Source organism: Protopterus annectens, chromosome 9.part0 (genome assembly GCF_019279795.1).
Source record: "Protopterus annectens isolate FY-2018-M chromosome 9.part0, PAN1.0, whole genome shotgun sequence".
NCBI classification, from domain to species: domain Eukaryota; kingdom Metazoa; phylum Chordata; order Ceratodontiformes; family Protopteridae; genus Protopterus; species Protopterus annectens.
The window spans coordinates 1,192,563,354-1,192,851,711 of NC_056743.1; the positions used below are offsets into that span (position 1 = coordinate 1,192,563,354).

At 41.4% G+C, this 288,358-nt stretch overlaps 2 protein-coding genes across 5 annotated transcripts; both read left to right on the forward strand.

Moving 5' to 3' along the window:
* The first annotated feature begins 42,678 nt into the window (after positions 1 to 42,678).
* On the forward strand, positions 42,679 to 224,608 carry CLP1 (cleavage factor polyribonucleotide kinase subunit 1). Of its 4 annotated transcripts, none has more exons than XM_044084105.1 (3): positions 42,679 to 42,774; positions 53,883 to 54,496; positions 222,868 to 224,608. In XM_044084105.1, exons 2-3 carry the CDS (start codon positions 53,888 to 53,890, stop codon positions 223,537 to 223,539), a joined length of 1,281 nt encoding a protein of 426 aa, XP_043940040.1. In that variant the 5' UTR covers positions 42,679 to 42,774; positions 53,883 to 53,887; the 3' UTR covers positions 223,540 to 224,608. The 4 variants fall into 4 exon arrangements, with proteins under 4 accessions (XP_043940040.1, XP_043940042.1, XP_043940039.1 ...); XM_044084107.1 differs by lacking the exon at positions 53,883 to 54,496 and adding an exon at positions 191,460 to 192,075 and having other exon boundaries at positions 42,715 to 42,774; positions 222,868 to 224,603; XM_044084104.1 differs by lacking the exon at positions 42,679 to 42,774 and adding an exon at positions 191,460 to 192,075 and having other exon boundaries at positions 54,292 to 54,496; positions 222,868 to 224,605.
* FSIP1 (fibrous sheath interacting protein 1) lies at positions 42,932 to 45,298 on the forward strand. Its single transcript, XM_044084103.1, has one exon. The coding sequence runs from the start codon at positions 43,145 to 43,147 to the stop codon at positions 44,528 to 44,530; it is 1,386 nt and encodes a 461-aa protein (XP_043940038.1). The 5' UTR covers positions 42,932 to 43,144; the 3' UTR covers positions 44,531 to 45,298.
* Positions 224,609 to 288,358: the final 63,750 nt, after the last annotated feature.

Consider the following 288,358-nt stretch of genomic DNA (forward strand, 5'->3'; position numbering starts at 1 on the left):
TAATGACCACACAGATGTCTGCAGAGGATATCCCAGGTGAGTAGTGGCACATGCCATTCCTGATGTACATTAATGTGCATATGCAAATGGTTTAATCAAACATTTATGGAATTATGTCATTCAGAGACATTAGGGTGGAAACATCACAAGCCTAGTCGAAAAGTTATGTATATGCCCACAGGTTATGTATTCGACTGGTGCATCGCACTCTGTGTCACATGTTAGTGGAGTTATAAATATATTACCTGCATGCATTCATAGGTTGCACTGGAAAAGGGTTCAAAACAACAGATCAGCACATATTTGATGTTAGTGGGTTACTGGTGGCTGATAATGATGGCACCATGTATGTGGCACAGTCACACAGAGGCACTGTATGCAATGCTAACAGTGTTGGGCACAGTCACATCACCCACAGCTGAGGTGACTGTGCAGTGGCAGGGCAAACCTCTAGCATTGCCTGTGTTCAGTGAAGGACATCCAGTCCACATCAGCCCCACCCTGTTACACTGGTATCATCACTACAGATATTATCAGTGTGCCACTCTTCCTCTGAGGTGTCCACGCCCTGCATATGGAAAAATCATGTGGCTGACCACTTCTGCCATGACACCAGAACTTTTCTAGACCTGGGTATTACTCTTGGCATCAATCAGCAGATGTGCAGGTCAGTGATCCAGGTACAGATGGCCACTATTCACACCATGTCAGAGATGTTGAATGTGCTGCATAATGTGCATGAAGACCTACAGACACTATAAGGGCTGCAGGATATTATGCAATGCATGCAAAATTATATGGGACATGGAGAAAACATGTCTGGTAAAGGCAGTGGTGACCATATGGCATTCATTGTCATAGCCATATGAATGTGGGCAACTGGTCACCATGATTGTGTTAGGGGATGGATATGCATTGGAGTATCGCACTCCAGGCTTATGCAGGTGGTGAACACTGTTCTAGAGATGGCATTACTGTCAGGATTATACATATGCTTAGGCAGGGACACTCCCACAGAAATAATCAGTGTTCTTCTGCTTTACCACAGGCACAATCAGAGTACTGTAGTTCAATGCTATCACACTTCCCTGTAGCTCTAATGAGACAGGCACCTACCCATGCCCATTCACAGGTCTGCAGATGTCAACATTCTGCTGGGATGCCATAGTGAAGGACATTACAGTGTTTTGGCACATACACATGACAATGTATGCCCTCTATTGGACAGAATGCTGCCAGTCCTGACACTGCAGGGTCACATGATGCACTCAGTCACTGTTCTAAAAATAGATGCTCCATCCCATCACTGGATCATGTGATCACTAACAACCACCAACTTCCCAGCCATGTGCATAGCTACTACATCCACCACCCATGACTTCCTTCTATCTATGGTACATTGCTGTCCCCTGTCATTGTACCACACCTGTGTAAATGATGATGACTGTGCCCTGCCTACCCCTCTGGCCTATAGGAGTATGGTAATGTCTGATGCATTATGTGGTGTGGCAGTGCATTGCAATGCACAGCCTTGTTGTGTTACTGTATGCATCAGTTTAATTCTCTGCTTCTGTTATCCTAGCTTGTCATTGTGGACCAGATGCCACCTATTTACCAGTGCCCTGATGTACTCTGCCATCCTCTGCCGTACACGGGGTGCCACCACAGCTGATTCCCCTGATAACTCTTCTAACTCCTCACCTGCTCCTGCCACAGGTATGTCAAGAAGTGCTTCAGTGTCTCACATACTGTAACATTTTTTTGTAGTACCACATTACGCAGCATGGCACAAACCATGAATACTTTGCTTCAGTTCTCCAGAGCATACTGCAGTCTGCTCCAGCAAAGGCATACAGGCAGCAGAACAGGGCCTTCAGCAGTCCAAACACACATTTGATGATATGTGGCTGCAGCAGTTTTGTGTTATATACCATCTCCAATTATCAACAAGATGACCCTATGGAAATTCTCCCACATGAAACACTAGTATAGGTGGCACATGTGCCAGTTGTAGGAAGTATGGGAACTGTCTGAATGGCACACATGCTTACATTATATGTAATACTCTACACACTGTGCACTACCTGGCAATTGGGTGAGTGGAAGCCCTTCTGGATGACACACTAGATGCCATTTGGAGCAGATGGGGTCTTGATGGCAATGTAAATTAAGTCAATGTCCCCCAGGACCTCAGAGAAATTGACTACATTATAGAATGCCCATATAGTAGTGGTTCTCTTCTCTGCTGTACATAGAAACTAAATAGGCTCCTCCAAATGCTGAACCACTATGTGAATGAACTGGTACAAAATTTATGAAGCCAGCACCTGTGATACTGTTGGATACCAAAAGGTCTCTCTACCAAGAATGGTTAATGCTACCCAAACCTTCATGTCCACTAGGATAGGCAGCCCATGCATCCCTCTTGATTCCATGTAGGGATGGTAATGTCTACTAGTCTATGGATGGTATCTCTGTCCACACCGTAGCAATAGGCAATGTTCCAGTCATGAAAGTTATGACATATCAGCTGCTGGAAGACTATTCTGCGAGGTGAAGGAAAGTGATGCGCGACATCACAGACACTGGCTTCTAAAGTGGATACTAACACATGTCAACTGGCTACATCAGATGCTACTATAAGCAGTGTACATCTGCAATGAAAAATTATGAGGTACAGATATGCTAATTTCCATGGCTCTTCACTATAATTTTATACATTTCTGAATAGATCCATATTTGATTTCATCACTTGCATACACAATATATATATATATATATATATATATATATATATATATATATATATATATTATATATAAAACAATAAAATACAGGAAAATGAAGCTGAAATAAGTAGACAAATTCAAAGAAAGAAATACTAACCTTTCTATTGTATTTGTTAATGTATATAGTTCAAAGAATCAATTAAGTTTTTTTGTAATGTGAGTCAGTTAAAACTATTAAATCACATGTAATTTGCTTGTTAGATGTCACATTTTTGAAAGAAAAGCAATAATTACAATTTCAAAAACTGTGTGTGTGTGGGGGGGGATACTAAGCAATAGGGGTAAGAAGAAATTCTCTGGGATTGCAACTCCATTGCTGAAACAAAAGTGTTGGATATAGCAGCGGGCATCCACAACCCCTTTTTGCACATGGGGTTGGGGTGTCACTATATACCGGGATAAAAGAATGAACACATTTGAAGAAAGGAAAAACTATGTGATTCCAAATATAGTTACTATAATTGCTGAAGATTGTATTATAATGTCAGAGCAAGAAAGAAAAGGGTGACAGACAATGAAGAAAATGTAAAGATGTGGTAAGTAATGCACAAGTAAGAGGGTGGGAGACAGAAAACAGAAATGATTGATTTTTGTTTTCGAAAGAAATTAAAGAAGTAAACTGAACAAGACCCCACAAGTTTGGTTTTGTAAAGTTTATTTAAAAAGCTTACAGGGGCTGTGGACAGTGGTCACACTGCACACTGCTTATCCTGACCTTGCCAAGGCTTTTAATACTATTCCCCATGCTGGGATTATTGAAGAATTAGACAGACAATACAGACCCCCATGTTGTCTACTGGATTGCAAACTGACTATCCACCACATCCTAGGCTGTGAAAGTTGCTGGCACATTCTCTGATTGTAAGATTGTAACAAATGGGGTGCTTGTTTGGTATTTATTTTGTAGATATCCAAGCCAATATCCTGGAAGTGTAGAGCATGTTCCAGGTGTACTGAAACTGTCTAAAACTAAATGCAAAAAAGTGCAACATAGTAGTAGTAGAAAAAAAAAAGCTGCTCCCACATCATATAAGAGACTTGGGTACTTATGTGTACATCTCTTTCTCTGTCTGTCTGTATCTCTCTCTCCCTCTCTCTCTCTTTCTCTCTCTCTCTCTCTCTCTCAATCAATTGTGTTTCCACCATAGTGAGGAAATTCTTCTATCTGTCCCAGGTAATTACCTGGGAAATATCTTCAAGAGCCAAATAAGTCACCCTACTCTTGTATTCTTCCCTTATCAGACCAGTCACTAAATACAATGTACCCTTTGTTATGTACATTCCCAAGTACATCACTCTGCTGGAAAGGCCTCACAGATTTTTAACCAAGAAAATGAAATGTCCTAAATTGTTCTACCATCCTGAAAGACTATCATGACTTTCTTTATACATAGCCACCTTCCAGATGCTGAGAAGTGACCCGTTTTTGGTGTTTTTGAACCAAGAAAGACCCAATCTTATTGGGCCTACTATTTTTTTCACAAAACTAGTTCCTTTACAAACACCTGCAGTAGAGACTTAAACCTACACCAAAACAAATAATCACAACTCTATTAGGGAAGGAAAGAAATCAAAAGGTAGACTGCAGTGTGGGGTCTTTAAATATGATGAAAGAGAAAAGGAAGTTGGTTAAGAAACATAAAAGTATGAAGCCTTTTTTATAAAAACTGAACAGAATGGTGGATGGTTTACAAAGAAAAGTATGAAAAACTGTATTTAGAAATGCAGAGTGAATGGCAAAGAAGTGGGATATATATATATATATATATATATATATATATATATATATATATATATATATATATATATATATATATATATATATATATATATATATATATATATATATATATATATATATATATATATATGTGTGTGTGTGTGTATATGGGTACACTTCACAATGCCAAATTTCCGAAAGATCAAATTTCATATGGCCGAGACCATATGATCAAACTTTCGGAATCTCAACATTGTGAACGGAGATCTGCATACAGCACGGAATGGGAGATTTCCCTTTTCCTCACTGTAGTGCGATCTCAGAGTTGGAATATTTAAGTAGCGGGGTGTGGGGGTTGCAGGGGGGCTTGTTATTTTGGATTTATTTTGCAACGTCAAGGTTCTGAAAGTTTGATCATATGGTCTCGGCCATATGAAATTCGAACTTTCAGAAATTCTGCATTGTGAAGTGAATCCATATATACACATACATATGTATATATACATATATATCTATATATATTTGGAAAAGGCAAAGGAAATTTGAAAATGCAGGCAAATAATGTGATATTAATTGTTTAAGGGAAGAAAATCAGATTGTTGATATAAACAGAATGAGAGCATAAAAGACAAACTAATAAGGCAAAGTTATTGAGTGGAGGGAAAGAAAGAAGTTATGCTATTTTTAGTCAAAAGAGTGAAAATGAAGGCATGGAATGAGGAAATGAAAATACACAAGAGAAAGATCAAAGGAGTAAGGAGGAGATAATGAGTGCAGCTGAGTGAGTAAAAGAGATATATAGTGAAGAGAACAAGAAAGTAGATGCAAAAATGAAATGAAGGAAAATTAAAAGAATGGGAGAAGTAGGAAGGGAAATGTTACAGAAAGCGGGGGTACTGGATGAGTTGGATAAAGCAGTCAAAAAAGGAAAGGTCAGGAATGTACAAAGTAAAGATGAGTAAGGGTTTGAGTTTTATGAGGGGATGAAAACTGAAGAAAACTGGTTTTGGAAGAAATTAAGGACTGGTTGGTTAAAAGAAATTGGAAAGGAATAGTAAATGCATTTCTATGGAAAAGGGAAGAGATATCATTTGCAAAATTGGCAACAGATACATTTAATCAATGCAGATCATAAATTATTTATGACAATACTGCAAAGAGGTTTGAAGTATGTATGGGAATGTACTGCAAAGGGTATATATGGGTTAAAAGAACAAATGTGAAAGAGATGTTAATTACTGTTAAGGAGGATAAAGACAGTACAAAAAGGGGAGTTGGATGCAAGCATAGTTGTATGTGGCATAATGGAAACATTTGGTGATGCATAGATTGGGTAGATGTGTCATAATTTGAAGACATATAGGTTGGGAATTAAAGAGGTCAATTTCTATAGAGGGTATATAGAAAAACATAGATAAAGGTTTTAGCTAATTGGGAGTTTAGTGAGAAGGTGAGAATGGCTAAAGATATACACCAGGGATGCCCCCATGACAGAGATTTTGTTTACATTTATAGGTAATGCAATACTGATTCAGATTAACTAAGAAGTGGGTGGTGCAAGGAATAAATATAAATATGCGGTTGAGTTGCTTTCAATGTTAGGACATATGTATGATTTAATAGTTTTAGTTAGTAAAAGGGAATAGGTTAAGAAAGTAATAAACATAATAAGTTATAGAAGCATGTGAGTGTGGTATTGAGTAGTGAAAATGAAAGGGTATGGGATATGAAAAACAGGTGAGATTTACTCTAAAAAGAATATTATTAAAGTGTTAGTTGTTGAATTTTCAGGTAGAGTGGTTATTTATGAGCAACAGGAGAAGATGAAAGAAGTGAGACAGACAGTCCAGGCAAGGAGAGCAGTAGGTTAACATTTCAGAAGGAAATGGATTTGCTTCATTCAGTGATATTGGGAAATTTGGCTTCTTTAGGGATGTATATGTTCCCAATAAAAAAAGATAAAGAATTGCTAGAAATTTGAGGGAGTCATATGGGAGGCCAGATTAAGCCTAACACAAAGAGGAATTTTGTGTAATAAAAGGTGGAAAGAGTATTTGATGTTATTTATTCCTGTGATGTATTTAGCATCATTACCAATCCCTAAAGGCAGATCATGCCTCCTGAACCTGATAGACTTCTTTGAGGCAGTCACCAAAGCCGTAGATGAAGATAAGGTGGTTCACACAGCCTATCTTGACCTCGCCAAGTCTTTCAACACCATCCCCCATTCTGGAATTATAGCTAAACTTGCTAAACTAGGTATAAATCCCTATGTCACAAGATGGGTTGCCAACTGGCTCACTGACAGAACCCACACTGTAAAAGTTGCAGACTCAAAAATTTGACTTCAAACCAGTTACAAGTGGAGTACCACATGGTTCAGTCCTGGGACCTCTCCTGTTTGGTATCTACTTCTCTGAAGTACAGCCTAACACAGAAGGCCTTAGGCTAATGAAGTTCGCAGATGACTGCAAACTAGGATCCATAGTCGTGCCACCAAATTATGTGGACATCCTACAGAATGGCCTCACTGAGAAAGATGCCTGGTGTCAGAGCCATGGTCTCAAGCTCAGTGCCAAAAAGTGCATTGTCACCCCCTTTGGTAAAAACTCTGCACCCATGAACTACCACATAGGCGAATGTGTGATAAGAGACCTTGGGACCCAGGTGGACAATAGTCTCTCCTTTGATCACATCACCACGGTAGTCAGGAAATCCTTCTACGTGGCATATCTCATCACAAAAGGGTTCTCATCCAGGAAAAAAGAGGTCATTGTTCCCCTCTACTCGACACTCATTAAACCCATTATAGAGTACACCGCCCCTTTTGGAATGTACCTCACGAGACATCTGCAGCAGTTGGAATGGCCATAGAAGTACCTTACAAAGAGGAGAACTGGCCTCAAACAGATGTCCTACACTGACCACCTCAAAAATCCAGCTTTACTCCATAGCATATCGCCTACTCCAAGGTGATCTCTGCCTAACATATAAAGCTATGTCAAACCCAGAGCTGTTGGACATGCTACACCTAATGAAATCCCAGTCCCTCCACACTACAAGCTCTAGGGACCTAAACCTTGTCACTACAATAAACAGGATATGCTGGAGAGATAGATTCATGTCCCAGAGACTTCCCATACTCTGGAACAAGATACCCATCTATGTCAAGCAAAGTTCCTCATTAGCACTCTTCAAGAAAAGTCTTGATGAGTGTATGGGAAATAGGAAATACACCCCGGTGATCACTTCTGTGGCTCTGCTCGACAGGGGCACAGGAAAATAACTTTCTTGTGTGGCGTAAGCCAGGGAACCTTGTTGGCTAGGCTTACTTAGGCCCTTGGGCCAATAGCCTAGTACTTACCTATGAAACTATGAACCTATTACATTTGTACTAGAGATTAAAAACTACAAGTTACGAAAATTAAACTTTGATAGGAATGTTTATATGGGTGAAGTATTAAAAAATTTTGGAAAACTGTAGGAAACTGAAAAAGGAGAGATTTGGTAATTGAGGGAGAGCTATGTGAATATTACAAATCCACCACAACATCCACTGGATGTTTTTATTTCACAATGGGATGTGGGAAATGATGAAGAAGTTATATTAGTTACAATAGACATATGGTCATTATTCACGACCATTCCCAATACAATAGGAGTAGAAATGCTTAGGACATATTTAACAAGTGATGAGGCATATGATTATAAATTTTCCAATTTATTATGTTCTCTCATGGAACTAGTACTTGAAAATAACATCATGCTATTTGACCATCGGTTATATTTACAGAGAAATGGTGTGGCCATGGGGACATCTAGTGCTAATAGTTATGCTAATTTGGTCATGGCCACATGGGAGAATGAAAATGTTGTTGGATCAAAAAAATGGAGTCAGGTAGCATTTTATAGATGTTTTATCGATGATTTAATTTTGATATGGCATGGGAGTTTGTCAGAGTTAGAGTTTTTTTATATATCTGAATAATAGTACTACATTTCCAAGTTTGATATGAATCATTCCCCAAGAAAGATAGACTTTTTAGATGTAAAAGTCACTAGAGATTTTATATTGGGTTTGACCGCAAAGATTTATAGAAAGGAATATCACAGGAATACATTGCTTCACAGTCATAGCATACATCCGAGACACATTTTTAATAATATTGTGAAAGGGCAGGGAATGAGAATTTCCCAGTTGATTGCCAATGAGATGGATTTTCAGAATGAACTATCAGATTGGGGTATACAGATAGTATGACATATCATATACTTAATGAAGTTCCAACTTGGCGAAGAGTTATAGCTAGACCATATTTGTCATATAACATTGGTGTTACACAGAAAAAGAGGGACAACAAAGAGTTTGTACGCATATCCACTTATTTTTCTAGTAATGGCCATGTGATTACAGATATTATAAGAAAACACTGTTACATTCTGACACTTGATCTGGAGATTAGAACTATAGTAGGGGACAAACCTAACTTTTTGTTTAAAAAAAAGAGGTCCTTCAAGAGCATTTTGTGTTATCCTAAAGACAGTCCTATGGCTTAGAGTCAAGATATTAGACATGGTACTTTTCCCTGTAACAAGTGTAACTTTTGTGGATTTTTGGATTCGACTGGCTGCTCTATGCATCCAGATTATGGAACTTTATTCAATTTTAATGCTGTGGCGAATTGTGATTCACAGAATGTGGTTTATTTGGCTGTATGGCCTTCTGTGTTGGAAAAACAACAGAAGGTCTCAGTTTAGGATTAGGGAACATTTACAAAATATCAGGAATGCATTTTCAATGAATGCCTTGGCTAAACATATCTCAGTACAAGGAGGTACTCATATATTTAGTTTTTTTTTGTGATTGAAGTCATCAAAAAAAATAAATGGGGAGGGGATATTGTAAATAATACGGAGACATCAGAAACAAGGTGGATTATAAGATTGAGGGCAGACATGGGGAAAGGACTCAATGACAGGGTCCCACTTAAACCTGTACTCAAAAATAGAATGCTTTTTAAATAGTGTATGTTTTAAATGCTGCATGTGCATATTAATAAGGTTTCATGATTTTGTTTTTTGGTATTATACAATGCTGGTTTTTATATGAATGCAGTCTTGAAATAATGGGGCTGCTTCTTTAAGATGATTGTTTTGTAATCAATTGTATTTGAATATTTAATTGAGATGATTATATATTTATTCAATGATGTAAGAGTTTATAATGTCTGAAGAAGTAGTGGGTTTTCACTAAGAAAGTGCTAACACTCGGTTGTTAATAAATCTGGTTTTAACATTTTTAACTGTGTCATCCTTCAGCTGTTGGTGAGTCCAGTGGATCCTGTGTTGGATTTTTGATTTATTTTATTTTTTCACCACTGGACTATTAATCTGTGCTGCTAAATATTGTTTATGTGTTGAGTATTTAAAATGTTTAGTATAGAAGCTGGGTATAGAGTATTTAATGGAAAAGTGGTACAATCAGTTATTAAATTGAACCATAGGCAGGATTAAAGGATGATACAAACAGAGCAATAAAGGGAAGGAAAGAAAGAGAAGAAAAAGTATGGTAAAGGAAATATTTCTTATAAAGCATTATGTCGAGTAAGTTATGTGCTTAAGGGTTCAATATTATATAAACAATAACAGGAAAAAATATGTGTGGGAGAAGAAGAAACAGCTAAGCATGTTTTATTATCTTCTATTATAGCAAAAACATTTTGGAATGCTACAAAGAAAAAATAATAAGAAGGGATAGAGAGGAATAAGCTGAATATGATTTTGTATAACAGATATAATGAGGAAAATGGAAATTTTGCATGAAATATGGTTATTTCATTTGTCTGGTATATGTGGAAGGTGAGATGTGAAATAATGGTTGTACAATAAGAAATGGGGAAATATCAACTTCTGTTGTGAAAATCAAGCTTTGGTTATGGAAGAATGAGTGTGGTCTGATGAAATTAATATTTTCTGATTTTATATAACAGAGATTTATGCTGCTGTGTAAATATGTTGCATTTTCATAAATTATCCCTACTCTTTTTGATAAATGCTATGGGATGTTTTCAATGCATCCACCTGAGCTACTAACTCATATAGATGAGACCTTGGTTTAATGTCTCATCCAAAGGATGGCACACTCAAGAATGCAGTATCTCCTACCCATTATGCTGCAGTGCAGTGTCAGTATTGATAAAGGAATATAGGCACTTGCTTTGAAGATAGAACCCACAACTTTTAATCCTCCATTTTCAAAGGCTAGTGTGCTTTTGAGCCACTAGTACTATTGGATCATAGCCCTCTTGATCCGTGTCAGGGAATTGTGACCCAAAGTTCTGTGAACCAGTTGTAGGGGCTACTCAGATAAACTATTCAGAGTAGGTAGGAATATCTCTGTAGTGCATGGAGTACCATGATTATGCTCCAGTATCAAGGAAAAGACATCCCAGTTGAGCACTACTCTAGCACAAGACCATATATTAACTGTACTTAGGTGCTTAAGCAATTTTCTAAGCACAGTTAATATTGTGCCTCACAGTAAGCACTAAGAACTTAGGGTTACCACCTGTCCCACTTTGTGAGGGACAGTCCCTCTTTGAGCGGTTGTGTCCTGACCAAATATATTAAATAAGATAAATGTCCTGAGATTGTAGGACATAATTAGGTCCCATATGTAATGTAATAGTTGCATACAACAGTTCTTTCTGTATCTAAAATACCTACATGTTACAAGAAACAGGATAAGCAACTAAACTGCTACAAGAATAAGCTTATATTTAGGCAAGAAAGGAAAGTTCTATCCCTTGTACTGACCGTGGGTTTGTGTCGGCCTGTAAAATCTGATGTGTGTCCCGAAAAGGACCCACTATGGCCATATGAAAAGGTGGCAACCCTATAAGAACTGCCAGTGCTCAATAAGGGCTTTACCAACTTTCAAAGCCAGTAAAATATGTTGTGCTTTTTTTGTAACCAGTAGTATATGGAGCAGATAAAGCTCTATACACTACAAAGAATTATGACTGTGTCTCCCATTGTAACCCTCCATAATGTGTTCTCAGTATGGATGCCAAGATTCACTTCTTGAGCTTTGCTCTCTAGATGAATTTCTTGGCATCCACATCTTGAACATAATAATGTAGTTGCAGTCAGACACCTGATCATAATCCTCTCCATCAAACTCTTGCCTTCAGATTCAGTGACATAGAAAGAAAATCATCTGGGACAAAGGTTACAAATCAGGGGCAGTTGTTCAAGCATCAGTACTACTGATTTTAAAAGCTGATACAATAAGAGACCTTTAATTATCATGAACTTTCTGAAGGAAAGTAAGTTACTGAGTATAATGACTGACATTATTTGTTGATTACAAACAACCACATTTCTTGAAGAGTTGAAGAGCAAAAAAAAAAATCAGATTTTTAGGAGTGACAGATCAAACTTTTCAGCTTAAATCAGGGTCCACCTTGAAAAAAGTCAGTGACAAAGGGCTAATATAATAAAATAACACCCCCCCCCCATTCTTAGCCTTGATACCTACATCTAAAAGTGGGGCTGCTTACAAGCAGTTTGGACATATGGTTGCAATGTGTAATATGAATTTCTTAAGTTACTCGTTACAAATGGTATTAACAGAAAATACTGTTTTCAGATATGTTTTGGTCAAGGATATGTACTCCAAGGCACAAGCACTTAATTTTTTTAGTCACACAATTGTGGGGTGACGATCTTTCTTCAAAAGAATTTACAGGGAAGAATGGCTTAGGTACTGTAAAATTAGGCCCAGCTTAAAGCCTGTTGTAAATAGCAGCAGAGACCTCCAAAACACACTCACAAAAATTCCACACACAACACCAAACACATCGTAGACAGCAGACAACATACCAGTGTATCACAAACACAGCCCATAAGCCATACTGATAAACTCACACAGCCCATAAGGCATAACAATAAACCAAACATTCTAGTCATTGGCGATTGAATTGTGAGACACACTGATATCCTTATCACCAGGCTCAACAAGGAGAAGATCACGGTCAGTTGTCTGTCAGGTGCCAGAATCCGTCACATCACTCATGCACTTAAGTCTATCCACAACAGGTACAAGTATGACTCTGTCATTGCCCATGTTGCCGTGAATGACTTGAGACATACCTCCCTGAACTATATGAAGAGAGACATGATTGAGCTCTCAGACTATGTGTCCCAGGCAGGTATGACCCTAGCCCTAAGCAGCATCCTACCTTCACCAAGAATGATACCACAATACCAACAAAAAATAATTGACTTCAACAATTGGCTTAGCTTCTGGTGTCATTCCAAGGGGATCCAGTATCTGTCTGCCTGGGATGACATGGTTGACAGGCCTCAATGCTTTGCCAGAGGTGGCCTCCACTTGTCACTCCTAGAATTCAGGATTCTGGCCAAGGCTCTTGCCTCCCCCATTGTGCCTTTTTTAGGCAATGACCCAAAGACAAATCTTCCAACATAAAAGATCTGTCAAAAAGCAAATTGAAGGTTATGCTGCTTAACACTAGGAGCCTTAACCTGAAATGCATTCACTGGAGGTTCTTCTCACACTGGAAGACATTGACTCTATCAAGGTACCCCCTAACACCCTGATCCTTGGTGACTTCAACTATCCCACCATAGACTGGGTGAACTATTCCTGCTCTGATGCACTCACCCAACAATTCCTTGACTTCATCAGTTCTAATGCACTAGATCAGCTTATCTCATCCCCCACAAGGGGAGATAACATTCTAGACTTGGTTCTTACCAACATGGGTGACCGCTGCACCACTCCCATAGTAAGTTATTCCCTAGTGAGATCAGGCAACCAGTCTGTCTCATTCAATGTTTCTATCCTGTCCAACCCCCCCCCCCCATAACCAGCCTAAAAAACTTCTCAAAAGCTGACTACAACCTCCTAAGGGAGGGTATCAGCAGCTTCATACCACCGTCCCCCTCAGAGGATGCAGACAACTATGCTGAACAGTATGCCAGTGCAGTATACAAGCACCTGTACAACTGCATGGGCTCAGCCATACCCAACAGAACTAAAACCTGCTCCTCAAGGAAACACAAACCTATGTGGTGGACATCCTCTATCAACAGGCTTTACAACAAAAGGAAGAAACTGTTGTCCAAGGTTAAAAAGCTGCAAATTCCCAATTGGAAAAACTCCCTCCTTAGCCCCAAGCAAATTAGATCACTAGTGGAAACCTCCAAAGCCAATTATGAATTGAAACTAGCCCCCGAAACAAAGGGTAACCACAAAGCCTTTTTCAGTTATGTCAGGAACCTCCTTGGCAAAACTCAGGTTTGTTTCAAATTAGTTCTTAATGGTACCATTTACACTGATCCTGTTGACTTAGCCAACCTGCTAGCAGAAAGGTTCAGTGCAAAGTTCACCCTCCTACCCCCCCAAAGGCCCGTTCGACATCCCCGATACTTGTCTCGCACCTCACATCTCTGTAGATCAAGTGTTAAAGACCCTGTCCAAGGCAAAGAACACAGCTTCCATGGGACCTGATAGTATCCCAGGCTGTATTCTGCACCATCTCCAGCAAGAACTGGCCTTGCCATTGAGCACCCTATTCAACCATAGCCTAAGTACAGGCTTCATTCCAGCAGAGTAGATAATTGCCATTGTCATCCCCTTGCACAATGGTGGTGTCACTACTGACCCTGGAAACTATCGCCTCATTAGCTTGACAGGTCTGATCTGTAAGGCCATGGAACATATTATGGACTTCATAAACAAGGACATAGGCAATCTCCAAGCACTTGACCCCACCCAGTTCAAATTCATCAAGGGCAGATCTTGCCTGTTGACCCTGGTTGACTTTTTTGAGACTGTCACCAAGACCCTGGATAAGGGAAAATTAATCCATACAGCTTACCTTGACTTGGCCAAAGCCTTTGACACAATCTCCCACTAAGGCATCATCAAAAAGCTAACACAACTTGGAGTAAATTCCTATCTCATCAGGTGGGTAGCCAACTGGCTCACCAATAGGACCCAAGGTCAAAATAGGTCCCTCCACCTCGGACAGCAGACCTGTCACTAGTGGTGTTCCCCTGGGATCTGTTCTTGGACCCCTACTATTTGGCATCTACTTTTCAGAGGACCAGGCAAAGACAAAAGGCCTGTGGCTGACCAAGTGTGCGGATGTCTGTAAGTTGGGTGCTGTCACTGACTCTCCAAATGATGTTAACATAATACAAGAGGGTCTCACAGCAACAAATGACTAGTGCCAAAGCCATGGCCTTAACTTAAATGCAAAAAATGTATTATCATACCATTTGGCAAAAACATGGCCCCTACAACATCAATGGCAACCCCCTAAGCACACAACCTGTGATGAGAGACCTGGGAACACAGGTTGACAACAATCTCACATTTGACCATCATGTAGCGGCAGTGGTCAGAAAAGTCTTTTACTTGGTTCATCTCATAAGTAAAGGGACTGCATCCAGAAAAAAGAGGTTATTACCTCTCTGTACTCCTCTCTCATTGGGCCAATAATTGAATACAATGCCCCGTTTGGTATGTACATCTCCAAACACCTGCACCAACTGGAAAGCCCACAGAAATACCTCACAAAGAGAATCCATGGCCTCCAACACCTGTCCTTTGTGGACAGGCTCAAATCACTGTCACTCTACTCACTATCATACAGATTGCTCAGAGGTGATCTGTGTTTCGCCTACAAGGCAATCTCGGACCCTGCCCTACTAGAGATGCTCCATATCCGTAAGTCTAACTCCCAGTGCTTTACCTGATCGAAAGGCCAAAATCTAATATGTGATATTAACAAAACCTGCTGGAGAAACTGGCTTGTCTCTCAGAAGGCTAGCCTATCTCTGAAATAGACTTCCCATACACATCAAATAAAGTACATTGCTGATCCTCTTCAAGTGCAACCTTGATGAGTGGATAGGAAACCACAAATTAGTCCCGGGGGTTTCACCTGTGTCCCTCACTGACAGGGGTGACAGGTGCTGATTAAAGTTTCATTTCTGGGGGATAAACTATTGGCTGAGCTTATAAGGGCCCCAGGCCATTAGCCTAGTAACCTCCTATGATCCTAATAAATAAAGGTACAATGAGTGTTAATATTTTAGGGTGCAGCTTGCTACTGCACATCCTACAGGTGACTCAAGTAAAACTAAAACTCTTGATTAAAGATAACCTTACAAAAGAGCATATCTGGTATAATGATACAGCACTCTGTTAATCCACATCTGAGTGTGATAACACTGACTGACACTGTTTTGTGGCATGGTAATGGTGACTGATGTGTATTGGAATAATTTAGGGTGGTCTGCATTACCTCACAGGCACTCTGGTACGCAACACTTTTCATTACTTGATGATCGGGGAAGGATTATGTTTATACTTGCATGCACCAAGCACAAAATACAAACAATCATAGCAACACTTGCTTACATCACCCTCCTGTACGAGTAGCAAACATCACCATGTACCTTCCATGAAGCATCTCTTGCTTTCACCCTAACTTGATCACACCTGCTAATGACAAAAGGCAGATACCCACTAATTTGATGAGTGATAGGGGTAATGAGTCTTTATACAAGTATAAAATGATATACTCTAAAAAGTAATAACTTTGGCTAAGGCTAAGTTTGAATTGAAAATTGCCACCACCAACAAAGACAACAATTCCTTCTTTAACCATATTGGGAACCTTAGAAGCTATGCTCAGTACTGTACTAAACTAATACATAACAATATCACCCACTCTGCTCCTGAGGACTTAACCAACATAGAAAGTGTTAAATGTAACTCTAATGTTTCTTCATGAAGTAGTCCTAGTCTCCCTTCACATGATATGTTGACCACACTTCCCCCAAAGATCACCTCTGAGCAAATTTTAAAGGCTGTCTCAGAAGTAAAAAATTCTAGGTCTATCGGGCCTGGCAACATGCTAAGTGCTTCCTTGTCAGTATGAAACACTGTCTCACAGACCCACTCCTGAATCTTTTCAATCACAGCCTCACAAATAGCTTCACACCAGAGGTATGCTGAACAGTGGTTGTTGTCCTCCCTCACAAGTATGGCCCCACCACTGATCCACAGATCAATAAGCTCACCATCCTTGTCTTGATGACAATGGAACGTATTACTACTAACCTCATTAACAACAAAATTGGCAGCTTATAATCCCTTGACCCAAACAAGTATGGCTTTGTGAAGGGATGATGCTACCTGTTTAATCCAGAAAACCTCTTTGAAAGAGTCAGAGAAGCATTGGGCAAGGAAAAATCAGTAAACACAGCATATCTTGATCTGGCCGATGCCTTCATTGTCATCCCACATTCAGGCATTACAGATAAACTAACAGAACACTGGATATGAAACTGACTCACAGACAGAATGGATCAAATTAGGGCTGCAGCACACTTTCCATTAAAAGGTTCATCAACAGTATGTACCTCGGTACTCAATATTGGGGATTCTTCTATTTAGTAATTACTTCTCCAGTGTCCAAGCTGATGACAATGGTCTCTGTTTAAGTTTGTAGATGACTGCAAATCTGGAGCTCACAACTCATATGAGGACTCCTGGATGTTTCAAGAAGGTCTAACATGCACAAAAAAGGGTGTTGGGATATTGTCTATGGCTAATGGTAGAAGCTGCAGTGTCAAATTATTTGGAATACGCAAACACTTATCCCACAGAAAACACCCCACTCAAAGAAGATACAGTTATTAGGGACCTTACCACTTTTGTAGACAATAATCTCTCCTTTGACCATGTTTCTATGGTGATCAGAATATCCTTATACCTAGTGTGGCTTATTATTAGAGCTACATTTTCGAGATCCAAAGATGTTATCATTCCAATCGACTCCTTCCTCATTAAGACTATACTAGAATATATGTTCCCTTCCACATGTAACTGTCCAAACACATAATTCAGTTTGAAAGACTCATTATTAACAAAATCAATGGCCTGAGTTCTACATCTCATTCTCCCTGGTAGAGTCTGACTATAAAGCTATCCCCTTCTAAATCAAAATCAACTCCATAGTTCAATTAAAACCAGTAACAGTTAAGAACTGTTCCAAGGCAAATTACTTTTTATTAGCTGAAGGTTTGTCAAATTCAGTGCCCCTCCAAACCCCGAGAACACAGCAGCCTATGCTAAACTGCTCTCAGAAACTCTGTACAACCATGCCACTAGCTGCATAGAGGCTCCTGTACCTACCAGAAGTAAGTTCAGGACTAACCCCAGAAACAAACTGCCCTGGTGGCATCCCAAATTAAACAGTATACAACAAAAAAATATTATGGCAAAAATCAGGAGGGGTAATTCCCATGAAGATAAAAACTTTCTCATCAAACTAAATACACAACTAAAAGGGCTAATTAGGTCAACCAAAGCCAACTATAAGGTTAAGATAGCCTCCCAGGTGAAAGATAACCATAAGGACTTCTTCAGCTATGTCAGAAACCTCAAGGGCAGCAAACAGTAATGTGCTGAACTGGTGGTTAATGGTGCCACTTTCACAGAGCCTGGCAATATAACAAAACTATTAGCAGACAAATTCAGTTCCAATTTTATCCCCTTGTGACCCCCAACATCTCCCCCCAAAATATCCTTAAACATAACCTCTTCAACTATAACTAGGGAGCATGTATTGGCTGCATTCACTACAATGTTCACAAAGGTTCCTTACAAAAGAATACAGGGAGTAAACACAATGTCCTATGCTGATTGCCTCAAAGCCCTGTCTCTTTACTCGGTATCATACAAACTTCTGAGAGGTGATCTTTACCTGGCATACAAGGCATCCATGGATCTCGTTTTGATGAACATTTTGCACATCTGCAAAACAAGCAGCATCAGAAATACTACATGAAAAGATCTAAATTCTGTTTGTGAAATAAATAGAACATGTTGGGACAGACAGATATGTATCTGAGAGAATTCCCATTCTCTGGAACAGGCTCCTCATCCATTTGAAGCAGAGTTCCTCCCTATCCCTATTTAAGTGCACAGTGGACCAATAGATGGGTAACTGAAAATTCACCCCTGATCTGGCTCCTATGTCTCCAATGGACAGAGGAAGTCAGTAAATCATCCTTATATAAATCATATATGTAACTATGTATTGTTGGTGCTTTTCTCCCCGGGCCTCCACTGAAAACGGGCTCCTCGAGCCCAGTGGGCATCCCTGGTCATCAAAATGGAATAAATAAATACATAATAAATAAGCGCAATTTGGACAAATAGCTGGGTAATAGAAAATTCACCCCTGGTCTGGCTCCTATGTCTCTGATGGACAGATGCAGTCAGTAAATCATCCACCATATAAATCAAATTTGTGGGTCACATTTGGGTTGCAAGGACAGGCTTATAAGGTTCCTAGTGGTCATTAGCCTAGTAATACACCTATGTCATGTACAGCATATCCCACAGCTCTATCTCTATTTTCTCAGCTTATATGGATTCCTGCAGGGTGACCTCTGCCTAATAGGTTACTACACTTCAATATAACCAGAAGGCTTGAAATGACCATGTCTGTGCACCCTTCTACACATTCATAACACATGTAACATTACAAACACTTAACAGACATCAGCTTTTACTGTAACCCAAACAAATCTTGCTAGCAGTTCAGAAACCTCTCCTAAAGAACTCTATGCCAGTAGAAAAGACTCCCACTTCATATCAAGCAGAGTGGCTCTCTAATCTTTTCCATAGCAAACTGGATGAATGGATAGGTAACCACAAACACACCATAGGGCTGACCCCACAGTCCCCTATAAAAAAGGGCAACATGTAGTGGGTATTACATGGGCTAAGCTAAAAATGATTCATCCAAATCAACTGCTTAGTAATAACTTACAAATATTTTTCCTGAAATGTTTGAAAAGAGCTACATTGATGCATTGAACTATTCATATACACTTAAAAAAAGTTTTTATAATTACATGACTGCATACCATGAAACACTAAGTTGAAAATGCTGCATGTTGAGAGTGTGCCAAGGTATCACAGGCCAATGAAACTGCCAGGGAGAAAAGTACAGCATGCAGTGGGGGTGAGACACTAGAATATAGGAATAGCTATGGAAAATTATTTGGGTAGACAAGGGATGGGATAAAATAAAAGGAGACAGCTAGTTAGGGTAAGTCCTTTTCCAGGCAGGACACAGAGCACACCACTTGCTTACCCTCCCTTCCTCATAAGAGCAAGAACTGGTGAAGCTACTATAAGGGTAGTTAGAGGATGCTGACCCATAAGGGTGATCACATTCAGGGTCAGGAAGGAATTTCCTGTTTTTACCACTGTTTTTTTTTTTCAGGTTTTTGCCTTCCCCAGCAAGAAGTAGGCAGGATAGACTAGGTGTCACAGCCACATAGGTGGAAGGGCAGACTTAGAAGACTAAATTTGCAAGGAAGTGGGCCTTGCTTTTGTGGGGTGGGGGATGCAGACTTGTCCCTCTTTTTTTTTTTTTTTTAATTTCTCCAAGTCTTTTGGGTTTCTAATACTGTGATGGAAATCGACCACATTCCTAAGTCAAATATGATCAAAGTTCATGAAATTAGCATTGTTTCAGTCTTTTATATTAGCTAGAAGTGCTCTTTGCAGCACCTGCAATGTGCCCAGTATTGACTCCTTCTGCAGTTCATATGGCATTACATGTATTGGTAACATATCTAAGTACGACTGAAAATTCTTTTTTTTATAAGACTTGTTGCTTCTACTACTATAGGAACTGTCTGGATATCCTTCTTCCAGATTGCCCTCATTTCTGCCTGCAAATCCTGGTATTTTATGACTTTGTGTCTCTGTGTACATAAGACACTGCTTTAAAGGTTGCTTTTGCACATTTATCAAGACCAAATGACATTCTTCTATCGTCTAAAAAGTTTTTGACTACTTGCAGTTGTGCTTTCAGTTCTTCATCTCATGAACTATACAGTTTTTAAAAATCCACAAAAAGAAGATGAGAAAATCTTTACACTTTGTTGTTTTCTGGGAGCCAAATTGTGGCCGTGACCTAATCTGTTAAGTAGACAGCTTAATGGGTTAATGGGTAAGGCAAAAGAGCCGTGGTGACAAACAGACACCCTTTCTGACACGTCTTTCTGAGTATTTTTGTTGATCTGTTCCCTCTTCTATACTCTTCTAAGAGTGACACTTCTTAATTAATTTATAGTTTTCTCTATTCAATACTCCATGATGGCATTTGATTTCTCCCCTTTCTTTCCCTTACTGCACTGTGCTTTTTTGTGGTAAGTGTTTATCTGTTACTAATATAGCTGCACAGTAATTTATCCTATTTACTTCTGTTATATTGCATGAATCTCTATGAATAGTCCTAATTACTGTGTTCATTTTTTTATCAAACTTCTAACTTTTGGGGTTTTATTGACTTTCTGTACTCTATTTCTTTCTTTCATTGATCTTATGTCTGCCCATCTCTATTAAATCAAGAAACTCTTTTCTTAGATCATTTTCTTCTAAACTGAGGGCACATTCTTCGTTCTCCATTTCTTACAGGCATTCTACAGAAAGTTCTAGAGCATCTTCCTGTGCCAAATTCTCTTCAGTTTCATCCTGTGTCATCCATTGCTCTTTCACATGGGAACTCACTAGCCTATAACTCATAGGTTCATAGGTTCATACTAGGCTATCTGCCCTAGGACATTTATAAGCCTAGCCAGAGTGTGTTTGGCTTTTGCAACCCATTTTAAATTAATTTTGCTATGCCCCTTTTCGAGGTTAGTATACTGTGCCTCTGTCTAACAGTGACACAGAAGTGATACCCGGGGTAAACCTACGATCTCCCATCCACTCATCAAGATTCCTCTTGAAGAGAGTCAATGAGGGACTCTGCCTAACCTGGACTGGGATTTTATTCCAGAGTGAAGGGAGCCTCTGGGTTATGAATCTGTCCCTCCAGCATGTCCTATTTATTTCAGTGCTGAGGTTCAAGTCTCTCGAGCGCGTAGTTCGATGGGATTTGGATTTTCTGAGGTGCAGCATGTCCATTAATTCCGGGTTTGAAATGACTTTATACGTCAGGCACAGATCGCCTCTGAGCAGGCGGTATGCCACTGAGTAGAGCTGGAGTTTCTTTAACCGGGCAGCATATGGCATCTGTTTGAGCCCTATGATCCTCTTGGTGAGGTACTTTTGGTGTCTTTCCAGTTGCTGCAGGTGTCTGGTAAGGTACATCCCAAAAGGGGCATTGTACTCAATTATGGGCCTAATGAGGGATGAGTAAAGAGGCACGATGACCTCCCCTGATCTAGATGTGAATCCCTTCATGATTAGGTGGGCTATATAAAATGAACCACTTTGGCCACGTGGTTGTCAAATGAGAGATTGCTATCAACTTGGGTCCCCAGGTCCCTAATTACTTCTTCTGTACTTAATGGATTACCACCTATGTGGTAATTTGTGAGCACTTTGTTTTGCCAAAGGGGATGACTATACACTTTTTGGCGTTTAGCTTGAGGCCATGGCTCTGGCACCAGTTGTCTGTTTTTATGAGGCCCTTTTGGAGGATGCTTGTGTTGGCTGGAGAGTCGATTATGGCGCCCAGTTTGCAGTCATCTGCGAACTTAGTCAGCCACAGTCCTTCCGTGTTGGCCTGTACCTCCGAGAAATATATACCAAACAAGAGAGGTCCCAGGAATGAGCCTTGGGGGATGCCACTTGTAACTGGTTTGGAGTCTGACATGGCGCTATCAATTCTAACCATGTGGGTTCTGTCCTTGAGCCAGTTTGCAACCCATCTAGTGACATAGGGGTTTATATTTAAGCTGGTGAGCTTATCTATAATGCCCGAGTGGGGTATTGTATCGAAGGCTTTTGCAAGGTCCAGGTAGGCTGTGTGGACCACCTTCCCCTCGTCAATGACCTTGGTGACCGTTTCAAAGAAATCAACCAGGTTTAAGAGGCAGGATCTGCCCTTAACAAAGCTGAACTGGGTAAGATCCAGTGTCTGTAGGTCCCCAATATCTTTATTTATGAGGTCCATGATGATCCTTTCCATAGCTTTGCAGACCAAGCTAGTCAGGCTTATGGGGCGATAGTTTCCAGGATCCGTTGAGGCACCACCTTTGTGGAGAGGGACCACTGTTGCTGTATGCCACTCTTTGGGTACATATCCTGTAGTAAGGCTGAGACTGAACAGTAGTTTTATGTTTGGGTTTAGTTCTTCTTGGAGTTCATGTAGGATGCAGCCCGGGACACCGTCTGGTCCCATTGATGCTGTGTTGTTTGCTTTGGGGAGGGCAGCTCATACCTGAGCATCTGAGATGTCAGGGGGGCAGCACTCTGCTGGGATAAATATTTGCCCTTTTGGTGGGAGTTTGCGCTGAACCTGTCAGCTAGGATGTTGGCAATGTCTGTGGGTTCGGTGTATTTTTTGTCATTTTGGACTAATTCTGAGCATATCTGGGAATTCCCACCCAGGTTCCTAACATAACTAAGAAAAGCCTTGTGATTATCCTTAGTGTCCTGTGCAATTTTTCTCTCGAAGCTGGCCTTAGACGATTTTATGAGTGCCCATAGTTTTTTGCTAATACTGATCAGAGATGCCTTCCCTTTTTGGGATTTTGCTCTATCATGTAGTAGCTTCCTCCTTCTATTGTATAGTTTGTTTATGGCTGGGGTCCACCAGACAGGACGTCTGCCTTTGGAGGATTGGGTCTTGGTTTTATTTGTGATTGCATGATCCATGCATTCCTGAAGGTGTTCATAGAATGTGTTTATAAAGGATTCTGCGGTCTGGGCCATATTTTTCACAGGCCCGGGGGCTTTGAAGGATTCCACCTCGGTTTTGAGGAGTATGAAATTTGCTTTAGAGAAGTTTTTCACTGTGGTTTTCAGGGCAGGGGGTGGAGTCGGGATGTGAATATCCAGTGAGATTAGTTTATGGTCTGATCTTACCAGTGAGGGATACACTTCTGGTCTGGAGCACAGAGTCCCCATGTTGGTGATGATCAGGTCCAGTATGTTTTCCCCTCTTCTGGGAGTGGTAACAAGTTGTTCTATAGCATTTGAGTTTATAAAGTCTAGGAACCTTTGGGCTAGGGTGTTGGAGCTAGAGTAATGCTCCCAGTCTATGTTTGGGTAGTTGAAGTCGCCCAATATAATGGTGTTTGGAGAGACCTTCATATTTTCCAGTGTTCTCAGGAAGGCCGAGTGGGGTTCCTGGGTTTGGGAGGGTGGTCTGTAGCAGGCTATAAACTGGAAGGCAGTTTTACCCACTGTTAGTTGCACATGGATAGTCTCTGATGCTTCGTGCTGTGCCACCAACCTGGAGGTGTGGGTGTTTTTGCGATTAATATTGATACTCCCCTCCTTTTGTGGTTCGGTCCAAGTTTTGGGGCTGAAAAGCATGGTATGAGGTATAACCTGGTAGTGCTGGGGTGCTCTCGGAGCCTTGAACCAGGTTTCTGTTACTGCACAGATATCAATGTTCTCCATGCTAAGGAGAGTTTCAAGTGCGTGCATCTTGAGGTTTAGACTTCTGGCGTTGAGTAGCATTACTCTTAGTTTCTTATCCCTTGTGATACCTATGGAGGTGGGTTTGTCTTTTGAGCCTTGCCTAAAAAAGGCACTATGGGGCTAGCAAGAGCCTTTGCCAATATCCGAAAGCCCAGGGGTGACAGGTGCAAGCCGTCCCTAGCGAAGCATCGTGGCTTGTCGAGCATGTAATCCCAGGCTGACAGGCACTGGATTCCCTTTGTATGACACCAATACTTAAGCCAATTGTTGAAATTGATCATCTTGTCTTCATATTGTGGCATCATTCTTGGTGAGGGTAAGATGCTACTCAAGGTCAGGGTCATACCGGCCTGGGCTACATGCTCAGAGAGCTCCTCTATGTCTCATTTCATGTAGTCCAGGGAGGTACGTCTCAGGTCATTCACACCAGCATGGACAATGACTGAGTCATATTTGTACTTGCCTTGGAGTGACCTGAGTGTTTGTGTTATGTGGCGGATCCTAGCGCCTGACAAGCAGCTCACTGTGACCTTCTCCTTGTTCAGCCTGGTGAGCGGGACGTCAGTGTGCCTGATGGTAGAGTGACCTATTACAAGTGTATCAGGTGTGTTGTTTAGCCTTAAGGGCTGTGACTGTTCAGCACACTGGCTTTGTGAGCTATGTGTTGCACGAGTTTTGTTTTGGGGTAGCGGTTGCTTGGGTGTCTGCTTTGGTGGTCTCTGCTGCTTAGGCAGATTTTTATTTAGAGCCTCCGAGTATATTTTTGTGTGTTTATGTGTTTGGTTTGCTGTCGTGGTAGGTCTATGTGAGATTGGAATTGTAGTGAGTGTGGTTTCCTTCTCCTCCTGACTGGTTTTGCCAGTACTGAGTTGAGAGAGCTTAGCCTCCAGTATGGCTATATGGTTGCATCTCTCACATGTGTTGGAATTTGTTGGGAGGAGGAGAGGGTTGTCTGTGTACATGAGGCAGTTGTAACATTGCCTCAAGATTCCGAGATTCACCAGCTGGACCGGAGAGGAGATTGACAACTGACCTTTGGACATGCTAGAATAGTATTGGGAATTCCTTTATAATTGAAAAAAAGGGCCAATGGGGAACGAGGTACTCAAGGGGAGTTTGTGAGGGTGTAGTGCTTTTAATATTTTAGTGCTAACTTATATAATTGCTTTAGTGAGCAAGTGCCAGGTAACTTAAATGCAATGTGTTTCAGGTAACTTAAATGCAAAAACGACAAACAGTAACTTTCTTTCAAGTGAAACAAGGAAATAAGTACAGTAAGCAATGCAGATATCACTAGGGATCCACAGAAGCACTGAAAAGCCGCGTTTTAGGTGGAATTAGCATTTCAGGGAAATAACAAGCAAACAAACAAGCAGCATACAAATAAAAACAAAAAGTGTAGTATGTGCGTCTTTTATAACATTTTTTATAACATTTTTTAAGGTTCACCGTACACATTCTTCTTATGAGTGACCCTTATGCTGTTTTTTTGCGCCAGCTTTCAACGCTTCACATTGAACAATAATGTTCTTGCAATATTTTAGAAGTGTTTTATTAGTTTCTGATAATATTTTTTAATATGCGTTTAAGCATGCACTTATGCATCTACCTTATGCTCATGAAATATTGCACTTTGTCTTATTTCTACTTTAGGTCTGAGATGAAATCAAAAAAAATTTTTTTTTTTTTTTTAACTTTTGTCTTTTCATTCTATGCACAGTAGGTTTTATACATTATATATTTTATGGTTTGATATATTTCAGTAATATAATTGTGTTACATGTTTTTATAGTGATGGTTTAACAAATGTCTCTATTTCTTCATTTTGACGATGTTCGTTTTATACACTACAGTAATATATGTTGTTTTTAATCTTGGTTCCTTTAAGTGCTTAATGAACTAATTAGTTATTAAATCATTGTCTTTGCTAATTACCTTGCTATATAAAGCAAGTCAGTGGGTTTAATTGTTATCTGAAGAAGCGTGGTTGCATCCACGCAAAAGCGCTTATCATCCCACTTGTCAAATAAAGGTCTATTTTATATTATTGCTGCAAGTATCGTTGGATTTATTACTTGACTGGAGAAATTGTCATTTGTTTCGTGGAGAGATCAGTTTCTGTTTTCTTACATTTGGACTATTTTATGTGAATACTGGTCTCCTTAAGTTGCGGTTACCTCTTCGTTTTTTTGAACTTTTGGTTTTTGTGTGGTAACTGCTCTACACGATGGATTCTTCTAACATTGAACTTGATTACCGGCCGGAGTCGAGGAGCAATATAAGTATCCCTAATGGACTTTTGCATTGTGCTTTGAATCCTTTATTGGCTCTGGAGTTAGGTGGCTCTACTAATGATTCAATTCCTACTACTACGGATGAAGACTTAAATGCGTAACATAAAATGGCTAAAGAATTTGAAGATAAACTGTATTTACTCCAAAGGTATGCCTGGCAAAGGCAGCACCTTGAAGCCTCGCTACACTTCCATATCGTCCCAAGAGGCATGCGCGTATTTTGCATGCCGTCTTATGGAGACAACCATCCGACCCTTTTAAAAAAGTGGCAAGACCTTAACATAGAGCAAGGTTATAGATACATGAAGTTGTTAATCGAATATTTTTCACCATTAGAAAATAAACTTCGTGATGAAATTGACTCTATTTATAGAAACCTAAATGAACATTTCAAGTCTGAGTATTCTAAGAACAGGCTACAAAGTATTTTTGCACAAGTTAATTCCTTTAGTGAAAAATTAAGACAAATCAAGTTTAAAAAGCTACAACGTGATTTTAATGATTTCCAAACTGGACAAATCTTTGTTTGGCCAAGAAATAACACATCGCAATCCTATCAGCAGAATCCGGAACTCCCTGTTCAAAATTCAGTTGACATCACTCATTCTGCTCCAACTGCCGTCAGTTCCACTTTGCTTTCCTCTACGGCAACAGAAGTAAATGCGCCCAACACGGATGATAATGGCATTCCTAGGTCGACCGTGATTTCTGAAACACCACCTCCCAACCAACTGGCGTTTCTTAATTTGCCTAATGATACTCTACTAGGAGCGAGACCTAAAACAGCTCAAGATCCAAATGGTTTTTTACCGTATCCGATAAAACAACAATTCCACGGCAGAGGCCGCTCGCACAGCAGAGGACCGAGGAAGCGGAAAATCTCCGGGGAGAGGTATGAAGCCACAAGAAAGCAGAGAATGTGACTGACTTGTTTGTTAATTTATCTTCTTATCATATGGATTACTCTGACATAAGTTTAATTAATAAGGGACTAAGTTTCATTCCTGCACAGTGCAGTAATTTAACTGACACTCTATGTGATTTGCGACTTTTTTGCAGGAATATGGCTTTGAAGTTGTTTTTTAAAAGTTCTACTGTTACTCCTAATAACAACTCTATACAAAGTGATGCTATGTCTTTAAAATGCAAAAGTAGCTTTTCACCAATACTACCTGTTAACATAGAATGTTTTTTAAAGGCCTGTGAGAAAGATTTTTATTCTTTGTTTTCTAGTAGTACTAAGAGGATAGCCTATGTGAATTTAACGTCTGATGAAGTTAAATCTTTAAATAAGTTGAAAAAGTTAACTGATTTGACCTTCAAACCTACAGATAAAGGTGGAGGTATAATCATCTTGAATACCTCTGATTATAATTCTCTCATGTTAAATATGCTATCAGATTCTGCTACTTATAAGGTCATCCCTTTGAATGAGATACATAAGATTGTTACAGTAGTACATGAAACCCTGTATGATTTACTTATGTGCAGGCAGATCACTCCCGGTTTATATGACTATTTATTAATAGAATATCCTACCATTCCAGTAATAAAAGGGTTACCTAAAACTCATAAAAATGTAACCCCCATACCCTTACGACCTATAGTGTCGGGTAGCAACTGGGTGACTGCATCTATATCCACCCTCATTGAACGGCTTCTTAGGCCTATAGTTAATGCAGTGCCCTCCATTTTAAAAGACACCTATCAACTTTTGGACAGCTTGGTTGATGTTACCTTTGATGTTACAAACAACAGCTATTTCTTAGTAACCCTTGATGTAAAAAATTTATTCACTTCTATTCCCAATGATTTAGGACTTGAAGCTATCAGAGAATTATTGGTTAGAGACACTACATTCAATAGTGATAAAATAATTCTAACCTGCCAGCTATTAGATTTGGTACTGAATAATAACTTGTTTATGTTTAATGATAATACATATTTACAGACATGGGGGGTAGCCATGGGCACCTCCTGTGCGAATACGTATGCAAATCTAGTAGTCCTAAATTGGGAAAAGAAGGTTTTGTTTAATCATCCCACGTTTAAATATGTCAAATTTTATAAACGTTTCGTGGATGATGTCCTTCTTATATGGCAGGGTACTCTTATAGATTTTCAACAGTTTCTGGAATTTTTAGAATCTACTACATCTTACTTGAAATTTACTATGGAAGCTTCGGATAAATGCGTCCATTTCCTTGATGTTACTTTGAGGTTGACTGAACAGGGAACTGTGATTTCCTCTCTTTTTAGGAAACCTACCTGGGCTAACACTCTACTCAAATTTGACAGCATGCATCCCAGGCATATGTTTCCTGGCATTATTAAAAGCCAGTTTACTAGGTTAACCAAGCTCTGCCAAACTGAACAATCCCTGTTGTTAGAAATAGACAGAATGGAAACATTGTTCCTAAATAGAGGTTATAACAGTGACTTGATTCATACAATCAAAGATAGTGTTCTCAGTCCTTTAGTGACAAGTACCCATGCATCCAGGATACCTAATTTAGCTACTCCACCAACAAATAAGAAAATTACTACATCTAATAAAGTTTTGAAACTTCCATATATTATTAAATATACAAGTGATGTGAAATGTTTGGAACACATTATACGCAGAAACTGGAATATCCTTACTACTGATGATACAGTAATTAATTTGGTAGGGAATTATCCTAGATTTCTTTATAAAAATTGTTCAAACCTGAAACAGATCTTATGTAATGATTTTCGTACTGTGTCTAAACATCCTACTGAAAGTACTGGAACTGTTCCGTGTGGAAAGTGTAACAGATGTAGTTACATCTACTCTAATTCTTCCTTTATACATCCTACGTTAAATTTTACATTTCAATTTAGAAGTTCTGCCACTTGTTTCACTAGAAATTTGGTATACCTCGCTACCTGCACAAAGTGTAATGCCTTCTATATAGGCCTTACTAAAAGAAAGCTATCCGATATAATCTATGACCACCTCTATGAAATAAAGAAAAACTCTGATACTAATGCTTTAGCTCAACACATAAGCAAACATATTGATCATGCATTCTGTTTTAGAGTGTTAGAGGTAATTCCACAGAACCTTAGAGGAGGTGATGCTAACAATAGCCTTGCATTAGCTGAACTAAAGTGGATTCTGAGATTTAATGCGCACAATCATCCTGGCTTAAACACTATGGTCTCTATTAAACCTGTCTTGAATAGCAGGAAACATTAATAAGACTTTTATTTAAAAACTATGAAATTATTATCCTAGCTCTTTAGTTCTAGCTTTGATTAACTATGTCTGTTTCCAATAAAAAAATTCTCTTATAGTCCTTCATTGTGCATTAATACTTATATGTTTCCAAAAAATTTTTTACCTAATACACATTTGGATTCTTATAGAGCAATTTAATTTTTATATAATTTTAAAAAAATTTTTATGAATTGTTATATTCATATTTTAATCAAATATAGACTATGATAATCCTTGGAACTTCTTAGATTTTTTCAAATTTGTTAGACCTTCAGTTTCTCTCTTTTTTATTTGTAAGTAAATTATTGAAATTATCAAATAATAGATAATAGACAAAAGTGTTATAAATAACTTAAAGATACATCTAATTGATTAGTTATTTGGTTTTGCTGTTGATGTTTATTTTAATATTTAATTAAGGTATTATTTGGTTATATTATATCATCACATCTTTATATGTACATTCGCTATATCTATACATCTTTTCACATTTATTTATTTATTTATCTACTTAAATTAATATTGGAATATTAAAATACCAATTTGTTTATAGATAGTATATGTTTAGTACACTCTATATATAAATGTATGGGTATATATACTGCTATTTGGATATATCCATGCATAACCTAATATTAATTATCTATAGATAATAACCGTTCGTATAGCTATTCTATACAATTATTACTTGCAAAATTCATATTATTGATAGTTCATTAATTTTAAAGTCTTCCTTTATTATTATTTAATTTAATTTTAGTAGGTGATGAACATTGTTAAACAGGCGCAAAAAGTGTAGTATGTGCGTCTTTTATAACATTTTTTATAACATTTTTTAAGGTTCACCGTACACATTCTTCTTATGAGTGACCCTTATGCTGTTTTTTTGCACCAGCTTTCAACGCTTCACATTGAACAATAATGTTCTTGCAATATTTTAGAAGTGTTTTATTAGTTTCTGATAATATTTTTTAATATGCGTTTAAGCATGCACTTATGCATCTACCTTATGCTCATGAAATATTGCACTTTGTCTTATTTCTACTTTAGGTCTGAGATGAAATCAAAAATTTTTTTTTTAACTTTTGTCTTTTCATTCTATGCACAGTAGGTTTTATACATTATATATTTTATGGTTTGATATATTTCAGTAATATAATTGTGTTACATGTTTTTATAGTGATGGTTTAACAAATGTCTCTATTTCTTCATTTTGACGATGTTCGTTTTATACACTACAGTAATATATGTTGTTTTTAATCTTGGTTCCTTTAAGTGCTTAATGAACTAATTAGTTATTAAATCATTGTCTTTGCTAATTACCTTGCTATATAAAGCAAGTCAGTGGGTTTAATTGTTATCTGAAGAAGCATGGTTGCATCCACGCGAAAGCGCTTATCATCCCACTTGTCAAATAAAGGTCTATTTTATATTATTGCTGCAAGTATCGTTGGATTTATTACTTGACTGGAGAAATTGTCATTTGTTTCGTGGAGAGATCAGTTTCTGTTTTCTTACTAGTCTGTGTTACAGCAAACAAGGTGTACCAATTTCAGTAAGAAACAGTTCTATAAGCCTTTAACCAGAAATTCCCAGCTCAGAAGGGCAGAGTCCAGCCTCTCCTCCCACAAGAGTGCAGACCACAAACCTTCTTAATGTAAAACAACTGGCGTGAAGCCCAAGTGCTTAAACCAGAACTAATACACTTTTAGAATAACAGACACTGAGCCCTCAATCAGCAGTTCCCAACTTAGAAGGATGCAAGCTACCTGTCCTGCCACCACGGTGCAGGCCACAAACCTTCCTAATGTAAAACAACTGGTCTGAAGCCCAAGTGCTTAATCCAAAAGACTTAGAATGATAGCTACACTTTAATCAAGTTACTACCAAGCAGTAATAAATACAACTGAATACTTTAAAGAATGCCTGGATTAGTGCTCAGGTTATACAAACAAAGCTAGATTCAGCAGGCCTGGATCTAGTCTATGCTACAGCAAACAAGGTGTACCAATTTCAGTAAGAAGCAGTTTAGATATGCAGGCACTATAAGCCTTTAACCAGAAATTCCCAGCTAGAAGGGCAGAGTCCAGCCTCTCCTCCCACAAGAGGGCAGACCACGAACCCTTTTAATGTAAAATAACTGGCCTGAAGCCCAAGTGCTTAAAACAGAATTATACACTTTTAAAATAACAGACACTGAGCCCTCAGTCAGCAGTTCCCAACTTAGAAGGATATAAGCTACCTGTCCTGCCACCACAGTGCAGACCATAAACCTTCCTAATGTAAAACAACTGGTCTGAAGCCCAAGTGCTTAAACTAAAAGGCTTAGAATTAGTTACACCAAGCAGTAATAAATACAATTGAGTACTTTTAAGATGACGCAAAAGCAAAATAAAGTAGGAAGAAACACAAATGCCGTAAAAGCAGATTTTTTTTTTTTTGAGTGAGCAAATGAGATGGGCCCAGGAGTTACAGGACATTAACAAGTGCAAATGCAGGCCTTCAAATCAGAAAGTTGAGAGAGATGGAACACCGCCCAAATGGTCAATAACTACAAATTCTGGGCCAGAACCACTCCTTATGTGGTAGACAGGTTACCTAGTGCTTACCACTCCCACTGATAAGCTAGAAGGCTTCCCTCCAACACAGAAATGCTTGGGGGCTCAGAAGCTTACAAATAGTCCTGGATACAGCAAATCTGTATCTGGAACACTAATTACAGGAAAGGTAGGAAACAGACTTACAATTTTTTTTTTTTCAGAAAAGTAGAAAAAACAGTAGTAAAAACAATTCACATGCAGTGCAAGCTGGCACACTTGAGTATGTAGCAATATTAGTCCACACACAGTTTGAAAAAATGTAATTAAATTAAAAAGGACTAAAAGCAAGTGCAGAAAGGGTTTATTAGGTAGAATGCGGTAAAGAGATGGGACTGGGGGAGTGTCCTAGATCAAATCTACAGTGGGGCAGGCACTGCAAAAGCCACCAAATTTAAATACCAGGACAGGGAGGGGTGGTGGGGAAAAGTTTCAGCAGAGATTTGAGGAATCAGAGTGCAAATTATAAAACCAAAAAAATATATACTGATCTTTGTATATTTGCAGAACACTAAGACAACAGATATCTAAGCAACAATTTAGCTCTATAACACAGAATAATGCAGAAAAATATACTCAGCTCTATATATCTGCAGAAAGTCTTGTAAGGCTGTTCCACTTTAAATGCAGACTGCAAACTCCACAACATTGACTGCAACAGAGTTGCCACAGTTTCCTGTTCCTTCCCTTACTGTGCAACTCCAGCTGAACTTTTGTACTGGTTTTCTATGGAAGGCTTCAAACTCTCTTCATATACCAACCAATCAGAAGTTTCCCACTCCTCTGGTAATTTGGGGGTCCATCGCAGTTTCCTGCCGTGATGCTGTCAAGAGTTAGATTTTCTACACTAAATCCTTCACTTTGCAGGTAATACATAACCTCAGTTTCTGTTTCTTTAACTTCTCCATTATTAATCCTCTTTTCTACTTTTCCTCTTTGTTTTCTTATTTTTTATACTGTAAAATGTTCCATATCCTGGTGCCTTTGCCTGTATTTCTCTTAAAATATCTTTGGTGCTGCTCTTTTTGTATTAATTCGTTTTGCTTTCTCCTTGGCATAAATATTGCACCATATTAAATCTCTTTTTCTTTCCCATGTCCTATTTCTTCTTCAGATATCTCCTGCTCCTTCTTACTTGGGGGGACTCGTTGTACAATCATACAATGATATAATACTTCTGCGGTGGTGCAGCGGTGGCGTTGTTGCCTCACAGCAAGAGGTTCTGCCGTTTGATTCTCGGCTGGAGTGTGGGGAGTACCTTCTGTGTGGAGTCTGCATGTCCTCCCCGCGGTTGGGTTGGCATTCGAAAGACATGTGTAAATGGGTGTGCCTTCACTGAAGGTTGAACGTCGAGCTGGCACCTCGGCATTCATGAAAATCTACTGCCAATCATTAGCGGACCGGAGTTCCGCTGTGGCGATCCCTAACTGGGAAAAGCCGAAAGACAACAACAACAACAAGACTTTCTACACTAAATCCTTCACTTTTAAGGTATTTTCATAACTTCAGCTTCTATTTTTTTTTAACTTCTACCTTACTAATCTTCTGTTCTACAGTCCCTCTTTGTGACCTTATTTTTGTATTGTGAAATTTTCCATATCTGAATGCCTTTGCCTGTATTTCTCTTCAAATATTTTTGGGGAGGCTTTTTGCATTGATTAATTTGGCTTTCTTCTTTATATAAATATTGCACCATATCAGATCTCTCCTTCTTTCCCATGTCCATATTTCTTTTTTATACCTTTCGGGGGGGCAATGGGCCATCCTGTGGTGTAGCAGGCAGGCTGGGGCCTCATCCTGAGGTTCCACAGGTTCTAGATCCCCTTCATAACTACAAACCAATAATACAAAAGCTGAAAAAATGAAAAAAACAAAGCTGCAACACATCCACCACTCGTAAGGGTATAAGTTATACCCTTACGAGTGATAGATGTGTTGCAGCTTTGTTTTTTTGTTTTTGTCGATCCCCATCAACCTGTGGTAGCTGGTTAAATGCGGTCAGTGGACTGTTGATTGGTTGGTTTTAGATCCCTTCAGCCAATGGTGTTGAGCATTTTAGAGGGACTGCATGCATTGTTGACCTCAATGGTGCAGCGGTTAGCATTGTCACCTCACAGTAAGAGATTCCCCTGTTCAGATCTTGGCTAGAGTGCCTTCTGTGTGGAGTCTGCATGTCATCCCTGCAGTTGAGTGAGTTTTAAACACATGCAGGTAGGTGCATGTGTGTGTGCCTTCAGTGAAGGTTGGGTGCCAGGCTGGCAACTCAACACCAGAAAACTTTACTGCCAATCAATCTGTGGACCAGTGATCTGCTGTGGCGACCCCTAACCGGGAAAACTCAAAAGACATTGCTTTTTCTACATGCAGTGTTTGATGGCCTGTTTGGTTTTGCACCCTTCCAAGTTGTCCCCTTTGTCCACTTCTGAATATCTGATTTGATCTATGACTGGCATTATTTTTTTTAGAACTGTCTCTGACTTGAAACCTAATTTGACCTGATTGACACAATAGATGCATGGCTACGGCCATTTTCTCCAATCAAGTGTGTGTGTGTGTGTGTGTGTGTGTGTGTGTGTGTGTGTGTGTGTGTGTGTGTGTGTGTGTGTCGGTGTGTGTGTGTGTGTGTGTGTGTGTGTGTGTGTGTGTGTGTGTGTGTGTGTGTGTGTGTGTGTGTGTATGTCTGGTGTAGTTATTGAAGTGCATGCCTATTTTCATCCTGAGGCAATACCATTGGGTGTACTGTGTATGCCCCAGTCAACTGGACTTTTTTGAATTTACCGCTAGATGAATACTGATGTGCACTTTGGAGTTTAATAGTAGAAATGGTACATTATGGACAATACGACCCAGTACTCACTCACTGAGATGCATGCAGTTCAGTCAAAGCTGGAATAGTTACACAATCACAGACTACTCTCCTCTTATATATATATATATATATATATATATATATATATATATATATATATATATATATATCTGTGACCAAACAGCAACCCATCCTCTAATGTCCCATTCAAACCTGCACAAACTTTAAGAGCAGGCATTGTAAATACATACAAAACCACCAACAAATACTGCCACTAAATAAATTAATCAAAGTAAGTGTTTCTCAGTGTCTTGCATGGGCCTAAATATTAGGGTTCCTATTAAATGATCGAAGATGCAGTCTTTTGAATGTGTCTTGACAGAACTTGAAAGCATGAAAAGGCAAAATAGCGAAATGGCATATAAGCAAATTCTTTCCCTGGGAAAGAAATCGCTTGGCCACTTCCATTACTTTGCTGTTTTTGTGACTGTAGTGCGATCTCGAAGTTGGTATATTTAAGTAGGGGGGTGGGGGGTGAAGCCCCCCATTTTATGTAATGTTTAAATTAATTAATTATTATTATTTTTTTTTTGTGGAACAGCGTTTTTTTTTTTCTCTTGGAAAAAAATTGCTGTTCTAAGTGTTCTAGATTGTAAGCTTTCGCTCACATGGGTTTGATAAATCATCGTTCGCTTTTTTAAGCGTTTGATGATTTAACATAGACCCTAAATATTATTGTCCTACTTGGCTGTTTCCCCATCCAAGCATTACATTGCCAAGCTATTCAATAACTCCATAAGGACGTACCCCTTGAGACTGCCATACTATCTACGTGGTACAAGAACTTGGTACCTCCAAGTGCTTCTCAGCATCTTACATGGGTCTAAATATTATTGTCCTACTCGGCTGTTTCCCCATCCAAGCATTACATTCCCAAGCTATTCAATAAAACCATAAGGACGTACCCCCCCTGGGACTGCCATACCATCTACGTGGTACAAGAACTTGGTACCTCCACGTGATTCTCAGTGTGTAGGTGTCTTTATCCTGTAACTGCTTCCTAAACTGTTTAAGTACTTGTATAAACAATCCACGTCGTGCATGCTAGCAGCTTTATTCTAGCCTGTATTTCCAACCCCCCCCGTTTTCTACCACCTCCTTGTCCGCTCCTTAAGGTCCCCATTCTTTTTTACACTATCTCATCACTAGGTGGCAGTACACACCCTCCCCCCTTACCTACATTGTCTACTTAACCAGACCTAACACTTCCAGCATCTTTTTGCAAGACATTGGTCTTTATTTTATTTATTTAACATTTGTTTACTGGGAAAGTCTGACTTGGAACAAAGCCAATTTTCAGTGGAGGCCTGGGGAGAAACACTCCAGGTGCATGTCTTTGTAATGTGGGAGGAAAACGAAGTACCCAAAGAAAACCCACATGTATGCAGGGACATGCAGACTCCACACAGAATGCACTCCAGCTGAGATTCAAACCAGAGAACCTGTTGATGTGAGGCAACAAAGTTACCACTGCACCAATGCGCTGTCCAAAATGTTTCACGTTCTTTCCCAAAATGAATCACATAGTTCTGTTTCTCAGAGTTTTGGGCTAAAGTTAAACACCAAGCATTTCACTTACCTCTATGAGTATTGTTGAACTTTGGCTTTAGTCACTGATTGTTTTTTTTTTGGATTCTCAGTTTTCACTTTTTTTTTGGATTCTCAGTTTTCACATCCTCGGCTCCACATTCCAACTGCCTCTATTCCCTCCAGTCCCCTCCCACTTACATGCATTCATTTCTTCCTGTCCCCTCCTCCCAGTGGCTTACCTCCATTCATTCCTTCTGGTCCCCTCTCACTCCCTGCTACCTCCCTCCCCTGAGTCTTTATCTAAGAGGTGCCATCTGCGACGCTATTTTTAAATTGGCCTCCCTGTTCCTCGGTTTGACCCTAACGAGTAAGGCTGCTCGTGCACATACCAGTACATTTGAATATTCCAGCAGGCATGCATTGTCATTCATTCACTGATGCATATATATTGCTATTATCTGCTATCAGGTGTTTGCTGTTAATGTTGTACGTGTTCGTCAATTGTTTACACTTCTCTTAGTTAGATATTATTTGCATTGTATGGGATTACAAGCCATTTCTGTTTTACTTTAACTTAGTTAGATATTGTTTGCATTGTATGGGATTACAAGCCATTTCTGTTATACTTTAACTTGAGCAGCAGTTTCTAGCTTGAAACAGGCTTCCTGGAAACCTGCATGTTATACCTTAGATCATTGCTACATTTATCTCTGCATTCATTCTGGTAACAGTTGAGCCTGTACTGTTTTTGTCTTGCCACTTACACAGGTTTAGTGAATTATGTAGTATTGTTAATTTCTAGGTAGTAGAGCTGTTTAAAGCAACAGAACTTATAAAAATAGCATACTGCACTACTAGGAACTGTTAACTTTCACCCTGGGAAAGTGTATTGGTGAATAAGAAGGTCATTACCCTTAATTATAGTACTTAGCTTAACAACAGAGCAATAGCATTTGCACTGGCTCCAAAATCATCTCAACGAAATCCTGAGTAGTGTGTGCCATATTCTATTCAGCTGTACTTTCTGTAACTGTTATGTAGGTAGACTGTGCATTTTAGTTACGATTATCTCTGTAAACAACCTAAGCCTGAACCATGCACCTGTGTAGTTAATCAGCAAGATGTTTTCTTATTTTTATGTTGTTTCTTTTGTATGTGCACCTTGTATGATGATATCACTTTCCTGACAGTGCTACACACCAGCTATCTATTACTACCCTCATTTCATTTTTCTACTTCTATCTTTTTTCATCATCCTTTTCTAAATCTACCCCTATCATCCTTCACTTTCTCTTCCCACCACTTCCATACTATATGCTCATCTACACCCCTGTCATATTCAGTCTTTTGCCTCTATTTGTTTCAAATCCCACTTAACTTTTTCCTCTCTTTTATTTTAGCGCTTGCATGGGTCTAAATATTATTGTCCTATTCGGCTGTTTACCCATCCAAGCATAACATTGCCAAGCTATTTAATAACCCCATTAGGACGTACCCCCTGGGACTGCCATACCATCTACGTGGTACAAGAACATGGTACCTCCAAGTGCTTCTCAGAGTGTAGGTGTCTTTATCCTGTAACTTCTTCCTAAACCGATTAAGTACTTGTATAAACGATCCGCATCGTGCATGCTAGCAAGCCTTACTACGGCCTGTATTTCCAAACCCCCTCCTCGTTTTCTACCACCTCCTTGCGCTCCTTAACGTCCACATTATTTTTTACACTATCCCACCACTAGGTGGCAGTATACACCCTCTCTCCTTACCTACACTGTCTACTTAAGCAGATCTAGCGCTTCCAGCGTCATTTTGCAAGACATTGGTCTTTCCCAAAATGAATCATGTAGTTCTGTTTCCTCACAGTTTTGGGATAAAGCTAAACACCAAGCATTTCACTTACCTCTACGAGTATTGTTGAACTTTGGCTGAAGTCACTGATTGGTTTTTTGGACACTCAGTTTTCACATCCTCAGCACTGCCCGCTCCGTTCACCCTACAGGCTCACTCCACTCCCCTACCGTGCCCCCATTTCCCACACGCCCCCATTACCTGTAAACTTATACCTAGCCACAACCACACTCATACCAACAACCAATCCTAACTATCCTATTTCATCACACACCCCCTACCATCACTTCCAGTGTATCCACCCATATTTCACCATCACTCACCCAGCCAACACATCAATCACACTCTCTCCATTCCACACCCACATCTCCATACCTGCACACAGCTCATAAATTATGCCTCCCCCACACTCACAGCAAACAAATCACTAAGATGTATAGCTCTTCATATCTCCACCACCATGCTACTAATATCCCTGTATTCTCTCACATCCATTGACACACCACTACTTTCTTTCACCCCCCTCCCTAGCAAAGCTCATCTATTCCTAACCCAAGTAACTCATCATACTTTGCCATAGCACCCCCTCTCTTTAATACCACCTACATAGTCTACCATAGATTCACGCTACCATCTGCACTATCAAAAGCCACTTCCTCCTATACATCTACAAGACTACATATTTAACTCCCCAAACTTCTATTACACCTAGCTGTCCAGTTAACCTGCTCTGGAGATATACACACCAATCCAGGCCCCACCCTCCAAAACATCGATCCACATAGCTCCAGCTCTTTCACTACAGATCTCCTTCAGAATAGACACAAATCATCCCTTCTCCTCCTTAATATTAACTCAAGGAATATCACTAACAAAGTTCATAACCTATGTGCCACCCTCACTTCCCCAAACATTAGAATATTAACAGAAACCTGGCTAAAACCTAACATTAACAGTAATGAAATCACAGCACCAGACTACAGCATACTACGTAAAGACAGGCTACCTAAGAAAGGACTAGGTGTAGCAATCCTATTCAAAAATAATCTGTCACTTGATCTAGTAGACATAAAACTCCCTGATTTTGAAAATGCAGAAATAATACTTGCTACACTTAAAATCAACCCCAATAAAAGTATAAATATCTTTGGTGGATACATTCCACCAGGAAACAATATTCCCACACTAGAATGCATACTACACTGGGCATCTAACTCCCTTCCCCAAGAGACAATCCTTGTAGGTGATTTCAATATTGACTAGCTAACATGCTCCTCTTGTAATTCAACATCACATATTAACCTACACAGGCTTACCCAACTAATCACATCTCCCACTAGAACAGATAAAGCCTCCGGTCGACAATCCATATTGGACTGGACCTTAGTAAACAACTCAACGATAATGTCCCACTCAGGATGTCTCCCTGACAACCCAAGTGACCACCAGCCGACATTTCTCATTCGCGCTAAAACCCATCAAACCCACCACATCACCTACCATCAAATCAGAGACAAAAAGAATTTCAATGCCAATAACTTTATTTCCTCCCTGAAAAGCTGCAACTGGGAAACTCTCAGACAGCTACCTCTAGATGAAGCAGTTAACTCCTTCAACTCCACCTTCTTAAACATCCTCAACCATCATGCACCATCAAGAACCATTACAGTTAAATCAAACTACGCTCCTTGACTTAGTAAAGAATGTAGATCTCTTCTCAAAACACAGGATAAGGCCTGAGTACAATTTCACAGAAATAAATCCCACTTAACAAGACAAATTTACCTTGAATTACGTAATAAAGCCAAAAAACTAGTGAAATGGGATGAAACCAATTACTACCATAATATTCAAATAAAACACCAAAGCAATTCACAAAAATTCTGGGCTGCAGTCAATACTATACTACACCCTGGTAAATCAGCTACTCCCACTCCATCAACACCCAGTAACACAGAAAATGTAGCAACCCAGTTTAATACCTACTTTACAGAGTCAATCCAAGCGCTCACAAACTCTCAGCCCTACTACAATGACCCTACTCCTGTCACAAACCAAAATACCACCCATACCCAAACCTCCATCAACCTGTTTTCATTCCATCCTATCTGTGTAAACATAACCAAAAAACTACTCAAAAGACTCAAACCAACTACCCTAGCAGCTGATAACCTCCCTGCAGAATTCCTTCAAATTGCAGCAGAAGGAATAGCCTACCCAGTACCCATTCTCATAAATAGATCAATCACTGAGAGCCTGGTCCCCACTATTTGGAAAATTTCTCACATCATGCCCCTATACAAAGGACGTAACTCCACTGAGTTAACTAACTACAACCCCATTGATATCTTATTACCCCTGTCTAAAATTTTTTAAAGAGTCATCCACACCCAACTCATGGAATACCTTCAAAGAGTAAAACTGCTTACAGATACACAACACGGCTTCCGCCACTCTCATAGCACTACCACAGCCCTGATGTCCTTTACCAACACAGTTAACCATCATCGAAATAACTAGGAATACGTATAAGCTATTTTCCTAAACCTGTCCAAGGCCTTCAGTATGGTTAACCACCCAAAACTAATCAATATCCTCTCCTCCCTAAACCTGTCTACCTCTTCCATCTCCTGGTTCCAAAATTATCTTGCAGGACGTCAACAAGCCAACCTCTGGCAGCAACAACTATCCCCCCTCCTTCCAGTTGACATAGGAGTTCCCCAAGGTTCCATCCTGGGGCCCCTACTTTTCTCTATCTTTACCAGTCAACTCCATACCTCCGCACCTCATGCCACCATAGTCCAATATGCTGATGACTCAACCCTCATATGCTCAGCCTCCTCTCTTCAAATTCTCTACAAATACAGCCAAGAATCTTTCCTATTGGCTAAAAATTGGCTCACTGACTTCCACCTCATCCTTAACCCAAACAAAACAAAACTTCTCTTCTTTCATCCAGGCAAAACCTCCTCCTCCCCAGTCAATACTCCCTCCCCACCTATTAGGATCTTAACCAAAAACAATACCATCATTGCCCCCTCAACCCACACAAAATTGCTACGTGTAGAAATAGAGACAATCTGAAATTTGATATACATATTGCCCAAACAATTTAAAAAAGTCCACAAGAAACTCGGTCTCCTGTATAGGAACAATAGATTCCTTACCAAGAATACTAAATCCACTATTGCCTGAACTCACCTCCTATCTACACTCTTATATGCTTCCCCAGTACTAACCAACCTCTGTAAAATAGACCCTGCCAAACTTGAATCTTGCTACGATAGCCAGATTTACAACAGGTGCTTTATATAGATCCCATCACTGCACATCACTTAGACAACTAAACTGGCTTGAACTTCCACAATTAGTACACTTTAATCAACTTACCTTCGCTCACAAAATCCTCCATCACCCAGATAAAACTCCTGCTTTTCATAATCTCTTACAGCCATACAACTCCTCTAGACATCTCCGCTCTTCCAACAAATCCCTCCTACAGGTCTCCAAGGCAAACAACACAGCCAGGGAATCATTATTCTCACTCTACATTTCCAAATTATGGAATAAACTCCCAACTTCTCTTATTACCAACTGCTCCATACCACAATTCAAAAGGCTTCTCAAAACACACCTTTCAAATTCTTGGCTCTGTCCCTGGAACCCTAGATGATAGTCCTCAGTAGCTACAATACACTTTTGTATTTCCTACCTAGGTCTTGAAACTGGAAGTGGCTACTGTATTATATCCAAGCACATCTGTCACTCCTGTACAACTTATGTCCTCTAGCTATATTCTACTGTATTCTTTCATTAAAAACAGCAGCTATTTGTTATTCATGTTATCCAGGATATACTGTTTGCATATATACTACTACCTCTTCATGTAATTATAGTCTTCCACTCTGTTTGTATAGCACTGCATTTTTATTTATTATTGTGTACTGTTTCTATTACTGGTTATTCCTTTATATTATTTGTGTGTCATTTGGATTTTTATGTATTGTTCTATGATTTATTTAATAAATGGGGAACTTTTCTCCACGGGCATCCGCTGAAAAAGGGCCTGTGTCCAGTCGGACTTTCCCGGTAAACAAATGTAAGATAAAATAACATGCAACCTTCCAAACCACACAATTGTTCACATAAGTACAATGACACAAGCTCCAAAATCACTCAGCCAACTTGTCTCACTTCTTCTGACGCATTAGACCTCCAATCTCCACTGCACGTTATTGGTTCGCAAACTGTATATTTTAAGAGTGTGAATTTTTATTGGTCTTAGAGCTTAACTGTAAGTCGCCGTAGAATGATGATGTATAGTGATCGGGAGAGTCGAAAATAAGGTTGTGAAATATCGTTGGGGTTTGTTGTAGCAGGTATAAAACAAATTATGTAGTATTTAGTTGCTTACGGAAGAGTATTTGGTGTCTTATATGTATGACTTTAAATAGGGTGGATATTATGCTTTCAGAAAGAAAAGACAAAGTTAGTGAGTTGGGCGGGCGGATGAATTCACGAATGTGGTTGGGGAATCTTTTTTGTGAGTGCGCTGTCTGTTGCTAGGAAACGAAAGCTCTTGTATATGCCTCCGCTTGGGTTAAGCTTTTGGGCTACTCTGTTTTTATAGGTGGTTCACCGTCCGAAACCTAAATTATTGGTGTGATCCACTGTTAACAGTAAGATTATTGCATATCGTGTTAGTTATCCCACCCATGTCTACTTGTACGCAGCATTATTAATTCTCAAATGGACGTCGTCAGAAGTAGTCTGGATGATATTTCAAGACCTGCATCTATTTCAAGGATACGGTCCGGGAGTCGTGCTTTATCTGCTATTTCATTTGACAGACAAAGGGCAAACGTGACAATTATGGGATCCTTGGTAGTTTTGACTCCCGAACCGCAAATACCACAAGAGCAGTGTGACACACTTGATGTGAGCTCCTGCACTTCTGACTCCCCATCTGAGTCTTCCGAAGCAGTGGCGTGTAAGGCTGACCATAGCAGGGATCGGGAACAAGAGAAAAACAGTTTGGAATCTTCAGAAAGTTATGACGTTGACGGCGTTGAAGAGATCTTTTGTTCTTCTCATGAGATGGTTAGTTCTGTATTGCAGAAACTGCAGTGTGTCGCTACAGGATCAGAGAGCATTGTGAGCCCAGTAGATTCAGATGATGAGGGCGCTGATGCACATCAGGACAACGCTGAAGTAATGAAGCAGGTAGATAAAACAGAAGACTGCGGTGAAGAAAGCAAAGACCCTCAACTTCAAGATGCCATTAAGAAGATGAAAAAGTTAGACTGTATTTTGGCAAAGAAACAGACCAAGGAGCGAATGGTCAAGAAACTGGGACAAGAACTCAGGAAAAAGCTGTGGGATGAACTTGAGTCCTCAAGACCTGTGGGATGTTCAGAAAGTTCTGAAGAAGCAGTAAATACTAGGCAGTTTATGGCTTTATCACCAAGCCAGTCTACTACTACTACTGATGTACCAAGGGCCTTTGAAGATGCCACCTTTGTTTCTGTATTCCCCACACAGCTTCCAACAGAAGTAAGTGAAATGGCAGAGAAACAGTCAGAATATAATGTTAAGGACAAGGTAGAAGAAGCTGCTTCATCAAGCAGTAGGACAGATGAGGAGGACAACAGCAGCCAGTGCAGCAGTAGACACCACAAAAGGCAGAGAAATAGCAAAAGACAGAAAAACTTTATCAAAAGGAATGTTCAGTTAGTGAAGAATGCTGGGTGTTCAACATTTCTGACAGATGATGAAAAACAGAGGCTTGCAGAACTGCTGGCAGATATTGATGCTGATGATAGCAGAAACACTGAGCTTCCAGTTGCTGAAGATTCCTCTTTGTGGGATTTGCCCCTGTCTGCAGGGGAAGGCTATACCCCAGAATCTTCTGAACTACAGCAACTGGAAGATATTGATCAAAAACTGAAAGCTATCCTCCCCACTGAGGATTTCCTTGCAGTGTGTAGCCCTTATTCCAGCATCTTAAAAGAGTTTCACGATGGCAGCACTACAGAGGACCCTACCAATGTTCACTTATCATCTTATGTCTCTCTTGAAAACCTGCATGAAGGCCACCCCCATTTTAGCTCCAGCTCCTTGTTGTCACTTCCTTAACATTGGGGTGTCACATCTTTTTATCACTAAAGCTCAGTTGCATCTGTGCATTCAGGATGTCCAGAAGGACCTCGGTCAGCATTTAACTCTCCAGCTGCCAGCAGCTGTAGTGTAGTTCTAGTAATGCTTATAGAGATACAGAAGTATATCAAAAGTTTCGGTCTCGTACTGTATACCATTATAATAGCACTGCTGATCCCAAGTTGAACCTACACATTTAAATGTATTGCAGTGAAATAATTCTGAATCTTGTAATTACATGGCATTGGAAAGGACATGAAGTCGGTACAGCTGACTTCATAAGGATGAACTTCTAAAACTGAAATTCATTATGTCTGCTTTTTAACACAGCATTAAATCTGGTGTACAGTAGTATCTGGAAAAAATCCTGCAAGCCACACATTATTGTGACTGGCCTGCACTTTTATGGCATGTCCCACAGCCTATTATAATTATTATTAATCTATTATTATAATACTCAACAAAATTACATGTTGCTTAATATGACATTATAAAGTACTGTTTGTGAAATTTTTAGATTTTTTTTAATTATTCATATCCTTTATTGTTTTAGTTTTAGATGAAATTCATTGTATTGCTTTATTTTACTTGTTTCATATTTAAAATGTGTAATCTGTTTTGCTTTCTAAATTACTTCTACAAAATATTTTTCATTACTAATTGTCAACACCAAAGATTTGTCATAATTTGGATCTAATTTTTTTCCTGTTTGGATACCTTAGCACTGTAATAAACTTGACTTTAATCGAACATAGAAGTAGTATTGCTTGTGAAAAGTGCAGTATGGGTTGGAATGTCTAAAAATATTGGAAATGGAGTATGATGACAGGTGTTTATTAATCACATAAAGTGGAATTTTGTAGGTATAGTAGAAGAGCCCTATTTCTTATCTTAATAGTGCATAAAAGTGTAGATGGAGTGGCACTTGTGAAGGTGGTAGGATGTGTCAAGAAAGTCCTTGTAGAGGGGTATATCATTAGTTGCAATAAACATGTTTTAGTAATGAGTATTCATGGAGGCAAAGGAAATTGTTGTAAAATTGTGGTGGCATATAGAAGTAATACACAGAAATGTCTCCCTTTCCTGTCAGGCTGTGCACATTTCATCCAAGTAATGCAACATTTAGGTTGGAGCTTATAAGTGTCCCTTCCACTGCATTTGCGTATAGCTGCTCATGATTTTAAGATACTGCTTTTACTTGTTACTGTTAGATGTTCTGTAATGTCTTGCAGTGTTTGTTACAGCAGGATCACAGTGTGACATTAAAGTCTGTGTTACTGTTAATGTTTGTAATAATAGCCAACATGCTTATTATTTTTGATATAGAGGACTGCATTAACTGTAGATTAATTTTACTTCATATGAAATTGGGGTATCTTGTTGGACTACAGATTGTTTTTAATGTCGTCTGTTGGTCTTCTGCTTTTCTGTTTGCTGGATTACGTTTGTGTTAATGCATAGAAGAAGGCAGTGAGGCACAGCTTTTTTGAGGGTGTTGGGGCTAGAACTTCAGAAGTAATTATGTCAGCATGGTATAATGTAGATAATAGTAATATCACTAATGGCAAGTATTAGTCAATCAGCTGCACCAAACCATTTGCCATAATATGGATGTGTAGATGCTTTGTGTACTACTCTTCTTAACAACAGCAAAGTGGAGTGAATGTGGAATCTTGCTTCTTTGAATCTGCAAGTCCCTATAGAAATTTGTGTAAAATTCTAAATCTTAGTGCTTCTGTCCTAACAAAAATAAATGAGAAGTACATAAAATTGGTAAGGCAATATCATGCTCAGTCCATCTTGTTTGCATTTTTCTCCTTACCTTCCATAATTTTTTCAGCTAGTTAGCACCTTAGGTAAATATTTTCCTCATCCTTTTCGGTCTTTCAACCTCAGGGGATGGGACTGATTATCTAATCTTGTAAGAGCATGACATTAGGTATCCATCCTTCTTAGCATCTGCACTTCAGCTTGTGTTCATTTAAGGCTTATTTATTTTGTAATTAGTGTTGGGTCTTTCAGCTGATGGCCCTGTTAAATTTAGTCTGCATAATGTTGTACATCAGAGGCTCTGCTCTTAAAATGGTTTCACCTGACTGCTACTTGCCATCCTTTTCATCATGCATCAGCATGAGATGACCAGTCTCAAAGAACACCAACGGCCTGGGAACTGGAAAAATAAACTAAAACACCCATACAGTTCCACAAACAGACTGATTTATTGAAAAGGTTTAGCTCTTTCGTCCAACATTCTCATTGACTTCTTCAGAACACATTACAAAAAAGTTTATTCATTAAATGTCTAATCTCATTAGTGACATCATGGATATTCAAATGTGTGGCACATCTTAAACCTACAGCCCAAGTATAAATACAAGTTTTAAAAAAACAAATATTGAAAGCACATATACAGAACATGAATACTGAATACCACTTTAATATTAAAATACACTCTAATGTTTTGTTAAAAAATACTAAAGTGTTAACATTTTAACTATTTTTAACTTCAAAACACACTCATTCAGACCCAGGTACTTGTCAGCACCCAGTGTCGGTTCCATTTCAATTATAAAACTAATAAAATTGATTTTCCACTGATCACCTCTATTTTGATGTTGGTGGTCTGGAAAATCAGTTTAGAGGTTTTAGAATTGAAATGGCAAGTGACACTGGGTGCTGACAAGTACTCTGGTCTGAATGAGAGTGTTTTGAAGTTTAAACAGTTAAAATTTTAGCACTTTAGTTTTTTTAACAAAACATTAAAGTGGTATTTAATATTCATGTTCTGAATATGTGTTTTCAGTATTTGTTTTTTAACACTTGTATTTATACTTGGGCTGTAGCTTTAAAATGGGGCGTATAGATTACAAAAAAAGTTAATTCATTAAATAGCTAATGTGTTCTGAAAAAGTCCATGAGAATGTCAGACAAAAGCGCTAAATCTTTTCAGTAAGTCAGTCTGTTCATAGAACTGTGTTGGTTTGTTATTACATGCTGACCAGTAAACGGCGGGAGGAACTATGACTCTCTTAAGGTAGCCAAATGTGTTGTCATCTAATTAGTGATGCGCATGAATGGATGAATGAGATTCCCACTATCCCTACCTACTGTCTAGCAAAACCACAGCCAAGGGAATGAGCTTGGCAGAATCAGAGGAGAAAGAAGACCCTGTTGAGCTTGACTCTAATCTGGCACTGTGAAGAGACATGAGAGGTGTAGCATAAGTGGGAGGCCTCAGCTGACAGTGAAATACCACTGCTCTTATTGTTTTTTTCACTTACCTGGTGAGGCGGGGGGGGGATCTCACTTCTGGCTCCAAGCACCTGGGCACGACCCACTCCAGGGACAGTGTCAGGTGGGGAGTTTGACTGGGGCAGTACACCTGTCAAACAGTAATGCAGGTGTCCAAAGGCGGTCTCACGGAATCCCACAGAACAGAAGGGCAAAAGCTCACTTGATCTTGATTTTCAGTATGAATACAGACCGTGAAAGTGGGGCCTCACGATCCTTCTGGCTTTTTGGGTTTTTAGCAGGAAGTGTCAGAAAAGTTACCACGGGGATAACTGGCTTGTGGTGGCCAAGCATTCATAGCAATGTTGCTTTTTGATCTTTCAGTGCTGGCTCTTCCTATCATTGTGAAGCAGAATTCACCAAACGTTGGATTGTTCACCCAGTAACAGGGAATGTGAGTTGGGTTTAGACCATCATGAGACAAGTTAGTTTTACCCTACTGATGATATGTTTTTGTGATAGTAATCCTGCTCAGTACAAGAGGAACTGCAGGTTCAGACATTTGGTGTAAGCTCTGGTGGTCTGACATTCATATATTTAAATTCTTGTTCCAAACTTCTTTATAAATCCTGTTTCACTAAGTGCAAGTAGTACTTCATATTCTAATTTAAAAAAAAATGTCAGTGTTGATTTAGTGTCTGCATCCACTACATTTTGATACGCAGAAAGACAATTGTCTGTCCTGTAATGCAGTGGCTTTTGCTTTTTGTTCTTGGACTTGATATTTTTCTCTAGTGTTTTCATATTTTTTTTTCTGCTAAGCTATTTTGAGATAGGTGATAGGGAGCAGATATGGATTGACTGATGCTATTATTTTGTAGTGCCTTATCACTGACAGTCTGCTGTGATAGTCCATTTCTTGTATTGTTTTTAATATTACAGTAGTCTTTTTATGAGGTAGTTAAATGTTTGCCATTACCTATGGCCATCCACAGCAGTTAAGACAGACTCTGTGAGTGCAATTGTAAAATAAGAATGACTACATAAAAAGAACTACTTTAAATTCTGGGATATAATCACTGACTGGACAAGGCAGTCATTGTGCCTGTGATTTGTCTTGCGTTACTTGCAAAAAGCAGTTAAGTAGCCACAGTGATCTGTATTTCAGAGTGAACAGCATTTATTTATGTAGTGTATGTGCTTGCATACAGACTTGCAACTGGAGATGGTGACATTTGGTTGGTTGTTAAACAAGAATAAAGGCATCCAGCAACATATTCAAATCATAAACCAAAAGTAACATGTACTAAGCGGCAGTAACTGCATTGAACTAATGTACTGTACAAGTGTCAAAACAACGTAAAGGGTACATTGCCAAACTATCCCCAGAATCTTCATGAGCAAGAAGAGACAAGAAATGCGTTTTTACTTTTATCCTATAATATTGCTTAGAATGATGATAAAGCAGCATTTCATGTTCATGTGTGGCTAAGGCAGGTTTACCCATGGATTGCTTTATTTAATCAGTTGGGCTGTATCCTTATAACCAGACTAGTCCAGCTGTGGGTAGGTCTTGCTTTGCCTACAACTAAACATGCTAGATTGCTAAAATGTGTTGCCTGACCATTGATTAGCTAATCCCATGGGTGATTATGAAGGCGCATTGTGGACCATTTGACACCCATTTTATACTTTTTGTCAATAGCCACCATATGATGTTATGACCAAGACATTTTATTATTACAACTCCTTAATGCCCCTCATATGTAGTGATCAGCTGTGATGTGTAATATTGAATTTGTCATTTGATTCCACATAGTAGGCTTCCAATATGTACAGCCAACCAACCCTTTCTAGTGTGACTATAAGTGTACTTTGGACAGTGCTGGGTTATTTCTCTTTTTGTTTGGATGAATTTGTTTATTCCTTTTTTACCTCTGCTTCTGCTGACCATCAGGCTACTATATTGTCTGCCATCATCCATTTTATTTCCCCTTGGGGGGGGGGGGTAGAATGAAACAGTAGCATGGACATCATCCAGGGAGTAATCATCTTTTTTTCTTTCTTTCTTTATACTTTACATTTCCCCTAATTTGTATGCCTGTTAACTTCCCACATAATGTTTGAACAGGATGTCACTCGCTTCTGCAAGTGATGTACTTCTCAAAGACCGTGCAGCCATTGCAGTAGGCACCTATTTATTGTCTCCAGTGCTTAACAAGCATTCTAGTGCAGGATGTACACCAACCACTTCCCTTGAGGAAGGCAGGCAGTTAAGTGCCTCATCATTTTAGTTTCTTCCTCCCCTGCCATCTTCTTCAGTTCCTATGCCACTAATTGAACCAAAGTCACTTGGGACTTAATTCATGACTTTATTCCTCTGTGCCACCACAGTGATGGTAGTTTTATTTATTACTAATGATATTCAGCTATCCTGTTGTAACTCATGTGTAGTGGATGTGTGGTATTTGACCATTCTGTCTTTTTGTATAGTAAACATGAGATTCTGTCACTCCCACCTCTTTGAATTGGGAGGCAGAATCCTATAAATATTTTCTTTAGAAAACTAATTGTTGCTTTAAGTGCAATGAGGTTTATAATTATGCACCTTTTGTGGATTAATAAATGCTGGCGGTTCATTATAGCTGTGACCCCCCCCAATAAAGATGCTATGGCTGAACTTCTTCACCCCAACTACTATTGCCATACCAGGCTGAAGACCTTTCTGTTGATTTGGACGTAATAATCAGCTTTTGTCTGTGGCTACAAAGATAATTCACTGGGCCTGTATATGGTTTTAAAATTAAAACTGTAAAAGTTTCATAATGCCATGTATCCTGTGCCCATTTTTGTAGAAAAGGAATGATTAAAACATGCAAGTACTTTGTCCAAAGTTATCTTTTTAGTTGCCAAGAACACGTTCTGCCTCCACATTTCTAAGTTGACCCATCCTGTAAGAGTGAATTTAATGGATGTAAGATCATTGAAAGGAGTGGTAGAATGCTGAGATAGTAGTTTACCAGTTTTGAATTACCTGATTTGCAGTTCATCTTGAGGTTTGAGTGCTTTCTAAAAAACCTGCTCAATCATTAGTCCAAGACAGGAAATTCTGTCCTTGAAAAAATCTGCCTGTAAATAAACTCACAGTTATCTTGAAGTCCAAATGCCCTTAACATGTACAGTACCATCTGTAGATTGCTCTAGTGATTTTCATCCTTGTTAACAGAATATTGTAAAGGCAATACTGCACTTTATAAATATTTTGGATACTTTGTCACTTGCCTTTTAACAAATGTCATGTACAAACTGCTCTCCAAAGATGAGATGATTATATTAATTCAGGCCTTTTTGCATGTATGTTTGGATGACTGATTCATTTTCATCTGCATGTGTGCTTATGCTAGGTCTGTTTTATAAAAATGTTCCTCTTTGTCAGTGTGATTTTCTCAGATCACGGTACTGGATACGACACAGTATGTAGTACATGTTACTGGTAACCACAAAATCTTCACAGGAACTATGGGTACATCTCAGTCATTCTATTCCACCTTGAATAGTATGCCAAGTTCAATAGTTGTAGATCTTCTTGAGTCCGAGGCTGTATGTCGCACGGTGAATTTTGAGACTGGCATTTTGTTTGAGATCAGTCCTGGCTTTCCTGGCTTTTTTTTCTGACAAAACTTGTGTTGCTTTGTGTGTGTTTTTGTAGCAGAGAGGTGCCATAATTTTATGGTGGCATATGTAGTTTATTTATTTATTTTATTTATTTGCAGTTTGTTTACCAGGATGGTCCATTGGGCCACGAGGAGCCCGTTTTCAATAGAGTCCTGGGGAGAAAAGCTCCAGAATAATGCAAAAAATATAAAGGTTCAAATTACAAAATACAAATATAGTTACAGAAGTTATAAGATTTAGAAAAAAATTGCAAAATATGAGAGACTATTTTTTACGTAGTACTAAGTTGCAGTAGCAGTTAGTATGATGCAAGATAATTTCATTTTTAAGCAAAAACAGTACTTGTACAATCTGAGGATTCCTAAAAAAGAAATTTCAAGTATGAGAAAATTTGCAAACTACATAGTACTAAGTTGCAGTGTATTGTATATACGAAGGAGAAGTTAGTAAGATTTAAGGATTTCCTCACTACCTTGAACACATGTTGCTTGAAGACTAGGTTACTGTCTACATGAATTCCTTGATCCCTGACTAGTAAGTCGACTTTTAGGGTTGTTTTATTGATGATACAGTTACCTGGGGTGGTCAACTTCCAAAAGATACTATAATGCATTTCTTGGTATTGAATTGTAAGACAAGGTATTGGCACCTACCGTTTGTCTGTTGTTAGTCTGTCTTGTGGGGATTCAGTGAATGCTCCCAGTTTGCAATCATTGTGAACCTCTGAGAAGCAGATGCCAAATGGGGCAGCCCAGCACAGAGCCCTGAGGGACTTTACTGTAATCTGCCTCTTTGTAGAGATGTCCTCCCTGACCCTAAACTCTTGGGTCCTTTCTCTGAACCAGCTAGCTGTCCAGTACGCTATAAAGGGGTTTATGCATAGTTCCATAAGTTTATTGACAATGTTCGAGTGAGATCTTGTAGCTAATGCTTTAGCCAGAGCTAGGTAGGCAGTATGCACCACTTTCCCCTTATCCACTGCCTTGACCTTTTTAAAGAAATCCACCAGTTTCAGTAAGCATGACCCAAAGCTAAACTGGGATGGATCCAGTGCCTGGAGGTTTCTTAATGTCCTTGTTAATAATTTCCATGATCATTTTTTTTCATGGCTTTACAAATAAGACTAGTCAGACTAATGGGCTTGTAGTTTCCATGATCCGTTGAAGATCCTAATTTATGAAGGGGGATGACCATCACCTCCATTCTGTTGGCACAAAGCCTGTTTTAAGACTGTTGTTTAAATAGTGACTGCAGGGGTCCTGATAAGTCATAATCTAGACTGTTCAGGAAGCATCCCAAGATGTTATCAGGGCCTACTGAGGCTGTGTTCTTGGCTATAGTGAGCACACTCAGTGCATGCTCCCTAGTTATAGTTGGAAGGGTTATGTTTGATGGCATTTCTTGGGGGGGGGGGTGGTTCGGATTGAGTTGGGGGTAAAGCTGAAGCTGAATTTGTTCACTAACAGGTTTGCTATATTGCTAGGCTCTGTAAATGTGGCACCATTAATCACCAGTTCGGCACATTGTTGCGTGCTGCCCTTGAGGTTCCTGAGGTAGCTGAAGAAGGCCATATGATTATCTTTTACCTAGGAGGCTGTCTTAACTCAAAGTTGGCTTTGTGTGATGGTTAAAGGCCAGATCACTGTCCACATATGTTTCAAAGTCCTTAACCACTGGGTCTACTCCATTGAAATGTATTGTCTGTGGTAATTCCCGGGGTCAGTTGACTTCCGAAACAATACTATTACACATTTTTTTGGCATTCAGCTTTAGACATGTTACTGCCATGGATTGCAAGTTTGTGACCAGCTCTAATGGAGGATATTGGTTTCCCTGGAGAATTCCATTATTGTGCCAAGCTTGCAGTTATCTGATAACTTGGTCAGCCAGAGACTTTTGACTTTAGCTTTGACTTCTGAATAGTAAATTCTAAAAAGGAGTGGCCCCAGCACAGAGCCCTGAGGGTCTCCGCTAGTAATTGACCTTTTACTGGAGGACTACCTCCACACTGTAGTCTCCTAGCCTAACTTTTTTCTTATGATACAACATTTTCCATAGTCAATTTCACATTGCCACGTCTGTGTGAGTCTTGATTTTGTAGTAAATTGCCTACAAACATATCAGAATGACCACTGATACTATTCCAGAACTCTCTGGAGGGGAATTATTACCAGTGGAAGAGAAATGAGATGTTCTAGGACATTTTAGACCTAATACAGCTAATGAAAATCTTTGCAGAATGTTGTAGTATCAGTGTGATGGTCTCTGTAGTAGGTAGTGATTCTTGTAACTAATGCAGGTATAACTTGTGATGAGCCCTGGTGATTCATTGTTGATGCCCTTATTCAGCATAGTTGTGTATATTATTCAATATTTTTACATACAGGAATACATTATATTTTCACATTTCATTTTACCGTTATAGCATTGATGGCCATGGTTGAAGAACAGAAGTATGAGAAGTCCGTGACCAAATTCGACTTGGAGAAAGAAATGGAGCTCCGGTTTGAAGTGGAGGGAGGGGAAACTGTGCAGATGGAACTTCTTTCTGGCTTGACAGAAATGTTTGGCACAGAACTGACCCACAAGAAGAAGTTTACATTTGATTCTGGTTCAAAAGTGGCTGTCTTCACGTGGCATGGCTGCACAGTGCAGCTGACAGGCAGCACAGAGGTGGCATATGTAGCCAGAGAGACACCAATGCTGCTGTACTTGAACTGTCATGCTGCCCTAGAGCAGATGAGGCACCAAGCAGAATGTGAGGATGAGCGTGGGCCCAGGGTAATGGTGGTGGGGCCTACTAATGCTGGAAAATCTACATTGTGCCGACTGCTGCTGAATTATGCTGTTCGAATGGGACGTCGTCCTACATTTGTAGAGCTAGATGTAGGGCAAGGATCCATTTCAATTCCTGGAACCATGGGGGCCCTGTATATTGAAAGGCCAGCAGATGTGGAAGAAGGCTTTTCAGTTCAGGCTTCACTTGTTTATCACTTTGGCTCAACAGCTCCAGGGACAAACATCAAATTGTACAATAAGGTATGGGCAAGCCTTGTTATGAATAAAAGTAAGAATTTGCAATGAGGAAAAATATCTAATAATGTACACTTTACTGAGAAGTGATCCAGTCAGTCATTCAGACTAGCATATTCTTTTTTTTTTTTCAAATATATTTTTATTGCATTTTCCTCTTTTTTTTAATACAAAAAAAAAGAATAAAACAGAAATATATAAAGATGAGATACATGGAATATCCATTTGCAATAAGCATAATAAGATATACAGAACATATACCGTCAGTGTTCAGTTATCAATATGCAGAATTAACTAACATTCAAACTATTCACATTTAAGTTGTAAGGCAACATCTGCTTTGAGATAATAATCCTAATAGAATCTGACATAAAAACAGTTGCATCAAGACATTCTAGCCTACCAAACTTAAATTGTATCTTGTACTAACTATGTACACTATATACAATTGATGTCACCTCAAAATGTTCATTTTATTTACACTTCTTAGACCTTTCCAATTTTAAGATGGGTACAAGTTTTGCAATATTGATTTTCTTTAATTTTCCTTATTTACTTAGAGTAATAATGATGATGTAGTCCATTGTTTATAAACCAGTTTTACCTTAAGATTTCTATAAGCGTTTTCCAATATTTCTGATAATAGGATAGTTTTTTTTTTGGCTTCTTGTAATTAGTTTGCTGGCTAATATGTATTTTATAGCCATTCCTTTCAATTCTTCCCATGTAATTTAATTCTATCTAACCAAGTTTGAGCTATATATGATTTCATCATTGCACACAATTGTTTACATATGAAAAGTTGGTGGGGAATACATGTAAAATTGGAATTTCCCATGACAGGATAGATTTAGTGTATCCCTTTTTTTCTAACTTGGTTCTTAACGAACATAATAATTTGTAAACATTCTTACAGCTCCAAAAAATATGGAATTTCCCATGACAGGATAGATTTAGTGTATCCCTTTTTTTCTAACTTGGTTCTTAACGAACACAATAATTTGTAAACATTCTTACAGCTCCAAAAAATATGAAGGGTGTCCGCTACGCTGTTTGGATATGTTTGGCAATAAGGAGAGTGAGAAGGATTACTTTTACTTAGAGTGGTGTGTGATATGCATTATTGTTAATCATAATTTGGGTGTAAATTAGTTTTTTTGAGAGGGGTTAATTTCAAAGTGAGTTCAGTTGCAGCAGATTTTTTGTTCAGCAGTAATCATATTATTTTTCCTTCCCAAAACTTTGAATATAGAAGTGCATCTTGGTATCTAATACTTGTTATCAATCTTTGTGTGTTCAATAACATTTTGAATCTCGAAAGCAACAGGTTAATAATTTGTTGATATAGCTGCATATCTTGGTTATCTATTTTAACATTTATAGTAATTGTGTTAATCAGGTATAGTAACTGGTTGATTATGGTGTTATGACTTTTATTTACTTCTAATCTTTGCCTAATATTTTCAATTGAAAGACTTTTGACTTGGTAGAAGTCCCATACAGTGGTGTTTTTAATTGGTGGGTATTGAATCAGGTTTATCATAGTATTATTTAATGTAATGTTAGGATTTAGGTGTATTGGTTGTCCTAGTAACAAAGTATCCTTAAGATTTAGGGAAGATACCAGCTTTTGAAATAGTAATGTATTTCTTATGATTATGGGGTGGATTTTAAAATACCTTAATGTCTTAGAATTTAGAAAGGGTATTGCTTTAGGGTTTAAATTTGATGGGACTAAATGATTGTAATATATTTGAATCCATAGTGGATACCATGCTTTGTTAGATGCTTCAAAATTTACTATTTGTATAATTTGACTAGCATTTATAATGTCCTAGTATGTTTGAAAATCGGGTAGTCCTAGGCCCTCTTTCTGCTTGGGTAATGTTCTAGAGTATTTTATTCTTATATTTTTTTGGATGCTAAATAAATTTCCCTACTAGTGTTCCAAGTTTCGAAAATAAATTATTTGGTATATTTTGATTAATAGCGTTAAAGTGAAATAATAATCTTGAGAGAATATTCATTTTAACTATAGCCGCCTTAGATAGTGGAGATTAGATTAAGATTTAACCATCTTTTAGTGTCTTCTGTGATATTAGCCCATGTTTTAAACAAATTATTTTTAGTCAAATCAGATTGGAGGTGAGTGAACATGATACCCAGATATTTGAGATTATAAGTGACTTTTATTTCAGTTTCAGGGAAATAGAATTCCTTATGTCCTAGAGTATTCAGAGGGAATATGACTGATTTGTTTGGGTTAATGGCATAATTAGATACCTTTGAAAAATTTTTAAAGACTAGCATATTCTTAAAGTATTAAGCCTGTATATCCGATGGTTGTATAAATGTATCAGTCCGAAAGATAGGAATTTCAAAAATACAAGGGATTGGGGATTTTGTCCGTGGATATTGCACTTATTTGGTTAGTGTTTGTTAAGCAAATGCCATAGAACATTTTGAAATGTTGAGATCATCCTTCCTGGGAAGATTTGAGTTTGTTACAGGAGAGGCCTAGGCAAGTCTACAGATGATGTGCATTTACAGTTTTAACTATTTAGTATCATTCTTTTAGGTCATGCCAAAAGTAGCGGGTTAACAGTCAATGAATGTCAGTTTGAGTGCATATTAAAAGTAAAAGAATAACTGCATTTGTTTCCTAGTACATTTAAAAGTTTTGTATGTATTATGGGTTAGTCTCTTCTGTGTTAGGAGGTCCAGTGTACTTTTTGTTGAGATATACTTGGCAGAGTCAGGAACTTTTCTGTGGTTTGAAGGAGGTGTACAGAGACAGAATCTGAGAACCCCAGTGCTCTAGTAAAATCTAGTTAATTTCATGTAAGCCAGATATTTTTAACCTTGTAAAGCACATTTTATATGTTTGTGCTTGTGGTAATAAAAATGTATGTACGTATTCAGAACCTTTACAAGCCTAACCAGTATAACCCAATTTTACCCAGTGTATGGCCCCTAGGGGCAGGAGGATGGCATGGGGTTGTTTCTATGCCTTGAGGATTTTACAGATTGCCCTTGTCCATAAGGGACATGGGCACTACCCCAGGTGTGAATTTGCAATCCTCCATCCATCGATCCAAATTGCTGTTGAAGAGGGCCAGGGAGGAGCAATTTTTAAAGTGAATAAGGAAGCCTGTTGCAAAGTAGGGGCAATCTCTGATAACATATGTCTCTCCAGCATGTTTTGTTTCGAGTCACCAACTAGGTTTAGATCCTTAGAATGGATGACCCTCCTACTGTGTATCTTGCAGATATATAGCAGCTCCATCAGGACTGGATTTGTGAGTGCCTTATAGGTTGCCCCTTGGTAGTCATAGAAGACAGAGTAAAGGGAAAGGGCTTTCTGCATAGGAAATGTTAACACCCTGTATTTTCTTTGTGAGGAACATCAGAGGTCACTCCAGCTGTTTGAAAGTGCCTAGTCAAGTACATTCCAAGTGACGGATTGTACTCTGTTATTGGTCTAATGAGGGCTGAGTATAGTCGGACTGAAATCTACCTGGATCTGCATTCCATACCTTTACTTATAAGTCGTATTATGTAGAAGAACTTCTTCAACATTGTCAACACATTCCCTCACCTCTGAGTCTACTGTTTGGGTTGTGTTAATGTTGTAGTTAGCAGGGGTATTTGATTTCCCAAAGGGTACAGTAATGCATTTCTTCACATTTAGTTTCAGGCCATGCTGCTGACACCAATCAATTACCTGATTCAGGCCCTCCTGAATGATATCTGCATCACTGGGTGATTTGATGATTGGCCCCCTCTTGCAGTTGTTGGCAAACTTTGTCATCCAGAGGCCTTCCACTTTGGCCTTTGCATCTGAGAAGTGTATTCCAAACAAGAGTGGTTCTAGCTTTGAGCCCCGTGGCACACCACTAAGTAACTGGCCTCTTGCTGGAACTGGATTCACGCACTTTAACCACATGTGTTCTATCTGTGAGCCAATCGATTATCCCATTTGGTGATATAGGTGTTTATGCCCAGTTTTGTGAGTTTACTTATAATACCTGAGTGGGGAATTGTCAGATGCATTGGCCAGGTGGAGGTAGGCAGTATGTACTGTTTTGCCCTCATCCATGGCCTAAGTGACTTTCTCAAAGAAGTCCACCAGATTTAGTAGGCATGACCTGCCTTTGACAAAGCTGAACTGGGTTGAGTCCAGTGTTTGGAGGTTTCTTATGTCATTTGTTATCAAGTCATGATTATTCTTTCCATGGCCTTACAAATAATACTAGTTAGACATTTTTTTTAACAAGAAACATCTTTGTCTTACATTTATATAAATGAAAACAAACCATATTGACATATTTTCAGTTGCAAACATTATACATCACTTTTAATCTGTCCAGTCATCGTCCATCAAACATTACATAACTCATTCAAATTCTGCCTTCCTTTAAACCTCATTCCTACTGCAAAACATTATTCTGCATGTATTGTTGCCACAACTCCTGTCTTTTTCTGTGTAATTTGCTCCTACTGTTTCCTAAAATTTCCATTTCTAGTTGTTTTGTCTATTGTTAGTATATTCACTATTTGTAGTACAGTTGGATTAGACTTTGATTTCCAATTTCTAGTAATTGCTTTTTTGGCAGCCTCCATAATTAGACTAAGCAAGGCCTTACTATGTCTAGGCAATTCAGATTCTGTAGCATTGCTCAAAAATAATTTCCTTAGTTATAGCAATTTGTTCACCTAGTATTTCTGATAGAGTAGTCTGCAGGGAATTTTTAAAGTCAGCTAACTCGTTACATTCCAGATGATATGCTCCCAATTACCTTTTTCTTCCCCATCACACCTCCAATGTTTGATGTCTACCTGAGAGAAAACATTTTGGAGTCTACTGGGGTATAAAAATACCTATGTAAACACTTCCAAGCAAAGATCCTAAATCTTCTAGACCTTGTTGTATATTTGAGAGACATACATATATCCTCCATTGTTTCTTTGTGAATTGCTTATCTGATTTCTCTTCCCAATCCTTTCTAACCTCATCTGATTGATTCTTTCATGCAATATTTTATATGCTGTACAAATTATCCATTTTTAAACAGCAGCTTCTATTCTAGATTCTACTAAAAACTCTACCAATGCTGGTCTTTCTCTTAGGAATCTTGTTTCTTCCTCTTTGTCTGTACTCTGCCTTCCCTATCAAGGATTGATATCAATTTCTAGCCTGCAGTCCCGATAAATTATTGGCCTTTTCTATTTCTGTTACCTTCCTCTCTCTTATTATTTGCTCCCTGTTGTCTGTATCCCTAATTGCAGTTATCCATATCAGCAAACTCTCCTTTCTCCATTCCTGTGTTGGCTTAGTTCTTAAAATACTTTTACTGTACAAATATAATATTTTGCATGGTTATTGTTATTCCCTTAAGGATCTGCAGCCAAAATCCCAGTCTCTCCTTGTTTTTTGAGCCCTCCCCCCATTTTGTCATCATCCCTTTCCACTTTGAATTATACCTTTCTGCTTGTGCTATGTACAGAAGCCTTAACTTTGTAGCTCTGAAATACCCCTTCAAACCAGATAATGCTAAACCACCTTGTGCTATTGGAAGAATCAGTTTATCCCACTTGACTCTTGCCTTCTTTCCTTTCCAGATAAAATCCTTCAGCTGTTTATTAATTGCTATCCACAACTTCTCCTCCGGTTGATAAAAAATGTGCTTCACCTATGTATAAAACTAAAGGGGCTAAAAACATTTTAACTGCTTGTATCTTGCTATCCATATCTATAAAACAGATTCCAATTTCTCAGTTTTTGTATTATCTTTGTCTCTTCCCACATATCCATAGCTGCCACAACAGAATCCTTTTAATCCATACTCCGAAGTACTTCATTTTATCGTGTCCCCATAAATATGGATATTTCTGAACCAATTCTTGTGTGGATACATAGTTTACAGCTATTGCCGTTATTTTAGCTTCATTGATTTTGTATCCTGAAAAGACTTGAAACAGTCTTAAAATGTTCCACAACATTGAAATGTCTTTTCCTGTTTTTATCAGGTATAACATAATATCCTCTGCAAATGGACAGCTTTTCTTTACTACCATACCAATTATATCCTTGACTTTCTGAGTCCCTTATTTTCTTTGCCAGTGGTTCTAAATATAGTGTAAGACTAGTCAGGCTTATGGGTCTCCAGTTTTCAGGGTCAGTTGATGGTCCTTTATGTAGAGGGATGACTGTAGCCGTTCTCAACCATATCGAGACAAAGCTGGTTCAGAGGTAGTGGTTAAATAAAGATCCTATTGGGCCTGTTAGGTTCTGATTTAAACTATTTAAGAGGCAACCTGGCATATCAACAAGCCCCATTGAAGCATTGTTTTTAGCTTTAGAGAATTCAGTGGCTACCTGTTCCTTGGTGATAATTGTCGAGAGAGTGGTGGAGAGTATTTCTTAGGGAAGAACTGGGGGCCATGGGGAAGTGAAATTTGAGCTAAATTTATTGGCCAGCAGATTTGCTATGTCACCTGGCTGATTATAGGAAATGCCATCTATAACTAATTCCATACATTGTTGGGTGTTGCTCCTACGATTGCAGACATAATTGAAAAGTGGAAGGGGAATGTGCTTAGTTGATGTAGTGTGCAGCTAATCCAGCCATCGATGCTGCCCAGCACCCAAACCAGATGCTGTCTGAGCAGCAATAGTCCTGGTTGCTATGGTAAGGTAATGCAGCCCTAAATAGCTCTAACTGATTGCGAAAGTGCTGCTTACTGTGACCGTGCAGATTAGTTGCCACATGAGTACCACAGGACTGAGGTAAAGTTTCAAGTGTTATTTTTTAATGTGGAAATTTCAAGTTCAGGAGATTGCATGTATACAAGGCACCACTAACAGCCACTGCATGAAGAGCAGCTTTGTGCAAATGCGAGGCTTATATACTCTCAGAAAAAAAAAGCACGTTTTACATTAAGCCGGTTTACTATCAAAATGTGGAAAATCAAAATAATGTTCCACCTTTTGATTGAACCAGTTTGCCAAAATTGGTAGTAGCGAATTACCAAAATTTCGGAAATGGTAACATGGAATCAACATTTGAACACTGGAAGTTCCATTGTCAAACGTACATGTATCGTTTTTGCAGGGGGACTACCTCCCCGCACCCCCATGTAGGGGGCTGTGCCCCCCACACCCCCCTGCATATTATATATTCCAACTCCGAGATCGCACTAAAGTGAGAAAAGGGTACATTTCTGGATCCCCACTGTAGTGAGATCTGTTATCAGAACATCAGTTCCACATTAGCAAATGCCCACTACCATTTGCTAATGTGGAGTCATTTTCTGGATTGACATTACAAAAACTTGAAAACAGCCTTTTGACCTTCTCAGCTTCATGTAAGTGCTGATTTAAATTTTGATAGTAAACCAACGATGCCCACAGGCCAGACAGGTAAGCACACAATGAGGTTTCTACCAGCACTTCCTAGCTCAGATAGGTGAAATCAACCCTCTCCTACCACACGAGTACAGACTTTGACACTCTTAATGTAAAATGACTGGTTTGGAGCCCAAGTGTTAAGGAACTACAAACAGATGCCTGGAATTAACTAACAAATCACAAGAAACAATGTATTTCAGTACAGAACAGCAGCCCTTACAGCAGTTTGAAAAGCAATTTAAGCTTTAGAGAAGTGCAGGAAAACAAATAAATACCATAGTAAACCTTCACAGTATAATGAGAATAAATAATACAAGTGCAAAATTGTACTTTATTATTTTTTTTTTTTTACCTTGGATGGCTTCAGATGCTTGCAGAAATCAAAGTCTCTAGCATTGTTGTCAATCGATGCCCAGCTCTGGATAAGTGAGCCAAGTGTCTGGCAAACGTGAGGTTTATAAATGCTAAATAAAAAGCAGGTTTAACATCAGTTAAGCACACAGGCTAATCAGGTAAGCACACAATGAGCTTTCTACCAGCAGTTCCCAGCTCAGATAGGTGAAATTAGCCCTCTCTTACCACAAGAGTGCAGACTTTGACCCTGTTAATGTAAAATGACTGGTTTGGAGCCAAAGTGTTAAGGAAGCATGAACAGATACCTGTGTGTGTATGTGTGGATATATTTATTTATATGTAGGCAATAAAGCACAAGGGTGTGTGCATATTTCAGATTATTAAAGCCCACCCCATAGGTGTTGAGGCATAGACCTTGTAGTTCCTGGATGGAGAAGTATCATCTCCACAGTCCTTGTAGTTCCTGTATGGGGAAGTATCTTTTCTACCATGCATTCCTCAATGTACCTCTTTACAAAATCGGCTCCTGTATTTTTTTTTTCAGTTTGACTTTGTGTTTATTAGTTTATCATAACTGCATTTTGTAATATATTTTAATGCAAAATAGAGTACTCACATGTTAACTAAATTGATTGTTGTGCAGAGATATAACTGTTTAACTGTGTGGAATTTTGGTAACAAAATTACCATACACTGGCCTTTGGCATTAATAGTGTAACAATAACACCAACTTCCAGTTATTCTGTTATGTTCCTTTCCAGGGGTCCATCATTTTAGAATATATATATATAATCTTAATGTCACACCAACTTATAATTGTTAAATATTTACAAGAGTTTGTATGTTACAATAAACTTTCTTTAGTCATGGCTACATAACAATTGCCTGTTCCATTTACAAAAAATTATATACAAGCCATACAATTCTATCCATGATCAGTCAGAAAAACTACAACTCCTTAAAGCCTTTCTTGCATTTCAGCAAATGGTAGCACATATTTGTTTTTTTCCTGTGTTGGCTCCCATGGAGTCCATTTACAAAAAAAGAGGATCTCTTTTTTGTATGTGTCATTTAGCTCCAAATCATGTGTCTCTAACTTCAAATCCTGTGTCTTTGTTTTCTTCACCTCTCCTATATTAGGCTTCTCCTTGGATTTCCACTTTTAGTGATAGCGTATTTCTCAATATATTTGTTGTTTAAGCTGACTTTTATTTTTAGCCAGTTGGGCAAAAATGTTCCGTTAGTAAGTGCCACCTTGCCACTACTTAAATTTACAATAATCTTATTAACATCCAGTTTAAATTATTGTAATTCCCCATATTCCTAATATATATGTTCTAAGTGCACCTTTCATTCTTTTTGCATATCCAGCATAATCCTGTGTGTCCTTGATCAATCTTCACCAGTTTTGCTGAAGGTGTAAAAGTATCTGTGGAGACCAGACAAATATTTGAAATTTCCAATACTTTGTGACATAGCTAGGGGTCTGGCATATCTCTTTCCAGTGAATCCCTATTAAACTGTCTCCTTAGTCTGTTTTCCCATCCCAGCTGAATTTTTGTTGTGTACTGCTCTTTCTTCTCTGTCTTATAGGACCTGGTTATAATTCTTTGTTGATAAGATTCAGTGATCTAGATAAAAGTAAAAGGTCTGCTTTGGCTAGATTATCTTTAATGGCAGTAGTGATGCATTTTACTTATTTGTGTGTAATCCCCAGTATCTTATTTTTTTGATTTTCTTGTAAATTAAACCTTTGCTGTGTTTCTTCCCATCCTATTATTTTGTCTTCTTGTAGGAGCTGCTTCCAAAAGCTAGGTATCTTCTGTCTACATTTTCATATATAAGAAGCTCTTTCATGCCCCTTAGTTGCTTTTGGCTGTGGTGCATAACCAGTTGGAGTTGGAAACATTCCCGCTTTCTCAGCCTTACAGGTGCCAGTAACGTGGGACAGGCTCTAGTTTAAGAATGTGTATAACCAAGTCGCTGGTTAATATGTGATACAATAGGTAATTGTTGTGCAGAGTTAAAAATGTTTAACTGGGTGAAATTTTGGTGTAAAATTATTATAGTTGTCATTTTAAGGACCCTTCTTTCAAACTGTTTGCTGTTGCACAGTACCATGTGTGATGATGTTTTGTTGTTCTTTCCGTAAGTTGCATTTAGCTCCGAGTTGCAGAAATAGTGTCGATGTCAATCCAATGTTGAAAATTTAAACTTTCAAAATGTTAAGTTTTTATAGTTATCGGTATTGTGGAAAATAATGTTTTATTGACTTCTGTGGTCAAAACCTGTAGACTTTTTTTCTTCTTCATGCATGAAATGCATGTAACATACAGATAACTAGCAGTCTGAGCCTGGTTAGTTTTCTTTGCACATTTTGTTTAGAAACTGTGTGTGTGTGTGTGTGTGTGTGTGTGTGTGTGTGTGTGTGTGTGTGTGTGTGTGTGTGTGTGTGTGTGTGTGTGTGTGTGTGTGTGTGTGTGTGTGTGTGTGTGTGTGTGTGTGTGTGTGTAATAAATATAAAAAAATAAATAAAAAAAAAAAGGAGAAAATGTTTCTGATTTTTTTTGTTTGTTACCGGGAATCGCTTGTGTGTCACGAATAAAGGCTTGTTGCTTTGGAACGCTACCCGGGTTTCATGATTTTTGGAATTTGTTGTGACTGAGCTCATCAACGAAGTTTTAAGACCACTGGTTTCTCTGTTTCTTGTGTGTTATACATACACACACACACACACACACACACACACACACACACACACACGTGTGTGTGCATATCTGTGCTTTTTACATCTATAAGTCTATATGATGTAACACAAGCACAAGTTTCACTTTTTTTCTTAACTGTTTCTGGATCAGGATTGGATAGGAGAAAAAATGTGAGAAAACTGCTGCACAAGAATGTGCTTTGTTCACTTTGCTAGAATCTGTCAGTCATATGAAAAGAGCATGAAAATTACTGAAGAGGAAGTAGGAGATCCTCCCAGATTTGTAAATTTTCTGTCCTCTTTCATTTTGTTTAAAATGTGCTCGGATTTCAGAATAAATACTCTTTTTGTCATCAAATCTGCCCCCCCCCCAAAAAAAAAAAAAACTCTGATACTTCACATTGGGATTGTTTTGGACCAGGTCCAGTACTTTGTATTTGTTTGAGCAGAGCCTCAGATGCCAGTTTTGCTTGCTTTGTCAGTCTTTTCAAACCCTTTCCTCAAATTTATTCTTTATGGGTCATTTTTGCAATCATAAATTATAGAGCTATCTGATGCAGACTGAGTCTTGCCTCTGTCCTGACTTTTCTGAGCTGAGAGCCCTTCCCCAATGACCAGGCTGATATTGCCTTACCTCAGATGTCTCCATGTATCTGGTAGTTCTTTCTTGCCATCGTTCTTTCTTGCCATATAATTTTCATTGAAAGAGTGCATGTCACACTTGAGTCAGTCCAGACCTATGAACTAGAAGCATGTAGAGAACTTCCCCATTTTTTTTATTTCTTGTTTAAATATTGCGCTTTGCATTGGAAATATATTGCAGAAATATAGTGTCTGACTACATTGCTCTTGAAAACGTTAACCAATGTACCTGTAAGTACAAAATGTCCCACACAGACTTCCACATCCAGTGTGCCTTTTGTGTCAGTCCGGAGCATGACATGGTTTGCTTTGTTTCCCAGGGGTTTAAACAAAAGGTCATTGAGAGAGCTCTCCAGGTGTGCGAGATCCAGCAGACCTGCTGTGTTGATGAAGTCTTGTGCCATGTCTTTGGGTTTGCAGTAGCAGGGCAGCACAGATGATTAGCCCAAAAAGAAGAGATGCACACCCAATGGGAAAGGACACCTTTGATCTTCAAATTCATCAGAGACCCACAGGTCCAAGGATGTCATTTCATGGAAGCATCAGACCCCCACCTCCTGGCCCTGATTCTTGACATTAAGCCTTGGAGGCCATCATGCCCTCAGTCCCACTGGATGCCAGCTCTCCAATATCCACCTCAGAAAGCCACCTGATTCTGAGACAAGAGCAAGGCAGTTTCTTCACAGTAATTAAGGAAGATAACTGTGCCTTTAAGTCACAATTCAAGGATGCCTCGCTAAGGACAATCATTTCCTTCTCTGCCTCCTACCAGACTTTTGTGATGTGTGTCCTCTGCGCTCCCTCTGTTCCAGCTTAGCACCCTACCCTTGTTTCTTTTGTAAAGACTGAAGCAAAGTGTTCCCCAGTCTTCTGTGATGTCCTTTCCATGCTTGCTCAGTCCAGATGGGTCTGTTTCTTCCTTCCTGCTATGTACTTAAAAAATGCTCCCCTTCCTGCTCCTTTCTGCCAGTTCCTTTTCCACATCTGCTTTTTTAGGCCTTGTCACCTTTTCTTGGCTTGCTAATCTCCTTGTACTAGGCCAGCTGTATCTCCCCTCTTTTTCCTTCTGTTGCATGCCATATCTTTTGCTGTAATTAATTGGCCTCAGAGTCCTAGGTAGCCATATTGGCTTTCTTATCTTGTCTTTCTTCCTCTCAAACGTTGGTCTGCAGCCCTGAGTATTCCATTCCTTGACCCATTGCCATAGCTTGTTTACTCCAACAGTTTGATTCCATTTGTTTTATTTCATCTTTGGCCATGTTCCCTAACTCAATGTAGCCTACTATCCTGAAATCCATAAGTAGGCATTTGGCTTCTAGAAGTAAATCCCAGAGATGGTCTAGTCAATTCTAGACAACAGCTGATAGGTTTGTTGAAGGAATTAGCATTGTCACCTCTCTGTACTACATTGCCTTTGCTGTTTAAACACCATGATGATGAAGGCTTTTCAGAACATCAGTAGAGGCAGCAGGTTAATTCTCCATCATGATCCATTCAGTTCTTGGATTTCTGAGAGCCACAGCAGCATCCCCGTCCCTGTTCCTCCATATGTATCTACACACGCAAATTATTTCGTAAACTGTGAAGTCTTACTTGGGTCAGGGTCAGTCAGATTTGGAAACTTGGCTGCTCCTCTGTAGTTATAGCAGATATTTTCATTAGTTGATGAATTCTGTAAACCTTTTGTTTGGTTGTCAGGTTCATAGCCCCAAGTCTTTGATCACTGTGACCATGGCTTCCTCAAATCTAGACCAGTTTTGCTTCCAGAATGTCTTGGCACAATCTTTGAGATTTGAGGAAGTATATCAGTGTCTTGAATGTAAATACATTTCTATGGTTGGGAGATGTATTTTGACGTCTGCTCCCAAACAAGTAAATCATGGTTCAGCCAGAGAATATGACAGTAGTTACATGAGCAGGCAGACTAATATGTGCGCAGTGGAAATCATATTCCTATGACAATGATCCATGTCCTCTTGTTTTTTTCTTTTGGCAGTAAAACGTGATAGGGAGAGATTTTCTTGATGGACAGTTTCTTCTCTTCACCCATGAATGGTCCATTTCTGGAGTTGTTTCCTCTCAGCTTATCGATTGGGGTTGGGGTTTGAGTGAGTGAGCGAGCTCGGTACTGCATGAGGAACTAGTTGGGGATGCAATGAATTTTCTTTAGTCTACTGCATGATCATTCCAGCCCATGTTGCCTCCTTCACCATAAGAAAAGTAGCCTTTCTCCGATTTCCTTTGAGCCTGGGTCTCCTAGACTAGACTAGACAGGAGATGACCATGATTCCCTTAAAAAAAAAAAATACTTGCCAAAACCAGTACCCAAAAAAATGAGGCAAACCGCACCAGTGCAGGAAAGAAATAAAACCTCCTTTAATAATGAAATATTATAAAATATTAAGAATTCATAATACACATTAAGCACTTTTGTCTGAAATTGCCAGACTTCATCAAAACAAATGATGCAACAAAAAAACAACAACCTTGTATACCTCTCACGATTAATTGACAGCAGCTAATCAAAATAAGAATACACTTAAGTACTGAACCATGGAGCTGATAAAATTAAATATAAAAATTACCAAACATAAAAATAAAAATGAAGTGCCAAAACCATGACACTGTTGCAGAAAAATGCAATGCTTATTTCAAAATATAGCTGCCGTAGTTTTTAATACACTTGAAATGGAAATGTTATCATTTAGTCCTGGGGTTTTCCCACTTCTAACTTTAGTTGCCAAAACAACTCCCTATATTCCAGTCTGGTCTCCCAGGAACCCCCCCCCCCCAGACTAGGAAATACTTGCTCTAGTACAGAAAAATCGTTAAATGAAAGGACAAAGAGCTTAACTTGATGTGTACTATTTTATAATATTTCATTTAATTTATTAAAGAGGATGTATTTCTTTCCTGCACTGGCATGGTTTGCCTTTTTATTTTTTTGGTTATTGGTTTTGGCAAGTGTTTTTTGAAGGTTAGTTTATTTCCATACCCACCATATCTGTTACAAATTATACCCTGGTGACTTTAATATACCGGATGATTCCGAGGTTCCAGTAAAGAAAGTTGAGCTCACTTGGCTCATTGAACTCTTAACCCAGCTTGTGAGTTTGCAGGTTTCAGCTGGGATTGGATTTACCCCTTCTTCTTTTCTTTTTCGGGGTATTCAGCAAGAGTACCTTACCCGGAGTCTCGGCCAGTCAAGAAACAGAGTTGATGTGAATGTTACTGGAGGTGTGGGTAATTCAAAGCAGAGCTCGTGGTTTCCTGCAAGTGTTCACACAGGTAATAACATTTTTTTTACCTTCTGCTCCTATAAGTTCTGGACTTCTAATGGCTCCTTGGTCAGTGATTTTAAAAGATTGATTGGAAAGGACATTGTTTTAATGGTCAAACATGAACCTCCGGCTGCTAATTATGACATGGTGGTAATTTTAAAGAAAAATTGTCTAAGTACCGCACCATGCAGATTGAATTACTTTACCTGAAAGAGTGTATTCATGTTAAAAGTGTACTGAAAGGTGTGCGGCTGTTTAGGTTTCCAAATAATGTTAAGCCTAACAACAATTTTCATTTGGAACTAATAAAATTGTTTAATAATTTTGGGATTGAGCTTTTGAGAGTTACGGTTAAGAATTATGAAGAGAAAAGAATTATGAAGAGAAGTTGCACATTTTATTGGATGAACTCATGGTTCTTAATGAGAAGATAGCTAATGACTTCTTGAATTCTGTGGATAATTCTAATTATTTAAGAGTTTTTCATGACGTAGATCTTTTATGTAAATAGATTAAAAAGAGAAAATTGTCAAAAATGCAGAGGGATTCATTAAACTACCAAGATGGTTTGGCTTATCCTCTTCCCCAAAGGGAATTTTTCAAAACCGTCTATCAATAATTTTACTTCATCCAGCTGTAGAGATGCTGTTGAGACTGTTGTGGGTTCCGGTTCTGATGCTCCCCTACTCATTCCTCTTTAGAACATCCCCCGTTGAGGTGATTGGAGCATATTGCTCAAAACCAAGCTTCAAATTTTCATCAAGGGACATGAGATTATCCCAACAACAGGGGGAAACGGGGGAGGGGGAGAGAAGACAAGAACCTTCACAAGCTACAGAAACTAAATGGGGCATGTGGAATGGAGTTCACAACAATTTTTTATCTTATAATGGCAAGATGATTTGTTTTTGCAATTTTAACGTTTTTCAGTTAGTGATTTATATATTGACACTTTTCATTTTGTTACAAGTAGAACTTTGAACATTGTAGATATTTTGATTGATTTGAAATTGTTTGTAAGGAAGCTTGATCTAATTTTTTGTTGCCTAATACAGATTCCACTGTTCCCAGGAACACACTGAAAACAAAAAGTACTTTTTATTCCCCTTTGCATACTGCTTTTTAAATTTTTGGGGAACTGGTCTGAAGAGAAGTCCTTATTATTGTTTTTATCTAACAACCCTGGCCACAGGATTACGAAACCTGACAAAGGTGTGGGGGGGTGATCGTGAATATTATAGATTGAGACCTGTATGTCTAGTATACTTGGAGAAGATGGCAAATACTCGATTGTTGAAAAATGAGATAAATATTGCCGACTCCAAGATTTTTTTTTTCATCATTGATCATTTTTTTCAAGGGGGGATTGATAAGAGTTTATTTGATTGAGGGTTGCCAAGCCCCACGTTCCTGCTATATTTGGTATACCTAAGGTCCATAAAAGTGTTGAAGATCCTCCACTCAGACCTATTGTGGCAGATGCAGGGTCTAGGACTACTCGCCCATTGGCTCTTTATATTGACCAGAAACTTAAGTCTTTTTTTTTTTTTGTTTATGGAATTAAACCTATTTCTAGGGACTCCTGGGAGTTTCTCAGGAATATTTGACATGAAATTTATCATGCTAACGTTATTTTTGTTACTGTTGATGTGGTTGACTTATTTTCTAGTATTCCCCCCATTCTTTAGGTCGTGATTGGTTTCATGACATTGTGATGGAATGTGAATACCTGCCTAATGTGGAAGTAAATTTGATCGTAGAAGTTATGGACAGGGTTTTAAGGAACAATTTTAAGGAACAATTTCATATACTTCAATGCCTTTTTTAGGTAAAGTTCAAAGGACAAAACCTCCACCGTAACAGGTACAAGCATGCAAATTCTGAAGGTAATGCTACTCAGGTCTATATTAGATAAACGAAAGTTTATCTAATCGAACGCTCACATGAGCGAAAATTGCAGAACTCAAAACCACAATTGTGAGACCACGGTACAGTGAAGATGGGAATATTTGCCCTTTCCTCACTGTAGTGCGATCTCAGAGTTGGAATACATATTTAGCGAGAGGTGTGGGGGGCGCAGCCCCCCACAATTGCAGTTTCAAGTTTTTGGATTTTGGCTCATGTGAGCGTTCGGTTAGATAAACTTTTGTTTATCTAATATAGACCCTGCTACTCAATGCTAGAAGTCTAAACCTCAAAATGCACTCTCTCGAGCCAATCCTAAAAATGGAGAACATTGATATCTGTGCAATAACTGATACCTGGTTCAAGGCTCCAGAGAGCACCCCTGCAATACCAGGCTACAACTCTTACCACACTTTTCGGCCACCAAACCAGGACCGAAACACTAAAGGTGGAGGAGTGTCCATATTCACCAAGGATATTCACACTACCAGGCTAGTTGCCCAACACAATGCGTCTGAAATTCTTCATGTGCAACTAACACTAGGTAAGACTGCACTCCAAATTGTAGCTTGCTACAGATCCCCCACAATGCCCCAATATTCTCATTACACCTTTCTAAACATACTGGAAAATATTAAGATACAACCAAACATCCTAATACTGGGTGATTTCAACTACCCTGCCATTAACTGGGAAAACAACTCGTGTACCAACACCTTTGCCCAATGGTTCTTGGAATTCATAAATTCCAACGCCCTGGATCAACTAATCCATAGTCCCACCAGGGGCTCCAATATTCTAGACCTGGTCATTACCAACATGAGAAATCGATGCTCCACACCTATGGTCACCCCCTCGTTGGTCAGGTCTGACCATAAGCTAATCACCCTTAACATTCACATCCCACCCCACACCCCAGTAAGGAAACGTCCATAAACTTCTCCAAAGCCAACTTCATGCTACTCAAGTCAGACAAACAGTGACAAACTTCATGACACCCATGGAGACGGGAACTGAAAGTTCGACTGCTGAATCCTACACTAAGGCACTGTACGAGCACATCCACTCATGCATGAATCGTGCCATCCCAAATAGAACCTTGTGCCATCCCAAATAGAACCAAGATGCTCTCCTCCAAAAAAAGGAAGCCAATCTGGTGGTCCCCTGCCATAAACAAACTTTACAACAAAAGGAAGAAACTGTTGCAGAAAAGAGGAAAATCCCAGAACTCCCGTACCAGCCTCAGTAAAAACTTGAGATCCCTCATAAAATCCTCCAAAGCTAGTTATGAAAATAAAATTGCCAAAGAATCCAAAGACAACCACAAGGCATTCTATAACTATGTTAAGAATCTAAATGGCAATGCTCAGATCTGCTCTGAGCTACAACAAAATAGCATTAAATATACTGATCCCAAAGATATTGCCAATATCCTGGCAGATCAATTCAGTGCCAACTTCACCCCACTCTCACCCCTTAAACGGCCCATCTCAATACTGCAAGATTGCTAAATTCCGGTAATAACGGCCACACAGGTAAAAAATGCATTCTCCAAAGCTAAGAATACAGCATCCATGGGACAGGATGACATCCCGGGCTGTGTATTACATGAACTACAAAATGAACTGGCACCTCACCTAAGTGTCATGTTTAATCATAGCCCCACCTCAGGCTTTGTGCCCACTGAGTGGCGCACAGCTACAGTTATCCGATGCCACAAGGGGGGGATCCACCTTGGATCCCAGCAACTACCGCCCATCAGTCTGACGAGCCTGATCTACAAGGCCATGGAATGTATTATCATGGAACTTATAAACAAAGACATTGGCAACCTTCAAACACTGGACACCACCCAGTTTGGGTTCATGAAGGGCCGATCTTGTCTCCTGAACCTGATCGACTTCTTCGAATCAGTCTCCAGAGCCATTGACGAGGGTAAGGCAGTCCACACAGCCTATCTGGACCACGCCAAGGCCTTTGACACCATCCCCCACTCTGGAATCATAGATAGACTTCTAAACTGGGCATTAATCCCTACGTCACTCGATGGGTTGCCAACTGGCTTACTGACAGAACCCACACTGTAAAAGTAGCCAACTCCAAATCCAGCTCCAGACAAGTAACAAGTGGAGTACTTCAGGGTTCAGTCCTGGGAATGCTCTTGTTTGGCATCTACTTCTCTGAAGTACAGGCCAACACTAAGGGACTCTGGCTAACAAAGTTCACAGATTACTGCAAACTGGGAGCCATTATTGAATCCCCAAATGATGTGGATACTCTACAAAAGGGCCTTACAGAAACAGATGCTTGGTGCCAGAGCCATGGGCTCAAGCTCAGTGCCAAGAAAGGTATAGTTATCCCCTTTGGGGAAAAAACATGTACCCGTGAATTACCACATAGGTGGCAGTACACTAAACACCAAAAGTGTGATAAGAGACTTAGGGACACAGGTGGACAGTAGACTCGCCTTCGATAACCACATCGTCAAAACAGTCAGGAAATCCTTCTATGTGTCACACCTCATCACTAAGGGCTTTTCATCCAGGAAAAAGGAGGTCATTGTCCCACTGTACTCATCCCTCATTAGACCCATTATAGAATACAATGCCCCATTTGATATGTACCTCTCAAGACATCTGAAACAACTGGAAAGGCCACAGAAATACCTCACTAAAAGAATCACAGGCCTAAAGCAGATGCCCTATGCTGACCGCCTTAAAAAACTTCAGCTGTACTCTGTCGCATATTGTCTACTCAGAGGCAATCCCTGCTTAACATACAAGGCCATGTCAAACCCAGAGCTGTTTGACATGCTACATTTAAAGAAATCCCAATCCCTCAGAGCCACACGCTCCAGGGATCTAAACTTTGTCATCACAATAAACAAAACATGCTGGAGGGATAGGTTCCTGACCCATAGACTCCCCTGACTCTGGAATAGACTGCCCATACATGTCAAGCAGAGCGCCTCTTTGGCCCTCTTCAAAAGGAACCTTGAAGACTGGATGGGAGAAAGGAAATTCACCCTGGGGATCATGCCATTCGCCCTGCTAGAGGGAAGTAAATAATGTGGGAAGAAATAACCAGGGAATTGTTATGGCTAGGCTGGTATAGGGCCTAGGGCTGATAGCCTAGTACCAACCTATGAACCTATGAAGAGTACTATAAACAAACTAAGGGTGTTGCTATGTGGGCCTCTTGTACTCCCATTTTGCCAATTTAGTACTTTACTATTGGGGAAAAAGGTTTATTTTGTGTACCCCTTTTGCACAGTTTTGGCATCTTTACACCCATTACCTTGACTATATTTGTGTTATTTCAAAAGGATATATGGATAGTTTAATGGAATATATTAATAAAACTGCTACTTTTTTCAGGTTTACTTCATTTTATTCCATGAAAGTATTAATTACTTGGACGTTCCCTTATACAAGGATTTGGTGAATAGCAAGTTCCATTCCAAGGAATTTCCAGTAGTTACTTTCATTATCTGAGTGCTTATATCAGAAAAAGGGTATCAAGGGTCAGATGATTAGGGCTGCTAAGATGACTTCTGGAGATCATGTGTTTTTGAAAGAGACTGATTTTGTTAAACAGCTCTTTATGCAAAGAGATTACCCAACAGAATCAATTGTCACTGGAAGTTATCATAGGTTGCAACACTAAGTATTCCCCTATTATTTCTTCCAGTTTTGAAGTTCAACCTATGGATCAGGTTGATAATGTCCCCCTTAGTAAGGATTTTGTGTATACTTAATTCCAAGTCAAGGGATATTGAACAGATTATTAAGAAATACTGGGGGGGGGGTGCTAATACACATTCAAGAGTTAGGGTTTATTCCTGAAACTCTGTGTTTTGTACGTAAAAGGGGCAAAAATATAAAAGAAATTTGGAAAACCATACCACTGGCCTTTGTTTCTTAAGGAGTAACAAACCAGTTAGGTTCTTTTAAATGTGAGTTTTGTAAATGGTGACGTGTATTTTAAAAATTAAAAAAAAACATCAAAGCTACTGGACACCTTTTAATTGCAATAGCAAAGGAGTTGTTTACTTAGGTATTTGTATTACCTGCTCCAGTTTTTATATAGGTAAAATGGAAAAAAAATTAAGGAAACTGATTTATGAGCATATTTATGATGTGATCCATCTGAAGGAAAGTAGTGTGCTTTACAGACATTCTAAGAATTGTTGTCCTTTAATTTACTGATTTTGTTGTTGTTGTTGTTGTTGTTGTTGTTGTTTTGTAGTAGAGCAAGTATTTCCTAGTCCGGGGGGGGGGGGGGTCCTGGGAGACCAGCCTAGAATATAGGAAGTTGTTTTGGCAACTAAAATTGGATGCTGGTAAATCCTTAGGACTAAGTAACATTTCCATTTCAATGTATTAAAAACTAGGGTAGCTAGACTTTGAACTAAGTGTTGTGTTTTTCTGGGACATTGTCATAGTTTTTGCACTTCATTTTTATTTTTATGTTTGGTAATTTGTATATTATGTATTTTATCAGCTCTGTTGTTCATTGCTTAATTGTATTCTTATTTTGATTGGCTGGCAATTAATCATTGGAGGTATATAAGGTTGTTTTTTATTGTATCACTTGTTCTAATGAAGTCTGGCAATTTCAGATGAAAGCGCTTAACCTGTATTATTAATTCATACTATTTTATAATATTTCATTTAATTTATTAAAGTGTTGTCTTCAGTAATCTTCAGACCTCTCTAAAAAAACAACTTTCCTCTTGCTATAACAAAATCGCTAAATTCGCTAACAGCCACAGGTCCTCCACCCACCACTGTTCCTCTCTCCAAAAACTAAATTGGCTTGAACTACCTAATCATCTCATCTATACACAGCTAACTTTAGCCCACAAGCTCATTCAAATGTTGTATCTTTTAGTTTTGTATAATTATTATTAGCAGTCTTTTGTAAGTACCTAGTTTGTCTGTTTTTGGAGCTTAGTTTTGTATAATTATTAGTAGCAGTCTTTTGTATCTACCTAGTTTGTCTGTTTTTGGAGCTTTTCTCCCCAGGACTCCATTGAAAACAGGTTCTTTTTGGCCCAATGGACTATCCTGGTAAACCAACTGCAAATAAATAAATAAATAAATAATTAAAGAGGTTTTATTTCTTTCCTGCACTGGTGTAGTTTGCCTCATGATGATCCCCTTGGTATTCTTTTGGCTTTGCCTGTCTTTGTTTCCATTTCTAAAGATTCAGTCCATAGCTCCCCTCTTTGTCGAAATTCTGGTTTCTTGCTCCATCTTCTCTCATCTGTCAGGCGAAACACTGCTCTTATTCAGCATTATCAGGCTAGTAATTTGGCCTCTACAGGTCACTCATTAGTCAGAGCTGTGAAGTTTATAATGGAGTAAGACGTTTTGTAAGTAGCCCAGTTGCTATCTGTTGGAAAGTAAATTTTGTCATTGATTGAGAACTGTTATCGTGTACCCCCCATCTTTCACACTAGACAAAAATAAGTGAGTGGAATGTTACTGCATAAGCAGAAATTCTGTTGCCGTAGTAGAACAAAATCCTTCTGTGTGTCTGCCTGGAACCAGTGGTCAGAACAGTGAAACACAATGTGAGAAGCCTGTGGTACGCTGTACAACTGCAGAGTCTGATATATTTGTTGTGAAAGCTCTTTAGAGTTGTAAAGGGATTTGTTGTGTTTACTCTTTGTCTGCAGGAGGATAGGAAGAATTCTGTGAACTGTAAACCTGACTAGCAGAGGTACTCTCTCAATAATGATGAGAGGAGTGTTTAATGGTTTGTGAGCCGTAACATGACATGTCAAGCCAAAAACACACAGATATCTTATATGTTTACCACCATACCAGTGACCATATGATAACATGTGGTACAAGGCAATGTGGAAGTCTTATGATAACGTGTGGTACAAGGCAATGTGGAAGTCTTAAGTTCAAACCAGATGCTGTCATCCAGTACTATGAAAAAATGGGCAGAATAGACAAGAGTTATCTGATGTTGAGAAGCTTTTTTTTTTTTTTTTTTTAATCACTTTTGTCATTTTTACATACAAATTATCTTACATAAAAATATAGCATCTATGACAAGCCCTGATATACCCATTAATGCATACAGTCATATTAAAAAGCATTGAAACTGGACAGCAGTATGTTTAAGAAAATTGGTAAGTTTGTTGTTTTTCTTTATCAGTTATTTAGTTTTACCAATACTATGTATCATCATCATTATTATTGTAATAGAAGCATTGCTGTTAGCACTGTACTATCTTATTTTTAGCAGTCTAACAGGGTCAGAATTTAACATTATGCTGCAGCATTACTAAAGATATGACCGTAATAACACCAACAGAACCACTGTTATCCCCATTTGCAGGCAATCCATTACCTGATCTGGTGTCCTTGGGTAACTAGCGTGCTCGGCATCTCATTCATTCATCCAGTCATCCCTTATGTTAAACTAGCCAATTATACCACACCACGTGCCACATCAATGTGGATTGATAATGTATTAAAAATTGACCTAACCTGTGAAAATTTACAAGCATCCTTAACACTCATTCTTCTCAGGTATGTATAACTTTAGCCATAGGAGAAAATTAACATGCTTACAGCTATCAGTCAATCCAACAGAAACCACTTCTAAAACATCAGTCCTTGTTAAATAACCTTATCCTACTATTAATACCTGGCCAGTGATATTACAAATTAAGTAGCAATACTTCCCATGTAACAAAAATTGCATGTAGCAGAGAGAGACCAGTGGTGCTGTAGTTTACTTGTATGCAAACATTAAGCAAATTCTGCTGCAGCTTTGTGAAGTTATAAAACTTCACTCTTTTTGACTGTCATCTACACATTTATACACTGCAGCACTGTTTGTATCAAAGGTCTTGCTCTCCATCTCTGCACTGTTAAAAGTGTGACCTTAAACTATGGTAATTAGTACCCATTCAATGAATAGTTGCACATTTTAGTGGCTACGGAGCCAGTAGTATGAGAACTAGTAGTGTGTGTTTCTGTGTGTATCTGTGTGTGTTTCTGTCTGTGTCTGTGTGTGGTCTGTGTGTGTCGGTCTGTGTGTGTGTGTGTATATATATATATATATATATATATATATATATATATATATATATATATATATATAATGTATGCAGAGAAAGAGGTTGGCAAAGAAGAAGTGGGATTGTCAGAGAGATGAAGAAAGTAGACCGGAGTATAAGGAGATGAGGTGCATGGCAAAGAGAGAGGTGGCAAAGGATAAGGCATTTGAAGAGTTGTATGAAAGGTTGGACTCTAGGGAGGGAGAAAAGGACCTGTACCAATTGGCTAGACAGAGGGACCGAGCTAGGAAAGATGTGCAGCAGGTAAAGATGATAAAGGATAATGAGGGAAACATACTCACAAGCGAGGAGAGTGTGTTGAGGAGATGGAAAGAGTACTTTGAGGAGTTGATGAATCAAGAGAATGAGAGGGAGAGAAGGTTGGATGATGTAGAGATAGTGAATCCTGAAGTACAATGGATTAGCAAGGAGGAAGTAAGGCTAGGTATGAAGAAGATGAAGAATGGAAGGGCTGTTGGTCCAGATGACATACCTGTGGAAGCATGGAGGTGTTTAGGTGAAATGGCAGTGGAGTTTTTTACCAGATTGTTTAATGAAATCTTGGAAAGTGAGAGGCTGCCTGAGGAATGGAGAAAGTGTTTTGGTACCGATTTTTAAAAATAAGGGTGATGTGCAGAGCTGTAGTAACTACAGAGGGATTACATTGGATCAGTCACAGCATGAAGTTATGGGAAAGAGTAGTGGAAGCTAGGTTAAGAAGGGGCGTGATGTTTAGTGATCAGCATTATGGTTTCATGCCGGGAAAGAGCACTACAGATGCGATGTTTGCTCTGAGAGTGTTGATGGAGAAGTACAGAGAATGTCAGAAGGAGTTCCATTGTGTTTTTGTAGACTTAGAGATAGCATATGATAGGGTGCCTAGAGAGGAGTTGTGGTATTGTATGAGGAAATCAGGAGTGTCAGAGAAGTATGTAAGAGTGGTACAGGATATGTACAAGGGTAGTGTGACAGCGGTGAGGTCTGCGGTGGGAGTGACGGATGCGGTTAAGGTGAAGGTGGGGTTACATCAAGGATCAGCTCTGAGCCCTTTCTTATTTGCAGTGGTGATGGACAGGTTGACAGATGAGATCAGACAGGAGTCCCCGTGGACTATGATGTTTGCGGATGACATTGTGATCTGTTGTGAGAGTAGGGCAACAGGTGGAGGAGACCCTCAAGATATGCTCTAGAGAGAAGAGGAATGAAGGTCAGCAGGACTAAGAAAGAATATATGTGTGTGAATGAGAGGAAGGATAGAGGAATGGTGAGGATACAAGGAGTTGAGGTGGCGAAGGTGGGTGAGTTTAAATACTTGGGGTCAATAGTTCAGAGTAAAGGTGAGCGTGGAAGAGAGGTGAAGAAGAAAGTACAGGGAGGAAGGAGTGGGTGGAGAAGAGTGTTGGGAGTGATTTGTGACAGACGAGTACCTGTAAGCCTGAAAGGGAAGGTCTACAAGAGGGTAGTGAGACCAGCTATGTTATATGGGTTGGAGACAGTGGCATTGACAAAAAGGCATGAGTTTGAGCTGGATGTGGCAGAGTTAAAGATGTTAAGATTTGCACTGGGTGTGATGAGGGTGGACAGGATTAGGAATAAGTATATTAGAGGGTCAGCCCAGGTTGGAAGGTTTGGAGACAAAGCCAGAGAGGCAAGATTATGTTGGTTTGGACATGTGCTGAGGAGGGATGCTGAGTATATTGGGAAAAAGATACTAAGGATGAAGCTACCAGGTAACAGGAAAAGAGGAAGCCCTAAGATAAGGTTTATGGATGTGGTGAGAGAGGACATGCAGGTGGTTGGTGTGACAGAGCAAGATGCATAGGACAGGAAGAAATGGAAACAGGAGATCCGCTGTGGTGACCCCTAAGGGGAACAGCCGAAAGAAGATGATGATGATGCATGCATGTGTGTAAATACATTGGTGCTGATTCAGCAACCAAATGCCTTTCAACTGCAGAATATTTGGGCAGGATCCACATACTGCGTATGAGGCTTCAAGGTGGAGCCAAAAAAAGAGAGCTACATCAGAGATGATTATGTTCATTACAATCAGCTCCAAGCTAATGATTTTATTCCTTAGTCACTGGGGTAGATCTTGGAAACACTTTCTGATCATTCAGTCAGTTGGTCTCCCTTCTACAAGACATAGCAGATTTTAAACATAAAATTGCATCAGCTGAGGAAAAGCCTGAATTGTTGGGAGCAAAGCTTTTTGGATCTAGAAGAGATGGATTTAAAACATACCTCGTGATCTGGCACCTTCTTGAAAAAAATGGAGCAAGATGGTTTAGCTGATGAAATTGTTGATCCTGGTGTGGTCCAAATTAAAAAGTCAGAAAAGAGAGAGAGAGAGCCCACAGGATCTTTGCTCTGTTGTTCAAATAAGGAAGCCTGTCTTTATCAGTTGTTTTCATACTGAGCTCCTGAGAACTAAGAAAAACTTTTTATACAGACTGAACACTGGAGAAGGTCCTTAAAGCAGGCAAGGCTAAATTATTTTGTGCCCTTGACTTGTAGGTGCTGACTTGCAAAAAGAGAGGTGCCTCCTTTGTTCGCATAAAACATTGCAAGGTGAGGAGTGTTCAGTTTGTTATATTTGGCAACATTTAAGATTTGTAGCTTAAGAAGTGAAAGTATGAAGCCTAACAGAAGAGGCTTCTGGCAGGAGGAAAATCGGTCTTTCTGGAACAGTGCAGTTGGCAGAAAGTCTTGCAAAATCCTACTCCCTCTTCTGAAGAAAAAAAAAAAAAGAATTTGTAAAAAGACGCTGCATTTACTGTTTGCTGTAAAAGGTTTTAAGTACATTCACGGTTTTCCTGAATATGCTATGATCTGTTAACTGCACTGTTGTTAAAAATAGAGAAATGGATAGTATGTAATTTAGGATGTTTTGTGCACCTCATTTTTTTTGGGGGGGGGGTTGGCAGCCTGTGGCACTCATAGTAGTTGGAGGGGAGGATTCATTCTGATTTGAGGACATGAACCTACGACATCTCTTTCATGGCAGATTTGATTTTGTGAGGACACTATCTAGAAAAGACCTATTAAATTTGTATTTATAAACCTAGCAAATTGCATTAGGCACAGCCATCTCCGGACTTAGAAATATGCGAGTGATGTGACTACTCCTTAAGAAGGGAACACTCAACTAGTCTTCCCTATTATTTCAGGCATGTATGGTAGACTTGGGCAAGCTACAAAGGTGGAGTCAGGCAGTAGTGTCAGCAGTATGAATTGGGGAAGATGACGTGAGTAGTTCGCTTTGGTGACTATAGCTTGATTAACGTTATACGTGGAGGGGTGATCTGTGTTAACATACTATAGCAACAGCATAGGTCAATAAGTTTGTAGCTAAATGGGTAGTGGAAGCCAAATGCATTTGGTATTGACTGTTGATATATAAAATTTAATACCTTATTGCAGGTGGTTAAAGGAATTTGCCACTTCATGCGACTTTTACCAAAGTGAAATAGCTGCTAGAAAAAAATATGAAACAAAAGCTCGCTTTTTTGAAATTACTAGAATGCATATTGGGAGTTTTGAGAAGGGGAAGACTTTAGTTCTGAATAAACAACATTAACTTGATATGTTTGGGTATAGACTGTTCTGATATTTAAAAGGACTTGTTGGCAAGCAGTCTAATAGTTTCAGTGTTAAAGTAAGCTTGTATCTTGTGTCATAAGTAGTGCAAAGCAAGACTGAAGTGATGGTGCTGATACAGAATAGTAAAGAAAATACTTTGATGGTATAAAGTCATGATTGAATAAGCAGTTGTTGGGTAATGGTTTTTAATTCTAAGACTTTTTAGTGCGAGTCCTGTCATAGTGAGACTTCATGAGAGAAAAAAGTGGACTTGCGTATATTGGTGATAATGGAGAACACTGGAACATGACAATTTTTTTTTTTCGTAGCTCTCGGAATGTTACTTCAGTTGCCATAATATCTAGGAGCTGTTACATATCATTTGCTGTTGAGATCACTTTTTTTTTTGCAACTCCGTATAACTGCTAGTGGAAATGAGTTTGGTGGTTTGTTGCCCCAATGATACACCGGCTAAGAAACCTCGTCTCTCAACTTCTTTGCTCAAGAAACATGGATAAGATAAACATAACAGGTAGAAAAAGGCCCAAAATCAGAGACTGTTTTTTAACAGTTATTCTTCAGTCACATAAAGAAGTAAAAGAGAACAGGTTTCAAATGATCACACATTGTTGTGATGAGACTATTAATAGCTGGCTTTATTGGCTGACTATATACTTCAGTGATTTATCAGGGAAAAAATCAAGCATTTTAGGAGGAACACACACACACATACTTAGACATCAACAGATCCATACTAAACTGTTGGGCAAATCTCCCCACAGTATAACTTTCAACCTTTCTTAACTTCAGAATCAGTACCACTTTTTAAAATATTATTACAATCAACATGAGAAACTGATAAAAAGTAAGACACTGCAAATTTACTCAGCACTAAGTATTATCATATGTATCCCACCTCCCTTTGGCTTCCTCCCTAAATCGCCAGTTTGAGGTGATAGCTGTGAGCACTATTCTGGACCTGCACTTGTGTGCAGTCCATTGTTCTCCATTATCACCCATGTACTTTGGCTGAGGTGATTGCGTCAAGAGTGTGTGTGTGTGTGTGTGTGTGTGTGTGTGTGTGTGTGTGTGTGTGTGTGTGTGTGTGTGTGTGTGTGTGTGTATATATATCTATCTATGACAGTTTATCAAGTTTTCAGAAACTTGAAATTCATATCTGTGAGACGATATGATCAAATTTCTGAAAACTTGTGCATTAAAAAAAACAAAATAAACGACCAAAAACAGAAAACAAATCATTACAAAAATGCCAAAAAGCTGATATTACTAGAAACTGCCGATTTATTTCAATCTTGCATTCATTGTCTCCACTCTTTGAGACAATAACTGAATTAACATTGTTAATTTGTTCATTGCATCCGGTTCTCCAGTTGAGTCTTTCAAAATATTTGGCGTGAATGCAAGATTGAAATAAATCGGCAGTTTGGCTTTTTGGCATTTTTGTAACTGTTTGTTTTCTGTTTTTGGTCATTTATTTTGGAGATTTTGTACGCTATGGCTGATAATTCGTTTGAGACGACACCAAATATTTTGAAAGACTATACTGGAGAGCCAGATGCAATGAGCAAATTAACAATGCTAATTCAGTTATTGTCTCAAAGAGTGGAGACAATGAATGCAAGATTGAAATAAATAGGCAGTTTCTAGTAATATCGGATTTTTGTAACATTAAAAAACCCACAAATCTTTTTTTTTTCAGGTTTTGCCCTGCACCCCCCACACCCCCTGCAAATTATATATACCAACTTCAAGGTCACACTACACTGATGAAAATGGTAAATTTCACGATCTTCGCTGTATCGCAATCTCTACTCAAAAGCTTTGAGTTTTCAGAAATTCAATCATATCGTCTTGCCGATATAAATTTCTAGTTTCTGAAAATTGGATCAGCCGATGGGGATCCATACATACATACATACATACACACACAAAATATATATATATATATATATATATATATATATATATATATATATATATATATATATATATATATATATGTGTGTGTGTGTACATACGTGTGTGTGTATGTATGTGTATAAATATATATATATATAATTTCTATGACAGTCTTTCTTATCTATATAATGCTAAGAAATAACACTCTGACATTACAGATGACATTTCTATTTTTCTAATAACAGCAGATGTTAAGTTGTCTATCTCGCCTTCATTCTTGCTGGATGGGTTCGGAGCCGACCTCGGCTCCGACTCGGCCACTCTAAAAGCTCGAGAGTTGGTTCCACCGGCTCGAGGCTCCCCTTATATCCCACAATGCTAGGCGAGAGTTACCTCAGATCTCGTTTGCCGCTACAGCTTCGAGGTTGGTTTTCTACCGGTTCCTGGTGAGTGTTCATTTTTCTTGAAAAAATTTACTCTTTAAAACCCCTTTTAAGTTAATTTTCTTACTTAGTTAGTGTAGACTAGAAAACTTTATTCCCAACCCTAAATTTTTTCCGTTTTCTTTCCCTAGAACCTTTGGTTCTTCCATTGGGCCTTTAGGCCTTCCCTTCCCTAGTGGAGTGTGTGTGTTTTTATTGTAGTTTAAATTCTAGTTTAAATTCTGGTTTTACTACTATTTTAGTGTGTTTCCTGACAGGGTATAACTTGTGTGTTTGTGTGCGTGTTTGTGTACACCTGTCAGTTAAAAAAATGTCCAAAGAAGCAAAGGTCTCCGGATTCAAGAAGTGTGATGCGTGCTGTCAGAAAATGTCTCTGACAGACGCTCACACTTCTTGTGTCTACTGTCTGGGGCCTTTGCACCTGCAGGACTCCTGTGCTGTGTGCCATGGCTTCAGCCCCAGGGTCCTGCAGGAAAGAAAGAATAAATTAATTCTTAGAGGCTTACTTAAGCCAGAGGATTCCCTGTCTGCTTCTTCAGGGAAGCCCTCTAAGACATCCAAGTCTTGCTCAGCAACTGAGCCGAGACTTAAGGTTTCTCAACCTTTGCCTTTATCGGCTCCGGCTGGAGCCGATAAGTCTCAATCCACAGCTTCTGTGGATCCCTCGGCTCCGGCCGGAGCCGAGGTACTACAAGTTTCCGTGTCGGCTCCGACTAAACCTTCGGAGCCGACAACTAGGAAGAGGTCCAGGTCACCATCTCTTGGCTCCGTTCATTCGGCTCCAGGATCTCCCCTGCTGTCTGAACGGAGCCACAGATCTCACTCCTCTAGGTCATCGAGGTTGTCGGATCATGACCTTAAGAGGGTAGTGAGTCGACTACTTAAGTCCGAGGCACTGGCCCAGATGCTTCAGAGCCCGACTCATCAGTCGATGCCTGCCCCGGTCCATCAACTTGTTCCTCCTTCGACTCCTTTGAGCTCGGAGCCGGGTCGTGTCGGAACCGAGACTGTGTTAGCGTCGGAGCCGATACAATTGTCTTCGGCTCCGTCGGCGGCTCCGTTTTCTTCTTTGGAAGGTTTTCGGCGCGACTTCCCTCGGCTCGAGGGTGAGTGGCATCGGACCCTTGTCCGACCCCTCTCCCTCTCGGTGCTGGTGCTGGTGAGTTCGGCTCCGACATCGGCCTCGGAGCCATCACTGTCGGTGCCGAGGAGGTTCTTAGCTTTTCGGAGCGGGGACCTCTGGCTCTGCCTGACAGGGGTGCATTCGAGGTCATGCGGAGTGTGCTAGAGCCTGGCTCTACTCCACAGTCGGCTCCGTCCGCCCCTCCCTCTATGCTGCCTCAGGGTAAGTCGACTCACTCCCTCATCCCGGACCGCAGAGAGCCAGCCCCTCAGGAGCCCCTGTGGGATTTCATCCTCTTCGAGGCCTCTCCTGATTTGGCAGAAGAGCCCCCTCGGAAGAGGAAGTGTAAGAGGAAACACATTGACTCACCTGAGTCTATCACGTCAGACACAGATCTGGATGATTCTGAGGGTTCCCCCCGTTCCCCTTCTGAAGATGTCTCATTTGCAGACATTCTGGAGATCCTGAAACAGAGGGGAAATTGGCCTGCCCTCAACCCTTCGGAGGACGAATCTGTGTACCTTGAGGCGTTTGGCTCTCGTCCTTCCACCTCCTGGGTGTCCCCTTGACCCCCTCATGCAGGTGGTTGCTAAGAAGGCATGGACGGCTCCTGATTCAGTGGACCCCACTCCCAGGAGACCCTCTAAGTTCATCACAGCTCCATCAGACAAGCAATTTTTATCAAAAGGAGTTTCTGTGGATGCTATGGTGGTAGCTGCTGCCACAAAGAAGGAACTGGCTGATCCTTCAGTACCTGTCCATCCACCTAACAAGGAATCTAGGTCCATGGATAGGTGGAAGCGGATGTTCTCCTCAGCGACATTTACAATGCGTCGCTGAATTACCTATGCCATTTCACTCGTCTTCAAAGGGACTTGATCAAGACAGCGACTGAAATGTTACAGGATCCTACAGCTGCGGGTTTCCAAGAAAAAATGAACACGCAGCTGGCTACCCTTAATTCCATATCCAACTCCTCCATGCGCCTCCTCTCTTATGCGGCCGATGGAGCGAGCAGAGCCGCAGGGACAGGTGTAGCCTTACGTAGGCACGCCTGGATGCGGCTATGCAATTTTGCGGACCCTTTCAAGACGTCTTTCACGAACTCCCCTTTTGATGGATCATCTCTCTTTGGTCCTCAAGTGAAAGACACCCTGACTAGGTGCGAGACTGATGGCAAGACCCTTTCTGCCGTCGGAGTCCGTTTTTCCACTCCTTCTAGGCCTTACCCCAAAGGCCAGAAGAGTGGGAAGATGTGGTTCCGGAAACAATCTCAAGGGACTTCGCCTGACGCACAGAGTCATTTTCCTGCCAGAGGCAGAGGTGGGAATAACAATGGTAGACGTCGCCCTAGGGGCAGGGGGGGTCCGCAAAACCAGGGCAATCGGGAAGCCTTCCCTGACAAGCCCTTTCAGCATCCCTGAGGTGTTGCCCGACTGCCCATCTTCGGAGGCAGTCGGGGGAAGATTGTCACTGTACCCAGAGGCCTGGCTATCCCTGACTCAAGACAAATGGGTACAGTCCATCATTTCCGAAGGCTATTCTATCCCCTTTCTTCGTTTTCCAAATCAATCAAAAAAATCCCTTCCAGATGTTCCACCCGCTCAAAGGGATATAGCAGCTTTGGAAATTTCAAAGCTGCTTGCAAAAGAGCAATTCAGTCAGTGCCAGCAGACCAACAAGGATCCGGAATCTACTCAAGGTTCTTTTTAGTTCCAAAGAAAACAGGGGACTGGAGACCGATTTTGGATCTCAGTGTCTTGAACAAATCAGTCAAGAAAACAAGATTTGGATGGTCACGCTGCAATCCATTCTTCCCCTTTGGGCAAAGGAAACTGGATGTGCTCTATAGACCTTCGGGATGCGTACTATCACATAAAATGAACAGACGGCTCCCAAGATTCCTCCGCTTCAGGCTGGGAACCAGTCATTTTCAGTTCAGGGCCCTGCCCTTTGGTCTCACCACTGCCCCCGGTGTTTACCAAATGCATGGCAGTGGTAGCTTCTCACCTGAGACGACAAGGATTCCAGGTGTTTCCATATTTGGACGACTGGCTTCTCACAGCTCCCACCAAGCATCTCCTTCTGATGGCCAGAGATTATACTTTTCGCTTTGTCAAAAACTGGGTATTTCAATAAACTCTTGAAAAGTCTGTTTTGTCGCCTTGTACTATTACATACATAGGCGCAAATTTAGATACTATAAACATGTCTGCAAGGCTAACGAACCAAAGGATATCAGACATTCACAGATTGGTGTCACTTCTTCTCAACAACAACAGAGTCAAAGCCAGGTTAGTTCTAAAGGTATTGGGAATCATGGCAGCGGCCATACCTCTCCTTCCATTGGCCAGATATCACATGCGGATCCTTCAGTGGATGCTTTTTACTCAATGGTCATACCAGGAACTTCCAATGTCTCACACCATTATGATCACGCAAGCCTGCAAAAAGCATCTCATGTGGTGGATGTCTTCCCCCCAGCTCCTGTCGGGAAGACCATTTGTTCCACCTCCTCCGGTTGCTACTCTGACAACGGATGCCTCCCTGATCGGGTGGGGGGGGGGGACATTATCAGGGCAGGACGGTCCAGGGCACATGGCAACCAAACGAATGCCACTTGCACATAAATGTTCTGGAAATGAGAGCAGTGCTTTTAGCGTTGCAAGCCCTTCAAGACTCTCTTCCCTTGGGAACGATTGCAATCCAGACAGACAATATGTCTGTAGTGTGGTACATCAACAAACAAGGCGGAACCAGATCATACCCCCTGTGTCGAGAAGCACTCAGACTGTGGCAATGGGCGATTTCTTCTCAGCGTTTTCTGATAGCAACGCACATCCCGGAAGTCCAATCACATTGCGGACAAGTTGAGCAGAGCTATACTCATGCCTCACGAGTGGTCTCTGAAAGACTCTGTAGTGAGAGAAATCTTTCTCAAGTGGGGTCAGCCTTGCTGCGATCTTTTTGCTACTCCCCAAAACAGCAAGTGCAGAGAATTTTTCACTCTATTCCCTTTACCAGGCCAACCCAGCAGGGACGCTCTAGTCCAAGTTTGGCCCCGGGGACTTCTGTATGCATTTCCTCCTTTCCCACTGATTTCTCAAGTAATACAGAAAGCTATCGCTCAGAAGGCCTCATTGATCCTCATTGCTCCTTACTGGCCTCGACAAGTGTGGTTCCCCTTTCTACATCAATTTCTTTTGGAGCGACCGTGGAATCTGGACCTAGTTCCAGATCTTTTGATCCACCAGTCGGGTCAGTTTCATCGCTCCCTCCCCTCTCTGAACCTCACTGCTTGGTTCCTCCAATTCCAACCGTAGCCAGGCTTCCTCAATTATCTCACTCTGTTCGAGATATATTGATAGCTTCCCATAAATCTTCCACTCGGAAGATTTATTTGAGTAAGTGGAAACGCTTCACATATTGGGCACGAGGAAAAGACATAGATCCTTTCACCGCTTCCATCCAACTAGTCCTTGATTTTTTAGCTGAACTCTTCCATGCAGGTTCATCTCCATCTACTCTTAAGGTTCAATTGGCAGCCATTTCTAACTTTCATGTGGGTATTTCTGAATCTGCCTTAATGTCCCACAAGCTTTGCAAAGCCTTTTTGAAAGGAGTTTTTCTTCTCAGACCTCCTATAAGAAATCCTCCTTCTCCTTGGGACCTAAATTTAGTTCTTGCTTCTTTGATTCTCTCCCCTTTCGAACCTGCAGCTTCATGTTCCTTGAAATTGTTATCATGGAAAACGCTCTTTCTGGTGGCTATTACATCAGCCAGAAGAGTTTCAGAACTCCAAGCACTCAGTTGCCGTCCTCCTTACCTTTTGTTCCATAAGGACAGAGTCTCCTTGCGAACTAATCCGTCTTTTTTGCCTAAAGTGGTTTCAACATCAAATCTAAACCAAAGCATTGACCTACCTGTATTTTTTCCGGAGTATTCCAATAGGTCTGAACAAAAGTTACACTGCCTGGATGTTCATCGTCAATTAAGGTACTACTTGGATAGAACTAAACAATTCAGAAAATCTGATCAACTGTTTGTCTCCTATGCGGAAAGCAGAAAGGGACTTTCAGTTTCAAAGGTATCATTATCCAGATGGCTAACATCTTTGATTTCCCTGGTTTATGAAATTAGACAACAAAGATTGCCTAGCAAGCCTAAGGCCCATTCCACCAGAGCCTTGGCTACTTCTTTAGCCTTCCAAGACAGACTGCCTATTGACACCATTTGTGCAGCGGCTACTTGGGCTACTCCTCACACTTTCATTTCTCATTATAAGTTGGATTTAGCTTCTAGGCATAGAGCTAACTTTGGTTCCACTGTTCTCAGGAGTCTGTTCCGTTAGGCCACCCGGGACAAGGTGCTAGGGACGCGGTCCCATCCAGCAAGAATGAAGGCGAGATAGACAACTTAACATATAGAAGTTATGTTCTTACCATAACGTTCCATGTTAGTTGTCTTCTTCTCGCCTTCTTCTTGCGTCCCACCCTCCTTCCCCCTGGCCTGGACAGACCTAGAGGAGTTGTGATCGTGACCTCTCTTTCTACCACCTCTTTCTTAGTCATATGCTATTTTGCATATTTCCTGGTTCAGGATGTAGGTCACCCTTCTTTCCTCCTGTTGTTAGAGGTGGACTCTGTTACAATTATACTGTTACTGTTATAAGCTGGGGTTAGCTTACAAACGAGATCTGAGGTAACTCTCGCCTAGCATTGTGGGATATAAGGGGAGCCTCGAGCCGGTGGAACCAACTCTCGAGCTTTTAGAGTGGCCGAGCCGAGGTCGGCTCCGAACCCATCCAGCAAGAAGAAGGCGAGAAGAAGACAACTAACATGGAACGTTATGGTAAGAACATAACTTCTATTTTTGTTTTCCTAATTGCAAATGGGGAAGCATTATTTCAGAATTGTCTCATCTGTCCATTTGAAAAGGACACTTTACTAGTAGTCTGAACCTTTGACCTTTTATAGACAATTGTGACAGGTTATCTTAAAATTTTCTAATTATTACAAAGATGTCACTCAATTTTAATTGGATATTCATATTTTTTCTAATAAGTGACAAACACTTTAAGAGAACTAGGAGGATCCTAAGTGAAAGACTGGTAGAGTTTTTAGTAGAATCTAGAATAGAAGCTGCTGTTAAAAAAGGATAATTAGTACAGCATATAAAATATTGCACAGTACCTATAAGAATCAGTTAGAGGAGGTTAGAAAGTATTGGGAAGAGAGATTGGATAAGCAATTCACAAAGAAACAATGGGAGGCTTGGTATAGGTCTCCCAAATATGCAACAAAGTCTAGAAGATTTAGAATCTTTGCTTGGAAGTGTTTTACATGAGTATTTTTATACCCCCAAGCAGACTCCAAATATTTTTCCTGAGGTAGATAGCAAATGTTGGAAATGTGATGAGGAAGAAAGAGATAATTGGGAACATATTTTTGGGAATGTAATGGTAGGCAGACTTTAATTGCCTAGACATAGTAAGGCCTTGATGAGTCTAATTATGGTGGTTGCCAAAAAAGCAGTTACTAGAAAATGGAAATCAAAGTCTAAATTAACAGAGCTAAAACAACTGGAAATTGGATCTTTAGAAAAGGGTAGGAGGAAATTACATAGAAAAAAATAGGAATTGTGGGAACAATACATGCAAAATAACATCCTGGAGGAGGTATGAGGTTTGAAAGAAGGCAGGATTTGAATGAGCTATGTAATGTTTGACTGATAGTGACTGGGTAGATTATAAGTGATGAATATATAATGTTTGCAACTAAAATATGTCAGTATGGTTTGTTTTCATTTGTATAATTATATGATTGCTTATGTCATAACTAATGAAGATTTTCCTTGTTTTAAAAAAAATATATATTTTTTACATCAGATGTTCTTAACATTTGAAACAGTTTGTCTTAGATAAGCTTTATCTAAAACAACAAATGTGTATTGTATTCTAAAAGTGCATATTTAGTAAAAAATGTATATAACAGATTTGGCCTTGCAGAAACACAGAATGTGCATCTAAGACAAGTTACAGAGTACGTACGTAAGCATGTACAGTTAATAAAGAAGTCAGGAAGCTCACATTTCATCTCTGAGTAAATCACAAATAAACGTTACTTATATGTGATCTTACACAGCCTTATGTAAAAGATGCATTTGTTGTTACTTAGAATATGCTGCCTTAAAACATCAGGTGTCACTGCACATTATTTTCTCTAGATCTAATAGCCCTTGGTCTTGGAATTTGTGCTGTCACAAACCGAGGCTTTCTAGCCTTTCTGCTATCTGAAGCAGAGATGGACAGCAAAATAATATGACTGCAGTTGTATAAGAATTCAGTCTGAGGTTACAAAACTATAAGCAATAATAAGCACACAATACAATCTTTCTTTGATAAACTAGCTGCATCAACTTATCCTGTGTAATGGAACATGCAGTTCTCTGACCACTCAAATGGATTATAAAATTCCTTTAAGTATAATGATGGGATTTGAAAGCACATATCCACTACAATATTATGTTTGTTGACTAGGAAAATCTGACTGGGCTCTGCCTGTTTTTAGCAAAGGCCCAGGAAGTAAAGGTCCACAAAATTGCATGAATACATAATTTAGTAAATTTTTATAGTATAGCTTAAAAACAAAACTGGAAAATCCCCGAAATCTACTAAGTCCTCTAAGTCTTCTTCATCAGATCCGACAACATCTAAAAAGACATCAACGTCAACTCCACAGCCTTCGGAGCAGAGTGTCTTAGCTTTTCGGAGCCGGTCCCCAGTCCTGGAACCGGTCTCCGAAGTACTTAAGCCACCTATTCTACAATCAGTGGCACCCTCGATCCGCTCTTCTCGGTCCTAGATAAGCCTATCTGATTTGGATGTGGATCGTGTGGTGCAGAAGTTGTTACAGGCACCAGCACTTGCAACATTTTTATCGGCTCCGACCCAAGTGGTTTCAAAACCGAAAACTGTTCCTCCATCTTCTTCTTTTCCTCCTCCGAGTCATACCGGTCTTTTGGCGCCATAGGGGTTGGAGCTGATTATTGTGGATCCTTCAGAAGAGACGCCTGCTCCAGTGCCATCGGTTCCGATTACTTGTACCTCCTCAAAGCCCATCGAGGAGTCTAGGAGCCATCACTCGCCGATTGGGTCCAGGGAGGATAGTTGCACAGATTTTTTTGGTTCTGACTTTACCTCTCGAGGCCTCGGCTCAGATGAGTTTGGCTCCTACCTCTGATTCGGAGCCCACTGTCCTGGTGCCAAGGGAATCATCTGTTTCTTCAGATCCAGGGTTTCCTTCCCACCAGAGCAGAGGTGCCTTTGAAGCCATGAGGACAGTAATGCCCCCCAGGACATCCACACCTTCAGGGCTGACTACCTCTTCCCCAAAAGCGCCTGTCTACTTCTTCCTCACAGATCCCTTTGAAGCTTAGAGACCCTGAGCCTCAGGAAGCCCCATTGGGTGGTCCCTGCTCTTCTGAGACCTCACCAAAAGCTCCCACTGATGAGGTTCTCAGGAAGAGAACTTGCAAGAGGAAGCACCTAGACTCCCCGCAGGAGTCTATCACATCTGACACCGACTTGGAGGAATCAGAAGGGTCCCCCTCTGAAGATCTTATTTGCAGATATCTTGGAAATTTTGAAGCAGAGGGGTGGCTGGAAGCCCGCCAACCCTACTGAGGATGAGTCAGTTCTCCTGAAAGCTTTTGGGTCTCAGCCCTCCACCTCTTGGGTGTCTCTGCCCTTTGAGCTTATGAATTTGGTCTCATGAAGGGCGTGGGAGTCTTCGGACACCATGGAGCCTGTCCCTAGGAGGCCCAATAAATTTACTTCTGCTCCTCACGATAAATCTTTTCTTAGAAAGGGAGTGCCCGTTGATGCCATGGTGGTGGCAGCAGCCACCAAAAAGGAGATGTCGGAAACTTCTTCCTCTGTCCATCCTCCTAACAGAGACTCTAGGATCATGGATAGTTACAGGAAGTGCTTGTTTAGTTCATCGACTTTTGCCATGCGTTCACTGAACTACCTCACACATTTTACAAGACTGCAAAGAAACCTCCTTAAAGAGCTTGGAGATACTCTACAGGGTATGGTAGCTGAGGGAGCTACAGACAAGGTTGCATCCTGGCTTGCTACCCTTAATTCCATAGTGAACTCGTCCATACGTCTGATTTTATATGCAGCTGATGGAATGAGTAGGGCAGCAGGTACAGGAATTGCTCTTAGGAGACACTCCTGGATGCGCTTATGTTCCTTTGCGGAGCCCTTTAAGTCATCCTTTGTCAACACCCCTTTTGATGGTTCATCTCTTTTTGAGCCCAAAGTTAAGGAAACACTCACCAGGTGTGAGCAGGAAGGAAAGACTCTGTCTGCCATCAGAGTCCGTTTTTCCACCCCTACTAAACCCTACCCCAAAGGTCAAAAGGGAAGAAAGATATGGTTCCAAAAAGCCCAAAGAGCCTTTCTGGACACACGTGGTGAACCCCCCTCCAGGGGCAGAGGAGGGGGCAATAATTGAAGATGCCATCCTCGAGGCAGAGGGGGGCCGCAAAATCAGGGCAACAAGAGATCAGTGCTTTGGGAAACCCTACCAGCACTCCTAAAAGGAAGCCCAACTGTCCTACTCTGGAGGCAGTTGGGGGTCACTTATCTTTGTATCCAGACACCTGGCTCAAAATAACAAACACACCACTCCAAGAATAGAAAAATATTCTTTTACTGGTGTCTCTGGTACCTCTGCTTACGCCTTTAAGGAATCCTTGAAGTTCGAAATAACAAATGACAACTGGGTACAAAGCATAATTTCCAGAGGATAGTTTATTCCCTTCGCCAATCCTTCCCCCTTGATAACAAAAATCCCGGACGTTCCACCCAGTTCCAAGGAACAAGCAACACTAGAGGTCCTAAGGTTGCTAGAAGAGTCATCCAACCAGTCCCAGCAGACCAGATAGGATCTGGAAATTACTCAAGATTCTTTTTAGTTCCAAAAAATACAGGGGACTGGAGACCTATTTTGGACCTCAGCAGACTGAACAGATCTGTCAAAAAAGAGAAGTTCCGGATGGTCACGCAACAGTCGGTACTTCCCTTCTTAGGGAAAGACAATTGGATGTGCTTGACAGATCTCCAGGATGCGTACTACCACATAAAAATGGCCAGACCATCCAGGAAAAATCTGCACTTCTGGCTGGGAGCCAATCATTACCAGTTTCGAACCCTGCCCTTTGGTCTCACTACAGCCTCCAGAGTGTTCACCAAATATATGGCAGTGGTCACTGCTCACCTGAGGCGTTTGGGGATTCCATGTGTTTCCGTATCTAGATGATTGGCTCCTCTCCGCTACCACCAGGCATCAGCTTATACAAGTCAGGGACACTACACTTACTCTTTGCAATCAACTCGGGATTACCATAAACTCAGAAAAATCTGCCTTGTTGCCATCGCAACATATCGATTTTATCGGAGCAGATTTGGACACCACCACTTTAAAACTTCCCTTAGAAAGGATATCAATACTTCGTCAGCAAATTCTGACTGTCATTTCCAGAGACAAGGTGCCAGCCTCAGAAGTACTAAAATTGTTGGTTATGATGGCAGCTGCAATAATTGCAATTCCATTGGGTCGTATGCACATGCAAATTCTTCAATGGCTTCTGTTCACACAATGGTCTTATCAAGAGCTCCCAGTGTCACATCTCATTATTCTAACAAACGCATGCAAAAAGGATCTTCGGTGGTGGTTGACCTCTCTCCAAGTCACGATAGGTCGTCCTTTTATCCTACCCTCACCATCGGCCACGGTGACCACGGACGTTTTCCTGATCGGGTGGGGGGGGCATTTTCAGGGAAGAACAGCCCAAGGCACATGGACCGAACAAGAGACACATCTGCATATCAATGTCCTGGAGATGAAAGCGGTACTCTTGGCGTTGCAGTACTTTCAGGACTCTCTCCCTCTGGGGACAATTGCGATTCAGACGGACAACATGCCGGTGGTCTGGTACTTAATCAAACAAGGAGGAACCCGGTCCTATCCCCTTTGTCGAGAGGCCCTAAGAGTTTGGCAGTGGGCTACATCCACCCAGCGCTTTCTGATAGCAACGCACATCCTGGGGAAATCCAACATGATTGAAAAGAACCAAGAAACAAAACTCAAAAGTATAGTTCTGCGCACAAATCCAATGACCACTTCGAAACAAATTGATTAACGCTTTAATTCACTGTTTATTCCATGAATTTCTTCAGAAAAAAGTTTATCCTACCTTTACTTCCTTTTATATCAAATGACTTGAAATCACAGGAAATGACTTCAGTAATTAACAACTTTAACAATGATAATAAAAAAAATCATCACAATGAACTAAAAAAAAATACTAAAACACAAAATAAACATTCTTAATGTAAGTGTGTGTGTGTATATATATATATATATATATATATATATATATATATATATATATATATATATATATATATACACAATCACACAATCACATTATATAATTAATATTATTAAATTATCTATTTGATAAAAAACATTTAAGGTTTATGGACTCATTTAGTCCTGGTACATTATCCGCCCCCTAAAAATAACTGCCAAAAGTGTTTCCTTACATTCTAAAATGTTGTTTAAATCCCCTCCAGACATAACCTTATCTATTTTTTCCACAACAAAAAACTCAAACCTTTTGAAATCGGAACATATGGAAGCATGCTTTGCCAAAGAATTAGTTTGGTCTTTGTTTTTAATAGCCAAATTGTGTTCATATATCCTACGTTTCAATGCTCTTATTGTTTTTCCTATATAATAATGGTCACATGATACACAATTGGCAATATAAACTAGAAATTCAGTATTACAGTTGTAGTAATCTTTGGCCCATAAAGTATAATTCAGGTGTCTTAGGGTAATAAAAGAACTGTTACTAATGAACCTACACTGTTTCTACAAGCGTATGCACCCTTCTTAGTACTACCTAATCTCATACTGCTAGTATCTTTCTTATTTCCATAGGTTCATACTAGGCTATCTGCCCTAGGGCATTTATAAGCCCAGCCAGAATGTGTTTGGCTTTCGCCACCCATTTTAAATTTATTTTGCTATGCCCTTTTTCGAGGTTAGTATACTGTGCCACTGTCTAACAGTGACACAGAAGTGATACCCGGGGTAAACCTACGATCTCCCATCCACTCATCAAGATTCCTCTTGAAGAGAGTCAATGAGGGACTCTACCTAACCTGGACTGGGATTTTATTCCAGAGTGAAGGGAGCCTCTGGGTTATGAATCTGTTCCTCCAGCATGTCATATTTATTTCAGTGCTGAGGTTCAAGTCTCGGCGTAGCTCGATGGGATTTGGATTTTCTGAGGTGCAGCATGTCCATTAATTCGGGTTGGACATGGCTTTATCGTCAGGCACAGATCGCCTCTGAACAGGCGGTATGCCACTGAGTAGAGCTGGAGTTTCTTTAACGGGCAGCATATGGCATCTGTTTGAGCCCTTTGATCCTCTTGGTGAGGTACTTTTGGGGTCTTTCCAGTTGCTGCAGGTGTCTGGTAAGGTACATCCCAAAAGGGGCATTGTACTCAATTATGGGCCTGATGAGGGATGAGTAAAGAGGCACGATGACCTCCCCGATCTAGATGTGAATCCCTTCATGATTAGGTGGGCTATATAAAATGTTTTTCTAACCACTTTGGCCACGTTATTGTCAAATGAGAGATTGCTATCAACTTGGGTCCCCAGGTCCCTAATTACTTCTTTTGTACTTAATGGATTACCACCTATGTGGTAATTTGTGGGCACTTTGTTTTTGCCAAAGGGGATGACTATACACATTTTGGCATTTAGCTTGAGGCCATGGCTCTGGCACCAGTTGTCTGTTTCTATGAGGCCCTTTTGGAGGATGCTTGTGTCGGCTGGAGAGTCGATTATGGCGCCCAGTTTGCAGTCATCTGCGAACTTGGTCAGCCACAGTCCTTCCGTGTTGGCCTGTACCTCCGAGAAATATATACCGAACAAGAGAGGTCCCAGGACTGAGCCTTGTGGGACACCACTTGTAACTGGTTTGGAGTCTGACATGGCTCCAGCAATTCTAACCATGTGGGTTCTGTCTTTGAGCCAGTTTGCAATCCATCTAGTGACATAGGGGTTTATATTTAAGCTGGTGAGCTTATCTATAATGCCTGAGTGGGGTATTGTATTGAAGGCTTTTGCGAGGTCCAGGTAGGCTGTGTGGACCACCTTCCCCTCGTCAATGGCCTTGGTGACTGTTTCAAAGAAATCAACCAGGTTTAAGAGGCAGGATCTGCCCTTAACAAAGCCGAACTCGGTAGGATCTAGTGTCTGTAGGTCCCCAATATCTTTATTTATGAGGTCCATGATGATCCTTTCCATAGCTTTGCAGACCAAGCTAGTCAGGCTTATGGGGCAATAGTTTCCAGGATCCGTTGAGGCACCACCTTTATGGAGAGGGACCACTGTTGCTGTACGCCACTCTTTGGGCCAAATTCTAACATGGACTTTATGTTGAGTTCTCTCTTATAAGTGCATTTTGGTCTGTTACCTATTATGGCAACCAACTCTTTATTCCCTAATAAAATCTTCCAATTGTTCTCAGTAATTTCCTTAACAAACCACATATCATTAACTATAGGTATAGGAAAGGCAATGTTGTAATTAATGGAATCAATAGTGGAAACTTCTAATACTGGACTTGCACATATGTCACTGGATAATAAGAAAGGTGAAGCCACTACTTTCCTTAGCACCATTACTTCTTTTTCTATGTTATTCAACCATTCTGTACTGTATCCTCTAGAAAGAAAAAGTGTTTTCAAAAAATGAAACTTCCTTAATAAATGTGTCATCATCTGTAGTTAATCTACTTAGTCGTATGATTTGACCTTTTACCACTCCCTTTTTCATGTGTTGTGAATGTAGACTATCCCTATGTAAGTACTGATTAGCAAAGACTGGCGTCCTATAGATTTTGCTGATGAAACTATTTTTCTCTCTATCCATACTCAAGTGTAAATCCAAATAGGTAATAGAGTCACCAAATCCACTGACTTTAAATTCTAAAAAGTCTGTGGTGGAATTTATATCTTCCACCATATTCGAGAATTCATCATATGTGCCTGTCCATAGAAAAAACAAATTGTCAATGTATCTGTAGTAAGTCTGCACTTTTGAATAACTAGAATGTCTAGTTAGAAATTTTAACTCCCAGTTAGCTATGACTAAATTTACAAAGGCTGGAGCTACCCTTGCCCCCATGGCTACTCCAGAAGTTTGTTTATATAAGTTTTTATTGAATTTGAAAAAATTATTATCTAATACTAACTCCATTAAACTACAGATAGTGTTAACCTTTGTACTATTGAAATCAGTTAGTTCAGTTAAATAGTCCCTAAGGTATTCAACACCTCTTTTTTTATTTATTGAGGTGTATAAAGACCTAACATTTAAAGTACCAAAACTGGTTGATCCCAGTGTAATGTCCAAATTCCTTAGGGTCTCCAAAAGGTGCCATGAATCTCTTAAATAAAATTTAGATTTTTGAACAACAGGATTAAGAATATAATCTAGCCAAATAGATATATTTTCTATTTTTGAATGTTTGGCTGAGATTATAGGCCTAAAAGGCGGATTTTTTTGGTTCATTTGTATCTTGGGAATACCAAAAAAATATGCCATTTTAGGATGTTCCACTAATAAGTAATTATAACTTTCATGATCCAGTTCACCCTGACTAAACATATCAAAAAGTGCTACATCCACTTTTTGATAATTACACTTCACTGCTTCTACATTGACCTTTTTGTAAGTACTAGTGTCTTCCAACATTGTTAATAAGGAATTATCATATTCCTTAGTGTTCATAGGTTTATACTAGGCTATCTGCCCTAAGGCATTTATAAGCCTATCCCAAAGTTATGTGGCTTACGCCACTCCTTATGTTAGAAATAATGTGCCCATTAGTTTGTTGTGCCTCTGTCCAGCAGTGACACAGAGATGATTCCCGGGGTAAACCTACAATCTCCCATCCACCGGTCAAGATTTCTCTTGAACAGAGCCAGCGAGGTGCTCTGCTTCACATGGACCGGGATTTTATTCCACAGCATGGGGAGTCTCTGGGTGATAAATCTATCCCTCCAGCACGTCCTGTTTATATCCGTGCTAAGGTTTAAGTCACTTGCTCTAGTGGTTCTGGTGGATTCGGATTTTTTGAGGTGGAGCATGTCCATTAATTCCGGGTTGGTCATGGCCTTGTATGTCAGGCACAGGTCACCTCTGAGCAGACGGTATGCAACTGAATAGAGTTGGAGTTTCTTCAGTCTGGCAGTATATGACAGGTTTTGGAGTCCCTTTATCTTTTTGGTGAGGAACTTTTGGGGTCTCTCCATTTGCTGCAGGTGTCGGGTGAGATATATCACAAACGGGGCATTGTACTCGATCATTGGTCTGATAAGTGAAGAGTACAGGGGAACAATGACCTCACTTGATCTGGATGTGAATCCCTTCATGATCAGATGGGCAATGTAGAAGGTCTTTCGAACCACTTTAGCAACGTGAGTGTCAAACAAGAGGCCACTGTCAACCTGGGTACCCAGGTCCCTGATAACCTCTTCTGTGCTTAGTGGGTTGCCATCTATATGGTAGCTTGGGGTTACCTTGTTTTTCCCGAAGGGTATGACTATACACTTTTTTGCGTTTAACTTCAGGCCATGGCTCTGGCACCAGCTATCAGTTTCCGTGAGACCCCTCTGAAGGATGTCTGTGTCCGATGTACTATCCACTATGGCACCCAGTTTGCAGTCATCCGCAAACTTTGTCAGCCATAGTCCTCCTATGTTTGCCTGTACTTCTGAGAAGTAGATGCCGAACAATAGGGGGCCAAGGACTGAGCCCTGTGGGACACCACTTGTAACCGGCTTGGAGTCTGACATGGCTCCAGCAACTCTAATCCTGTGGGTTCTGTCCTTTAGCCAGTTTGCAACCCATCTTGTTACATATGGGTTTACATTTAAGCTGGTAAGTTTCTCTATGATACCCGAGTGGGGTATTGTGTCAAAAGCTTTTGCAAGGTCAAGGTAGGCTGTATGGACTGCCTTTCCCTCATCAATGGCCTTGGTAACTGTTTCGAATAAGTCGACCAAGTTCAAAAGGCAGGATCTGCCCTTGACAAAGCCAAACTGGGTTGGGTCCAAGGTCTGCAAGTCCCCTATGTCCTTGTTTATGAGTTCCATTATGATCCTCTCCATAGCTTTGCAGACCAGGCTTGTTAAGCTTATGGGGCAGTAATTACCAGGGTCCGTAGAGGCACCGCCTTTGTGGAGTGGGACCACAGTTGCCGTACGCCACTCCTTGGGCACATGTCCTGTGGTAAGGCTAAGATTAAACAGCTGTCTTATGTGCGGGTTTAGTTCTTCATTGAGTTCATGTAGCACACAGCCGGGGACACCATCCGGTCCCATTGATGCTGTGTTTTTAGCTTTAGAGAGAGCAGCTTTTACCTGCGCATTTGAGATGTCTGGGAGGTTACACTCTGTTGGGATAGTTATCTCTCCTTTTGGGGGGGAGAGTGGGGTGAAGTTTGCGCTGAACCTGTCTGCCAGTATGTTGGCAATGTCTGTGGGTTCAGTGATTTTTTTATCATTTTGGACTAATTCTGAGCATATCTGGGAGTTTCCACCCAGGTTTCTGACATAGCTGAAGAAGGCCTTATGATTGTCTTTTGAATCTATGGCAATTTTTTTCTCAAAGTTGGCCTTGGATGATTTTATGAGGGATCGTAGTTTCTTGCTAGTACTGATCAAAGATGCCTTCCTTTTTGGGATTTTGCTCTATCATGTAATAGCTTTCTCCTCTTATTGTAAAGTTTGTTTATGGCTGGGGTCCACCAGACTGGACGTTTGCCCTTGGTGGAAAGAGTCTTGGTTTTATTTGGGATTGCCTGATCCATGCAGTCCTGAAGGTGTTCATAGAAGGCATTTGTAAGGGCTTCCGCAGATTGGGTTGTGGTTTCCATTGGCTCGGGGGCCTTGAAGGATACCACACCTGTCTTGAGTAGTGTAAATTTTTCTTTAGAAGTTCTTCACTGTGGTTTTTTTTGTTGGGGGGGGGGGGGGGATGTGGATTTCTAGTGAGATTAGTTTATGATCTGATCTCACCAAAGAGGGATATACTTCCGGTGTGGAGCATTTTGTCCCCATGTTTGTGATGATGAGATCTAGTATATTTTCTCCTCTTGTGGGACGGTGACTAGTTGTTCCATGGCATTTGAATTTATGAACTCCAGGAACCTTTGGGCTAGAAAGTTGGGGCTTGAGTAATGTTCCCAGTCTATATTAGGTAGTTGAAATCACCCAATATGATGGTGTTTGGTGATACATTTATACCCTCCAGTGTCTTCAGGAAGGCTGTGTGGGTTTCCTGAGTTTGAGAGGGTGGCCTGTAGCATGCTACAAATTGTAGAGCAGTTTTGCCTATGGTTAATTGCACCTGGATGGTTTCCGATGCTTCGTGCGTAGCCACCAACCTGGAGGTGTGGGTATCCTTGATGAATATGGATACACCCCCTCCTTTTGTGGTATGGTCAGGTTTTGGGGCGAAGCATGATATGAGGTAAAACCTGAGAGTGCCGGGGTGCTCTCAGGAGCCTTGAACCAGGTTTCAGTCACAGCACAGACATCAATGTTCTCCATACTGAGAAGAGCCTCGAGTGCATGCATTTTGAGATTTAGACTTCTGGCATTGAGCAGCATTACCCTTAGTTTCTTCCCGTTTTTGTTTTCTAGGGTGGTAGGTTTAGAATTTGAGCCTTGCCTAAAAAGGCACTATGGGGTGGCAAGAGCCTTAGCCAATATCCGGAATCCCAGGGGTGACAGGTGCAAGCCGTCCCTTGCAAAGCAGCGTGGCTTGTCAAGCATGTCATCCCAAGCAGACAGACACTGGATCCCCTTTGAATGACACCAGAAATTAAGCCAATTGTTAAAGCTGATCATCTTGTCACTATATTGTGGCATCATTAGTAGTGAAGGAAGGATACTGCTCAGGGTCAGGGTCATACCTGCCTGGGCTACATAATCAGAGAGCTCCTCTATGTCTCTTTTCATGTAGTCCAGGAGAATGCGTCTCAGGTCGTTCACACCAGCATGGACAATGACTGTGTCATACTTGTACTTGCCGTGGGTGACCTGAGTGCTTGTGTTATGTGGCGGATTCTAGCGCCCGATAGGCAGCTTACCGTGACCTTCTCCTTGTTCAGCCTGGTGAGTGGGGCGTCAGTGTGTCTGACTATGGAGTCACCTATGACAAGTATGTTTGGTGTTGTATTTGGCCTTAAGGGCAGTGACTGCTTTGCACACTGATTTTGTTTTTATGTGTTGTTTGTGTGGTGTCTTGAGTTTGCAGTTGCTTGGGTGTCTGCTTTGGAGGCCTTTGCTGTTTAAGTAAATTTTTACTCAGAGCCTCGAGTATGTCTTAGTGTGTTTATGTGTTTGATTTAGTGGTGTGGTTGAGTTATGTGAGACTTGTATTGTGGTGTGTGTAGTTGCCTTCTCCTCCTGCCTGGTCTTGCCAGTCCTGAGTTGAGAGAGCTCAGCCTCCAGTTTGGCTAAATAGCTGCATCTCTCGCAAGTGTTAGTGTTATGTGGGAGGAGGAGAGGGTTGTCCGTGTACATGAGGCAATTGTAACATTGCCTCAGAATTCCCAGATTCACCAACTGGGCAGGAGAGGACGCCAGCATCTGACCCTTCGACATGCTAGAAAGAATTATGAGTTGGTATGAGACAGAAAAGTAGAGGGCTTAGCAGGGAAGTGGGCACTCCTGGGGGGTTTTGCAAGTGATGGATTTGTATAATATAGGAGTGCTTGACCTGCAAAGAAAAGGGATATGCTTTTAAGACAAGTGCTGGGCTTTTTGAGAAGAAAAAGCAATTGGGAACAAGTGCTGTGCTTTTTAGTGAAGGTGTAAACTGTTTAGGTTCCTAACAGAGCAGTTCTAAGGGAAAAATTGAAGAACAGACTTTATGGAGCCAGAAAAAGTTTAACCTTGTTAAACCGGCGCTGCCCGATGCTGCTCTAGTGGCAACTCTGCTAAATCGCTACAGCACGATTAAGCGTGCTTGATAGCAGGGGCTGGAAAGAAGCAGGAATAGACCCAAAACGGACAATAAAACTACAGTTTCAAGTCAGTCACCACTCCTACGGGGGGCAGGGAAGGCTGCTCAATGTTATTCACTGCCACTGATCAACAGAGAGACCTTCCTTTAGCCCAAGCAAAAATGGCCTCACAGAAACTTACAAACAGTTCAGGAAACAGCAAGCCTGTAACTGAACTTTTTTTAAATCTCAGAAAAGTTCATAGGTTCATAGGTTCATAGGTTTATACTAGGCTATCTGCCCTAAGGCATTTATAAGCCTAGCCCAAATTTTTGTGGCTTACGCCACCCCTTATATGAAAAAATACTGTGCCCATTAGTTTGTTGTGCCTCTGTCCAGCAGTGACACAGATATGATTCAGGGGTAAACCTACGATCTCCCATCCACAGGTCTAGATTTCTCTTGAACAGAGTCAGCGAGGTGCTCTGCCTCACATGGACAGGGATTTTATTCCACAGCATAGGGAGTCTCTGAGTGATAAATCTATCCCTCCAGCACGTCCTATTTATATCCGTGCTAAGGTTTAAGTCGCTTGCTCTAGTGGTTTTGGTGGATTTGGATTTTTGAGGTGGAGCATGTCCATTAATTCGGGTTGGACATGGCCTTGTATGTCAGGCACATGTCACCTCTGAGCAGGCGGTATGCGACTGAATAGAGCTGGAGTTTCTTCAATCTGGCAGCATATGACAGATTTTGGAGTCCCTTTATCCTTTTGGTGAGGAACTTTTGGGGTCTCTCCAATTGCTGCAGATGTCGGGTGAGATTAGTTGATGATCTCACCATGGGGATTTTTGGGGGAAGTTTTGCCCAATGTTTACATGAGATCTAGTAATTTTCTCGGGGGAAAAGTAAAGGGTTTTCCATCCATTTGAATTTATGAAAAAGGCCCCGGGGCAATTGGGCCCCAGGTTCCCGAAAATTTCGGTGTTGAAGTCCCCTATATGGTGTTTGGGTTCCCTTTTTCCAGGTTAGAACTTTTGGTTTAATTTAGGGTGGCCTGACCAGCTACTTTGTGACCCCTTTTGAAGGTTATTGCCCGGGAGGGTTTTCCCACTTGGCCATTTGGGGGTGTGAAACCTTTTAAAAAACCTCCTGTTGGCCGTTTTGGAAGAGTTTGGGAAAACCTAAGGCCGCCCTTTTGGGACCTTGAACCGGTTAGTTACAGCACAGCACATTCCCTTGGGGGCCCCCATTGCCCATTTTGAGTTTTGGGTTTCATTAGCGATTCCCTAAATTTCCCCATTTTTTTGGGGGTGTAGGTTTAGAATTTGAGCCTTGCCTAAAAAGGCACTAGGGGGGTGGCAAGACCCCCTTTAGCCCATTTTGGGGGTTTTTTTTTGGGGTTTTTTCCTGTTGGGTTTCCCCAGGTTCCAGATGTAAAAGGTTTATGTTTTAAACCCCAAATTATTAAAATGGTTTTGTGTGTGTGTTTTCTTTGTCGGTGCCCCCCTTTAGGTTTTGCCCATTTGGGAAAATAGCTCTCCTCATTGTGTTTTTTAAGGGGGGGTCCCGGGGACTGCCTTTTAAATTCCTAATTGGGATTCACCAGCGGCCAAAGGGGTTGAAAGGCCTTTGGGAAGGCTGAATATATTGGGTTTTCGGGCCAGGGGTTGGGGGTTACAATTTAGTGTGATTTTAATTGCTTTTGAGCAAGTGCCAGGTTTTTGTGTGGAGTAATTAAAAAGGAAAATTTAATTTTTTAAATTTAAAAAGGGGGAAATAATTCGTGAAGAAATTCCTATGTACAGAAGCTAGAACTTATGGAATTAGCTTCCGGGAAAATTTAAAAGCCCCCCAAAGTTAAAAAAGTTAGTTGAGGGGGCCCAGTCTATTTGGAAAAGGTTGAACCAACCCAAAAAGATGTTAATTTTAGCATTTAAAAACCCTTTCCAGTTCCCCTTCAGAAGGGCGGTCCGTCTTTAAAGGGTGCAGCCCACAATTTTAAGAAAATCTGGTTGGCCCGGGGGTTTCCAGTATCATTGGGACACTGGGTTTGGGTTTCCCCCTTAGAAGGATAAACCTCCTGTTGCCCCGGGTTTTGCCAACCTTTAAGGTAAAACAATGGTCGGGGCCCAGTGCTTGACCAAAGCTGTTAACACACAAATCAAGTTCCCAACGAAAAACCATTGAATACTTTGAAAATTTGGTTTTGGGGCCAATTACAAAAACCCAAGTTTTCCCAGGGTCCGGGGTGGAAGGAAAAAGCCCCTTCCCTAAAAAAGGAAATATGTGCATAAGCCTTTACCAAAAATTTCCAGCTCAGAGGGCAGAGTCCAGCCTCTCTCACAGGTAACCACAAACCCCAAGAAAAACTGGTTCCCCAATGTAAACCAGAATTAACCATTTTAAATACAGACACTAGCCTCAATCAGCATTCTAAAGGAAGGATTGCTATTTTGGGCCACCGGCAAAACAAACCCTCTCTTTCCTAATGGTCCAAGAAGTGTTTAAAAAAGGCTAGTGGTTACCCCAAAGCAGAAAAAAATAAAATTTTGGTATTTAAGTGACCCAAAGAGGGGATTAAACACAATAGGAAAGCGTGATTTTTTCGGGAAAAGTGCTGAGAAAAGGGAAACTTGGGTAAATAAAAAGGCGTTTAGAAAACAGCAGGTTAAACCAGGGCTTCCAAAAGCTAAAAATATTGTAATTAACGGGAGTACCCATTTTTTTTTGCAGTTTTTTGCCCAAAATAGGAGGCAAAAGAAATTCCCCTTTCACCTATGAGATGGAATGTAAATTGACAAGTTTGTATTTCCTAAGGGTGACTGAAGCAGATCTTTTTTATTTTTTTCCCTTATACAGTTTTGTTTATCTGTTTTTTTTTAAGAGCCCGAAAAAGGTCTTTTTTTTTTTCCATTTGAATATAAAAATTTTGTGGCAGCTGGTTTTGGGGGATTATTTCCTCCCCGTTTAATTCCCAGGACGGAATAAGATGTCCCCCATGAAAATTACTGCACCAAATTTAGAAAAGTTGTTCGTTACTAAAGGGGGAAATAATTTCCCTAAATTCCCAACACCCTACAGAAAAATTAAATCCCTTTTACTGTATTTTTTAAAAATTGAATAAAGGTCAAATTTCCATAGTAGTTGTATAAAATTTTTAGTGCTGACTTATATAATTGCTTTAGTGAGCAAGTGCCAGGTAACTTGAGTGCAATGTGTTACAAGTAACTAAAATGCAAAACGACAAACAGTAACTTTCTTTCAAGTGAAACAAGGAAATAAGTACAGTAAGCAATGCAGATATCACTAGTGATCCACAGAAGCTGAGAAGTTGCGTATTAGGTGGAATTAGCTTCCAGGAAATAACAAGCAAACAAACAACAAGCATATAAACAAAGCTAGATTCAGCAGGCCTGGATCTAGTCTATGCTAGGAGCAAACAAGGTGAACCAATTTCCAGTAAGATACAGTTCAAATATTCAGGCACTATAAACCTTTAACCAGAAATTCCCAGCTCAGAAGGGCAGAGTCCAGCCTCTTCTCCCACAAGAGTGCAGACCACAAACCTTCTTAATGTAAAATAACTGGCCTGAAGCCCAAGTGCCTAAACCAGAACTAATACACTTGGACACTGGGCTCTCAATCAGCAGTTCCCAACTTAGAAGGATGAAAGCTACCTGTCCTGCCACCACAGTGCTTGCCACAAACCTTCCTAATGTAAAACAACTGGTCTGAAGCCCAAGTGCTTGATCCAAAAGACTTGAATGATAGCTACACTTTAATCAAGTTACAACCAAGCAGTAATAAATACCATTGAATACTTTAGAGAATGTCTGGATTAGTGCTCAAGTTACACAAACAAAGCTAGATCCAGCAGGCCCGAATCCAGTCTATGCCACAGCAAACAAGGCGCACCAACTTCAGTAAAAAACAGTTCAGATATGCATGCACTATAAGCCTTTAACCAGAAATTCCCAGCTCAGAAGGGCAGAGTCCAGCCTCTCCTCCCACAAGAGTGCAGACCACGAACCCTCTTAATGTAAAATAACTGGCTTGAAAGCCCAAGTGCTTAAACCAGAATTAATACACTTTTAGAATAACAGACACTGAGCCCTCAATCAGCAGTTCTCAACCTAGAAGGATGTAAGCTACCTGTTCTGCCACAACAGTGCAGACCACAAACCCTCTCAGTGCAAAACAACTAACTGGTCCGAAACCCAAGTGTTTAAACCAAAAGGCTTAGAATGAGTTACACCAAGCAGTAATAAATACAATTGAGTATTTTAAGATGATGCAAAAGTAAAAAGAAGTAGGTTAAAACACAAGTACAGTAAAAGCAGATGAAATTTTTTTTTTTTTTTTTTCTGAACAAGTGCTGAGATCAAAGAAACAGATTTGAGTGCTGAAACTAGAAAACTGGCTAGTTATAAGAAAAAAAACAAGCTAGAAGGCTTCCCTCAAACACAGAAGGGCTTGGGGGCTCAGAAGCCTACAAATAGTCTGTACCACTTAACAAGAAAGGCAGGAAATAAGCTTAATTTTTTTTTTCTATTTCCCAGATGCTCTCTTTGTACACAGTAGGAGTGCCTGAAATCAGAATATGATCTCAATGCACTCAATTGAGTGAGCAAATGAGATGGGCCCAGAGGCAGGCTGAGGGGCGGGCAGTTTCAATGCCACTAAGATTAACACCAAAGGGTGGGAAACTGAAGAGCAGAATAACTTCAGTTAAAAATTCCTTCAACACTCCTTCATACGCAGTTTAAATCAAATTAAATACTGTATAATACTGTATTTTTTTTTAAAAAAGTGCAGATAAAGGTACTTAAATTCTCTTATACGTCCAGTTGAATATAACCAAGTTCTTAGCTGGCCAAGCTGAAGTTTTAAAGCAGGAATTATTTCACATGCACCAGTTTAAATATGCAAGGACAGGAAATCAAAGAATGTGGCTACCCCACACCTGTAATTACTAGCAAATAACAAAATTCAGCCAACACTAGCTTCAGTTCAAGTTACTGAAGAGCAGAATAACTTCAGTTAAAAATTCCTTCAACACTCCTTCATACACAGTTTAAATCAAATTAAATACTGTATAATACTGTATTTTTTTTTTAAAAAGTGCAGATAAAGGTACTTAAATTCTCTTATACGTCCAGTTGAATATAACCAAGTTCTTAGCTGGCCAAGCTGAAGTTTTAAAGCAGGAATTATTTCACATGCACCAGTTTAAATATGCAAGGACAGGAAATCAAAGAATGTGGCTACCCCCACACCTGTAATTACTAGCAAATAAAAAAATTCAGCCAACACTAGCTTCAGTTCAAGTTACTGAAGAGCAGAATAACTTCAGTTAAAAATTCCTTCAACACTCCTTCATACACAGTTTAAATCAAATTAAATACTGTATAATACTGTATTTTTTAAAAAAAAAAGTGCAGATAAAGGTACTTAAATTCTCTTATACGTCCAGTTGAATATAACCAAGTTCTTAGCTGGCCAAGCTGAAGTTTTAAAGCAGGAATTATTTCACATGCACCAGTTTAAATATGCAAGGACAGGAAATCAAAGAATGTGGCTACCCCCACACCTGTAATTACTAGCAAATAACAAAATTCAGCCAACACTAGCTTCAGTTCAAGTTACTGAAGAGCAGAATAACTTCAGTTAAAAATTCCTTCAACACTCCTTCATACACAGTTTAAATCAAATTAAATACTGTATAATACTGTATTTTTTAAAAAAAAGTGCAGATAAAGGTACTTAAATTCTCTTATACGTCCAGTTGAATATAACCAAGTTCTTAGCTGGCCAAGCTGAAGTTTTAAAGTGGGGAAAAAAGCAAGATTTTTTTTGTTTGTTTTTGTTTTTTCAGAGATAGCAGAGGTTCACAGGTAATATCAAGTTATAACAGTGCAGTAAATGACCCCACACAAGAGTGCTTGGTCAAGGACAGAAAATATGCAAGTTTTGAGAAAAAAAACGATTTAAAATTAAGTGCAAACAGGAAATTCAGTAAACAACTTTTGGTTGTGCTCTAAATACAGCTACTAATGCAGAAATCAAGTTTAACAAGCCAGAAAATGCTCAAACTAGGGAGCTATGCAGAAAAACTTAGCAAATAAACAGAGAAAAAATACTTAAAATCTCAAAAGTGGCTCCCTTCTTCTCTCAGCGTTTTCTCCTCTTGGTGGGTGCTTCACCAACAGCCAACAAGCCTGAAAAGACGCCAAAACCACGAGGCAACTAGGTTTTAAGAGAGGAAGATGAAGGAGTTTTGGAAATGGCCCCTGTTGGCCAATAAAACTACAGTTTCAAGTCAGTAACCACTCCTACGGGGGGCAGGGAAGGCTGCTCAATGTTATTCACTGCCACTGATCAACAGAGAGACCTTCCTTTAGCCCAAGCAAAAATGGCCTCACAGAAACTTACAAGCAGTTCATAACCACAATTTTGCCTCCCTTGTCTGCTTTCATTGTCCTAATGTCAGAATTTTTAAACAGGTTATGTAATGCACTTTTTTTTCTTCTTTAGTGAGGTTTTCTGTATAACCATAATGGCTAATTTTCCTAAATTCTCTTTCACAAATGTTCTGAAAAACCTGAAGAGTAGATTTCTGAAAAAACCTGAAGAAAATCAATTTGTTTAGAAGTGGTCATTGGATTTGTGTGCAGAACTTATAGTTTTGAGTTTTAAATCCAGCATGATTGCAGACAAACTGAGCAGGGCAATTTTGTTACCTCACGAGTGGTCCCTCAAAAAAGAAATGGCGGAAAGAATATTCCGCAAATGAGGCCAGCTTTGCTGCAATCTTTTTGCATCCCCCATGAACATAAAATGCAGAAGCTACTTTGCCCTGAATCCCCCTCCGGGAGATTCCCCAAGGGACGCACTAGTACACAATTGGCCTCCAGGTTTCATTTATGCATTTCCACCTATTCCCCTGATACCCAAAGTATTACAGAAAGCCAAAATCCTGGGAAGGACCATCTTTCTAATAGCCCCTGATTGGCCTCGTCAGATTTGGTTCCCCTTCCTTCGACCTCATCTGTTGGAGGAGCCTTGGATTCTGGACCCAGTTCTGAATCTTCTGATGCACTCGTCAGGGGCTCTTCATCCCTCCCTTCAGTCCCTAAAATTAACAGCTTGGCTGCTCCAATTCCCAACATAGCCAGGTTCCATAACCTCTCAAACGAAACGCAACATATCTTAATATCTTATCATAAATCCTCTACTAGGAAGTTGTACCTCAGCAAATGGAAGAGATTTTCCATATGGGCTTCTCAGAATAACATTGACCCTTACCAAGTCTCTATTTCCTCCATATTAGATTTCTGACTATGATTTTCAACAAAGGAGTGGCGGCTGCTACAGTTATAAGCAGCTTGCCGCCATCTCTAATTTTCATCTTGATACTGAAGGCTTTAACATAATGTCACACAAGCTATTTAAAGACTTTCTCAAGGGCACTTTCCACCTTAGACCAGCAGTTAAATCCCCTTATACCCCCCGGAACCTAAAATGTATGCTCTCACACATTATTCTCCCACCTTTTGAGCCAGCTTCTTCATGTGATTTGAAATTTTTGTCTTGGAAGACTATCTTTTTAGTGGCCATCATGTCTGCTCGAAGAGTCTCAGAACTACAAGCCTTGTCCATAAAACCTCCATATTTGGTTTTTCATTCACTGCAAACAAATCCTTCATTCTTACCTAAAGTTTGCACTGAACCTAACCTTAACGAAATTATAGATTTACCAGTTTTCTTCCCTAAACACACCCAACAATTTGGAGTATATGCTGCACAAACTTTATCACAGACAGCTCAGATTTTACCTAGATAGAACCAAAGAATTCAGAAGATCCAAACAACTGTTCTTTTCGTTTTCAGATTCCCGAAAAGATATGCCTGTGGCAAAAGCAACCCTATCAAAATGGTTATCTGATTGCATCACTTTCACTTACTCAGCTGCCAATTTACCTCTACAACATAAAATTAAGGCTCATTCTGCCAGAGCTGTGTCCACATCTTCTGCTTTTTCAGCTAGGCTACCATTAGATAATATTTGTGCAGCAGACACTTGACCAGAGCTTCATACCTTTATCACTCATTACAAAGTTGACAGGGCCTCCTTTGGTTCTACTGTCCTGAGAAACATACTTCTGTGAGCCACCTAAGGAAGATGGTGCTTGGGACGCTACCCCATCTGTAAGAATGGATGGCGAGATACAGCAACTTCACATAAAGAAGTTATGCACTCACCATAACATCCCATGTGAGTTGTTCATCTCGCCTTCATTCTTACTTCCCACCTGCCAACCCCCTCCAGATTTTTTCGAGGAACAAGATTCATGTTTTATCATGGTTGCTTTGTCTTTACTATGGTATTTATTTAAAGTATTTAAAGTGACAGAATGGCATATGGTATTACTAGAGGCAGCAAACAAGATCTGCGGTAACTCAAGGTGCATCATGGGATAGGGACTTGGCCTCAAGCTGTCTGAAGACCTCGAGCTTTGTAGTTGGCTGACTCGGAGCCGAGGATCGGCTCTGAACCCATCTGTAAGAATGAAGGTGAGATGAACAACTCACATGTAACATTATGGTGAGTACATAACATGTTCATCGTGTTTCACTGTTGCAGTCATAACTGTAGGGTGCTCCTGCCGGCAGGCAGCCCGAGGTCGGCCAGAATCCCAAAGTCTGGGCCCGGCGTCGGCTGTACAAGCTAGTACCCTGACGTCAGTATGCTCTGGTACATAGCCCTCAGCCGACGCCATCTTCTCCAGTCTTTCTTGCCGTGCGGTGGAAAGCAGCTCGCAAGTCGTTGGTTGGCGATTTTCGAACAGCGTATTTGGTTGTTGTTGGTCCGAAGTTCTTACTTCTCTTCTCAAAGCTAAGTACCCCGTTGGGGAATCTTTTTCTTGTTCCTCCGATGTCAGAAAAAGTTAATAATTGTATTATGTGTGGAAAACAAATACCTCATAAAGATTTCCACTCTTACTGTCTACCCTGCTTAGGCCCTGACCACGACGTTTCTTGTTGTCAGTTCTGTGCCAGGTTCAATTCTCGTACTATCAAGCGGAGGATGCGACTGGGCTCTAAATTACTTTGGCAGACGCTTCAATTATAGAATGTCGGACACTACCGGAATTCAAAAGAAGCGCAAAGACAAGGACAGGCCTCCGAGGTCCAAACAGGACTCGTTGCAGCTGGAGCCAGCGTCCGGTTCGGCTGTCATCAGTGAGGCGCTTTTGCAGCCCCTGTCATCCGCCACTTCTGAACCGATGGCCGATACGGACTCCCATGGGGAGCCATCAAGGCCTACTATTTTATCTGCTGCAGGACCTTCGGACGTCGCTCTCTCAGATGGGTCCGGAACAGCTGTGCAGGTACCGGCTTCTGAGGGGGTATTCAGGCCTACTCACATTACTATTTCAAAGGCAAAGACAAAGACTCCTGTTAAGTCTAAAGCTCCTGCTCAGGCTACTTCTGAATCTACTCCCAGGACACAGAAGCAATTGTTAAGGATGGCTGAGGATTTGCTAACAATGATTAGGGGTTCTCACCCCCCCCCCCTCTGAGAAAAGGCCTCGACAGGATGTTCCTATGGATTCCTCTGACCAGGCTTCTTTATCTTCTGTCTCTTCCTCTGATCAGGAATATTCTTTTCCTCCTTATGAGGATTCGGATGCTGAGGACTCTTTGCCCTTTGCCTCTCCACCTGAAGATTTTTCTTTTGGGGAAACCTTACATGAGATGAGGGAACATTTTCATTGGGAAGGTCAGGATTATTCTGCTTCCAAGAAGAGGCTTAGAGAATTCCTTCTTCTTCCTCAACATAGGCCTTTGGCTATCCCTCCTGTTCTTGACATTGTGGATGATGCTTTTTCTGTGGCTAATTTGAATCCTGATTCCATGCCTCCTGCTCCTTCTAAGCCTGATAGATTTTATAGGGTTCCTGAGTCTCATTTGTTCTTATTTAAGAACCCTTCTGCGGATCCTGAAACTATTTCTCAGGGCTCTAAGGCTGTTAAAGTTGCTACTTCTAAGAATCCTATTCCCTCTGAGAAGGATTCTCGTGCCTTAGACAGGTGGGGTAAAAAGGTATATTCTTCTGCTACCCTTTCTGTTAGGGCTTTAAATTGCCAGTTTCATATGTTTAAGTATCAGCAATTTCTTTTGTCTGTTTTAAAGCAAAAGCTTGCTTCCCTTCCTGCATGTGCAGAAGATAAGGAACTACAGGATGTATTGCATGCAACTGAACAACTGAACAAACATAGCTTGCATTGTGGTTTTGATGCTTTGGATGCTTCTTGCAGGGCCGCAGCCTCTGGTACTGTTATCAGGAGACATGCTTGGCTTCGTGTGAACAAAGTTTACCTGAACAGGTTAAGGCTAAATTATTAGATGCCCCTGTTCAACATGATGTTCTTTTTGGATCTAAGGCTGAGGAGGTTATTAAAAAGATGGAAGAAAATGCAAAATCTATGCAAACTGTGAAAGACTTCTTGCAAGTTCAGCCTCCTAGATTTTCCAGGAATTGGCCCTCCAAAATTGGTCCTTGCCCACGTCTGACAGGCCTCAAAGGGGAAGATATAGACGCTCCAGAGGTCGTGGCCAAGCTCAGGCCTCCTACAGATCGAGACAATGGACTGCTTCTTCACCTAGAAGGAGAGAAGACAGATCCCAATCTCAAAGAAAGCAAACTCAATGACTCTCTCGGTTGGGCTACAGGACCTCTTTACCTGGATGCCCCTCTCGGAGGAAAACTTTCTCTTTTTTACAGAAATTGGACTCATATTACCCAGGACAAATGGGTATTGGGCGTGATTTTATAAGGCTACAAATTCCACTTTCATACCCTGCCAAGGGCTTTCGGTTAGCCAGATCTGCCAAAACATCAATGGTCAGAGGCCTTAAATCAAGTGGATGCTCTTCTGGCCATGAGAGCCATAGAGCCTGTTCCACTCTCAGAGATGGGAAAAGGTTTTTATTCAAGACTGTTTCTGGTTCCAAGAAAACAAAGCTCATGGAGACCTATTCTGGACCTTTCTGTGTTAAACACCTTTTTGGAAATTCCAAAATTCAAGGTGCTTACTCTGCAGCAGCTGATTCCAATGCTCTCTCAGGACGCCTGGATGGTGACATTGGACCTAAAGGAAGCTTATTTACACATTCCCATCAGGCAGGAATGCCGGAAATTCCTCAGATTCAAGTCAGGTTCGAGACACTTTCAATTCTCTGTACTGCCCTTTGGTTTATCTACTGCGCCCAGAGTCTTTACCAAGTGCCTGGCACCAGTAGTGGCTTATTGCAGACTTCAGGGGATTCAGATTTACCCCTACTTGGACGACTGCCTTATTCAGGCAGACAGCAAGGATCTTTTACTTCAACATCTGGATTTTGTTCATCGTCTTCTCCTTCTACTGGGATTCTAAGTGAACACAAAAAAGTCACATTTGATCCCTTCTCAACAAATGGTATTTCTGGGAGCCCTCTTAAATACAACCTTACAAAGGGCCTTCCTCACTCCAGAAAAACAAATACAGCTGGCTTCAATTTTCAAGACTTTAGCAACTCTAACACAGTTCACTGCAAGGAAATTCCTGCAGGCACTGGGCTACATGGCCTCCTGCATTCTGTTGATTCCAAATGCAAGGCTTCATATGAGAAAGCTTCAATGGTATCTGAAAAGTGTATGGTCACAGCATTACCACGATCTGGACACTCTGATTCCTCTAATCCCCTGCCTCCAGAAGGAGTTCCTTTGGTGGTCCAGGGTGTCTGCTTTAAACGAAGGAAAGCCTTTCCGTCTTCCTCAACCTTCTCAAATCATAACCACGGACGCCTCGGATTATGCTTGGGGAGCACATTTTCTAGGCAATTGCCAGCAGGGAACCTGGACAAGGGACCATCTTCACTGGCACATCAATCTGAAAGAAATGTTAGCAGTTCAGAATGCTCTTCTAGCCTTCAAGAACCTTTTGCATCCAGGGCCTCTTTTGATTCGCACAGACAACACCACAGTCATGTGGTACATAAACAAGCAGGGGTTCTCATTCACCCCTTTGCAGACTAGCTATGGCTTTATGGGACACAGCTCTGAATCTGAATCTACATCTCCAGGCTCAATTCATCCCAGGAGAACAGAATCTCTTAGCAGACAGCCTGAGCAGAAACATTTTAGATCCTCACGAATAGATGCTAGACACCAACTTATTCAACAGGATTACTGCAGTTTGGGGATGTCCCCAGATAGATCTGTTTGCATCCCATCTCAATCATCAGCTGCCTCGCTTTTGCACCAGGTCCTTCCACAAAACAGCTTGGAAAGTGGATGCCCTGTCCTTCAGCTGGAGAAACCTTTCGGGATATGCCTTCCCTCCTCTTCCTCTACTTCCTCGGGTATTACTGAAGATAAAACAGGACAAGCCCAAGTTCCTCATCTTGATTGCTCCAAATTGGCCTCGACAGTTTTGGTATCCAACTTTAAAGCACCTGTTCTTGGAGCCTCCTTGGATTCTCCCCCCTGAACCCTTCTCTTCTGTCCCAGCATCAGGGTCAGTTGCTACATTCCAATCTCAAGACCCTTTGCCTGGCAGCTTGGCTCTTCAAAGGAATTTGATTTCTTCTAGTCTTCCCAAACAAGTTTTGGATGTTCTTTTGGAAGCCAGACGGCCTAGCACTAGGAAATCCTATGCCTCTAAATGGAAGAGATTTTGTATTTGGATGCAGGACCGAGGCTTGGACCCACTGGTGCCTGATCTCTCTTCTATTTTGCTTTACCTTTCGGAGCTTTTGTCTAATGGGCTTTCCTTTTCTTCCATTAAGATTCATGCTTCTGCTATTTCTGCTCATTTCAATACTGATCCTCCTGTTTTTTCTCATCCTTTGGTGAGACAGTTTTGAGAGGGGCCAAGAATTTAAGACCTCCCAGGACCCCTCCTGTTCCTGCTTGGGATCTTAATTATGTTTTAGAAAAGCTTACCTTGCCTCCTTTTGAGCCTGCTGCATCTTCAGATATTAAGTTTTTATCTTGGAAGACAGTTCTTTTGTTGGCTTTGACTTCTGCCAGAAGGGTCTCAGAGTTGCAAGCTCTCATGGCTGTGGAACCATACCTTATTTTCCACCAGGACAGAGTATCCTTGAGGACCAATCCTACTTTCATGCCCAAGGTGATTTGAAAGTGGCTTTAAATCAAACAATTCACCTTCCTACCTTCTTTCCTAATCCTCAAAATAAAGGGGAAAGGATTTTGCATTCCTTGGACGTGCACAGACAGTTACGATTTTACTTGGACAAGACTAAAGAGTTCAGAAAATCTAACCAATTGTTTGTTTCTTTTGCCTCCAGTTCTCTTGGAAAGGCTATTTTCAAACAAACTATTTCCAAATGGATTTCTTATGGAATAAGATTTTGTTACACTCATCATGGGAAACAGTTTCCAGGTACTGTGAGAAGTCATTCTACTAGAGCAGCTGCTACTTCTACAGCTTTTCTCAGAGGAGTTCCTACCAAGGATATCTTGGAAGCTGCCACTTGGAGTTCTGTGCATACTTTTTCCAAGCACTACAATCTCCTTTGGTATTCTAAGACCAGGGCAGGCTTTGCCTCTGCTGTTTTGCAGGGTCTTCTTGCTGCCCCTTCTTCTGTCTAAACCTCCTCCCTTTTTCACTGCTTTGGGATTCCACCCTACAGTTATGACTGCAACAGTGAAACACGATGAACATAGTACAGTTGTGTACACCTACCATAAATGTAGATGTTAGAGTGTCTTCACTGTTGCAGTCGGTGTTTCCCTCCCTCCTATCCCCTCTTTTTTCTCTTTTGTGGTGTATTTGTGTTTCCTTGTTGGATTCATTTTTGATTTATTGGGGACTTCTGACATCTAGGGCAAGAAAGGCTGGAGAAGATGGCGTCGGCTGAGGGCTATGTACCAGAGCATACTGACGTCAGGGTACTAGCTTGTACAGCCGGCCTGGGACCCAGACTTTGGGATTCTGGCCGACCTCGGGCTGCCTGCCGGCAGGAGCACCCTACAGTTATGACTGCAACAGTGAAGACACTCTAACATCTACATTTATGGTAGGTGTACACAACTGTACTTTCTTTATTTACAAGGTTGAAAACTTATATTGAGAAATTTATAGGAATTGTAGTTAATATTAAGGATGTGATGTAGATGAGGGAGAGAGAGGATGAACAGATGGAGCAGAGGAAAGAAAGTGGGTGGAGAAGGACACAGATAGCTAGGAGATGGGTTATTATAAAGAATAGGGATGCATTTAATGATTATACATGTGGAGGTGGAAAGGGAGAATAGGAGAGAGGAAGTTTCAGTTCATGCAGTTGGAAGGAGTGGGGAAGACTAGGCCGGTGAGCAGGATGTACAGAGCCATGATTGGTTTAGATGCTGTTGTAAGGTAGCAAAGTTAATGTCGGAGTTCGTATGAATTTTTATAGCAGGGATGCAGGGGATGAGGTGCAGCTTTAAATGAAATCATATTTTTTTGACATTCACTTCTCTCCTGCAGTTTATTTTTTTATAATTCCAGGACTCAAAATTATGATTCTTAGAATTGTAATGATGGAGAGATGTATTTTGTCGTTGTTCATTACAAATGTCTGTATATAAAGTTTATTTTTCTGGGCAGTGAATGCCTACGTTTGGTCAACTCACAGTAGTGTGTTATGCTTTTTATTTATTTATTTTTTTAAAACGTGTTATGCAACTTAAATTGTGTTTGTGTGTGTGTGTGTGTGTGTGTGTGTGTGTGTGTGTGTGTGTGTGTGTGTGTGTGTACGTATATGTATATAATATATGTTTTTTTTTTGGTGTGGTGGGGTACCCATGTCTCTCTCATTTATCGAACCATGATGACTCTTCAAATTCCATAACTGTAAATGATAATATAAAGTGGTTACTGCCGAAGAACAATTTCAGTGAACTGAAAAGGGTGTCTTTTCATAGAGGGAGAGAACAACCCTAAACTTACACTTGGTCCATGATCACACAACAGTAGGGAAAATTCATCGTAACCATTTTATGTCATCATTGGCAGTTATTACTGTCAGAAAATTATCGTGTACTTATTATATACTATATTACTTATTATATACCTACAACGTGATTGCACAACAGTGGAGAAAAGTAAAAAAAAAAATTGCAGTGCTGTACCGTCCCACACAGTATAATGCAGTGTGATTTCAATTAAGCAATCAAAAGAAATCAATATTACAAACACAACTTTCGTGATTGTTGCCAAATATAATTCTTACACACACCAAAATTTAGAAAAATATCATTTGGCATAAAAAAGCAACTTTATTAGAAACCAGGAACATCATGTAAAAACCAAAAATTAACTAACGCCTGTGCATACACCTTTAAAGCACATAAATATTTCATCAGTTAGAACATTATTGCAAATTAATTTAAATGAAAATATAAAGCAAAAGTAATTCAGTTGAAACAAATGAGTTCTTAGAATAACAATAATTATAACAATAGTAATAATAATACAGTTGAATACAAAAGTACACATATCCTAATTTCTATGAAATGAGATTCCAAGATACTTCCAAAGCTGTTATATTAAATATTTCATAAGTAATTCATTATTAAGGCCCTTTGGTTGCAAAGTATCATAAGTGAAAATAAACTAAGCCTCCTTCAGTAATAACATATGAGAAGGATCTAAATATAAATCAGAACATGTCACATTGTAAAGAATCTTAATAAATCCGAATCACTGTTATATTTCAAAAAATGTGACGCTACAGAGCTGCGAGGAGAATTATTTTTGACATCTCGAATGTGTTCACGTATCCTCATCCTAAGTTTGTTTGGTCTTACCGATGTAAAACTTATTACAGGGGCAAGTAACATATAAATCACCATTTTTTGATAACAATTAAATACCCCTGGAACTTTGAAAAGTTTCCCATTAATGATATGTGTAGTTCCCTGATCCATGTAACTACAAGTAGTACTGAGACTCCAAAACCTCACTACCCATATGTGTGTGTACAACTCTACTTTTTATCTTTTCTCATACTGTTACATCTGTTGAATTTTCCTTTTTAGATGTATATATTAAAAAAGATCCTGTAAGGGGTATGTTGGTTTCACATATTTATCGGAAACCTACTTATTCTAACTCTCTCTTTTTTTTTTTTTTTTTTCCACTATACTAGTTGCCAGCCCTTCCATCAAAAGAAGGCAGTTAAGGGTCAGATGCTACTGGCTGCCTGTATAGTTTCTTCTCTTGATAACTTCATTTTGGAATTTTTTAATCTAGCTGATATACTTAAGAAGAGGGATTATCCTACAAGTATTATCCATAGTGTAATGGATGAAGTTGTCTTTAAAAGATGTAATTGAACATATGTTCCACTTTTAAATCAGAATGACAAAGTTGTGGACCCATACAATGAACCACATGTAGCCAGCACAATTTCTGTGTGTTGATAAACAACAAATCCTAAGACAGTTATAGATTTTGCAACTACCTTTATTACTGTTTCTGTTGATAGCCAGTTTGTTGAGGAGACATTAAGTAAGAATTGGTGCTTGACATCTGCACATTCCCAAATTCTTAAAAAAAATTAGGACCAAAACCCAGAATATTATACAAGAAGGGAATGAGCTTTAAATCTTTTTTTGAGAATTTACAAGATACTTTTCCCAATCCTTCTCCCATGATGTCTGTTTTCGGTTGTTGTAACTATGTATATATTGGTGAGGGTGTTAATATTCAGCAGCACCTCATTGTAACAACCAAGAAATATAATTGTAATATGTATGGTGTAGTGTATTTAGCTGTTTGCCAGCAATGTTTTGCATTCTGTGGTGGCAAAACTGAGAGGAAATGGAAGGAGTGGTTTATACAAGCATTTATATCATATTAAAAACAAAAGAAATACTAATGCACTATACAAATGCATTGAATCTAATTCCCAACATAGATTTTTTATTTTTAGGTTCATAGGTAGGTACTAGGCTATCGACCCAAGGGCCTAAGTAAGCCTAGCCAACAAGGTTCTCTGGCTTATGCAACCCAAGAAAGTTATTTTCCTGTGCCCCTGTCAAGCAGAGCCACAGAAGTGATCCCCAGGGTGTATTTTCTATTTCCCATCCACTCATCAAGATTTTTTCTTGAAGAGTGCTAATGAGGAACTTTGCTTGACATGGATGGGTAGCTTGTTCCATAGTACGGGAAGTCTCTGGGACAGGAATCTATGCCCCCAGCATGTCCTGTTTATTCTGGTGACAAGGTTTAGGTCCCTAGAGCATGTAGCTCAGAGGGATTGGGATTTCTTTAGGTGTAGCATGTCCAGCAGCTCTGAGTTTGACATAGCTTTATATGTTGCGCAGAGATCACCTCGGAGTAGGTGATATGCTACGGAGTAAAACTGGAGGTTTTTGAGATGGTCAGTGTAGGGCATCTGTTTGAGGCCAGTAATCCTCTTTGTGAGGTACTTCTGTGGCCTTTCCAGCTGCTGCAGATGTCTTGTGAGGTACATTCCAAAATGGGAGTTGTAATCTACAATGGGTCTAATGAGTGTCGAGTAGAGGGGAACAATTACCTCTTTTTTTTCCTGGATGAGAACCCTTTTGTGATGAGGTGTGCCACGTAGAAGGATTTCCTGACTACTGTGGCAATGTGATTATCAAAGGAGAGACTACTCTCCACCTAGGTCCCAAGGTCTCTTATCACACATTCGGCATTAAGTAGACTGCCACCTATGTGGTAGTTCATGTGTACAGAGTTTTTACCAAAGGGGATGACAATGCACTTTTTTGCATTGAGCTTGAGGCCATGGCTTTGACACCAGGCATCTGTCTCAATGATGCCCTTCTGTAGGATGTCCACATCATTTGAGGACTTGACTATGGCTCCTAGTTTGCAATCATCTGCGAACTTCATTAGCCAAAGGCCTTCTGTGTTAGCTTGTACTTCAGAGAAGTAGATACCAAACAGGAGAGGTCCTAGGACTGACCCTGTGGCACTCCACTTGTCACTGGTTTGAAGTCAGATTTGGTGTCTGCAACTTTTACAGTGTAGGTTCTGTCAGTGAGCCAGTTGGCAACCCATCTTGTGACTTAGGGATTTATACCTAGTGAGATTAGCTATAATTCCAGAATGGGGGATGGTGTTGAAAGCCTTGGCGAGGTCATGATAGGCTATGTGAACCACCTTGCCCTCGTCTCTGGCTTTGGTGACTTCCTCAAAGAAGTTGATCAGGTTCAGGAGGCATGATCTTCCTTTCACAAACCCGAACTGGGTGGGGTCCAAAGTTTAGAGGTTACCAATGTCTTTGTTTATGAGTTCCATGATGATACATTCCATGGTCTTACAGACCAGGCTCGTCAGGCTAATAAGGCAATACTTCTGGGATCAGTGGTGGTTCCCCCTTTGTGGAGTGGGATAACTGTTGCTGTGTGCCATTCAGTGGGCACAAAGCCTGACGTGAGGCTGTGATTGAATATGGTGCTTAGGTGGGGAGCCAGTTTGTTCTGAAGTTGTGTAAAACGCAGCCTGGAATGTTGTCCAGTCCCATGGATGCTGTGTTTTTGGCTTTAGAGAGTGCAGCTTTTATCTGGGTAGTTGTGATTACAGGGACTCTGCATTCTTCCTGTATAGATATGGGCCCTTTAGGGGGAGAGAGGGGGGTAAAGTGCTATCTGCCAGGATGTTGGGATTATCAGTTGTTAATTGTATTTTTAGTGCCATTGTGCTGTGGTAGAACAAGTGATATGCCATCCTAGAGGTGGTCCCTGGAGTTTATTAGAAAAGAGGGAGCTTTGGTGGAAGCTTTTCCTTAATAATTCCACGCCACCAGGCTTGAATGAATTGGTGTCTTTTTCTTGCTTTCTTAAACTTAAAGCGTATTGTAGATAAAATACAAACTTGTTTTAAATGGGTGATTAATACATGGTGTTTTATATCATGTAGTTCTGATTTTTTATACTGATCCAGTTATATCTGATCTTTTACTAGTAAAATGAATTCACTAATTCTTCATTATTGATTTTATGGGATCATTGTATTGTTATAATTGAACATGTGCTTTGTTGATTGTCTATTTAAACCTGTTTGTATGTCCTTGGTGTATTCTGATGAAGTCCCGTGATGACTAGGGACAAAAGCTTTTAAACACAATAATTTTCAGTGGATGCATTTGTTCATGACCTTTTCTTGGTTTTACAATCTTAGTGAAATCCTTCTCCCAGTTATAGCTGCATAAACCATAGAGTTAAGCAGTGGTACATTCTTGCATGTCAAAGGCTATTTCGTAGGCAGTCTAGCCTAATTATTTTCCACCTACCTGGTGCGGTATTCAAACCAATTTTTCTGTATCAACACTTATTAGCACACCCCAAATCAAGATCTTACCTATGAGCCAAAATGTTTTCTCTCCGTAGTTGTGCAACAAGACTTTGGTCTTGCACTAAGAGGCATGCTGCTCCTCATGTGGAAACTGTTCTTTCAGACAGACAGCACAACAGTAAATCAACTTCAAACTTCCATAGCACTATCCACACACTCCTTATCCCACATTAGTAAGCATCTGAAACCATGTGTTTGCACTTCCCAACTATGTCTGCTGCCATCATGGTTAAAATGGGCAAGATTCCAAAAGACTTGCTCTTGGTGCAAGTGTCTTATTTTGGCATAAGCCTGCCTCAATTCCAAAAGGCTTGCTGTCAGCGCAAGTGACTTACTCTTGTGTAAGCCTATCTATGAGGCAGGCTTACACTGGGCCTAGATTCCAAAAGACTTGCTCTTGGTGCAAGTGTCTTATTTTGGCATAAGCCTGCCTCAATTCCAAAAGGCTTGCTGTCAGCGCAAGTGACTTACTCTTGTGTAAGCCTATCTATGAGGCAGGCTTACACTGGGCCTAGATTCCAAAAGACTTGCTCTAGGTGTAAGTCACTTAAATTGAAAGCAAGTCTTTTGGAATCAAGCCCAATGTAGCAATTGTCCCTATGTACTACTTAAAAAGACATGATGTGACAGATGGTTATGTAATAATTTTGGAGGCAAAGCTCTCTCTCAAAGCTTTTACAAAATGCAGGCAGGTTGCCAGTACTGCACAGCACGACACTAAACCAGTTATACAGCTCAGACCAAACACACAGACCTATGTATGCTGTGGCTGTTAAAAGCAACCTAACTAAACCACAAAGGTCTCCCAAATGTAACCTAAGAAGCAATGATTCTCAGCACCTTTCACAAATGTGCAGCAAGGACAGCACCCACCATGAAACATACATGTAAGAGTCACAATATTTCAGTTCAGAAGCCCATACGCCAGTCCTTCACACAGTTCAATATTCTAGACATAGGTGACTCCATAGTGACACACAGTGGTGCACCACTTGCAAGGTTGTGCAAGGAGAGGATCATAGTCAGTTTCTTATCAGCTGCCAGGATTCATTGCATCACACATGCACTCAAATCCCTGCATCCTAAGTACACAGTTGATACAGTCATAGTGCAGGTAGGTGCAAATGACTTGACATACCTTCCTGGACCATATAAAGGGTGACACGATGGAGCTGTCAAAATGTGTATGAGGCTGGTATGAACTTTGCTGTGAGCAACATTCTATAGTAGTCAAGAATGATGCTAAAATACAAACAAAAGATTGACTTCAACAGTTGGCTTAGTTTCTGATGTCATTCAGAGAGGGTACTGTATATCTACCTGTAAGGAGACTGGAGGCAATCTTAACTGCTTTGCCAAGGATGTCCTGCTCTTACACCCTCAAGGTTTTCATATAGTGGCTAAATCCATGTCTGCCCCCATGGTGCCTTTTTTTAGGCAGTGTCAGTCTTCTAAAGCCTCCATCATAACAGAGTACAGAAAACATAAAGGTATTGCTGCTCAGTGCTAGGACCCTTAACAAAAAACTCCACTATCTGCACTCCGTACCCTGGGAACCCCCAACATATCCTTCATGTGCATCATCACAGAGACCTGGTTCAAGATCAATGATAGCATTCTGTCACTGCAGGATTTTAGTGCCTTCCACACTTTCAGGCCCACCATTTTCTAATAAAGGCACCAAAGGAAGCAGGGTCTCTATATTCTTAAGAAAATTCACCTCCAAATACAAGATAACAATCTGGATAAGTTCAACAGTGCATGTCTGACTTATTCCTTGTCAGCACTTGAGTAAGGCAAGGATCATTAAAAAGTTGCCAAGATCTGTAGAGGTGCTGCAGTCTACCACTGACTTTTCTTGCTCAGAGAAGAAATCCAAGCGATTCATCCAAAGATTCTGCCTTGAACCCATAGGTTCTGATATTAAGAAACCACCTTGATGGGCCTTTTTGTAGGCTATCCTTACTTCATCGCTGACTTTGACTGTTCTTTTCTGAAGCATCTGCATTTGAAGGGGGGTTGTCTGGCCTCAGCCTGCACATGCCATAAAATTAGAGAAAGCTTAGCTCCATTTCCACCAGTTCTTTTGTGCCACTTATACAGTTTGATTCTTAATATTTGTCATGGGGACATTTCTGAGTGTGATACAAGAGAACATTAAGCATAGAAGTCCTTCTGGCCACCAAATCATAAGCCAGAAATCCACACCAGCGTTGGGCTTACTTTTTGAGGGGGGAGCATAAAGCGGTGCACTGCCATAAGTGTTAACATTTCAACCTGGCCACTCAGAGAGAGGAGGAAGAAACTGTGTAGGCCTGTGCTGTTGAAAATGGTGATAGTCAAGTGTGCCTAACTGCAGGAGTGGCTATAGGATCCTTCCTGTAGCAAATGCCTTAATAGCAGTGCTCTAGAATGCATGTGGAGTATGCTCACCCTTTCTTTCAAAAATGGTTTAGGTTTGACAGATTCTCATTTAAATTGCTTGACTGCGTATGCCATGAATTCTCTTTTTTTCTCAAATAGCACTATTAAAAGTAAGACCGTTTCCAATACTGGATGTTCTAGGAATGTGTCAGAAAATGAATCTTGTTTCAATAATATGGAGTTTGCAGATTTTTTTATAAAGGGAAATGGAAATCCTCACATATCGTCCACTTTATTTCATAATTAATAGCCTGGCAGAGAGGGCTGAGCAGACTTTGACTGGAGGGATGAAAAATAACAAAAAAAAACAAAGGGCAATAATTTGAAAATAAAACTGTTACAATTTTTGTTTAGTACTCTTTTGATGATCACGTTACTCTCCAGCAGGTATGTTTATAGCATGAAGGCTGAGTTTCATGTACGACTTGCTTCTTCCAGACAGGTTAGAAGAAAAACTTCTGATAAACGCAGTTGGAAGGGTTCTCCAGTAGGTGATGGATTTTTTTGTTATTTTAATCTGTCATACTTTTCCTCTCCTTTAGCATTCAGACTGCCAGTTGTTTCAGCTGGAACACCCTCTTCCCCTATAGCCTGAGAATCTAGCTTCATCCATGTTTAAGGGAGTAAGAGTTGACCCTAATTGGCCTTAGACTAGGGGAGCTTCTTGGTCCTAGGGCAGCATCATACTGGACCATTCAGCAGAGGTATGTTTTTGTTTTAGCCCATGAAACTCCTTCCTGAAGAGCCTGATGTGCATGCCACTGAGGCAGAGTTGTATTGCTGGCCCTTTGGATAGATGCATGCCTCATCCAGCTGCTTTACAACTGTGCTGCTTGGCAAGCTAAGCACGTGCCACAGTCCAGACCCTACTGATAGCCTGGCCTGCAGTGGGATACACAAAGAGATTATACTTCTCAATATTGTCCTCCCACCCCATCCTGTGCAGACATGGGTGCATGCAACTGTTTCCTCTAGTGCCTGGGCAGCTAATCAAAGCTATATTGTCTGGATTGTAGTCAGGGCCGTGTCCCTCAATGCCATAGAGGTGATGGTCTTATTTACAGAACTGTATTCAAGTGTTGTTCAAGACATTTGAGTTGTGTTATAATACAGTGATCACAGATGACAATTTGCCTGTGAAAAGGAATTAAAGGAATTTTGATCGAGTGCAATTAAGATTTGAAGAGAATGGACCCATATGAATTTGGAAAAACAATGGAAACTTACTGTGCAGAGTGCAAGTTCCCACATTCATAACAGGGACATGACATATTTGTGGGAAAAATATTTGAAGAACTCGTACCTGCAACTGTTATCAAAGATGATGTATATTCTTCAGAATATTCCTTCTGTCACCCTAAATTGATGATCTAGTCATCTGAAAGACCTGTAATACACAATGGTAAAGTGTTCTTGTAAAGAATAAGAATGTGTTCTGGTTTCAATGATGACCTTTAGTCTGCCCTGACCTTCCTAGGCAGAAACATGATATTGAAGACTTTATATAGTGTACTGTGGGCTTGCTGCTTAATAAGTCTAGGGTTCCACGTTTCTTACAATAAACATTCCAGTTTAGCAGATGGTGTTACCAAATAGTGAAGTATAATATCTTGTGCATTTTGATGTCCTTCAAGAATGCAACTGCAGTCCTTACATATGGGTTGTCTTGCCTCAGGCAGCCCTTGGTCGGCCGGATTCCAAAGTCTGGGTCCGGCGTCGGCTGATGTCGCCTCCTCCTCGACGTCAGAGCGGCTGGGGTATAAAAGCATCAGCCGACGCCATCTTCCTCAGTCTTTCTTGCCGCGCGGTGCCCGAAGCAGAAGCAGTTCGCAAGTGTCGGTCGGTCAGCTCCTGTGTTTTACGTATCCGAAGTCATCAAAAAGCTAAGTACCCCATTGGGGAACCTTTTCTTGCCTCAGCCGATGTCAGAAAAAACTGAAAAAGTTAATAACTGTTTGTCTTGTGGTAAACAAATGCCTCATAAGGACTTCCATTCTTACTGCCTCCCCTGCCTTGGCCCAGACCACGACGTCACGGCCTGTGCTGCCTGTGCTTGCTTCAATAAGCGCACTCTCAGGCGCCGGGCAGAGTTTGCTGAAGACTTTTTTGGCGATAAATACTCTTATACCATGTCGTCGGAACAACCGACACCACATATTTCCAAAAAACGGAAAGACCGGGACCGACATTCTCGGCCCGCGACTTCCACCGACACCATGCCAAAAACTACCGCGAGTGCATCGGTCTCTTCTGAGGCGGTTGTTCCACCGCTCCGGACCGACGACACCACTTTACCGATCACTCCGGCCCCGGAGCCTGCGCCGGTGCCGGTTGTTGATTTTCCTCCAGAGACTGAAGCCCAAGATTTGCCCGAGACCATTCCGGTGGACAAGGTGACTCCAGCACGTGGGGCAGCTAGGCCCCCTATGTCTATGTCTATCAAGGCCTACACACATGCTAAGGCTGCTAGCCAGGCTAAGTCTCACCCTCCTAAAGCTTTGCCTCAGCCCACTACTGATAAACAAATCATGACTTTAGCTGCAGATTTAATTTCCTTAATCAGAGGCTCCCAGGCCATCCTGACAGAGGTTCTCAGCCACCTTCTGACAAAAGGCCCAGGGTTGAGCATACAGACATCCTTTCTTCAGATGAAACCTATGATGTCTCTGATCACTCAGATACCCAGGAAGAGTCCTTCCAGGCCTACGAGGATTCTGATGTGGAGGAATCTGTTCCTTCTGCCTCTCCTCCTGAGGATATTTCTTTTGGGGAAATTCTCCACTCCATGAGAGAGCATTTTCAGTGGCAAGGTCAGGAATTCTCCGACTCCAGGAAATGGCTTCGTACCTTCCTTAAGCTTCCCCAACACAGGCCTTTAGCTATCCCTCCAGTGTTAGATGTACTGGATGATGTGTACTCAGATTCAAGTGCTTCCCCTGATTCTCTCCCCCCTGCTCCTGTCAAGCCAGACAGATACTACAGGATTCCTGAAACTCACAAACATTTCTGTAAGGCCCATGCTGTTGATCTAGAAACAATTTCCCAGGGGCCCAAAGGGGTGGCCACATCCACGGCCAAAAATCCTTTGCCCTCAGACAGGGAAGCTAGGTCCCTGGAGAGATGGGGCAAAAAAGTTTATACCTCAACCACTCTTGCCATGAGAGCCCTTAATTGCCTTTTTCATATGTTTCAGTATCAGGATTTCTTGATAGATGATTTGCAGAAAAAGTTAGCCTCTCCTGAGCCTTTAGATAGAAAGGCCTTACAGGATTTGGTCCATAACACTCAGCAGGTTAGCAATCATTTTCTTCAGTGTGGTTATGATGCATTGGAAGCTTCATGTAGGGCAGCTGTGACAGGGGCAGTCATTCGTAGACATGCATGGTTGAAAGAACAGGCATTGCCAGATCATGTTAAAGTAAAGCTTCTAGATGCTCCTCTGGAAAAACACAAGCTATTTGGTGCTAATGCTCAGGATGTGTTGAAATCAATTGAGGAAAAGGCTAAATCAGTGCAAACAGTCAAGGATTTCCTCCAGGTTCAGCCACCAAGGTTCAGCAGGAATTGGCTTTCTAAGAATTGGTCCTTTCCAGACACTGACAAGTTTCAAAGGGGGAAAAAACAGGCGTACCCCAGGAAGAGGGCAGTACAGAGGCTCCTACAGAGGATGCCAATGGCAACCGACTAACCAGAGAGGTGGCGCAGGGACATCCCCTGCTCCACAGGGACAATCACAATGACTTGACTTTGACACCGCCGACCAAGGCTCAAAGAGAAGCACCTTTAGGCGGAAAATTATCCTTATTTTCAAAAAATTGGCACATCTTAACAAAGGACAAATGGATTCTGGACATAATAGACCAAGGTTACAGGTTCCACTTCCGTACTTTACCAACAAGACAAGGCATGCCAAACCTGCCACAGAATCAAAAGGCAGAGGCATTCGAACAAGTTTCAAAGCTGATAAAAATCAAAGCGATAGAAAAGGTTCCTCCTCAGGAACAAGGCCAGGGATTTTACTCAAGACTGTTCCTTGTTCCAAGAAAAGAAAAGCAATGGAGACCTATACTGGACTTGTCCGCTCTAAACACTTTTCTCATTGTACCAAAATTTAAAATGCTGACGCTACAGCAACTCCTTCCCATGCTGGGCAAGGGGTCTTGGCTGGTCACTCTGGACCTCAAGGAGGCATACCTGCATGTCCCAATCAGACACAGTTGCAGAAGATACCTCAGATTTCTTGCAGGGTCAGAGCATTATCAATTCTCAGCATTGCCTTTTGGCTTATCTACTGCGCCCAGAGTATTCACGAAATGCCTGGCATCAGTAATTGCACAGTGCAGGCTCCAGGGGATACAAATATACCCTTACCTGGACGACTGCCTTATACAAGCGGACAGCAAGCAAGCCTTGACAAAAAACTTGAATTATGTCATTTACTTACTACAGGTTTTGGGATACACAGTCAACTTACAAAAATCAAGACTACTGCCATCCCAACAAATAATTTTTCTAGGAGCCAAACTAGACACAGAATCACAAATGGCTTACCTCACAGAAGAGAAGCAAGAACAATTACCACATTACTTCAAAAGCCTAGCAAAGCTCACCCAGATGACTGCAAGGAAAATCCTGCAGGCCCTGGGTTTCATGGCATCTTGCATTCTACTGATTCCACTGGCAAGACTACACATGAGAAAGCTGTAATGGTACCTAAAAAGTCTATGGTCTCAACACAGCCACAACTTAGAAGCAATTATCCCACTCATCCCATGTCTAAAAAGGGACCTTTTGTGGTGGGCCCAAGCAAGCCAGTTAAACAAAGGTATGCCTTTCAACAAGCCTCAAACAAGCCAAACCATTACAACAGACGCCTCAGACCATGGATGGGGGGCGCACATGGAGGGCAGATGCATTCAAGGGCAATGGACCCCCCAGGAAGTACATCTGCACATCAATCAAAAAGAGATGTTAGCAGTAATTCATGCAATCGAGACCTTCGGAAAATATCTTCAACAAGGCCATCTGCTAATAAAGACAGACAACACCACTGTTATGTGGTACATAAACAAGCAGGGAGGTACTCATTCTTACCCCCTTTGCAGACTAACAATGACTCTTTGGGAAACATCCCTGAAACTGAACATACAGCTGCAATCCCAGTTTGTTCCGGGCAGGGACAATGTTCTGGCAGACAGTCTAAGCAGAAACATCCTGGACCCGCACGAATGGATGTTGCATCCAGACATTTTTGCTCAAATAACACATGCATGGGGGAGGCCGGACATAGATCTCTTTGCCTCCCACCTCAACCATCATCTGAAAAAGTTCTGCTCGAGGACACACCATCCACAAGCCTGGAGAATAGATGCTCTCTCATTCAGCTGGAACTCTCTAACGATATATGCATTCCCACCTCTACCATTAATGACCAAGGAGTTACTGAAGATCAAAGCAGAGCAACCGAAAGGCATCTTAATAGCTCCAGATTGGCCAAGACAGCACTGGTATCCATTACTAAGGAGCATAACTTGCACCAACCAGTGGCCCCTGCCTCTATGGCCTCTGCTCTTGACTCAGCACAATTACAGGATGGTTCATCCCAACCTGCAAACTCTGCAGCTGACAGCCTGGAGGGTTCCATGATTTCTACCCATATCTCTCTTTCCAAGGAAGTTCAACAGATATTATTGGAAGCACGCAGACCTTCCACCAGAAAAACTTATTCAGCCAAATGGAAGAGATTCAACATCTGGAATACCAACAAGGGACAGGATGCATCAGTAATGAGCATCCCACAGATACTGGAATACTTGGCAGAAATGCTGCATAATGGACTATCCTATTCTTCCATAAAAATACACGCTTCAGCAATTTCAGCAGCTTACAATACTGATCCACCTGTGTTTTCACGCCCTTTACTAAGACAATTTCTAAGAGGGATAAAGAATATCAAACCCCCCAGAAAAACACCAGTGCCTGCATGGGACCTCAACTTCGTGTTGGAAAAATTAACTCTTCCTCCTTTTGAACCAGCAGCATCTTCAGAATTGCAATTTCTTTCCTGGAAAACAGTTTTCCTGTTGGCAATTACTTCAGCAAGAAGAGTTTCGGAGATACAGGCCCTCATGGCAGTACCTCCATTTCTCATTTTTCATCAAGACAGGGTTTCTTTAAGAACCAATCCTTCCTTTATTCCAAAAGTGATATCCAGGGTGTCTCTAAATCAAGCAATTCACCTGCCCACCTTCTTCCCCAGTCCTCAAAATAAAGGGGAAAAGCTGCTGCACACTTTGGACATACACAGACAACTACGCTACTACTTGGACAGAACAAAGGCCAACAGAAAATCTGACCAACTATTTGTAGCATACGCTCCTGGAGTGCAAGGAAAGGCAATTTCCAAACAAACTATTTCAAAATGGATTGGACATTGCATCAGATTCTGTTATTCTTTCCATGGAAAGGGTGTGCCATCCAATATTAGGCCACACTCCACCAGAGCTACAGCCACCTCCACAGCCTTCCTAAGAGGGGTGGCTACAAAGGACATTCCAGAAGCTGCTACATGGAGCTCCATGCATACATTTTCCAAGCACTACCACCTGCCTTTTATATTCCAGATCCAGAGCAGGCTTTGCTTCGGCAGTCCTGCAGGGCATTTTAGCTACACCATCCTTATCTTAGAGCCTACCACCCCCAGCTTGGCTATGGTATTCAACCCATATGTAAGGACTGCAGTTGCATTCTTGAAGGACATAGTACAGTTTTGTACCTACCATAAATGTAGATGTCCGATAGATATGCAACTGCAGTCAGGTTTTCCCTCCCTCCTACCCCTCTGTGTATTGGGTCCACTTCCCTCCTTTTATACTTAGCTGGGGATATCTGTTATGGTGTATCTGTTTATTGCTATTGTGTATGTCTGGAATTTTTTATCCAGCTCTAAATTCGGCCTTTCTTGGAGGGCACCTGGCATCTGGGGCAAGAAACACTGAGGAAGATGGCGTCGGCTGATGCTTTTATACCCCAGCCGCACTGACGTCGGGGAGGAGGCGACATCAGCCGACGCCGGACCCAGACTTTGGAATCCGGCCGACCGAGAGCTGCCTGAGGCAGGACAACCCATATGTAAGGACTGCAGTTGCATATCTATCGGACATCTACATTTATGGTAGGTACAAAACTGTACTTTTTGCTTCTAGATCGTGCCACAATACACACAGTAATGAATTAACAGATGTTTTCTTTTTCTGTAGGTTCGTCAAGCCAGGTCATATCTCTGTCTCACTCTCTTTCACTGATATTTATAAATAAATATATATGCGCGCACACACACACACACACCTCTCTAATATATATCTCGAGCTGCGTCTTGCTGCTGTGGCATGCATGCTATGGAGACTGCATAACTTCATTTCTCAATCATTAAAGGTGTTGGACAGTACTTTCCCAAAACAATTATTCCATTTATATTTTAGTTACTATTATTTCAATGGAGCAGGAATAATCCGGATCACCCAGTTCGCAGACAAACATGAATGCAGCAGCAGCAGTAGCAGCTGCTCTTGGTAAAACAATAGCCCAAACTGCTGTTTACCTTTTACTATTTACTCAGACATTTTTGCTTCGGTATTATTAATGTACCTGTCTACAGTTAGCACATCACAGTGCATGATGCTTTTCATTCCATAAAATTGCTTTTCTTTTGCTTGTAAATACTGCAGACTATAAATAGTAGGCCAGGACATCACCACCCTCCGCATGTCTGCATTCAGATCATTCTGTCGGACTGGTTATGCCAGTAGGTGTGGGTTTACTGTCCTATGATTTTCCATTCCAATGTTTCATGTATTTACTTGCTTTTGTTTATCAGGAAAGTCCATCAGGAACTGAAATAATCATTTTTATCGGAGGCCTGGGGAGAAAAGCTCTAAAACAAGAGTAGAAATATATTTTTAACAATTGAAATGAAAAACGGTCAACAAACATTATTTGCAAAATATTTTAAAGCAAATGATCAACAAACATTATTTATAAAGCATATCAGATTAAGAAAATACATGATTTCAAGGTATTGTGAGTAAAATCAAGAATACTATATTTTCATACTTCAAACTGTAGATGTGGTACATTTACATATTGTATTCGTTGCCAGGTGTTATTTTAGGGCAAATTTGAACTGTTGCAGGTTATTTAAAAGTCTGATGTGGTTTGGAAGTTTGTTCATGCCTTAGAGATGGCAAGAGAGAATAGCTAGTCATTATAATAATTTATTAGTGACATTTTCAATTCTGAGGATCTTTCGGTTCTATTTGGTACATGCCATGGGATGAGATTTTGAAGTGAGGTTGTTTTAAGTGGATAGTGAAGTATTTTGTGTTCTGTGAGGATGTTCACTGTAGGTACTGAGTCCTGTAAAGTGGCCGGAGCAGTTTGAGAGGCAGGTGAACTTGTTGATTTTGTCATAGGTGCTTTCCAGTTTGTGTTTGGTGGAAGAATTCAGACTTGTGAATATTGTTAAGGGATATAGGATGGTAGGAAGGAGAAGGGAGGTGTCATCTATTTTTTTGTAGTGATCACTTAGGTGCTTTGCTTTGTAAAGAGAGCCTAGTTTACAGTGTCTTTTTGACTGCAGTGTCAGTGTGCATCACATTTTAACTTTTCAATGATAACTCCTAGTAATTTTGTGTTGGTGACATTTCCAATTTTTGTGTTGTTTGAGGAGATAGTATTAAGATCAGCGCTGTTTTGATTTCATTTTTTTTTTGGAAGGAACAGGATTAGTTTGGTTTTGTTTGGGTTTAAGAGCAATTGAGGTTTAATAGCCAGTTTTCTACAAAGGTGAAAGCTTCCTGTTTGGTTTCCATGCTGGGAATGTTGAGGTTCATAGGTGTGTTCTAGGCTAATGGCCTTGGAGCCTTTACAAGCCTAGCCCATAGGATTACCCTGGGATTGTGCCACCCGACCTCAGTTCCCAGTGCCTCTGTCAAGTAGAGCCACTGGAGTGATCCCCGAGGTGAATTTTCTATTTCCCATCCACTCGTCAAACTTTCTCTTGAAATAGGGCCAGTGAGGAGCTCTGTTTGACATGTATGGGACATCTATTCCATAGCATGGGCAGTCTCTGTGTTATGAACCTGTCCCTCAAGTACGTTCTGTTGATTGTGGTAATGAGGTGGAGGTCTCTGGAGTGTGCAGTGTGGAAGGATTGGGATTTCTTCAGACGTAGCATTTCTAACAGAGCTGGGTCAGACTTGACTTTGTAAGTCAAGCAGAGATCGCCTCCAAGTAGGTGATATGAGACAGAGAATAGTTGGAGTTTTTTGAGTCTGTCCATATAGGACAAGTGTTTAAGGCCTAGGATCCTCTTTGTGAGGTACTTTTGTGGCCTTTCCAGTTGTTGCAGGAGTCTAGTGACTGAGCAAACCAAAGTTTAGTTATCAACATATTGTGGTGAGTTTTGATTCCTTGTGCGTGTCATTAATGAAGGTATCAAAAAGTACTGGCCCAAGTGTGGAGCCTGTGGGGACTCATTTAGTAAGTGGAAGGAAGGTGACGTGAGAGTCATTCCATTTTACAGACTGGATGTGATTGTTTAGCTAACTGGTGAACCAGCTAGTTTAAGGGAGTTGAGGCATATGAGATGTTAGTCTTTGGAGAAGTAGTTATTGTGAAACTGTGTCAAAGGCTTTTTAGTTGATATTCGACACTCCAACCCCATGTGTAAAAATGGGGGATAAGGTGTTGAGGATGGATGGACTAGGCATAGAAGTGACTGTACAAAAGCTTAGGGCTCCTTTGTGATGTAGGTGTACTGTCCATTGACTTTATATAGTCTATCTGGTATGTAATTTTCCTATAATTAGTTTATCATGTCTAAGCAAGAGGCATATCTTACTTTAGTGATTTTTTATTTCCAGACTAAGGCTTCTGATAGACATAGGTATTTAAGGGTGTGAAAATTCCTGCTTTTCTAGGCTACCTGCCACTTGTAACAATGGTGGCCTTTAATTTTTCTTAATCCACTTTTTAGTAGGAGCAAGACTTCCCCCAAAGCTTATTTGTATACCACTACAAAAAAAACGTTGTAGTTGGTTAGGGTGCTATCTCCCCATCCTCCTTACTTAATATCAAAGATGTAGCTAGGCATACTTAGTGTATTCAAATGATTACTTTTTTCTGAGATATATTATGGCTAGGGTTGCTACCTTTTCAAATGGCCAAAGTGGGACATTTTCGGTACAAACATCAGATTTTACAGGCCGACACATACCCACGATCAGTACAAAGGATAGAACCTAACTTTTTTGCTTAAATAAAAGCTTATTCTTGTAGCATTTAATTGCTTATTCTGTTTCTTATAACGTTTAGGTATTTTAGATACAGAATGCCTGTTTTATGCAACTATTACATACAATATAGGAAATAATTTTGTCCTAAAATCTCAGGACATTTGACATTTTTTTAATTTTTTGTCAGGACACAACTGCCCAAAGAGGGATTGGCCCTCGCAAAGTGGGACAGGTGGTAACCCTAATTATGGCTCAAATTGCAGGAAGACTAGTATTTGCTATATAGGGCTATATATATTCGATGGGAATGCGCCCCTAAAATAACCTTTTATGATTTTAATTGGCAGTAATTGCAAATAATGTTTCGTTCCAGAGAGTATAAGGACTACGTACATTTTTAAAGACTAGGTGGTTTTGCGGGGCGTAGCAAGGGCGTGAGGTTATAAAATATAAACTTCTGGCTACGTCTCTGCAATGTAATGGTGTCCTGCTTTTGCTTTGACAAACATGTGATTTAGTAACTTTCTGTGTTGCTACGAGCAATATTTAACATCTGACCTTATTGCGGCTAAGAGCAATATTTACATTCTGCCCTTATTGTGCAGGGCCTTCGTCAACTCTGAATACTACTGCACAGTGTATGCTGCTCTGGAAACAATGTATCCATGATGTTTCAGGCAATTCTGCATTGCGTGTCAATCATGGCATATTTGCATATGGAAACGCCGGCCGGCGACTGTCAATCACACCGGCCACGCCCACTCATGCGCGAGACTTCCTTAATTACAATATAATCCTTCAACCTTATGTTTATATGCAGCACATTTTAATAACGGTGATTATTGTCCACAGCTTTCTATTTATGTAACAGTTTCGTCGCTATCTTATCGATTCCCCCGTCATCTATAGCATGACGAGTAACCCTGTAAGAGAACAATTCAGCAAGTTTAGACATCAAAATGGGTAGGGCAGGGAGTGGAGAAAAGGGTGCAACTTTTGTACAGAGTGAATGTTTACTGAAGTGGCCTCGATTTAAAATATGTAACAATGTACGGCCTATAAAGTATTACGTTTCCTGGTATTTGTCATCTGTGACACCTGCTAAGGTCACACAACCTCAGGAAATTTAGGCAATCAAAATGAATATGAACAGATTTTGAAGGTTTTAGTTTAACTAATTTTGTTTAAATGCGTGTTTTAATGAATAGCTAAAGTTTGGTGTTACGTACTATCTGCAGCCCTGTCTTCTCTCCTATAATGGTTAAAGTCAAGACTACAGCCAACATCTTGTTTCATTAAATTTTTCAGTCGTCTGCAGACTATCATAGTTCATTCTAAATGTGTAGTGACGTCTATCGCAGTTACTAAAGCAACTACTCAATCATAGAATGCAAGTATACAATTCCCAGCATTCCTTGGGGGAAAAAAGTTCAAAACCACAACATCCCAAAATTCCCTTCAGCGAGTTGTATCGATGAGTCTTGACGCCAATCTTCAATGAAGCACTTTATTGGTTCTCAAAAATACACCTCAATATAGAACAATTTGATTGGTCGTAGAGTTTCACATACTCTTACTATGATATTTAGCATAGCATCTCAATCGGGGAAGTTGAATATTAGGCTCCTGTTGTAGTGGGCTATTTTAACAGGTAAGAGACACCGAAAGCCGTTTGATTATATTTGCATACCTCTCAAGTGTACCTAATTACGAGGAACGTACCTCATGTGGGGTCTTAAAAAGTTCATGTTCCACACTGAAAAGCTCTGTCACACATTCATTGTTAGGATTTTTTTTAACTGATATCCATGGTAAATACAAAATAATTATGTTAATTAATTAAAATATATGTTTTGTATGAGTAAAACCAGCATATTTTAATCATTGTATGATCTTCCTAGCTGAAGTTGTTAGTAAGCTGTTAGTATGTGTTCCAAATTTTGCCCATTTGTTCCACATTATATGGGATAGTGTTCCTCATTTCAGAGATGGAAGGTTGAGAGGTATGTTTGTATGGGAAGAAAAATTGGAAGCACGCTGTAGAGGATGAATGCATGTACTGATTTAATACAGAAGTGGTAACACGTGCTAACATTGTAAAGTAGGTTAGGAAGGTCTAAGATCCATTGGGGGGATGCTTTGTTTATTTATGTAAATGTGTTAACTGGTAGAACTGGTCTAAGGATCGTAACTTATCCTGTGTTCAGACGGGGAACACTGTAGAGCGTATACATTATGCATGTTGAATTTTATTTCTTTTTTTGCTTGCTTAGTGATATGCTGCGCGTGTATGTTGGTATAGAGTGACTGAGAAGTGGCACGTGTCAAATAAAATATGTGAAAAGGGGTTGCATCCTTTTCAGATGTCCAAAGTGGGACTTTTTCATGGAAATGTGAGATTTGCAAGATAAACCATGGCCACAACCAGAGCAAAAGAGTATTCGTCATTTTTGCAAAATTAATGCTTGTTGTATGCAGCTGTTAAAATAATTTTCTGTACAAACTCTTAGGACATTTGCAATTTTTATGTCTTTTGGTAGGACACAGATGCCAAAATATGGACTGCCTTGAGAGACAGGTGGCAACCTGACTGTCAGGAAACTGCATGGGAAGAAAGTTAATGGTGTTGATAAAAATCATAAGGTGTACGTATGTGTATTGAGAAAGCATTAACCAAAAGTGTGCATCACAGGGGAAATATGGACCACCCGGGGGTGTTGGGAAGCCTGATGCCACAGACAAAGGGCCTCCTAGCACCCCCGGATGGTATATTATTTTCCCGTAACATCCACGTAGAGGGCATTAATGCACTTGCAAAACAATTAACAGCATTTTTTTTTTATTCTTAATATATACACGTTTGTATTTTTTGATGTAAAATACTACTGTTGCCTAATGCTTCAAAACGGGTGAAAGATATTGCTGTTGGAGAAATTATTTTACATCCTAGTTATCCAAGAGTTTAATGGTTACACATGCACACACACGTAAACATGTAGAGTGATGTCCCCACATATTATCACACTAACAATGTCCTAAGTACGCAATCAGTACTGAAGGATTTGGGCAACCAGGTTGATTTTGACCACCATGTTGCTTTTGCTGTACAGAAAGCTTTCTACATGGCCCAACTCATCCAGAGACAAAGCGGTCATAACATCCCTGTATTCTTCCCTTATAAGGCCAATTATTGAGTACAACGCCCCTTTTGGCATGCACCCTGCAAAGCACATGCAGCTGCTGGATAGACTACAGAGGTTCCTCACCAGGAGAATCCAGGGCCTCAAACATCTACCCTACACAGGCTAAAAGCCCTGTCCCTCTACTCTGTTTCATACAGACTCCTCAGAGGTGACCTCTGGCATACAAAGCAGTCTCAGACCCCACCTTGATGGGTCTGTTGCATATTCACGAATCAAGCTCCACTCGAGCAACCAGTATGCATGATCCCAACCTGGTCTTGTGATATCAATAGAACTTGTTGGTGGGACAGATTTGTGTCCCAGAGACTCCCCCATCTGTGGAATAGACTCCCTCTCCACATCAAGCAGAGTACCTCATTGCCCCTTTTTAAGTGCAACCTGGAAAACTGGATGGGGAACAGAAAATACACCCCTGGGATTCCACCTGTGTCCCTGTTGGACAGAGGCTTTGGGTGCTGACTTGTCTAAACATGGGCTAAACTCTTGGCTAGGCTTATGAGGACCTCTGAGTCAATAGCCTAGTAACTTCCTATGTACACACCTCCAATGTCTTACTGTAATGAAATGTGAATTTATAAAAATAACATTAGTAATAAATTTGAATTCATTGTTTTAGATACTTGGAGTGCAAAGAACTTGTCCCTAAGCATGTGTAATAATAGCCATCATAATCTATTTTAGTTACTTGCTGTTAAGCACAGTGCAAACCAATCAAAGCAGAAACATATATGCTTGTAACTGCTGCTGCATTTTTTAATTTTATTTTACATTTGTGTACAGAGGTAATAACACAACCACAGCTGATAATTTGGAGTTACTACCCAGGTGAAACAATTCACAAATTAAAAATTATGTAACTGAGGAGAGGGGCAGTAAGTTGGGCATATCAAAAACAAAACAGAAAGCAACAATATATAACAAACAGTAGAGTAGCAATCAGTGGATGTATCAACAGTTATGGGAGAAAATACACATTTTACAATTTTAAATGATATTTCAAGATTACATCCTGGTGGAAGTGAGTTGGGGTAGGGGAAGTGAAGTGTATTAGTAACGAGAGTGTAAAGCTAGAGATTGAGAGGCCTTATGTGATGTTATGCTGTGTAGCAAGTACAGGTTGATTTATGGTGGGGGAATTATTTATTTATTTATTTTTTAATTCAGCTGTGAAGGGGATTGTAGTTCCTTTAGGTGTGGAGAAGGCTTTCCAGATTTTAGGAACAAAGATGGAGAAAAAGTGTTGGTGCAGCATATCCTGGTTTGTGGGGAAGAAGCATCTGAGGTTGTAATGTGTGTGTGTGTGTGTGTGTGTGTGTGTGTGTGTGTGTGTGTGTGTGTGTCTAGCTGCTAAACATCAAGCTAGACAGTGACGAGAAAGTCTAGTAGTAGTGCTGCTCTGGTCTGCACCGAGAGCCATTTGGCTTTTTTGAGAGTGAGGCAGTGGTGCTCACAAGAGAGCGAGTTATTGATGAAGCAATATATATTTTTTTCAGTAATCTGTATTGTGGAGGAGTCTCCTAGAGGTTGTTATAGATGGTCCATATTCAAGTTGAGCCAGAAAGATTCCTTTGCCTACAGCAGCCCTGGCTAGTTTCGATAAGTAGTTTGGGATTTTACTAGCCCAGAGGTGAAGTGGGTTTATTTTATTTTATTTTATTTTATTTTATTTTATTTTGAATTTAACTGTGGTAGAGCACTGATCCCACTGGACCTGTTTCAGTCTCACCTCTGCGTAAACAGAATAGATGCATATTATTATATACAGACTGACTGACAAAATGCAATATATGCACATATATACAAAGTCAATATTAGAGTTGTTTTGAGGGTATAAAAGCGATAGATAAATAACATATACAGAGTGATTGGCAACACACAATATATACATGCATTATATACAGAGAGAACCTTTTTGCCCTTAATTTCTCAGTATGGCCATGGAATGTTAGCAACTGGAGTAGCCACAAACAGAGGTATTTGAAGGAGTTGGTTGTTTCTATTGGTGTGCCACAATGGGTAGTGATACTGACTGACTTTAAGTATTTGAGTGATGCCAAATAGCATGCTTTTGTTTTTGTAGGGTTGGCTTAGTAGTAGATTGCTGTGGCTATGGTGTGCCGGGTCCTGGGTTCAAGATTTGCAAGGCCTGATTATTTAAGGCCTGCATTTGTGCTTGTTTCCCACATTTCCTGTAACTAGTCTAGTCCAGGTACAGATTTGCTGTATCCAGGACTGTTTGTAAGCTTCTGAGCGGTGTCAAAGTCTGCTCTTCATTTTTTCCCTTAGACCTGCTAGCTCTCTCCTCTCCTGCACCTTTACTAGCTTACTAGTTCAGCACTTTACCAGACTTCTTGTAGCAATTGTTGTAGCACAAAAAAGTGCTACCAGCACTAAACGTTCTACAATGAAACTGCTCCAGTACTACTTATTAATGCTCACCCTTCCAGGCATGTCTGAAGGTCAGTTCCCTGTGCTTTCTCCTATTAACCTGATTAACTTGGGCATCCTGAGGTAATGTAGCAACTGCCTCATGTACACTGACAACCCTCTCCTCTTACCTCCCAACACTCAGACTTGCCAGAGATGCACTTGTATATCCAAATTGGAAGCCACGCACTCTAGCCAAGACCGGAATAGCTGGTCAAGAGGAGAAGTTCAACACTTGCGCCACACCACATGGAACACACAGCCCTCCAGAACACACACCAGCACTGCCTTCATGTAAAAATACAAACCACGCACCCACCTTTGTGGAGGCTCTCAATAAAAATCTACCCAAACAGCAGAGACCTCCAAGGCAGAAACGCACTCGACCACCACATCACATCACTAATCACAAGGCACATAACTCTCCTAAACAGTGTGCCACTCAACCAAAGCCCCTAAAGGCAAAACAACATGCCCAACACACAGGTCATAGGTGACTCGATAGTGAGGCACACTGATGTCCCACTCACTAGGTTGAATAAGGAGAAAGTAACAGCTGCCTGTCAGGCACCAGGATCCGCCACATAACACACGCACTCAGGTACCTCAACAACAGGTACGAATATGACTCTCATTGTACATGTGGGTGTGAATGACCTGAGATGTACCTCCCTGGACTACATGAAAAGAGACCTGGAGGAGCTCTCGGATTATGTAGGCCAGGCGGGTATGACCCTAGCCCTGAGCAGCATCCTACCATCACTCAGAATGATAACCAAGCAGAGCACCTCTTTGGCCCTCTTCAAAAGGAACCTTGATGATTGGATGGGAGAAAGGAAATTCACCCCAGGGATCACGTCAGTCGCCCTGCTAGACAGGGGTCCAGGGAAGTAAATAGTGTAGGAAGAAATAGACAGGGAATTGTTATGGCTAGGCTTGTATAGGCCCTAGGGCCGATAGCCTAGTACCAACCTATGAACCACAGTACAAGCAGAAAATGACTGATTCAACAATTGGCTAAGTTTCTGTTGTCATTCTGATGGGATCCAGTATCTGTCTGCCTGGGATGACAATTGACAGACCTCGATGCTGTGCCAGAGATGGCCTGCATTTGTCATCCCTGGGCTTCCGGATACTGGCCAAGGCTCTTGCCACCCCTGTAGTGCCTTTTTTAGGCGGTGTTCCAAAGACCAAATTACCACCGTAACAGCTACAAGCAAATGCAATCTGAGGGTCATGCTGCTTAGTGCTAAAAGATTAAATCTCAAAATGCATTCACTCAAAGCACTCCTTAAAATGGAGAGCGTTGACATTTGTGCTGTAACAGAGACCTAGTTCAAGGCAGCAAAAAGCATCCCTACTCAGGCTCTAACTCATTCCACACCTTTCGGCCTCAGAACTTGGACCGAAGCTTCAAAGGTGGTGGTGTTTCCATATTTATAAAGGATGCGCACACCGCCAGACTTGTTAGCCCAAGATAATGCATCTGAGGTACTTCATGTGCAGCTAACATTGGGTAAGACTAGGATTCAGGTCGTAGCCTGCTGTAGGTCCCCAACCATGTCCCAAAACTCGCACTCCATGTTCCTAAGCATCCTGGAAAATATTAGGGTCCAACCTAACACTCTCATACTGGGTAACTTCTACTACTCCTCCATTAATTGGGAAAACTACTCATGTACCAATACACCTGCCCAACACTTGCTGGAATTCATTAATTCCAATGCCCTGAACCACCTCATTCTTATCCCCACTAGAGGTAGCAACATCCTTAACCTGGTCATTACTAACATGGGTGACTGTTGCTGTACACCAGTAGCCAACACCTCCCTGGTTAGATCAGACCACAAACTAATCACCTTGAAAATCCACATCCCTCCCACCCCCCACACACAGGTAACCACCATGAAAAAATTCTCCAAAGCTAACTTTGGGCTCCTAAAAACAAAGGTGGCTAACTTCACGGCACCAATGCAATGGAGAATAGTTGCATGACCGCCAATTTATACACCAATAATGCATGGATCTCTCCATACCCAATAGAACCAAGGCGCTCTCCTCAAAAAAAAAAAAAAAAAAAAAAAAAAAGCCAATCTGGTGGTCTCCTGCCATAAACAAACTACAACAGGTGGAGGAAACTGATGCGGAATAAGGTGAAGTCCCAAGACTGGAAAAACTCCATCAGCCTCAACAAAAGGTTGAGATTCCTCATCAAATCCTCTAAAGCTAGCTATGACAACCTCAAGGCCTTTTATAGTTATGTAAAGAATCTCCACGGCAATACCCAGATTTGCTCTGAGCTACTGCACAATGGTACCTCTTATACCGAGCCAACAGATATTGCCAATATACTGCCCGACAGATTCAGTGCCAACTTTACCCCCCCAAAGGACCAATCACAATACCAGTAGATTGCCAGGCACCCAGTATTACTGCTGCACAGGTTAAAACAGCACTGTCCAAGGCCAAGAATACAGCTTCTATGGGATCTGACAGTATCCCTGGCTGTGTTTTACATGAGTTACAGAGTGAACTGGTACCTCACCTGTGTGCCCTGTTCAGTCACAGCCTCGCCTCAGGCTTTGTCCCTACCGAATGGTGCACTGCTACAGTCATCTCTCTCCACAGAGGAGGAGCGACTACAGACCCTGGGAACTATCGCTCCATTAGCCTGAAGAGTCTGATATGCAAGGCCATGGAACACATCATCATGGACCTAATAAACAAGGATACAGGGAATCTCCAAACTCTGGATTCTGCACAGTTTGGTTTTGTGAAGGGTAGATCATGCCTGCTCAACTTGGTCGACTTATTTGAGTCCGTCACCAGAGCTGTGGATGAAGGCAAGGTGGTTCATACAGCCTACCTTGACCTGGCCAAGGCCTTTGATACCATTCCCCACTCAGGAATCATAGAAAAACTCACTAAGCTGGGCTTCAACCCCTATATCTCTAGGTGGGTTGCAAACTGGCTCACAGGTAGAACCCACAGTGTGAAAGTAGCTGACTCCAAGTCAGACTGCCAACCAGTCACGGGTGGAGTCCCACAGGGTTCGGTCCTGGGTCCTGTCCTGTTTGGTATCTACTTCAGGCCAACACGAAGGGACTCTGGCTGACAAAGTTTACAGATGATTGCAAGTTGGGAGCTATTATTAACTCCCAAGTGATGTTGACATCCTACAGAAAGGCCTCACTGAGACTAACGACTGGTGTCAGAACCATGGCCTTAAGCTGAATGCCAAAGAATGTGTCGTCACCCCCTTGGGAAAAACCCAGTTCCTTTGAATTACCACATCGATGGTAGTCCACTGAACACAGAAGGCGTTATAAGAGATCTGATAACACAGGTTGACAGCAACCTCTCTTTTGACCACCACATTGCCACTGTGTCAGAAAGTCCTTCTGTGTGGCACATCTCATTAGTAAGGGTTTTGCATCCAGGAAGAAAGAGGTCATTGTCTCCCTCTACTCTTCCCTCATTAGGCCAGTCATCGAGTACAATGCCCCATTTGGCATGTACCTCACTAAACACCTGCAACAACTGGAGAGACCGCAAAAGTACCTCATAAATAGGATGCTAGGCCTTAAACACTTGTCCTATATGGACAGACTCAAAAAAACTCCAACTGTTCTCTGTCTCATATCGCCTACTTAGAGGCGATCTCTGCTCAACTTACAAAGCCATGTCTGACCCAGCTCTGTTAGAAATGCTGCGTCTAAAGAAATCCCAATCCCTCCGCACCACACGCTCCAGACACCTCAACCTCATTGCCACAATCAACAGAACATGCTGGAGGGACAGGTTCATAACCCAGAGACTGCCCATACTATGGAATAGACTTCCCATACATGTCAAGCAGAGCACCTCACTGGCCCTTTTCAGGAGAAATCTTGAGGAGTGGATGGGAAATAGAAAATTCACTCTGGGGATCACTCCAGTAGCTCTATTCGACAGAGGCACTAGGAACTAAGGTCTGGTGGCACAATGCCAGGGTAATTCTATGGGCTAGGCTTGGGCTAGGCTTGCAAAGGCTCCAGGGCCATTAGCCTAGTACACACTTATGAACCTAAGTAGTAGTTTGTGGTTAATGAGCCAGGAATTGATGGAGTTAGTCTTTTTTGTAGTTGCATTTCAATTGAGAAATGACCTAAAGATCATGAACCACATCATCTGCTTAGAGGATGAATTGTAGAGTAGGAAGATTCGTGAGGTAGTTTATTAATGAAAACAGAAAAATGAAAAAGAGCTAGAATAGAACCTTGAGGTACTCCCTTTTGAAACAGGTATGGGCTGAAAGAAAGGAATTCCTAATTTAACTTTGAAGAATCTGTTTGACAAGAAGTCTTGGAACCAAGTGAGGGATGTGCTACTAACGTCAGTGCTCTGTAGAGAGAGGAGGAGGAGTTGATGCTTGGTTAGGTCAATGGCGTTTATAATTTCAACAGATCTTGCTGCTGTCAAGTTATCTTTGTCCATGTTGAGCAAAATGTCATTAGTTAGGCAGCAAAGTACCATCATTGTACTGCAACCTGCCCATTTTCCATGCTGTTTAAGGGTAAGGAGATGGTATTGCCGAATGTTGCTTGATATTGGATATACATTTCTTTTCTAGCATGTCACCAAGGGTGGTAGGGTGGAAATAGGACAAAAAGTATTGGGTGTTTTGATATTTACATTGTTTGGGCAGGGTATAATTGTTGTTTTTCAGATGTTTGTCATTATATTTTGTGTCAGACAAATGTTAAATGTGACAAAGATGCTGGGTTAGGAATGTTTTCTGAACATGGTACATGTGGATTCTGTGAACACGTCTTCAGGTAAGTTACTGATTTCTTTATGTGAGCTTTTTTTGAAGTTGAAAGGGGGATAGAGAAGGGCCTCTAGAAGAGGGAAGTGGAGATGCTGTTGATAGTTTGGGAAGGGTGGGTAAATTCTCTAACAAAGTCTGAGTATGTGAGTGATCGTAATTAGTCTGGATTAGGTTTAGAGAGGCTTTGTCAGAGGATGCGAGTCCAGTGAGAAAATTGACTTCATGCCAAAAGTGTTTCGGTCTTATTGAAAGGAAAACTGTTTGGATTTGAGGTGGTGTGTTGTATGCCTTTGTATGGAATGTTCTGTTGTGGAGGTTTGTAAAGGAAGCACAGTTGACAGGGGTTTGATTGTTTTTCTGAGATAGCCAAACTTCATATCATAGCTTGAAGAGAGATTCAAACTCATTGGTTAGACATGTGGTTTGTTCTTGTTTAAAAGGCATTTTACTGTGGGGAAGAATTTGCCCTGGGTTTGAAGGAGTATTTGGTTAGGGTTGTATCTGCTGTGTTAGGGTCTTGGATACTCTATTATGGACCAGTTATAGGCTGTCAGATGTTTTTTTTTCCACTTTGATATTTTGTATGGGTTAGTGTCAGAAGGAGATCAGTTTTAGGGGGAGACTAGAGGCAGATACTATGGTGAGTAATCACTGAAGGCGGGGGAAGAATGGAAATGTTGGAGACTGTTGCTAATTCATTAGTGATGAGAAGGTCAGGAGTTGTGTAGTTATTGGATTGCATATTTGGGCAGGCAGGATCTGTGATTAGCTGTAAGAGGCCCTTGTTAGCTAAAAATTCTTAACTGTTGCTTGAGAGAAGACCTGAGAAATTAATGTTGGAATCCTGCAGGATAATAATTAGATGTTTGTTTTTGCTGCAGAGTCCTTTCTTGTAGTTGTTAGCTGAGATTACATCAGAGCTTAGGAACTTGAAGTTGAAAGGAAATGGGGGAGGAAGCTATGCTGCTTCAATAAGTGGGGGTGGTTGTTAATGAAATAGAAGCAATTATTTTTTCATATTTTTCCTGGCTCACTAACCACGACTTTCTAAAATCTGTGGCTAGGGAAAGGAAATGGCAGGTCCTTCAGCCACCATAATGTAACTTAGGTTGCTGGTGTCAGACACAGTACAAACCCCTTAATAGCATGTGTGTACATCTTTGTGACTACAGCTCTTCCTGTGGTTACTTTTATTGGCCTTGTTTGTTCATATATTTATTTACCCACCTCCCCAACTCACTAAGTTTAGCTGTTTTAAGAACCGGAGTTATAAGTAGTGGGTGTTGATGGATGTTCATGGGGAAATCCATGTATAATCTATTTTACTGTAACTGCATATAACAGTGTGTTACCTGAGTGATACTTGAGCAAAACCGTAAGCCGAAATAGGAATGTCCACAGATTCTGTCTGCAGTGTGTCCATTTTAAACTGAATGTGATTTGTTGAGGTTCGCTCTCTGCCTTTTGTGCTATGTCCAGTTCAGCCATATAATACAGCTGTTAGGTTAGACCAACTAAGTGTCCTTAAATTGTATTTATTTTTTGTCTGAATGGGTATCTGTGTAATGTATACATACACACACACACACACTGTGTATGTATGTGAGTATGTATATATCGGCAAACTGCAACCACTCGTAAGACTGAACACAGTGATAATTTTTCACCAAAGTGTGAAATGATCAAACATCAAAAAATATTTTAAACTATTTTACTAGGATCATACTTCCTGCTAATTATATATTCTGACTACAAGATCTCACAACAGCAGGATAAGGGCAAATTCCCTTACTTTTGTAGTACAATCCAATGCAAAATGCTACCACCAGAAACTCCAGGTAACAGAACATTCACTCACATGAGCATTTGTGTTTTTTTTTTTTTTTTTTTATTTGTGCAGTAACAGAAACCTGGTTTAAGGCTCCAGAGAGCACCCCAGCACTACTACGCTATAACTCATACCATACTTTTCGGCCTCAGAAACACAAAAGGTGGGGGGTGTAGCCATATTTATCAAGGATACCTACACCTCCAGGTTAGTGGCGCAGCACGATGCCTCAGAGATCATCCATGTGCAACTGACAACGGGCAAAACTGCAATTCAAATTGTAGCTTGCTACAGATCACCCACCATGACCCAGGACCCACATTCCGTGTTTCTGGAGACACTGGAAAATATGAAGGCCCTACCAAACACCCTAATATTAGGTGATTTCAATTACCCAAACATTAACTAACTGAGAGAACTACTCAAGTACTAACTCCCTTGTCCAACGCTTCCTATAATTTATAAACTCGAATGCCCTGGATCAACTGGTCAACACCACCACCAGAGGTGACAACATATTGGACCTGGTCATCACCAACATGGGTGACCGGTGTTCCACACTGGAGGTCAACCCCTCGCTGGTTAGATCAGACCATAGACTAATCACTCTGGATATCCACATTCCGCCCCCACCCCCAATCAAGGAAACCACCTTGGAAAAACGTTTCAAAAGCAAACTTTACATTACTCAAGACCAAGGTGGAAAGGTTCACAGCCCCCATGCTAAAGGACAACGCTGTCCAAGCTGCTGAATCCCTTACAAAGGCACTCTATGAGCACCTGCAAAAATGTATGGATCGTGCTATCCCAAGCAAAACCAAGACTCACTCCTCCAAGAAAAGGAAACCAGTCTGATGGACCTCTGCCATAAACAAGCTATACAATAGAAGGAGGACATTAGTACAGAAAAGAGTAAAATCCAAGAAGGAAAGACATCCCTGATCAGTATCGGCAAGAAAGTACGATCCCTCGTAAAATCATCCTAGACTAGCTTCGAAAGAAAAATTGCCAAGGACTCCAAAGATAACCAAAAAGCGTTCTTCAGCTATGTCAAGAACCTAAGTGGAAACTCTCGATCTGCTCTGAGTTAGTGCAGAATGGCACAAAATCCACTGAACTGACTGATATTGCCAACATTCTGGCAGACAGGATTAGTGCAAACTTCACCCCCACCCCCTAAAGGGCTCATAACCATACCAGAAGAATGTAGAGTCCCGGCAATCACTGACACACAAGTTAAAACAGCCCTATCCAAAGCCAAAAACACAGCTTCAATGGGACCGGACGGTGTCCCAGGCTGTGTCTTACATGAGCTCCAAAATGAACTAACCCCTCACCTGTTCAAACTCAGCCGCTCTACCGGCTACATACCCATATAGTGGCGCACAGCAACAGTTATCCCACTCCACAAAGGTGGAGCCACAACGGACCCCGGGAACCGTTGCCCTATAACCCTGACTAGCCTGGTCTGCAAAGCTATGGAGCGCATCATCATGGAACTCCTCAACAGAAACATTGGGAACCTCCAAACATTGGACCCTACCCAGTTTGGCTTTAAGGGCAAATCATGCCTCCTAAACCTGGTGGACTTATTTGAGATAGTTACCAAGGCTTTAGACGAGGGAAAGGAGGTCCACACAGCCTACCCAGACCTTGCAAAGGCTTTCGACACCATTCCTCATTCTGGTATTCTAGACAAGCTCACCAGCCTGAACATAAACCCCTATGTCACGAGATGGATTGCCAATTGGCTCACTGATGATGGATTGCCAATTGGCTCACTGATAGAACCCACACAGTGAGAGGTGCGGGCTCTAGGTCCGACTCTAAACCAGTTACAAGTGGCGCCCCCCAGGGCTCAGTCCTAGTACCCCTCCTGTTCAGTATATACTTCTCAGAGGTACAGGCAAGCACAGGAGGACTGTGGCTGACCAAGTTCACAGATGACTGCAAACTGGGGGCCATAATTGACTCTCCGGCTGATACAGACATCCTCCAAAAGGGTCTCACTGAGACAGATACCTGGTGTCAAAATCATGGCCTCAAGCTAAATGCCAAAAAAATGCATAGTCATCCCCTTTGGAAAAAAACAAGTACCCACGAACTACCACATAGGTGGTAGTCCCTTAAATAAAGAAAATGTAATAAGGAATCTGGGGACCCAAGTAGATAGTAATCTCTCCTTTGGGTAATCATATTGCCAAGGTGGTTAGAAAATCCTTCCTTCTATGTGGCCCACCTAATCACAAAAGGGTTCGCATCTAGAACAAAAGAGGTTATTGTGCCAACTACTCATCACTCATCAGACCCATCATAGAGTACAACGCCCCATTTGGGATGTACCTTACAAGACACCTGCAACAGCTGGAAAGACCACAGAAGTACCTCACCAAGAGGATTACTGGCTTCAAACAGATGCCCTATGCAGCCTGACTGAAGAAACTCCAGCTGTACTCAGTTGCATACTGCTCAGAGGTGATCTCTGCCTGACATACAAGGCTATGTCCAACCCAGAATTGATGGGTCATGCTCCACCTAAAAAAAATAAATAAATAAATAAAAAAATAAACAACAAATCCCCGAGAGCCACACGCTCTAGGGATCTAAACCTCACCACAACGATAAATAGGACGTGCTAGAGGGATAGATTCCTGTCCCAGAGACTCCCCATGCTTTGGAACAGGATTCCAATCTACATTAGGCAGAGCCCCTCACTAACACTCCAAGAGAAACCGTGACAAGTGGATGGGAGGCAGAAAATTTTCCCCGGGGATCACTGCAGTGGATCTGCTGGACAGAAGCACAGGGAACTAATCTAAGGGGGCGGCGAAAGCCAACACATTCTGGCTAAGCTTATAGTTGCCCTTGGGCAGATAGCCTAGTACTTTACCTGTGAACCTATGACTGCAATGTTGATGTGATTATTTTTTTCAGTCTCTTCTGGTTCCCAAAATGTACTTTGTGTCCCCATAACATGAATCTGCCTAGGCAAAGACACAATGAATTTTTTCCTGTCTGTCTCAGTTTAGGAGGACCACTCTTGTCAGTGTCTGAGGAAGAAGCAAGGACTACATGTCGACTTAGCCAGACTAGGATGCGAGCCCCTAGGGAGGTTTTGCCAGTCAAAAGTACTTCTGCATCTTTAAAAAATCCTGTCAGAAAGAAGCAAAAAGTTGCGTGGGAGAAATCTGCTTTCCGCAGGGAATTTTACTTGTGGGTTGGGACTGGAACCTGATTTGCAATAGTAAGGATGTGTCAGGGGGGACTTGAGTGGAAATGTAGCAAAAGGGGGTAGATTTCTGAAGTTTGGTAAGGAAAATGTGAGTTCAGTAGTAGGGACTTTGACAGAAGTTACATATTATTCCCCAAGGTTCAATAATTGGCTAGACTGGATAGAAATTATATTTCACAAGAGCATGTGTATGTAATTGAAAGCTTCAACGCGCACATCCAATAACTATTTCAGATCATGCACTGATACAAACTAAAATAAAAAATGCAGGGATGTGAAGTAAAAATAAGACTTTCCGTACCTTTTTAAAAAAAGAGGAATCCAAGGAATGGGTAGTGGAAATGTAGACATTTTTTCAGAAGGGACACCTAGTGAGTGGGATAAAATGAAAATGGAGTTTAAAAATAGAGTAGAAGTAAAAAAGAGAGGATTAAAAGTAATATGATTTATTTAGTGGTAGTAGTTGGCAAAAGGTTAAAGTATTGCAGAGTAAGGGGTATCTTACAGAACAAGAGTAGGAGAACTGCAGAGTGCTAAAGAGAAAATAATGGAGTATTTGAATAATTTGCATATGTTTAGAAAGGTAGCTGCAAAATAATTTTTTGGTAGTAATTTCAGATCACAAAAACTTTTAGTATACCAACTTGGGCAACATAAAGTAGAAAGGGTTGTTGCAAAACATTGAAAGCCTATGACAAGAAAAATTACCAGAAATCATGTAGAAGTATTGGAGATGTTTTGGAAATTTTATGAAGATTTATATAAAGCAGAAGAATGTTGAAGCCAAGAAAGAGCACAAATGGAAATATTTATGGAAGACTTAAATATGCCAAGGTTGGAGGAAGACCAAGCTCAACAACTATTGGTTAGGATAGGAGGTTATGAAACAAACGTGGTGATTTAAGATGTATTATTGATTTGCAGGGAAGTTTCCAAGATCAGATGGTATTCCTGTGGAAGTTTGGAAGTTAGGAAGGAAGAAAGTGATAAATATGTTTCTATTTAAAAGGAGAGGAAGCAACAGCATTTTGGAAGAAAGTTTTGGTGGCTGTATTACCCAAAGAGGATAACCTGCAGTCCCAGCTTCATACAGACCCATTTCAATTTTAAACTGTGATTCTAAAGTGTTTGTCTATAATAGCTAAAAGAATAATGGAGTGGAGACAGTTTGCATAATGGTTAAAGTTTTCGCCTCCCATGTACAAGGTAGAAAGATCAAATCCTGACCTCTGGCTAATGCCTGTTTGGAGTTGAATGTTTTCTCTGTGGGGTTCTTCCCACCTCTGAAATATATGCGGAGTGTTTCCACCTCAAACTCACCAAAGAATGGAGTCGTGGGCAGCAGCACAGACTCTGCATGGTGCCGTGTAGTGGGGCAGAGTTGTATAAACCAACCGCTTTGGGCAGAGTTGTATAAACCAACCGCTTTGGGCATCTACTGAGGTTTACATTATCCTCATGATAGGAGAATGCGGATCACAGACTCTGCACTGTAACAGGGCTAGCCACTCAACTGTGTAAAATATGGCTGTAGATGATTTGGTTGTGTTGACTAATGTTGCCAGAGGGGCATGAGTATTTACCGGCGATGAGTGGGTTGAGGACTCTGCCTCCTCTGACCTAATGTAAGGGACCCATGGTAATGGTGGGGGGTGTGTACGTTTCCCTACTGGCTAGTGTGTGCCCACCATAAAGCCCAGCAGCTCTGAGTCAGTAAGCCACTGGCCACCTGGTGTTCATTTTCCCAGCATAGGTTACCTGGAATAACTCGTGAGTGAAAGCTGGACATAACCTGCTAAACATGAATTGAGCATTGCTACACTCAATTCTCTGTATCCAGGAGACAAGATGGAAGGGCAGTGCGGCAAAGCCACTTGGCTTGGGTTCCAGAGTCTGCTGCTCTGGAGGAGAAATGGCTGGAAATGGTGTGGGAACTGTGGTGAGAGAGATGCTTCAGAAGACAGTGAAGGATGTCATCAGAATTAGTAACAGACTCCTTGCAATCAGACGCCAGCTTTAAGGACTAGGCAATATTCATAATCTCAGCCTATGTCCCACAGCAGGGTTGTGATAATGAGTAGAAGAGTGCATTCATATGGCAGTTATAGGAGCTATTGGATAAAGCAGGACAACATGAATTGGTTTTGATGATGTGTGACTTGAGTGCACATCTGGACCGACAGGAGAGAATATGAGGACTGCCTGGGTCCACATGGGTAGGGCAAGAGAAATGAAAGAGGAGTGACCATTCTAGACTTAATGGCAGAGTCACAGGATCACATGCAAGAGTGGCCAACATGCACTTCAGGTAAACTTCCTCCTAATATAGAAAGGGCACCAGTGTAGAATCCACATTTGCAAAGTGGTCCCCAGTGAAACAGTCGTCCCACAGCATAAGTCACTGATTGCTACAATTAGTTGCATGCAGTGGTCAGAGAAGGCTGCAAGGTCAAGTGAGACCAGGCTGAAGTCCTGGAAGTTGACTGGAGAGAAAGCACAACAGTTCAAGGAATTAGTCTGGGCTGTAGCACTTCAAGAAGAAGAGGAAATGTGTAGAATTGAAGAAGAATTGCAATGCCTCAGACTAGCATGTGTGTGGACTGTGGAACAGGTATATGGCCAGTGTAAATAAGGTACATGAGGAAAGCTGGTAGTGGAATGCAGAAGTCAAGGAAGTCCTCAAAAGAAAGAAGTGCAGGAAAAAGGGGAAGATAGAAAAGACCAGACCAGGCTAGGAAGGAATACTGGTTTGCTAACAAAGAAGCTAAGAAAGGAGCAGTAATAGCAAAGAACAAGGCATCAGAGGCACTCTACCAGCTTCTGGAAATTGTCAGTATATGCCACAAAGGAACTATTTCAGGTTGCAAGGCAAAGACAGAAAGATAAAGAAGAAAAGAAGATAGACATCCTTTCTAAGGGATGCCAGCAGCAATCTGCTTACCAGTCCACAGGACATCAAAGGCAGATGGAAAGAGTACTTCTCAGCAGCTTCTGAATGAAGAAATCCCCGCAAAAGATGTACTGCCCCAGGCACAGCCTATGATGAGAGAAGAGGTGCCCACCATAGAAGTAAAATCAGCATTAAAGAAAATGAAGTTAGGGAAAGTAGCAGGCTCAGAGGAGGTCACATCAGATATGATAAAGATGCTGGATGAGCTAGGGGAGATATGGCTCTTCAGGGTATTTTATAGCAGTGTGGATTGAGGCATATCCCAAATGACTGGACAGTAAGCATACTGATGCCAGTGTGTACAGGAGCAAAGGGGGCATCTACAACTGTGGGTAGTACAGAGGGATCATAGGAGACTACATGGCTGTCGTCCCAGAGGTCATTTTAAACCTAGCCATTTCATCCCAATGTAATACCATAGAAATGCTAGTCAGTACCGAAGATTGCATTTAGTGATGATTGCCCATATCCAGGAGGGTTGTGGGCGCTATCCCCGGTAAGAATTTACGGTGCCTCATCCAGGTTCCTATTGAACAGTGTCATAGAGGTGCTCTGTTTCACATGAATTGGTAGCTCGTTCCAAAGACGTGGCAGTCACTGAGAGATAATCTGTCCCTATTTATTTACAGGCCATATTTAGGTCCCTTTAACAGGTAGCCCTAGTCCCGTTTGATTTATGGATATGGAGCAAGTTCATTAGGTTTGAGTTTTGGATTGCTGTGTAGGCCAGGCATAAGTCTCCCCTGAGAAGTCTGTACGATGTGGAATTCGGCGACAGGGACTTTAGTCGGTCTGTGTAAGGCACATGCTGGAGCCCCTTGATCTTTGTTAGACCTCTGAGGTCTCTCTCCAGTTTCTGCAGGTGCTTGGTACGGTACATGCTGAATGGGGCATTGTACTCAATTATGGGACGGATAAGTGCCGAGTATAGAGGGATTATAACCTTTTCCTCTCAAGGCGATGGCTTTACTAATCAAGTGTGCTACTTACAAAGCTTTCCTTACTACAGTAGACATATGGTGGTCAAAGTTAAGGTCGCAGTCAGCTTGTGATTCCAGGTCCCTTAACACTTTGTGGGTACTTGGGGTATTGTTACTGATTTGATAATGTGAAGGGGCATTGTTTGTGCCGAAGGGAATGATGTTTTTCTTTGCATCAAGTTTGAGACCATGACTAATACACCAATCGTTGGTCTGTGTGAGACCCGCCTGGAGTATACTGACATTTGGGGATTCAATGATTGCACCTAGTTTGCAGTTGTCTGCAAACTTGGTCAGCCGCAACCACTTAGTTTGAACCTCTGAGAAGTATATGCTAAACGGTAGGGGGCCCAGCACTAACCCATGTGGCACCCTGCTGGTAACAAGTCTGCTGATTGATGTAGTGTCACCCACTTTGATAGTGCCTTGTATTTTTACATTATTTCTCTGTACCACCTACATTTTCATAATGTACTTTATTGTAGCTATAATGCCTTTTATGACTATGCTTCTTGCTAATACAAACTGTTCCAATATTATGTAATTTTTATACTAACTGCCTTTGTGGAGCTTTTCTCCCCAGGCCTCCACTGAAAATGGGTTCTTCTTGGCCAAGTGGACTTTCCCTGTAAGCAAATGCTAATGAATAAACAAGTAAAGTGCTTCCAGGGAGTGCAGTTTTTGGTTTAAGCTCCTAGCATTTAGCAGCACAGCCCTTACTTTGTTCTGACTGACTAATTTCACATCAGTAATGTTGTTTTCGAGATCTTGCCTAAAAAAGGCACTGTGGGGGGGGGGGGGGGGGGGGCAAGAGCCTTTGCCAGCAGCTGAAAACCTAGAGGTGTCAGGTGCAAACCGTGTCTGTCAAAGGAGCAAGGTTTGTCGACCATGGCTTCCCAGACTGAGAGGAACTGGATCCCCTTTGAATGACACCAAAAACTAAGCCAGTTATTGAAATCAATCATTTTTTGTTTATACTGTGGCGTCATTCTAGGTGAGGGTAGTATGCTGCTCAAGGGTAGGGACATACCTGCCCAGGACACATACTCTGGGAGCTCAACCATGTTTCTCTTCATGTAGTCCAATAAGGTATGTCTCAGATTGTTCACACCAACATGAACTAAGGCAGAGTCATACTGGTACTTGTTGCTGAGAGACATGAGTACATGTGTAATCTGGTGAATCCTGACACCGGACAGGCAGCTGACTGACTTTCTCTTTGTCCAACCTGGTGAGTGGGACATCTGTGTCTGTCACTATTGGGTTTCCAATGACAGGAACATTTGTTTTTTTGAGTGTTGCACCTTATGGGCTTGATGTATGAGACACTGGTGTTGCTGTGTGCCATGGGTGGTGTGGGGACTGTTAGTTGTAGCAGTTTTGTGTTTTGGAGGTCTCTGGTGTTTTGGTAAGTTTTTCGAGAAAACCTCCGCATAAGTAGGTTTTAGTGTTTGATGAGTAATGTGTGTATGAGAACTGGTACTGTGTTCATATGTAGTGGTAGGTGGTGTGACAACCTTTTCCATGTTACTGTTTTGAGTGCAAGAGAAGATGGATTCAAGATTCTTGGTGTAGATACATCTCTCACACACTGTACTAGAGTGAGTTATTAGTAGAGGGTTGTCTGTGTACATGAGGCAATTGCAGTACTGCCTCAAGAGATTCAACAAGGTTGGCAGGAGAAACAAGGGTAGTCTAACTGCCCGTAATGCTAGGTTGAAGACTGTTGTCACTAGGGGTGGCTTTTCAGAATCTGTCACGGATGAGCAAAATGGATGGATATTTCTGTCTGTCTTTTTTTTTTTTTTTTCTGGTGGTTAATAGGTTACAGCTCACTAGCAGTATTTCTTTGACCAGGAAAGAACTAAGGATGAGGGCTTCACTACTGTGCTGCAGTTATATCTAAGGGGAAAATTTGTTGAATTTAACTGTCCGGCTTTGGCGCACAATTGCACGGTGCTGTGCGACTTGCAAAACAAGCAGAAATCTCCAAAAATGCAGGGCCTAAATACCAGAAGCTAAAAACTTGGGGGAAAAAAACTTTTAAAAAGATTCAAAAGGACTAGTGAAGATGCTTATTCCAAGCCCAAGACCAACCTCCCTTTACCAGACAGGACCCAGTCAGCACAATCCTCTTAGTGAAGTGCAGATAGGCCCCCTCCAATCCAAGATGGCGTGGAAAACGTGCTCAGAACAAACAACCACTACAGGCAGACCCACGTACAGCAAGCCTGTATCTAGACTATGCTACAGCTACTAGCTACCCTACTTTCAACAGGAAACATTTGAGAACATTTAACACAGTAGAAAAATAGCAGTGAGCCACACAAAAAATGTTTAAAACAGCAGAAAATCAGCAAGGAGACTCTAAATTATTATTTAAACAGCTAACAGATCAGTTATTTAAACACTGCTTGGTGGGAAAACCAGAACAAGCGGAACAGATAGCTTTAAAACAGTGAAAAATACCAGTAGATACTTAACAAACAATGAAAATAGCAAAAAGAGCTTTGTAAACAGTGAAAACAGCAATACAGTTTGATACAGCAGGCACAGTAATGCAGACAGTTCTATCAAACTCCTATCATATTGCATGAAAATTCTGTAGGGGGGTGATCAATAAATGAATATGCATAGTAGTAGAAAGTAAGATGGGAGATGAGCAGTTCGGATTTGGGTCGGGATGCAGCACAACTGACCCAGTATTTGCAGTGAGATGGATAGTTGAGAAGAAGCTAGGGATGAGGAACGAGTCCAGCTGGCATTCCTAGACTTGGAGAAAGTATATGATAAGGTCTGCAGAAAGCTGATTTGGACAGTCCTGTGGTGGTTTGAAGTCCCAGAAACATTGGTAGAATTAGTGCAAGCTACATACAAGGACCCAGTGAGTCAAGTACAAGCAGTGTTTGGTGTCACAGAGGGGTTACCAGTGGGAGTGGGTGTGCACCAGGGTTCATCTGTGAACCCACTGCTGTTCATACTGGTGATGGACTACAATTATAAAACAGGTCTGAGAGGACAGATCAACAAATTTGCTGAATGCAATGTGGCATTACAGGCAGACTCTCAGCAAGAACTTCAGCAAAGAATAGGGGAATGGAATGCAAAAGTGAAGGCACACTGGATTAAACTGAGTACAGATAAGACAGTTGTAGTGGCAGGTGGAGTTTAGAAGAAGCTGAGAATTGAAATAGACGGAAAATAGTGGAACAGGTTAACAGCTTTGAGTATCTGGGAGGGGTGGTTGAAGAGAAGGGAAATCTGAATGATGAGTTCAAAGCTAGAATCAGTGGAACTACAGTCAACTGGTACAGAGTGTCCATATGTATTGTATGACAGAAGAATGCCATAGAAGCTGAAAAGTAAGGTGTACAAAATAGTTGAGGGCTGCTGCTACTGTATGGTACAGAAACCTGGGCAGCAAAGGTAGAGCAGTTCAGAAAGCTAGTGATGATGGAGATGAAGTGCCTGAGATGGGTGTTGGGATGCGCACACAGACAGACGAAATGAGGATATATGAGCAGAAGCCAAGGTCAAAGATAACAGATTATGGTGGTTCGGGTGCATTTGCAGAAAAGCAGAAGACAATCTGGTGAAGATGATTTGGGACAGACAGGAAGAAGACAAGAAAAAAATAAGGGCATCTAGCATAGACATGGATAGTTTTTGAGAGAAAGTCTGTGACAGGCTTGAATGTCAAAGACAGCAGGAGAATGGCACTGAATAGAGGGAGATGATGATAGTTGACACGACACCCTGACCCCATTATAGAAAATGGGGGTAAAAGGGGTTGATGATGATGAGGCAAACATTTGACTACATTAATAGAACAATGATGATCCAGTGGAAAGCAGGATGTAAGAAAATACTGCTGTTGGTGCTGGGTCTTGATGCAGAGAAAGTATTTGACATGGGTAAATTGGGATTTTATGAATAGGGCAACAGAGCATTTGCATTCCTTGATGCAATAATACAGTTAACTAGGGGGGATATATGAAGGATCAGAGGCAAGAATTAAAGTAGGTAGGCTCCTCTCTTTTTTATAAGTTGTTTGAATAGAGGAACCAAACAGGGGTGCCCCCTTTCCTCTGTTTGCTTTATATTTAGAATCATTGGCAAAGAAAATAAGGGACTTAGAAATTCAAGGATATAATAGTTGTGCTTATCAGGTTGACTTTATTTGCAGATGATATTATTTTGTACTTCAATCCAGAGAAGGACATTTTGGAGTTGTGGAATATTTTTGAGACAGTTTCAAGTCTTTCAGATATAAAATTAATGAAGATAAAACAAAGGTTAAACTGTGAATTATTTAAACACATGTTAATTGGTTCAGCAGTACCCATATTTATGGGGACACAATAGGATAAAGTATTTAGAAGTGTTGATTTAAAAGGCTTGTTTTATGGCAGCTAAGTATAAAAGATGATTCAAAAATGGAAACTATTAGCTCTTGTTCATGGATATGAATAGTAAGATACAAGCAGTGAATAAGTTTAGTCCCTTTAGTTTTATATACAGATCGGGCATATGGACATCTGGCAAGAGGGCAAGAGTTACTTGGGACAAGTTAATCCTCCCAATAGAACAAGGTGACTAAGGATTACCTGATTTGAAAGATTTTAGAGCTACTCCTTTAAGGCTCGTATTACATAACACAAGCAGTGAAAAGGACAGATTATGAAGTGGGGGGGTCAAGAAATGAGTGTGGTTTTGGATGCAGATCCTTAAGGGTAATAATAACCGGGTCTATATCATATGAGCGAGTTGCACAAATTGTGAACGCTCATAATATTGAACGTACCAGACCTCGAACTTCCTATTGCGGGGAGCTGCGCCCCCACACCCCCCGCTAAATGTATATTCCAACTCCGAGATCGCACTACAGTGAGGAAAGGGCAAATATCCCATTCTTCACTGTGCCGCAATGTCAGAAAAAGCACTTCGAAGTGCAGAACATTCGATATTATGAGCGTTCACAATTTGAGTTTCGCTCATATGATATAGACCCTAATAACCACCATACAGAATAGTATATTCATTAAGTTGCAGAAAGTATTGAATATTAAGCCTATATGGGATTGGAGAAAGGAAGTTTTGCCAGTAGGGATGAATGCAAGTGTGAGTACAGACAATTGGCAAAAGAAGGCTAGAATTCACTGGAGAAAACTGCAACGTAGCCAAGTTACTGGTAGCAAATAACCAGAGAAGAAAAATAATAGAGTGGGATGAGGCCAAGAGGAAGTTTGAAACCACCTTCTCTACTAGGGATCGATTTTAGGGCAGAGGCATAGAGAAAGGGATATGGGAGTCCCAAGTGAAAGACCTACTCTGGTAGAGTTTTTACTCCATTTTAGAAGAGAAGCTGCTCTTAAAAAGGGGGTAATTATTAGGGCATATAAGTAATCCAGAAGAGGTTAGAAAAGGTTGAGAAGAGAAACTGAAGAAGCAATGTACAAGGTAACAGTGGGAGGACATATGTATGGCTACCAAATATGCAGCAAAATCCAGAAGTGTAGGATTTTTGCTTGGAGGTGTTTGCATAGGTATATTTTTGCCATAAGCAGACTTCAAAAAATGTCCTTAGGTAGACAGCAGTGTTGGAGGTGTTATGGGGAAGAAAGAGAGAACTGAAAACTTGTTCATAGGCAGTTACTAGGCTATTGGCTCAAGGGCCTTTATAAGTGTAGCCATGTTATACCCTCATTCCCTTATTAACTAAGTTGTTATGGTCTATATTTGCAGTGCAAGTAGATGATCAGCACTGACTGTCCTTATCCAGAAAGGACATGGGTGACACCCCTGGGGTATTGTTTTTTTGGGGGGATTTAGTAAGTTGGCAGATTTTAAAAATACCCTACGGAATACTCATCAGAAATATCGGGGGAGGAAATTACTGTAACTGAGGAAATTATTCTTTTGAGCTGGGACACAGAATCTGACTTGCCTAGGCATAGTAAGGCCTTATTAAGTTTAATTCTGTGGGCTGCCAAAAAAGCAATTGATAGAAAATGGAAATCAAATTTTAAATGAACTGTATTTGAAGTATGGAATATTGTAAAAAAAGATAAAAGAACTTAGAAGTGTTTTTATATATGTATAGAAAAGGGAAGGGGCAAATTGCATAGAAAGAATTTGTGGTAACAGTACATGTATAATAATGTTCAGGAGGAGTGAGGTTTAAGGGAAGGCAATAGCTGAGCAATTTATGTAATGCAGGGCTAGCTACCTGGTGGTGTAAACCTTGGCTGTAGATGACTGTCACTGTTGAAGTGAAACCCTGACCCCATGTGCAAAAAATGAGGGGAAAAAGGGGTTGTGGGTAGATAGATGTAATTAATGTTGTATTGGAGGTCCTTTATAAAGGAAGAGAATGTGTATCTAACGTGTACTGTACATGTATGTTAATGGAAAAACAAATTTAGTATGTTTTTTTTCTTTTGTGTTAATGTATGTGTGCCTATGCCTTAAAAGTTACGCATTTATATTTGCTTCTGTTACTTTGTACAGTAGACATTTGTTAGGCTTGGCTCTAGGCTTAGTTCAGAATCTCAATCCTAATAATTTTGGTGTTACTGGTAAAAGGGAAAATGCATCTTCACTGTCTAAGGATGTTCAAGACATTGGAAAAGGATAATGAGGGGGACCACTTTTATTTTCTCTCCTCATGTTTCTGATTCGGATTGAGCAAAATGTTTCTTCTGATAGTCTCCTGGATGGATTTTCTTTTTTCTGAAGCCATATCCAGAATGAATCAGTTGCTTCAGCTTGAACATAATAATCGTCTACTGTTATTAAACAAATGTTATGATGAAATATGGTTAGAATTTCCTAAACCTACTCCAGTTCCTCCTGTTCTTCCAGCCTTAGAGAATGTATTTATTACAGCATGCAATTTGTCCAATAGCCAAAAAAAAAGTTGGAATACATAAAGTTGTTTAGTTTTGTTTTTTTTTTTATTTCCAAATCCTTAGTATGATCTGCTGCTGCTAAATATCTGGTAAATGCTAAGGAAATCTTATGAAAGGTTTGGGGAAAAGGTGCATTCTTCTGCAATACTTATTTTCAGAATTTTTAATTGTCGAGCCTGCATATTAGTTTATGCTTGCCTGTTTAGATAATATGAGGAACATTATTGCTTTTTTCTCATCTGAAGAATTATCTTCATGTAATTTTGTTGCTTCTGCGTCTCAAGTGACTACACACTGAAGTGTGCTTTGTAATTCAGTTGATGCCACTTTTTCAGACCTGTTCCTTCTGGAAGTATTATGAAAATGTTTGCTTGTTTGTGTATACAAAACTTTCTGAGGATGTAAAAACTAATTTTGAATTCTTTAGTTAGAGGGGTTGTGTTTGGACCAACTGCTGCAGAGGTCCTTTAAAAGTGTGACGAGAGAGGGGAAGCTGATTCAGGGAGTTTCTCAGAGTTTTCAGCCTTCCATCTCCAAGTTTGTCAAGGGTTTTACAGCAACATCCGCAACATTTTATAAATAAGCAGGTACAGTAAACTGCTGGTAAACAAACTTTTAAAAAGCAGTGGCAGGGGACCCCCCCCCCCCACACACACACACACACACACACACAAACAAACAAGGAGACAATTGCTGTCAAACCTATGCCTTGCCTCAGTAAGCCCAAAGGCACTCGGGGGGGGGGGGGGGGACGCCTAAAGGGCAGCACACAGTAATGTGCTAAACTGGTGGTTTGATGCCACATTTACCTAGCCTGGTGATACAAGTGTAGCGAATCTGTTGGTGGACAAATTCAGTTCCAGCTTTACCCCCTCACCTCCGACCATTCCTCCATAATACCCTTAAACATAACCCCGCCAGCTATAAGTAACTAGGGAGTATGTATTGGCTGCACTCACTAAAGCCAAGAACACGGCCTTATTGGGCCCTTATAACATCCAAGGATGCCTCCTGAATAATCTAAAATATGATTTATCAAGACTCCTGGAGTCATTATTTAACTGTAGTCTTAAAACGGGCTTTGTGCCACGTGAATGGAAGACTGTGACAGTGATCCACCTTCATAAGGGAGGACCTTCAACAGATCCTAGAAACTACAGACCCATTAGTCTGACTAGTGTTATTTGCAAAGTCATGAAAATAATTATCATGGAAATTAAAAACAAGGACATGAGACCTCCAGACACTGGATCCATCCCAGTTTGGCTTTGTCAAAGGAAGTTCATGCTTACTGAATCTGGTGGACTTCTTCTTTGAAAAAGTCACTAAGGCAACGGATAAGGGGAAAAACCATGCATACCGCATACCTAGATCCCGGTAAGGCATTTCATACAATAGCCCACTTGGGGTATTCTCAACAGACTTGCAGAACTAGGTATAAACCCCTTTGTAACACTCTGCATAGCTAGCTGACTCACTGATAGGACCCAGGAGGTTAGAATTGGTGAGGCCACCTCCACAAATGAGCCGGTCACCAGTGGAGTCCCCCAGAGCTCTGTGCTAGGCCCTCTCCTCTTTGGCATCTACTTCTCAGATGTCAAAGCCAATGTCACAGGACACTTGACTAACCAAGTTTTGATTGCAAACTGAGAGCAGTCATTGAATATCCCTAAGATAAGAATACCTTTCAAGAAGGCCTAATACAGACAAAACGCTTGGTGCCAAACCCATGGCTTAAAATTCATTACCAAGAAATGCATTGTAGTACCTTTTAGGAAGTCTGCCGTCCTGGATAACTACGTCCTCAGTAAATCACCCTTAATAGTCATTTCACTAGTCTCCCGATCTGTGAATTAATGTGTATATAGTAACTACCTAGCCTTCAGCCAGTGTGTGTCTATGGTAGTAAGAAAATCCTTCTATGTTGCTCAACTTAAGCAAGGCTATGGTATCTAGGTCCAGAGAGATCATCATACCACTGTACTCTGCCCTCATCAGACCTGTGTATAACACCCCCTTTGGTACATACCCGAACAGACACATTCAGCAGCTAGAGCATTCGCAAAGGTTCCTTACAAAAAGAACACAGGGAAGTAAACAAGAAGCATGGCCTATGCTGATCACCTCAAAGTCCTGTCTCTTTACTCATTATCATACAAACTTCTGAGAGGTGATCTTTGCCTGGCATGCGAAGCATCTCTGGTCCCCGTTTTGATGAATCTTTTGCACATTTGGAAAACGTATAGCATCAGAACTACTTGATTAAAATGCCTAAGTTTTGTTTGCAACATAAATAAGGCATGTTTGAGAGAGAGAGTTGTTTCTCAAAGACGTACTGTTCTCTGAAACAGGCTCCCCCATCCATGTGAAGCAGAGTTCCTCCTATAACTATTTAAGCCCAACATGGATCAGTGGATGGGTAATCTGAAATTCTCTCCTGGTCTTGTTACTATGTCTCTGGTGGACCAAGGCCGTCAGTAAATCACCTGCTATAAATTGAATGTAGATCGTTTATGGGTCACATTTGCATTGCTTGGCTAGGCTTTAAGGGCCCTAGTAGTCGTTAGTCATTCAGATTTGTTAGTTCATAGGTGTATATTGCTATTCTACAGAATGCCTCTCCCCCACACTGACAAGCCTCTAATTCTCCCTAAGACTCCGTCTCTCCATTCCTCTTTGGCAACCAGTTGTCTCAGACCAAAGGACTCTTGAGAATTATTCATCCGGTGTACATATGGCAGTGGGATCTCTCCCTCCTTTTCAGGAAGTCAAACCTCTTTATTTTGTTATGTCATTTAGCTTCTGCTAACTCTGGGGTGATAAAAACTCTCTCCCCTTCTTGGAAATGAAAGGTTTTTATTCAAGAATGTTTCTGGTACCAAAGAAAAAAACCTAATTGAGACTAATCTTAAATATTTCCTTTACAAATCAGTTTGTTAAAGTTCCAGAGTTCAGAATGTTATCCCTTCATGAACTTATCTGATGTATTTTCTGTCCATCTCAACGTGTGGGTTATTGGATCAGACTCTGATCTGACGCATGCACTTTCAGAATTAGCAGTCCAGGAGCTCTGTCTCCTCTACCCATAAACACGTGCTCCAGTTGCCTCTCCCCAGATCTTGTTTGCAGCCATTGAGTTCATATGGTCTGAGAGTTGCATCAGCTGTGTATCCTTTTTGGATAATTTTTTCATAAAAATTTGTATAATTGTATTCTGTGCCTTCTCTATCCATTTAGCTTAGTTTAATAGTATTAGTGTTTAGTAGTAATAGTAGTTTGCTGTAGTAGCTAGGTGTTTAGTTAAGTTTGTATGTCTTACTAGGAGTCTACTTCATAACACTGAAATTTTATAACGTTGAATTTCATAACATTGAGATGATAACATCGAAAATTCAAAACACTGGAAACCCAAAACATTGAAAGTGTGCTTCATAACATTGAAAACTACATTGCACAAGTAAATAAGATCCCCTCCACCTACACCACCACCTAACTAACAAACACACTTTCTACTATGTTTCTGCAGGGGTCAAGCCCCCCTGCATCCCCCACACCCCCTGTAAATTAAACATACCAACTCCAAAATCGCACTACAGTGGAAAAAAGTAAATTTTCTAACCTCGGTGTATGATACAGTGAGGTTATGAAGCACACTTTCAATGTTCTGAGTTTTCACTGTTTTGGGATTTAGATGTTTTGGTCTCAATGTTATGCAATTTCAGTGTTATGAAGTAGACCCCTTACTGGGTAGGTGATAATATTTTTGTTATAAAAATAAAATAATAGTTTGATACATTTTTTGTGTGTAGTAGTCTCTTTGTAGTTTTTCTCTTTGTCAGTATATTTTGGAGTGTTTGTTGATGTTTGGGTTATAGTGATATTTCTCAATTTTCTCTCAAGCATAGGGTTGTAATTTTCTCTTTGTGGTGTTTGTGGTGGGTGGTGTTTTCCTTGGCAATGGAAAAAGCTTTGGAGTTATAAAAGATGGTGTCCTGTGGACACAAAATTGCTCCGCAAGATACCCACAGTACGTGCATGCACTGTTTTGGGTACATCTGACTTGGAGACTGTGTCAGGCCTGTGCCACTTTTGGCACCAGATCCCTTAACAAAAGGAAGGCCATGCTAGTGGTTAAAAGTCTTCTTTGTCCTTCAGCTGCTTCTTCATCCTCTCCCTCCGCCAGCAAGAAAGCAGAGAAGCAGGCGAAGGAGAGATCTAGAGACAAGGATTCAAAGTCACGTACTGAAGAAGGGGAAGAGCGCAAATGCTGTTCCTCATCTAATGGGGTCCAGTTAGAGCCAAACATTAATTAGCCTTCTTTGCCTTTGGTTCTGATTTGGCCTCAATCATTATATGCAATGGTCTCTGAGCCTTCCAACTCCCATACCCTAAGCATCCAGAGTCCTTTTATATGCATGGACCATTCCACCTCTTCGGGCAAGCTCCATTCTCCCTTCTGCCCGAGCACACCAGCAGAATTTTCTCTGGGACTTTCCCCTTCCACTCTTAAGGTCTGAGTTTCACTGTTCCAGTTCCGATCTTCGAATCAGGCAAACACTAGGTGGTCATCTAGGCCACCGTCGGTGACTTCCTCTTCCTAGTCTGGTAGGTTGGTTGGGAGCCTCAAAATTGCTGAATCTGGAGCAACTGATGCAATCTTTTCTTAAAGCCCAAATGCAGCTAGGTATCATGCCTGCCTCCTTGGCTCTAAGGCCAGATGTTTTGGTTCCTAGTGTTTGCTATTCCTTCCTCAGTTCCCTTAGATCCAGGGCTGTGAGATCTGACTCAGCTGCCCTCCCACCTGGCATTGCAACAGCTTGACCACTTCAAGAGCTGGAATTTATTGGTTGCCATTTGGATGCTGTGACACAGACAGCTAAACTACCATTAGCAAGACTAAATTGCCTTAATTTACAGGCTTCTCACTTCTTCCAGATTCACAAAATGCCAGTGGCCTCGGTTCTTTGCCTCCTTGGACTTGCTTCCACCTCTGTCTCTCTAGTTCCATTAGTGAGGCTCAACATGAGGGTACTATGGTGGACTTTGGCAATTCAGTCATCCTATTTGACTCATCCTATGAACTTTCCAGTCTCTCTAGCAAAAGTTTGTCATCAGCATATTCAGTGGTGGCTTTAATTTCATCTGATCGTGGTAGGTTAACCTTTTGTTCTTTCCCATTCCCACGCCATAGTCACTCTGGATGAATCTCTTCTGGAGTTGGGGGGCATTTTGAGGAGAACATTGTCCTGGGCACTTGAACTCGGTTTGTGGCTTATAGCGGCATCTTAGATATGAGTATGGGTGTGATTGCCCTTCAGACCAACAATAACTCAGTACTATGGTACCTGAACAAATAAGGAGGAACTCTGTCCTATTCCCTGTGTTGAGGGCCATGAGGGTTGTGCAGTGAGTGAGGTCCTCCCAGCAGTATCAAAGCACCTCCTGGGGATATCCAACCTCTTAATGGATAGTTTGAGCAGACACAGTCTTCTCTTATAAGTAGTCTTTGAATCCAGAGATAGTGGCATGAATTTCTAACCCTAAGAGCACCCCTGCAGAAACTTATTTGCTTCCCCATCCAACTCAAAGTGCAATGGTTTCTAAGCCCTGAGCCTTCCAGAGGGGCAGTCACCAAGGGACACTGTCCTGCATGCTTGACCCCAGATCTACTATACACCTGTCCCCCGATTTCTCTTAACATGTTTCTTCACAAAGCAGCCCATTTCAGAGCGATCGTCATCCCCTTTGCTGTGTTATGACCCTGACAAATTTGGTTCCCCATTCTTTTGGTCGCACCTACTTCACTCACCCTGTTCAGAGTCTAGTTTCTCATCTTTCAGGATTACCTCACCTAAACCTTCACTCCTTCAAGCTAACCACATGGTTCTTCCAATTCCGAAGATGACCAGGGATTCTAAGCTGTCCCAAGAGAGTTGTTCACATCATTTCTTTATCTCAGAAACCTTCCACTAGAAAGGTTTATAGTAGTAAATGGAACCTGTTTTCCATTTAGGCTTCTTCCAAAGACCTAGATCTTTTATTCTTCACCCTTAAATGCTATTGTGGACTTTTGGCTGGTCCTAGTTATTCTTCCATTAAAGTGCATTTAGCTGCCAGTTCTAACTTTCACATTGGCATGGTTAATACACCTGTAGTGTCTCTTAAGCTCTCCAAGGTGTTTTTGAGTGGTACTGTTTTATAATATTCACCCTTTCGTGACCCATGTCCTCCTTGGGACCTGCTTTTGTGAGTTCTCACCAGACCTCATTCTGAACCAGCAGCCACAGTGTCTTTAATGCCTTTGCCTAGGAAAACTTTTTCTTGTAGCGCTTACATCAGTAAGAAGGGTGTCTTAACTTCAAGCACTAACCTCTGGTCCCCCTTACATGATTTTCCATAAAGACAGAGTTACCGAAAGGACCAACTCTTCCTTTCTGCCCAAGGTTGCTTTGTAATGTAATTTGAATCATCCCTTTCATTTACCAGTTTTCTTCCCAAATTTTAGTAACAAGGGAGAATATTTGTTTGATATTCATAGACAACTCTGATGCCATTTGAACAGAGCCAAAAGTTTCAGAATTTTTTGCCAGCTTTTTTTGTCCTTTCCTAAAACTAGGCATGCATGTTTCCAAAGTGATCCTAGCCAGATGGCTTTCCGTTTCCTTTGCATATTCCTTTAAAGGAATTTCTTTGCCCGTGAAGCCTAGGAGTCATTCCACAAGAACAGTGACTACTTCAACTGCCTTTTTCGCTCATGTGCTGCAGCTACTTGGTCTAACACTCGTACATTTGTGTCCCATTACAAACTGGACATTCAGTCTCTGTCTCATGTTGCTTTTGGTTCCTCTATTTTGCAGAATATTTTCTCCTAGAGCCACTTTGGGGAATTGCTGGCTGGGGACTCTGTCCCACAGGTTGAGATGGACGGAAAAGAAAATGTCAGATTAAAAACTTGTGTACTTATCATAACTATAGATCTGTTTTGTCGTCTTCATCCTTCTTAACCATCTCTCCTTCTAGATTGTCACCTTTAGTGTGTTTCTGCTAATTGGCTTTGCAAAGTGGCCTGAAAGCTATGTTTTAAGAGGACCCTTTTGCTGCCCTCTGCCTGTAGATTGTCACTTTTTTCTTATGATTTATGATTCTAGGTACTTTTATGTGCAAACTTGATCTGAGTAGAAGCAGGTAGAGCAGGCAGTTATGGGTGAAGGAGGTGGAGTTCCTGGACTGAAGATTCTGAGAGTGCTGGCATGGGATCTGAGCGTGATCCGATAATCTGCTAGTTGAGAAGTGTAGAAGAAAACAAGAATCTATTGTGGTAAGTATATAACTTTATATCCCATTCCCCGTTAAGATTTTCAGTGATAATAGATTTCAAAGATGCTTATCACATTTCTGTAGCACCAGATTTCAAATGCTTCTTAAGGTTTTCATAGGTAGGTACTAGGCTGTTGGCCCTAGGGGCCTATACAAGCCTAGCCAAAAAAGGTACTCTGGCTTTCACCACCCAAGAAAATTATTTTCCTGTGCCCCTGTCAAGCAGAACCACAGAAGTGATCCCTGGGGTGAATTTTCTATTACCCATCCAATCGTCAAGATTTTCTTGGAGTGCTAATGAGGAGCTCTGTTTGACATAGATAGGTAGTCTGTTCCAGAGTATGGGAAGTCTCTGGGACAGGAATCTATCCCTCCAGCATGTTCTGTTTATTGTGGTGACAAGGTTTAGGTCTCTAGAGCGTGTATCTTGGAGGGATTGGGATTTCTTTAAGTGGCGCATGTCCAACAGCTCCGGGTTTGACATAGCTTTGTATGTTAGGCAGAGATCGCCTCTGAGTAGGCGATATGCGACGGAGCAAAACTGGAGTTTTTTGAGACGGTCTGCGTAAGGCATCTGTTTGAGGCCAGTAATCCTCTTTGTGAGGTGTTTTTGCGGCCTTTCCAGTTGTTGTAGATGTCTTGTGAGGTACATACCAAAAGGGGCGTTGTACTCTATACTGGGTCTAATGAGTGAGTAGAGGGGAACAATGACCTCTTCTTTTTCTGAATGAGAAACCTTTTGTGATGAGGTGTGCCACGTAGAAGGATTTCCTGACAACTGTGGCAATGTGATTATCAAAGGAGAGACTACTGTCCACCTGTGTCCCAAGGTCTCGTATCGCACTTTCGGTGTTAAGTAGACTACCGTCTATGTGGTAGTTCATGGGTACAGAGTTTTTACCAAAGGGGATGACAATGCACTTTTTGGCATTGAGCTTGAGACCATGTCTTTGACACCAGGCATCTGTCTGTGAGGCCCTTTTGTAGGATGTCCACATCGTTAGGAGTTTCGATTATGGCTCCTAGTTTGCAGTCATCTGCAAATTTAGTTAGCCAAAGACCTTCTGTGTTAGCCTATACTTCAGAGAAGTAGATACCAAACAGGAGAGGATCCAGGACTGAACCCTGTGGTACTCAACTTGTCACTGGCCTGAAGTCTGATTTGGAGTCTGCTACTTTCACAGTGTGGGTTCTGTCAGTAAACCAGTTGGCAACCCATCTTGTGGCATAGGGATTTATACCTAGTTTAGTGAGTTTATCTATAATTCCAGAGTGGGGGATGGTGTTGAATGCCTTGGCGAGATCTAGATAGGCTGTGTGAACCACCTTACCCTCATCTATGGCTTTGGTGACTACTTCAAAGAAGTCTATCAGGTTTAGGAGACATGATCTCCCTTTTACAAACCCAAACTGTGTGGGGTCCAGAGTTTGGAGATCTCCAATGTCTTTGTTTGAGTTCCATGATGATACGTTCCATGGCCTTGCAGATGAGGCTCGTCAGGCTAATGGGGCGGTAGTTCTCGGGGTCTGTTGTGGCCCCCCTTTGTGGAGTGGGATAACTGTTGCGGTGCGCCATTCAATGGGCACAAAGCCTGAGGTGAGGCAATGATTGAACATGGTACTTGGGTGGGGTGCCAGTTCATTCTGTAGTTCATGTAGAAGGCAGCCTGGGATGTTGTCAGGTCCCATGGATGCTGTGTTCCTGGCTTTGGAGAGTGAGGTTTTTACCTGTGCAGCCGTGATTACAGGAACTTTGCATTCTTCCAGTATAAAGATGGGCCCTTTAGGGGGTGAGAGGGGGTTAAAGTTAGTACTGAACCTGTCTGCCAGGATGTTGACAATATCAGTTGGTTCTGTATATTTAGTGTCATTGTGCTGTAACTCAAAGCAGATATGAGTGTTGCCATTGAGATTTTTGACATAGCTATAGAATGCTTTGTGATTGTCTTTAGAATCAGTGGCAATTTTGTTTTCATAACTAGCTTTGGAGGATTTTATGAGGGATCTCAGCTTCTTACTGAGGCTGACCAGGGAGTTTCTCCAATCGTGGGATTTTACTTTTTTTTTTTTTTTTTTTTTTTTTTTTTTTACAACAGTTTCTTTCTTCTGTTGTAGAGTTTGTTTGTGGCAGAAGACCACCAGATTGGCTTCCTTTTTTTTGGAGGATAGCATCTTGGTTCTGTTAGGGATAACGCAATCCATGAACTCGTGTAAGTGCTTATAAAGTGCATTTGTGTAGGATTCAGTAGTCGTACCTCTATTGTCCATCTGCATGGGTGTCGTGAAGTTTGCCACTTCTGTGTTAAGAAGCGTGAAGTTGGCTTTGAAGAAATTTTTTATGGTTGTTTTCCTAATGGGGGGTGGTAGAGGGATGTGGATGTCTAGGGTGACTAGCTTGTGATTGGATCTGACCAACGAGGAGCTGACATCTGGTGTGGAACACCAGTCACCCATGTTGGTGATGACCAGGTCTAGGATATTGCTGCCCCTGGTGGGGGTGTGAATAAGTTGATCCAAGGCTTTGGAATTGATTTCCAGAAAACGTTGAGCAAATGAGTTGGTACATGAGTAGTTTTCCCAGTTAATAGTAGGGTATTTTAAAAATCACCCATTATTAGAGTGTTGGCTTGTACCTTAATATTTTCCAGTGTATCAAGAAAAGAGGAGTGGGAATCCTGGGGCATGGTGGGGGGTCTGTAGCAAGCTGCAGTCTGGATTGCTGTTTTGCCCAGAGTTAGTTGAACTTGGATAATCTCGGATGCATTATGATGAGCAACTAGCTTGGAGGTGAGGATATCCTTAATGAATATGGACACACCTCCACCTTTAGTGTTTCGGTTTGGTGGCCGAAAAGTGTGGTATGAATTATAGCCTGGTAATGCAGGGGTGCTCTGTGGAGCTTTGAACTAGGTCTCTGTCACTGCACAGATGTCAATGTTCTCCATTTTAAGGAGTGCCTCGAGTGAGTGCAGTTTGAGGTTTAGACTTCTAGCATTGAGTAGCATTACCCTCAGATCTCAGATTTTGCTTGCTTGTACCTGTTACGGTGGTGAATTTGTCATTTGAACCTTGCCTAAAAAAGGCACTACATGGGTGGCAAGAGCCTTTGCCAGTATCCGGAATCCCAAGGGCGACAGGTGCAGGCCATCTCTGGCAAAGCAGCGTGGTCTGTCGATCATGTCATTCCAGGCAGACATAGACCACACTTTTACCTCTCTGCAGTATCCTTTGGGATGTTCATCGTGCATACAGCTGCAGTCATAACAGATGGGTTCTCCTGCCGTCAGGCGGGTCCTCAGTCAGCCGAATTCCAAAGTCTAGGTCTGGCGTCAGTTGTCGTCGCTTCTTCCTTGACGTCAGTGCGACAGGGGTATAAAGGAACCAGCCAACGCCATTTTCTCCAGTCTTTCTTGCCGCGCGGTGCCCGAAGCAGAAGCAGTTCGCAAGTGCCAGTCAGCCAGCTCCTGAAATTACGAAAATTTTGCAACCGAAGTCTTCTTGAAAGCTAAGTACCTCGTTGGGGAAACTTTTCTTGCCTCAGACCGATGTCAGACAAAGTTAATAATTGTATTTCATGTGGGAAGCAAATACCGCATAATGATTTCCATTCCCTCTGTATTCCTTCTTTAGGCCCAGACCACGACGTCTCAGTCTGTCGCTTTTGTGCTACATTCAACAAACGCACCATTAAGCGTCAGGCGGAGTTCGCCCAGCATTATTTTGGCAAAACATTTAACTATATTATGTCGTCGGATACTCCGACTCCAGTTTTGTCTAAAAAGCGCAAAAATAAGGACCGACACACTAGGTCCGCAGCCCCTACCGACACCACACCAAAGCCGACTACACGTGGTCCGGTTCTCAGCGAGGCACCTACACAGCCCCTGACTACCGACGACACTTCATTGGCGGTGTCTCCTGTGCCCGAGGTCACAGTCTCCTCGGCCCACACCCCGACTACAGATACCGAAGCTACTCTTGGCAGTGAATATCAAAATGTGGACAGGTCTACCTCCTCTCAAGGTGTCTTCAGTCCTTCCTCTTCTTTTTCCATCAAGGCTTTCACTAAGTCTGAAGCAGCCATGCATTCTAAGAGACAAGCTACACAGGGCCCATCTCCAGGCCCCATGCCTAAAAAACAGATGCTTAAAATGGCTGAGGATTTAATTACTCTTATCAGGGGTTCTCAACCCCCCTGGACAAAAGGCCCAGTGTGGAGGAAGAATCCCCCTCCTCTGATCAGGGCTCCATTATATCAGAGCACTCTGATGAACAGGAACATTCTTACTCCCCTTTTGAAGACTCTGATGCAGAGGAGTCCATTCCCTCTGTATCCCCCCCAGAGGATTACTCATTTGGGGAAACTTTGCATACCTTAAGGGAACACTTCCACTGGGAAGGCCAAGATCAGATTCCAAGAAAAGGCTTAGGGAATTTCTCTTGCTACCTCAGCACAGGCCTCTGGCTATACCTCCTGTCTTGGACATACTAGATGATGTGTACTCGGAGGCCTGCCTTAACCCGGATTCTCTACCTCCAGCCCCAGTCAAGCCTGACAGGTACTACAGGGTTCCTGACCCTCACACCAATTTCTATACAAAAGCCATGCTGCTGACCCAGAAACTATCTCACAGGGCCTCAAGGGAATTAAGGCCTCCACTGCTAAAAATCCATTACCTTCCGAGAGAGATTCCAGATCCTTAGAAAGGTGGGAGAAAAAGGGATATACCTCGGCCACTTTAACCATGAGGGCATTAAACTGTCAGTTCCGTATGCTAAAGTACCAACAGTTTTTGTTATCACAATTGAGAAGTAAAATGTCACAACCTGAACAACCAGACTGGAAGGAGTTGCAGGATTTGATGCATAGTGCAGAACAAGTGGGTAAACATACCTTACAATGTGGTTTTGATGCTCTAGAGGCCTCATGTAGAGCTGCTGTTACAGGATCAGTCATACGTAGACATGCCTGACTCAAGGAACAAACCTTACCAGATCATGTCAAAGCTAAATTACTAGATGCCCCTCTACAAAAGGATGTATTATTTGGTGCTAATGCTGAGGAGGTATTAAGGAAAATGGAGGAAAAGGCTAAATCAATGCAAACAGTGAAAGATTTTCTACAGGTACAACTCCCACGTTTCAGTAGAAATTGGCCTTCCAAAAATTGGTACTTTCCATCCACGGACAGACCCCAAAGAGGTAGATACAGGCCTCGAGGGGCAGAGGGCAATCCCAAGGATAGTTTAGAGGCAGACAATGGCAAGCTCCTACACAAAGAGGTGGTGAGGATAACTCGCAACCATTCAGAAAGCAAGCCCAATGACTTTCCCCTTTGCATGCCAAGCAAGACTCAAATGGCAGCACCCTTAGGCGGAAAACTGGCATTATTTTCAAAAAAATTGGCATATTGTCACAAAAGACAAATGGATCCTGGACATTATAAACAGAGGCTACGGATTCCATTTTCATACCCTTCCAAAAATGAGAGGCATGCCAAACCTGCCACACAATCAAAGGGCAGAGGCACAAAGACAAATTTCAGATCTCATAGACATGAAAGCTGTTCAAGAGGTACCTACGCACGAACAAGGTCAAGGTTTTTATTCCAGACTATTCCTGGTACCAAGGAAGGGAAAAGATTGGAGACCTATTTTGGACCTATCCATCCTAAACACATTTCTACTCGTACCAAAATTCAAGATGCTCACTCTACAGCAGCTTCTTCCCATGCTGGGCAAGGAGTCTTGGCTGGTAACATTGGACCTCAAGGAGGCATACCTGCATGTCCCAATCAGACAAAATTGCAGATACCTCAGATTTCTTGCAGGTTCAACCCATTATCAATTCTCTGCATTGCCCTTTGGCTTATCTACTGCGCCCAGAGTATTCACGAAATGCCTGGCATCAGTAATTGCCTACTGCAGACTTCAAGGGATACAAATATACCCCTATTTTGATGACTGCCTGATCCAAGCGGACAGCAAGCACATTCTTCTGAAACATCTGATGTAATAATGTTGTTGAATTCTCTGGGATACACAGTCAACAAAAAGAAATCAAGGCTAATACCCTCTCGGAAAATAATTTTCCTGGGTGCCAACTTGGACACAAACACCCAGATGGCCTACCTCACGCCAGAGAAGCAGGGGCAACTTAACTCAATACTTCAGAACACTAGCAAATTGCACCAGGCTGACTGCAAGGAAAATCCTGCAGGCTCTGGGATTCATGGCATCCTGCATCTTACTAATCCCATGTGCAAAGCTGCATATGAGGAAACTTCAATGGTACCTGAAAAACCTATGGTCTCAACACAGCCACAATTTGGAAACAACAATACCACTAATTCCATGTCTTCAAGAGGAATTTCTGTGGTGGGCTCAAGCATGCCAAACAAACACAGGTCTCCCATTCAGCAAGCCTCAAGCAAATCAAGTCATCACCAACAGACTATGCCTGGGGGGCGCACATGACAGATTGGTGCATTCAGGGCAAATGGTCCTAAAAAGAAAAGCACCTTCACATCAATCAAAAGGAAATGCTAGCAGTAATAAATGTTATTATAGCTTTCAAAGACCTTCTGCAACCAGGTCAACTATTAATAAGGACGGACAACACCACAGTAATGTGGTACATAAACAAACAGGGAGGAACCCATTCATACCCACTATGCAGACTGGCCCTGGACTTACAAATCGAACTACAAGCACAGTACTTGCCAGGCAAGGAAAACACGCTGGCAGACCACCTAAGCAGAAATATGACAGATCCACACGAATGGAAGTTGCATCCTCAAGTCTTTACAGAGATAATTCAAGCATGGGGAAGGCCAGACATAGATCTCTTTGCCTCCCACAAAAATCACCAATTGACAAAATTCTGCTCAAGGATTTTTCATCTAAAGGTCTGGAGAGAGAGGACGCTCTCTCTTTCAGTTGGTTATCAATGACAGTTTATGCCTTCCCACCTCTTCCTCTGCTGCCCAAAGTTCTATTAAAAACCAGAGCAAACAGACCAAAGATGATTCTCATTGCTCCAGACTGGCCAAGACAACACTGGTACCCACTCCTGAGGAGCCTGACGCATTCCCCACCATGGACCCTGCCTCTAATGCCTCTTCTTCTGACACAGCACAGCTTCAAAACTCTTCACAGTCAGCTAAAAACACTCAGTCTAGCCGCATGGAAGATTCCTTAGCATCACAACAGACCCTACTCTCCAAGGAGGTGCAAAATGTCATTTTGGAGGCCAGAAGGCCGTCTACTAGAAAAGCTTACTCCGCAAAATGGAAACTGTTCTGTGTCTGGAATGAGAAAAAGGGCCAGGATCCTGGAAAACTGAATTTACCTCAAATATTACAGTATCTAGCTGAGCTGCTAAGCAGTGGACTTTCATTCTCCTCTATCAAAATCCATGCCTCAGCCATTTCTGCAGAATACAACACTGATCCACCCTTATTCTCTCACCCCCTCTTAAGACAGTTCCTCAGAGGGGCTAAGAATCTAAAACCCCCAAGGAAACAACCAATACCTGCTTGGGATCTCAATTTCATTCTAGAAAAGCTGACCTTGCCTCCTTTTGAGCCAGCTGCCTCATCAGATTTGCAATATTTGTCCTGGAAAACCGCTTTCCTTCTGGCTATTACCTCAGCTCATAGGGTATCGGAACTACAAGCTCTCATGGCTGTGCAGCCTTTTATCATCTTCCATCAGGACAGAGTTTCCTTATGAACCAACCCGTCCTTTATGCCAAAAGTGGTATCCAGGGTAGCTTTGAATCGGGCTATACACTTGCCTACCTTTTATCCTAATCCTCAAAACAAAGGGGAGAGATTACTACATTCCTTGGACATCCACAGACAATCATGCTATTATTTGGACAGAACAAAGCCTTTCAGAAAATCAGAACAGCTCTTTGTGTCCTATGCTATAGGAGCTCAAGGAAAGCCAATTTCCAAACAGACAATCTCAAAATGGATAGCCCACTGCATACGCTTTTGCTATTCTTTTCATGGCAAAACTGTACCTACAGGCATCAGATCTCACTCCACAAGGGCCATGGCTACCTCTGCAGCTTTTCTCAGAGGAGTTCCTACCAAAGATATTACTGAAGCAGCCACTTGGAGTTCTGTGCATACCTTCTCCAAGCACTACCACCTTCCACTATACTCCAAATCTAGAGCAGGCTTTGCCACTGCAGTCTTGCAGGGCATTCTGGCTCCTCCTAGTTCCACCTAGTGCCTACCACCCCTTTCTTAGCTTTGGGATTCTACCCATCTGTTATGACTGCAGCTGTATGCACGATGAACATAGTACAGTTTTGTACCTACCATAAATGTAGATGTTAGAGTGCTAATACAGCTGCAGTCCAGGTTTCCCTCCCTCCTTCCCCTCTTGGGACAGGCCTATTGGCTAACATCTCCTCATGCAACCTGATTGGGGTATTCATTCTTGATGTATTTGCTTGCACTACTGTATTTTGATTATATGGCATTGCTTTATTACACAAATTTATGTATTGCCTTCCTTCTGGGGGCACCTGACATCTGGGGCAAGAAAAACTGAAGAAAATGGCGTCGGCTGGTTCCTTTATACCCCTGTCGCACTGACATCAGGGAAGAAGCGACGACAACCGACGCCGGACCTAGACTTTGGAATTCGGCCGGCCGAGGACCCGCCTGATGGCAGGAGAACCCATCTGTTATGACTGCAGCTGTATTAGCACTCGAACATCTACATTTATGGTAGGTACAAAACTGTACTTTATCCAGTGTTCCAAGGGTATTCATAAAATGTCTAACTCCAGTAATATCCATCTGCAGACTGCAAGGGATTCATATTTTTCCTTATTTAGATCCCTTGCTTATCTTTGCAGAGTCTTTGAAGTGTCAGGAATTTTGCATCTGGGAGACAGATTTCCTTCACAGACTTGGATTTCAGCAGACCATCCAAAAGTCATGTTTGACTCCTTACAAGATTGGTTTCTTCAGGTTTATTTCCTGAGGTATTTAGGCATTTCCTGGGTATTTCAGTTTAGAGATCTTTTCTTGCACAGGAAAATGTAGATGTGTGTTTACATCTGTTCCAGAGTTTTGTTTTTTTTTTTCACTTAAAACAAGGTCTCAGCAAGATAATTTCTCAGGATACAAAGATTTGTGGCATATATAAATTTTGTGATTGTAGCTAGACTATACATGAGAAAAATTCAGTGGTACCTAAAATCAGTATGGTCCCAACATCAACCTCCCCTGACATTCCAGAGTTTCTTTGGTGGAGATAAAATTGTGTCTGAATTCTGGTCTGTCATTTTCCTTTCCAGCTCCAGCAGCAGCATACACCTTAGACTTTGCTTGGGAAGTGGCGTATGTGGGAATAAAAGTGCATGGTCTTTTGAATAAAAATGCAGAGCAAAACACTTTAAACATAAAAGAGATGTTTGCAGTAACAAATTCTTCCAACTCTCTCAGTCCTGTATGGGTCCCAGGACTATCACACACTAATCTGGTACCTAAACTGGGTAATCAGATATTTTCTCCTGTACAGATTGGCCATGGTGGCCTGGGATATAGCTTTTCAGCACAATCTCACTCTGCAGGCAGTCAACATCCCATTAGAGTAACATTTTGTGCACACAAATTGCACAGGACCAGGACAGACCCTCATGAAGGGAAGTTGAATCAGGGGTCTTCCAGGAATTATCTAGCCATTGGGAATACCTCAAATAGGTCTGTTTGCCTGAATTCACAACATTCAACTGGCAGAATTTTGCTCCAAGACTCCGTGCAATAAAGCCTGGAGAAGAGAGAGTTTCATTTCCTTGTACAGGAATATTTCCTGTATGTTTTTCCACCCTTTCCACTGAAATCCAGTACTTGTAAAGATTCAGAAGGACTTAGTAATTGTGTTGACTCCCTTCTAGCTCAGGCAACAGTGGTTCTTTATTTTGGAAATGATCAAGGACAGTTGCCACAAACTTTCCTCACAGACTGGACCTACTCAAACAAGACAGGGGTGTTTGATAAACCCCAGCTTGAAACAACTCCACCTGTCTGAATGATAGAATTTTAATATCCTTTAGGCACCTGTTTTCTGAGGATGTGCAGCAGATATTAAAGGAGACAAGGAAACCTGCTACCAGGAAATTGTACATTAAGAAATAGAAAAGATTTTCTACTTGGTGTCAAGACGAGGATCAGGACCCTTTTAAGGATAGTGTTCCTCTAGTTCCACAATATTTATGAGTTATCCTCTGATCTTTCTTACTCCTCTGTCAGGGTTCACTTGTCTGCCATTTCAGCATGCCTGCCCATGGATCTTCCCCTTTCAGAGCATTCCCATGTTAAAATGTTTTAGAAAGGAGTATTGCATACCAGGCTTCCAAGAAAACAAGAGTTTCCTTTTTGGGATATTACATTTGTTTAAAAAAAAATAAATAACCTTGCTCCATTTGAACCAGCTTATCAGGCTGATTTAAAGTTCATAACTTAGAAAACGGATATTCTTAGTGTTTCATTGTTGCAATCGTCACACTTGGGTTATCTGCCTGCAGGTAACCCTCAGTCGGCCAGAATACTAGAGACTTAGTATTTCGGTGTCGGATGCTGTCGCTGCAGGACTGATGCATCAGGTCGTCAGGGGTATAAAAACAGGCAGCCAATGCCATTACATCAGTCTTTCTTGCCAAGAAGCCCGAAGCAGAAGTAGTTCGCAAGTGCCAGTTGGCCGTTACCTGAATTTTCATTTACTAATTTAATAGTCCTGAAGTCTTCTAAAGCTAAGTACCCCGTTGGGGATCCTTTTTTCTTGCTGTAACTGATGTGAGAAAAAGTTAACAATTGTCTTGCCTGTAGAAAGCAAATACCTCCGAGATTTTCATTCTTACTGCGTCACCTGTTTAGGTCCAGACCACGACGTCCCTCGCTGTCGGTTTTGTGCCTTATTTAACGCCAGAACCATTTGTCATCGGGCTCTTTTTGTCGCTAAATTCTTTCGCTGTCCATCTCCGTATTCTGAAATGGCTTCGGTAAGCCATCCGACTACCTATATTCCGAAAAAATGTAAAGATAAAGACAGAGATGGACCGCATAGGTCCAAAACTGCCAACAACGCTTCCATTAAGCTAGTCGCCAGTCTACCCGTACTCAGATGCTTTTGCAGCCCCTGATGCCCACTTCACTGGATTCGCAGGCCTCTACTGAGTCCCATTCGGAGTCCGGTATGCCGCGAGACTCTTCTTCGACTATGGAACCTGCAGGTGGCGCTACCTTGGATGGGTCTGGAGCTGCTGAGCAGGCACCGGCTTCTGAGACAGTTATTCGTTCAACCGATGTTCGACTCAAACAGACTTCTTTTTTAACCAAAACCGCCGAGTTTCCTAGGCCCAGAGTACTCACTATGCCTAGAAAACAGATGACCAAAGCACATGCACCTGCTCCCATGCCACAAAAACAAAAGCTTAGAATGGCTGAAGACCTTGTTATGCTGATTATGCCCTGCTAAGAGACAGAGTCCAGTCCCCTTCAGCTTCTACAGACCAGGAGTCCGATGACTCGGAAATTTCTGATTATGAAGACATGCCCTTATCTGCTTATGAGGATTCAGATGCAGAGGAATCCATTCCCTCTGCCTCCCCTTCAGAGGATTTTTCTTTTGGTGAAACCTTGCATACCTTACGAGAGCATTTCCACTGGGAATGCCAAGACTCGGTCCAAAAAGAGACTCAGAGAATTTCTAGATTTGCAGGCCCTTAGCAATACCCCCTGTCCTGGATGTTGTGGATGATGTTTTTATGGAATCCAGTCTTACTCCTGACACTTTACCTCCTGCCCCTATGAAACCAGATGGGTACTACAGAGTACCTGACACTCACAAATTTCTTTTCAGGAATCCTACTGCTGACCCAGAGATAATTTCCCAGGGCCCTAAAGGTATCAAGGCTACCTCAGCCAAGAACCCAACCCCTTCGGACAGGGATTCCAGAGCTTTGGACAGATGGGGTAAGAAGGTATATACCTCTGCAACTCTTGCTATTAGGGCATTGAATTGTCAGCTTCACATGCTGAAGTACCAGCAACATATTATGGAACTTATTAAAAAGTGGCTACATTTTCAGACTGTGCAGAAAGTAAAGAATTGCAGGAGCTTATGCACTCTGCAAGCCAAGTCAGCAAGCATACTTTGCAGTGCGGCTTTGATGCCCTAGAAGCATCTTGCCGGGCAGCTGTCTCTGGCTGTGTACTGAGAAGACATGCTTGGCTGAAGGAGCAGACCTTGCCAGACCATGTCAAATCAAAGTTACTAGACTCTCCTTTGAATAAGGACTGTTTGTTTGGCACCAAAGCAGAAGAGGTTTTTAAAAAGATGGGAAAAAAAAGCTAAGTCTATGCAGACTGTTAAAGAATTCTTACAAGTGCAACCCCCTAGATTCAGTAGGCATTGCCCTTCAAAACACTGGTCCTTTCCAGCCCCCCCCCCCCCCCAGGCCTTCTCAAACTAGACCCAGGAGAAACAGACCACCCAGACTACAGTCTCCGGGTTTGTAGAGATCTAAGCAATGGAGTGCCCCCACCCTTAAAGCAGGGAGTGGTAAGCCACATTCTTATGGAAAAAGCTCACAATGGCGACTTTACTCACCTCCCCAGTCCTACCCAATTGCTTGTGCCCCTAGAAGGAAAACTTGCTCTTCATGCAAAAAAACTGGATGCCCATCATCCGGACCGTTGGGTCCTCAACATTGTATCCTAGGGTACAAATTTTATTTCCATTCACTGCCAACCCCAAGCGGGTTTCCAAACCTCCCTCCAAACTAGTGGGCAGAGGGTCAAAACTAAGTACTTTCCCTACTCAATATCAGAGCTATTCAGCCAGTTCCAGTAGAACAGAGGGGGTCAAGGATTCTACTCCAGACTCTTCCTGGTACCCAGGAAAGAGGGCTCTTGGTGCCCAGTCCCGGATATTTCTTCTCAACACCTTCCTGATGGTACCAAAATTCAAAATTCTTACCCTGCAACAGCTTCTTCCTATGCTAGCCAAGGATACCTGGTTAGTCACCCTAGACTTAAAGAAGCCTATTTGCATATCCCCATAAGGGAATCATGCAGGAAGTATCTACGTTTCAGGGCAGGGTCTCTGCATTATCAGTTCTCTCTCTGCACTTCCCTTTGGCTTATCTACTGCACCCAGAGTATTCACAAAATTCCTGGCTCCAGCCATTGCATACTGCAGGCAGAGAAATATCCACATTTACCCATACTTGGACGACTGCCTGATTCAGGAGGACCGTCAGGAATTGCTGCTGCAGCACCTGACATTTGTGAAAAACCTTCTCACTTCCTTGGGGTACACCATCAACGAAAAGAAATCAAAACTGGTACCTAGTCAAAAGATTGTATTCCTGGGAGCAAGCTTGGACACAACTTCCCAGGTGGCATTCCTCACCTCAGAAAAACAAGTCTATCTGACAGACTACTTCAAACAAATGGCCACCAGAACCCAGGTATCTGCAAGAAGAATACTGCAAGCGCTAGGGTTCATGGTCCTGTATACTGCTGATTCCATATGCAAGACTGCATATGAGGAAACTCCAATGGTACTTAAAAAGTCTTTGGTGCCAACATCAACAGGACCTGGAAACATCATACCCTGTCTAAGGACAGAGTTCCTCTGGTGGGGGCAGAAGCATGCAACCACAACAAGGGACTGCCATTTACTCAACCCCAAGCCACCCAGACCCTAACCACAGACGCATCAGACTATGTCTGGGGGGCACACATGGACAAAAAATGTATTCAGGGCTACTGGAGCCCAAGTCAAATTCATCTGCACATCAACCAAAAAGAGATGCTAGTTGTACAGAATGCCCTGACAGCTTTCAGATCCCTAATCTTTCCAGGACAACTGCTAATAAAAACCGACAATGCCACAGTTATGTGGTACATCAACAAGCAGGTGGGAACCCATTCCCACCCACTCTGCAGGCTAGCCATGGCCCTGTGGAACACGGCCTTGGACATTCATGTCCATTTGCAAGCTCAATTCCTGCCAGGCAAACAAACTTACTGGCAGATGACTTAAGCAGAAATCTCCTAGACCCACACGAGTGGCAATTGGAGCACAGAACCTTCAACTTTCTGATTCAGAAATGGGGGACCCCAGAGGTGGATCTCTTTGCCTCCCCCTACAACCACCAGCTCAGCAAATTCTGCACCAGGAATCCTCACAGCAGGGCCTGGAAAGTGGATGCCCTATCTTTTCAGTGGGCAAATCTCTCAATCTATGCCTTTCCCCCTCTGCCCCTCCTTTTTAAGAGTATTACTCAAGATAAAGCAGGACAGACCAAGGACAATTGTGTGATTGCCCTGGCCACACCAGCACTGGTACCCACTCCTGCGCAGCCTGACATCTGTGCCACCCTGGCACCTACACCAGAATCCAACCCTCCTCTCAGCAGGAGGGACAGATTTGGCATCCACAACTGCAAACCCTTAATCTTGCAGCCTGGCTTATTCCTTGAATTCTCACCCAGCAACCTTAAGCAAACAGGTGCTGGACGTCATTCTTGAAGCCAGAAGACCCAGTACAAGAAAATCCTGCGCTAAGTGGAAAAGGTTCTGCTAATGGATTCAATCTAAAGGAGAGGACACACCACTGCCCTCTCTGCCTCTTATCCTGGATTACCTAGCAGATCTACTCCACAAAGACCTGTCATTCTCCTCCATTAAGATACATGCCTCAACCATTTATGCTCATTACAACACTGAGACACCTGTCTTCTCACACCCTCTTATCAAACAGTTCTGAGAGGGCAGACAACTTAAAGGCCACCAAGGAGAGCACCCACCCCTGCTTGGGACCTTAACGTTGTACTGAAAAAGCTCACGCCCCCCCCCCCTTTTGAACCTGCTGCATCAGTAGAAAAGTGTCTGAGCTACAAGCACTCATGGCTGTGGAACCTTTCATTATTTTCCATGCTGACAGGGTTTCCCTCAGGACTAACCCTTCCTTTATGCCCAAAGTGGTGTGTAGTGTGGCTCTCTATCAATACATCCATTTGCCAACCTTTATCCCTAATCCTCAAAATAAAGGGGAAAAAATCCTGCACTCCTTGGATGTGCACAGACAGCTCAGATTCAAGCTTGAATAGGACTAAGCCCTTCAAAAAACTCTGACCAGTTACTAGTCAGCTTTGCAACCGGGGCAGAGGGCAAGGCCATTTCAAAACAAACCATTTCCAAATGGATAGCACACTGCATCCATTTCTGCTATAAGCAACATGGGAAACCAACCCCTCAGGGGGTCAGAGCAGATTCCACTAGGGCAACATCTACCTCTACAGCATTTCTCAGGGGAGTCCCCTACCAGGGATATCCTGGAGGCTGCTACCTGGAGTTTTTGTACACACCTTCACCAAGCATTACCACCTGCCTATCTTTTCCAAATCCAGGGCAGGATTTGTTACAGCAGTCTTGCAAGGCATACTAGCCAGCCCTAACTCTTCTTAACTGCCTCCACCCTTCTTCAGCTTTGGGAATCCACCCAGGTGTGATGACTGCAACAGTGAAACACGAGGAACGTATACACTTATGTACACTTACCATAAATGTAGATGCTCGAGTGTATTCACTGTTGCAGTCCTGGTTTCCCTCCCTCCATCCCTGGTCCCCCCCCCATCTATGGCTATTACTAACCCCTTCTGGGGTATTGGTATTTACTTTTTACTTGTGGTGTTTTCCCTACCATAACCTAGCTCCTTATTTGGGGCGCTCCTGACATTTGGGGCAAGAAAAACTAATGTAATGACGTTGGCTGCCTGTTTTTATACCCCTGACGACCTGACGTCAGTCCTGGAGCGACGGCATCCGACGCAGAAATACTAAGTCTCTGGTATTCGGGACGACTGAGGGCTACCTGCAGGCAGATAACCCAAGTGTGAAGACTGCAATAGTGAATACACTTTAACATCTACATTTATAGTAAGTGTACACAACTGTACTTTTTGCTGATTGCTCTGATTCTGCAAGAACAGTATCGGAGTTCTAAGCTCATATGGTGGATTATCATTGTCTTGTTTTCTGCAAAGATAGGGCTTCCTTAAGTACTAAAAAATACAAACTAACTGCCAACAAACTATAAAAAATGCAGACAGTGGATTCAGTGAAAGAACCTCAGATGCACCAATAAACTTCTTTCATTAAAACCACCGTCTGCATTTGTTTTTTTCCTCAAGAACTAATCATTCATTTATGCCTAAGGTGGTAACCAAGATTAGTTTGAACCAAATTGTTCATCTCCCCATCTTCTTTCCAGAACTAAAAATGAAGGAAAAATGATTCTCCATATTCTGGATGTCCACAGGCAACTCTGATATTATCTTGACAGAACGGAACTAAAACTTTCAGATACTATGAAGGTAAGAAAAAAGGACAACTTTATTAAAGCAGGTTGTCTCCAAATTATTGTCTTATGGTGTTGGGTTTGTGTTTTTTGTAACAAAAGTTAATTCCAGGCAGGGTGAAGGCTTACTCTGCAAGGGCTTTGGCTTTGTTTGTGGCTTTTTGAAAAGGTTTGGATTCTAGAAGCAGCAACTTGGTCCTCTCTGCATACCTTTACAAAGCACTAGAAACTATATTCCTTCTCCATGTCCAGAGCAGACTTTGCCATTCTCCTGAGGCTCTTGGACCTCATCCTTTCCCCTTCCCAGTTAGTGTAAGCTCTTGTAGTCTACCCATATAGCTTAAGGCTACTACTACAGCTGTGATCAAATGACAGCGTACGGGTGTGTAAGTTAACTTACAATAAAAGTAAATGTTCAAATGATCACTGCTGCAGTAGCTGGTCATTCTCTCCATTCCTCTTATTTTATATGTTTTTGTTAACAGAGTGAGGACTTTTTATTTCTAGCATTGATCACTTTCAGGGCTCTAGCCACCCCCTCAGTTGGCTGTGAAACGTTTGCGGCCCAAGCCACTCTTTTTTTTTTTCTTCAGCTCTGCTTCAGATGATAATGATTCGTGCATGTGTACGATGCCATTAAGCTGTGCAAGCTGGCTGACTTATCCTTAGCAGGATATAACACACACAGCTAAGGCTAGTGTGGTAGTGATCATTCAGACATCTACTGTTATGTTAAGTTTACTTGCACAATTATATTTTGTGACCTCAACAGCCTTTTTCAAGAATCTGTCAGTAGATCTCGTGTATGAAGTGGCAACATAGACTTTTCTCATTGTAAGGTTATATCGTGTCAAGATCCAGGGCAAACATTGGAGCCATCATTTTACAGGGAATAATGTCCCCAGACCACTCACCTTGTTCTTCTGGGGACTTTTTCCAGTATATGAACTTAATCAACTAGGATATGAAATGTATGTACTTAACCAGACTGGCCATTTTTTTTTCATCTGTTGTCTCTTTAGAGTAATACACATGCCTATCTTTCCCCCTGCGGAATTGTCACCTAGTCATCTGCGTGGAGGTTAACTAGAGGTCGTCAGGTATGTCTTTTATGCTAGGGTATTCCATTCTTCTTCTATAGATAACACTGACTGCACTCAGTCTAGAAAATGAAGCACTGCCTCATGGGAGGAGGGGAGAAGCTGGAACTTTCAGATTATTGAGGATGTTGCCAAGAGAAAGGCATCTGCTGTGACCAGTCCACTTATTACAGTATACAGACAGATCTGTTACTATGTTAAGTGCATAACTTTCATTCTGTATCCTAATAGTATTTCTGTCTGCTGATTTCTCCAGGGATTCCTTTATTCTGTGTTCATTTTCAGGTATTTGCAGTCTAGTTGAAGCAGGTAATCTGTTCTTCAGACAACTACCTGTTAACAGTTGAGCTGATGAGAAATTGAGTCCTTGCAATGGAGTATTCCTTTTTTCCAGCATTGTAAAGATGGCAATCTTTATGGCTTTTTTTCTGTTTCAAATGAGGTGTGTCATTATTTAGACAGTTCTCTCCACTAGTCCATTAGATTGTGAGTGATGTGAATTAGACTGCATATGTTTGAATCCCCAATTGTGCACAAACCTTTGAATTCTTGTTTTATGGCCCATTGTCCAATAAAACAATACTGGATCTCCCGTCTCAAAAATTTACAATTTTATTTACTATTCACACTTTTTATCAGTTATTTTATTTATGGGAACTTGGATTAATATTCCACATGTATCAGATACTTTACATTGGGGAACAGATTTATTCTTGTCCTATGTACTCCTTGGACGTTTTGGCACTTGCTATTCTGACATCTTCTTTTGATTGCTGCCATGTTATGCATCACAGATAGAGCAAGCAGTACAGTGGTGCACTTAATATTTTAGGTAATTTTCCTGGCCTCAGTATTATCTGTTTTTTGTCTTTGCAGTTTTACTTTTTCCCGATACGATTCCTGTATCTTCTCGAGAACTTATCTCAGTTGAGTAAGGACTGTTAATCCCCAGTCAAGTTTTTAGTAATATAAGAAAGGGGCTGATGCATTACATATCACCTTCCATGGTTGTGGATTAAGCTTCCCTTTACTGTTAAATTTCACTCATTAACTTCTTTTAGAAATAATCTTGATAAGCATATGTGTGTGTCAGGAAATCTTAAATGGCACAAATGCAAAATACTCAGGCTCATTCCACCTAATCACAGAGCAACAAATTAAGAAGAAGAAAAAGACTGCCTTCAGTCCTGTGGTTTTTTTTTTTTTTTTTTTTTGGGGGGGGGGGGGGTCCTGCACTTTTTATCAGTCAATGAAATGAGATTCAATCAAGCCCTTGTTGGCCAAATTACTTTCATTTTGCATTATACTGGAATGCTGAGACACATTACATGTATGTGTTCTGGCAGTTAGACGTCTTGAAGGACAGTATATTGCAAGCATGATAGTTGGATCTATTTTGTTGACTTAAACATTAATCTTTGGGCGCAACTTAATAAGAGTGGATTTCTTCCCTTATGGTTAACTTTTGCTCATGTCACCCTTCACTTGTAATGCCTTATAATAACTACCTTACTAAGTCATTGTCAGTATGTCTCTCTCTTTTTTCCATCTTTCATCATTGGTAACTTAACTTCGAATTCTGCTAGCATCTCTTCTTACATATACATGTTATAGTTTGTGTTATATGTGTGTGTGTGTGTGTATTTATAGAAATGTGTGTGTACACACACGTTAACTGGGTAAACCCACTGTACACATGCATCCCTTTTCAGGGGTAACCCGTGAGCACGGTATGGTCAATTGATTTGATCAGAGTTACACAGTAGGCAGATGAAAGTGGAAGAAATTGGACCGTGTACCCTTCATTACAGAGAGCAATTTAACAGCTGTAAGCCTTAATCCTGTATGTCCGCTTTTTCAGCAGCACTCTGCAATACTTCTAATGCTGTAAAACTACCAAATGGAAGTCTAAAAACTCTCTACCTGCTAATGGAGTTTTTAAAAGTACACAGATTAGAGCTTGCATTATCTGCCAGGAACGTAGGTTTATGTGTACTACTGAAAGGAGCTTGGCCTTTAGCATTCTTGACATCACTGCCAGTAATGCTCACGTTTGATCACTTTATTCAAACCTTGTTTGTCAGTATAAATGCAGATTTTAATCTATTTTTTTCTTTCAAATGATGACCATACTGTCTGTCTGTTCACTATAAATGCTTTTTGATAACACCTAAGCTTTCCATTCAGCTTAATTCTTGCTCTGTTTTGCTTCTGAGCTACTGGTGTTTTCAGGGAGCAGATCTCACTGGTATAGCAAATTGGTTTTGTATGTGGTATTCTCTTTGCAGACTTCCTAAGCTTATAAGTAAATTGGCATAGTCATGGGGAGATATCATTGCTGTGGCCACTGTCAGAAGTGCCTCTGTAACTTGACGTACACATGCCATCTTTGCCTTTACACGAGAATGTTTTAGCATTCCTAGCATCTCTTTAAGTGGAATAACCCAAAATGTTAGGCGAGTATAATTTGTGTGTGTGAAAATTTTTTTTCCTTTTTTAGTTTTTAAATTGTGTTAAGAGTTTCTTACTCTGTGCTACCTGGTGATCAGACTAGATTAACATTGCAACTTTATGTGCAGAGCCATATATCCCAAAAGCTTTAGTATATATTGAAACAAAATAGTATACTATTTGTTTGGGTCTAGCTTAAATTCAGCTTTCTATGCAATCATCGCCATTTTTTTGCCAATGGTTTGACCTATACTTGAATCTCCATGCTTGATAAACATTTTCCAACTTCATTGTTTCAAACCATTTCACTTCAGTAGTACCAAGAAACTGCATGTTTTCTTGCTTTTGTTCACAAAAATGCAAATTATATTGAATAAACTTATTTTGCTTCACATTTTATCATTGTAGCATAAGTTATGAAAGAATAATTGCAAATATAGAACAAGACCTCACATATTGTCACACCTACTTGCAGAAAACATAAATTTAAACTGCTCTATCTTTTCTTTATTCTTCATTGTTGCTACAATGCATTTTTTATCCTTACTGTTTTTGTTCTCGTAATTCTTTTCCTTCTCCTGTTGACATAATTCTCTGAATTGTTTTATATATCTGTAGTTATGTGTTATGCACATTAGAGAAAGTTATTGTATGCAGTAGAGTAAAATGTGTGTTCTTTTTAAAGTACAGATAATGTTGTGGTTATTCTCAAATTGAATAAAATGCATCTTTTTGTATGTATTTGTTTGCTGGAGTTTTTCTCCCTGTACCTCAACTGAAAATCGGTGATTGCCCTTGGAATTTGCCATTATTAAAATAATGCAGTAATGTTTCACTCTAAGTGCAAGTTGACTATTGTTCCACAGTAGCATCAAAGCACTTGCGTTTTTAATAATGGTTTGACACTTGGTTGTTTTACACCTACACTATAAGCATTTATATTACAAATAGGAAATGAGCTGATGCAGCAAAATAGCTGCATGCAGCTGTTATGACCAGTCACACTGTGAATTTCTTCCTCATAAAATTATTTCTGTTTTGTAGTTATTACCTTGTGTGATTTTGGTGAAAATGTGGCTTTTATACAAAGTCATACTGTATAAAATACGCCATTTGAAAGTAATGTTTTGCTCATGAATTAGATGTATGTGTATTGTCGCAAGTGAATTGTTGTCGGGTTTAGTGACTTCCCAGTGATTATTTTGTGAATATTAATAGATTAGCGTTTTTCTTTTCCACAAAATCATTTTCCCTTTAAACAAATTGTCTGTGCACAGAAATCACTTTTCATATAAAACTTGTTCTTAACATACTTGCTGGTTTTAGCTTTTTTTTTTTTTTACATAAAATAAAATTTTTGTTAATTCCTTGTTTACACTGTACTGATGTAGCCAACCTTCGAAATTTATGGCAGTATTGCCTAGGTTCTTTACAGTGATCACCCTGTGCATAATTTATCTTTTGTAGTACCAGATGTAAAGGAATTTATGAAATGTCGACTGCTTTGTGTGCTAGGGTACAGTAGAGCAGAAACAAGTGTAAGGCCACAGTATTAACTCATTAACACCTGATATCAAGCTGTGGAATTTCACACCTTCAGCAGTCTAGCCCCATTCTTAAATTCCCAAAGCATTCTCCGAAAATCATGTTGAACATATGCCAAAGAAACATACACATCTGTGAACAGTTAATTATATTAAAAAGGCACAAACAGCAATGTGTTCACTAAAACATCTTTATAACAGTAGAAGTCAAATTATGACCATTCTTTTTGTCAAAGCTGTAGTAAAAATTATAAAAAGTCCAGAATTATATTTTTCATTGAATATTTATAAGCAACTTTTCATATCCTGAAACTGTGCAGCCTAGATGTATGCAGAACTTCTGTTCAGTACACGGAGCTTTCTTGTGGTGGCAAGAAATGACTTCCCAAGTGCCCGCTTATTGAATTATTTACAGAAATATGAAAATATGCGTATTTGCATAATTGTCCATATAAATAACATACAGTATCTCTTAGGATATACAACTTGCATTTTAAGTGTCAAGAGTAGTTTTCTTCCCCCATCATTATTTAAGGTTTCACGTGTAATGCTGCAGTTTGTATGTTTGTTTGTTCTGGAAATATTGCATATCTTCATAATTATTATCCAGTTGGTTGAAAAGCAGATAATGGTGAGCAGTGCAATGCAACAGTTGGAAAAATCACTGGTACTGCTTATACCTAGGCTGTAGCAGAGCTCCCTGTGAAATTGAACTCTAACGAACTGTGTGCACTTGTGTGATTAGAGATGGGGAGGGCTTGTTATGCGTGGTAGGGGAACTATGTTGCATACTTATTTCAGACTTTTGACCTCTGAAGGAAACTTCAGAAAAAAAGGGACAGATGCGTCATGGTGGTGCTTATAGCAGGTAGCAGTTGTTGCAAGTATTAGGTCATACCTTACTTCTGAATGGGACGTGGTGCCAATACACAGCAGAGTTCGGGGATGCTGCTGTTGACCCCGAAGAAGCATCAGGTTTTTGACTGTAATTGAAGAGTCTGATGAGGAACACACAGTTTTCAGAAGAGAATTGATTCCATGTTGATTTTATTCCACATTTTCAATTCTATATATGCATATATATATATATGTATAGGTTTATTATATATATTTTTTCCCCATTTGATTTTGCTATTAGAGCACTGTCAGTGATGGTTGAAGAACAGAAGTCTGAGAAGCCTGTGGCGAAATTTGACCTGGAGAAGGAAATGGAACTACGGTTTGAAGTGGAGAGACAGGAGACTGTGCAGATGGAGCTTATTGCTGGCATGACTGAAGTCTTTGGCACAGAACTGACCCGCAACAAGAAGTTTACATTTGATTCTGGCTCAAAGGTGGCTGTCTTCACATGGCATGGCTGCACAATACAGCTGACAGGACGCACAGAGGTGGCATATGTAGCCAAAGAGACACCAATGCTGCTGTACTTGAACTGCCATGCTGCCTTGGAGCAGATGAGGCAGCAAGCAGAGCGTGAGGATGAGCGTGGGCCCAGGGTAATGGTGGTGGGGCCTACTGATGTTGGAAAATCTACATTGTGCCGACTGCTGCTGAATTATGCTGTCCGAATGGGACGTCGTCCTACATTTGTAGAGTTAGATGTAGGGCAAGGATCCATTTCAATTCCTGGAACCATGGGGGCACTCTATATTGAAAGGCCAGCAGATCTGGAAGAAGGCTTTTCGGTGCAAGCCCCACTAATCTATCACTTTGGCTCAACAACTCCAGGAACAAATATTAAGCTGTACAACAAGGTATGAACAAGTTTTGTTATAAGTAGAAATATGAGTCTGTACAATGATAAATATATGATTGTGTCCTGTAACCTGAGAAATAGGTTGGTCATTCAGGTGCAACATACTCTTAAAATCCCAAGTACAAGTGTCACCTTTCCTTTATGAATTTATCATGCTTCAGGAATGGATGGTTTTGTCGATAGATGTTTTTCCCTAGGTTTAGATTATTTTGTTTTTATTTTATTATTTGTTAACGTGGGTAATTGTCTGATTCACCAGAGACCCATTTAAGCCACTGCCCAGAAAGACAGTAAACAAAATGACTTTAACAAATTGTGTACAGTGGAGAGTTTGTTTGTTTGTGTCTTTCGGCTTTTCCTGGTTAGGGGTTGCCACAGCCGAACTCCGGTCCGCTAATGATTGTCAGTAGATTTTTACGTGCTGAGTTGCCAGCCCTGACGCACAACCTTCAACGAAGGTACGCCCATTCACGCATGTCTCCACACAGAAGACGCTCTAACTGAGAATCGAACAGGACAACGTCATACTGAGGCGACAATGCTACCGCAGCACCACCACCGCAGTCCATGACCGACATATGCACACTCACAACACACATACCTGGAGCAACCATGTATGGAATTTGTCAAGAAGAATAAATCAGGGTTGCATCAAGGTTCCACTCTAAGACACTGATACTCCTACTGGTGATGGGACTACATTAGCAAATAGGTTGGAAGGGACAAATTAAAATAGCTCCTGAACAAGAACTTCAGCAAATGATAGGGGAATGGGATGCAAAAGTGAAGGCATGCAGGATGAAAATGAGTACAGATAAGACAGTTGTAAATGGCAACAAATGGGAGAAATCAAAAGAAAGTTGACATTTTCAAGAAGACACATGCAAGTTAATACTCTTCACAGTACAAAACATTTAAACTTTTATTACAGATAATTTTTATATATATATATATATATATATATATATATATATATATATATATATATATATATATATATATATACAGAAATAATGATGTGTTCCAGGAATTGACTTAGGAAGAAACAGTAGCATGATCTACAAAACTGAAACAATGTGCACAAAAATTGTCCTGAAAAGCAAGTACAACTTTGTAGATTCCATAAGCACTATAGCAAGGAGCAGCATTATAATTAAAGTGAAAAGGTAACATGCAAGACATACACTAACCATAGTTGCACCATATGGAAGTATTATGTACAATATCATTTCAGAAGAGCATGTTCTAAAATTACAGAACTGGCTTCTCTGCAGTAGATTACTGAAAGTTGTTTAAGGATCTGAAGGTTAACGCAGGAAACGATGAGGTGAAAGTGAGTAGAATAGAGCGGCCTCTAAGTATGTGAGAGAGAGAAAAAGCTAGAGTTTGGATATAGTTAAGTTTTTAAATTGCAATACATTTATTCAAAATACAGTATTTATTTGTATGAATGGCATAAACAAAGCCAGTGTTCTTCTAAGATTTGTGATTTCTGACCCTTGTAAGCCATTTTAACGTGAGCATGTAAAAATCTGTCAGGGCATTTCCCATTACTAACTTTTTCCTCAACGTCTTTAATCCAGCCTTTATCAGTAAGACTGTATATAAATGAAAAAGTGTGTGCATCTGTATATACCTAAATCTCTGTCTATCTGTATGAAAAATTGTATTTATTTGCTAAATGGGTACATGAGCTGATCCAGTAAACTTTTTCAGTCATGACCAGATCAGAGGCACTACGTCAGCAAATAAAGTAAATGTGAAGGATTACAGTTTCACAAATTAGATATATGTGCCATCATACAATGTGGTTTGCTATGCAAGAGTGGCATTTGTGTAGTAAAATTGTGCACTAATGCAGAATATACATATGTGGAATTAGTGTGTTCACAAAGACTGCATACCATATAAAAGTACAGAACAGGTAAAGTAGAAAAGCAAGTGAGATGAAGACTTTGATACGGGGCATTTGTAAATAAGAGGCTTGTGTGATAGTAAGAAAATGTTGGGGTATTGAGAAGAGGTTACTTGTGTGATCAGAAAATAAATAGTAGTTTGTGGAAGGGGGTATTGGTAAGGCACTTGAATATTTTGAGGAGGGATGTTTGTAGTAGAATGATAGAGCAGTGCACTTCATTAATCTTAACCACTTCCTTGGAAGTTTGAGATTAAGGAGGAGTGTCTCCATTTGTTGGAGAGTCACAAGGAGATGTAAAAGCTGAGGCCAACAATCTTTCATCGAAGAGATGATTATTCACACATGATGGAACAAGCTTAGCAAATGCTGTTTCACCAGTTGATGGGCAAAAGGGGGAGCTGCACAAGGTTTGGCTGTTGGGGCTTGGTTTCATAGTTTATGGGGTGGTATAAGTCATTATGTAGAAGTTTGTAGATGGTATAGCTAAAAAGAGTAGCTCTTTTATTTATTGAAATAGTATGTGGGATGTTTGGTGTATTGATGGTTCATAAAAACTGGTAAATTTACATAACAGTTGTTTTTGGAAAGTGCATATTCTGAGAGCTGCTTGGTGTTGTAGTATGTTCAAGTTTGGATAATCTGAAAAGTAGTTTGGATTTAGTTCTGTTTGGTTGATCCACCCATTGTTTACTTTATTTCTCCCGTATCTTTGAAAATGGGTGCTTTGGTTTTTCTTTTCTTTGCAGTGCTGTTTTTAGCCAGGACGTCAGCTTTCTTTGAAAGTCTGTGTTGTCAAGTTGTACTTCAAGGATGTGCTGCACCTTTTCAGAAATGGGTCTGTCTTTTGTCTTTCATGTGGTGTACAGATAACTTTGCTTTCTGGTAGGTGTTGTCAGGTGTACTGAGAGCCAGCAGCACCATATGACTGTCCTTGTATCCTTTCTTATTGTTGACCTTTTAGAATTCTGTCTTGGTGCCAGAATCCCCTTACTGTATTCTGAAAGTTCAGTTTCCTGTTCTGGTTGAGCTGGTAGTCAAATGCCCTGCTGTCATTTTTTTTTCTTAAAGGCAAATTTATCAGCTACATATTTTTAAGTTCAAAAGGAGAGAAAAAAATACTATCCATACTAACTCTTGTGGTCTCCCTATCTGCTTGAGGTATGTTTGTTTTATATCTAGGTATCCTTATATTTGTAATCATTATTGCCTGGGTGCCATAATGATGGCTCTTTCATTCTGTTATATACTGGTACAGTTCATGGTTATTCCCTTAGAAAAGAGTATTTATTCCCTTTGGTTTTACTTGCATACAGCACTGTTGTTTTTACTGTACATTGATACTGCAGAGTCCTTTTTTCCTCAGAGAAGATTCTTGGCCCTTTGTCGTGTCCCTTTTCCGCATTTGTCTTCAAGCCAGCTGCAAGGTTCCGTCATCAAAATTCATTCTTAATTGCCTTCACCTGCTTTTCCACCATCACTGTCTAGCTAAAGGAATTGTTCTTGGCTTGTTTCTTCCTTTTATAGTGTCTGTATCTGTTCCATATGTAGAAATATACTAAAGACTGTCACCCAGTTTTCATGTTGCTGCCACTGCTGCTGCAACTTTTCATTCAAGTTTGGTACTAATGGTCTTTTTTTTATTTTATTTTTTTGACTGTCTAATTTTTGCCAGTTTTTGTCTGCTTTTGACACCCCTTAAATGGGACTTAGTGGGATACTACTAGTGCTAAATGTAAGTGGTTAATTTTCAGACAAACTCATTTAAATGGTTTTAGCATTTTAAATAGTGGTGGTTGTCATATACGCAGTAAAGGATTATTCAGAAGTTGTCTTTACTCATTGAGGTAAGTGAACCTGTTTAGGAAACTACCCTGCCACTTGTACACCTTTTATTAACCCTATATACCACAACAAAGCAAATTCTAAATATAAATTTCCTACCGTCTCCTCTTTCTTTGCCCTTACTGCCATTTCTGTTCTCTCTACTTAACCACCTGACAATTTTTTCCTTCAGCAAATTTCCAACTCATAACTTATGTTCTGCATTTGCCTCTGCTTCAGTACAGCTTTCCTTTTCTCTGTCACCTAACAAATGCAAACACTGATGTCCTGCTGTATCGCTGTTACAGTATTCTACATAGAAGGGATGTCCCGCCCAGGGCAGCCTGATGCTCGGCCAGTATGAAGATGTCTAAAAAAATCTTGCATGCGCTGTACATCTAATTTATGCTCCCTGCAAAGAACATGGGGCATACAAGGGACGTAAGAACTTCTTTTGCCACCAGTTCAAACAACATTTTTGCCAGTGGTCTGAACACCTTGTTGCTGTATTGAATATTTAAGAACACCAAATAAGTGCCTCGTTGGGTTTAATGTTTTTTTACTTTTCTTGGTCTAGTTTGTTATTTTACTACCTAGAGTTCATGTCATCCCCCGAAGGGAAAATGTCGATGTGGGAGGCAGATTTCCCCATAAGGATCATCACAAACTCTTTTTTGTTTGGGTGCACAAGCAAACTGCACAACCCAACCACTTGTAATATCTGTAAGGCATGTGTGCCTAAGCCACTTAGAATTCATTTGTCTTCCCTGGCCATTTATCTTGAAAACCAATGGCTTAAACAGTTTGCCCCAGGGTATCATGGCAGAATCCTTTAACCCGGAGATACTCTTGCTAGGTAAAAAGGCCAAGCAGTCTTGGCCGGACTCTTTAGCTGTCCAGCCTCCACCGGACATCCTTCTGGAAGCAAATAATAGTGTAGGTCATTCAGCATCAGATTCCTCTGCTGTGACCCTTCCAGAAGTTGGCATGGATCTGTCTTTTCGCACATTCTCTGAGGCTTTGCAGCCATCTGCTCCAGATTTGAGGGGGAACAGTGGTTGATTATCTCAGAGGGTCCTAGAGGGATTCTGCAGGTAATGGTCAGGGAGGAAGTTCCGGGTTCTGTTATCAAATCTCATCAGTGGTCAGAACCTCTGGTATTTGTTAGGGCTGGTGTTCCTTCTAAAAAACGACAAAAACTGAACCATGTTTCAGGCCATCCTATGGATCCTGAAAGGGAATGGCAAGAGTTTACTCAGGGCTTGTTTTCTGCATTAATGGCCCTAAAGCATCTTCAAGGGGTTTCAGTACCTGCTTTCTTTGGACTTCTCCCCCTTCTAAATGGCTTAGGGAACTAGATTCCTCAGATGAGGATTCAGTGTCTGGTAAGGGGGTCTTTGTCTTATTCTTCACAGATGCCTTCACCTTTAGCTTATAGTTCTGATGAGGAGTTTGTTAGCCTTGAATCTCCTTTCGAGGAATTGTCCTTTGGGGACACAAATGCTAAGATGATGGAATTATTTAAGTGGGATTCTTCTCAAGTGTCTGATATCCAAAGATGATGATATGAGTTGCTTCGGGGGAATACTCTAAACCATCACCAGTTCCTCCTGTTTTGGCTGCCTTGTTAGATACTTTCGTTGCTGCTTCCAAGTCTTCTGATTTTCAACCTCATGCCCCCTAAGAAACCTGATGGGTTCTATAAGGCTCCTGAGGAGTGTAAATTTTATTTAAATGTTCTATGTATCCTGATGTGTTGTCAGTCTCTTCTGACAAACCTTCTAAACTTTTGCCCTCTGATAATGATAGTAGAGCAATGGAGAGGATTGGCAGGAAAGTTTACACTGCTTCTGCTTTGGCTTTTAGGGCTATTGATTACTAGACCCACATGACCAGATATGTTATGGCCTTGATTGCTCAGGCTTGTCAGGCTATCTCTGCCCTCGCTGTTTCTGAAGGCAAATCATCTGCCTTGTCTTTTTTAGGTTCAGCTTCTCAAGTAGCTCGCTACTCTAAGTGTAGCTATGATGCTGCTGATGCCTCTTATAGGGCTGTGGCTTTTAGGTCCACCATGAGGTGTTATTCTTGGCTTCGTCTCCAGTCCCTACCTGAGGATATTATGCCAAGTTGTTGGATGCTCCTTTGGATAATGCACATCTTTTCGGGACTACTGCTGCTGGCATGTTTGTCTTCAAGATGAAGGCAAAGCCTTGCAAGACGTTAAACATATTTTTGTCTCTAATATCCCCAAGTTCCAGAGGAATTATCCTTTTAGGTCTGATCTTGTTTGTAGGCAAACCACCAGGGCTCTATAAAGGAGGGAAGGGTGTGAGGTGGGCCCCCTCTGTTAAGGTTTCTGAAATTTCTGTGGCCCCAGAAGCCTCCTCTATCTGATACGCCTGCTTCTCTTTGACAGTTCACTCCCCCCTTCTTTTAGTTCAGGTTCCTTTGTCCCTTCGGCTCTCTGTTTGTCTTCCAAAGTGGTGTCTCATAATTTCAGGCTCTTGGGTTCTTTCTGTCCTCCATCAGGATTACTTCATGTTGTGGAAGTCTCTCCCTCCTTTTTCAGGGATTCCTCAACCTCTTGCAGAGCAACTTTCTCATTTCTTGGAGATTCTAGGGTCCCTGTTGAACCAAAGAACCATTCAGCCTGTCCCCCCTTCCCAAGTGGGAATGGGCATTTATTCCAGGATGTCCCTGGTTCCTCAAAAGGAGGACACTTGGAGACCTAGTTTGGATCCCTCTCCCAACTCAACATCTTTCTCAAGATCCCTTCTTTCTGGATGCTTACTCTTCAAATTCTGTTTCTGTTATTACCCCAAGCTTTTCTGGTGTCCTTGGATCTGAAAGATGCTTACCTTCATGTCTCTATTCATCTTCGCTTCAGGAAGTTTTTACATTTCTCTTTGTCTTCCTCTCATTTTCAGTTCACTGCTTTGTCCTTTGGCCTCTCTACTGCCCCAAGGGATTTGCAAAATGCCTAGCTCTTGTGCCTTCTGCAGGCTCCAAGGCATTCAGATTTTTGTTTATCTAGACCACCTGTTGCTTCAAGTGCCTTTCTCTCAGTCAATTGTTACAGGATTTGCAGTTCATCATCTGTCTTGTAGGATCATAGGAGGTTACTAGGCTAATGACCCCTAGGGCCCTTACAAGCCTAGCCAAGTTTTACCCTCATTTCCAAGGGGGACATAGGTGGAACCCCTGGGGTGCATTTACAGTTACCCATCCAATCGTCCAGATTGCATTTGAAGAAGGCCAATGAGGAGCTCTGCTTAACTTGAAGTGGGAGTCTGTTCCAAAGGTGTGGTAACCTCTGGGAAGACAAATCTGTCCCTCCAGCAGGTTCTATTAATGTTGCATACCAGGTTAAGGCCATTAGAGCGAGTAACCTGTGTACCATTTGACTTGCGGATATGCAGCACTTCCAATAAAGCAGGGTCAAAAATTGCCTTGTATGCAAGACAGAGATTGTCTCTGAGTAGTCTGTATGAAGCAGAATAAAGTGATAGTGATTTCAGACGATCCTCGCAGGACAGATGCTGAAGACCTTGAATTTTCCTTGTGAGGAACCTTTGTGGTCTCTGCAGTTGCTGCAGGTGCTTGGAAAGGTACATACAAAAAGGGGCATTGTACTCTATTATTGGCCTGATGAGGGAAGAGTACAGCGAGGTTATAACTTTTTTTTTTTTTCTAGAGGCTTTGCCCTTGCGTATGAGAAGAGCAATGTAGAATGCCCTTCTTACCACTGTGTGGACATGGTGAGCAAAGGTAAGGCTGCTATCAACCTGTGTGCCCAAGTTTGTCACCTCTGATTGTGTACTTAGGGTGGTGTTATTGATGTGGTAGTTAGCAGGAACATCACTCTTACTGGAAGGGATGACGATACTTTTTTTGCTTTGAGTTTAAGGCCATGACTTTGGCACCAGTCATTTTGTTTGTGTAAGGCCCTTTTGTAGGATGTTGATATCATTTGGAGAATCTTTGACCACTCCCACTTTGCAGTCATCAGGGAACTTTGTCAGCCACAGACCTTTAGTTTTGGCTTGCACTTCGGAGAAATAGATTCCAAACAGTAGAGGTCCCAGGACTGATCCCTGTGGAACACCACTGGTTACAGATTTGCAGTTTGAGGTGGATTCCCCTATCTTGACTATAAGGGTTCCATCAGTGAGCCAGTTAGCAAACCATCTAATGTTATATGGGGTTGATACCTAGCTAGGTGAGTTTGTCAATTATGCCTGAGTGAGGGATAGTGTCAAAAGCCTTGGCTAAGTCTAGGTAGGCTGTATGCACATTATTTCCTTCGTCAGGGGCCTTGATGACTGTCTTGAAGAAGTTCACCAGGTTTAACAGGCATGATCTCCCTTTGACAAATCCAAATTGAGTAGGCTGAAAACAAGGTTACCAATATCTTTGTTGATAAGGGCTGTAATGGTACTCTCCATGGCCTTGCAGATGAGGCTAGTCAGGCTAATAGGTCTGTAGTTCCTGGGGTCAGTGGAAGCACCACCTTTGTGGAAGGGGATAACGGTGGCCTTTTTCCATTCAGCTGGGATGAAGCCAGTGCTTAAGACTATGATTAAATAAAATAAAACCGTAAAACCGTGAAAACCAAGCTTACTGGCACAGAAAATAATAAATAAAAGCTGGTATAAAACCAGAGAATAAACTTTATTTGATAAAACCTTTGGTAAGCGCTTTTGTCTCTTTCATACACTGAGACTTCTTCAGACTGAAGACTATGAAGAGAGTACTCAATAGCTTTGCTAATTCTTATTTGAGCTCATGTAGAACGCAGCCTGGGATGTCATCAGGTCCCATGGATGTTATGTTTTTGACCTTAGGGTGCTCACAAGGTAGAGGACAAGGTGGTAGGGATGTCTTGGGGCAAGTGTGGCAGATTCAGGGGAGTGAAGTTTTCACAGAACCTGTCGGCTAACAGGTTAGCAATGTCCACAGGATCTGTGTATATGTGGTGTCATTGACCACCAGTTCGGCACAAATCTGGGCCTTTCTTTTTAGGTAACGGATGTAACTAAAGAATGCCTTATGTTTGTCCTTAGTTGAGGAAGCTAATTTGGATTAATAGTTACCTTTGGAGGACCTCACAAGAAGTCTTATTTGCTTGTTTAGGCTAAAGAGGTAATGATTGCTGTTTTGGGCTCACTCCCTCTTACTCATCAATTTCTTCCTCTTATTGTAAAGCCCATTTATGGCAGTTGTCCATCAGACAGGTTTGCTCTTCCTTGAGCTTTTTTGGTCCTGTCAGGTACAGCTGTGTCAATGCAGTTGTTCGGGTGTTTGTATAAAGTATTTGTGTAGAACTCTGCATAGTTGCTAGTTCCATCTGAGGGGGAAGTTCAGTGAAGCTGTTTACACCATCCCGTAAGAGGTTATAATCTGCTTTGGAGACATTTTTTAGTTTAGTTGGTGCTAGGTTGGGTCAGGTGCAGTAGTAACTTTGAAACTGAGTTATGGTCAGATCTTACCAGGGAAGACCTCACAGTGGGGGTGCTACAGTGGTCCCCCATGTTGGTAAACACCAGATCCAGGATGTTGGCACCCCTTGTGGGGGTGTCATCTAGCTGGTCTAGGACATTGGAGTTAATGAAGTCATGGAACCTTTGGGCAAGTGAGTTTATGCATGTGTAATTTCCCCAGTCAATGGATGGGTAGTTAGTCACCCAAAACAATGGTGTTCGGATATATATTGATAGACTCCAGTAGATCCAAATATGCAGAGTGGGTGTCCCGATTCATGGAGGGGGTCCTGTAGCTGGCAATGACTTGAGCAGGTATCCTACCAACAGTTAATTGCACCTAAAGTATCTCCAGGGAATCCTGTCCAACCAATCTGGAGGTGTATTGTGGTCTGAACATGGGAAGGTATAGCCACACTCTTGACCCAGGTCTCTGTGACTGCCCATAAGTCTGTCTTCCAGCATGAGGACTGCTTCCAGTGAATGCAGTTTCATGTTAAGATTCCAAGCATTTAGCAGCAAAACCTTGAGGTTGTTCTTAGATGGAGTTCTTAAGTCGGGAATTTTGTCCTTGAGACACTGCCTAAAAAAGGCACTATGCGGGTGGCAAGAGCCTTGGCCAGTAGCCGAAATCCCAGGGGTGACAGATGAAGACCATCTATGGCAAAGCATCGAGGTCTGTCGATCACGTCATCCCAGGCTGACAGATACTGTATCCCCTTGGAATGACACCAGAAACTAAGCCAGTTATTGAAGTTAGTCATTTTCTGTTTGTATTGAGGCATCATCCTATGTGAAGGTAAAGTTTTATGTTTAAGGCTAGGGACATACCAGCCTGAGACACACAGTCCGAGAGCTCAATCATGTTTCTCTTCATACAGTCCAGAGAGGTACGTCTCAAATTGTTCACACCAGCATGGACTATGACAGAGTCATAATAGAACCTGTTGTTGAAAGACTTTGAGTGCATGTGTGATATGGCGGATCCTGACAGCTGACCATGACCACCTCCTTATCCACCCTGGTGAGAGGGATATGGGTGTGTCTCACAAAGGTATCGCCTATTATGTTTGGTTTTGTGTTCTTCCTTAAGGGCTTGAGAGGTGAGACACTGGTATGTGAGCTGGAACAGGCTACCCATCTATGTCAAGCAAAGTTCTTCATTAGCACTCAAGAAAAATCTTGATGAGTGGATGGGAAATAGGAAATATACCCCGCGGATCACTTCTGTGTCTCTGCTCGTCAGTGGCACAGGAAAATAACTTTCTTGGGTGGCGTAAGCCAGGGAACCTTGTTGGCTAGGCTTGCATAGGCCCTTGGGCTGATAGCCTAGTACCTACCTATGAACCTATTATGTGTATTGTGTTCTGCAAAGGAAGTATTATGTGTAGCATGTTTGTGTTTGGGAGGTCTCTGTTGTTTAGGTATGTTTCTGGTGAGGACCTCCACATATGTAGGTATGTATGATGTTGGTTCAGGTGGAGTAGGTGGTGAGGTGTCCATGCTGACGACCTGCTCATTGTGATGTGTACTAACCTGACATCTCAGATGCTCAGGTAAGAGCCGCCCTCTCCAAAGCAAAAAACACAGCATCAATGGGACCAGACGGTGTCCCGGGCTGCGTCCTACATGAACTCCAAGAAGAGCTAAACCCAAACATAAAACTACTGTTCAATCTCAGCCTTACTACAGGATATGTGCCCAAAGAGTGGCGTACAGCAACAGTGGTCCCTCTCCATAAAGGTGGTGCCTCAACGGATCCTGGAAACTATCGCCCCATAAGCCTGACTAGCTTGGTCTGCAAAGTTATGGAAAGGATCATCATGGACCTCATAAACAAAGATATTGGGGACCAACAGACAATGGATCCTACCCAGTTCGGCTTTAAGGGCAGATCCTGCCTCTTAACCCTGGTTGATTTCTTTGAAACGGTCACCAAGGCCATTGACGAGGGGAATGTGGTCCACACAGCCTACCTGGACCTCGCAAAAGCCTTCGATACAATACCCCACTCGGGCATTATAGATAAGCTCACCAGCTTAAATATAAACCCCTATGTCACTAGATGGATTGCAAACTGGCTCAAGGACAGAACCCACATGGTTAGAATTGCAGGAGCCATGTCAGACTCCAAACCAGTTACAAGTGGTGTCCCACAAGGCTCAGTCCTGGGACCTCTCTTGTTCGGTATATATTTCTCGGAGGTACAGGCCAACACGGAAGGACTGTGGCTGACCAAGTTCGCAGAGGACTGCAAACTGGGCGCCATAATCGACTCTCCAGCCGACACAAGCATCCTCCAAAAGGGCCTCATAGAAGCAGACAACTGGTGCCAGAGCCATGGCCTCAAGCTAAATGCCAAAAGGTGTATAGTCATCCCCTTTGGCAAAAACAAAGTGCTCACAAATTACCACATAGGTGGTAATCCATTAAGTACAGAAGTAATTAGGGACCTGTGGACCCAAGTTGATAGCAATCTCTCATTTGACAACCACGTAGCCAAAGTGGTTAGAAAAACATTTTATATAGCCCACCTAATCATGAAGGGATTCACATCTAGATCAGGGGAGGTCATCGTGCCTCTTTACTCATCCCTCATTAGGCCCATAATTGAGTACAATGCCCCTTTTGGGATGTACCTTACCAGACACCTGCAGCAACTGGAAAGACCCCAGAAGTACCTCACCAAGAGGATCAAAGGGCTCAAACAGATGCCATATGCTGCCCGGTTAAAGAAACTCCAGCTCTACTCAGTGGCATACCGCCTGTTCAGAGGCGATCTGTGCCTGACGTATAAAGCCATGTCCAACCCGGAATTAATGGACATGCTGCACCTCAGAAAATCCAAATCCCATCGAGCTACGCTCGAGACTTGAACCTCAGCACTGAAATAAATAGGACATGCTGGAGGGACAGATTCATAACCCAGAGGCTCCCTTCACTCTGCCTAACCTGGACTGGGATTTTATTCCAGAGTCCCTCATTGACTCTCTTCAAGAGGAATCATGATGAGTGGATGGGAGATCATAGGTTTACCCCCGGGTATCACTTCTGTGTCGCTGTTAGACAGAGGCGCACAGTATACTAACCTCGAAAAAGGGCATAGCAAAATAAATTTAAAATGGGTGGCGAAAGCCAAACACATTCTGGCTAGGCTTATAAATGCCCTAGGGCAGATAGCCTAGTATGAACCTATGAACTGGTGTGTGAGAGAGAGCAAGGATTCAAGGTTCTTAATATAGTTGCATCTCTCACATGTTGAGTTTGTATGGTCTAGGAGAAGAGGGTTGTCTGTGAACATTAGGCAGTTACTACACTTGTCTCAGGATGCCCATGTTGACCAAGCTGGCTTGAGAAACTGTGGGAAATTGTACATCCATAGTGTTGTAAAATTATATGGTTAGGAAGAGAGGTCACACTTAGGAATGGCTAGTGGGTGAGAGGTGTGTTGGTACCTCTGAGGCAAAGCTTGGTGTTCTACCTGACAGTAGAGCTGAGCTGCGAAAAACCTCTGGAGGACCACAAGCAAAGTGCTAAGGGAAAAGTTTAACAAGCAAAACATTTGCTACTATAACCACCAGAGGTAACTACCACTACAAGGCAGTGCACAATGGTGCAATACACACAAGAAAGTGCAGACACTGGGCTTGTATAAAACAAGAAGTAACTCTTTTAACTAACAAATGAAGATGCACTCTGAGCTCTAGTCCAGCCACACTCGATTAGATGGGACTCAGACAGCACTGTCCTCCCACAAGGGTCCAGAAAGGCCTGCTCCAACAAAGATGGCTTGAATTTGATGCTGAGAGATTACAAAACAGACCCAGAAACAGCAAGCCTGGAACTGGGCTGTGCTACAGCCAAACTAATACAGTATGCAGTAAAATGTGGCCAAAAACAATTCCAACAATTCAAACAGACAATAGAATTCAAATACAAATTAAGAGTGCAATATAAAAGCAGAAACGGGCACAAAAGCAGAAACAGGCATTTACAGCTAGTTGGAAACAACGGATGCCTCAGATCTTTCAGTATTTCAGTGAAGAGCTGGATTTAGTGTTCACGTGATAACAAGACAGTCTAAGTTCCATAAGACTGAATCTAGCCTATGCTAAAAAGTGCAGAGGTATTTGAAATGTAAAATGCTTAAAATCACAGTAACGACAGCAAAAAAAAAAGCATAAAACAGCAATTCGGTGAAAGTGTTCCCATTGTAATCCAGCTATTAACAAGCAGTAATAAGAAGCGGTATAAATGCAGTTGAACACTTTTTTAAGAACAGCAGCAAAAGTAAAATAAAGTATTAAAGTAGGAACGCACACAGTACAAGTACAGTAAAAGCAGCTGAATAGAGTGTAATTCTTTTTTGTTGAGTACAAAGGGAGGAAACAGAAGATAATTCAAGGTTAAGTGTGGAGTTTACTATCAATTTCCAAAAGTCCTTCCTGACTACCTCTCAGGGTCATGCGTATCTGGGATGGCAGGATTCAGACGGTGCCAATGTTGGCATCTCTTCTGTCTCCAAAAGTATTGTTGACAGTGTTCTTTCAGTCTCTTCTTCCTCTGGCTGCCATGCCACCAAAAGTTTCTTCGGGCCCTGAGATTCATGGTTTCTTCTATTTCAGTGCTTCCTCTTGCCAGACTGCATATGTGAAAGCTTTGATGATACCTCTGGTCAGTTTGACTACAGCATCATCACCCTCTGACTTTCAGTGGACCTCTCCTTCCCTGTCTCAAGAAGGAATTTGAGTGGTGGATTCAGCAGTTCACAGGCCTGCCCTTTCAGGCTCCAGTCCCTTCTCAAGAGCTGTTCACCAGTGCCTCAGACATGGGGTTGGGGACTTATGTTGGTCACCTGAAAGTTCAGCGTCTTTGGTCTCCCCATCAAAGTCAGACCATAGCAACATCAAAGAAATGAGAGCTCTTATACTGGCCCTTCATGCTTTTCCACCCCTTGTTCTCTCCAGGTCCCTTGAAGCTGTGCACAGAAAACACTACAGTGATGTGGTATGTCAACAAGCAGGGGGGCACGAAATCTTACTTCCTCTGCAGAATGGCGCTTCAAGCTTGGGAAGTGGCTTTCCATTATCAGTTCACTGTTCAAGCAGTATACATTCCTTCAGAGAACAGTCTAGTGGCAGACTGTCTGAGCAGGTCCAAAACTCGGGTTCAGGAATGGATGCTTCACGTGGAGATGTTTCTGGACATTGTCCATCAGTGGGGTATTCCCCCAGTAGATCGTTTTGCCTCTCCTCTGAGCAGGCATCTTCTTCTGTTATATTCCAGAGTTCCATGCCATCTGACTTGAAAGAGTGCCTTTTCCTTTCATTGGAAGAGGATGTTTCTTTATACTTTCCCTCATCTTCCTCTGCTTCCAAGAGTCCTGCAGAAGATTCTGGACTCCCCAAAAATCTTGCTAGTGACTCCCTTTTGGCCAAGACAGCACTGGTTCTCCCTCTTAATGCATCTGGCCAGGGGTAATCATCGCAAGTTACCTCACCGGTTGGATCTCCTCACACAGGACACGGGGTCTCTCATCCAAACCCACTTGTCCACTCTGCAACTGACATTGTGGGTGATAGGGTTTTGATCCCTCTTTTTTGAGGATGTGCTCAGGGTTTTACAGGAGGCAAGGAAACCCACAACCAGAAAATCTTTTATGTCCAAATGGAAAAGATTTTCGGTCTGGTGCCATGCTTGTAACCAGGACCCTTTTTCAGTGGTGGTCCCTGTGGTTCTCTCTTCGTTTGTGCGAGTTGCTACCATCTGGCTTGGCCTGTTCTTCTGTGAAGGCCCATTTATCTCCTTTTTCTGTTTGGCTGCCCTTAAATCCTCCTTTGACTTCTCATTTTGAGGGCAAACAGTTTCTTAAAGGCATCCTGCATATTAGGTCTCCAAGAAAACCTATTCCTCCTCCGCGTTGGGACATTAATTTGGTTTTGGAAAAATTGACTCTGGCTCCTTTTGAGCCTGCAGATTCTGATTCTTTGCAACATTGTATCTGGAAGACTTTTATTGCTGGCTGTTACTTCTGCTCAGAGAGTTCCTGAGCTCCAGGCCCTTATGGCCATTCCTCCTTTTTTGTTTTTCACATGGACTGGTTGTCCTTTCATACTAGTCATCCCCCAAGGCAGTGAATGAGTTGGCCTTGAGTCAGTCAATACAACTCCCTTCCTTTTTCCCTTCTCCTCAGTCTGCTAGTGAGAGGGTCCTGCATACCTTGGATTTGCACAGACAGCACTATAAAACTAGAACTATTCGTAAGTGATCAACTTTTTGTTCTATTTCATCCCAGATCTTTGGGTTTGACTGTTTCTAAGCAAACCATCTGCTCCTGGCTATCCAAGGCCATTTCCTTTTATTCTTTTCATGGTAGCTCTATGTCTACATTCCACTAGGACTGTTGCCTCTTCTGGTGCATTCTTTAAAGGGTTGGACACCACATACAAACTTGGAGCTGCTATTTGGTATTCAGTGCATACATTTACTAAGCATTATAAGATGGATATGGTTTCTGGGGCCAGAGCAGGTTTTGCTTAAACCCATTTTATGTGGGTTTGTTGAAGGCTTTTCTCAGCCTTCCACCTCCCATTTTCTTTCTTGAGGATGTTCATCGTGCGTACAGCTGCAGTCATAACAGATGGGTTATCCTGCCGTCAGGTGGGTCCTCTGTCGGCCGAATTCCAAAGTCTAGGTCCGGCATCGGTTATCGTCGCTTCTTCCCTGACGTCAGTGCGGCAGGGGTATAAAAGAACCAGCCGACGCCATCTTCTTCAGTCTTTCTTGCAGCACGGTGCAAGTGCCGGTCGGCCAGCTCCTGAGATTTACGAAAATATTTCAGCCGAAGTCTTTTTGAAAGCTAAGTACCCCGTTGGGGAAACTTTTCTTGCCTCAGACCGATGTCAGACAAAGTTAATAATTGCATTTCATGTGGGAAGCAAATACCGCATAAAGATTTCCATTCTTTCTGTATTCCTTGCTTAGGCCCAGACCACGACGTCTCGGCCTGCCGTTTTTGTGCTAGCTTCAACAAACGCACTATTAAGCGTCGGACGGAGTTCACCCAACACTATTTTGGTTAAAAATTTAATTACATTATGTCGTCGGATACTCCGACTCCAGTTTTGAGTAAAAGACGCAAAGATAAGGACCGACATACGAGGTCCGCGGCTTCTACCGACACCATGCTAAAGCAGACTACCGGTGCTCCGGTTCTCAGCGAGGCGCCTACGCAGCCCCTGAGTACTGATGACGCTTCTTTAGCGGTGTCTTCTGTGCCCAAGGTCGCAGGCTCCTCGGCCCCCACTCCGACTACAGATACCGACGCCACTCTTGGTGGGGAAACTCTGAGTTTAGACAGGCCTGCCACCTCTCAAGGTGTCTTCAGGCCTTCCTCCTTTTCCATGAAGGCCTTCACAAAATCTAAAGCAGCCATGAAAACTAAAAGACAAGGTCCACAGAGCCCTTCTCAAGGCCCCATGCCTAAAAAACAGATGCTCAAAATGGCTGAGGATTTGATTACTCTTATCAGGGGTTCTCAACCCCCCTCGGACAAAAGGCCCAGATTGGAGGAAGACTACCCTTCCTCAGATCAAGCCTCTATTACCTCAGAACATTCTGAGGAACAGGAATATTCATATTCCCCTTTTGAAGACTCTGATGCTGAGGAGTCCATTCCCTCGGTTCCCCCCCTGAGGACTACTCTTTTGGGGAAACCTTACATACCTTGAGGGAACACTTTCACTGGGAAGGCCAAGATTACTCAGATTCCAAGAAAAGGCTCAGGGAGTTTCTCTTGCTTCCCCAGCACAGGCCTCTGGCTATCCCTCCTGTCTTGGATATATTAGATGATGTGTACACAGAAGCCAGCCTCAACCCAGATTCTTTACCTCCAGCTCCCATTAAACCTGACCGGTATTACCGGGTTCCTGATTCACACCAATTCCTATACAAAAGCCATGCTGCTGACCCAGAAACTATTTCACAGGGTCCCAAGGGAATTAAGGCCTCTACTGCCAAAAACCCATTACCTTCAGAGAGAGATTCCAGAGCTTTAGAAAGGTGGGGGAAAAGGTATACACCTCGGCCACTTTAACCATGAGGGCATTAAACTGTCAGTTCCATATGTTAAAGTATCAACAGTTTTTGTTCTCTGAGTTGAAAAGCAAAATGTCACAACCTGAACAACCAGATTTAAAGGAGTTGCATGATTTGTTGCATAGTGCAGAGCAAGTGGGTAAACATACCTTGCAGTGTGGTTTTGATGCTTTAGAGGCCTCATGTAGAGCTGCTGTTACAGGGTCTGTCATACGTAGACATGCTTGGCTCAAAGAGCAAACCTTACCAGATCATGTCAAAGCTAAATTACTAGATGCACCTCTTCAAAAAGATGTATTGTTTGGTGTTAAAGCTGAGGAGGTACTAAAGAAAATGGAGGAAAAGGCAAGATCAATGCAAACAGTGAAAGATTTCCTACAGGTACAACCTCCACGTTTCAGCAGAAACTGGCCTCCAAAAAATTGGTCCTTTCCAGCCACGGGCAGACCTCAAAGAGGCAGATACAGGCGCCCGAGGGGTAGAGGGCAATCTCAAGGATCATTTAGAGCCAGACAATGGCAAGCACCTACACCAAGAGGTGGAGAAGATAGATCACAGTCATTCAGAAAGCAGACACAATGACTTTCCCCTTTGCATGCCAAGCAAAGCTTTAATGGTAGCACCTTTAGGCGGAAAACTGGCATTTTCAAAAAATTGGCATATTGTCACAAAAGACAAATGGATCCTGGACATTATAGACAGAGGCTACAGATTCCACTTTCACACCCTTCCAAAAATGAGAGGCGTGCCAAACCTGCCACAAAATCAAAGGGCAGAGGCACAAAAACAAATTTCAGCTCTCATGGACATGAAAGCTATTCAAGAGGTACCTGCAAAAGAACAGGGTCAAGGTTTTTATTCCAGACTATTCCTGGTACCAAGGAAGGACAAAGATTGGAGACCTATTTTGGACCTATCTATCCTAAACACATATTTACTCGTACCAAAATTCAAGATGCTCACATTACAGCAGCTTCTTCCCATGCTGGGCAAGGAGTCTTGGCTGGTAACATTGGACCTCAAGGAGGCATACCTGCATGTCCCTATCAGACAAGATTGCAGAAGATACCTCAGATTTCTTGCATGTTCAACCCATTATCAATTCTCTGCATTGCCCTTTGGCTTATCTACTGCCCAGAGTGTTTACGAAATGCCTGGCATCAGTAATTGCCTTCTGCAGATTTCAAGGGATACAAATATACCCATATCTGGACGACTGCCTGATCCATGCAGACAGCAAGCACATACTTCTGAACACCTGGCGTTTGTAATAAAATTGTTGAACTTTCTGGGATACACAGTCAACAAAAAGAAATCAAAACTAATACCCTCTCAAACAATAATTTTCCTGGGTGCCAGCTTGAATACAAACACCCAGATGGCCTACCTCACGCCAGAGAAGCAAGGGCAACTATCTCAATACTTCAGAAAAATGGCAACCTTCACCAGGCTGACTGCAAGGAAAGTCCTGCAGGCTCTGGGATTCATGGCATCTTGCATCCTGCTGATCCCATGTGCAAAGCTGCATATGAGGAAACTTCAATGGTACCTAAAAAACCTATGGTCTCAACACAGCCACAGTTTGGAAACAATTATACCACTCATTCCATGTCTTCAAAAGGAATTTTTGTGGTGGGCTCAAGCATGTCAAAGAAACATAGGTCTCCCCTTCTGCATGCCTCAAGCAAATCAAATCATCACAACAGACGCCTCGGACTACGCCTGGGGGGCGCACATGACAGATCAGTACATTCAGGGCAAATGGTCCCAAAAAGAGAAGCACCTACACATCAATCAAAAGGAAATGCTAGCAGTACAAAATGCTATTATGGCCTTCAAAGACCTACTGCATCCAGGACAGCTATTGATAAGGACAGACAACACCACAGTGATGTGGTACATAAACAAACAGGGAGGAACTCATTCATACCCCCTGTGCAGACTAGCCATGTCCCTTTGGAACACGGCTCTGGAATTGCAAAGCCAACTTCAAGCACAATTCCTGCCAGGGAAGGAAAATTAGCTGGCAGACAACCTAAGCAGAAATATGACAGATCCACACGAATGGAAGTTGCATCCTCAAGTTTTCGCAAAGATAATTCAGGCATGGGGACAGCCAGACATAGATCTCTTTGCTACCCACAGAAATTACCAACTGAAAACATTTTTGCTCAAGGACCTATCATCCGCAGGCCTGGAAAGTGGACGCACTTTCTTTCAGTTGGACAACATTGACAGTCTATGCCTTTCCACCTCTTCCTCTGCTGCCCAAAGTTCTTTTAAAAGCCAGAGCAGAGAGGCCAAACATGATTCTCATTGCTCCAGACTGGCCAAGACAACACTGGTATCCACTCATGATGAGCCTAACGCATTCCCCACCATGGATCCTGCCTCTGTTGCCTCCTCTGTTGTCCCAGCACAACTACACAGTCAGCTGAAAACCCTCAATCTAGCCGCATGGAGGATTCCTTGATTTCCCAACAGACCCTCCTCTCCAAGGAGTTGCAGGATGTCATCTTGGATGCCAGATGACCTTCTACTAGAAAAGCGTACTCCGCCAAATGGAAACGGTTTTGTGCCTGGAATCAGAAAAAGGGCCAGAATCCTTGGGTATTAAATTTACCTCAAATATTACAGTACCTAGCTGAGATGTTAAACAGTGGACTTTCATTCTCCTCCATCAAGATCCATGCTTCAGCCATTTCTGCACAATACAACACTGATCCTCCTTTAGTCTCTCATCCTCTCTTAAGACAGTTCCTCAGAGGGACTAAGAATATAAAACCCCCAAGGAAACCACCAGTACCTGCTTGGGACCTCAACTTCAGTTTAGAAAAACTGACCCTGCCTCCATTTGAGCCAGCTGCTTCAACAGAACTGCAATATTTGTCATGGAAAACAGCCTTCCTTCTGGCTATCACCTCGGCACGCAGGGTTTCGGAACTACAGGCCCTTATGGCTGTGCAACCTTTCATCATTTTCCATCAGGACAGAGTTTCCTTACGAACCAACCCTTCCTTTATGCCAAAGGTAGTATCCAGTGTAGCCTTGAATCAGACTATCCACTTACCTACCTTTTATCCTAACCCACAAAACAAAGGGGAAAGACTACTACATTCCTTGGACATTCACAGACAACCGTTATTATTTGGACAGGACAAAGCCATTCAGAAAATCAGAGCAACTCTTTGTGTCCTATGCTACAGGTGCTCAAGGAAAGGCTATCTCCAAACAGACAATCTCAAAATGGATAGCCCACTGCATACGCTTTTGTTACTCATTTCATGGAAAAACTGTGCCTACAAGCATCAGATCTCACTCCACAAGGGCCACAGCTACCTCTGCAGCTTTCCTCAGGGGGGTTCCTACCAAGGACATTTTGGAAGCAGCCACTTGGAGCTCTGTGCACACTTTCTCCAAGCACTATCACCTTCCACTTTACTCTAAATCTAGAGCGGGCTTTGCCACAGCAGTCTTGCAGGGCATCCTTGCACCTCCTAGTTCCACTTAGTGCCTGCCACCCCTTTTTAGCTTTGGGATTCTACCCATCTGTTATGACTGCAGCTGTATGCATGATGAACATAGTACAGTTTTGTACCTACCATAAATGTAGATGTTCGAGTGCTAATACAGCTGCAGTCCAGGTTTCCCTCCCACCATCCCCTCTTGTGACAGGCCTTATGACAAACGCCTCCTCATACAACCTGATTGGGGTATTCTTTTATGGTGTATTTGCTTGCAAACTACTGTTTTATGATTTATATTGCATTGCATTATTACATAAGTTTATGTTTTGCCTTCCTTCTGGGGGCACCTGACATCTGGGGCAAGAAAAACTGAAGAAGATGGCGTCGGCTGGTTCTTTTATACCCCTGCCACACTGACGTCAGGGAAGAAGCGACGGCAACCGACGCCGGACCTAGACTTTGGAATTCGGCCGACCGAGGACCCGCCTGACGGCAGGATAACCCATCTGTTATGACTGCAGCTGTATTAGCACTCGAACATCTACATTTATGGTAGGTACAAAACTGTACTTTTTTTTACTCTCCCTTCTATGAAGAGTACTGAAAACGTGATGTAGAAGGACATGGTACAGTTGTGTAAAATCTTACCATAACAGTAGATGTACTTCTTTTCACTGTTGCAGTATTCCCTTCCACCCCCTCTTGTTTGTTTTGCATTTTTTCCTTCTGGATGTGCATGCACTCCTTTGTTCTGTGGCGACTGTTCTCTTCTGGGGCAATTCAGTTCTAGGTAGTTGCATCTGTACGTCCATTTTATGCTGTGTCTTCTATATGGGGAGCATAAATATGATGTATAGCACATCTTTTTTAGGCTTTTTCATACTGGTGAGCGTCCGGATGCCCTGGGTGGAACATCCCTTGTATGCCGAATACTGCAGCAGAGAAGAGAAGGACATCTACTGTTATGGTAAGATTTTACACAACTGTACTTCCTTTCCTCACCTAGTGTATTTTTTTCTGCTTGTATCTCTCATGCTTACCTCTCTTATTTCTCCTACCCATAAATGTAAAATTGAATTTTGACATTTTAAACCTGGCCTTATGTGCCAAATTGTCTTGTAGTGAGAAAAGAACTAAATAAATAAAACTTGAAACTATTGTAGAAACACTGACATAATTCTGCTGTTTGTGTAAGGTTAGTACTCTTGCACTCCTATAATTCCACTGTTAGGTATAGGTTGCCATACTTTAACTTCTTTTGCCTTATTTGCACTTCTGAAGTGCAGGACTTAACATGCACAACCAGGAGGAGTTGTCAGTTGGACCTGATCCAGGTTTATGACTGCTTCTAGGTGAAATTGACAGGGGAGTACCAGTAGACTTTAACTTTAGTAAGGCCTTTTACTCGTTCCCATACAGGAGGCTGATAGAAAAAAAACTGGACTAAGGGGAACTGGACAGCTGTTTGGTTGAGTAGTATAACAGAGGATTGTAATGAGATGGACAGCATCAAGAATTAGGAAAGTGACCGGTGAAATACTTCAGTAGTCTTTTCAGAGTCCAGTACTGTTAAGTGTGCTTGTCTCAGAAGACTTAACCCTTTTGCTGCTGACCCGAGTGTGTTGCATGGAGGGGATAATGTACTGACTATGACTCAGATGACTTGAGCTTGATTAGCAGGTCAGGTGCTGAAGAGAAGGGTAAGGTGAGGGTTGAGTGGTTTTACAGACTTTCCTATTGTGTGAGGCGGGAGATGTACTGGTCAGCCACTTGTGTCCGTGCAGACAGGGGCTTGGGAGACACCTAAAGTCATAGGGCCAGTGGACATCGGCTTGGCAGTCCCAAGGTAGTGATAACTTTGGGGGGGGGTCAGTATGCACATACACTGACAGAACATGGGACACCCTGTGGTAATGCAAATGCTTATTTCAGCTGCCATGGGGTAAAGGTAGGACCTAACAAATACACCGTCATTGCTTGGATGCTGGCATAGTTGCTTTCATGACTGCTTCTCAGGACAGCTGTTGTCTTCACTGGGAAATACCCAGCATTGGGGAGCAGATGAGTTAAATTCATGGGTGGGGGTTAGAGGTCAGTGAGCATAGTGGGGAAAAAATCTCTGTCCTGATGACAGAAGATAAGTGCATCAGAGGAGGGTGTGAGGAGCCTAGCAAGAATTTGGAAAAGTTGAACAATTGAACAGAAAGGTGCAGTTTGTAAAGTCCTTCGCAAACAAATATGAAGTGTTCCACTAAGTCTACAACAACCCAGGTATGAAGTATTAGTGTGTGTTGGGTGATTCTAATGGCAACAGAGCAGGCAATGATCTGGGATATTGATCCCATGTGAAATAGAATAAAAGGTTGGTGGTTACAGCTGACTTCTGTAGTGTATCATCATGAGGATAGAGATCCAGAAGCACAGTAGTGGCTCCACTCTCCAGGGCCTTAGCCAGACTTTTATCTTGAGCACTGCAGCCATATAAGGAAAGGGACTTCCGACTTCTCTAAGTAATCCAGAGAAGAGTTTTCAAAACATTGAAGGGATGGATTGGGAATGTGACCAGAGGCTGGAGGAACCAGAGTTATTCTCACTTGATACCAGATGCGTTTAGGAGTTCACGTTGACTAGTAAAAAAAAAAAAAAAAAAGAGTAAGGGCGAAGACTGCGATGGAGATGAAGCAGTATATTAAATGCACATAACTCAGTAACATCTATGTTGTGGAATGTCAACACTTCTATCAGCCTGCACACATTCTTGCATTCAATAAGATAATTAAGTGTAAATAATGTGTGAACAGTAAAAATTATTAAAATTACACAAATAGCAATGTAATAGTAAAAAGTGCTCTTTACAGTGGTGATAGTGAATTCATACTATTTCCACATATATTGTAATATATTTAAGCAATAACTGACAATGTGGTATATTGAAGATTTACCCACTATTAGTGTGGTTTAATCACGAGGGCGAAGCCTGAGTGATTTAATAAAGCCAACCGTGGGTAAATTTCAATATAACACAACCACGTAGTTGGTTATTGCTATTATACAATGACATTATTTAAGAAAAAAAATACTTACTTTTCTTAAATAATGTCTTTGTATAACGGTGCCTTATTGTTCTTCCGTGGCTGGTGGTATCCTGCCGCCTTGTTTTGATGTACTGCGCATTCGTATGGGACTTCCATTCCCACGCATACCCAGTACATCAATGCTTTGAAAAGGAAGCAAAGGGTTACTCCATTTTTGTTTTTTTGGCTACATTAGGGGTAGAGAGACAGAATGGAGGAAGTGCAAAAAAAATCAGGTATGTGTCTTTAGTTTTAAATAACGTACCTGATTTTCTTTGTCTTTCCTCCATGCTGCCTCTCTGGTATGTCCAGAATCCAGACTCTAGATTTTATTTTTTTATTTTTTGTTTAAAAAAAAAAAAAAAAAAGGTTATGGAATGCGAACGGAAAGAAGTCAGAGTGACCGGACCTTTTTCCGTTGGTATATTCTGGGATTTACAATGGGCACGCTGGTTGGGCTGGCCAGTCAGCATGCTCGTTTTCAAATATTAATGACCAGTAATTGTATAATAATTCTCACAAACCCAGAATTATATTTTTTGCTAAATTTGTACAGATTGTCATATCTTAGATGCTGTACAACATACACATATAGTGTTCGAACACTTTGGTTAATGAGGCATAAGCTTTCAAATAAATAATGCTGAGTATTTCTCATGATGTGCAACTTACAGTGCAAATATCAAAGACCGTTTACTTCAACAATATCTAAGGTTTCACCTGATGCCTTGCAATAGTTTGTAAGTCACTTGTTTTTGAAATATTGAGTACACATGCAAATACTGCTTATTTTCATAATTGCTAACAAACAGAAATAAATATCTCCAGTATAGTGTGGTATAAATGTATATGGACAATGAATTTTGTTGTTTCCCACCATGATATTTCACACCAAACCCCTCAAGTAGCATGTAGGCCTCTCACTTATGAAAATGTTATGAATATGAAAATTATTTGCATTATATTTAGAACCACTGGCAAAGAAAATAAGCGAGACTGAAATTCAAGGATATAACTGGTATAGTAGTCAAGAAAAGCTGGCTATATTGCAGATGACATTATTTTATACCTGACATAACCCGAAAATGACATTACAATGCTGTGGAACATATTGAGACAGTTTCAGACCTTTTCAGGATACAAAATTAATGAAGCTAAAACAAAAGCAGTAGCGATAAACTCGTTCAGCAATATCCATAATTGTGGGGACTTGAGAAAATGAAGTATTTGAGTTGTTTGTCTTTCGGCCTTTTCCCGGTAAGGGGTCGCCACAGTGGAACTCCAGTCGCTAAGTATGGCAGTAGATTTTTACAAAACGTCCAGGTGCCAGCTTGACTCCAAACCTTCAATAAAGGCATGCCCGTTTATGCACGCAAGTCTTTCAAATGCTACCCAACCACGGGGAGGACATGCAGACTCCACACAGAAGGCACTCCCAAGCTCAGCCGAGAATTGACACCCATCCAAGTTATAGCCAGCTGTTGACCCCTCTCCATGACTCAGGACACTCGCTCTTCCTACCTGGACCTACTTGACTCCATCAGGGTACTCCCTAATACACTGATCCTTGGTGACTTCAACTACCTCAACATAGACTGGGTGAACTATTCCTGCTGTAGTGCACTCACCCAACGATTCCTTGACTTCATCAATTCTAATGTACTAGACCAGCTTGTCTCATCACCCACAAGGGGAGATAACAGTCTAGACTTGGTTCTCACCAACATGGGTGGCTGCAGCACCACCCCCGTAGTAAGTTCTTCCCTGGTGAGATCAGACCATCGGTCAGTCTCATTCAAAGTATCTATCCCATCCAAACCCACCCCCCACCCCCAGCTGGGATATCAGTAGCTTCACCCCCCCCCCCCAGAGGATGCAGACAAATATGCTGAACAGTACGCCAGTGCAGTATAAAAGTACCTGTACAACTGCATGGATTCAGCCATACCCAACAGAACTTAAACCTTCTCCTCAAGGAAACAGAAACCTATATGGTGGACATCCTCTATCAACAGACTTTGCAACAAAAGGAAGAAACTCTTGTCCAAGGGTAAAAAGTAACAATTTCCCAAATTGAAAAACTCCCTCCTTAGCCTCAACAAGCACATTAGATCACTAGTGAAAACCTCCAAAGTCAATTATGAATCAAAACTAGCTTCCAAAACAAAGGCTAACCACAAAGCCTTTTCACCTCCATGGCAAAGCCTAGATTTGTCCCAAATTGGTTCATAATGGTAGCAGTTACACTGATCCTGTTGACTTAGCCAACCTGCTAGCAGATAGGTTCAGCGCAACTTCACCCCCCTGTCCTCCCCCTCAAAGGCCCATACGACATCCCCAATACTTGTCCCTCACCTCACTTCTCAGTAGAGCAGGTGTTAAAGGTCCTATCCAAGTCAAAGAACACAGCTTCCATGGGACCTGATAGTGTCCCAGGCTGTATTCTACACCATCTCCAGCAAGAACTGGCTTCGCCATTGAGCACACTGTTCAACCACAGCCTAAGTACAGGCTTCATTTCAGCAGAGTGGAGAACTGCCACGGTCATCTCCTTGCATAAAGGTGGTGCCACTACTGACCCTGGAAACTATTGCCCCATTAGCTTGACAAGTCTGATCTGTAAAGCCATGGAGCGTATTATTATGGATCTCATAAACAAGGACATAGGCAATCTCCAAGCACTTGACCCACCCAGTTTTGATTCGTGAAGGGCAGATCTTGCCTGTTAAACCTGGTTGACTTCTTTGAGACCGTCACCAAGGCCCTAGATGAGGGGAAAATCAGTACCTACAGCTTACCTTAACTTGGCCAAGGCCTTTGACACAGTCCCCCACTTGGGCATCATTGCAAATCTAACACAACTTGGCGTAAAACCCTATCTCATCAGGTGGGTGGCCAGCTGGCTCACCCACCTATAGGATCCATGAGGTCAAAATAGGTGCCTCCACCTCTGATAGCAGACCTGTCACTAGTGGAGTCCAGGGATCTGTCCTGGGACCCCCTACTGTTTTGTCTTTGCCTCTGAGAAGTAGATGCCAAAGGCCTGTGGCTGACCAAGTTTTCAGACTCTAAGTTGGGTACTGTTATTGACTCCCCAAATGATAACATACTGCAAGAGGGTCTCTTGGCAACTAATAACTGGTGCCAAAGTCATGAAAAAATGTATCCTCATACCGTTCGGCAAAAACACAGCCCCTACTGATTACCACATCAACGGCAACCCCCTAAGCACACAGCCTGTGGTTGAGAGACCTGGGTACTCCGGTTGATAACAATTTCGCATTCAACCATCATGTAGCAGCAGTGATCAGAAAAGCCTTTTACTTGGTTCATGTAATAAGTAAAGAGATTGTATCAAGAAAAAAGAAGGTTATTACCTCTCTGTACTCCTCCCTCATTAGACCAATAATTGAGTATAACGCCCCATTTGGTATGTACCTCTCCAAACACCTGCACCAACTGGAAAGGCCATAGAAATACCTCACATAGAGAATCCAGGGCCTTCAACACCTGTCCTATGACGACAGGCTCAAATCACTGTCACTCTACTCAGTATTGTACAGATTGCTCAGAGGTGGTGTGTCTCACCTACAAGGCAATCTCGAACCCTGCCGTACCAGAGATTCTGTATGTCCAAAAGTCAAACTCCTTGCACATTACCTGCTTGAAAGGCCCGAGTCTAATATGCGACATCGACAAAACCTGCTGGAAAGACAGGTTTATTTCCCAGAGGTTGCTCTGTCTCTGGAATAACTTCCCGTACATGTCAGAGTACCTTGCTGACCCTCTTCAAGCCCAACCTTGATGAGTGAATGCAAAACCACAAATTTGTCCCAGGGGTTCCAGCTGTGTCCCTCATTGACAGGGGTGACAGGTGCTGACTGAGGTTTCTTTTTGGGGATAAACTCTTGGCTAGGATTGTAAGGGCCCCAAAGCCATTAGCCTAGTAACCTCCTGTGATCATAAGAAAAGTTTTGCAGACCATCTCAAAGCTTTGTCTCTTCTTGGTGTCATACAGGCTATGAGAGCCTCTGCCTCACCTATAGAGCTTCAACAAATCCTTTTCCTGTCAATACTATTACAAATCCGTAAATCCAGTAGTGTCATAAACACCTGCTCAAGGGACCCAAATTGTATTTTTACAAAATTAATAGAACATGGTGGAGGGATATGCATGCATCACAGAGAATTACACTACACTATAAACAAAATCCCTTATCCCATTCTAACTAACTACAAGGCATACTTGGACCCAAACAACATAACTGACCCACTGGCAACCAAATAAAACAGAGTGCTTCTCTTAGTTTATTCAAACGTAATTTGGAAGGATGGATGGCTAATGTATGTTTAGGAACATCAATTGCTTCAGATTGTAAAAAAAAAAAAAAAACTACTACCAGGGAACAGAGCATACTAGACATTGTTGTGTGTGTTCTAAAGAAATTACTGTTACTTCAGGTCAAGTTTTAACCACCGTTGATGTGCAGTGATCATGGGGTCTTAAAAGTTAAATTTGTTACTAGATAATTCTGCCAAACTGAAATCTAAACCAATGTACAGAAGATTGATTACAGATTATACATAAAAGCAAAAAGCAACTTGTTCTACTGAGGCTGGAAGGAATGAATGTGAGCAATTAAGCATAACACAAGTTTATCTGTTTTTCATCCAAAGGACTTCATCAGAAAAAAACAACTTTGCATTCAAATGCAAATTTTTTATATACATTTTTTATATAAAAACATAATAGGATAGTAGAATAATTCGATCACAATTCAAATTTTAAAGATACAAGCTGTTAAAAACACAATTACAGGGAAAAAAATAATTGTTCCAACCATAACATTATATGTTTTCTTTCATCCTCCTATCCTTAAGAAAGCACTTAATATTAATTACCTCATTTAAACCAGGTTCTTGGTCAGCTTGTAACTTAATCTGCCACAAAGTTTTTCTCTCTCAAATTCTTATGACCCCCCCCCTTTTATCTACTGCTACTTGTTCCAATACAAAAAAGAGAAATTTGCTAAAAGTTTTCCATGCAATACTGTGCTTGTACAAAACATTGTCAGAATTCTTCGTTTTTAAAGCCAGATATACTCCTTTAGCCTTTTATTGAAGGCTCTTGAAGTCCTACCAATGTAAAAGGCTTCACATCCCATGCATCCACTGATATAAACAATTCTAGTAGAAGTGTAAGTAAACTTCCCACTGGCTGTCAGTATAATGTTACCACGTAGTAACATAACTACCTTCATGTGTGCGTGTCTAGATATATATATATATATATATATATATATATATTGTCCCGTTCGATTCTCAGCTAGAGCGTCTTCTGTGGAGACATGCGTGAATGGGCGTACCTTCGTTGAAGGTTGTATGTTAGGGCTGGCAACTCAGCACATAAAAATCAACTGCCAATCATTAGCAGGCCGGAGTTCCACTGTGGCGACCCCTAACCGGGAAAAAACGAAAGACACAACAACAACATATGTGTGTGTATGTATATATATATATATATATATATATATATATATATATATGTGTATATATATATATATATATATATATATATATATATATATAGTTATTTGCAGGCAATGCAGGACCCAAACGTGTGTGTGTGTGTGTATGTATGTGTGTGTGTGTGTGTATGTATATATATTAAAATTTAATTTATTTATTTATTTGAAGGCAGGCAGTAAAGTCTTTAAAATTCTTTTTGTAAACAAAGCCCCCCAGTGTTCCGTAAATCTACATTCCCTTATATAACCTACCAGTTGTCCTGGATTATCTTTCTGACAGCAAATTTGTCTACAGATATATCTGAAGCAGAAGCTAAACTGTTATTAACATGTCTATTTCGATTAGTAGTAGACATGTTGTTTTGGACAATAAGAGGTTGATGTAAAATAGGAGGGAAAAAAAAGCTCTCTTGCTTTTAACCTCAGCTGCACTAGCAGGTAATACAGAACTGGTATGACCTTTAGCCCAGAACAGGGAAATAATAAACTTAATTTCTTTGTTAAATATATCTTCATCATTTGTGAGCCTGGATACTCAAACTGTCCACGGGTATATTGTTTTTTTTTTTTTTTATAAACTTAGGATGATTGCTGTTCTGGTGCAGGTAACAGAAAATATATTTTTCTAAATATACCGCTTCCAAAGACCTTTTCCTTAACATCCCATTTTATCCAAGAAATGTACCACCAATCTCATTGTAGAGGAAGTCAGTTTTTAAAAAATTGTAGTATTCAATTCATACAAGTGTTTTTCACAGTCTGTGTTGTCTTCTGCTATAATAAAAAATAAATTATCCACCTAAGGCTTAAAAAAAGTGTATGACTAGCGAAAGTGGGGATTATTTTGCTGCGTGTGTCGTTAAAACACAATAAATCAGTGTCAGGCTCCTTTTAAAATACAAGGATACAAAACAAAAATATGCACTCAGTGGAACTGGGTGGCTAATTCCCACTCCCCTCATGCAATTGGCTTCACCACTTAGTATTGACATAACATCCACAAGGTCGGACAAATAATTTGTTGGGTTTCATTGGGACATCTTAAATAGCAGTTCTGTAGCCATGAATTACTTTTTGTGTTAAAACCAAATTAAGTTTTTTTTTTTTCATTTTGCAGGTAACACGAGTTCTCGCTGAGGACCGTCCATCTTACCAGATAAAATGGGTTTGGTCCTAGTACTAAATCCTAAAAATGCAAATGGTTATTGCATTTCTTTGTTTTACTGTACAGCCGCACTCTGCTTTCAGTCAGTCAGCTCCCTTGACATGGTCCTATAGGCTCTGAATCAAATGGTCTAGCAAAACCTCTGTTTCATTAAACAGCATTAACATTGTTTGATATAAGGTCGTATATTTTATTTAAAAATGCATTTAAAAATATACATTTTTTTGATTCATTTTACAGATCACATCACGAATAGCCGAAGTCTTTAATCAGAGGTGCGAGGTAAACCGCAAGGCAGCAGTAAGTGGTTGTGTGATTAACACATGTGGCTGGGTAAAGGGCTCTGGATATCAGGCACTTGTACACACTGCTTCAGCCTTTGAGGTGGATGTTGTCATTGTTCTGGACCAGGAACGCCTCTACAATGAGCTGAAGAGAGACCTTCCTCACTTTGTCAAGACTGTGCTTCTTCCAAAGTCAGGTGGAGTTGTAGAGCGCTCAAAGGACTTCCGTCGAGAGAGCCGTGATGAACGCATCCGGGAATACTTCTATGGCTTCCGAGGCTGCTTTTTCCCACATGCCTTTGATGTGAAGTTTTCAGATGTTAAGATTTTCAAGATTGGGGCACCCACCATTCCAGACTCCTGCCTGCCACTAGGAATGTCACAGGAGGACAATCAGCTGAAGCTGGTGCCAGTGACACCAGGACGTGACCTTATCCACCATCTTCTAAGTGTAAGCACAGCAGAAAGTACAGATGAGAACCTGGTAGAGACAAGTGTGGCTGGTTTTATTGTAGTTACTGGAGTAGACACAGAACGTCAGATTTTTACAGTACTATCTCCAGCACCACGTCCTCTTCCAAAAAACATTCTTCTGATCATGGATATCCGTTTCATGGACTTGAAATAGCAGCTTTGTCTGTTCAAAGAGCAATGCTAGATATTATTTTCATTGTTTACCGTTGAACAAATTAAAGTGTCTGCATTTAAGGGTACTGCACATTTCTGAAATGTTAGCTGCCAGTTCTGTGTTGGTATTTTAAGCAACCTTACTTTTATTTGTAGAAAATACGTGATGACTTTTTAAATGTTTTACTCCTTTCAAATTACATATAGTTTGTACATGTTATGAAAATGTGAAAAAAAAAGTATTTAAAAAAGCCAACTGCATTTTGATATTTTACCCACTAGACAACAGCTGATAAAAGTATTGTTAGAATTTGTAAAACTGCATTCTCATTTGTTGCCAGTAGATACAGCTGATTTTTCAGTATATTTGCAGCCATTGAAGCTGCTGTTCCTTCGATACTAGCATTAGTTAGTAACCCCCATTCTGTGGTCCTGCCTTCCCTCCCCCAACCATATTTTCCAAAGTTGAACTAGCATCATTGTACAAGGGATACCCTGGATAGGTACTTTGGCCAGAAGACTTTCCTTCTGTGAAATACTGACGTTCGTCAAATGGCTAAATGTTGCAATTGTCTTCCAGTATTGGACTTCGGTCACAAGAGGTCCAGTGTCTTGAGCTTTGCACCCTTCCCTCTCTAGGCCTGGCAGATGCTTACCCATATCTGTCAGCACATCTGTAGTATAAGAGAATCTTTCGACCTTAAATAAGTAGTTAAATAATTTATTAGAAGCTAGTAGATATGATTGCTTCATCAGGCCTGGATGAGTAGTGCAAGCATTAGATACTCTGATAGTCTTGAGTTTCTTAATAGTGCTTTATCTTAATAATTTGTATTCTGTGTATAAGCTTTATCTTAATAATTGTATTATGTGTATAAGCTGCTGCTGTGCCCTTTTCTTTGTTTTCTGCTTTAAAGTATAAGTTTTGCAGCTGTATCAATTGAATCTGTGTCCTCTCCTTACAAAAAAAACTTGCAATTTCAGTTACTTTCTCTGTACTCTAGACTAGACTGACTGTCATTTCTTAAAAAAATAAATAATTTTTTGTAATAACATTTTTACTGCTTTCATTATATTTTGATAGCTCTAGGCTGTGCCTGAAAAGGATCCTTAGACCAGTGTACCAACTTAGTTAACAGATAGTATATAAATAAAGATGTCCACCCACATCACCTTTAGGTCTTTCTTGACGCGCAAGATTTAGGTGCATCATCAGTCCATTGGTGAAGGCTGACTTCTAGAGTGGGCAGATTACATATTTCATTGGGGGAAATCTTTTTACACTTACGTGTGTGCTTTTATGTGCAGGTTTTTTTTTTTTTCAGCGCTAGAGGTCTGAGGTTACTAAAATTAATTGCATTATCTGCAGAAAGCGAATTCCTCACAAAGAATTTCACAAACTGGGGCACATCATCTTTTGACCCTGCTACAACCTTGTTCATATGTAATACTGTAAAGAAGAGAGCCATATCCCCTCCAAGCCTATCTCAGCAGGAAAAAGCTAAACACTTTGTCCAGGACCGTCATTGCATTGGCCAGGTCTCCTCTTGATGCCTTGCTGAAGAAGGCACAAGTCAACTGAGATGTGCCATTGAGAGAAGGAGTACTAGGAGCCTGAGAACATTCTTTGAGTCCAGAGATTATCCTAGGCTCAAAAACTTCAGTTCAGGTGCTTTCACAGACACCCCCTAGCTCCTGAGGCCCTATGTGTTACCCCTGTAGAAGTTGCTATTCCTTTGTATGGCAGTATGTCCTCCCAAGTCAAAACTTTTCTACCATCAGGTGGTTCAGATGCTTGTCTGCATGCTTTTTTAAACGAGACATCTTTGTTGTATTATCACTTATGATATAGGCAGTCATACATTTATATAAATGGAAAAAAATCCCAGTTGCAAGCATTTTACATCACAAACAATACTGATGCAATATGCATCACTTATAATCTACCCAATCATTGTCAGTCAGGCATTACATAGCTCATTCAAATCCTGCCTTCTTTTAAACCTCATTCCTCCCCTGTATGTCTTGTTCCCTTAATTCCCATTTTCCCTATGTTTTTTGTTTCTGCCCTTTTCTAAAGATCCCAATTCCAGTTGTTTTATCTGTTACTATATTCACTACTTCTAGTATAGTTGGTTTAGACTTTTGATTTCCATTTTCTAGTAATTGCTTTTTTGTCAGCCACCATATTTAGACTCAGCAAGTCCTTACTATGTCTAGGCAGTTCCAATTCTGTATCATAGTTGAGAAAAATAATTTCCCTAGTTACACCAATTTGCTCTCCCAGTATCTCTGATAGAGTAGTCTGCAGGGAATCTTTATAAAGTCTGCCAACTTATTACACTCCCAGAAAATATGTTCCCAATTACCTCATCACACCTCCAACATTTGCTGTCTACCTGAGGAAAAATTCTCTGGATTCTACTTGGGTATAAAAGTATCTTATGTACCCATTTCTAAGCAATCCTAAATTTCTAGATTTTGTTGCATATTTGGGACACAAACATATACCCCTGTTGTTTCTTTGTGAATTACTAATTTAATGTCTTCCCAATCCTTTTTAACCTCCTTTGATTGATTCTTAGAGTTACCATGCAATATTTTATATGCTTTCTTAATTATTCCTTTCTTAGCAGCAACTTCTGTTCTAAATTTTACTAAAAACTCTACCAGTGCTGATCTTTCGTTTAGGGCCCCCCTATTTCTTTCTCTTTGCCTATACTCTGATATCAATCCTTGATAGGGAAGGCAATCTCTAACCTGCAGTCCAAATACATTTTTTTGCATTTTCCTATTCTGTTACCTTTCCCTGTCTAGTTATTTGCTCCCAATACCTTGGTTCCTTTGCCAGTTTATTCCAATAAATTTCAGCCCCCTCTTGCATGTTCTCTCTATCCCTAATTGCAGTCATCCCTACCAAAATAATCCCCTTTCTTCTTTCCCACGGTGGCTTAGTTCTTAGAATACTTTCTGCTACTTTATGAATGTAATATTCTGTATGATTATTGTTATTCCCCTTAAAGGTCTGCATTCAAAATCCCAGTCACTTCTTGTTTCTTGAGCTTCCCCACTGTTTTCATCAATCCCTTTTCACTTTGAATTGTAGGTTTCTACTTTTGCTGGATATAGGAGCCTTAACTGTGTACCTCTGAAATGCCCCTTCATATTGGGTAATCCCAATCTCCCTTGTTCTGTTGGAAGAATCAGTTTATCCCACTTGACTCTGTCTTCCCCTCCCAGGTAAAATCCTTCAGTTCTTTATTAATTGCTGTCCACTTCTCCTTTTCAACTGCTTGTATCTTATTATCCATATAACAGAGCTTCCAGTTTCACAGTTTGTGTATTATATTTTGTTTAGTCTCTTCCCACATACCCTTAGCTGCCACACTGGAATCATTTTTTTTGATCCGTAATCCTAAATACTTCGTCATCATGTCCCCATAAATATGCATATTGCTGAACCCATTTGTGTGTGGGTACATAATTTACTGCTATTGCCTTTGTTTTAGCTTAATTAATTTTATATCCCAAAAAGTTTTGAAACTGTCTCAAAATGTTCCACAACACTGTAATGTCCTTTTCTGGTTTTATCGGGTATAAAATAGCATCTGCAAATAGCCAGCTTGTCTTGACTACCATACCAAGTATGTCCTTGCACTTCTGAGTCCCTTATTTTCTTTGCCACTGGTCCTGTCTGTGTGCTTTGGTTCCAGTGCTCGGGCAGTCATTACAGAGGGTAAGGGAGGTATCCTGTTGGTCTGTATCATGTAAGATGCACATAACCCACCTGCCTGCATCTTGAGGCATCCAGGGTGGATGCCTGTCCTAGAAATAAGACAAAATTGTTTAAATATTGGACATATACCTTCTTCCCACAGCTTGCAATGTGTGCTCTTCTGTCCTTCCCAAACTCTATGTCTAATGAAGCTGACCCAGGATTTTGTGTTATTTCATAAAATCTTAGCCTTCAGAAAAGGATGAGGGATTGCTCTTTGAGGGCTCTTAATTTCCTCTCACTCTGAGGTGGATGAACTGGCATATGTCTCCTAGATATCTTCCTGCCTCAGTAATGACTGACACTAAAAACACCCTTCACCACTGAGAATGCCTTCTTTGGTGATACCCTCAACAGGATAAAGGATCACTTTAAATGGCGATCCAGAGAGTTCTCTGATGCCCAGAAAAGTTATAGGAAGTCCTGGGTCTACCATATCCATGACCTGTAGCCATATTCCCTCACTTGGAGGATGCTTTTACAACTGCACACCTGGAATCTTCTACTCGCTGCTTCCAGGAACCCTAACCAGTTCTCTGTGATTGTAGATTCCTGATTGTAGATTCCTGTAAGTATGTGTACAAAAATCTGGTCACTGATTAGCTGTGGTGTTCCTGGGTGCCGCCAAGAGTGACTAATGCTTTTTTTTTTTTTTTCTCCTCCTCCTCCTCCTGGCTGTAAAACAACTTTCTATTGTTAGGGAAGTTAAGTACTGAACCACTTTGGGAAGCAAGTCTACAATTCTGCTACTGTGCCCTTCCAGGCCTTAAACTGCTAGACATGTTAATGTGACAGGAACTTATAAACTGCCAGACACATGGGTTAAGATTCCAGGAGACTTTCCTATCTAAATTGGACAAGAATGGGGCAACTGAGGATAAGACCTTGAGAGACAAGATGCTGAAAATATGCCACATCAGCTGACAGGTTGTCTGGCATTCTAGCAGTTGTGGCTGTGGTGCAGTGGGTGCATCTTGCAGGATGGCAGTCACTGGATCGGTCATTTGAAGGCATGTCTGGTTGGTGTCTGAGGTATTGTCAAGACGTATTTCATCAGCACACTGTTAGAGGATATTTGGACCGTGGAAGAAAAGGGGAAGACCTTGCAATCTGTGAAGTAGGTGTTTCACTCTACTGTTCAGTGGTACAGTTGTAAGTGCTGTACTAAAAGCTGGCCTTCCCATGCAAGACAGGAAAAAAAGGAAAACGATCAAAAAAGTGGGAAAGACCAGTGTAAGAACACATGGCAAGTAATCAAAAGAGGAAGCCTGGGGGCCTTCAGTGCAGAGGCCCCGAGGGGGGACAACTGTGACTTGCTGTTGCTTCTCCCTTCTGTACTACCTAAATCCCACCCTACCCTCCAAATCCTGTCCCCTTTCCATCAACATTCTAAGAGTAGTGAGCCACCTAGGCCTCTTTGTAAAAGTGTTGAGCATTACCCAAGACAAATGGCCATGAAAATATTTCTGAGATAAAGGCTTCATGTCTTATTTAAAAAAAAAAACAACTGCTTGGATATTCCATCAGTTCCCAAAGCGCATAGACACTTGGTTCAACCCCTGCAGCAAGACCTTTTGTTGCAGAGCTCTTTATTGAGCATGACAAAAGAAAACAAACCACATGTTTCAACTCAGGACTGTTTCTAATTCCAAGAAAAAAGGGTCCATTGTTAGACAGGTTAAACAGGTTTCTAAAAGTGCTGTAGTTCAAGATGTTAACTTAAACCCTTCTGCCTTTCCTTTTACTGCAAGCCTTCATGGTCACCCTGAACCAAAAAGAGGCTTTGTTTGCACATACCCATAGCCAGGGAGAGCATGTTTTCTCAGATTTGACTTCGAGGTCACTTCTTGTCTTTTTGGTTTATCTGCTGTACCCATGGTTTTCACAGAGTGCCCGGCTGCAGTAATAGCCTTCTACAGGACCAAGAGCATCCACATTTCGCGCATACTTTTATGACTTTCTGATTCAGACAGCAAGCTTAGGGGAGATGAAGATGGCACTTCAGTTCACTCTGGCAGGTTCAGACAAAGTCCCAAGTTATGAAAGCATACCAAAGTGACACCTTCTACCCTTGAGACAAGTTTGCCCTGCTCATTTGGATGCCGTATACCAGAGAGGGCTTTTCTCTTCCTGTTCCCCTCCGCCATGTGTAAAGGAAGAGCTGTCATGATGGATACAGTAGATAAACCTCAGTCAGGGGTACCTTTCAGGCTAGGTCTATACTCCAAAATGCTCACAACAGACTGGTTAGATACTGCCTGGGAGCCCACCTAGGGATTATGAAGATCCAGAGAGTCTGGGGCAAAGAAGAAAGTGCATCATCGTAAAGGCAGTAATGGCAGTACTTCTGGATAAAAGGGTATTGAAGCCCATCTGTAAACCAAAGATCCTTCACATCCTCACAGACAACACCATAGTGATATGTTATCTCAAGGAACAGCGACATACAATTGTATGTCTTGTGCAGGTTGGGTATGGAATCTAGTCTTGGAGTCAGGACTGACTCAAAGGGCATACTACATCCCTTCCCCGGAAAACTCCCTGGACCCCATTAATGTATTCTGGAGAGGGATGTCTTCCTGAATCTGACTCATAGGTGTGGTGCTCAAAAATATTTGCTTCTCCAGAAAACAGATTATGGAGAAAATCTTGCTCCAGGACACCAACTGTCCTGGCCTGAGCAGCAAGTACCCTCTCTATCAACCAAGCAGGACTGTTTTATGGCTTTCCTGCAGTCTGTTGTCTCCCCGGGTTATTAGAAATATAAAAGAGGATGGGGCAAAAATGCTTCTGTTAGTTCCCCCTTTGGCTAAGGCAGATTTGGTGCTGTGTCCTTCTCAGTATGGTAAAGAGAGAGAGAGAGACAGCACTACTGCCTCAGTGTATGAACCTCTCAACTCAGGGCAAGGGGTCAGTCATACACCCCAGCCTTTGGACCCTAAAGCTTTATAGCATGAATGGTGTAGCTCTCATTCCTTTTTTGGGAAATGTTGTTTGAGGACATGCTCACTATCTTGAAAGAAGCTATGAAACCAGATACAAGAAATACTCAGCTAAGTGGAAGAGGTCATCCATCTAGTATGACAGAAGAGGTCAGAACCTAACACATACTTTAGTGTCTACAGTCCTTAAATGCCTGTCATGCCATTACAAATGAGAGAAGTCCCACACTTCTAGAAGGTGTATATCTTGGCTATTTTAGCCAGTCTGCCTTGGGATCCCCTATATGGTTTGTTGTCAGGAAAACCATCCCTACTGTGGGTCCTGCACTTGAGCCCCCCTCCCCCCCCCAAAGGAAATTGCTCCATCATGGGATCTCAGTTGTCCTTGAAGCTTACCTTAACAGGATGAAGGACAGTAGAAAATCAGGGGAGTCATTTGTATTCCTTGGTAAGGGTAAAGGAAGCCTGTCTGCAAGAAGACTATCTGTAAACGTTTAGCTCATTATATTTGTTTCTTTTACTCATTTCATAGCAGCACTGCAGCAGAACAGTCAAGGCCCATTCCACTAGATCCACAACAGCCAGTACTGTCTTCCTTGCTGATTGTCACCACTCAGTCTTATTTAGAAGTAGTTACCTGGACCTCAGTCCACATCTTCCCCAGGTTTTACAACATGGATATTGCCTCTAGAGCCAGGGCAGGATTTACCATGGCCATCCTACAAGAGTTACTTCAGCCAGCAAGCCAGCACACCCACCCATTGGTCCATGAGCTTTGGGAATCTTCCTAAATGTGAAAAATGCTGCATCAGCAAACCATATGAACGTAGTACAGTTGTGTTAGGAAATAACTAGAATTGTAGATAGTCTAATATATTCACTGTTGCAGTATGCTCTGTTTTCCTCAACTCCTACTCTTGCTGGCCTCCACGTGCTAGGGTGGATGCAGAGTTCTCCTTCCCTTTATTACCAGCAAGACATCTTGTCTCCTCACTGTAACTCAGATTTTGGCGTGGCAGCTTTGGGGGGATCTTCTTAAAGCACTGTTTAGTCTATCTTGGCAATTGCAGGGTGTCTCTTTAAAGCACTGTTGTTCTTGTCTTGGCAATTGGTGCTTTTCATCATCCACAGGTTTCTGTAACGTGATAGAGGAAATAACCAAAGATAGTGTGGGAAGACATCCCTTTTTATGTGTTGACATCCCAGTGGGAGGACGATCACTTGACATAGAAGGGGTAGGGTGCTAAGCTGTGGAAATTGGCCTAGATAGTGAGCTTTCTGCGTCAGAAGTCCCTAGTGTGAAGAATACTGCAAACAATTCTTAACACAGCTGTACTCTTTCTGTTGTGAGAGCGTGTCATTGGCCAACCAGATGTCTGCCTGTCTATTAGGATGTCCTTCAAGGATGCATCTGCAGTCCTTACAAAACTCTCGCTCCTGCTAAGCCGATAGGGTTCTACAGGGTCCGGACACCAGGTTTAGCAGAACTGGGCCCTCCAAGAATTGGTCCTTTACCTCGCCTGATACAAGCGGACAACAAAAAAAAAAAGCTAACAGAAGACTACACAGAGTCATTTACCTGCTGCAAGCCTTGGGATATACAGTCAATATAAAAAGTCAGAAAAAGTAAGTAGCTTCATGGCATTCATCATGGCATATAATTCTGGTCCCCTCATGCCATATGAGAAAGCTACAAGAAAGCTACAGTAGAATTTGTTTGTGGGGTCCCAACACAGCCACAGAGACCAAAATTCCAATAATTAAATGCCTGAAACAAGAGTTCCTATGGTGGTGGGGGCAGGCCTGTGTCAATCAAACACAGGATTGCCCCTCTGCAACAGCCAACCAAGCCAAACCATCACAGGCCAACATTCAGTTACAGCATTTACATTACATTACAAAGAAAAACATAAGCAGACATATTAAGCAGCAGGCATACCACAGAAAACACCATGGAATGCTACGAATGGATCATTCATCCGGACATCTTTCAAGAGGGGACACAGAATGGGGATTACAAATACTCAATCATGCATCCCACTCAATCAAATGCTAACTGCAGACACCGGGCGTACCACTTACTTGGAAGGTGGACTCCTATTCAGTTGGAAAAAACACAGCCAGCATATTCCTACCACTTCCTTTGATGCACAAGGTGCTTCTGAAGAAATACAGCTTGGATCCTCCTGTCTTCATCCTGCTCAGACAGTTTCTGTTGAGGAATTAAAAAAAAAATAAAACCTCCCCAGAAACCACCATTGCCAGCATGGGACTTTAACTTGAGAACACATCATTTATGCCCCTAAGGTGGTATCCAGAGTGTCATTAAATCAGGCTATCCACCTACCTACATTCTTCCCAAACCCACAGAACTAGCATATGCACAGGAAAGGAAGGAAAACCAATTTCAAAACAGACAATACATTATAGCTGCTGACCCTCCCCTGCATACATTTTTTGCAAGCACATTATACCTTTTTACTCTTCTAGATCCCGAGCAGTTTTTTTTGCCACTTTTTGCAAAGGGGGATAGCTACACCATAATAATCTCTCTTCTCTCCTCCCCTTGTTTTAGCTATGGTATTCTAGGATCTATTATGGTGTATTATTTGTTTATATATATGTACATACATATTTATTTTATGTGTTTTTTCATTTGTATTTGGGAGACATTGGCATTTATTAGCCATCCAAGATCCAAGAGAAAACACTGGGGGACTGAGGAAGGTGGCTGGCCCGGGCAAAACCCTTTAGAACTGCAACTGCATGACGCCGGGTGAAGTGTAACACCAGCCAGGGCCGACGGAGACTTTGAATCTGCCGACCAAGGGCTGCCCCTGACGACAGGACAACCCATTTGTAAGGACTGCAGATGCATTCCTATCGGACATCTACATTTATGGTAGGTACAAAACTGTACTTTTCTGCTCCTGTTTTGTTTCCCTAAATATTTACATGCCTTGACTAGAATATGATAGCATCTGTATCCTTCTTCCACCTCACTTAAAGCATGCTAGACTTGATAAGGGAGTTCATTTTCATTGCTAGTGGCTAATTGTGCCTGTTGTTACTACCAGTATTTGATACGTACTGGATCTCAACTAGACCACCCACAGAGGAGAGTTCCCAAGTGAAATGTAATGTGCATGATGCTGTTGGTCATTATGGCAGGACAGCCTTATCCTAAATTTGAATTGCGAGTGTTTCAGATGATGGCCATCGTCTGCAGATTGTACAAAGCTGCTTTCTTATATGCATTCACGTCAGACACTGTTACATCACTGCTCATTAAGTTATATTGTTAACTACCAGCAGAAGGCAGTTATTACTGAAGCAGAGTTATATAAAAGATGTAAAAACAATACACGAGTAGATACCACCACGATAAGTCCAATAAACTGAGCAGCAAGGTTTCAGTACATTTATTGTAATTATAAAACAAAAAAGATGAGCGCTTTTGCGTACACACAAGTACGCTTCTTCAGATCTTAAAAAACTTTAATTTAAAACACCCTTTTTATATAAAAAGTCTTTCATTCTAATGAAAGCAATTAATCAATCAATTACTCAGAAACACAGTTTCCTAATGGACATTCCCTAGTTACCTAGCGTTTCTCATAAAATCACAAGAATAATCAACATCATAAACAATAATGCATCCTAAATAATTCATGCTTCCATATACATATCTGTGTTTCTACAGTGATGTTCTTCTCACAAAATATATGGAAAGAACGTACAAATATGCAAATATACACAACATTAAATATACACAAGCAAACAAACAAAATAAAACAATATGCATAAACTTAAAACACTTAAAATAAACAAAACCTTATGCATCTCTGTACAATCCTATTTGGTTTCCATTGAAGCAGAGTTATGTTGTAATGGTTGAGGGCAGCTTATGATGCTGTTAGTACCACAGTCTAAACGCTGGTACTACCATGAAGAAATGATTAATGATTACTATCAGCAAATTCTGTGAAACTGCATTGTGATCTGTTTACCAGAAGTTTAGGGATGTAACATTGGATTTAGTTAACTGCTGTTGATTGAACTAAATTGCTTTCAGACTTGATTTGCAATTGCAGTGTTTGGTTTTATACTTCAGAATATTTTATGTATTTAATTGCTTTGCCTTTAAACAGGTAAATGTAATAATTAAAATTAGGTGGAAAATTAAATTAGAAGTGATAAAAAAAAAAATAGCAGTTGACCTGTTAGTGTAGGTAGTCAAAACGAAATTGTTTTATATGTAGGTGACTGAGGAATAATCATTTCTACACAGATTGCTAGCAGTGAGTAGTGAATCTTTGCAAATTGAAATAAGCTTTGCTGCTAACTTCAGGCGATTAGCATATATCCCTTTTTTATTTACTGAGGGTGCCAAAATGACACATCAGTTAATGTTACTGCCTCACAGTGCTTGTTTCTTGCCTAGGATACTTTCATTGCAGAATATATATGTTATGTTTGTGCCCATGTGGGGTTCCCCAATTTTCTCTGCAACAAATAGACATGCTGTAGGTGAATTAGTACTCCTTCATTGTCTGTAGACATGTATTCTGTGATGGGATGGCATCCTGTATGGGAACAATTTCATTGCTTTATGTTCATTGAGTGTCAGGGTAGGCTGGGGCTGTCCCACAAAAGTAAATTGGTTTAAATATATAATTAGAAAAGGAATTGGTACTTTCTGAGGATGACCACTGTTCAAGTGATATGTATTACTGTGCTGTATTTTTTGTTAACTCTGTTAATCCCTCATACCCATGCTTGTTTTCAGTGGAGACCTGTGGTGGTATTCCTAATGACTAGGTATAATTTGCTTAGGACCTTATGATAAGTTCCCCTTCTAATAAATACCTTGGGTGGGATATTAAAATGTACATCTCAGGCAGATGAGACCTAGTTGCAAGTGTAGTGATGCCCACTATTCTGCACTGCATCAAATCTGCAATGTGAATCCAAGTAGCTCATGGGAGTAGAGCCTATGGCTTTCTGAAATACCGAATATCAAACAAATGTGCAACCTGCTTAGCTTTTGAAACCGGACATATTAAATACATTTGATGGCTTTGCTTAAGTATAGAATACAGAGCATTGAACAACTGGTCATCTCTTTCACATTTGAATGGAGAGACCCTTACGCACTGCATGGTGTAGTCCTTCCATTCTTTGTATTTTATGTACTCCCTTCCTTACACAGCTGTTCTGATTACACAATCTTAATTCAATCCACAGAAACAAACGTATGAGAGGACAGTATAGTAATGGAGTAAATAGGTAATGCTGTGCTGTGATTTCAGTCATTCTTAATGGACCTAGACATGGTTTCTGAATGGGTTCCACAACACCTGTGGATGGACTTCTCTATGGTACATTTTCTCTCTGTTAAAGCAGTGGACATCCTTTTCAGCTGTGGATAATAATTGTTTTGCTTTTGATTTCATGTTATTTTTGTGAAAACAGTATTCTTGATACAGATGTCTTGAAATACAAAAACACTGGCAGGAAGAACAAATACATTAATGGCATTATTTTGGCTCAGTATCTCCACTGACAAAGCTTTGTTCAAGGCAGGAACATTTGTATAATACCATTAGAGTGCCTGCTTCTTCAGGATCGGTACGATAGTAAAGCTGTGGTTATTTCCACTGGTGCTGTCAGTGAAATATCAGACACATTACACCAGTTAGCTGATTGTGTAGACAAATGCCACAAATCTTTGTTTCACAAGCACTGGTCGGTAGACATTTTGTTTTCCAGGAAGAGGTTTTTGATGTGCTGTTCAGTTTATATTGACATGGCAATAGAGTATGTATGTAGTATTCTTGAAAATAAAAGTCCAGTACGGCAGTTTTGAATGCAGTACTCATCTCGCTTATGCATTTTTTCCTGATGCAATGGTGATTTGTCTTTTTTTCTGTAGAAAACTCGAGGAAAGAAGTAATTTGATGTAATCATTTGTATCATTGACGATTTTTAAACATTGAGATGTATGATTCTGATTAGAGATTGGCTTTTGATGACATTATGTACCGTCATAGGATTCCATAAAATGTTTTCAAGCTTTTAGTAATAGCCATATACTTTTTCTGACTGCATTTCCCTATGCGAGGATGAATGATGTTTTATTTGTGTTTAAAGATTGAGACTGCAGTAATGTTGGAGAAAGTTACTTTTCTTTAAGGTGTAGTGATCCTGGAAGCATTGGTTGGCAAAACCAGTTTGAGTGAAACACTGAGTTTCAACTTTTACGGTTTCGTTAATATTTGATACTTACCTGGTCAGTTATGTATTAAATGTCTGTTTTGAAGCAGTTTTCTATTTGCTGTACAATACAAGTACCAACCACCATCACTGGTGGTGTACAACACCTCTAGCTAGCTTGCTTTTTTGCATGAGCTCTTAACCTGCTCATGTTTTATTAGGTATTTAGTCCAGACAGCAGTTGCTGTGGACTCCTGCCAGTGATGATGGTGTAATAGGACTAGAAAGCAGCTCTCCTGAGAATTCCACCCCTTCTCAGCTGGCATTGTGGAAGCTGGGCCTGCCAAACAGACATGAGTCAGCAGCATTACAGTTGACTTCAGCGCTCCAGCTGCTTCTTCCCTCAGTAACTGTTTTTGTTTAATGCACTGTGACTAGCAGACTAGGAAGTGCCTGTGCTTGAAAAGTGGGCTTGAGCAAGATACCTTTGAGGAACACTGTGGGGTAGTTTGTGTATTACAGTCCCATAACTGGATTGTCTGAAATAATTTACTTTGATAATAAATGGTTCTTGGTTACATTTATTACCTATTTTCACTTTCAGCCATATTTTGTTTTCATGTTGGTCTGATTCTGAGCTTCAGGAGCACCAGAAAACAAAAAATAATCTGATGCTGCCAGTACATTTAAAAATAGAAAATAAGAAATATAAAAGGGTTAAGAAGATGTTCTTCATTAGGGATCAGTGCTGCAGTAGCCTAAATGATACGAGTTCCAAAGCTTCCACATGCCCAAATCATTAGTCAGCCAAAATCGAGCTAAGACCAGTTTGGGTTCCAAGCCCTGCAGAGCTTTCCTTCTGCTGAAGAGAGTGCTCCACTCCAGGCTTTCAAGGATAGACAGCCAGCTAAAACTGTTTTGTTGCTAGGCAGCCCCCTTGCGGGGAAGGGGATAGGGGACTTCCAATGTACTGTTTATGACAGAAAACTTGTTTTTTCTAAAAATCTTAATAAGCTGAGTAAATGTGTTTTTAATGATTGTCACATGATTTTGGTCACTTTAAACAGAAGCATTACTTTTTTACTTTAATGGTAAAGTTAAAGCTAACTTTAAACTTTTTTTAAATGGTACGTTTCTGTCATTTTACTTCTGGGGGCTGGAGCAAGTGTTTAAAATGCTTTTTACTGTGCTTTATTGGGGGAAAGTTACTGTTGTATAACTTTGCTTCTGTGGGAATAGGGCATCTTGTTTGGCTTAACTGTGGAACCAACCTACCAGTTCCTTGGTTCTTCCGTCTTCCAGATTCAGAAGGAAGAAAATTGTCAAGTAGCTTTTGCAACCACAACAGGTTGCTAAAGTGCCCGAGTCAAGGGTAAGTCCTGCTGACGTAGTCCTTACAATCACCTTGGGCTTGAAGGATAGGCATGCCCTCAGCAAGATGTTGGAGTGGCCATGGCAGGAAAGGGAGAGCCACTCTTGTCGGTCCTGGGAGAAGTTGGCAGAGAATGACTAGCCAGAAAGCTGTGTCCATCCTTAGCTAGTTTTTTGTCGGTAAAAGTGGGTTTGTTTCTACAGAAATCCTGGTCAAAAAGTTGTCTTCTTTCTCAGTTACTCTGGACAGGAGTAATTTATTGCCCTTAAATCGGCGTTTAGTGCAGGCTCTTGACCCTTCCTGTATTTCTTTTTCTGGTAAAAGAAAATGTGATTCTTAATTTTCTGAAGAGATTCAGAAGTTTGAACCTCAAAATGATTGATAAAGCACATATTCTGTGTTGTCGTCATAGATTTCTGCTTCAAATTCTGAAGAGAGAGTGGCTACGCCCAGTACTTCTGAAGGATTCTCTTTCTTTGAAACTATTTCTAGAATTAAATCAGTTGTTTCATTGGGGAAACCTGTGATGTTTGTCAGTCTTTCAGGAAGTATAATGACACTTGACTAGAATTTCCAGAACCCACTCCTATTCCTCCAGTTCTGTCTGCTTTGGAGGATGTTTTTGTCAGTCTGCAACTTCCCTGACAACCAGCTTGATGCACCAAAAAAAGCAGATAGACAATATGTGTTTCAATCTTTTAAGTTTTTACATTCGTCCCAGATCTGACTCAGCAACAGCAGCTGGGATTCACTAAAGCAGTAGCTGCTAAACATTGGTTAATACTAATCCTTCTTCTAACAGGAATGGGAGGGCTTTTGATAGGGTTCCTATTATATAATCGAAGATGCGATCCTTCGAATGTGTCTTGATCGAACTTGAAAGTACGAAACAGCAAAATAGCGAAATGGCATATAAGCAATTTCTTTCCCTGGGAAAGAAATCTCTTGGCCGCCTCCATTACTTTGCCATTTTTGTCACTGTAGTGTGATCTTGGAGTTGATATATTTAAGTAGGGTGTGGGGAGGCACAGCCCCCCCACTTTATGTAATGTTTTGACCCCCCCCCCCCCCCCGGGGGAAAAAAAAGTCACTGTTCTGATAGATTTGGGGGAAAGTGTATTCTTCTGCAGTATTTGTGTTTAGAATTCTCAGTAGTCAAGCTTATATGTGAGAATATGAGGAATATTTTGTCATCTGTTTCCTCCTCTTGTGCGGAGAAATCTGCTTTATGCAACTTGTTTCTTCTGTATCTCAAATTTGAACTGTGTATGTGATTCTGTTGATGCCACTTCAAGAGCTGCTACCACTGGAACTGTTACAGGAGGTTTGCCTGGCTGTGATCTCAAGACCTCCCAGAAGTTGTCAAAATATTGAATTATCTCCTGGACAGAGAACTAGGTTTTGGACTTTCTTCTGCAAAGGTTATTAAAAAGTATGATGAGAGAAAAAAGCTGATTCAAGACATCTCAGATTTGTCATTCCGCCTTTCCCAAGTTTGCTAAGGGATTTGATACACACATACACCCCGCAAGCTACTGGTATGCAAATGTTTAAAACGTAGTAGCAAAGAGGTTCCAAAAGGAAAACAGGAACCCCCCTCCCAGAACTAAGGACAGTCTAGTAAGTCTGAGTGATTATATGAGGGAATTTCCTCCTCCTCACCCTGGCAGTCCCTTAATCCTTCCAGAAAGTCTGAACCTCCATTTCTGTCTTTGGCAACTGATGATTTCAGACAGTTGAGTTTTGAGAGTAATCCCTCAGGGTTACAGATGGCAGTCTTTCTGTCCTTTTCGAGTAATTCCTTCTCGCCCACCTAACTATACCCCCCCCACTCCTGTCATTCAGCATATGTTTTCCCAGGAGTGGTAGCAGTTGCCCTTCCTACTCAGGGGAATGGTTTTATTCAAAGATATTTCTGGTGCCAAAGAAAGAGGAATTCTTGAAGACCAGTTCTGGATCTTTCCTTTCTGAATCTGTGTGTGAAAACACCCACATTCAAAATGCTCTCTCTTCACAACTTGTTCCCCTTATTTCCCATTTGAGTTTTCAAGTGGTTTTCGATTTAAAAGACTCGTATCACATTTATATAGATTCAGATTTAAGGTTTTCTCTGTCTGGTTCACATCATTTGGTCTGCCTACTGCTCCAGGGGTATTTACAAACTGCTAATTTCTTCCTTATTTAGACAACTTCCTTATATTTACAGAGTATTTTTCAAAATGTCTGGACCCTCACTTGGGTAAGGGATCTCCTACATAGACTGGGATTCTAAAAGAACTTACAGAAGTTTTGTCTGATTCCTCCTCACAAGATTGTTTTCCTGGGGTGTCTCCTGGAAACCTCTGGGTTCCAGGAACTTTTCTTCTACAGGAAGACATAGATCTGTATTTAGATCTATTCCTGAAATTTTCCACTCAAAATTACCATCTCAGCAAGGGAATTCATCAGGATTCTGTGTCTCATGGCATCTATGATTCTTATATCTTCTCTTGCAAGACTTCACATCCGAAAAACATAATGGTACCTAAAGTCATTATGGTCCCTATCAGTGTCCTCTGACATTCCAGTTTTGGAGTTTGTGAAAAGGCAGATTTTGTGGTGGAGATTCCAGATTTTTCAGAATCCAGGTCTCCCTTTTTTCCCTCCCTGCTCCAGCAGAGTCTGTCACAAAAGATTTCCTGAGACATTGTTTGGGGAGCAGTGTCTATGCAGTAAAAACTGCAGGGTCTTTGGAACAAAAAAGGCAGACCAAAACAGTAACAAAAAAATGTTATCTCCTATAAGTTCTGTCATATCTTTCATCTGTGGTGTCTGGGACCTGTACTTGTATTTACAGACAACCCCACAGTGATGTACATAAGCAAGGTGATCCTAATATTACCCTCTGTGCAGACTAGCCATAGTAGCATGGGATATACCTTTTCAACGCAGTCTCAGTCTACAGGCATCTTACATACAGTCAGAGCAGAATTGTGTGGCAGACAAGCTGAGCCAGGACCAGGACAGACCCACATGAATGAAAACTGAATCAGTCTTCAGTAATTGATTCAGCTGTGGGGAACAACTCATACAGATCTTTGTCTCCACTTGCAGCAATCATTTGGCAACCTTCTGCTCCAGGACTCCATGTAAGAAGTCCTGGAAGACATGTGTTTTCTTTATAGGAATGTTTGTGTATTCTTTCCACTAATATCCGTGGTCCTTTTGAAGACTCCTATTTTGGCCCAGGCAGCAGTGTTTCTTCATTCTTTTGGAAATGTCCAGGGGCAGCTACCATAAGCTTCATAATAGACTGGATTTATTCACACACAACCAGGGATGTTGGGTATATCCCAACCCCGGACAACTCCAACTGACTGCCTGGATGATATAATTTGAATACCCTTTAATCACTTTTTTCTGAGAATGTGCAGCAGGTATTAATAGAGGCAAGAAAGCCTGTTGCTAGAAAATCATAAATTAATTAGTAAATAAAAAAAGGTTTTCTGGTTGGTGCCAGCATCCATTCAGAGCTAAAGGGGTGTTGCATATGCAGCCTCCAAGAAAAACTGGTGGTTCCTCCTTGGGATCCTAATTTTGTGTTAGAAATCTTGATTCATTTGTTTTTTAGATAGGCATGAGGTTCTTGACATGGAAGCAGGCTTACTCATTGCTCTGGCCTCTGCAAGAAGGGTATTTAATTTGCAAGCTGTTTTGATGAGTCGAGTTTATCTCATTTTCTGCAAAGATTGGGCTTCCTTAAGAACTAATACTTCATTTATGCTTAAAGTGATGTCCCAAGTTTAGTTTAAGCCAAGCTGTCCATCTCCAGCTGTGCTTCCCAGAACCTAAACATGAGGAGAAAAAAGATGCTCCATACCTTGGATCTCCACGGACAACTCTGGTACTGTCTTGACAGGACAAAATCTTTCAGAATTTCCAATCAGTTCATTTTTTTTATGAAGGAAATAAGGAAAGATATCCGGTGTCCAAAACAGTATCCTTGCAAGCTATCTGTCCCCCTCTATGACCCACAAAATCCATAATACATACATAAATGTATTGGTGACTATCCCTATTCTGCCTAACAATCATACTTGTGGGCAACTATAACTACCTCAATGTAGACTGGAAGTCCTACACAGTGTCTAACATGCAGGTCCGAAGATTCCTGGACTTTGTCAGTGCAAAAACCTTGGCCCAGTTAGTCTGGACACCCACTAGGGGCAGACATCCTTGACGTGGTTCTCACAAACATGATGTTACACCGTCCTTAGTGTAATGTCTACACTGGTCAAGTTGGCCCATAAAGCTGTCTCCTTTGAAGTAAAAGTAAAACTCAGCTAATCCTGGAACCTTTAGGAATTATTCTAGGGCAAACTTTCTTCTATGTGGTACCCTGGCAATATTTCAAGCTCACAAAACCCTGAGCACACTGCTGCTTATGCAGGATCATTCACAGAAACCTTGTATAATCTTAATAGCAGCTGCATGGAGACAGCTATACCTTCCTGGATTAAGCACAGGATAAAAAAAAAAATCCTTCATAAACTTAAACAAGTAATTCTGAACTAATGAAGTCCACCAAGGCCAAATTTGAGGTAAGATTAGCCTCCCAGGCCAAGGACAGTCAAAAACTTTCTTCAACTATGTCCATAACTTCAAAGGCAATACAGAGCAATATGCCAAATTAATTATAAATTGTGCCATCTGTGTAGTGCCAGAAGGTGAGTCAGACCTCCTGGTCAACAATGTTACCTACAATTTTACCCCTCTCTCCCCACCAGCTGCCCCTCAGGAATTACCCACATCCATAACTCCCCCACCTATCACTAGAGAGCAGGCGGTCAGTGTGCTTTCCAGGTCCAACAATACTGCATCAGTGAAGCCCGATAATATCCCAAGATGCCTCCGTAATATATTGGATCGATAGCCTAGTACTCTGCTATGCTAGTCTGATGAAAATGGCTGTCTCATGCTATTACCTTTTCTTACACCCACCACAACAAAACTATTCTAGGCAGAGTCCAGGTTCATTCTCCCAGGTCCTTGGCTTCATGTTTGGCTTTTTGTAAAGGCTTGGATTCTAGAAGTAGAAACATGATCCTCTGTGCACACTTTTACAAAGCAAAATAAACTAGATTCCTTCTCCAGGTGTAGAACTGGTTTTGCTACTGCTATACTCCAGGGGCTCTTGGACCCTCATCCTTCCTCCCCCAGCCACACTAAGCTATAGTAATCCATCACTGGGTATATATTATTTTGTCGAATGGCTAACACCTATTCAGCGAAGCCGCACTTCATCAAATGAATTTTAACTAGGGCAAACCAGCGGTTGTTCACTGTCTGGAATGTGCCCTTTTCCCTACTGTAGTGCAATCTCATAGTTGGGGGGGGCACAAACCCTACCTTTGTAGGTTTTAAATTTATTTATTTTTTTTTGCATTTGGCCAACCACTTGTTTGCCCTTCTTAAAATTTGCTGTTCGATGAAGAGTGGCTTTGCTAAATAGATGTTTGAATAGCTATTCACTGAATAGCCATTTGACGAAATAACATAGACCCATCCACCAGTATAGCTTAGGCTCCTGCAGCAGTGAACCATATGAATAATGTTGTACAGGTGTGTAATAAACTACCATAATAGTAGATGTTCGAATGATCTTTGCTGCAGTAGCTGCTCCATCCCTCTTATTTTTTGTCGTCTCCTTTCTGTTGGCATAAAAGCTGTGAAGGGCTTGGTGCCCATACCTGACTTTTAGTCAGCTCAGCTTGCACTGAATAATGGTTTGTGCCTGTGGAAGGTGCCCTAAAAGCTTCACAAGCTGGCCAGCTGTTATATCCTTAGGATAGAACACGTATAGCGTGGGCTACTACAACAGCGGTTATTTGAATATATACAGCTAAGGTAAATTTACTTGCACACCTGTACTTTACTCCAAAAGTTGAGCTTTTTTTGAGTCTTAATGTGATTCTTTTCCTTAAGGACTTAAGTATCATCTGCAGGCTTATTTATATTCTTGGTTATGTGTACCTTGGTTTCTTTTATTTGATGAAAACATGTTTTGCTTGAGTTATATAATTTATGTAAATTAGTAATGTGATAAGACTTTACCATTTTTCTGTACCTCTAGGGCTCCACACTAGCACACTTGGGTAGCTTTACATAAAAAACTTTCCCAGGCCCCACAATCTCCTCCCTTTTACCCACAATCCTATGTGGAGAATGGACACCTCTCCAGATCTTTTGACGTGTATTAGAGCAGTTGCACTTACCATCTCCCCCAGGTTATCGTTTGACATTTGGATTAATTTGAAGGTATTTTGTTAAAAGTGTTATGTTAAACGGGTTTAACATAGCGAGCCCGCTTTACAAAAAGCAACGGAGAAAGGAAGATCTCCGTTGCTTTTTCGTTAAACTCCTTTAACATAGCGAGAGACTTTCTAAAAAGCAACGGAGATCTTGCTTTCTCCTTTGCTTCCACCCAGAGCTCTGATGATATGCATGCACAGTACATCAAAACTGCCACAGAATACCAAATAGCTGCGGACGGGCAGCACGGAGGCATTATACAATGCCATTATTTAAGAAAAGTAAGTATTTTTTTCTTAAATGTCATTGTATAATAGTAATAACCCACTTCTGGGTGTGAGTAATGCTGGATTTACCCACGGATGTCTTTGTTTGGCCACTCGGGCTTTGCCCTCGTGACCAAACCACACCAACCATGGGTAAATCCAGCATTACTCGCACCCAGGCATGGGTTATTGCTTAATTATATAACATTGGAATGTGAGGCAGTGAGAGCGTCAATATTTGAGCTACCAATAACTATTGAAGGCTTAAGAACCTATTTGAAGTTGGGATTATATCTTCACCTATTGGAATTAAACAGAAACATGACATGTTTTATGTAGGAATTTAAAGGTGATACTGTTTTGGATTACACACCCATACCTGTAGGTGGATAATTTCTGCCGGTTATAGGTTGTTGGTCATTATTATATATCTGTGTTTGTGCCACATGGTTGGGATAGACTTTGATAGTGATTAACAGTTACAATCCTTTATTGGTACAGGAATTAGCTGCCCTTCTGTTTTCTTCAGGATATATAGGATCTGCTGTTCATTTTTTTTGTGGAATCATTTTGTTAATATCTGGGGACTGTACATAGGGGTTTGGTGGATCTAATAACCATTCTTCTATATGTGGGTTGAACAAATCTAGGGGCGCAGTGATCACCAGGGTGGAGAGCACCAAGTGAGTTATTGCTTGAAACAAGACATGTTGGCCTGATAATATATTAGTTATTAGCTGCTTAGTCAAGGGACTATTTATGTTTGCATTATATGCAACATATTATACAGCAAAGGCTATTGTTCGTTTATAAATTTTGGGGCAGTTAAACATTATGGAAAAGAAAATGGACATAGCATTGCTATATTTTTCCTTTTAATGGTGACATTATTTTTACAATACATTAAGTTATGGTGTAACAGATTCCTGCTCAAGGATTAAACAGCAAGGGCTATCATTGTCTATTTTTACGTTATGGAATATACCACTGAATGCTGTTGAAGTTTTGCATAAACGAACGTTGCATTGAATATGTTTGATCATTTTATTCACTTGACCAAGGTGTTTAAAACAGAATTTGGATTATACACCTCCTTATTACCAGCGGCTGGTATATATTGGGCCTTGTTTGTTTTTTAATTTTATATATATATATATATATATATATATATATATATATATATATATATATATATATATATATATACACATACATCTCTGGGCTCACACAATCTCTATACATTTGGGTGGATTATACCCATAAATTTATCTAAGGGGCCACTGGTCTGTTGACACATATATACTTTTAAAATGTATATACATATAGTACTTGCATAGACCACCTATTCCCCATGGATCTAACCAGTATATTACAGGGATTATCAGATCGAGATAACCTGGGGGGTTTTGGTTTGGGCCAAACAGGTAACCCCAACAATAGTTTGAACTCCTTGGCAGCGGAGAGTGTGTGAAGCCCATTTTCAAAAATTAGTTAACTGTATGAGGTCCCTACGTACCAATGTGTGGCGCTCCAAACTCTTCAAGGCATACATGACCAAGGGAATGGTGCCCAGGGGCCTCAGGGTACGCATACAACCTTTGGTGAGCAAGATTGCCACTGAATTAGAACAGTGGGCCATGGGTCAGCAACAAGCCTCTATGGGCTTTGTGGGGGTTTTGGTGTCCTATGTTCGCACTATAGATAGAGACACAGTTGAAGTAACCAGATTGTGTGAAGAAACAAGAACATTTGAAGGCCAACCATCATATGACACATGCCTTAATAAACTCCTCAATCTTGAATAGCAGCTTAAGGCAAGAAAAATGCGCAAATTCCAGAGAGACTTGGTGAATTATGACAGGGGCAATCCATTCAGTAACTACAAACAGGTGAGGTTTGTGAACGAGGGCAATAAGGTGGGTAAACGGAAGAGACCAAGGTCAAGCCTAAAAAGACCCACCTCTTCTAGCTATGATACATCTGTGGAAGAATTCTCGTCAGTCACTGACCCTGACGCACAGCATGACCCAGGCTCCTCACTGTCCAAAAGAAGAAACACACAAACCCCTTTAGGGGGAAACGGAGGAGGGCAGGGAGAAAACATTCCACGGGTAGAAAATATGGAGGGATTACTCAAATTGATAATTCAGAAGTAATCACTAACAACAATGTATTAAACATCTCTGCAGTAACTTTGTCAAATACCCAAATAAGAATATTGAGTAAAGGCTTGAATTTTATACCTGGTTTCTTTGTGGGGATACCCTTGCACAGGACATCATTTCCTTTTGCAGATTGCTTAACCTAAGGTTATTCTTTCAGTCATATGACAACTCTGAACAAGAAGGGGGCTTTAAATGACATAAATCCAAGTTTACACCCCCCATGCATCCCAATGTACAAATGTTTCAATCATCCATTTTGAAGGATTTACATTTTCATTCCAGGGAATTCCAATGTAAAGCTAACAATCTCTGAAAGATCGAAATTAAGGCTTTACAGGAACTGGAAAAAGTAACGGGAATTGGTCATTTTACCTGCTGATAAGGGTGGGGCGGTGGTCGTGATGAATTGGACACAATACGATGCGGAAGCAAACTGAGAACTTAACGATGGGTGATATTATACCTGCATGCCACCAAATCCTACTTTTAGATTTAAGAAGCAGATTGATTTTTGTGGTCTGCCAAGGAGGAGGGTATTATTTCTGAGAGAATTTTATATCATTTGACAGTCTCAGACCCCATGAGTCAATACATTTACTTCCTCCCAAAAATACATAAGGATCTTAATCCACCAGGCAGCCCCATTGTTTCAGAAAGGGGCTCAATTACAGAACCCCTCTCACAATTCCTCACGTAGTACTTACAGCCCCTACTCAGATGGGTCCAATCGAGAATTCAAGACACCACAGAATTTCTCCAAATTGTTTTGGATATGCAGCTGGAACCAGGATGGCTATTATGCACTCTGGATGTCTCTGTACTATACACCAACATTCTACATTGGGCGGGATTAGAGGCACTTGAATGCTGGCTTTACAAGTCAGAGCTCTATCCTTCAGGCTTTAATACCTTCCTCCTTTGCCTTGCAAAACATGTGATAACTAAGAACGTGTTTTACTACTAGGACAAATGCTATTGGCAGGTCCAGGGGACAGTAATGGGAGCATCTTTTGCCCCATTTATGCTGACCTGTTCATGGCCCATGTGGAGGAACTTTTGATCTATGACAACACACACGATATCTATTTAGATGAAATTGACACGATATCTATTTAGATGAAATTGACATCCAGAGATGCTTTCTTGACTATTGCTGGATGGTATGGAGATCTGATGGAGAATATTTAATAGAGTTTGTGGGGTACTCAGTGATAACAAATGGGGGCATCCAATTCACAGCTAATTATAGTTTGCAACAAATCACCTATTTGGATGTCCTGGCGACCAGGAATGCAGACCATACTGTAGAAACAGAGGTCTATCGAAAATACCCACGATATAATTCTCTTCTTCATACCTCCAGTTTTCATCCACCACATATATCCAGGAACATTCCGAAATCCCAGTTCCTAAGGATGAAGCATACATGTTCACATCCAGATACCTATGAACATTTCAAAGAGGAATTAACCAGATTCAGAGACAGGCTAAAAAATGAGCAATATCCTTAGTGCCAGCAATTGGGTATCCACACTTAACAGGAAGGACCTTTTGAGGTATAAGAAGGAGAAACCAGGGAATCAATCGCAGATTCGTCTAGTAACTACATATGTTAGGAATATTAATTTGCTATTAAACAGTGTCCAAGGGCACTGGAACATTCTTTTAGTGGATGCCAATCTTTCAACTTTCTTACAAGACAGGTGTTTTTCTCATTTCGGAGAGGCAGGAATTTAGGCTCCCACTTTAGCCATTACACAGTTCTAAGACTAAATCAGATTCCACTCAGAAAACCCTGACTGGTGATTTGCTTGTGGGATGTGTCCCCTGTGGTCACTGTACCCATTGCAGGAATGTTATCAGATCTAAAGAATTTACTAGTAACACTGGGAATGTCTATGACATTGGGTTCTGTGCAAATTGTAGTACAGACTGGATCATCTACCTCGCAACATGTACCTGTTCTGCCTTTTACTTAGGCCAAACCTCCAGGCCCCAAGGCTACAAATATCAGTATTAGTGATATCAGAATGAAAAAGCCTAGCAATGCCCTATAAACATACAATGATGCATAAGAATGCTTTTTTCAGATTTGTTCTGATCGATAAAATTATGGGCAGTAGGATGAATAAAGCCAGATGGCATCAATACTTAATAGTAAAGAAAAAAAAAACGGATCATCAAATTAGGTAGATTTTTCCCACCAGGTCTTAATGCATCTGTGAATGGCCTGTTAACTTTCACTTTATTTACGTGTCTACTATAAAATGGAGCAATTGATGTTTTGTCTTGTATAGCACTGAATGAAGGCTATGTCTATCTTATAGCCAAAACCGGTCTGTTATTTTTTCTCTATTTCTATGCTTGACATGTTATTTCAAACATTAAACTTATTTGCCATAGTTTGCTGGCTCCTCTGATATTAGTTCAGCATCCAGCCAGTATACCAAAGCATTAGTTATTTTTTTTTAAGGACATCATACGTCACATATTTCCCTGCTCACGGGGTAGGCATAAAGGTGACGTAGGATGTACCTAACTCAGAACTACTTTGCTGCCCGTCCAAATTTCATCTTCAATCATCTGTCTGAATGCTCTTTTGTTTCTGCTGGTTACCAAGCCATTTTCAGATAAGTGCCACATTGGGATTTTCTTCTTATCTTGTCTTTTTCTTTTAGGTGGGAGGTTACATGTCATCCAGAAAGGGAAAATGTCAGTATAGGAGTCAGATTTCCCATAGGGACCATCAAGAGCAGTATTTTTCTTCACTGGGTGCTTCTCATGACCATCATTGTGCCCGATTTGTCTCTAAGACTCTTCTTAGTCATCTGTCCTCCTTGTGTATCTACCTAGAGAGCTAGCATCTTAAGTTGTTGGTATAGGGTGCGCTGGTGAAATCATCCCATTTGTAGGGTCAGTCATCTTCCAAGAAGGTGACCAAAAAAGTCCGGTCAGATTCGGCTGCTGTATCACTTCCCCCGGATGTCTCTCTCAAGGCTGGTGAAAGCCTGGAGGAGCATCCAGCTGTTACTTTGGATTTCTCTGCCACAACCATTTTGGAGGCTGGCATGGATTTGGCTTCTTGCACATCATGGAAGGCTCATCGGATGTCTGTTATGGATGTTGAGGGGGAACCATGGCTGATCATATCAAAGAAACCAAGGAGTGTTTCACAGAGTCTTATTGGGGAGGGGATTCCCACTACATTGTGTTGACAGGGGTCCAAACCTCCTAAGATCTTTAGGGCTGATGCCCCTTTGAAGAAAAAGTAGAAAACAGGACATAATTCCCCTGCTCCTAAGGATCCCCTGCATGAATAGCAGGATTTTACAGAGGGGATGTTTAATGCACTCATGGCCTTGAAGCTCCCCCATGGAGTTTCTGTTCCTGCTCCACTTTGGCCATTTACTCCTCTTAAGAAGCTTAGGGAGCAGGACTCTTCTGATAAGGAATTTGACTCTGGAGAAGTCTAGAGCTTACTCCTCTTAGAATCCTTTCCCATTGGATTATGGTTCTGTGGATGAGGACTCCAACAGTCCAGATTCTCCCTTTGAAGAACTTTCTTTTGGGGGTGCTGTCACTCATTTGATGGAATTTTTTAAATGGAACTGTACCCAGGTTTTTGACGTCCAGAAGAGGTATTATGAACTCCTCTCTGCTGTCTCTCCTGTCATAACTGCCCTGTTAGACACTTTTTCAGCAGCATTTCAGTCTCCTGATTTCTAGCATCCAGCCTCTAAAAAACCTGATAGGTTTTATAAGGTGCCTGATGATTGTAAATTTCTTTACAAATGTCCTTCTGACCCATGTTTTGTGTCTGTATCTTCTGACAAACCTTTCAAACTGTTACCTTCTACTAAATTACTTCCTTCTGACAAGGACAGTAGGGCCATGGAACATATGGGCAAAAAGTTGTACACTGCTGCTGTCCTGGACCCGCGGGTTAACTGTCAGACCCATATAACCAGGTATGTCTTGGCTCTTCTCTCTTAGGACTGTCAAATTATTTCTGATCTTTCTGACTCTGAGGGGAAGGTTTCCGGCCCTCTGTTTGTTGGACTGCTCTTCTCAAGTGGCCCATCATTCTATTAAATGTAGTTATGATGCAGCTAATGCTTCTTCCAGAGCTGCTGCCTTTGGTTCTTTGTTAAGACGTTATTTTTGGCTTTGCCTCCAACTTTTATCTGATGATACTAAGGCAAAATTGATGAATGCTCCTCTTGACAATAAAGATCCCTTTGGCTGTGTATCTGCTGAGCTTTTTATGTCCCTGAGGGAGAAGGATAAGGCCTTGCAAGAATTAGAACATTTTTGTTTTCCCTATTCACAAATTTCAGAGGAATTACCTTCGTACATTCTTACCCTCCTCCCAAGGGTAAAAAGGGTTCTAGAAGGGCTCCTCTTGGTAAGTCTGCTCAGAAGCCACCTTTTCCAGGTAAGTCAGGTTCTGTGTGACTAATTTTTCCTCCCTCCTAAGTCAGGTTCCTTTATCTCTCCATCTTTCCCTGTCTCTTTCCAGTTGGTTAAGGATCACTCCGGATTCTTGGGTTCTGTCTAACATTTGTCAGGGATATTTCATGGTGTGGAAATCCCTTCTTTTTTTGGGGCATTCCTCAACTTCCTCAGGAAGCTGCCTTTTTTTTTCTGGATGTACTTCAGAGGCTTTTGTCCTAAGGCACAATCTAAGCAGATGTCCTTCATGGATGCATCTGCAGTCATAACAGCTGGGTTGTCCTGTCGTCAGGCAGCCCTTCAGTCGGCCGGATTCCAAAGTCCGGGTCCGGCTTCGGCTGATGTCGAACTTCATCCGACATCATCTCTGTTGGTCTTCGGGTATAAAGGCATCAGCCGACGCCATTTTCCTCAGTCTTTCTTGCGGCCAAGCAGAAGCTGTTCGCAAGTGCCGGTCGGTCGGATCCAGAGATTACTTCTACAATACTACTCAAGACTTCTAAAGCTAAGTACCCCGTTGGGGACTCTTTCTTGCCTCAGCCGATGTCAGTAAAAGTTAATAATTGTTTAACCTGTGGGAAACAAATACCTCATAAAGATTTCCACTCTTACTGTCTGCCTTGTTTAGGCCCAGCCCACGACGTAGCAGCCTGTTCGGCCTGTGCTTCTTTCAACCGAAACGCTTAGGCGCCGGTCGGAGTTTGCAGAACAGTTCTTCGGTTCTGATTTTGACATTATGTCGCCGGATCCTCCGACTACACTTTCTGCCAAAAACGCAAAGATAAAGACCGACATCGGTCCGCGGTTTCGCCGAAACCATGCTTAAACAAATCACAGTGTCTCGGTTTCGCCGAAACCGAGAAAACTGATCAAAGTACAGCTGAATCTATCTCTACAGCTGAGGCCCCTGCTACAACTCTTGAACCGACCTCAGAAGTTTTATCCACGGCGGCTGCCAATGACTTATCAGACACCATTCCCTTGGATGTCTCTACCCCAGCACGTGGTGCTGCTAGGCCTCCAGCAGCCATGTCCATTAAGGCCTTCGCCAGGGCTAAAGCAGCCAAGACTTCTAAAACAGTGCCTGTTAAACCCCCCTCAACCAGGCCCTCTTCTAGTTCTCAAATGCTTACTTTGGCAGAAGATTTAATTTCATTAATTAGAGGATCTCAATCTCACCCAGACAGGGCCTCTCAGCCCCCAGAGAAGAGACCTAGGGCAGAGCCCCCTGAGCCAGTGTCCTCTGATGATTCGGCTGATGAATCAGACATAACTGACCAGCCAGAGGCCCCTTTCTCCAATTTTGAAGATTCTGATGCTGAAGAATCTATTCCAGCTGCTTCTCCTCCAGAAGAATTCTCCTTTGGGGAAACCTTACATGCCATGCGAGAGCAATTCCAATGGCAGCAACAAGATTTTTCAGATTCCAGAAAAAGACTTAGAACCTTTCTACGCCTTCCACAGCACAGGCCCTTAGCTATACCTCCTGTTCTCTCTGTGGTAGATGATGCCTTCAATGATGTCTGCTCTGCTCCAGATTCATTGCCCCCAGCCCCTGCCAAACCAGACAGATTTTACAGGGTGCCAGATACTCATCACCACCTTTACAAGGCCCCTCTTGCAGACCCCGAATCTATATCCCAGGGTCCCAAGGCAGTAGCGACCATAGCTAAAACCCTATTCGTTCTGAAAGGGAAGGAAGGTCATTAGACAGATGGTGTAAAAGGTTTACACTTCAGCTACTCTCTCAGCTAGAGCTTTAAACTGTCAATTTCACATGATACAATACCAAGAGTTTATGCTTGATCAGTTAACTAAAAAGCTAACCACTGATGAATCTCTTGACAAGAAATGTGTATTAGAAATGGTAAATAACATACAACAGGTTAGTAACCATTCCTTAAAATGTGGCTATGATGCACTGGAGGCTTCATTTAGATCAGCCATGACTGGCACAGTGATAAGAAGGCATGCATGGCTAAAGGAGCAAGCTCTACCGGATCATGTTAAAGCTAAGTTGCTAGATGCTCCTATGGATAAGACAAGTTTGTTTGGTACACCTGCCCAGCAGGTTATAAAGAAAATGGGAGAAAAAGCAAAATTAGTTCAAACGGTTAAAGATTTCCTGCAGGTTCAACCCCCAAGGTTTAGCAGGAACTGGCCTGCCAAAAATTGGTCCTTTCCTGACTCCACAAGATTTCAAAGGGGCAGGAATAGATGTTCCAGAGGCAGAAACCAATCTAGAGTTGGTGCCTACAGAGGACGACAGTGGCAAGGTAACAACAGAGGCTCAGACACAACCACTGCCACTACAACAGCACAGCCACAGTGACTTAATCCTAAATCCGCCTACCAGGGAACAAATAGCAGCTCCTCTAGGCGGAAAGTTAACCTTATTTGCAAAGAACTGGCACCACATAACAAAAGACAAGTGGATTTTACAAACCATAGATCAAGGTTACCGATTCCACTTCCACACTTTACCAGTCAAAAGAGGAATGCCAAATCTACCTCCAAATCAAAAAGCAGAAGCTCTACAACAGATAATGGAGTTAGCAAACATGAGAGCTGTGGAAAAAGTGCCAACAGCAGAGCAAGGAAAGGGGTTCTACTCCAGACTATTCCTAGTTCCAAGAAAGGAAAAAAGTTGGAGACCAATTCTCGACCTGTCCACCTTAAATACATACATCATTGTACCAAAATTCAAAATGCTGACCCTACAGCAACTTCTTCCCATGCTGGGCAAGGAGTGTTGGCTGGTAACTCTAGATCTCAAGGAGGCATACCTGCACGACCAATCTGCAGAAGATACCTCAGATTTCTTGCAGGATCAGAGCACTATCAATTCTCAGCATTGCCTTTTGGCTTATCTACTGCGCCCAGAGTATTCACAAAATGCCTGGCATCAGTAATCGCCCATTGCAGACTACAGGGAATTCAAATTTACCCATACCTGGACGACTGCCTGCTACAAGGGGACAACAAAAGCAAGTTGACAACAGATTTACAAAGGGTCATTTACTTGCTACAAGCACTGGGATACACAGTCAATTTACAAAAGTCAAGGCTGATACCATCCCAAACAAGGACATTCTTGGGAGCGGAATTGGACACAGTAAGACAAATGGCATTCCTAACTACAGAAAAACAAAAGAACTCCCTCTTTACTTCTTGGCACTAACAAAACTGAACAAGTTAACAGCAAGAAAGGTACTGCAGGCCTTGGGCTTCATGGCATCATGCATAATTTTGGTCCCATTTGCCAGACTTCATATGAGAAAACTACAGTGGTACCTAAGGAATTTATGGTCCCAGCACAGGCACAGCCTAGAAACAGAAATCCCACTAATTCCATGCATAAAACAGGAGTTCCTATGGTGGGCTCAGGCATGCCAGTCAAACCCAGGCCTTCCCTTTCGCAGATGTCAAGCAAGCCAGAACATCACAACAGACGCTTCAGACCTAGGATGGGGGCCCACATGATGGACAAACGCGCAAGGATTGTGGACTCAGGATCAACTTCACCTGCACATCAACCTAAAAGAAATGCTGGCAGTAAAACTGGCAATTCAAAAGTTCAGACCATTTCTCAAAGAGGGCCAGTTGATGATAAGGACAGACAACACCACAGTCATGTGGTACATCAACAAACAGGGAGGCACTCATTCATACCCCCTATGCAGAATGACTTTGGAACTGTGGACCCTGGCACTCAGCTACAACATCCAGCTACAGGCAATATTTGTACCAGGAAAAGAAAATACTCTAGCAGACATATTAAGCAGAACCACATCAGATGCCCACGAATGGCACCTGCACCCGGACATCTTCAAGACCATCACAAAGAAATGGGGAATGCCTCAGATAGATCTATTCGCATCACCTCACAATCACCAGCTCCAAAAATTCTGCACAAGGACATTCCACCCACTAGCATGGAAAGTGGATTCTCTCTCCTTCAGCTGGAAAGGCCTAACAGCATATGCATTCCCACCTTTTCCCTTGATACACAAAGTATTACTAAAATCAAGGAAGAACATCCAAGGATAATCCTGATAGCTCCAAACTGGCCAAGACAACACTGGTACCCACTGCTGAGGAGCATGTCTCGGAACAATATGTGCCCAATACCCCTGATGCCTTTGATGCTAACTCAGAACAACTACAGCACCATACATCCAAACCTGAAAACGTTACAACTGACTGCATGGAACATCACATAGCAGCAGCTAATCAAGAACTTTCCCAAAGAGTTAAAGACATTATTCTTGAAGCACGCAGACCTTCAACAAGAAGGAACTACGCTGGAAAATGGAAAAGGTTTGTCACTTGGAGTTCTGAAAGAGGAAAAGATGTGTCAAACATAGATATGCCTAACATTCTGGAGTATCTGGCCGAACTTCTCCATTCAGGCCTGTCCTACTCCTCCATCAAGATACATGCATCAGCTATTTCAGCAGAATACAGCTTTGAGCCACCTGTTTTTTCACACCCTTTGCTCAGACAGTTCCTCAGAGGAATCAAGAATGTAAAACCTCCAAGGAAACCACCATTACCAGCTTGGGACTTAGAAAAGTTGACACTATCACCCTTTGAACCAGCAGCAACAGCAGACCTACAACACCTGTCATGGAAAACTGCTTTCCTACTGGCAATTACTTCAGCAAGGAGGGTTTCAGAACTACAGGCCTTAATGGCAGTGCAACCCTTCCTAATCTTCCACCAAGATAGAGTGTCCATGAGGACTAATCCAACCTTTATGCCTAAGGTGGTATCCAGAGTGTCCTTAAATCAGGCAATCCACCTCCTACCTTCTTTCCCAACCCACAAAACAGAGGGAAAGAATATTGCATACCTTGGATGTACATAGACAGCTACGCTACTACTTGGACAGAACCAAAAGCAACAGAAAGACTGACCAACTTTTTGTAGCCTATGCAACAGGAAGGAAGGAAGAGCTATTTCCAAACAGACAATCTCCAAATGGATAGGAAATTGCATTCGATTCTGTTACTCCTTCCATGGAAAACCAATTCCACAGAACATAAGACCTCATTCTACAAGGGCAACAGCCACTACCACAGCCTTCTTACGAGGAGTGGCAACCAAAGACATTATTGAGGCGGCTACTTGGACCTCCGCATACATTTGCCAAGCATTATAATTTGCCTCTATATTCCAGATCCCGAGCAGGGTTTGCCACTGCTGTACTGCAAGGGATCCTAAACACACCATAATCTTCCTTTATCCTCCTCCCTAGTTGGCTATGGTATTCTACAGTTATGACTGCAGATGCATCCATGAAGGACATAGTACAGTTTTGTACCTACCATAAATGTAGATGTCCGAACTGGATAGCATCTGCAGTCAGGATTACCCTCCCTCCTTCCCCTCTGTGGTACTCCTAGGACCCCTAATAGCTAGCTGGTGGGGGGGGAGTCTTTTATGGTGTATTTGTTTGTATATATGTACATACATGCTTATTTTGGTGTTTACCTCTATTTTTTTGGAAATATTGGCATTCTATCCAAAAATTTTAGCCTTCCAAGAGGGCTTCTGGCATCTGGGGCAAGAAACACTGAGGAAAATGGCGTCGGCTGATGCCTTTATACCCGAAGACCAACAGAGATGACGTCGGATGAAGTGCGACATCAGCCGGACCCGGACTTTGGAATCCGGCCGACTGAAGGGCTGCCTGACGACAGGACAACCCAGCTGTTATGACTGCAGATGCTATCCAGTTCGGACATCTACATTTATGGTAGGTACAAAACTGTACTTTTTCTGTCCCTCAAAGGGGATGGGGTTTCATTCCAGAATGTTTTTTCGGTCGCTGGAAAGAAGGCACCTGGAAGCCCATTCTGGATTTTTTCACATTTACATCTTTCTTAAGGTTCCTTCCTTTCAAATGTTGTCTCTTCAGACGCTGCTTCCACTTTTTCTACTTTAGGCTTTCCTAGTCTCCCAGGATCTCAAGGATACCTATCTTCACATCCCTGTTCATCCCCATTTCAGGAATTTTTTTGCATTTCTCTGTTTCTTCCTTGCATTTTCAGTTCTCTGCTTTGCACTTTGGCCTCTCTACTGCCCCAAAGGTCTTCACCAAATGCCTCGCTCCTATGATTGCCTTTTGCAAAATAAGGGGGATACAAATCTTTCCTTACCTGGATGACCTCCTCATTCAGGCTTCCTCTCCAGAGAACTTACATCAGCACCTCTACTATACTATTTGGCTCTTGCAAAGCCTAAAATTTACAGTAAATTTCCAGAAGTCCTTCCAAACTCCTCATATTCATATTGTCTCATATTTTTCTTGGGTGTAGGCTCCAGACCATTCCTATGCTTGCTTCCCTACCACCATCCAAGGCTCTCTACAATAATTGCCTTTTTTCAGTCCCTTCTTTCTCAGGTCTTAGTTACAGCCAGGGAGTTTCTAAGGGCTGTGGGTTACATGGTTTTAACCATTCCTTTGCTTTTTTTTGCCAGGCTCCATATGAGGAGGCAACAGTGATTCCTAAAGTCAGTATGGCTTCGACATTGTCATCCTTTTGTCTTTTTTAGTTCCTCTTCTTCCATGTCTCAAGCTAGAGCTTCAGTGCTGGATTCATCAGCTGTTTCTCAACCCTGGGCCTCCTTTTCAGCCCCCAGTCACCCTCATAGGAACTTTTTTGGATGCCTCAGGCAGGAGGTGTGGGGAGATTCTTTCAGCCCTCTAAAGGTTTCCGTTTGTAAGAGGCGGACCATATCAACATCAAGGAGATGAGAGCTCTCCTCCTTGCTCTTCAGGCCTCCCATATTCTGTTCCTTCAGGGCCTCTCAAAATCTTAACTTCCTATGCAGACTAGCTCTTCAGGTTTGGGATCTGGGTGTTCAGTATGAGTGTGACTGTTCAGACTGTTTTTATATTCCTTCAGAACAGAACATCGTGGGGGACTGTCTGAGCAAGTCCATAACAAAGACTCATGAGTGGATGCTTCACAGAGATGCATTTCTGGACATTGTCCACCAGTGGGGTACTCATCATGTAGATCTTTTTGCCTTCCCTCTGAACAACTTCCTCTTTTTTGCATGGGAGTCCCAAGTCCCCTGGCATGGAAGGCAGACATCCTTTCTTTTTCTTAGAAGGAGATGTTTCTCTGTGCCTCCCGTTCCTGTCATATTGAGGGTCCTGCTTAAGATAGAACAGGACTCCCCCAAAATCTTGTTGGTGACTTCCTTTTGGCCCAGGCAGCATTGGTTCCCTTTTCTTCTGCACCTAGCCAAGGGCAATTACCACAAGTTACCTACAAGGTGGACTTTTTCACACAAAACAAGGGATCTGTCAAACATTGTCACTTGTCCACTCTTCAGTTGACACTGTGGGTGATAGGGTTTTGATCCATTTTGGGAACCGTTTTTCTGAGTATGTGCTTTGGGTTCTGCAGGAGGCCAGGAAACCCACTACCAAGAAATGTTTGTCCAAATGGAAGAGATTTTCTGTCTGGTGTCTTGTTAGTAACTAGAATCCACTTTCTGAGGAAGTTTCTTTGGTTCTGTCATATTTGTGTGAATATGCATGCTGGGCTGGCATACTGTTCAGTTAAAGCTCACCTTTCAGTTATTTCTGCTTGTCAGCCTGTGACTCCACCTTTGGATTCTAGGATTGAGGTGAAACTTTCTTAATGGCGTCTTTCATGGCAGGCCTTCCAGCAAGCCTATTTCTCCTTCTTGGGACCTTAATTTTGTTTTTGAAAAATTGACTCAAGCCCCTTTTGAGCCTGCAGCTTCAGCTTCCTTGCAGCACTGTGCATGGAAGACTGGTTCTTCTTTTGGCCCTTACTTCAACAAAATGGGTGTCTGAGCTTCTGACCCTTACAGCTGTCCCTCCTTTTGTAGTTTTTCATAGGGACAGGATGTCTCTTCATACTAATCCTTCTTTTATGCCCAAGGTGGTTAATGAATTGTCTCTTAAGTCTGAGTTGCCCAGTTTTTTTTTCCTTCTCCAGTCTCCCAGCCTTACACATGCAGCCAGCTATTATTTGGATAAGATTAAGGCCATGCGCAAGTCTGAACAACTTTGTTTCTTTTCATCCTAGATCTCTAGGGTTTGGCTGTTTCTAAGCAAACCATTTCTTCATGGATTTCTAAGGCTATTTCGTTTTGTTACTCGTTACATGGGGAAAGACTTCCTACTTTTGCAAAGGCTCATTCTACCAGGGCTGTGGCTTCCTCTGGTGCTTTTTTCAGAGGAGTGGATACCAGTTCAATATTTGAGGCTGCTACTCAGACGCCTGTCCATATATTTACTAAACATTACAAGCTGGATGTGGTTTCCACTGCTAGAGCTGGTTTTGCCTGGGCTATCCTGCATCATCTTCTTGAGGGTCCTGCTTGGGCCTTCCTCCTCCTACCCCCAAGTTTCCTCTTGAGCTTTTGTACTCTCAGTTTAGTAAGGAATACTGCAACTGTGATATGGAAGGATATAGCACAGTTGAGTAAAATCCTAACAGTAGATGTCCTTCCCTTCCCTCCATCCTCCCCCCTTTTCACTCCACTCCTTTTTCTTCTTCTGCTGCTGCTTTATTTTTTTCCTATTTTTTGGATGCACATGTTCCTCCTTTTCTCCTTGGACTGTTGTTCCTCCTGGAGCTTTTCAGTTCTGAGGTGGGTACTTCTGTACGTCGCCTTTATGCCCTATGCTGCGAGCAGGGAGCATGTATGATGTACGACATTCTATACTGGCCGGATGTTTGGTTACCCTTGGCAAGGGATCCCTTTAGTAAGGAATAATACAGCAGTGAAGGGAAGGACATCTACTGTTATGGTAACATTTTACACAACTGTACTTTCAGATATTTGTTTACAATGCTTCTTAGGCCCATGTGAAATAGAGTTTTTGTTGCTATCATTTTATGGGGAGAGGAACTTGGGTTATCAGGCAGGGTTGATTTATTATTTGTGGAGTAACTTGGTGCTTGAGAGGGTCCAGGGGTGGTGGTGAATGTCACCTGCTATTAGTAGATTCAGTAGTACACTTGGGTAGTTGTATTTTAGTTTTTGTGGAACAGCTGGTGATACTACCTTTGAACTTTTTTTGGAGCTTTGCTGTATTTTAGGTTTAATAAGGTTGGTCTAGGGATTTTTGTATAAATGGGGCCAATATTGAACTGGATGTATGCAGGGGTTAATTATAATCCTGTATCTTTTGGTAATAGGTAAAGTAGTCCTGGAGTTCTCTTTTGTAAGATGTGAAGTAGGTTAATAGTATGAGGGAAGTTAGCATGAGACAGACTCCCTGTTGAAATATCAGCACTCAAAATGCAAAGTGCCCAGAAAAAAAAAAAGAATGATAACTTGGAGAAGAGTGAATCTCAAAAATCACTCCTCCTTAAAACTTTTATTTGCTGGGGGGAGGGGGGCAAGCCCCCCCCCCTGCAACCCTACCATGTGGGGAACAACCCCCCCCCCCATGAAGTTATATATACCAACTCCAAGATCGCTATGCATCTGAGGAAAAGGGAATATTCCAAGAAGTGGCATCTTGGACTTGGTATATACAGGTCCCACCTTTTGGCCATTCAGTATCCATGTTTTAGAACTCACTCTAGTGGGTCTTAACATTTCAAATGGTTACTGTGACATGCTGTATCATGGTGGTGTGTGGTTATTTATCTTTTTGGTCATTTCATACCTCCTGTTGTTAAAGTATGAGATCAGTGTTTTTCTCGTGTAATTTATGACTCTCCCTGCCATCTCTACTTATTGGTTTCAGTTCCCTGTATTCCTTTTACAAACTGGGCTGCAGTTTCCTGTGAATGAGGTTCTACTTGCATTTATGTAATGTTACATTTTTTATCTAATTTGGCAAGTTCTTGCATACATTTAGGCTGAATCATCCCTGTAATGTGGTACAGTGTTTAGACGAGGTATGGAGTGAGGGGTTCTCCCTTTAGACTGGCTTGTCTACAGGAATGTTTTTCTCTCTACTTAAGCAATTATAATCCTTATGCAGTGCATGGGTATACTTTTTCCTCTGAATGATGCTTATGTGCATTTCTTTGCATGTACTGGCAGAGTAAAGTGCTGATGGTGAGCTGCCTACTGTTTTTATTGCTTTTTCTTTCACAGAATTTTTTTCGTTTGTTTGCAGGCTGAGCAGAACTGGATTCTACAGATAATTTTACCAGCTCAGTTTAGCCTTTGGTTTCAAGTGTTGTCTATATTCCCTTGAGGTCTTCACAGTCTGTTGTGGTAAGTCTTGCTAAAACCTTGTATAGGGATGTGAGGTAGGACTGTTTATTGGACCTTGGAGCTCTGATGCAGGGTTTTCAGTGCCAATCCTATTGCTTGCTGATGATGAGGGATTTGAGTTCTCTATTAAAGCCTTCAGCTTCTGCTCATGGATGACTGGTCTTTATTCCCAAATCTGGGTCTATTCTGTTCTCTTTGGTAATGATGTAGATGCTTTATCTGGACCAATCTGGCAATAAACCATACAGACACCAGGTAGACTGTCACTGGTGTTGACCTTTTCTTGCTTTTATACACTAGGATCTTCTGGTGAAGTGGCCTTTCCATTGATGCCATCAACCTTTCATTACTGGATGTGTCTGTTCTCAGGCCTGATTTCTCTTTGGGGTTGATCTTTCCTTAGTGCCATTTTTTCAGTATCCAGGGCTCCTTGACACCAAGTTTTTTTTTCTCTCAAGGCTGAGAGTCTTTCAGCATGAAAATGATGCATAACCGCAAATCAAATGGCAATAGAGTCACTCACTGTAGGGATCTCAACCATGCCTGTGACTTTAACAGAACATGCTGATGAGACAGGTATGTCTCCCACAGATTGCCACTGCTCTGAAATAAACTTCAAATTCATGTGAAGCAGAGCCCCTCAATGACCCTATTCAAGTGCAGCCTGGACAAATGGATGGGCGACCACAAATTCACACCGGGGTGGCACCCATGTCCCTCATACACAGGGGCAGTTGGTACTCATCTGTAAAGTACATCCATCTAACCAAGGATAACTGGGGCAACCCGGGATTAACACAGTAGGCTTATTAAGGCTCTAGGGCCACTAGCCTAGCAACCTCCTATGAACATTAGTGCTAGTTTTCATGAGGAGTCAGTTCCTTCATCTCCAGCAGTGACTTGCCTCAAGATTTCAAGACTCTCTCTCTTTTTTTCAGTCTTTCCAGTGGCTATCTCATAGCTTGTATACACCTCAGATACTCTGTGATATTTTTGTGACTGAAGTGAATTGTGTATAATCTAATGGAGCAGGTTCACGTGTGGCACAGTGTACATTATTATGAGTGGCAGGCTCATAGTGTAAACCCTCAGGTATTTTTTTGGGTTCCTGTTTTGTAGGTGTTTAATAGGGCATGGCATTGCAAAAAGTAGGCTGTACTTTACCATACCCTTTGAGGCTTTAGTTTAATTTTTTGGCCTAAATCTGAAGATATTTTGAGGGAATTACTTTGTTCAGGTGTGTACAGTATGATATTCAGTGGGCTCTTATCTTACCCTTCATAGGATTTCATAGGAATTTCAAGATTTCATAGTATCGTGGCCATTTACCCCTTGCCAGTACCTGCCCCTAGGCCTACCATCTTTCTGCAGGAGGACTAGACCAGTCAAATCTGGTGTGAATTTGTGGGTACCTATCCAAATATCTTTGTGTGATTTGAAGGATGATAGTGCATCACACTGCTTAATTTGCAGCGACAGTCAGTTCTAGAGGTCAAGGAAGTGCTGAATGATGACTCTCCATTGCATTTTATTTATTTGCTGGTGAAGGTTTAGGTCCCTGGTTCATAGGAGATTACTAGGCTAACGGCTTAAGAGCCCTTACAAGTCTAGCCAATATAATGCAGTTTTACCCAGTATATGGCCCATAGGGGCAAGAGGATGGCATGGGTTTGTGCTTATGCCTGGAGTATGCTACAGATTGTGCATGTCCTAAGGGACATAGGCACTACCCCAACTGTGAATTTGCAGTTCCTCATCCATTGGTTCAAATTACCTTTGAAGAGGGCCAGGGAAGGGTTCTGATTAATGTGAATAGGAAACCTGTTCCAAAGAAGGGTCAGTCTCTGAGACATATATCTGTCTCTCCAGTATGTTTTGTTTGAGTCGCTGTCTATGTTTAGATCCCTAGACCCTGTTCAGGTGTTTGTGAAACTAATTAACTTGTGAAGATATGGTAGCTCCAGGACAACTGTGTGTCTAATGGGACATAATGCAAAGCATAGATCTCACCTCAACAGTCTGTAAGATACTGAATAAAGGGACAGTACTTCCACTTTCATTCTTGGTAGCTCAAGGTCTTTAAGCCCATTATCTTCTTAGGGCTTGACTGTCTTGCTGGCACCTACCTCCTCAGTCCAGGAATTCCCTTGTCAAAAAGGCCAACTTTGTCCCTTTCAGCCTGGGAATTCATCACTACAAACAAGTAGATGATATCCATTATTCAACGTTACAATATGTCTTGGAACAAATTTACATCTCTGACAGGAGTTCCTCTTAGATCTCCTAAACCAGGACACAGTAGAACCAGTACCACACCAACACCTAGGAAAAAGCTTATATTCAAGACCTTTTCTGGTCCACAGAAAAGATAACACTTGGAGATGAACTTATCCCCCCTTAACACCTGCCTGCAAACACTTGCTCAAGCCTTTCTGGTTTCCCTAGATTAGAAGAATGCATACCGGTATGTCCCTATTCACCCCACCAGCAAAAAAGTCCTCGGGTTCTCTGCCTTTTCATTGTGCTTTCAAATCCCCGCTTTACCCTTTTGTTTATCTGCTGCTTGCAAGGTGTTCACAAAATGATTGCCCCAGTTATTGCCTTTTGCAGAACCCAGGAAATATAAATTTTCCTGTACCTCAATTACCATCGTATCTTGGTTCTGTCTCAGAACACCCTCATCTCAGTTTCAGAATCTCGGGTCTGGAAAGACTAAGAATTCTCCCTCTGTCTCTCAAAATCTTCTCTGTCACCCTCCCAGGGTCTGATTGTCCTGGGTTACAGACTGGATATATGATGAAAGCCTTTCTTTCCCCCAAGAGTAAGTTCAGTCCCTCTCCACCTTCTTCCAGTCCCTTCTGTAAGAGACATTTGTAAGAACCCTGGGATACATGGCAGCAACCAATACTATGGTACCATTTGCTAAGCTACACATGAGAAAGATCCAGTTTTACCTGAAATTTCTTTGTTTTCAGCAATCCAAGCATTCCCTTCCACCTACTCCCGACCATAAGCTGCACTCATATGCATCAGAACTGGCTTGGAAAGTTTGGACAGGCTCTTCTTCAGTTCAGAGCCAGTAGTCCACCAAGAGGTGAGGGAGCACATCACTGTCAAAGAAATGAGGCTCTTATTTGACCCCTTTAGGTGTTTTTGCATCTATGGAACCCAGAGCCTCTCAGCATTTTCACAGACAACACCAAAGTAACGTAGTTCATGAATAAATGGGAAGGGGGCATACACAAGTCCTACCAGCAGTGTAGTCTAGCTGTTCTGGTGTGGAATCAGTCTATAAAGGCAAATCTGTCACAACAGGGAGTTTACATTCCATCTGAAGACCATGAGCTCTTAAATTATGTAAGCCTGTCCATGGAAGATCCTCACACAGAGAGTTCTTCCTGGACATCATACCACAGATGGGGCATTCCTCAAATAGATACGTTTGCCTCCACTTAGAACAGACAGCTCAAGCTGTTTTCCTCCAGGACTCCTTGTCCCCAGGCCTAGAGGACAGGCATTATGTCTTTTTGCTGGAAGGTGAGGTACATCAATGCTTTCTCCTCTCTTCCTTTAATCCCAAAGGTTCTAATGAAGATTCAATGGGACAGACCAAAAATCTTGCTAGTGACACCCTTCTGGTCGAGGCATCACTGGCTTGGAGCAATCACTACACTTTACCCTACAAAGTGGGCTTACACAGAAAAAGGGCTCTCAAAAAAAAATGGTGGTGCCCACAGAGGCAGCAACTTTGTTAGCTCTTCAGGGAGAAATGCTTATTCCTGCTTCTTTTGCACAACCTCCCCCAAAAAAAATCACTTTCCAGACATTCTGATGTGGATACAATTACTTATACCAGAAGGGAAATTAAACAGATTGCTAGAACAAGCTGCTGGCTTTAATCTCTATTGTCTGCAGAGTACTGGGGGCATACATCTCTTGCAGAAATTCTAGATCTCTGAATTTTAAACAGGGATGCCATCAGAGCTCACTTCACAAGGATGTTTCTGGAATGCCCCAGAGCAGCTACAAAAGAAAAAAAAAAGGTGTGAAAGAACTAGAAAGAGGGGCTGTAGAGGTGGAGCTGCTACTAAACTGAAGAGAAACACCCACAGGCCTGCATTACCTTCAAATATCTGTTCACTGGATAATAAGATGGACTATCTGAGAATGGAGCTCACAAAAAATAAGGTGAGGGACACTTGCTTGTTCATTTTCTGTTAAACTTGGCTGCATAGTAACAGTGACAATGCTGTGAACCTAGATGGGCTAACTTCTTTAGAGCAGATAGATGTAAAATCACAGACTGGTAAAGCTAAAGGTGGTGGTGTATGCATTTATGTTAATAACAGATGGTGCAAAGACTGTAAGGTGGTTCAATCATACTGCTCTAAAGATGTGGAAATATTGACACTAAAATGCAGACGTTTCTATGTACCAAGGGAAATCAGTGGGATATATGTCACAGCAGTGTACATCCCTCCAAGTGCTAACACCACTGAAGCTCAAAATAAACTCCATAATATTATCTATGAGCTACAAAGCAGAAACACGGAATTTGCACACGTGATAGTAACAGAGCTGAGCTTAAAGGAGAATTGCACCCACAGACTCAAAAAAAATGTCTATTTCATCATGGTTTGCTGTTTCTTACATTTTAACACAACTTTGGGACTGTTTACAGGTTTTTAAATATTTTTATATGTAATTTCTGAGTCTGACCACATGGAGTCTGGCATCTTGAAGTAATTCTGATTATTTAGTCTGCCTCTAGGTATCCCACAATGCAGCACTTGTCTGTAAAATAGTTACATCATGCAGGCCTTTCTTCCTAGAGCTCCTGTCACTGCATTGATTTTACATGCATACACTGCTGTCTTTCAGTCAGTTAGTATTAAGTAACATTTCATGCCGTTCAATGACTGCTTAAAACACAAACAGTCCAAATGTCACAGAACAGACTTTCAAAGTACTTTTTACTGCTGCTGCTTTTTTTAGAATGGCTAAACTGCAGTCTTTTGTGAAGCCTGAATTGCTCTAATTTGACTCGTCTCTCATCCGCCTTCATGCATAACTTCCCTAGCTGTCAAAGTGCTAAGGGTAAGTTGAGCTGTTATTTGTAATTGACAGCTCACAGCAGGAGACTTTACTTATGTACTGTTTTCTTGTTCTAGCCTGTACTTTCTGTATGGGTAGGGGAAGGACCAGGGAGCTGTGACATCACAGCATGGGTGGGTTTTTAGGACAGTAGTGTGATGTCAATTTAGGGAGGGAAACGGCCAGAAAACTACCTGTATTCAGTGGTCTTGACATCAGTGAATTGGAGACAGCAGCAAGCTTTTCCAGGGCGGGACAAACATTTTTTGAAAATGAAATCACCACAGTGTATAGTAAGGTACTGTTCTAGTGGAGAGAGGCAGTCAATTTAAAATATTTTAAATGCTGCATTATTTATTCATAGCAGGGGCAGTAAATAGGGAGAGAAAAAAGACAGAAGTTGAGCATTTAATAAATAGGGAGAGAAAAAAGACAGAAGTTGAGCATTTAATAACAGAATCCCATTGTTCATTTTTATCAGTATGTGGATTTCCCCACCAAAGGGGAGAATACCTTAGACAAAGCTTACTGCATTATTAAAGGAGCCTTTGAAGCACCCTAGTATAGGCAGCTCTGATCACACTGCCATCCTGCTTCTGCCTACCTATAAGACGGCTTTGATCAGAGAAAGACCAACAACTAAACAGATCAGAGTCTGGCAGGAGGGTTCCATGGATTGCCTTCAGGACAGTTTCAGTACCACCTGCTGGGAGGTCTTCAAAGAAGCAGCTATGCACAACCTCCAGTTAGACATAGACATCTATACTGAATCAGTTCTTGCCTACATAAATAAATGCATGGAGGATGTAACTACCATGAAAGCCATCACTGTAAGAGCTAATCAGAAGCCCTGGCTCACCAGGAATGTCTATGAACTACTGAAGGAAAGAAACACAGCCTTCAAGGCAAATGACAAAGAAAGGTTAAAGGTGGCCAGGTCAAATCTGAAAATGGGCATCAAAGAGGGATTATGGAAGGAACATTCAGATCTGCTTCCAAGACATGAGAAGCCTATGTCAGGGGATACAGCAGCTCACCGACTATAAGTCCAAATCACCGCAATGTGATGACAGCTTGGAATTCCTAAATGAACTGAACTCCTCCTTTGGCAGATTTGAGGAGAACACCACTGTACCTTCTAAAACAAACACTGACAAAGAGGAGACGGTGCTCACCTTAAACTCTGAGGAGGTAAGACTTCAGCTTAAGAAGGTGAATCCTAAGAAGGTTGTTGGACCAGGCAACATACCTGGCAAGATGTTGAAGGGCTGTGCTGATCACTTGTGTCTGGTGCTGACAGACATCTTCACCTCATCCCTTGCTATGGAGAAAGTTCCCTCGTATTTCAAGGAAACAAGTATTGTCCCACTTCCAAAGAAACCCAACCCTACCTGCCTCAATGACTTCAGACCGGTCGCCTTAACCTCAAACGTCATGAAGTGCTTTGAGAGAATTGTGAAGAAACATCTGTCTGTGAGTCTGCCTAAGTCCTTCGATCCACTCCAGTTTGCATACCAGACAACTAGATTGACTGTGGAACTTGCATTAACACGCCTAGAAGGGAGAAACTAAGTGAGGATGCTGTACATCAACTTCAGTTCTGCATTCAACACTGTGATACCGATGCAACTGGTGGATAAACTTGTGAAACTTTGGATAAACAAGCACCTATGTAACTGGACTCTTGACTTTCCGGTTGGTAGACCCCAATGGACATGCGCTGGAAACACCTCTCAATGCACAGTCCTGAATACTGGTGTCCCCCAAGGTTGTGTGCTCAGCCCCTTGTTCTTCACCATCCTCACCCATGACTGCACTGCAAAACATAAGTCAAACCATATTGTAAAATTTGCTGATACCACAGTCATGGGTCTCATTAATGGTGGGAATGAACATAACTACAGGGATAAGGTGGACACTTTGCCTGGTGTGACAGGAACAATCTGGATGTGAATGTTAATAAGACCAAAGACATGGTTATGGACTTCAGGAGAAAGGCAACAGTTCACCAACCACTCACTATCAAAGGGGAGGTAGTAGAGACAGTCAAAACAACCAAGTTCCTGGGCCTTCACATCTCTGATGACCTCTCCTGTGCTGCTAACACCAACTGTATAGTCAAGAAGGCTCAACAAAGGCTTCAACTCCTGAGAAGGCTCAAAAAGGCCAGGCTCCCACTGTCTGCTCTTACCATGTTTTACAGGGGAGCTATCAAGAGCATCCTCACTAGCAGCGTCATAGCATGGTTCAACAGCTGCTGAGAAGAAGAAACTACAGAGGGTGGTTGAGAAAATCTTGAACACAAGCCTCTCTTCTATTCAGGAGCTTTTCTTTATAAGAGCAAGAAAGAGAACATATAAAATACTTGCTGATCTGGCCCACAGCTTGCGTCTGGAAGGAGGTACCGCAGCTTCTGCTGTAGGACTATCAAATTCAGGAATAGTTTATATCCTACAGCTGTGAGACTTAATACAGACACCAACCATAATACCTGATACATTGAAGCCTCTTTTTTTTTTTTTTTTTTTTTTTTTTTTTTTTATTTAACCCTGCTGCTCAGAGCAATTACTGCCAGCATTACTATTATGTAATATGATGGCTATACTGAGTCACGTCTAAGGTTAACAAGTGCAATATGGTAACTGAACAGCTGCTATTCACTAGTCTCTAGTCTGTATCTTAACAGTGTAGGGGTTTAGTGGTGGGTATTTATTATTTATCACTTGATAATGGGTATTTAATGTGTTTATGTAATGTGAACTACTTGCATGTCATAAGTGTTATTTCCTTTCTTATGTTATTTGCACTGCATTTCTCATTGTAATTTTTAGGCTGTACGTGTGTGGTCCTAAATGACAATAAAGTTTCTTTGAATCTACTTCATCACAGTTTATATGATCACAGCCTGCCACTGGATGACAATTTTAATTCCTTTCAAACACTAGTTTTCTGAGGATGTGCTTCAGGTCCTCCAGCAGCTGAGAAAACATACAAGAAGAAAGTCTTCATCTCTAAACAGAAAAGATTTTCTACTTGGTTTCTTAAAAGGAATGAGATCCCTCTCCAGGTGGAAGTCCCCACAATTCTGTCCTACTTAAGTGAGCTACTCAAAACTGAACTAGCATATTCCCCTGTAACGTTACAGTTGTCTACTATTTCTGCCTGCATGCCACTTAATTCCCCTTTCTCTCAAGAATGTTAGCATCAATATTTCTTTGCAAGCAATATAATTGTGTGATAGTCCATAGTAAAGTTCTGGCAAAAATTAAAAACCCATCTACCTGAACTTGCTTTTACTATGCAGACACAACATATAGTTATGCATTATCTTCTTACACTATTTAGTTTTCACCTTTCTAGTTGTATTGCGGATCTTCTCAAAATGGCCTCATTAGAACATTCACATTTGCCAAAGAAAAATATAACTGCTCAGAGAAACACAATGACTAATACTCACTAAAGTTCTAAAAGTATGAAACATGGACAAATGAAAATGAAAAATAGTACTTTAATATCCATGACAAGAACACTAGTTTGCTGCATATTTTGCAAAATCCTTATCCATATTTCCTTTTGCTTGAAAATACCATACAAAAGTTGTTGACTTAAATAAAGAAGTTATGTACTCACCATAACGTTCTATCTGAGTAGGTAACTTCATTTGTTAGCAACATGTGGGTATCGGATCCGACCTGGATCCGAGCCGGCAGCTTTCCAAGCTAAAGATCGGAGCTCTCAGCTCCTCCCCTTACCCATAATATCCTGCTACCTCCCTCCAGTCCTCAGATCAAGTTTGCCAACTTGTCAAGCAACAAACAGCCAAACCATACTCGAAAAGAGAAATGCCAACCTGATGCCTAACAGAAGGAAGACATTCTGTCATGACGATGACCACGAAACAGGTTAGGGGGAAGGAGGGGGGGGTTGGTTGTTGACAAATGAAGTTACCTACTCAGATGGAACATTATGGTGAGTACATAACTTCTTTATCTGAAGTAGTTAACTTCATTTGATCAGCAACCTGTGGGACAGAGTCCCCAGCTACCAAAAAACCTGGGAGGTCCTCAAGGAAGAATATTCCGGAGCACTGTGGAGCCAAAGGCTGCCCTCCCTCTGGATATCAGATCCAGCTTGTAGTGTGAAATGAAGGTATGAGAAGAGTCCCAAGTAGCCGCTGAACAGATGTTATCTAAGGGAACTCTTGACCAAAATGCTGCAGAGGTAGCCATAGAACGGGTAGAGTAAGCATGAACCCCCCAAGGGTTCTGGCCGACCAGAAGCTTTATACGTGTGTAAGATGCAGTGGGATATCCATCTAGCTAAAGTAACTTTCGTAACTGACTTGCCTAAGGATGGCTTAGCGAAAGAAACGAATAGTTGCTCCGATTTGGGAGAAGCAGCTGTCCTGTGCAAATAAAATCGCAATTGTCTATGCACATCTAACAAGTGCAGTCTGTATTCCCCTTTGTTTTGAAAGTTGGGGAAGAAAACAGGCAAATTGATGGCTTGATTGATATTAGCCTCGGAGGCCACTTTAGGCAAGAAGGCAGGATTAGTCCTGACAGATACTCTGTCCTTATGGAAGACCAGATACGAGGTTTTGTACAAAGGGTCTGAAGTTCAGATACCCTTCTAGCTGAAGTAATTGCAATTAAGAAGGCAGTTTTCCAAGATAAGAATTTTAAGTCAACAGAGGCTGCAGGTTCAAAGGGTGGGCCAGTTAGAGCCTGAAGAACTAAGGTTAGGTCCCATGGAGGAACCACATTCTTGACAGGAGGTCTTAACAGAAAGGTGCCCTTCAAGAATGTCTTGCATATCTTAGAGGAAGCCAAGGGTCCAAGGTTGTCCCTGATATGGAAATGAGAAATGGCCGCCATCTGAACCTTCACAGTAGAAGAACTGGCCCTTTGATGAAAAATGTAGGACAGAAATTCAAGAACTGCTGGAATGGGAGACATAAAAGGGTCCAAATTCCTATGTCTGGCCCAGATGCAAAAACGCTTCCATTTACTGTTGTAGATCTTCCTGGTAGAGGGCTTATGTGCCCCTTATGGGATAGATTTTACGGGAGACGAGATAACGGGAGTCCTAGCCATTAATGGAACTGGATCAACCAAGCCGTAAGCTTAAGGTTGTCCAGATTCAGAGTTTGCAATCCCGAAGGATGAGAAATCAGATCCGGAATGGGATCTAAGACCCAAGGAGGAGCTATGATGTGAGACCGTAGATACGGGAACCAGATCTGACGAGGCCAGAATGGGGCTATGAGGATTAGTTTGCTCCCCAACCAACGAGCTTTCTGTAGAAATTTCATCATTAGTGGGAGAGGAGGATAAGCATAAAAACCACTGGGTGGCCAAGCATGAACTAGAGCATCTCTGGGGCTCTCCCCCGGTAGGGGAATTAGAGCGAACAATTTGCTGCACTTTGCATTCGAAGGAGACGCGAAGAGATTGCAGCAAGGCTGACCCCATCTGAGGAAGATCTGTTTCGCTACTAAGGGGTTCAGAGACCACTCGTAAGGTGTGAGAATAGATAGACTCAGCTTGTCCGCTAGAATGTTGGACCGACCTGGAATGTGCGTTGCTATCAGAAAACGGTTGGTGGAAATTGCCCATTCCCAAACTCTCATGGCCTCACAACAAAGAGGGTAAGACCTGGTTCCTCCCTGTTTGTTGATGTACCAGACCACCGCCATGTTGTCTGTCTGAATTGCAATAGTCCCCGGAGGAAGAAGGTCCTGAAGAGCTTGCAATGCTAAAAGCACCTCCCTCATCTCCAGAACATTGATATGCAGAACATTCTCTATAGGGGTCCATGTGCCTTGGACGGTTCTGCCCATGCAGTGCCCCCCCCCCCAAGGCGAGAAGCATCCATGGTCACCGTGGCTTGGGGTTGAGGCATCACGAACGGTCTCCCTTCCCGAAGCTCTCGGGAATGAAGCCAGCAAAAAAAGGGAGTCGCTGCAAACCCTGCTGAGGGGAATAGGTGAATCCAATGGATGTAGAAGGAAGGACCATTGAACCTGAAAGGTCCATTGAAGAACTCTCATGTGCAAATGGGCAAGAGGTGAAAGGCTGATGGCTGCCGCCATGGATCCTAGGGCTCTCAGGACTAATTCCGCAGGTGGGGCTGGGGACTGTAGAAGCACTGTTACATGAAGTGATAAGGTGCAAAGCCTGTCCACAAGGCCTTGGAATGAAGTGTGTCTATTCTGGCCCCTATGAAATCCAGAACCTGAACAGGATGAAGAGACGACTTCCTGAAATTTATGGTAATGCCTAGGTGACGGGCCAAGAGTAAAAAATAATCCCTGGCAAAACACAGTAGATGCCTGGTGGGGGCGGTGAGGAGCCAGTCGTCCAGGTATGGAAAGACCTGAATTCCCTGAAGTTTCAGGTGGGCCGCCACAACTGCCATGACCTTGGTGAACACCCTGGGGGCTGTGGTGAGGCCGAACAGGAGGACCCTGAACTGATAATGACTGGCCCCCAGCCGAAAGTGGAGAAACCTCCTGGATCACCTGTCCATGAGAATGTGGTAATACGCATCCTTGAGGTCTATGGAGCACATCCAATCATTCTCCTGCAGAAGGGGGAGAATAGATTGTAGAGTGACCATCCGGAATTTCTCTTTGGCAATGAACAGGTTCAAAGTTGACAGGTCTAGAATTGGCCTTAAGTCCCCCGTCTTTTTTGGCACCAAAAAGAACCTAGAGTAATTGCCCGACCCGGACTGCCCTGGGGGGATGTGCTGGATGGCCTTTTTCCCTAGAGGGGGACGATTCATGAAGGGGATAGAGTAACCTCTGGATATTATTTGGAACACCCAGCGATCTGTAGCAATGGACTCCCAACTTGCTAGATGTTGCAAAAAACTCCCCCCGACTGCCTCCAGAGAGGGGCAGTTGGGCAACCCCTCAGGGTTGCTGTGCGGGTCGGTTGGAGAAGGGTTCTCTCAACCCGAAATTCTTCGGCCCCCCTCTGCCTCTGGGCCAGCATCCACCTTGTCCTCCCCTGCCTCTGAAGGACAAAGGGTCCGGAGTGGAATGGGACTGCTGAGACTTCCGGAACCATATCTTTTGTACTCTCTGGTTCCTTGAGCAGGACCTTTGAGGAGCCGAGAAGTGGATTCTGACAGCAGACAGCATTTTGCAGTCTTTCTCACTCTGGAGTAGCGTATCGCGGATGGTCTTGCCGAACAGTGTAGAACCATCAAAGGGAGCATTCGCGAAGGACGCCTTGAAGAGTTCCGCAAAGTTGGAGCCGAGAAGGTTCGTTTGTCCTTGGCTGCCATGGACTCTGGGGGAGACCCAGCGTACTCTTTTATCAGATCTCTCTCAAGCCTAATGACATGTGCCAGGTAATTCAACGCCCTTTTGGAAAAGATGGCTGAAGCAAACGTCCGCTTTCCAATGTGGTCCATCGTACAAGACTCCTTATCAGGAGGATGGACCGAGGAACTTTCTTGCACCAGTTCCTTCTTGGTGGCAGCTGCCACCACCATGGCATCTACTGGAGAACCTTTATTCCACACCGGCTTGTCTGCGGGGGGACTAAGGATTTTATCCGGTCTCCTAGGGATTGGCTCCACAGTGTCCAGCTCCTTCCATGCCCTGGTAGTAATCAGGTCTACCAGGGGGTCGGCCGGAGTGGACACCCAAGAGGTAGACGGGCCTGCGTCAAATGACTCCAGAAACACAGACTCATCCGAGGAAGGTTTCTGGGCTGACCACCCCCCTCTAATGCACAGCATCTCCATAATGTCTCCAAAGGAGACGTCCTCAGGGGGCGACCTGGGGCAACCTTCCCCTTCCTCTAAGTCAGTGTCCTCCATGAGGGACTGGGGGGAGTCCAAGTGCCTCCTTTTACACTTTCGTTTGTGAGGGACCTCCTCGACGGGACTGTCTGAGGAGGGCTCACCAACAGGGTCATGTTCCTGTACAGGAACTAGCTGGGTGCAGACGCAGGCTGTCCCTGGGGCCGGACGATGGAAGACAGGCCCATATGCGAGGGAATGAAGGGTGGATCTGTAGCACGAACTCGGGACCTCGAACTCTTCGACAGCACCCTCTCCACCACGTTGAAGGCCAAAGGTGAACCACTCTCCCTGAGCTCCGAGAGCAGTCCCCTCGGCTCCAATGTGAGGACCGGCGCCAGAGCTGATGCGATCGGACCCGAAAGGGAAGTGTGCTCTGACCGCAACAGAGCCGAAGACACACTCATCCCTGCGGATCTGAAGCTCGGCTCTTGGCCCCAAGAGCTCAGGTCTGAAAGATGACCCGATAAACTCGAGGGTAAGGCCGGCGTCAAAGTAGCAACTACTATCGGCGCCGACTCCCTGGCTCCGAGACTACTCTGATCCGACAGCTCCGAAACCCGATAGTGGATCAGAGAAGGAGCGATAGGTGCAAAGAAAGGGGCCGAGCTCCCCCCTGGAGAGGGGGGAGGCAAGAGCACTCCCATCTGCATCTGGGCCTGCAGGAATCGACACATCATCCGGTCCATATCCGCGTCGGAAAGACTCCTAGTAGACCTAGAAGAAGTCACCGAGGCAGGCCGGGAAGGCTGCCTAGACGACCTCAAAGGTGACCGTGACTCTTCCTCCGGAGAGAAGCGTGGAGAACGGAACCAAGAGGGGGAAGACCTGGAAACCCTCATGTGGGAACAGATCAGTTTAGCCGGTGGGGCCAAAGGGGCTGATTCGGCCCGCCGCTTGTGACTTTTATGTCTATCTCTGCTCTCTTTCTCCCTCTCTCTATACCTCTTCTCTTTCTTAGAAGAGTCACCCTCTCCCTGGGAAACAGCGGGAGGTTGAGTCCCAGCTAGGGAAGGGGGAGCTGAAGGCTGGACAGTCGCAGCCGTGACTGGCGCCACTGAGAGAGAGGAGGAAGAATCCATGAGCAAGAGTCCCACCAGGATTAGCTTGTTCCTCCTGTCTCTCAGAGCCCGGGGGTTAAAGGCCGTGCAAATCTGGCAGCCCGATGTTAAATGGGCTACCCCCAGGCAAAGAACGCACTGAGTGTGGCCATCCGCTGGGGACAGCTTATGACCACACTCAGCGCATTTTGAAAAAATGGCCGTAGGGCCCTCGGCCATGACACTCACGCACACACCCTAACACACAGTAAGGGGAAGGGGAACACACTAAATTTCAATGAAAAAAACCAAAACTGATTTAACTTAACTAAGGGTCTGAAACACACACACACACACACACACACACACACACACAAAAGCGCTACAAATTTGACGGAAATTTTAGAAATTTCCCCAACTTACTCTCACCTAAACAGCCAAGAGCTCGTCACTCGTGCTTCAAGAAGCTGCGGCAAACGAGATCTGGGGACTGGAGGGAGGTAGCAGGGTATTATGGGTAAGGGGGAGGAGCTGAGAGCTCAGATCTTTAGCTTGGAAAGCTGCTGGCTCAGATCCAGGTCGGATCCGATACCCACAAGTTGCTAATCAAATGAAGTTAACTACTTCAGATCGGATGGTAGCCCTTGGTCAGAAAAATATAAAAAAACTCTCTAAGCACTTCTCAGAAAGTTCACACAAGTTAATTTGAAGGCCACAGCTGAAGTAGACCAGGTATCTTGCACAGTCTTGTTCCTCCAACACTCAAAACATTCCTTGTGATGATCTCCACCATATGAGAAAGGAAGGTAAATCAGAAAGCATGCAGACTGAGGTTTGAACAGACCACAGTAGGTCTTGTCTGCTTCAGGCACTGCCATATCTTCAGGATTTGGAGAATTGAAGGCAAAAGGCCTAGGTACCAGATTTAATAGTTACAGCATGTGTTAAACAGCTACTCTGCCCAGTTCATTTTTGGTTTTGTTTGGAGACTTTAAGAAGTGGTTCACTGAAATATAACCATCATATTTTTTAATGCACATATGAATCTAGGGGAGTGCATGGTAGCAGGACACAATGTGAATGTGATCCAGGAACTGCATGAATGTACTGATGAAAATAGTTCTATTTCATGACATTCAAAACTTCAAAGTCCTGTGCTCTGGAGTCCAGAAAAGCTCATATAAATTCTATATGTTGTGGTTTATAGAACATCCTCCCCAGTTGAGCACACACCTGAATGGTAAAGTTGCTGATCACTTCAGCTTATCCTTCAAAAAAACAACAGCTTCTCCATGTATGGAAAACTTTTAACACCTTACCTGCAGATATGACTAATGCCTCTGTTACGCTTCAGACGAAAGTCCTAGAATAGAGGATATGAAGCAGAAAGTAGATGAAACTAGCAGCTGTAATGAGGGTTCACCATAAACCAGAAAAAAAAAGTTTTGGTAGTTCTGTGACTTTGAATAAAAAAGTAAGCATCCTGGTTGCAAAGTCAGGGTCTACCAGCTGACATGATGGTGAGAGGCAGAGTGATTACCTTGAAAATGCATTTTAGGACAAAGTCAGCAAACATAAGAGGTATGGAAAAGAACATTTAACAACCTCCAGCTATCCTGGCAGGGTATAAACTCTGGGACAAGATAGGTAGTCCCATAGGGGTGTGCCTAAAAAATGTGGGTTTGTGGTGAAGGGAATGGCAGCTTCATGTAGAATATGATTCAGCACCAAACTTCTGAGATGGAAGTCCATATTTCCTTGTTAAAAGCTAAAAAGCCTAATGTATTCCCTCAAAGACCAAAAATGGGCAGGTTAATCAAAATCAAACTTAATTCTGTTGCTTTGCTCCATGGACCAAAACTGACCAAACATCTATCTCTGCCACTTCTTTGATGTTGGGATAATGAGGTTTTTACAGGGTATGCACTGAGCAACTGGGAAAATTCCCTGCTGAATGACCTGTTTTTCTTTTTGATGGTGGCACTTGTAATACTGGCAAGAGAAACATGACTATCGTAGAGGTCTGTAATTAATCCATGCACTTCTTAACTAGATTACCTATCTTTTTAATGCACATTCATAATTTGTTTTTAAACACCTTTATTAAATTATTACTTAGTACAGGTAAGCACATTAATGGAAATGAAAAGCAGTATTAACATTTGTAATATTCATTTACTGTACAGTATGTTTGTTTTATCTCTTTACTCCAGCATTACATATATTGCTAACTTCCTGCCTTCTCTTAAACCTCAATCCTCCTGAACATTATTCTTCATACATTGATCCCACAAATTCCATTTATTTCTTCCCTTTCCTAAAGATCCCTAGTCTATTTTGTATCTCCTTTACAACTGATTAGATTCTGATTTCCATTTTCTAGTAACTTTTTTTTAACAGCCAGTAGCATTAAACCTAGTAAGGCATAGGCAATTCAGATTGTGTTCCAATTTAAAAGAATAATTTCCTTCATTATAGCCGTTTTCTCCCTCAATATTTCTGACAGAGTATCATATAGTTTAAAATCTGCCAGCTCATTATATTTCCAAAAAGCATGTTCCCAGTTATCTGTTTATTTCCAGATACACCTCCAGCATTTGCTATGTAAAGTGGAAAAAAAATATCTGAAGTCTGCTTGGGGTGTAAAATACCTATATATGCACTTGCAAGCAAAAATCCTAAACCTTCTGGCTTTGTTGCATGTTTGGGAGCCATATAGATGTCCTTCCATTGTTCCTTTGTAAATTGCCTTTCCAGCCTGTCTTCCCAATCTTTTCTAACCTTCTCTGATGGATTCTTATAGATTCATAGGTAGATGCCTGGCCATTTTCCATATATATATATATATATATATATATATATATATATATATATATATATATATATCCCTTTTGGCTATAAGTTGGCCATACCCATCCCATGCAAGTGGGATCATACCATAGCTAATATGAGGGGATCCATGCATGGGATAAAGCATTTAGGAGCTGCCTTTGTCCATTAGTAGTAGGAGGGGGCAATCCTGGGGTAAAAGATCTAAGTTGAGCTTGAATATAGACAGGGATAAACTTTGTTTTATGTGAATGGAGATAGTCTGTTGCAGCACAGTGGTGTCCTGTGTGAGATGGATCTAGGACTATTGAACGAAAGTTCAATAGTCCAAATCCACAATACCTGAATGCACTTTAACAAAAGCGCTTTCACCAAAAAAGCGTTTTCGTTAAAGTCCCTTCAAAAAAAAAAAAAAACACAATCTTCTTTTATGCAGGGGGGCAAGCCCCCATGTGCCTCCCACAACTCCCCTACTTTTATATTCTCACTCCGAGGTCGCACTACAGTGGGGAAAAGGGAATTCTCCCTTAACTGCACTGTAGTGCGACTGGCACAACCAGCATACATAACTGAAAGTGCTGCTTTGGTGAACAGCACTTTCGGCTATGTATGCTCGGTGATTTCTGCTTCGGCAGAAAGTGGCGTCGGGGATTTGTATGGATCCCTTTGAGATATATCTGTTCCAAACCATTCTGTTGGTGTTGCAGAAGAGGTTTAGATCCCTCATCCAAGTATGTGTGATGACATTTGACTTGCTGATACGCATTAAGTCCATCAGTAATGGATGGTATGAATCCTTGGATACAGACACAGTTCACCTGTTAAGCTGTAGGATACCATGTATACTGACAGGGCTTTGAGTTGGTCCATGTAGGACATGCTGTTTAGACCTTGAATCCTTTTAGTCAGGTATTTCTGTGGCCATTCCAGTTGTTCCATTGTATGTGGACAGATAAATGCCAAAGAGAGCATTATATTCAATGACTGGCCTAATGAGGGCTGAACAAAGAAGGACAATGATATCTCTAGAATTAAAAACAATGTCTCTTGGTTTATAAGGTATCTAGAAAGACTCTCCTACAACAATGGACACATGTTGGTCAAACGTTAGGTCACTGGAGACATAATTTCACAAATCCTGAACTAATGGATCAACTCTTAGGGGTGTATTGTCAATGTGATGACTTCCCAAAGGATGCAATAATGCATTTTTTGGCATTTAGTTTCAGTCCATGATTTTGGCACAATTATTTATTTGGGACAAACCCAGGATGGCGAAGTCATCATTTTGCAATATTTCATATGCCCTACTAATTATCAAGTTTTAATGCAGCTTCTCTTGTAGACTTGACAAAAACTCTACCAGAGCTGGTCTTTCACTTAGCACTGCCCTATTTATTACTTTTTGCCTATACTCTGATGTCAGTCCCTGGTAGGGAAGGCAATCTACCCCACAGTCCAAACATCTGCTTGGACTCATCCCACTCTTTCCCTGGCTATTTATTTGCTCCCAATATCTTGGAACTTTAGTCTATTTATTTCAGTAAATTTCAGTCCCCTTTGCCTGTTTTCTTATCCCTGTTTGCAGACATCCCTATAGGCAAAAATCACCTCTCTACATTCCTGTGTTGGCTTAATTTTTAGAATACTTTCTGCAACTTTATGAATATAATATTCTGTATGATTGTTGTTATTCTCATTAAGGTCAGCATCCAAAATCCTACTGTTTCCTTATTTCTCAAATTCCCTGTGTCATAATCATTCCTTTCCACTTTGATTTATAACCTTCTGCTTGTGTTTATGTTTATATATATATATATATATATATATATATATATATATATATGTAAATAAATATAAATGAGTCTTAATTGTGTAGCTTCAAAGTATACCTTCAAATCAGGTAATCCAAACCATCACATTCTATTAAGTCTTGCCCAACTGTTTTCCTTAAATTCTTTGTTATTGTCCAGAACTTCACATTTGTTTGATAAAAATATTCCTCACATATGTATAAAATTAAAGGGACTTAAAACATTTTCACTGATTGTATCTTACTATTCATGTCCATAATCAAAAACTTCAAAATTTCTCAGTTGTTTAGTCTTGTTCCCCCACATATTCTTAACTGCCATAACAGAATTATTTTAATCCATACATCTAAATATTTCATCCTGTCCTGCACCCATAAATATGGATATTGCTGAACCAGTTCTTGTGTGGGTACCTACTTTTCATTAATTTTGTATCTCAAAAACATGAATTTGCGTCAAAATGTTCCACAACACCAAAATGTTCTTTACTGGCTCTATGAACTACAAATTAATATCATTTGCAAATATAGCTAACTTTTCCTGATTTAAATGATATGTAAATTCTGTCCGATTATCTGCTACTGAATTCACATCTTTCATTCTAAGTAATGTCCTATTCACATGTTGCAGAATCATAACCTTTGAGTTATCCTCTGCTATTCTACCTGAACGTCCGGCCAGTATACAAAAGCTTTAGTCACTGTGAGGTACGTGGGATGTCTCACATTGGACGTAGGGTGCATGAGCCATAAAAGTGATGTCTGCATGTACCTTCCCCAGAACTTCAATGCCACCAGTCAAATGTCAGCTCATCCTGCCATCGGATCCATCATGTTTAAGTACCTTGTTGGGGCCTTTTTTCTTATTTTGGTCGCTGCATGCCTGCTCAGGTTTATGTCATCCAAGAAAAGAAAGTGTATGTCCGGACATCAGATCCCCCATAAGAATGCCCACAACCTCTGCATTTTCTTCCTAGGGCCCAACCATAAACATAAAACCTGTGTAATTTGTCAGGCCTTCATTCCTAAGACTCTTCATGGATGCCTGTATGCTTTAAACATCTATTTGGAAAACCAGAATCTTAAATGCCTGGCTCTGATGATGGAAGAGATGTCCAGTCAGACCGTCAAGCCACCAAAAAAGAAGGCCAAAGTTTCCAAGCATGAACCTATTGCTGTACCTTGTCCACCAGACATTCCCCCTGTGGCCGATGTTCACCTGGAGGAATGTACAGAACCAGATGATTCAGGTATAGTGGGTACCCTTCTGGAGGCTGCAGAACCTAGGGCTGAAAGCATGTCCATAGAGGTTATGCAGACATCGGGTGCCGACAAGGGGGATCCTTGGCTTGCAACAGATGTCCAGACTGGCTCTTCCACTGCTATAGAATAATCTGAACCTAGGCCCTATGCACTCCAGGCCTGTCTCTTCCTTAAAAAGAAAACAAAAGACAAAACATGTCTCCACCTTCTGAAAGCCTGCCTGATTAGCAAGCTTTCTCCCAGAGCTTATTTAATGCCTTCATGGCCCTTAGGCCTTCAGTAGCTGCTTCCCCTCTGGCTGTCCCTCCAGTTATCAATCCTAGGTCTCAGACTGAAGATCCTCTTCCACTTGAAGCTGAAGACTCTTCAGATTCCTCTTCATAGGACAATACGAGGCTATTAGCTCGGAGGCTCTTATAAGCCTAGCCCAGAATTTCACCCATGTTCCCACAAAGTCAGCACCTGTTTTCCCTGTCCAGCAGGGACACAGGTGGGATCCCATGGGTATATTTTCTGTTTCCCATCCAGGTTCCTCTTAAAGAGCGCTAGTGAGGCACTCTGCTTGACATGGAGAGGGAGTCTATTCCATAAATGGGGGAGTCAGGACACAAATCTATCCCGCCAAGTTCTATTAATGTCACAGACCAGGTTGAAGCCTTGCATGTGGGTTGTGCGAGTGGAGTTTTACTTATGGTTATGCAGCAACTCCATCAAGGCTGAGTCTGAGATGGCCTTGTATGCCAGACACAGGTCACCTCTGAGCATTCTGCACAAGACTGAGTAGAGGGACAGGGCTTTTAGCCTATCTGTATAGGACAGGTGTTTGAGACCCTGGATTTTTCCTGGTCTCTGTTGTCTCTCCACCTGCTACATGTTCTTGGCAAGGTACATGCCAGACGGGTCATTGTACTCGATAATGGGTCTGATAAGGAAGGAGCACAGAGATGTTATGACCTCCTTGTTCCTGGATAAAATACCCTTACTTATGAGGTGGGCTATGTAGAAAGTCTCCCGTATAATGGAGGCAATGTGGTGGTCAAAAGTCATGTTGTATCAACCTGGGTGCCCAAGTCCCTCACAACTGATTGCATGCTTGGTATGTTGTTGTTGATGCGATTAGTATGTTATTATTAATGCAATTAGTGGGGACACCATTTCCCCCAAAGGGGATAATGATGCATTTCTTGGCATGCAGTTTGAGGCCATGCTTCTGGCACCAGTCATTAGTTTGGGTTAGGCCCTCTTGGAGGATGTTCACATCACTAGGGGAATTTATAACAGTGCCCAGCTTGCAGTCATCTGCAAACTTGGTCAGCCACAGACCACTGGTTTTGGCTTGCACCTCAGAAAAGTATATCCCAAACAGTAGAGGCCTCAAGACCGATCCTTGGGGTACACCGCTTGTTATGGGTCTACTACTAGAGGTGGCTTCCCCTATTTTGACTGAGTGGATTCTATCAGTGAGCCAGTTAGCTACCTATCTGGTAACATATAGGTTTATGTCTAGCTGGGAGAGTTTATCTACTATGCCCAAGTGGGGAATGGTGGTGAAGGCTTTGGCTAGGTCAATGTAGATGGTGTGCATTGTCTTTCCCTCATCCATGGCTTTGTTGACTGTTTCAAAGAAGGTGGCCAAGTTTAACAGGCATGATCTCTCTTTTACAAAACCAAATTATGTGGGATCAGTGTTTGGAGGTTGCTAATGTCCTTGTTTATATGGTCCATGATAATGCGTACCATGGCCTTGTAGATCAGGCTAGTTAGACTGATGGCCTTATAATTGCCTGGGCCAGTGGATGCTCCACTTTTGTGTAAAGGTATGACAGCGGCTGTCCTCCATTCTGCTGGGACAAAGCGGGTGCATAGGCTTTGGTGGAATAGGGCGCCTAGTGGTGCTGAGAGCTCTTGCCTGAGTTCATGTAGGACACAGTCAGGGATATTGTCTGGTCCTATGGAGGCTGTAATTTTTTTCACTTGAGAGGGCATTAATGACCTGCTCCTTGGTGATGAGCAGATGGCAGGTGCTGGAGATGTCCTGGTTTACTGATGGGGGGGGTGAAATTTTCACTAAACTTGTCTGCTAGCAGGTTGGCTATATCTATGGCATTTGTGTATGTGGTAGTCTTGATCACTAATTCAGAGCAGGCTTAGGAGTTACCTTTGAGATTGTGGACTTATGCGAAGATTGCCTTTAGTGGATGTGGCCAATTTGGACTCTAAGTTAGCCTTAGAGGATTTCACCAGTGACCTTATTCATTTGTTCAGACAAAGGAGAGATTGCTTCCAACTTGACACCTGCTCCTTCTTGGTCCTGGACAGCAATTTCTTTCCTTTTATTATAGTCTGTTTATTGCTGCTGTCCACCAGACAGATGTACTCTTCCTTGAGGAAGATGATTTGGTCCTGTCAGGTACTGCTGAGTTTATGCAGCTATACAGGTGCTTGTATAGTTTTTTGATGTAGGCTTGGACATTAGTGCTTGTTCCAACTGAAGGGATGGTGGCTGTGAAGCTACTTATACCTGCTCTCAGGAGGTTGTTGTCAGCTTTGGAAATGTTTTATTTGTTTGACCCTGGAAAGGGGGGGGGGGTCAGGAGAGATGGTGACTTTGAAAGTGATTGCTTTATGGTCGGATCTTACCAAGGAGGATGACACTGTAGAGGTGCTACAGTGGATACTCATGTTGGTTACTACCAGATCCAGGATAATTTCACCTCTTCTGGGGAGTGTCGACCAGCTGATCCAATGCATTATCACTGAGGAATTTCTGGATGTTTGTGTTTGAGCTAGAATTGGTCTTCCACTCTCTGGTTGGGTAGTTAAAGTCACTCAGGATCAGGGGTTAGAGGACTGAATTTTGATGGATTCAAGTAAGTCCAGATAGGTGGAGTGGGCCTCCTGAGTCATGGTTGGGGGTCTGTAGCTAGCTATGATTTGAATAGGTGTTTTGTCAACAGTTAACTGCACCTGGAGTGTCTTCTGTGCATCATACTGTTTGACCAGCCTGGAGGTCTGTATGTCTTTGATAAAAATTGAAACTCCACCTCCTTTGGCTTTGTAGCCCATTTGGGGTCTGAAAGTATGGTAGGACAAGTAACCTGGTAAGGCTGGGGTGCTCTCCGCAGCTTTGAACCAGGTTTCAGTGACTGCACAAATGTCAGCATCTTTCAGGGCAAGGAATACTTGCAATGAGTGCAGTTTCATGTAAAGACTTCTAGCATTTAGCAGCATGCCCTTTAAATTTCGTTTAGAAGAATTTTTCACGTTGGTAATTTTGTCCTCATGATTTTGCCTAAAAAAGGCACTAATGGGGAGCAAGAGCCTTTGCTATAGGCCTAAAGCTCAGGGGAGACAGATGAAGGCCATCTCTGGCAAAGCATTGTGGTTTGTCAGTCATGCCCTCCCAGGCTGTCAGGTACTAGATCCCCTTGGAATGACACCAGAAACTAAGCCAATTGTTAGTCAGTCATTTTTGTTTGTATTGAGGCATCATTCTGGGTGAAAGTAGGATGCTGCTCAAGGCTAGGGACATACATTCAGCGAGCTCAATCATGTCTCTCTTCATATAGTCCAGAGATGTACATCTCATGTCATTCACACCAACATGGACTATGCAGAGTCAAAACAGTACTTGTTAAGAGACTTGAGTGCATGAGTGATATGGCATATTCTAGCAACTTTCCCTGTGTCTTGCCTGGTGTGGGGCACATCTGTGTTTCTCATGATAGTCTCTCCTATGACTAGCTCTCACTGACACATAGTGGCTCACAGACAGAGCCCAGGAAGTTAGAAATGGGGAGTCCACTTCTACAAAGAGGCCAGTCACTAGTGGAGTCCCTCAGGGATCAGTCCTTGGACCGCTCTTCTCAGAAGTCAAGGCCAGTGTCAGTGGTCTCTAGCTGACTAAATTTGCAGATGATTGCAAATTAGGAGCTGTCATTGAATCTCACACTGACACAAATGTTCTCCAGGAGGGGCTGACACAGACAAACAACTGGTGTCAGAGTCATGGACTAAAATTAAATGCCATGAAATGTATAATAGTATCCTTTGGGAAGTCATCCATCCCTGGTAACTATTATATTGGCAACACATGCCTTAGATTTGACCTAGTAGTCAGGGACTTCGGGACACACATAGATGGTAATCTAGCCTTTGATCATCATGTGTCTACAGTGGTGAGGAAATCATTCTATGTTGCACAACTTATAAACAAAGGTATGGCATCTAAGTCCAAGGAAGTCATTGTTCCACTGTATTCGGCATGCATCAGACCTATCATTGAGTACAGTGCCCCCTTTGGTATGTACCTAACCAGGCATATCCGACAGTTGGAACGTCCACAGAAGTTCCTCACTTAAAGAATACAGGGCTTAAGTAATATGTCCTATGCAGACTGCCTCAAGGCCGTATCCCTGTATTCTGTCTCCTACCAGCTTTTGAGGGGAGAACTATGCCTGGCATACAGGGCATTGTCAGACCCCACTCTGATGGACCTCCTGCATATCCACAAAACAAACAGTACCAGAATTACCCATTCTAAAGACTTGAACATTGTCTGTGATATAAATAGGACCTGCTGGAGAGAGAGGTATGTATTCCAGAGACTACTCAGTCTGTGGAACAAACTGTCCATCCATGTGAAGCAGAGTTCCTCCCTAATCCAATTCAAATGCAACTTGGACGGGAAACCAGAAATTTATCCCTGGTTTGGCACCTATGTCTCTGATACAAACAGGTAACCTGTAAATGGTTCATCTCCCAGGCCCATGCTTACACTTATCAAGGGTATCAGAACTCATCAGATATTTGGGAATGCATGGCTAAGCTTAAAAAGGCCTTTGTGGTTGTTGGCCTAGTAAACACCTATGAACGCATGTGTTGGGTTTGTGGCTGGGCCTTGGGGGCTATGAGACACAGGCATGTGTACTATGTGTGGTGCTTGGTATGGTGGTGTGTGCAGACAACCTTCTCAGTGCCAGATGTACTGGCTTGTGATTGAGACAGCACACATTCTAGGTTCTTAATGTAATTGTATCTCTCACATTTTGTGTTCCTAGGTGGTAGAAGAAGAGGGCTGTCTGTGTACATGAGGTAGTTGCTACACTGTCTCAGGATGTCCATATCAACCAGACTAGCAGGAGAAACTACAGGAAATTGTCCATCCATGGTTGTCAGAATCTGTTGAAGAGAAGTCAAGGATGGTAGAGTGGGTACTATCAGAATAGAGTACCTATCGGTGTGAGTAAGGCCTGGATAAAGTCAACACAGTAGTTGTAAGAGAGGGTGTCAGTTACACAGGAGTGCTGGTAAGGGAAAAATGCAACTGAGATACCTTGCAATGGGTTAAACCAGTGCAGCTGCAGTGGGCAATGAGCACACAAGCACAACACCGGGTTTAAATACCAGAAAAGATGGAAGAATCTAGAAGCTCAAATTACTACCAATCCTACTAGCCCCTGCATTTTCAACCAATCACTTGTGCTAAAGAAGGTCAGGCAGCCCTGTTATTCAGTAACAGAGAAGACAAGCCACTACCAACATAAGAGGGTTGCCAGAAACACAGGAAACTCAACAAGCAAAACAATCAGGCCTGGATACAGCAGGGCCCTATCCAGGCTCTGCGACATGACTAGAACACAGAAACCTCACAGAAAAGTACAGATAGAGCACTCAAAAAATATATATAACTCTGTGTGAAAAAAAAAATTACAGTTAAGTAATTCAATAAAAATGCAATTATAGTAATGAAACAATATCTAGCAATGAAAATGCAGTTAAAACAATATAAAGCAGTACAAAAAATATAGTGAAACAGTAAAAAAGGCTTTAAAACCGTGCAAAATGTAGTATATTAACTGTATAGCACAACTATAAGTGTTAAGAAGTGCAATTCAATGAAATAAATGTAAAAAAAAAAATTATTCTATTCTTGGAGTCTCAGGGAATTTCTGCTATATCACACTAATGACTCACCACTCTTCAGCCTGTAAAAACAAGCACAGCCCCCTGCAGACACAGGGTTTAAATACCAGAAAAGATGGAAGACTCTAGAAGCTCAAATTACTAACCAATCACTCATGCTAGAGACGATCAGGCAGCCCTGTTACTCTCACTAACAGAGAAGACAAGCCCCTACCAGCATAAAATGTCTGCCAGAAACACAGGAAACTCAACAAGCAAAACAAACAGGCCTGGATACAACATCAAGACTGTGCTACATGACTAGAACACAGAAACCTCACAGAAAGTACAGCTAGAGCACTCACAAATAGAAAATACAACTCTCAGTATGAAAAAGCATTTTATTGTTAATTCAATAAAAATGCTATTACAGTAATGAAGCACTACCTAGCAATGAAACTACAGTTAAAACAGTGTAAAGTAGTACAACAATGTAGTGAAACAGTAAAAACAAGCTTTATAACTGTGCAAAATGTAGCATATTAGCTGTATAGCACAACTATAAGCATTAAGAAGTACAATTCAATGAAATAAATGTAAAAAAAAACTGCGCTCTTGGAGCCTCATAGAATTTCTGCTATGTCACAGTAATGAATCACCACTCCTCAGCCTGGTAAAAACAAGCACAGCCCCTTGTAGATACAAGGCTTAAATATCAGAAAAGATGGAAAAATCTAGAAGCTCAAATTACTACCCAATCCTGCTAGCCCCTGCACTTTCAACCAATTACACATGCTAGAAGAAGGTCAGACAGCTTTATTGCTCTCACTAACAGAGAAGACAAGCCCCTACCAGCATAAGATGGTTGCCAGAGACACAGGAAACCTAAGCAAAACAGCCAGGCCTAGATACAGCAGACCTCTATCCAGACTATGCTACATGACTAGAACACAGAAACCTCACAAAACCACTCACAAACAGAAAATACAACTCTCAGTATGAAAAAGCAGTTTACAGTTAAGTAATTCAATAAAAATGCAATTACAGTAATGAAACACTAGCAATGAAAATACAGTTAACAGTATAAAACAGTACAAAAATGCAGTGAAACAGTAAAAATAAGCTTTATAACAGTGTAAAATGTAGTAGAGTTAAGAAGTGCTATTTGATGAAATAAATGTAAAAAAAAAAAAAAACTTATTCTGCTCTTGGAGCCTCAGGGAATTTCTGCTATATAGTGATGAATCATCACTCCTCAGCCTAGTAAAAACAAGCCTCATAGACTCCCTTTCCTATGCCTCTCAAATGCCTTCCCCTCTTGGGTATGCTTCCCCAGAGGAGGAATCTGCC

Bases quoted from the DNA above. Each gene is read 5' to 3' on its own strand.
- FSIP1 (XM_044084103.1), top strand. From the start codon at position 43,145: ATGGACGTCGTCAGAAGTAGTCTGGATGATATTTCAAGACCTGCATCT.
- CLP1 (XM_044084104.1), top strand. From the start codon at position 54,408: ATGTGGAAGAAGGCTTTTCAGTTCAGGCTTCACTTGTTTATCACTTTG. The intron at 54,497-191,459 runs GTATGGGCAAGC...TTTTGCTATTAG, and splicing joins ACATCAAATTGTACAATAAG to AGCACTGTCAGTGATGGTTG. The intron at 192,076-222,867 runs GTATGAACAAGT...TTCATTTTACAG, and splicing joins ATATTAAGCTGTACAACAAG to ATCACATCACGAATAGCCGA.